Source organism: Cebidichthys violaceus, unplaced genomic scaffold, assembly GCF_023349555.1.
Source record: "Cebidichthys violaceus isolate CVI_PGR_0920_01 unplaced genomic scaffold, fCebVio1.0.p SCAF_25, whole genome shotgun sequence".
Taxonomy (NCBI): domain Eukaryota; kingdom Metazoa; phylum Chordata; class Actinopteri; order Perciformes; family Stichaeidae; genus Cebidichthys; species Cebidichthys violaceus.
The window spans coordinates 4,998,089-5,209,356 of NW_027176428.1; the positions used below are offsets into that span (position 1 = coordinate 4,998,089).

Here is a 211,268-nt window from a genome sequence, read left to right on the forward strand (position 1 = left end):
ATGTACTGACTTAAAGAAGCCCTTTCACATGCCTAATGCTGACATATGTGACCTTTTGGTAGCTCAGACCTAATTAGCCAATACGTATGCACACAATGCCCCTTGCTGACTGAATAATTTAATAATCTTCAATAATGAGATTTCTGACCTAGAATCCATCATTTTCCCTGAGACGTGTCTGTGATGTTTGTTCACTCTTACTTTAGCCTAATATATTTTTCTACTGTTGATCTGGTACGTGTAATAGGTTGATATATAGATCTGTGGTGTGTGTGTGTGTGTGTAGGAGTGTGGGCACCGGCGTGTCAATGCACTTAGCTTTATTAAGTGATACCGCCCCAGAGTGAGACGGGACGTTGTTTATAATCAAGTTATTTGGGACCAGCAATCCAATTTCCTGATACAGAATGGAATGGGATTTCATGTGTGGTTTGTGTGTGTGTGTGTGTGTGTGTGTGTGTGTGTGTGTGTGTGTGTGTGTGTGTGTGTGTGTGTCTTTGTGTGATTCAATGCTTTTCTTGTGCATGTCCATGTTTTTATTTTTTTGCGTCTGCATGGGTTTCCTCTATGAATGCAGAATGTTAATCACAGCTCTCTAAGTGGATACATTAACTGTGATGTGAAAAGGCAGCAAATCATGAGCAAGACCCTACTGCCAGTGGTCACTATTTTACACTTTTAACAGAAGCTACACACACAAAGTTGTTTATTGAAACAACAGTTTTAAATGGCTTCAACGGGAATTCACAAATGTATTGATGCTTCTCTTCCATTTTGCCTGAGATGGAAGTTGCATGTATGTGTGTGTGCGATTAACCCTTCACCCTCTCTTTAGGGCTATTTGATCAGAGAGCCTTTGAGAGCACAAAGAGGCTGTTCTGCCATTTCAGCATCTTCCCCCCCTTTCTGCCTGCCTTCTTTAGAGGCTGTTCCCATAGAAACAAGGTGCCGAATTCCCCCAGAGAGATGAGTGACGGGGGAAGTTGAGCACATAGTTGAGAAATAATCTGGTAATGTTACCAATTTAATGACATTTTGCCACTATAATGAGTGAGTTAAACTAGCTTGTAATCTAATGAACCATAAAAAATCACAGCTGGATTTAGTTCAAATTCTAGTTTCAGGAAGTGGATTCTACAAAAGTGCATTGTTAATAACACATTCACATAGGTATTATGGGTAATATGTTCCACCCAGATATACTCTGTGTGTGTACTGAATGGATACCAAATGCTTGAGTATCATGTAAATAGTTGTTTTTTATGATTTAAGTATCGGGGCGGCTTGTTCCTGGAGCTGTGTGGGGGTCAGCTGTCACAGATGGACTCTATTACTCTTTTTTTAAATGTGTGAGTAACAGCATGCAGTGGGATCGAGGACCAAAGAGCAACCCCTTCTTGTTGACCTCCTACTCTCATATTGCACACACACACACACACACACACACACACACACACACACACACACACACACACACACACACACACACACACACACAAACTCTGACCTCATGTCCTGTGATGTAGCAGTAAATCAGTCAATGGGTGTCACTACCTCTCTGAAACACCCTGAGGCTGCAGCAGCCACGATGAGCCTCCACCCGAGCCACTGCCTGGCCACAGCCCAGCAGGAAGCGTCACAGCCTGGGCAAGAAACAGAGCAATGGGTCAGTACGTGCCCTGGGGAAGGAAGCTGGAATGTAGGTCTGCTCTACAGGGGAGCATGTTCACGACCGATTACTAATCACTCACCATCGTTATATATCGCTCTGCGACTGGAGCTCCGTGTTTGAATATATGCTTGATCTACTACACAGAGGCTCTTCTGGGCTCTCGTACAGTATACTGCCTTTTATAAGCATGTTAATTGTGCCATGAAGGGGTGTGGTAAACCTGAAGGATACATCATTACAATATCAGAGTACAATATTAGATGTGTCATCAAAAAGTAATTTAGAATAAAACAATAGTTTCAAATTTTAGGAAATATGCTTTTTGACATTCTTGCAGAGAATTAGCACTATCATGGCAAGAAAATGTTACAATAAAAACTGAGAATATACTGAACCTAAGGATTAGGGGTTAACATCCCAGCTAGCAGTAAAGACATTCACCACTTCTACTGTAAGCAGTGACAGCTGAGCTCTGCAGGGTGATGGTGGGACAAAGCACTACAGGGGTCCATCACTGCCAAGACCTGGCAAGGACCTGCTCTGCATTATGCCACTGCAGCTGACACACATAAATCTAAACCACATAAGCAGCTCCTCTGTCACACACAGGCAGACATAAAACACAGACACCGTCAAACATCTGTGCACACAATCATTAGACTCAGTCATGAAGGAGGGAAGCAAAGAAATAAACGTTACACAACTGGGCATAATTCAACTTTTGTTTTTTGATGGCACACTGCTTCCTCTGCTAGCTAGCCGGGTATTTGTCAAATGTGTGTTCGAGAAATCATGGCCAATTCAACAGTTTTGTTACGGTAAATAATAGGGGATTAGTTTATGGAGCTTCAAAGCCAAATATAGAAAACGCATGTGAGGGATTATAGACACATCAAAGAATAAGGATGGAGAATATATTAGGGTGCAGTTTCATCTTCCATTTCCCTCTCTCTGTCTCGTTTTCTCGTCCTCTTCACTGAAAGAAGCCATGTGATGCACATGTTGGTGCAGAGAAAGAGGGCTTTGGAATTCATTGGCATTAAATGTATCGTAGTCTTTGCTTAATCTAGACTATTTTTCATCAGTGTAGCCATGAAATATGTAAAATTTGAAAATAATATTTTAAACATTTCAAAAATAGCTACAAAATGATTGCACATTAAAGTTAAGAGTGTTGTTTTCAGGTCACAATATAATCACATGCTGCAGAAATGAGGAGATGGCCCACAAGTATTCATGAAGATCATTTGTGTGTGTGTGTGTGTGTGTGTGTGTGTGTGTGTGTGTGTGTGTTGCTGGAAGAAGAAAAGTGTCAAGACTGAATTGCTGACTTCACCGTGACTGCCAGAACCCGAGGGTGGCTGAAATGATTGTATTTGAAGGCCTCTTATGTAATTAAGGTGCTGTATTTTGACTATATGAAGCCATAAATACAGGGATTATGCTGCAGTTTGGCAATTGCAACTTTTAAAATATCTTCAGGGTTGTATAACTCACACAGTCTGGTTATGAAATGTGCTTTTTACATTTCAAAGTGCTGAGGAGGAGGTGGCATACACGTAACAAATCAGCCAGGGTTTATTTAAAGACTGTAAACATGCCGGAAGAGGAATAAAAGGGACTTAACATATGCTTAGGGACACAGTGCAGCCTAATTATGTAATAGTTGGTATGGTCTTAAAAGTTCACCAGACAAAATAAGCTGTGTGAAGTGAGTGTGTGTGTGCACCGCCCTTGTTTGTGTGTGTTGTTGTTTGCGGTGGCTGGTGGCCAGTTCCCAGCAGATCTAGGAGGATTGTAGTTTTATCCTCATAACTGGATGTTAATCTTGTGTGGATTCCAACACTGCTTCTGCAGATCGTAGCCTGTGCAGCACTGACATTGGCACCTGGTCCTCAGGACACACACACACACACACACACACACACACACACACACACACACACACACACACACACACACACACACACACATGCTTAGAGTCATAAGCTCCTCAGTGCACACAGAATGGGTTTATAGCTCATGCAATCATTTGCGGACTGTGTTTCATTACATAAAAATTATTGATGTTGTGGCTGTGCAGGGACTTTTTGCTGAGCTGGCGTCTATATGATCATACTAGAATATGCATATAAGTCCATTTAGATTAAATTGTATGTTTCTAGAATTGTGAAATCGTTAACTGCACGGTGCTGGGAAATAACTTGCTGCAGTTAAGACATGACTGTCATTGGCAAACTGTTTTGTCAGTATTCAACATGAGTCATGGATAATGAAGAGGCTGAGGATTTGGATAAATTGGAGTTTTCTCCGCAAGTGTAGATTTGAATCTTGCTAAATACACTGGCATCATCACTGACAGCTGCAGTGGCACTGAACATATGGTAAAGTCACTTGAAATGGATCAGTTAAAGAAGTCCAACAGAAACCTGTGAGAGGAAACTGTATTAAGGAGAAGTTGGTGGTATAGATCGAGAATAAATATTGAGGAGAGAGCAAAAGAGACGGTTAAAGAGCATCGTGTCTGTTTGACTCAACTTAAAGAAAGTATTTCAAGTTCTCCTTTTCAAGAAATCTGACTCAGCAGGAGAGGGAAGTGAGCAGATGTGGAACTCCCATTCAAACCAGGGCACATTAACTCCAACTTCTGCAAGAACATAGTAACGTTCGCAGGAGTTTCAACCTTTGACCTCAAGGCGTTTAAACCGGTGGCCCCTCCTCTCCGTCATGGGAACAGTCTCCCCCTGTTTATGACAGTTTAACTGACCTCAGATGTCGCCGCCGGCAGTCGGTGTGCTATAGGTGTGTGATCTGTGCAGCCCGTTGTGGGTGAGCCGCTGGGCGGGGCCACACAGGCCAATCGAGCCCGCTGATTGGTCAATAATGTTCGATAGTGGTGGGGCTAATACAGCAGTTAGTCCAACTGTATGTCAATCGACTGCGATTATGCTGCTTTCAAGGGCTCCTTGTATTATTATGTTGTCACAGAAAGTGAAGTTTAATTTAAAACAGCCAAACTGGGCTTGAAACTTGAGTTTTAGACACTCTGGGGTTTGAAAAGGTGGAGATGCGATCCGGTTGCATCGTTGGAAATGTAAGATACAGTGTTTTTGGAACCTGAGCAACACTGAAAGTCGGTTTATTTTGGCCTCTGCTACATCAATTTGGACTATTGTTGTTTTAATATGTCTCTTTATGGAAGTGACATTGCTTGAATACCCCTTTAAGCAAAAAAACGGAATACTTTGTGTGGCCGGCACATTTTTCTTATTTCTTGGATGCTTTGTATTTGCATAACATATCAGCAGCTGAGCCAGCTTCTATTGGTATCCATGGTAATGTATTGAGTGTGCCAAGTGGTAAATAATTATTTATTCACCATTTTCTCCTTTAATCTAAGTTCTGGGCGGAGTTATCCCCCATGATCCCATGTAGTGCACTGATACATTTTGGAGAGGCCATATACCCTTCTGCGCGAACCCTCCAACGGGAGTTTTGAATTTTTCCGACAGCCCCTGAAGGCAGCAGCATCCCCTCCAGTTTTACGGTCTCAGCGCCGATTCAACGTGATAGCGTCTCTCACAGAGAGCCGGTGTGGTGTCTGAGGAGCGCTCTAAAGCTTCGCTCATACGCACTTCAAACAGGATGTAGCGACTGAGACACATCACGGAAACACACAAAAAGAGAAAGCGTGTTAAACTCAGCGATGTGACAAAACACCACTGAGCCAGAAATGAGCGGCACAGCGGAGGAGAAGAAGAAGAAGACAGGAGAAGTCCCGATGAGGAAGCTCATCGTCGGCAGGTCTTGACGGCTGTCCCGCTGACCTGAGACGCCCAGCAGCACCGCCGCAGCACCGCACGGTTTTACACACGCGCACACCGAAAACCCAACACAGCCGAAATACTCCTCCACATCCCGCCGGTGGACACTGAAAGCGACAATGGCGAGCCAGGGTGACTGCTGTGTGAAGGTTGCATTGAGGTAAGCCTCCGACGTGTGCATGCTGGAAATCTGCCGACCTTAGCAGACCATATTGTGTCTGTGACTCCTGGCGAGCCGTTAAATGCATTCTGCTAAAACCCTATAGTGTTATTTCACTACTCCTCACCTTCTCTGCACATTGTGAGATAACAGCTACAGAGAAGAGTGCGAGCACCTTGTTTTGTAATACATGGGTGGTGCTCTGCACGGTATTGATAAGGCAAAGCATGTGCCACCATCTCCGTTTTCATTTTGGAGGGCATAAGTTCTCCAGGGCATTAGTCCGTTGTGTATGTGTATCAGCGGCTTCCATTCATTATTTAACATTGGATGAAGTGACAAGGACAGCTGCAGCCAGGTGCAGGGAGGAGAATGGGCGTTTCTCCTCAAACCATTTTCTGTATTATTATTCTTACAGACAACTATATGCAGTCTCTTCTTGTCATACCGATGTTTAGTGAGCACCTTACATGTGTATGGCAGCAGCCAGGCTTTGAAACCAGAGGCTTGTGCTGTTTAAAAAAAAATAAAAATGAATCGAGCACAAAGAGATGCTGTCCTTCAGAGCTGTGTCATTCACTGCCTTTGTTGGACATGCACCCAAAAGCTCAGGCAGCAGAGCAGCTTTTGGATTTGTGTAAGGAGATATTAGCAACCCATTAATTGTGTGTGCCAAGACTAAATGTTGGGAGGGATCACTTAAACGTGCACGTGCTGACACTGCATGCCTGTATGACTGGAGTGTGATTGGGTCTGTGTCTGTAATCATGCGTTTTTTTTGCAGTGTGTGTGTGTGGGGCTGAGGCGGTGGTCTGACAGACCCACTGTCCTCTCAGACCCTCCCAGAGCCGGTCACAATCGGCTAATGAGTCCCCATTGGTCATACTGACAATCCTTTATAAGAAGATTATGAGAAAACAGCCATCTTTACACCCTCTCTTATTGTGCAAATGTAAAGCAACAAAGTAATAGTGAAATTTAACTCTTCCTTTGCAAAGGACCCCTTTGAGGTCCTCCAACCTCAGTTTGGGAACCATTGATCCAACCTAGTGGGGGTTGAGGATGGGGGGGTCGGCACAGTAGAGCAGCCCTTTTTAAGATGAACCTTACAACCGATGGCCCCATTTCCCCAGGGGAGGTTTCAGAGTCACTTGTCAATCAGCCGCTGAGTGGATCTCCTTTGTGCGCGCTCACAGCGACAACTGTAACAGGATGTGGGGTGGGTCGTGTGTTGGCGAAAAAGCAAAGAGAGAAGGTGAAAAGAGAAGCCAAAAAGACAGCTGGTGGCTGCTGCTCAACTGAAGTTATTGATTGAAGTCTGAAAGAGGCTTGTTGTGTAATTGTAACTGAATGAGTGAAGGTGACAGATTCGGCTTCACACACCACCGGTACGCCTGTGTGTTTAGCTGTCCCCGTCTTTTTTTGTGATGCAAATATTGACATGATTGTCAGTGTATGAGCATATTGTCAAAACTGTTTTATTAGCACAAACATCACATTGTAATTAAACAGAGTTTGTGTAATTACATGACTAGGCTAGTGGGCGAGCCAGTGCTACTCCTTTTCATCGTGTGTGATCTGTGTGTGTGTGTTTTACATGCACTGCAAATGCCCCCAAAAGCGTCTGACAGGAAATGGGAAGCCCACAAATAAACACAGAGAAGGATGACTTCCTGTCGTATAAGCGACTGTTTTCCCAATGATCGCCATGCGTCTTTTTTTTCCTGAGAAAGTCGGCTGCTGATAAGAGAGGATGGTGTGTGTATAATTGCTCCCATGTTGTGCAGCCCTCGGGCAGGCTGCATAAAGCTTGGGACTCTGTGTTTGTGTGTGCATGTGTGAGTATGCATTTGGAGGGCAATGAGGTTGTCATGTGGGCCAACCAACACACACACACACACACACACACACACACACACACACACACACACACACACACACACACACAGTCTGAGTATCGCCAGTATCCATTTCCTGAATATCTGCACTGCCTTCCCTAAACAATGGCCATATAACCAGTGACATGACCTACAATCCTATATTCAGACCTGACTGCCTCAGGAATGGATGTGGATATGACACACACACACACACACACACACACACACACACACACACACACACACACACACACACACATTAACTTAAGTCAATAGTTCTGCATTGCAGTCAAACATGACGCTATGCATGTAATGGAACTCCCTACTAAGTGACCGTCGTTAAATTGCTTCTGGCTTGGCTGTTTCATCTTCAAACTGCTGCATTCACTTAAAAACAAGCTAAGATGCAAACAGGATATAAGAATGAGAAGTCTTACATTTCCTGAGTCTCACCCATTTGAACCCCCACACACACACGCACAGTCATAATCATATTCACACACCGACATATGAACGGTTTTACTTTGTCTCGAGGGGGCCCCCTCCTCTCGTTGATGTTAAGTTGAGTGCTGCATTTCCCCCGGATTGAAAGCTTTATGTTGCTGTTATAAATGTCAATAATTTCACTTGTGTGTGCTTGCTACGTATGTTGGGTTTAACTTGACGTGAGAGTTACGAGCAGTGTGTAAATTCCCATTTGCGTATCAATCTCTTTGCCGTTTCTCTGCAGCGCTGCCACTTACTCATTTCAGACCTGCGAGTGACTCTTGTCTTCCACTAAAGTGCTAAGTCAGCCTTCATAGTTTTGTATAAATAGACACAAAGACCAATCTGTTCAGAGCTTTTGTGGTCTCTGAACTTGTGACTGCTGCTTGATGTTCTCACCTTAACAGAGTCTTCCTCAAGACTTTCCTCGCTGTGTAATCTGAAAGCTGGTGCTGGAAAATGACCTGAGGAATCACAAGTCAATGATTCCTCAGTCCTTTGTATTTCATGCATTTGTGGTTCAAGTGATGACAGCAATGACGCTGAATGAAAAATAAAAAAATCTTTTGGAAACTGAGCACAAAATATCCAGTGTTCTTTCAGACCCCACAGATGGAAAACTGCGGTATTGTGGACAGTTGTGATGCAGACGTACCTTGAAGGTCGAGGGAGCTGAGCATGAACATGAGGCTTTTATCTCTCCGGCCCTCTGCTAACATGTTGATCAGCCAGACCAAAATGGTGCTTTGCAAAAACACAGACGTTTTTTTTTTTTTATAAATCTATAAAAGTGCTGCAGACTTAAGCCACCCCATGACCAAAACACTGGCTTCAAAATAAAACAGGAGTAACGGGATACAACTGCGGAAGGGGCCCCTCACAGCTGATACACAAAGCCTTTTAAATGGGAGTTTTTTTTGTTGCAGGACGAATGTCCCGTGTAGGCTCCCAGTCTCGCCTGTTTCCTGTGTGTGTTACCAGTTTGCCACACAGGCTCTGTCTGGGTTACACATCTCCCTGGGGGGGTGCTCTTTAAAAATGGCTGGACTCTGGTGGGGAAACGGGTGTATGTGTTTTTGTGTGAGAGACTAAGGCATCAGCCTATGCACTTGTCACAGGGTAGTGCTGCAATGTAATCTCCTCATGAATGCATTCTCACACTTGGTCTCAACATTTATCCCCCCATTGACCGGCTTGCTTCAGATTTACAGTCCCCGGGCCGCCAGGAAAAGCGAAAGCCGTTTTGTTTTGTTGTTGGGAGTCGCCACTGATGTTGTTTCTGATCAGTAATTTTGGCCGCTACCAAGGGAAGAGGAGCAGGAAACATGACAGAGCACACACCCAAGTTGGCCGTCCACAGCTGTGCACATCACTTCCTCCTCACGCTGACCTGCTGGTCACATGTTTTGTGTTTTATTGTTCCCCCTTCAAACCTAATAGACCTAACAGTTCTGTGTGAGCTGCCCTGTCTAGAGTGGCTCAGCATTGTGTGTTCTGTATGCTCTGACATGAGACCTGAAAGCTGATAGGAACGTCATGTTCAAACCAAATGACACAGTGATGTGTGGAAGGCAAGAATCCGAACAGTCCCAGTCAGTAATGGGCTTAAAAAGACTAATACAGAGTGTTTTGTTTATCACCTATAGTAACTGTTGCATAATCGGGCCCTTCAGGCTCAGGGGCTTTACAAGCAGATTGTGGCCAAGGAGGTGCGAAAGGTCTGCAGGACAAAGAAGTTAGAGACGTTGCCGAGCTACGACGTTTAATCCTGGTTTTCCAAACAAAAACACAACTCCTCTTAATGACACATCTGTTGACAGGTGTACAATAGAGGTATTTGACTGTGTTTCTGAAAAGGCCTGACTATGAGGGAAGTGGTGCTTATGTATAGAGATTGATAGGGTGGAATTTATTACCCCATAGCGTGTATATTTAAACCAATTGATTGGAAATATTCGGGACTTGGCCTAGGCTTTGGCATTAAAATGAGTTGTGCAACGGGTGTGCTCTCCCAAATGGTGTGCTGCTGTGGCAGAATGACTTCCTGTGAGCTCTGTCACTGGACTATCCACACTTCCTGCTCACTTCCTGCTTTATGAACTGCTGATGAGCCTGTTGACACAGTTCAGTTAAGACTGAATCCTCAAAAAAAAAAAACCCTTCTAGGAATCAGTCTTCTGTTCTGTAGGCTGAATGAGAGCATGACTTTTTACTTTATAAAATACATTTTCCTGCTCTTTTGAGACAAAAAGGGGCCTGTTGTTCCTGATATAAAAAATGGAAAACCCACATTGAGTGTGCCGGGTGTGCTAACAGTGTTCTCTGATGACGATACGTCATCTCAAACTTGCCTCATCCTTTTATTTCCCCTTGCTCAAGCTCGTCTGCACTGTGAGCAAAATACAGCATGGAACTGTTACCAAAAAGCTGGAAGGTCACCAGCTTTCTCTCCCCCTCCTCAGCTCCTACCACCTTCTATTCACCCTCTCTTGCACGTGCACACGCACACACACACACACACACACACACACACACACACACACACACACACACACACACACACACACACACACACACCAACACCATCTGTATTTATTTGAATTCATCCATTTGAATTCAGTAAGGAATGAAAGGTGCTTCAGTATGAACATTTGCATTTTTCTGTTATCCGGGTCTCATCATATGTCAGTTGCTGGCCTTCTAAACAGTCCTAACTATAATCATTCATGCAGCTCGGACACAAGATAACCTTTCTATAGATTGTGTGGTCAGCACAGAAAATAATTTATTGATTCTTTAGCATTTTGGTGGAAGTAATCTGTGATCTGAATATTTTGATAAACCAAATAACCAATTAGTGTGGGTTGACATTGTTGTGGTCATTTAGGAGTCATAGGGGATGTGTGTGTGTGTGTGTGTGTGTGTGTGTGTGTGTGTGTGTGTGTGTGTGTGTGTGTGTGAGAGTGATGAGGCGTAGCAGAGGCCCTTTAAACAGAGCACCTCTCGGTTGAGCGTAGACAGAGGACACAGTGTGAATGAGTCTGATGTCACTGCAGGTCTTTGTGCTCTGTGCTGAGTTTGCACACACGCACGTACGCACACACACACACACACACGCACACGCATACATACGCACACATACACACTTATATGCATGTAAAGACACACTGCAAGGGCAGAGATTTGGAGGGTAAATGGGGATGAAGAACAGGCTATATTTTTAGAGAGTACGGTAGAGAGGAAGGGGTGAAAGAAAGAGGTTCGCAGAGTCTATTTCTGAAGTCGTCTTTGTTTTATAAACTGCTCTCCCTCCTTTGAAAAGAGCGATGCTTCCTGCAATTCAACACAACAAATACAAAGAAAAATCAAAGAGATTAAGGGACAGAGTTGGGCGGAGTGGAAAAAGGAGCAAGTGTCTCTTCTGTTGTCAAAGGGGCTACTGTGGCGTGCAAATATGAGCTCTTAGCCAAACATGCAATCACTGCGTGTCTGCCTGGACGTGTGTGTGCGTTTGAGCATCGTGTGTATGAATAATTTGGGCGCAGCTGCATGTGTTTGCCATATTCCCACAGAGGGAGGAAGAGACAGAGGTGTTGTGTCTAGACTGTAAAGAGTTTATTTACTTCTCTATTTTAATGTTGCATGTTCTTTCTAAACAATCTAAAATGATATTCTCTTCTGCTTTTTAATCCGTGTGCTAGAAATATAACATGGCTTGCCAGTAAACAAGTGATAGGAGTGTATAATTATTAATCACTTGATAGCTTTTGTGTGTCTTTAAGCATTGCACACTCTAAGCAGGTCAGCCTCTCTGTCACTGTGTCCATCTTAAATGGATTTATTAATATTCAGCTCGTTGAGGAAGAGTAGATATTATAGATGAGACAAAAGATGTGAAGACCTGAATTTGTGCCAGACTGTGTACTATGTGTTTGTGTGCATGCTTCACTAGAACTTCACTAGAGCTGCTGTCAGTGTCTGCTATGCAGATATGAAGGGTGTGTGTGCGTGTGTGTGTGTGTGTGCGTGCGCGTGCGACCAGCTGGCCCATAATCACCTTCAGCGCTAAGTAGCTTAATCACTGCTGGAGTTTGTGTCTCTGAGTTTGTTTTGTGTAGTTGGGTGTGTTTGGAGAGAGATGACAGCAGGACGAGGCTTTAAAACGGCTGATTTTATCACTAAATAAGCAAAAAACTTTAAATTGATCTATTTTAATTTTTCTGCTACTTTTGGTTTATGACCAAATAGCTGCAAAACTTTGTGTTTTGTGCTAATAAGCAAATATTAGCATGCTAACACTCTAAAGGCTAACACGGTAAACATTACACCTTCTAAACATAAGCGCGTTAAAATTGTCATTGTAACCATGTTAGCATGCTCTTGTTAGCATGCTAATGTTAGCGTTCAGCTTAAATCGGCGCTGTGCGTCTAGCAAAGCTTGCTAACATGACAGTAGACTCTTTGTCTTGTTGACAATCTTTCTTTAAAAAAAAAAAGTGAAATATACAGTAATAATACTGAAAAGAAAAGTCTAGTAATGTCATATTATTTATCACATAACCTCAAATAGTTCTGCAGGTATTTAAAGAGAACAAACATGTGTGCACATGTACGTGACAGAAAAGCAAGGTCTTCAGCCCCCTGGCTAAGTACACATTCCTACAGACAGACAGACGTGGTGGCTGGCTACATTAGCACTCATGCTAAATGTTGTCTGACAGAGTCGGAGGCTGGGCTGGTGCTAATGCTAACCAGCCCTCCAGGGAGGCAGACAGACAAGCAGAGTCATGGCAGCAGTCTGCAGCTCAGCAGCGTGCGTTGTAGGCAGAGTGTGAATAAAAAAGGGGACCAGAACCACAGGTTTTGGACTCTTGTGTGTTTGTTTGACGCACCTTTATATTCTTGAAATACATACAAATATGGTATGATGCATAGTATTGGTGTCTTTTTTTCTCTCTACACTGTTAGATAACTTGTGAAACACCATTTCACGTCTGAATACTTCACAAAGGTCTTTTCAGATATTTCACTTGTGAACACCATGTGTGAAAACATCAATTTCACACCTTATATCAAGTTAAACACATAACATGTGATGAATTCACTAATAGAGAAAAAAAACATGACACGTGGTTTTCAGATGTTTCCCATGTGAAAGAATTGGCATACTACAGGCACATATGTGATATTGAAAATGTTTCACATGGGGAACATTTTTTTCACATGTGCTTTAGTTCTAAGTGTGCTGAACTCTGGACAATTAAAAGTAAACTAAACCACATGTTTTGCCTCATTGTGTTTATTAAGGACTTCTTGTTGACATTGTGTTTTAATCATCGACCTTTTTATGAACTCCATACTGGGTCTCCCACTTTCCCACTGCCATAATTTTGTGTCACACCGGATCAATGTTGGGAAATAGTTTGTGCTCTGTTAGTTGAGTAAATCACTAACAATCTCCAAGTTCTAGGTATTTACAAGGTGGCTCAGACCGCAATTATACACATTCATGGTACGAAGAAGCACTTTGGCTAAAAGCATCCAGTATCCATAAAAAAACAAACAAATGTTATCTTAATAGCCAGTGCTTCCTCTCTCAGGCCGTTGGAGTTAATTGGAATCATGCAGAAATCAGCTAACACCTCCCTGACCTTGACGAGGCCGTCTGTCACGGAGATGTAGGAAAGGAAGCTAATTTGATTCTTTCTTGCCTCCTCCTCCCCCATGGAGCGGCAGACAGAGCAGACGCGGGGGGGAGGGAGGGGAAATGAGATGGGGGATGAGGAAGTGGGGTGGGGATTGACCCAGAATCAGCTCCGATGGTGCGGACTGATGTGCCCCTGTAACAATGAGAGATGCTCGTCTGAAAATGAATGATGGTAGCTAGTCTTTGACAGTGGTGAGAAGTTAATTTCCTTTAGTGAGGGGTGCAGTTCACGCCCTGATGATCAAAGAAAATGAAATTGCTCTGGTGTTTTGAATAAGTCTTCTATTTTTACTCAGTTAAAACTATTACCAGTATGAATTACTAATGAATTTATAGTATCTTAGTATCAGAAGTTTACATTAAAGACCTGTACGTATGAGGAGAGTGTGACAAGTCTGTCTGAGAATTAGACAGTAAATAAAATCTGTGGCGGCTCGGTTGTTAAAGCTGATGTTCACTTTGTGTCCAATTTCATGCGTCGCCACGCAGCTCTGTCTCACTTTACCTGGTACTATCAGCATAAAAATGTGATATTCAAGACCCTAAAAATGTCCCACAGATCCTTCTCTGAAGTAGAACTTCCCATTCTACCTTTAAGTTGCTGGTTTGTTGTCACAGGACATGGATGTCTATTCATCTTTTTGATTTCAACAAGGACAGCAGACAAAAAGAAAGCAACGAGGCCACAGTTGTGTATCAAGATGGACCTTAAACTTACGATGACAGTGTATGTCTTTTAAGTTGCTGAAGGAGCGAGTGAATTGATCTTTGTGGATCTCTGCAGTCGACCCAGCCCTTTCCAGACAATGTAGGACATCTCCGTCCTTGAAGTCTGGCTCAGTTAAGAAAACGCTTGTGAACATCGTTGAACCATGTTGCTCCAGCGTGCGACATTGCATGCGAACACAACCAGTCAAACCAATGAGCACGATGTGTGTGAGCCCTGCTCTCCCTTATCGCCGGTTACCAATTTGCAGCGGTGCCTCGGGCCACAGGGCCGCCAGTCGGTGAGGTTAGGACCATAGATAGGGTTAATACAAAGGACATGAACAGTGGCTCACATCTATTGTATGTCTGAGTGTAGAGGTGAATAGACTGCTAGTGCAGCATCAGATGTAATCCAGGAAGCAGAGAATATCCTCTATAGATGGTGTGGTTGTTTGTGTGTGTATGTCATCATTCTCAATTCTGCTACAATAGAGAGATTTTTCACACACCAGTTTATATACTAAAACGGTAGATGGAATTGATATGAATGCTTTTGAGACGTAGGATGTAGCTTAAACATTAGAGTTAAACATTAGAGAAGGGCTGCAACTATCACCTACTTTCAATACTGAATAATCTCTCAAATGTTTTCAATTAACTGATTCATTTAGTCTTTGGTTTCTCAGAGCCCAAAATCTAAAGATAGATTCACCTTTTTTGATGCCAATGTTACGGGTCCCAGGAATGGTACCACAGCAACAAAATTAATATCCTGTAGGACACAAGTAACGTTCGGCAGAGATGAGGACAAGAGGCAGTCGGTTCTTTCTCCGGAATACGTCTGAGGAACGCGCAGGAGTCACCCCTAAAGTAACCTGCGCGCAACTGCTCCGGTGTCAACAGTTCCTCCCGAGGCGCTGCAATTCTTAACTGTCCTTTTGTACGGTCCATATGTTCTAATTACATTTAGTAATTCAATAACATGTTAACATATTAAATCATTCAAAATAAACTGACAAATTAAATCATAAATGAACATCAATGTGGTCACATTTTTGGGTGTGCCACACCAACATTGAAGAGGAGACCTTAAAGTGCTCAGAAGAAATGTTAAAATTCCATGACTACTGGGTAAACATCATCTTGCTGATGAAGATCACATGATGTGACTGAAAGCTCCAGGTTGCACCAGGCGCCCTGGGAGAATCAGTGTGTCTCAGTGTGGCGAGACGGACGCCAAATGGAAGTAGCAGAAGGTGTCCACTTGGAGTCTGCCTGCCACCACCTGTGCGAGCCAGCTGTCCTCACCCAGGTCCAGCCTCCTGTGACCGCTGTCACACGCTTGCTTCTAATGTGCGCTGCTTTCTTTGCTTTCCCATTTACGCATTGCACACATTCAGCACTTCAATTCTTTTGCAGAAATATGAGCATATTTGCCTTCTCTGGCAGAATACGACACCTCTCCTGACTAATTGCATGTCCTCTCAGATGGTGTGATGAGGCCTGTACACACAGGGATGAACTAGTGTGTTGGACAGATCATCGCTGGATGGGGGTCGGTATAGGATTGAGGGCAGTGGTCATCTCTCTGTATAAAATAAATTTGAGGATATTTATTAGTCTTTTTGACGAATTGTCTTAATGGAACAGATTTGATGCAAATATTGTTTTCACATCACTTTTTTTTCCCTGAACCATGGAGATTCCACAGTGGAAAAAGAACGCAGTCCCTTGACCACACATTTGGTCACAGACCTGTGGAGTTCCTCCACCTTCCCTTTTGTTAAATGAGCCTTCTTTACCAAATCGCCGGGGCCAGGGAGGCCCACACTGCCCGCTGTGGTGCTTGGCACGGTCTCCCGCTCACGCAGGCAGTCGAACACGGTGCACGCCTTTTAGTGCGAAATACAGCCACACTTTTGACCGTTTACCTTTCGGCATTTTCTCTGTTAGTAGGTTGATGGCTAGCTAGCTACTGTAGCTCTACAACAGTAGGTTATCGTTACCTGCTGCCAGGACGGAGTCATCAGAGTAGTGTAACGTTAACTAGCGCAAGTGAGGTGATGCTTATGTTGGCTGTAACGTCCGTTTTAGGCCACCAGTGGCAGTATTTCAATCGGCTCAGGCACTGAAAGGAAGCACCGAAATCTGCGTTGCGTTTCGGTCCGCTAGGCACCGGTTGTATAGGAACCATATTGGCACCGGTTTTCGGTACCCAACCCTACTCGTCAGTGCTTTCTCTTCCTGTGCTCCCACCTGAGCCAGCCATTTACTCTCTGAACGCTGCTGCCTTTGTGTCCACTCGCCTCCTTTTTGTCCTGGTATTCTTTCTCCTCAAATCAGAAGTCAATGCTCACTAAATGCCATGTTTCAACCCTCTTCCACTTTTATTTTAATGCCAGCTTATTTCATTCATAGCTTACATGACCTCATCTTGCCAGGGACAAAGTACAGCCAGGTGCCCTTAGCCTATTTCTGCCATCCTCTTGGAGAGTGTTGGATCAGCGTGTGTGTGTGTGTGTGTGTGTGTGTGTGTGTGTGTGTGTGTGTGTGTGTGTGTGTGTGTGTGTGTGTTTGGCTACCAGCCTGTTAGCCTGCTGTGATGTCGGGCCCATGTGGAGGATTGGAGACTGAAGCGAGAGACAGATTGTTTTAGTGAATGGCCTGTCGTGAGTGTGTGTTGCTATTACACACATGCAAAGATGCTGAACTGATTACTATAAGAGCATGGCATAGATGTTAGGGGAAAGGTGCCTTTGATGGATTGTGATGGATAGAGACAGAGAGATGAGAAGGTCGATTGGAGAGAGAGAGGGAGTTGATGGGTTGATGTGCCGAATCACTGCAGACAGTTAATCCAGAAAATCAATGGGAGGACTGATTAAATGGGGAGCAGGACAGAAATGCCTACTGTAGCTCAATTATCAAAAATGGAGCCATTACGATAAATATGCTTGTGTTTTGTATACGTGGTTGGTATTACACTAACTCTTTGATGAATAGGCTTTAATTAATGAAAGCTGTAGGATACAAGAAGATGTTCATTAGTGCTGAATACATTTACATTGAAGCAAAGAATTGCAACCAGAAATGATTTCTCAGCCAACAATTATTGATTTCAATCCACTGACTTTTGCCCTTGGTGTTTCAATGAGGTTGGCATTTTTGTCCACTATTGGAAGGATCGCCAAGAAATTTGTGTCAGGATGAATTGTAATTACCCAAACCTTTTAATGTAGCAATATCATCAGGTCCAAAATGTTATTTGTCGAATACTTTGGTTTATGACCAAAACCCTTAAACACCAATGACATTCTCATCAGCTTGTACTTTGTGTTTTATTATCAAATGTCAACATAAAACATATGTTTGGGTCCATCAACAGTACAGTTTAGCTTAGATATAAGCCCTCTGTGAGTCTTACTTGTCAGCTAATTTTTGGGACACTCCACTGATCAATCAACCTTGAAACACCTGTATTTTTTCACATCCATACATTCTGCCTCCCCTTTATCCATCGCTGCACCTTGGGGCCTCCCACAGTTACTGATATGCCCAGAGCTCCTAACTCAAAATAGGCCAAGCCAATTTCCTGACTTCTCAGGGCTTTTCATGTCAAACATGCAACAATCTTCGTGAATAGCCATATTATTCCCCCTCTACTGTTCGTGTTCTCATTTTCCCTTTTCTCTTGTTCCCTCTGTCTTTCTATTTGTGTGACTCTTGAGTTGAACAAGAAAGAGGTAGATACAGTGAGAGAGATAAATGGTTCAAAGAGCGTTAAACAGTTCCACTTCGACTGCTTTTCAGAAGTTTTGTATCGGGTGTACAGTCTGATTGGGTGTAACATCCATTAAGATGTACTATTGTAGTTTTCCGATAAGAAAAGACAGAGAAATATGACTATTATTCAAAATATTTTTAAGGTAGTATTTCTTCTCACATTTTTAAACTTTGTTATCTTGTCCCAGTGGCTATTGGGACCGTGACGTGCTCACATTGACAGTGATAAGAGTGCAGCTGGGTTTGTCACGGCAAGTCTATGAGAGAAAACACACACAAGATGTTTAGTGTCGGACTCTTTCTAATCTTGGAAATCGTTTTAAAGATGGTTTTCAATGTGTGACTAATAGGACAGCATGACTTTATACTCTATACTTTTCACTCTAGCAGAAAAAAATAAAGGAAAAAATATTTTTGGAAAATGCTGTTTGTATCCCTCTCTGGGGTGTGCATACATACATACATACATACATACATACATACATACACACACACACACACACACACACACACACACACACACACACACACACACACACACACACACACACACACACCGCTGTGCCAGTTGTGTTAATCCTAATCTGAACTCCGACAATGACAAAGCATTAATCGGAGGTGGGGTACAAGCAAACCGAACAGATCCAGATGGAGACACTGTGGTCCTGTTTATGTAATCTCTGATGGGCTGGTTGTATGAAGTTAATCCTTCTCAGACAGTCCTGCTCAGTATAAATAACATTACAAGACTGTGATTGGATGAAGTTTATTTCAGGTGTGGCTTGTATTTGGTATCTATATGGTTGTAAACTTGGCACTCATGTCATCGTAGTCCGTGCGTTTGGTTAAACAAATTCACTTTTTGTATTCATCGTAATAAGATGATCTTTGTCACTGGCCGGTGGCCTTTAACATGATGTTATTGTGTGTAATATGACCGGATGAGTTGCTTCCACATGGTTTCTTTGGTCATGGGTAGGGTTTACAATTTATAGACATGCACAGCATTGAGTTTTGAAGTAGTTCAAGAAATAATTGTATGTTCATTTTAAGATAATTTTCAGTGACCTGTTTTGATAAATGGAGACCCCTTCTGAAAGTGTTTGTGCAGTAGTTTATTGCAAAGCGCTGTTAGGTTTTATGAGTAATTGAGCCTGCGGTGTGTTTGTGGAGCCAACACCCCACCAGCAGCTTGATGGAGCTGTGGTACAGAGAAGTCAGCATGCATCCTCAAGCAGTTTGGGAAACCACGTAGCAACCACAGACAGGCACTGGCAGGCTTAGAATTAAAGGGCAACACCTTTTAGCACCGTTAATGTTCATTAGAACAACAATTAAAGACGGGTTTTGACCGGCAATGCAGTACATAACAACATATTCTTCAGGGTTTTTGTGGAACGTGAAAGTATTTTCAATGTGGAGGACTTGATAACATAAATGCAACCATTTATTTACTGATAAACATAGAACAAACATGGATTCCTCCTGCCTGACAACCCTCTTCCTCTGTAGGTGTTGTTTTGCACCAAGTTGTTAGAGAACATTGTCTAATGGACACTGCTTGCTCACTATTTAGGACACAGGGGCCACTGTGTGAGGACCAACAGTCATTACACAAAGGACATGAGTTGTGTGAGAGGGCCAGAGAGTAGAGGGGATACAAGGGCAGGTTTAACACTCGTCTCTCTGCTGAGTGGTAATTAATGAGCGTGATGTCAATGGGGTTATTAAGTCTCACCACCTCCTAGTTTGTCAGGAGAGGAGAGTGTAGGGCAGGATCTGGTTTTATGATGCAGACGCAGTCCAAAAATAAAAATTTAGTCTATTAGTGGTGCAGTGAAACTTAAACTTAACATACTTTTTAAACAATCCTGTCGTTGATGTTGTCTCTTAACTTTAACTCCATTGTCAAGTTGCTAATCTGACTGTAACTATCTGTAAAAACTCAAAGTTTCCAGACTGGTCCAAAACAGTAAATTTTGGGCCATAAACCCAAAGCAATAAGATGAAAGACCGTAAAATGTCCACCTCAGGGAGCCTGCAGACTCAGGTGATAATTATCTCTTTCCACATTACACAGTCATTTTAACGATTGTTCCTGTTAAAACAAAAAGATTAGAGGAGCTTTAATGCTGTGATTTTGTCATCTTCATTGAATTTGTCTGTGGAAAATCAAATCTTTTGTATGCAGACACCAAGAGTTCTGCTTGATTGCATTCTGCTTCAAACATAAATATGTATGTGACATGAATCAAAACAATACCTCTGGTGTCTGCCTTTGTTTGGAAAGACAGAACTGAGAGGTTCAATATGGGACAGGCAAGGAAGCAAGAAGATGTGTCTGTTGTCCCTCTTCCATCAGGTTCAGCCTCTCTGATCCTCATCAATGAGAGGATCTTGGGAGACTTGGACAACGATCTGAGATCAGTGCACTCCCTGCTTCTTAAAACGTGATCCTCAAAACAAAATCAATTCTAATTTACAGAGTCTTTATACCAGCTTTACTGTGCATTTCTACTGTATCTTCCATCCCTTAACACTGATCAATGTGTCTTTAACAGTGAGTCACTTTTACTCTCCACCTGTAAGCACAACCTTTCCTGAATGGCGTACTGACTGTTTAGTCGTCTGTCAACAGTTATTGGAAGAAAGGGGGTAACTGTGTGTTTGCATTTAAAACAGTTGTTAAGGAACAGACACAAAGCGTCTCACACCAACTGATGGATATGTGTTTTTCCATTATGGAGGTGATATTTGATCGATAGAAAGAAAGACAGGAAGTGAGGCGGTTAGTCTCTGCTGTTATCAAGAGACAGGAAATGGAACAAGCCCCTATGCTGCTTCTGCCATTCAAGCTTTCGGCCCGATAATCTTGTTTTCACTGGCAACAGACTGCGTGAGGGCTGTGAAACAGGCTGAGGTGTGAGGATGAGAACAAGAGCACAGGAACAAAAGCAGAGCCAAATTACGTTTTCCTGTAACGAGATGATAAAGCTAAACAAAAAGATAACAAATAACAGGGAGAGAGGGTGGGGGTAAAGATTGAATAGTCCTTTATTGAGAAAACTTGAGGAGAGTAGATGATGTCCTCTGATAAATGGTGTCAAAGGAAACGTGGACACAGCGGCTGGCTTCCTCCTCTGGCTCAGAGCCAGGAGGGGAGACAACAGAGCTCTGAAACGCTCACAGCTCAAGAGAATACGATTAACTCTGTCTCTTTATGTGTGTGTGTACTGTGTCTCTACTGAAGTGTTTACATTAGGGAAATGAGCTGTGTGGCTACCACCGGTCTCTTCTTTAAATGTTTAGGGAGCCTGAACACACACACACACACACACACACACACACACACACACACACACACACACACACACACACACACACAATAATACACACACACACACACACACACACACACAATAATGCACACACACAGGCATTACTGGCTCTCGCTATGGGCTGATTTTATTGGTACCCTGGGCTTGTTGGTAACTGCCTTGTTATTTGGTCCTGGCTATTTTCAGGATTGTGATTGGATAGTTGGTCAGCAGTCGAGTTTCAGGTGAAGATAACTGGATAATTGGGGCATTAGCATTTTGTAACTTGCAATGTGCACCACTAGAATACCATTATTTGTTTTACTGGTGTAAAAACACATATTTTCACACACATAAAATGATTGCACATTACAAGTCCCAGAGCAGTGGTTGCAGTTCCCAAGGAAACTGAACCCTCCTAAAGGGTGCCAGCTAATGAAAAACAAAACTGAACACTAGAATGAGACTCTGTTAGCATTCGTAGTGTGTTAGTGTGTCCATAGAGAAAATATTGTGGTACTAATGAAATGGTTCCTTCATATCAGGAAAAGCTTTTTTTTCAGTAAGACAGGAGATGCAGCATGACCCTTAGAAAGCATGTTCATCAACATAACAGTTGGAATTATAGTCTCTCAAATTAATTCTCAATTTAAGCAAACAAGGTTGAGTTCTTTTATCTCTTATTACTTTTTTCAAAAAAATTATGACTTTTATCTCAAATATTACAACTTTGTGTTGAAGTATTTGTGATTTTATTTAAATATTATTAACTCTGCTTCTCAAAATATGTAAAATGTCAAACTCGAGTTCCCCCCTTATAGATCATCTTGTTTTCTGTTTTTTTTTTTTTATAGATAATTAGTTTTTTACAGATTTTTCAGTTACTTCTCAATGCATGTGTTTAATATTACCTTAACACAAGCATACATACAAAGACTTGATGGTGTAAGATCAAAGATTGGGAGCTTTACGATTTCCTCTCAATGGCTTTCAACATGTAGAAGACGATGGTTTGTCTACTTGTTAATGAGCTTTGAAAGAAATCTGAAAGGCAGGATGACGAGTGTTGCTAGATGTCTGGAAGGTCTCAAGGACTTTACAGTCTCCCTCATGTTGCAGATTACTTCACTCTCAAGTCTTGCATCAATGACTTCTGCAGCTATCAGGGTTTGATATGGCAATTACACTGTGTCTGTCTTTCTGTCTGTGTGTGTGTGTGTGTGTGTGTGTGTTTTTTTTATGGGTCTGATCCTAATTAGCACTATTGGGTTTGATAATTATTGTAATAAGTGAATTCCCTCAGAGCTTGTGGATAATGAGTTTCTGACTTTGAGTGTGTGTGTGTGTGTTTGTTTGTGTGTCTGACAGAACTAGGTTCAGGGCCCCAGACAAAACACTGGGATAATGAGTGTATAGACACCATGTTCCTACCTATACATTCATCTGTATATAAAGAATGCAAGTAAAAGAAAAAAAAGGTGTGTGTGTTGCTTCATTCATGGACTCTGTTTAGTCTTCAGGCTCTTTAAACCGTTTTTCTATTTGTGTGCAAAGATGAGAAAAGATAAATGCCTTAATTTGCCGCATCAGGGATCCACAATCTGTTTCTCTTTGTTTCCCTCTACGACTCTGTCTCATTAGTAGCAGTGTTAAGGGCTATTTTTAGCTGCTAAATGTTCTTTGGTGAGTGTGTGGTCTGAGTTTGTGTGTGTGTGTGTGTGTGTGTGTGTGTGTGTGTGTGTGTGTGTGTGTGTGTGTGTGTGTGTGTGTGTGTGTGATGTTTGCTGTGATGTTTGCTGTTCCGATCAATGTTATGGATCCCATCTTTTGTTCGCACAGCCGCCTTAAATGTTCATCCAGCTGAGCCGTGGTGTGATCATGAGTGTGTGTGAATTGATTATTTATAGCTGTTCCATTTCTTCTCCCTGTGAATAACTGATGGGCTGTCATTGTTGTCTTTGTGTCTCTTTGTTGTGTGTGTGTGTGTGTGTGTGTGTGTGTGTGTGTGTGTGTGTGTATTCTTGTTTGATATAAAGCTAGTCAAGACTTTCCTGAAGTCAGCCATACTCATCTTCGGAATGTTTTACCCTTGTGTGAAGACGCTCAGAAGAAGCGTGTAGAGTGATAAATGTAGACATAGGCCTATATTTTAAATTGGAATACTTTGGGCATCAGCCAATGATTATTTATTATGGTGCGGTCTTTTTATAATCTTTTTGATCAATTATTAATGTATGAAATAGCATTTATTTTCACAATTTCAGAGAGCCCCAGCTGATGTCTTTAAATTTCATGTTTTGTCTGACCTAGAGTCCAAATGTATGAATATTGACTTTGATATAAAACACAGAGAAGCACAAATAGTCACATTTGACAAGCTGTAACTTTGCTTGATAAATTACTTAAATGACTGACTTGAGCTAAATACTAATATTAGCATGCTAACATAGCGTGCCCACAGTGACAATGGTAACATGTCTGCATACAAAAGATTGTTTTAATGTTTAGCATTGCTGATGACAAATTACAGCTTATTCGTTTTACAGGTATTTGGAGGTAAAATTGAGACCTGATGATGGTGCGAGGGTAAAAGTCAGCGGATCACCAAAGTCTGTGGGTTTCATCCTCTGCAATTACATTTCTGTGCAGACATTTATGGTCTTCAATTTCTCCAAAAAGAGGTGGACCACTTAACCAACAGCCATTGCAACTGATGTACTGCAGCTTTCGGGTCTCAGCTTAACTCAAGGCCAAACAAATTATTTTTTATTTCTCTATCTGGAATTTTGAAAAGAAAACCAAAATTGTGAAACCAAACTGCTGTGTTGGGTTACGTAGAAGTTATGAATTGGAAAGTGTCTGTTCTATGTACTGCATCAGAGATTAGACAGCAGAGACCGATCTTCTCTGAGTCAGTCAGTGGTCAATGCGAGACAAAGTAAAGTAGTATAACGGGTATGTTCTTTTTCACTGTAAGTGATGATGAAAAGTTGATCATCTTAATGGGGGAAGGACTGATGATTTCAAAATGCGGTACCTCTAAAGAGAGTCGCAGTAAATGGATGTAATACTCAATATACTTATTTTTTGCTTTATTTAAACAATTACCAGCCCATACTCTACATGGTATACTTTTCTTTCTTTCTTTCTTTCATTTGAATGTCAGTTGTCAAGTGTTACACCTGACACTTCTGACCTATAAATAATGCACACAAAAGACAAGGAGAGAAGAATGAAGAATACAGCTGCAGCTCACAGACACACACACACACACACACACACACACACACACACACACACACACACACACACACACACACACACAGAGAGAGACACGGTTTGTCTTCTCATAAATCCATTGTGCAGAGCCAGCGCTCTCCTCCTGCCATATCCACTTTATGTTCATAATTGGCTTAAAGCGGACTCATGTGTGATCTGTGGTTTTAGATCCATTAACCTCCGTGTCAAAGTCACCTCCAGTAATAAAAAGGACTCATCTGTCTACAAGCTGCTTTCTATGTCTCACTGTCTATTATAAGGTGGTCGGGGGTCAGTATGCTACTGCTGAGTTGGACTATTCTAATGTCTTTAATTCCTTCCTGGAAGACCCTCTTCCATGACGCCTCAAGGCCTAAAAGAGGGCCAAAAAGTGCTGTTGTCAGCTGTATGTGTGTGTGTTTCTGCAGCACCATAACAACGTGCGGTAAAAGGATTACTGCGAGTGTTAGCAGTGGGTGTGGTTCTTAATGCATGCTTGAGAGGAACCATGTGTGAACTGAAGATAGTACATTAGGTTGTTTGTGAACTGTGTGTACAGTATTTGTATCTTGAGTTACTGTGGGTCTTTGTGAAGTGCCCACTATCCGTATAGCAGCTGTATGGGTTTGGGGATTTCTCTTGTTTTTTTATGACTCTATACAGCTTGTGTGTGTGTGTGTGTGTGTGTGTGTCTTTGTTGTTGCACCCCAAAGGGAGTCTGTGGAGCGATCTCACTGTGTACGGGGGAGTTGATTTGCATCCCCTGAAGACTGAACGGGGGGGGGGGGGGGGGGGGGGTTAGCATGTGTAGAGGTGGACCCAGTGCTCGGATACTGCTGGCTCACAGCTTTTTCCGCAGCTTAAAGTGATTACCTCCCAACTGTGTCTGCATTGTACCACTGAAAGCCCAAGATTAACAGTGGTGCCATGTGACAGATCTTCTGTTTTATGTACATAGCGTTTACTCTCAGTTTTCTCTGCAGTGTTTTCTCACAATGAATTAGCGCTGCGGCAGAAGCAAGTAAAAAAGTGTCACTTCTTTAACAGCTACATCTCCTCTAATCAGCAGGGATGCCTGCAAGGCTTTCAAGATAAAAGAAATGAGCCTAAATTTAAATACCCGGCCCTCATTCTGTCACTGAGTTCAACGATGTTCAGACTCATCAAATCAGGGATTATTTTACAACTGGGATGCTAGGTGAAGGCAATTAACTGCGATGAACTACCTGTCAGGAAAGAAAGCCCAGCAGAACTCTGAGTCCTGAGCAGCAGGATTAACAGCTGCTGATGATTTATCAGCCAAAGTCTGCCACATCATCTTCAGTGGCCTCTCTTCCTCTAGTTTCTCTCAGAACTGTCCTTTTTATGGCTCATTACTCATTTCGTACACTTTTCCGACTTTATAATCAACAGCACAAACAAAAGTACTGTGTTTGAGCTTTGTCCTCAGGGCTGTTCTTCTGTTACTGATTTCTGTTTAGTTCCACTCTATAAAGTGAAGCGAATGTCTTGTTTGTCTTTTGTCTATCACGCCACAGTCTGCTACACGTTCCTCGAGCAGTCAATCAAATTGATGGTTAATTTTAATGCCCCTTTTGGATAAAGCTGTGTTTGAGGATAGTGTGAGTGAGTAAACACATGTTAACAAACACGTTATGAAAACCTGTTCTATATATATATATATATATAGATATAACATGTTCCTGACCAAAGTTAGCTAAAGGGCTAGTTAGGGTCTTAGTTGACAACGTTCTTTTCGATGCTTTTTTTCATTCTGAAGGACTCATTTCCATGAAACAGATTTGGTAAACACAAGTGACGCTTTTATGCAATTCTTTGTGGAGACACCCAGTTTTACAGATCTGTTGATTAAATCAACTAATCAATTAGTTGACAAAATTGTGTGAGTATTAATATACTAAGAAATTCTTTGGTTGAGGACAGCCCTAGTTTCCTAGTTAGTCTGACACAGCTGGGTTTTGATATAAAAGGCTGAACATGAGTTTCTGCAGTAAATGTTTTGGGTTACTGTAAGCTGACTATAAAGTTAGTGTGTGGTAGATGTACTAGCCCACTCAACCATATACATTCTGCTTTTCTCAATGGGACACTTTTTTATAAGGCAACCAAAACATACTCTACTTTGCCTTAATTGTCAGCTCAAACAGAGAAAGGATCCCTCCGTGGCTCCAGAGGGATCCTTGGAAAGTTGGATACAGTCCCATTTGTGTCGGTTGATACTGAAGACTACAAGTTTGAAAATGAAAGAAATCTGAGGGTGTTGAGCTAGAAAGAAGTGACCTTTGTAGTCTGCTGCCGATCTCTGCCTGAGGCTAGCGGCTTGAAGTTATATTAGCAACTACAAGCAAAACACACCCAAATCTGTACAGGGAAGTGAATTGTTGCATTGTGGGTAACGTAAACGCCAGGTTTTGACAATTTATGGAATATAAAATACATTATCTCTGGTCCCCCTTTGATCCTTAAAAAAAACTGTCTGTGTGTGGAGTCTGGTAATGTCATATGAATATAATGCTGAATTGATGGCGTACATCATTTCATAATCTGTGGATCAGCAGTGATGTTTGCAGACCCAGGTCTTGTATGAACAGTGACAATCAAGGTTTTAAGTAATACTTCAATGTTTTGAGTGTCAAACATTAAAAACATGCAGTAAGTTTGGCTTCACAACAATTACAATGGATACCAATGGCAACCCAGTTCCAAAATATGTTTAAAATGCATACAGAAACAGCAGAAAACATAATACAAATGTATTATTTGATTAAATGTTTACTATAATAAAACTTATGATGTTTTAAAGGTCATATCTTATTAAATAGATTATTATTTTACAGTCCTAATTACCATATCCCACTTAAAATGTTTCCACTCGAAATGATCATGAGGTCAGAGCAGAGCGTGTCTAGCTTGTGGATCAGATTGTCATACTGGATCTACACGGTGCATTAAAACAGTGACACCCGTATTACACTTTTTGATTTGTGATGTTAGAATCTTTTTTTTTCTCCATTCACTCCGTCCTTTTCTTATCTCCTCCAGGATTCGTCCTCAGATGGCCAAGGAGAAGATAGAGGGCTGTCATGTGTGCACGCTGGTCACACCTGGAGAACCTCAAGTCCTCCTGGGTAAAGACAAAGCCTTCACCTATGACTTTGTGCTGGACATCGACTCTGAGCAGCAGCAAATCTACCAGGCCTGTGTTTACAAGCTCATTGAGGGCTGTTTCGAGGGCTACAACGCAACAGTTTTTGCTTATGGGCAGGTATGATGGGATTTTTTTTAAATGAATTTCTAGAAAATAGTTCCATTACTTTTGTCGTTATATATCATATTATATGAAATCATATTTTAATAAGTAAGAAATATATGAATAAAAATAAAGAAGCAACCTGAATACCCATCTTATTCTGCTCCCAATCCTGTTGGTGATACACATGTTACACTGATGACACATTTGACAGATAGCGAAGATCACATCTTAAACACACATTTAATCGAGATTTATGTTGGAACAATATATGTTTTCTAGATTTGTGATTGATTATTCTGTTTCATATCAAGTTTGGAACTGCAAAACAAATCAAGCTAAATAAAACACTAATTAATCACACACTGCTTGTCACTATCATGCAATACACTTTTCAAAACTAATTTAGAATATTTTAAGTTTTGTTGTTACATTTACTGTTTTTTATTGTGAACATTTACTCTGAGATTTCTCTGTAAAAGGTTCAGCTATACTAAGATGATGTTGATCTATATGTCTGGTACTTATTGGAAAACTGATAAAAAACTGATACTCTGATACTCTGGTGCCCAAATATTCTGGTTGAATAAAAGCACACACACCTCAACACAGTTTATTGAAGTTTAATTAACTGACAATATAGGCATGTGAAAACAGGATTAAGTACATAGATGTATGATGGTTGGAGTACTCAGTAAATTGTATCTCATCTTGGTTGATGAACTGTCTTTCAGACGGGTTCGGGTAAGACCTACACCATGGGGACGGGCTTTGATATGAGCCTGGGCCAGCATGAGCAGGGCATCATCCCACGGGCTGTTCACCAGCTGTTTGAGGGAATCCAGAACAGTAGGGTGCGCGCCCAGGAGGCCGGCATCCAGCCACCCGAGTTTAAAGTCAGCGCTCAGTTCCTAGAGGTGGGTGACACACATGTAGATGTGAATGGATGTAAAGCACATGTACAACCACACTTGATCTAACAATTTAACAGGGCCATATTGATATTCTTGCTTGCAAATGTGTGTGTGTGTGTGTGTGTGTGTGTGTGTGTGTGTGTGTGTGTGTGTGTGTGTTGGGATGATTATTGGTCCATATTAACTCTAACCAGATGGGACAAAACAGGGAGACGAGAGGATCAGCCCCCTCTTCCACAAACAGGAAGAGACAACCCAATGACAGATGGGCAGGAATGTCTGCTTGTGCTTTGTTGGTCTTGATTAATGTTGGCCATTACCTCGGACATTATTCCTCATCACTGTGTGGTAGAGGATGGATAAGAGCGAGGGATAAGAGGGAGGGAGGGATGCTTGTGTAGGAGCAATGAGATAATATGACAAGTAATCATTTCCTCCAGAGGTTTCTGGCAGGCAAATGTTTGGGTTGCCTCTGGGGGCAGACATTTATATGTGGATGTGTGTGGGCATGATCCAATTACTTTAATACAATTTCTGTAATAATAATTACAATAAAATAAACAATAACTTTTTTTTTCTAGCTTTCTCTTATTTGTTCTGTTTGTCCTGCTCTCTGCTGTTCATGTGTTTTTATTCTCAGGTCACAAGGTTATCTCTGTTGACGGTTAACAGATGTGTGTGTGTGTGTGTGTGTGTGTGTGTGTGTGTGTGTGTGTGTGTGTGTGTGTGTGTGTGTGTGTGTGTGTGTGTGTGTGTGTGTGTGTGTGCGTGCGTGCGTGCGTGTGTGTGAGTGTGTGTGTTTGGGAGTAGGTGGGAACAGCTGAGTTTTCGGCTGACCCTTGTGGCCCTTGCCCTCTTTAGTTTCTGAGTCAATCTTTTGACCTGTGTGTAAATAAGAAACACAGCTGTGAGAAAATGGGAGACCATGAGGAGCATATGACAAAGCATATGACAAACTCATTAATTCATTATGTTATGTTAAAATTGAGTATTTGCCTTAGCATTGGGTGTATATATATATATTGTATAATTATGCATATGTGTTTGTGCTTTCTTTTTTTGCAGTTGTACAATGAAGAGGTCCTGGACTTGTTCGACGAAGCCAGAGATCCAGAGAATCGGAACAGGAAGTCCAACATTAAGATCCATGAAGATGCCAGTGGCAGCATTTACACCACTGGAGTCACTTCTAGACTGGTGAACTCTGAGGAGGAGGTGGGTGCATGTTTGTGTGTGTTGGTATCGTATGCTTTTTATCAGTCTTTTTCAATACGTAGTATTTCTGTATACTATATATTCTTACACAGTTACTCTTCTGCTAATGTGTGTTGGTCTGAAGGTCCTTTATTTGAGGCGCCTTCATTTTATAATTTATAAAACTATGAAATTCTAAAGATCATAAAGCCCTATCCACTGCTATGGCTTTGTCTGTTTCATATTTGATACTTCTCTTAACACAATACTACAAAAGCCTACTTTTGCTTTGATTGTTTACAAATGCACATTTGAATTTTGCACCCATTACTTGCTATGTTAAATGCTTTCAGATATTCTTAATTAATGCAGATCACCGACCATAATTTCAAGTAGAAGCTCAAACAAAATAAGAAAACTGGAGCTCCTTTTCACGATTTGGTGGAAGTGATTGGCATCAAGAGTTTAAAGGAAAGAGTGCAAGACTCAAAGCTGGGTTTTCTGTGATCAAGTTTGCAATTGAGTGGCATTTCATCGTAAACTATTAACTGTGAAGACGTGAATGAATGCTGACTGGTTGAGGCAGAGTATGGGAGCAGCCAGAGATCCCCAGCACCCCGAAATGTCTGGCATGAACCATCTGGGGTCAGTCGTCAAAAACAAGAATGATAATAAGGGAGGCTTGGTGCTAACATGCTGCCTTTTCTGAGACTGGTTAAACCAAAGAGGCTATTTTGTGAAACCCGACTGTTTGAGGGTAGCTTTATTGAGAAGTTGCCAAATATAAGGAGTGAGTGATAGGGAACAGATCAGCAGTGACATTTTGAAAGATGAAGGATGTGATGGGCTCAAGAGGGCAAGAGTCATGTCTGTGTGACGGACCAGTCACAATGAGGTTAACCAAGGTGGCAGGTGGTGATTTAGGGGAAGGGCTACAGAAAACACTGGCTTGGTCCAGGCCTGTTTCTTCTCAAATAGGTGACAGAGTAGAAAGAAAGATGTGAGCAGATTGTTAAATTAAATTAGAAGCAAAAGGAGAAGAGATGCTTAAATTTGGGTGAATTTCAGATGGCTGAGAGTCAAGTAGAGACGAATGGGTGCTCCTGTGGATGGGAAATTTCAAAACAGGGGGAGGGAGACTGATGGAAGTGGGGAAAGTCAGCTGATCAGGTGAGGATAAAAGGAGAGGACTTATCAGTACAGAGGGCAAAAATAGGAGAAGACTAATTTTGAGTGTGTAGAAAAAAGAAAGTAGAAATTGGATACAAAGACTCATGTGTTGAGTTCTTCTCAGAAATCAGCAAGAGATCATGGGCAGTAATCCAACAAGACAGCATGGTGTCAACAGTTTCTTTTTTTTTTTTTGGACTGAGTCTGCATCTTTTTAGATTTCTTCTTTAGTTCAAACTAACCAGTCATAACCAAATGTCCTCCATATTGTGTGTGTGTGTGTGCTGCAGCTGCTGCAGTGCCTGAAGCTCGGTGCTCTGTCCCGCACCACAGCCAGCACCCAGATGAACGCCACAAGCTCCCGCTCACATGCCATCTTCACCATCCACCTTTGTCAGATGAGAGTGTGCCAGCGGGCTCAAATGGTGAGATATGGAGTGGAGGGGGAGGGAAAAAAGTATGAGAAAAAATAAAAGACAATTTAGTATTACAGTGATAGTACCAGGTGATGAAATCGTTGCTATTTTTGAGTAAGACGTTCTCAACTCATGAACTAATTTTGAATTGTTTTTTGTCCACCCTCACCAGCAGAACGGAGGAGCAGAAGAGAACGAGGAGTTGAACGGCGTGGACTCCAGTCCCATCACTCAGCCGGAGTTCGAGACACTGATGGCCAAGTTCCACTTTGTGGACCTGGCCGGCTCTGAGAGGCTGAAACGCACAGGAGCTACAGGAGAGAGAGCTCGTGAGGGAATCTCCATTAACTGTGGACTGGTGAGACAGACAGAAAGACATATAAACTGTGTGTGTGTGTGTGTGTGTGTGTGTGTGTGTGTGTGTGTGTATGTGTGTGTGTGTGTCTCTCTGTGGTCTGATAGAAAAAACATGTAAACAAAGAAAGTGACAAAGCATTCATCCGTTCTTCCACTGTCAGTTTGTACTCGGATGTATTTAAATACAAAGTTTCCATAAATCAGTTTGTTATCAATTTCTGAATGTGTGTGTGTGTGTGTGTGTGTGTGTGTGTGTGTGTGTGTGTGTGTGTGTGTGCGTGCGTGTGCGTGTGCGTGCTGTAGCTGGCGCTTGGAAATGTGATCAGTGCATTAGGGGACCAGACCAAGAAAGGAGGGCACGTCCCTTACAGAGACTCCAAACTCACTCGTCTGCTACAGGACTCACTGGGAGGCAACAGGTACACGCACGCACGCACGCACGCACGCACGCACGCACGCACGCACGCACACGCATATACTGTACATACAGAACAAGTTATTTATGTAGTAGGAAAATAATGTAATTCTGGGATGATATTAAAATTGTTTCAAAAAGAGAGATTCGGAATTTATCATGGCATTGGAGCTGAAACGATTAGTTGATTTAAAGAATATTTCGATAGTCGATTACATTTTCTGATCAAAATGGCAAAAATGTGATGGTTCCAGCTTCAATAATTTTAGGTTTTCTATGTCATATGTGATAGTGAAAAGATTTTTAGATTTCTATTTACTGACATTTAAGACAAAATGATTGATCAAGAAAATGTCAGCAGATAAAATGATAATGAAAATAATCGTTAGTCGCAGTGCTAGTGCTCTGGTTTATTTATTGACAGAGGTTACACATTTTTGTGTCTGAGTAGCAAAAGGGGCTTCTGTTATATTATCATACTAACAACAATATATTGTTATACTGTATGCACAGTCGTCTAAACCTTTACATTTCCTCCTTCTTCAGTCGCACAGTGATGATCGCCTGCGTCAGTCCGTCAGACCGGGACTTCATGGAGACACTGAACACACTGAAGTACGCCAACCGTGCCCGAAACATCAGGAACAAGGTGGTGGTGAACCAAGACAAGACCAGCCAGCAGATCAGCGCCCTGCGAGCCGAGATAGCCCGGCTTCAGATGGAATTGATGGAGTACAAGGCGGTGAGAGTTGGGTGGGATGGATGACTAAGAAAGCTGGAAAAAAAAATGATGGGGCTGACATGATGGATGAAATTAAGAATAGTCACTGAGTAGAAGAAGAAAAAAGACAACACTAATGGGAGTGAAGTGAAGATGGTAGTAGAGAGTGAGTAAGAAAAGCAGAGACCATGTCTGCAGCAGCAGCTGATCACTATATCAGATTAAAGATCTTTACTGAAACACACACATCCATTTATACTTGTACTATAGTGCATGCAGAGTATGAAGAAGATTAATCAGTGGAATGTCAGCATTTTCCAAAGAAATTAATCCTGAATCTCTCCTGAAGCTCTGTTTCACATGGTTTATCTATTGTTAACCATTATGCAGTAAGAAGACTGGAGAGTGGAGAATGATACAAGAAAATGTGACAAGAAATATTCAGGAAATTTAAAAAAAAAGTCAGCAAGGAGTCTCAACTTTTTTAGAAGCTATTTTTTTCAGGTTTTCTGGTCCTGATATTATCTTTTTCCATAAAATGCTTGTAGAGTTCAGGGTCATTGATGTTCATGCTGACTGTTTGGGTCTCTGTGCAGGGGAAGCGTGTGGCAGGTGAGGATGGTTCAGAGGGCTACAGCGACTTGTATACGGAGAATACAATGCTGCAGAGAGAAAACGACACAATGCGCCTCAGGGTGAAGGCCATGCAGGAGACCATTGACCACCTCAACACCCGTGTAACACATCTGCTGGCCAATGAGGTCAACACTCTGCTGACTAAGTCAAGTACGTGAGGGAGATTTGTAACTGCTTTCTCTTAAGTCTCCGTCTTTAATGCATCCTTATTGTATTGAGTGCTTTCTGTGCCCTGAGGCTCCTTCTTCCTTTGAATTTTAGGTGAGGGCAATGAGGAGATCGGTGCATTAATACAGAACTACATCCGAGAGGTTGAAGAACTTAGGTAAGAGCTCTAAACTTCCCATTATGCCTTTATGTACTGCCATCACTTGAAGCATTGCAATCACTGAAATCATCAAATCTGAAACTTACTTTACAAACTTTTGACCTAACTTTGTTTTTTAAAGGAATAGTTTGACATTTTTGGGAAATACGCTCATGAGCTTTCATGCCACGAGTTAGATGAGATGATGCACACTACCCTTGTTTCTGTTTGTTCCATATGGAGCTGAAGCCCTTTAGCTGGTTAGCCAAGCTTAGTATAAAGACAAGGTAAACATTTAACCTGGTTCTGTTGGAAGTGCGCCTACCAGCACCTCCAAAGCTCAGTATTTTACAAGATATATGTTCTTTGTTTAATCTGGTCAAAGACTGATGTGTAAAAATGATGGATGCTACCTTTGGACAGAAATAGGCTAGCTGTTTTGCCCTTCTTTCAGTTTGAATGCTTAGCTAAGCTAACCATCTCCCCTGTCTATGGAGCTTCATACTGACCAGAGAGACACAAGATCCGTATAAATTGTCTCATCTAACTCGCCACTAGAAAGCATGCGACTTACTATGCAGACCACTTCCATTTCCCCAAATGGATGTGGTTTTATCAATTGCTTTTTCTGTACTTTTGAGTGTAATATCATCATTTTTCACTGCCAATTCAGCAAATTATACCTTTAAAGCGAGACTTTTGCTGAAAATGTGACCACAAGTGACAATTATGGTACAATGTTAAATTAGAGTTAGTCGCACAGCAATACAAATTTGCTAATGTTAGCTAAAATAAGCTACCATATGCTTCTGGTAATACCAAACCAAGCAAGGCTGTAAAGGTTAAACCCATGAATGTATTGAATTGAAGGTAAGTACATTTTTATTTTGCTTATGAATTGAACTTTTCATTTGTAAGAGAGAGAATGTTTTATTTCTTTTTTGAATGTTGTTTTTAATTTCAGAGTGATATTTTATCCTCTTCTCAGAACAAAGCAGATATTATGGATTGATGAGTTGTCTTTTTCCCCTCCTCTCTTCCTCCTCCCTCAGATCCAAGCTTCTTGAGAGCGAGGCCATGAACGAGTCTTTGCGACGGCAGACAGTCCGACTTTCCTTGCGTTCCCCGTTCCCTTCCTCCACTCTCAGCCCCGCCCCCGGGCACCCCCCTGGCTCCTCCCCTGCTTCATTGTCAATGGAGGCTGAGATGACAGACGTGTTACGCCGGGCCAAGATGGACATCGAGAGGCTGAAGAAGAAGGAGAGGAGGCAGAGAAGAATGAGGTGAGGATAGAGGGATGCATTTAAGGTGTTATCACACGCTATTTTCACAAAACAATATAGAATATGATAAACATCATGGCACAAGTCTCATCCAGAGGAAGTCCAGGAAGCTCTTCTCTCCTCATACTGTATATCTAAACTCAGCTTATATCTCAGCTTGATGTAAATTTAATTTCTCATTCTTCCCTCTAAACCCTTGTCAATTAACCTGTGCATGTTTTAAAAGCCAGGAGAGTATAATAAGTAAGTTTTTGTGCATGCTCATATACTCTCCCCCCCTCATTGCTTTTCTCCTCTAGCTTAAGAGCCACATCACAAGTCGATTAGTGCTTTGGGATGGCCAGTTTCTGAATAGAACTGGGATGCAGCCAGTGCTGAGTAGTAACGCTGGCTTGGACTCAAAAAGGTCTAATTCAGTCGGCCAGTGGGTCATGAGAATGAAGAGTCCACAGCCTAACAGGCTAATTGAGGTTTAATGGGATCGAGATGGAGGTAGACGGGAATTTAAAGATGGGACTGGGGATGGTTGTAAAAGAGGAATCAAAGGGGAATACAATTGGCAATAAAAAGTAAAGAGCTAAAAGGGCAAGCTGGGGGGTAGATGAGCTGAAGAAGACTCTGCTAATGCCTTCAGAGGTCTGATTTTGCCATAAGCACATCACTTGGCAACACTCCCAAAGCCTTAATGGTGGTTGTTAGGAGTGTGTGACCTCTCACTTACATGAAAGAGAGTGTTCGTAAGACATGGTAATGGGGGGAAAAAACCCTTATATTACTGTAGTTGAATTTGATAGACAATCATCCACAGGTGAAAATAGTAAAAATGTGATGATACAAGGCCAACTGTCATGTTGCTGAACAATCATGCTTTTCTCTTCGTGTAGTCCTGATTTGGAGAAAGGTCTGAAGAAACGAGTGAAACTGCACACTCACGAGAATGGAGAGAACGGGCGGAGTGGTCAGAATGGACAGAATGGAGAGATTGATTCAGACGATAATTACACTGAGGTAATTTTTACACCTTTGCATTCGTACGAATTTAAAACAAAAACAAACAGAACAACGTCTGATGTATCTGTGTGTTTCTGTGTGTAGGATGTCATGTCTCCACTGCAGGAGGAAAGTGGTTGTGATGAAGATGAGGGGGAGGATGAAGAGGAAGGCAGGGAGGAGGAAGAGAACGGGTTTGACAGTGACGAGAGCCTGGTGGATTCAGACTCAGACTCTGAAGAGAAAGGTGTGTTTCTGACAACCGCTGCTGCTAAACAAACTGAGCTCTTCACCCTTTTCTGTCTGTCTCTGTGTCGGCCGGTTGGGCAGTATCTCTCAACAACTTTTGGATGATTGCCACTAATTGCCATTCAATTTTGTACAGTCAATCATTGTGCCCAGAGGATGAGTCCTAATTAATTGATGTTACACTTTTCTTCTAGCGCCACCAGCTTTTCCAGTGAAATATCTCAACATCCATCAGATGAATTGACACAACAATCTTGCACAGACATTCATGATTCCTAGATGATGTATAATGACTTCCCTAACTTTTCCTCTAGCTCCATCATCTGGTCTAAATTTCAATTTATTTGTAATTTATGACTAAATCTTTGCAAAACTAATCACATGATTGATATGTAATTTGTCTACAGCCTTACAGAGCTGCTAGCGTGACTGTAGACTCTTTGTACCATTTAACGTAACCTACATCTCCTTTTTCTTTAGAACATTATGCAGTTTGCCAGATGGCAGTGAAGACAGAAAAATATATTTTATAGTCAAGTAGAGCAGAGCTGAATTTTAATGTGCAGAATTTACACTGTGTGGCAGCTTGTTTTGACATTCCCCACTATTTATTTCATTATCCTAAAAGAAAATATTATTTGAACTCCTCTATAAGCGCTTCTTTGGACTCTGTCTGACTTTTCCCTTCCAATTTACAGCCAACTTCCAGGCGGACCTGGCTGATCTGACCTGCGAGATCGAGATCAAACAGAAGCTGATAGACGAGCTGGAGAACAGCCAGCGGAGGCTGCTGATGCTGAAGCTGCAGTACGAGGAGAAGCTCATTCTACTGCAAAACAAGATTCGAGACACTCAGCTGGAGAGAGACCGTGTACTGCAGAATCTCAGTGAGTTTAAACATCATGAAGTTAGTAGTTTACACATGTGTTTGGGAAGTTGTTGATCAGTAGAAAAGTAAATAGTGTCACTAAAGGTAAAGCCTGACAACAGGTCATTAACATTATTCCACGGCTACACAGTGTCCATGGAGAACTACACGGAGGAGAAGGCCAGCAGGATCAAGCAGGACTATGAGAAACGTCTTAAGGAGATGAACCGAGATCTGCTAAAGCTACAGGTGGCACAAAAAGAGCATGCGCGTCTCCTCAAAAACCAGGGGAGGTATGAACGGGAGCTGAAGAAACTCCAGACAGAGGTCAACGACATGAAGAAAGCCAAGGTAAAAAGAAGGAAGAGTGAGTGGGGAGGATCAGGAGCATGGATAAACGACATGGTTTGAGCAGGACTACTAGTGCAGTTTAAGAAACCCAACCTCTGCTATTTCCAGGTGACGCTGATGAAGCAAATGAAGGAGGAGCAGCTGAGGAGGAGGATGGTGGAGGCAAAAAGGAACCGTGAGATCGCCCAACTCAAGAAAGAGCAGCGCCGACAAGAGGTCAGGGTGCATGTGTTTATGTGTGTTTAGGACGAAGATTTTCAGCACTGCAAACAGTAGATACTCCAGTCTTCAGAATCACATCTTAACATATTTGATTTGGTGCTCCGGCTCCCTCTAATGTCTCATGCAGAAATACAATTATTTGGAAATTGGGAGCAAGATGAGACAGTATGAACAATGTTGTATATGAGTGTGTTCAATCTATGTTTCAGCTGTTGTCAACATGGTCCACATTCTCATTTTATTACTGTATTTAAAGAATGATTCATGCTGATGAGTTGCTGTGTATGGCTTGCATTGAGGTACTCCTTCTGTTTGTCAGCCTGGCACTTTAAAAAACGATTTAAGTATTGTGTACATATTGCACACAGATTGTTTTGAATAACTTTTATGTTTTGAATATCAGTACATAGCCTAAATGCATTAATTTCCATCTTTATTTGTTTTCCCTGGAGGAGAGGGCTTATTAATGAGCTCGGAAACATTTGCGCTGCTTTATTCGTAATCCTTTTATTCAGTTCGTCCTAAAATCCTCTCATGATCAACACTTTGTAAGCCTGTTGTGGAAACTGTCTTATTTAGCACAGAAATATAAACTAAAAAATGTTTCAAGATCAATAAAAAAAAGATGTGGGTGAGGACTGATAAACACCTATTAAAGGACTGTTTCTCTCCGTCCTGTCCATCAGTACCAGATTCGAGCGCTAGAGTCGCAGAAGCGGCAACAGGAGCAGGTGCTGCGCAGAAAGACCCAGGAGGTGACCGCCCTGCGGCGCCTGGCCAAGCCCATGTCAGACCGTGTGGCCGGGCGTGTGGCCCGCTGGAACCATTCTCCCTCAGTTACAGACTCTGGAGCGGAGTTATCGGCCAGCACTACAGCAAGCAGCTCTGAACCTGAGACTGCGAGGACCGTGAGCGGGCTGGTGAGGCAGTGGAACAACAAAAACAATGTGTTTGGATATCTGGCCGAGAGCGAAGGGAGCATGGATGGATCCAGGGTCATTGGGTAAGATGGGCTTGTGTAGTCAGTGACCTCTGTGTTTACACTGTCTTTGTTATTGATGTTTTTATTAAAATGTATTAAATGACAATATGTTAGGGCTCACTCGTAGTGATGCATTATCACTTGAATCTGTAGCGCCCCTCAGCTTTACGGGGCTTTATAGTTTATATCATTTCAGCTAATTATTTTGCCGCCCAGTCAAAACTTTACTGTTTTTGTTCAGTCTCACTACTCTCACCATGTCTATTCAGCTGCAACAGGCAGCTGTTTTCTGTGTAAAAGCTTTAAGAACCCACTGTACACTACCTGCTCAGCACTAAACAGCAGATGGGCACAGTTATGATGAGCTGGTGAACATAGTGGAGCATTTAGCAGCTAGGTATACAGATATTTCCCTCAGGACACAAACATGGCTTCAAATGAATGATAGTGTTGCTCTCTCTGTAAATGCTGGATGTGTTAATTAGTTGATCAAATGAAAAGGTGATGATACGTCAGTGTTCCTAAAAACTCAGTTATTGCAGGTTTAAGTTATTAATATGGTGAAGTTGAATGTGTCATTCTACTGTATGTATATAGTACTATGGGGTTTATCTCTTTATACTTTCTCCCGTAACTATTAATTCTTACCTCTCCTCTTCTCCCCCCTCTTTTTGCATTTCCTCTCCTCTTCTTTCCTTTCCTCTCCTCTCCCATCCTCTCCCCCCTTTCCCTCCTCTCCTTTCTTCCTTTATCTCTTCCCAGCAGTAGGAAGAAGTTGCAGCGTAAGCCAGCAGGCCTGGGCAGCGTTGGAGCGGCGGGCCGTGCTAGCAGCTTCTCAAAGTCTGCCCGTCAGAAGTGGCAATCACTCGAGCGTCGCATTGTTGACATTGTCATGCAGAGAATGACTATCGCCAACGTGGAGGCCGACATGGATCGCCTTATCAAGGTAGGAATGGGCTTCACATTTTTTCTCGAGATTAAGGTGGAAATGGTGCTATTTGAGGCATAGTGTGATTACATTTGGTTTGGTGGCTCTAGAGAAAAACAAAGCCACTGCAGGGTTGTGCTGTTTCATACAATTTGCCAAAAATTATATACACCATGAGATGTGCAGCACTATTAACAGGGATTCAAATTAAAATTAAATACAAGGACTTAAAATGACATATGTACATTGTAGTGGCAGCAGCAGTTTCAATGGTTACATCTTAGTGACTTTTTTGGCTCACTTCATCAAAGCACTTCAAACCTAAGTGAGTGAGGCTATTCCTTCCTCTTCTCTTTATAGACAGACACTGATAAAATCATGCCATACTATTCGAAAGGGAACAGTGTTTTTCTATGAATCTGCTAGATGCTAGAGCATATATTAAACATTTTTTGTATTGCACAGAGATATACTTTAGTAAATATAGGTTCCTGTTGTGGAAATAACATTTGCACATGTTTTTGTAAGTATAGCTCTGACCTTTCTTTTGCTCTGTGTACATTTGTGTTTATGATGAGTCAGAAGCGAGAGGAGCTGACAGTCCAGCAGGAATCGCTCTCACATAAGAGGGAGGTACTAATGGCGGATGGGGAGGGTCCAGAAGCAGAAGACCGCCTCCTTCAGGAAATTAACGAGGACATTGAGGTGCTGAACGCCAACATAGACTACATCAATGACAGCCTGTCTGACTGCCAGGCCACCATTGTACAGATAGAGGAGACCAAGGTATAAACACACACGCACGCACGCGCGCACACACACACACACACACACACACACACACACACACACACACACGGTAATGTTTGCGTCGAAGCTGTGAAAAGTAACAAGAGGCCTATAGCAATGCCTATGATTGTGTTTTCCTGCAGGATGAGCTGGACTCAGTGGACACATCAGTGGTGATCAGCTCTTGCTCTCTGGCTGAAGCGCGCCACCTCCTGGATCACTTCCTCAAGGCTTCAATAGAGAAAGTAAGTTAATATTAACAAGACTATAGGTGGGTTTGTAGGCTTAGAAACATCTGAAAAATCAATAATGAACTATTTACATCTGCACTCTTGGAGGTGTGAAAGAATATATGTAGCTTTAACAACAGAACAGATAAGATAAGATAAAAGCATATACTTATTATGGGTGTTAAATACAGTGAACTAATATAGTTTTGTACTGTTATCATGTCTTGCAACTGGCAACTGTCCCATAGTGAGAAAAGTGGAGGTGCATTGAATAATGGAGTGTGGTGCCATCTAGTTGTGTCTCTTTGTACTGCAAGATGTTGTCTGTGGTCTTTTTCTTGGTAAATAATCACCAGTCAGAAAAGTAAAACACTATATTTACTAGGCAGTAGCTTTACTGTTGTTTGATTAATATCAAGTGTAACGGTTGAGGGCAACATTACTGTGTGTATGTGTGTATGTGTGTGTGTGTGTGTTCGTTCATTATCATTTTGGATTTGGCCGGTCATTGTGTGCCCGCAGAGTTTACAGGTGGCTCAGAAGGAGGCTCAGATCCGCCTGCTGGAGGGTCAGCTGAGACAGACAGATGTGATCGGCTCATCTCACAATCACATAATCCTTGATGCCCTGAGGGAAAAGGCAGAATACATCCCTGAACTTCAGGCTCTCCTCCATAATGTACAGCAGGGTGAGTGGTGTTTTTTATTTGTCTCTAGCTCTGTGTGGCATTGAGTAAGACTTTATATTGAATGCTTTCTTGCCTTAATTGCCTTAGAGAATAAATTAAAACTGAAAATGCTGTGATATTGGAAAATGTGATAGTGTCATAGGTTGTGACACATACAGACTTAGCAAGTGGAAGTGTATTTACAGTGTGCTGGGGGCTGAAAAGTTGTATGTTTTGTGTGCTTCCAGAAAATGGTTATGCCAGCACAGACGAGGAGCCCTCTGAGTTCAGCCAAGCCTCGGACAGCAGGTGAGACTGCATTCACCCATGCAAAATCCTCCCCTCATCCTGACCCATTTATAAAAAAAGGTTTACCACAATGTGCCAAAGTTAGTCTAATTTTGCAAAATGTACTGTATGAGTCTGATTTCCTCTCTTTCTGCAGTGTATCTCAAATGAAAGAATCCAACAGTCAAGATGATTTCAAAATAAAGGTACTTCAGATTTGTATTGTTGAACTGCGTAGTTGTTTTTTTTAGCTTTTGCAGATTAAAATACACATTCTTTACACAGGAAAGGTGTCCTCTGTCCAGTTTTCTTAAACCCAGATGTTAACATTACTTCCATATTTATATTTCAGAATATGTCTATTTTTGTCAGTGCTCAAAGCATCAGGTAGTGCTGTGTCTTTCAGCATCTAGACTGTCAGACATGCCACAGATTGTCTGTCAGAGCAGCTGCCATTTTGTTTGGAACCATGAGGTGGCAGTATAAGCAAACACTTAAAATTCCTCCACTTCCTAAAACTTGGTTGGATATTCTGAGGAGGTACCCCTGATTTGACACCAATCCCTCTTATCCTCATGTTAATACTGTGTTCTTTCTCTGTTATTTGGTATTTTAGTTGTTTTTCCTATCCAGCCTTTTTTACTTTTTTTTACCCCACGATGGCTGCTGTCTCTTTTCAAGCATGTTTGTTTTACTGTTTTCAAATTCTCTCCCTGCTGATTGTTTTTTTCTGGCAGCATCTTAATATCCTCTTGTGCCTTAATTAAAGTCAATATGTATCTTTTATTGTATTTCTCAGTTATTCATATCACACTGTCCTCCTTTCTCATATCATCCTCCCTCTTATTGTCTCTTGTAACATTTTTCATCAGATGGAGCCTCGTCTGTCAGCTCAGATGAAGGCGGTGTCTGCGGAGTATCTTGGTCCCATCGTCGACTCCTCATCAGGCAGCAAGCAGCAGCACATCACCAAGTCTCTGGCGTCGCTGACGGACATCCAGGAGGACGGCCTGAGCTTGGGGACAGCTAGTCTGGGGCTCAGCCTGGCCTTACGAGACCACTACCACAGGGACCGGGTATCCCGCACCATCAGCCTACCTGTCAGGGGACACACCTTGTAAGTGAATCAAAATATGTAATGAAGCAAGGTGAATTTACAGAAGCAAAGAAAATCATTAGGATGAAATTCTAAAGTTAGATGAAATTAAATATAATATATAATATGCAAATGTTATAGGCCAGAAATACAGCTAGAGTGAAATAATACGTTTTTAGATGCCCAAAATGCAACAAAGGAAATGAAAGTGCAGAAGAGTTTTTCATTAAGATTTGGCATTTTGGTCAACATTTGTTTCGCTGAAGAGCATCAATCACGCATAAGAGCAGAGTCATGGAATGACAATGACATGTGGAACATTTAAACATGAAACGTGTTACAAGAATAAACAAACAAGTGGAATAAAAACAGGATAATTGCATAACCATACACCTTGTGGAATATAACAAATTAACAGGAACATTATTAATCCTAATGACAGAGATTTTTTCCTACTGCACATTACCAAGTAAACAACTACTAGAAAACTACCAGAGACCTGACATTTCTTAGGTTAGAAAACTGCTTCAAGGAGCGAAAAGGAGAAGCCAATGAATCAGTCAAATTTGCATCAGTCCTCAGGGATGGGAGGCCTGGTTGTGTGCAATTTGATATTTAAAGAAATTAGTCTGCCAGTTGCTTAGTCTGCTAGAAATGCTGTTAAATTCTAAAGAACCCTTCTTGCTTATAGATTCCCAACAGTTTACATAGAGGTGAATCATCCTCCTGTGCACTCCCTTGAAGATTTGCTTAGTTTGCTTTTGTGTGTGTGTGTGTGTGTGTGTGTGTGCGCCAGTCCCAGGCAGTCTCGGGGTTATGACACTTCCCCTCTAACAAGGAGGAAATCTTACGACCGTGCGTACAGGTACATGCACTGTAATCAAATCTTTTGTTATTTTGTTGGCAGATTTATCACATTTTTTGACTGTGTAATGTAATTTTCTTTACTTCTTTCCTCTTAACTCTTCTTGTCCTTCCTTATCCTAAACCTTCCTCACCCTCCTGCCCCTTATCAGGCCCACTGACGGCTATACTCCCCCCTCCTCCCCTCCTCTAAGGACCAGGAACGACCGCAATGTTTTCTCAAGGCTCACCAGCAACCAAACCCAAGGTTCTGCTCTGGACAAGTGAGTACACTGTTGCACAGATACAAACATACACTCACTGCTTTTGTCCTTTTTGTCCCTGCATTCTCATTAGATCAATTCAGTCTGACTTTGAACCAGTCCTTTCTTTTCTTTTCTTCTCGTCCATGGTATAAAGTGGCCCTGTAGACAGGCTGATGGTCAGGCCTTTTGTGAGGAAAGTACTTTTTTCCACGTTGTAGATGTAAGAGTGTGCTATTCCAACTGTCTATCTTCAGATGAATCGCTCTTATCCTATCCACTCTTAGAGAAAACATTTTGTTTGGGATTAATGTAGTTCCTGGGAGTATGGATGGTGCAAACATTCACAGAATCCAGGTGTTAAGTGCACTCAAGAGCCACAACCACAGGCTAACAACAAGACTGTACTAATTGCAGCATCATTCCAGTCGACATATAGCAGTTACTAGGAAACAAATGCAAAATAGGAGGGAATCAGCTCACATTGTAACATGCTCTGTAGGAGCAAACTGGCAGGGCAGTTGTTGTTTGGAAAAAAGCAAGATGTGGCATAATATGTCTGCTTTGAGATGTTGTGAGGTGCATTTGGACAAGAGAAAGATAAATCAACTTGTACGATCTAATCCAATAAAAATAAACCTGAAATAAATCTTTTCTCATAATATTCAGGTTTGTTGTCAAAGAGAATTAGATTTAAATGTATGGTCATTTTTGAGGCTGTAGTTAGATGTTGGCCCCAAAAAACAGAATTTTATGAACATGTCTCAATGTGTGTAGCTGGACTACATGCTTACACATTGAGAAGTTTAGATTCACAATGTGGATATAAGATATATTTTAATGTCAGCTGCAAAAGGGTTAAGTCTGGAATGAGCAACCGGCCGTTTCCCTTCCTGCTCACAATCAATTCCATCTTTCAACTCTAACAAATGTCAACAGTTAATTTCAGTGAGCGTTTTGGCTCTGAAGTTGTTTGTTTTGTAATATTTATTTATCCAGAACATTTCTCAGCTTTATTGACCCCTAATTGTTAGCGAGGGTGCTTTTTGAAATGAGTTAGGGTGTTGTGTTTGTGTGTGCTGTATGTGTGAATATTTGTGTGTATAGGAGCCTGTGGGTCCTCATTATCTGGAGTAAAGGTAGGTAAATGAGTTGGCTCTTGTCATCTTTCCATGCAGCTGTTTGCGATTGGTTGTCATTTTAAATTAACCCAGTGTGGCAGTGAGGGAGGATATTTATGTTTAGGGTCGCGTTTGTAGTTCCCACAGGAGAAGCCCTCCCATAGAGCCTGATGTAGGAGGATGAAATGGTGTGAGGTTGTTTTTCCTTTCATATTTGGTCAGGGAGTATTTGCATAGTTGCAATCTGATGGAGGGTAGTAACATACTTTTTTCATTTACACTATTTTTAAGTGAGGTATTCCTGGAGGTAAATGTGTTGTTGTTTTTACTGAAGTAAATACCGGATGCAACTAATTTTTTTACCAAAGATTCATTATTTAAACCATAATTTTCGGTTTGTTTGGTTTCATTATGCTAACATTACTCACAGTGACCCAGCTCCGACACTTAATGCATCACCACAAGCATAAATTCAAAGCTATAAGTGGAGACCATTTATAAAAAAAATAATTACAAAGCCAGTCTGAATCGTATGTATGATTTCTGTGCGATTGGGTGCCAAATGAAAAGCTGTCTGCTATGCAAAGAAAAAAGATGGTGATGACCTTTTGCAAGTTCACAAAATTTTATAAAATGCAATAAGAGGTTTTTGTGATTGGGACTTTTTGGATGTATTCTGCTTCTGTTTTTCAATCAAATCATATTTGAAGAGATTGGTTGCCTATGAGACAGGGATCAGGCGTTTGACACAGATTTGAAAGACTCAATCAGGATGAGGTAAATACATTTTCAAACTAAGGTTTCTTGTCTCCTGATTCTGAGTGTAAAGCACAGGCACTCATAGTGACAAACCTGAAGCTATAAAATATTTACAATATAATAACACTTTCATTGCACTGTTACACTCAGTGGAAGTACTGTATTGGTGTGGTTTAGATTTTTCCCTCGACAGCTTTGAGCGGCCTGTGAGTTTGACAACCTTATCCTCCATTTTTCCTTCTGTTAACCCTGGAGCCTAATCCTAATATGTTCCTTTCTGCACTAGTTGCCTGTATATGGCTGGAAAGAGTTGATGTGAGAGCGGACACTGGTGTCAGGGGAGTCATGCATTGGGGCTACAAAAGTGTAGAAATTGTAACGTGCAGTTCTTTGACCTCAATGTATTGGTATTGGTATTAGTGGTCCCTTCTTGACTACTTCCTACTTTCTTTCAGTACCTTTTTTCTGCCTTTTTCAAATGAATAGTTTGACATTTTGCTAAATACTTTTTCACTTTCTTTCCAAAGGTTAGATGAAAATATTCATATCGGTATGTCAAATATGAAGCTACAGCCAGCAGTCGTCTAACTTAGTTTATCATAAAGACTGGAAACGGGGAAACGGATAACCTGCCAAAAGCCTTTCTAAAGCTCAATAATTAACATGTTTCTTTGTTTAATTGATAATAAGCTGTGTAACTATCACAAGTCTTGGTTATAGCTCAGCACATAACCCCATGTCATTTTTCTAATTCAAAGTAGTTATAACCTGTCTATTAGTGAGCTTTAGAGGTGCTGGCAGGCTAAATTATGTTACCGTCAGGCAGAGCTAGGCTAAGCTAACCAGCTGCTGGCTGTAACTTTACATTGGACGGACAGACATGAGAGTGGAAACAATTTTCTCATCAAACTCTCGGAAAGAAAGTGAACAAGCCAAAATGTCTAACTATGTCTTTAAACCTTTAACATTTAATGTTAGCCCTAACAACACCAGGGAAAAGTCCATTTAACCACCCGTTGCCAGTGTGGGTGTACCTACAGTAAACATCTGCAGACAGCGGTTAATGAATACAGACTGTTCAGTAGTTATCTTTGGGAAGAAGCACATTTCATGGCAAACTGCCTGATAAAACCTGGACAAGCTTTATTATTTGACTGAGCTTTCCTGCCAGTTTGCTCTCTGCTTTATATCTAAACCCTTCCTCCTCCTTTTAACCCTTTGCCAGTAACCCTTCTGTCTTTCCTTAGCGTGGTTAACCCTTTCCTCTTCCCACCCCGCCCTCCCCTCTCCTGCTCCTCTTCTGCCTCCAGGTCGGATGACAGTGACTCCTCGCTCTCCGAGGTGCTCAGGTAGAGGAACTGTGTTTGTCACTCTATGTTTTCCCATTTGCCTGTTAATTCACCTGGTGTCATCTCGTCTCCACCGGTAGTCAGTGCCTCGCCTGGCCTCTCCTCCGCCTCCCTTTGCCCCCGCTGTGGGTGAGGTCGCTGTCTTGCATGTTTTAACCACATGCGGCTTTCTTGACCTGCCGGCCTTTCTCACCTGTGATGTTGTGTTGCTCTCACACAAGACCTGAGTGAACCTTACCATTATTATTATTGAAACAACAATATTATGACTTTAGTAACCACCTGGTTTGAATTTAACACTTGTGAGACAACCAACAACAATGGTCAGTAATTTACTATATAGCCTTATTTCCAGTAAAACCTGCAGTATTGAAAGAGGTTTAGAAATACTTAAATTAAAGTAATAGTTCACTTGCTTTATTGTCAAGTGTTAGATGAGAATATTGTTGTCACTCTAATGTCTGTTTGTTAAATTTGTAGCAGTAGACAGTTAGCTTAGCACAAAGAGTGGAAATGGGCGTAGGGGAAAATTAAGCCTGGCTCTTGCTTGTCTCCAAGTGTAAAAACAACAAAATGTGGTTTTGCAGAGAGGCCAGATACAGTGGCTTCTTGTCATCACTGTGAATTTGCCAGGCAACCGACAGAGGCTCTAGTTTTCTACTTCTTTCTTTGCACATATTAAATGCAATACAACAAGTTAATGAGTTAGTTAGTGTTTTTACTATTGGACAGAGCCAGGAAAAATGGCAAACTACTCCTTTTAGACAAATAGAAAAAACTGATATAATAAATAATGTTCTCCTTTTATTCTGATCTATTTCTGTGTTTTTAGCTGCACCTCTCACCAAGGCTCTTCTGTCTGTTTTTCTGTGTATTGCAAAGAGCACACACTGATCTCCCTCCATGTTTTCATTAGTCTGCTGGTCTCTTGGTGCTTGGCCCTGCAACAGCCATTAACAGCCCTCACATAGTGCATAACACGGCACACTATGATATCTTTCACAGGCGCTGATAGAATTGGAACACTTTCTGCCATTTGGACCAGCGCCGTGCTGTGAGAAACAGAGTGCTGCATTAAGCAATATTATAGTATGTGCAGTGTACAATATGTCCTTTATAGAGAAAACAGAAGACAAACTCTAAAAAAAGCCCTCAAAATATGGCAGCATAATGGTTCCCTGGCAGGTAAAATGTGGTTGTAAATATAGGGGCTCTGGTAAAATAGAGAAATTATGTTTTTATTAATTTCAAAGTAAAAAATTACTTTAAAAAGCTTTAACATCTTACTTCACCTGACTTCCCATTTACCAATGAGGATCCAGCATAAGGCCTTCCTCAGACAACACAATAACAGCCTTCAGAGTGACGAGGTTTATTCAAATGAAAACTGCACCTCAAATTCTTCTCCTATTTTTTAAAATCTTCCTTCCCTTCTCTTTTCCATTTACTAAAAAAATCATGTTAATATATCAGTCACATGTATGGTTCTCCCCATTATTTGATCAAATACCTTTCCAAAGTCTTTCCAAAAATGGAATTAGACCAAAAAAGTGGGTGGGACAGATTGAATGTACAGTCAGGTTTTGCAGCTCTGCAGAGGAGCGGAAGCGGATTATCTGACTATGTTATCAACTTGTTACATTCCTCTACTTACCCACATGTTCCACTTACCCTTTTCCCTGGGCCCTGAAAGACGATTGGCTGTGGGGATGCTGAATTGAGTCAGCTCCCACCTGACTGGCGGAGAATGGATGCTGCATGTGGTGATGGTGGCGACGTCTTAGGACGTTGTTCTGTGGTTTATTTTTGAGTTGTAGGCTGTTGTGTAGTTGGTCTTTCAGGCTGTGGCTGTCATAAACAATTGTTTTGAGCTTATTCTGCACAAGTCGGTGCTCTTTTGTGTTTCATGAGACTTGGTAGACATGCATGCAATCTTTTTTCACTGATGGTTTTTCATTTTGGTTGGCATTTTTACGTCGTAAAAAAAGATGCACAGAAAGTATGGTGTGTGGTATTTAATTTTTTATTTGACGTGTGTATTTGTTTGTGTGCGTGTGCTTTCACGCTGGGACATCGGCGTACGTGCAGGCACAGAAGAGGAGCATGTTGCTATCTTTATTTTTAAACACACCCTTCTGTGTTTTTCTCACTGTATGCAGAAACAAAATCTGTCCCAAGTTTTGTGTGTGATCACAGATTCTCTTTTCCCTACTCACATCCTCTGGCTCTCCCTCACTGTTTTGCTCTCCACCTCACTCTCTCTCACCAGCATTTGCACTCGCATACACACTAACCACCACAGGTATTAATGAAGTCCACTGGGGACCAATTTTCCCACATTCCTCCCTCTTATTCTTTTCACTTTGCTGACTGCTCTCCATAGATTTGGGGGGGGTTGCAGAGGTTCAGCTAGAGAGACTGACTGCACACAACATAGGAGGGAGAGAAGGAAGGAGAGAGAACGAGATTCTATAGGAAAGCAACTCTTATAATGCCTTAATTGGTATGTTCCACAACAACAGGAAAGCGGGGAGGGGGAGTAAAGGCAGGCCAGAGAGATGGAGTGGGTGGGCTCTGAAAACCAACATAAAGTTGTGTGATGGCATATTTGCATAGTTTTTAGGGGAGCACATTATACCTCTGTATCTATTGAGGTTTGTATTGTCACTGTATAATGGGAAGAATATTTGTGTCTTATTTTTGTGTTATATTTGTGTGCATGTTTGTGATCGGCCTGTGTTTTAAAGTGCGTACACCTGTAGATATGTGGAAAGAAATCATCCTCACTGATGACTTTGGAAGACACTGTGACACCGTGTGTGTGTGTGTGTGTGTGTGTGTGTGTGTGTGTGTGTGTGTGTGTGTGTGTGTGTGTGTGTGTGTGTGTGTGTGTGTGTGTGTGTGATCTTTAGGGGTGTGATCAATTCCATCGGGGGTGTGAAGGGGGGTCGGACAGCGCCCCTGCAGTGTGTTTCTGTAGCCGAGGGCCATTCGAAGCCAGTCCTGTGTGTGGATGCCACAGATGAGCTGCTATTTACTGGATCTAAAGGTACACATACTATACTATACTATTCATATTACAAAACTCTTTTAAGTGGATTCATGTTGAAACAAATAACATGATGACTTAAAGTGTGTATGTAAGTACCTGTCTGATGTATGATATGAATGCAAGATATGAATGCAAGTACCCAAAGAAAGAATTTTAACTGCCTTTTTTCCTTGTGCAGATCGCACCTGTAAGATGTGGAACCTGGTAACGGGTCAAGAGATCGTCACCCTCAAAGGCCACCCAAACAACGTGGTTTCAGTCAAATATTCTCCTTCCTCGTGTCTGGTCTTCTCCGTCTCCACCTCCTACATCAAGGTGTGGGACATCCGCGACTCTGCCAAGTGTGTCCGCACGCTTACGTAAGTTTCCCCCCTGCAACCAGCCACATGAAACGGTTTGGAGCAGTGAAACAAAGTAATTGCAGCTCACAAGATATTTTTTAGAAGCGATTTAGGGGTATGCTTTTTCAGTTCAGTGATCTATCAAGTTGCAGAAAAGTGACAAACTAAATGTTTATGTAAAATGCATCCAGAGGATATGACAACTGTAAAATTCTGCTCATTGCACTTGTTTTTTGACTCTGTTTCTCCCATTTGTTTTTCCACCTCATGTCTCCCCCTTTTTAATGTTTTGTCCATCTCTCTTAAACCTTTTGTCTTCTCTTTAACCCAAACAGTTCATCGGGGCAGGTGATTTCGGGGGATGTATGTGCGGGCACCACCACCCGCACAATAACATTTGCTCAGGGTGAGTGTCAGATTAACCAGATAGCCCTCAACCCGTCAGGATCTGTGCTCTACGCTGCTGCTGGGAACACTGTTCGCATGTGGGACCTCAACAGGTATATTTGTTCAATAATCAATTTAGACATAGATTAATTTTTTCATTGAACTACTCATTCAATTGTTTGTTACAGTATGAAGTCAGTCATTCATTCATGTATGTATGTATGTATGTATTCATGAACTTCTTCACTGATTACTATTCTTAGTCACCCCCACCTTTGTTGGTTCAGTTCGACCACCAGCCTTAAATTATTTTTGACGTGGATGTATATATTCACTTGTCAGATGTTAATCAACCAGAGAGTTAATTAACATCTGACTTAAGAAATTAAAAAGGCTGTCAAATGAAAGTGCACAACCTCAGCACTAACGTGTGCTTGAGTATGTTCTCTACAAGGCACCTCTTTCTGAAATCCAACAGCTTCGCTGTCTTTTTATGCATCTAGAGGGAAATGATTAACAGATTGGACCAGACAGTTTACGCTGAGGGGCTCAGACCCAATTAATGATGCATAACCACCACCAGAAATGAAAAATGAATGTATTAAACATTTCTTTAGTATCATCTCTGCCTATGGCATTGCTGTGTCTCAGTAGTTTTGCTTCACTAGCGAGATGGAAAGCGATTTCATTCAGTGAAACCTTGAAAATGTATTTCACTGATGTTTGGTTCACCAATTTTGGTGTGTGTGTGTGTGTGTGTGTGTGTGTGTGTGTGTGTGTGTGTGTGTGTGTGTGTGTGTGTGTGTGTGTGTGTGTGTGTGTGCGTGTGTGTGTGCGTGTAGGATGCAAGGAATGGGGAAGCTGACAGGCCACATCGGCTCTGTCATGTGCCTGACAGTAGGACAGTCTCTGCTTGGCAAAGACCAAGTAATCACTGGCTCCAAAGACCATTATATCAAGGTACCACACACACACACACACACACACACCACACACATTCAGACCATACCCGAGTGTCACAGATGCAGACACATCTAATCTTCTGCTCCCTCTTCTCTCCTCAGGTGTTTGATGTGGCAGAGGGAATGCTGGGTAATATAGGTCCAGCTCATAACTTTGAGCCGCCCCATTATGACGGCATCGAGTGTTTGGCTGTACAGGGAGATGTGCTGTTCAGTGGGTCTAGAGACAACGGCATCAAAAAATGGGATCTAGAGCCGCAGGAACTCACTCAGGTGTGTGTCTGCATGTAGAGCATGTGTTTTTGTCAAGATATGTGTTATTGCTGAAGAAGAGGCTTTTTATTTAAGCATAAAACACGTCTCTTTTACTATGCTGAAGACGAACAGACCCTCGCTAAGGGTTATCTGAAATCAAGACTGCATGTGTTGTCTGTTCCTACACAGTATGTGAGGTCAACGGGGTTGAGTTCAGCAGGCAACAGAATTATTTTATATTCATGTGGATGTAGAGTTTATACATCAAAGTTTAAAATCCTGACGTTATGGGCTGCAAGCCTGCAGGTAGAAGAAGTCCATCGTTCTCTGAGGCTATTAATTCATGACATTTTGACCCTTAACTTGCGCTCAAAGCCAGACTTTCTATATACGGTGCATGAAGTGCAGATAGAGTGCCAACACAGTACAAAGGGGCTTTGGGAGATTATTGTGGGGAAATTATTCCTTTTGGTGAGGATACCAAATTTGAATGTGGAGTCGTGGTTTTGATAATCAATTGATTGTTTAAGTAATTAAACATTTAATTGATTGAAAATTAAATAAATTATTTTGCAGCTAAGCTAGCAGCTCTGTTAGGCTGTGTTTAGTCAAGCAGCACTTTGAGCTAAATGATAATGATAACATGCTCACAGTGACAGAGATAATATGCTGATGTTTAGCAGGTATAATGTTTATCTTAGTTTAGAGTGTAAGCATGCGAACATTTGGTCATTAGACCCAAAAAAACAACATAAAGTACAGCTGAGGCTGATGGGGATGCCTTTAGTTTATACCAAAAGTATTAGAGAAATTCAAATTTTGCCCTCAGAGTGATGCCAGTTGAAAAGTCAGGGGATCACTAAAGTCTCTACAATCTATCCTGAGGGGGGCATGTGGTGGAAAAAACTACAGAGTACCGAGTGAATCCTATGATACCGAAATTAAGAAACATTGAGAAAAGAAGTTTGTCCTTAAAGACTTTATTCTCTGTGTAGAGAAGGTTCAATCGTCATACAGACCGCAATGCGGTCTGAAGGAGGAAGGCACCCAGAGTGTTGGTTGTGTACGACTTATAAAGGCCTTGAGTACATGGTGGGGTAGGAGGAGTTCATCACTAGGACATCTGGACAACAGTGATCATTCACTGATTAACCATTCAATGGTCCACTGATTGCATCCCCATTCAGCCCCCTATCTAAGTTGACAGTATCATGCCCCTGATTAAGACACACATCCAATATTACTCAACCTGAGAGGATATGGAGCTAAATCCAGGTCAAAAGTTTTGATTATTTGAAAAAATAATTTGAACCTGAAAGTTATGGTCTTGAACATTGAAAAATACAGCAATGTATTCAAAATAAAAATAAGTGAATGAAAAGTTTTTTTGGGTTGAATATAATTTTGATTAAGTTCTGGAATTTTTTTGAATACATTTATTTTTTTCATTTTTCACTTTCATATATATTTTGATATTTGAGGTTTTGTATTTTTCAGTTTCAGATTTTATATTTTCAGATTCAAATATTTTTTTTTTCAGTTTCAAATATTTTTTTCACTTTCAGATCGTTTTTTTCAGTTCAGACTTTTGACCCCGATCTAGCGTGGGGGCGTGGCTTCAACTGAGACGGGCGCGTCATCATGAGTGACAGCATCACAAAGAAGGCTGAGGACCTTCCTATCGTGTATAGAAAGTGTTCAATCATAATTCTCGTGGTGCCCACGTTACCTGAAGGCAACATTGTTGAGGAAGGTCCTCAGCCTTATTTGTGATGCTGTCACTCATGATGACACGCCCCTCTCAGTTGAAGCCACGCCCCCACGCTAGATTGGGGTCAAAAGTCTGAACTGAAAAAAATTATCTGAAAGTGAAAAAAAGATTTGAAACCGAAAAAACTAAAAATTTGAATCTGAAAATATAAAATCTGAACCTGAAAAATACTAGACCTCAAATATCAAAATGTATAAGAAAGTGAAAAATGAAAAAAATAAATGTATTCAAAAAAATTCCAGAACTGAATCAAAATTATATTCAACCCAAAAATTTTCATTCACTTATTTTTATTTTGAATACATTGCTGTATTTTTCAATGTTCAAGACCATAACTTGAACTTTCAGGTTCAAATTATTTTTTCAAATGATCAAAACTTTTGACCTGGATTTAGCTCCATAAGAGGACCCTTACTGACCATGTCTGACATTGATTAACTTTACCAATGCAAAAAGGGCCAAAACACTGAGTGGTCAGACAATAAAAACAGATAGATACGTCATAGTGGAAATTAGCCATCACAGGCATGGATGTCTTTAATGGCAATCCATCCAATAACTGTTGAGATGTATCAGACAGACTGATATTGCCATCCCGGCCACTCGCTTAACATGTTTCTGGGTCAAGCTTCTCTAATGTGAGGGTTTGCTACTTTTCTTGTTTTATTCCATTATGAAATAACCATTGGTTGAAAATGTTTTTCTTACTATTCTGTAGACTACATGATTATTTAAATGATTATTGAAGAACTGAATAATTGAGAGTAAAAATAACCATTAGTTGCAGACATTTATTAGAAGAAAATAAATCACAGTCATGACACAGACATTACAAAACACGCACACACCGTCTGTGCCCATACAGTCCCAGTAGAGATTGTATTTTACTTGTTATCTGACACTGGCTTTGCTGTTAAAAAAAATGTGCTGCCTGCTGAGCGTTTAGTTGGTGGACAGCTCCCTTCGTGTCTTCCTTTCCCCAGAGGGTTCTCTCTGTGGAGAAGGTCAACAGAGTGTTGTTATGTCAGGGTGTTGGAGCACACACGCATCATAGCCACAGGTACCAGAGAGAAAAGTTTTTTGTGTGTGTGTGTGTGTGTGTGCGCGCGTGTGCGTGCGTGTGTGCGTGCGTATGTATTCATGTGTGCGTGCGTATGTATTCATGTGTTGACTCCTGTGATGTCTCTAGTGCATCCCACATTGGTGCTGCATATGTTATTAGTGCATTATAATGCACCTTGTGGGTGGATGTGGCTTACTCATTTGCATACACTGTAAAATGCATATTAATCAGCACGTTCTTGTTATTTGCATAAGTTCTATTTAGCCTTTGTTGATCTGAACAGAGAAAACAAGAACATAAGACATTACAGTTTCCATTCAAAGGCTGAATTATATCAACTCAGTTAGTGCTGTGGTCTGCGGCATATAACCTTAACCTCATTTGTGAAGCAGCCAACACAATCCATTTTACAGCCTCTCTAACTCTGTAGTCTCTGTCTAATTATGTAATAGGATCAAATTGTGGCTTAGGGTACAATAGAATATATTACAATAGACCCTGCCTCCTCCAGGACTTCTGCTGCTCCAGCCCTTCTGTTAAAATGCACACGCCATAGTGTGTTTCTTGGGAGAATATGGGAAGCAATTTATTTATAATTACTCAACTCTAGTTTAGTGATTCCCAATTGCTTTATAAAAATATACCTCCCAAAAACAATTTCAAGTTTGTGTGTGTTTTGCTGGTTTGTCGACATGCCTATGCAACTGTTGCTGCAGTGTGATGTTGCTCTCTATGAGGTGTTGGAAAGCACTGACACGTTTTTACCCACTGGTGTAAAGTTGTTAGAGATAGCGAGGTAGAAGTAATATATGTGAGAACTTTCTCCCTTTTTTTGGTACTTTCTATTCCCCTTCTACAGCTCTTATCACACTCCCAATTACCCGTGGATTCCGGGGCAGGGCAGGATTCCTTTCCCTTAGCGTTAAGGAAAGATTTCTAATTTCTCAACTTTTCTGGCTATAGATCCAAACTAAAAATGACAAACTGCTGACACCTGGAATCAGGAAGTTGTCCAGTCAGCTGTCATGGTGGGAGCTTCAAATAGATTATACTGAAATGGTGCTATATTTTAAACCCATTTAATATTCATGCAATTACTTTAAAATACATGTATATCAATATTTATATTAATTTTTGACAAGATGGAATTGCAGATGATTTTTGATTTATAGGCGCTAAGAAAAAGTAATCTACCTCATCTAGTTGAACACATAAATTAACAGCATTGAACATGGCATACAGGAATGACTGATGCCAGATCTAGTATCTATGAAAACAGCATTGATGACAAGAGAAGAGAGAGCCGAAGCCATACTGGATTTTCAGGGTCAATGGCATCGATCTCTGAGAGTTAAAGAATCTCAATGGATCCCCTAAATATGTGATATTTTACAGTTGAACAATAAACTTGTCGGTGCTCTCTGTTTGACAAACTATGTAATGGAGTCACTGCTTCTAAATTACCTCAAATATATCTTTGGCACTTCTGTACTGACATTTCTTGTTTACTTATTGTCCGACATATAATTCAATACTTGTGTATTGACGAAAAACTAATATCAGACGATTTATCAGCCAGCCAGTTTTTCAGTCTAGCTCTAATAGAGAATGGACAAAACCTATTATGTCAGTGGTCAATACATCCTTGTTTTTTACAGTGAAATACTATTTTGGGCAAAGAGGAAGGCCACATAAACATATTTAACAAACACTTCACAGTTAAACACATCAGTTTTCTGCCAAAGGACATACACTTTCAAACCTTGAAGTAGATTTTTGGGTAAGCAGCATGAATCCAGGATTTCATTCTACCTACCTGTTGTCTACTATGTTGTCTGTGCATTGTAAACAAACATTGTTTCTGTCTATCTCTATTTATTTGTGTCAACAGTTTCTGTGTTGTATTGTGAATCATGATAACTTATTGAGAGCTACTCATGGTGTTTTTAAATATACACCTTTCTTTATACAAAGCAACGTGAAATCTGCACTACATTATTTGGTGCGTTGCAAATTATAGCTATTTGGATAATGTTTCTCACAACATGTGTTTTGTTCTTTGCTTGGACTATTGTTCTGTAAGAAAAGCTGAACAGAAAAACAACTTAGAGCTGTGTTTCAAGGTAAATCCCCTTCAGTAATAATAATACTGATTTATCATTAGGCTCAGAAAGCTGAAGAGGAAAAACATATGCTTTCTAACTGCAAACTGCAGTGTGGAAAACAAAGAAAAACAAATTAGTATGTGAGCTAATAATGGAACAACAATAATCAAAAGGTACTTCATTTGCAGTGTTATTTTGGTGGAAAGCTAATCTCAAATGCTATATGAAAATAATGAGTGACAGAAGCTAATCAAACACAACATGAAAAAGTAGATTAATGTAATAAAAGTTATCTCCCTGTGCATGTGTTCCTCTGTTTGGACCTAAATGAATCTGCTGCCCAGTTGGTTGAGATAAACGGACTAAAATGAAAACAACAACACCCAAACCAAAAAGTTTTAAAGCCTTGTGTAAAACCAGAAATTGTCAGACGTTTTTGTCAGTGTGTTACAGTTTGTTCCTCGCAGCAGAAGTGTGAAGATGAGCTGCAGGAACAACTAATCCAATAAAATCAGAATTTCTTAAGTCATGTAGACATTAGGTTGACATTACTCATAAATGAACCTTCACACTTTGCCAAATACTTGCTCAGTAATTTGAAATGAACACACACGTTTGGACCCTTTCTTTGCTATTTCTCTCCTGTTGCTTTATGAAGGAGCGGCTCATGTCAGAGTTATTATCTTAGTAAACATAAGACAGATGAATCATGTTTATTTTATTGCAAAATAAAATACATGCAGACACATAAACTAAGAATGACTAAGGTATTGAGTCTAAATACAGTACAAGTGATATGTGCATTTTTAATTCAAGAAATAAACTTCTTTACTGACGATGATTTACATCCATTATTAATGAAATACTTATATAATGATACTGGTGCTTTTTTAGGAATGCAATTACTCGGATGACTCACATTCCTGATTTTTATTTTTATATGTAGAAACAGGAGATTTAGGCTAATATAAGTATCTCTCTCTGACTTTGTCTCTGCTTTGACTCCACAGCAAATCCCCAACGCCCATAAGGACTGGGTGTGCGCTCTGGCATATGTCCCGGGCCGGCCCATGCTGCTGAGCGCCTGTAGGGGCGGCATGCTGAAGGTGTGGAACGTAGACAACTTCACCCCCATAGGAGAGGTCAGGGGTCATGAAAGCCCCATTAACGCCATTTGTACCAACTCAAGACAGATCTTCACTGCGTCCAGGTAAAAACAAAAGAAATACACTACCACTAATCTAAAAATGTTTCCTGTTGTAGTACTGTGAAATAGAAGTGTCCAAATTGTATTATTTGAATGAATTAATCCTGCTAACATGTATTGCCTGCCTGATATGTCTCATTTCTCTGTGCCATAGAGCTTGATTGTTGTCCAAAAACTATTTAACATTATTTATCAATCCCACCTATACCTTTTACTACTGTAAATACTGACTAGAGCACAACATGTGTGTTAATCCGCTGCTGAAAATAGCCCCCAACAAATATACAGTTTACTCCTTTTTGAATAAGGTTTGCTTAAAACTACAGATATATAGATATATAGATAGATGGATACTTTACAGTGCCCTGCTGTTTAAGGATATCACAGGGCCTTCTTTAAAAATGAAACTTTACTTTAAGGATACAATTGTTAATATTTAAATCATCAGTATCACCAAATGGGCTTGGAGCTCAGAGCCATAGATGAGGGAGGGAAGTCAGAAACTACTGAGAGATTAACTATAATGCATTAGTTAGTTTTTGTTTTCGTGGTATTTGTTGACAATAGCAAGGATATATAATAATGCCAGCCTTATCAGGAGGGTTTGGAGGTTGAGAACATGACACATAATGTTTATATTTGAGGGAGAGAGAGAGAGAGAGAGAGAGAGAGAGAGTTATAGAGATCGAGAGAGTGAGAGTGAAACACTGTAGAATGATTCATACTCTTTTCATCCCAAGCAATAATCTGCAGTTGTGTGTCAGCTTCTGTAGCTCAGAGAGTGGGGTGCTACATCCTGTTTTTCTCCAAATCTGTGTTTTGCTGAGCTCATAGCTGCGTCAGATAATGCTTGTTTACTGTTTGTGTGTATCTGAGTGGAGTGGATTTCTACAAATTTGGCGAGGGAACTTTTTTCACATCAGTCACAGCACAACATTTTGTGTTAATTTTTTTTTCAGCTGGTGGGCTATCACTGAAGTTGACTAACTTTCTACTTCCTCTTCTTCCTGTCTTCTCCTCTTCTCACTCCCGTTCGCAACTTCTTTTATTGTTATCATACCTCTTAATGCTCTTTCGTCTTCTTTTCTGTGGACGGATATTTCCTATTTGTCTCTTAAACTTTGCCGCCCCCCTCCCCCCCCCCCTCCACCCCAGTGACTGCAGGGTGAAGTTGTGGAGCTATGTGCCAGGCTTGACCCCGTGTCTTCCTCGACGGGTCCTTGCCATCAAGGGCCGAGCTACCAGCCTCCCATGATTGCCTCTTCTCCGCTCACCAACCCTCCCTTCCTCTGGTATTCTCTTAACTAATTTCCACCTTCTTTTCCATAACGTGTTCCTTGTATTTCTTTATCTGGGTGGTCCCTGCGCTTTTCTGTTTGCTCCTGTTCTGTTTTTATCCATTTGTTAAATTTTGCTTCAACCAATTCTTCTATCATTCTTTTCTGCAGTTTTTTTGTTCTTTTGTTTTTTGACATGCTTCTGTTTGACTTCTACTTTTTTTTTATTGTGGTTACTGGTTCATTTGCTGATCCTTGCCTCCGCTAGGACAAATAGCTAATCAGTGACTAAAAAAGTGACTCATAGTTATGCCCAGAATATTTTTTTTAACTTTCTTTATATATTACAATTTTTTTAAATGCATGTTTTTTTATTGTGTGCAAATTAGCCTGGTGGTCCTTTTTGAAAATACGCGTATTACATTTTTCTGCCAATTTCAATAGCACTGAAATGCGTGAAATAGCTAACCTAGCACTATCTAGTCTGGCATGTAACCCCCTGTAAAACCCCAGCATGACATTTGTACATTAACCAAACAAGATATATTTCTTTATAATTTGTGAGGTTTAGAGGTGCTGGTAGGTCACCTTTGAACAACGCCATGCTAGCTATTTCCCCTGTCGCCAGTCTTTATGCTAAGCTAAGCTAAATACTTGCTAGCTGTAGCTTCATATTTATCGTACAGACATGAGAGGGATGTCAATGTTCTCATCAAACTCTGGACGAGAAGGGTATTTCTCCGCAAGTGGAACTTTTTATTTAACACCTTCAGCATTATCCTTTCAGACATAATCCACTCAGTTGACATTTAGCTTCTCCTAACACCAACCAAAGAGCACAGCTAGCCTCTTTAGCTAGTGTTAATGGAAAACACAAAGCTGTCCTGGGTAATGCTTAATTGACCAGTGCAAGGTGTTATGATTAGCACCCCGGGAATGTCCTGGAAAATTAAAATTAAATTTCCTGGTCAGTTGAGAGTAGAGTTGATTAGATTTACTTGTTGCAGAGTTATGAATCATACTTGTTTGTCCTCTTTTCTGGGAAGTTGGAGAGATGTTTTCTTTTTTACTGAAACCATGAGAGGGGTCTATAATGAAGTTGGTGTGTGAAGTGCACTATTAAGTCCATCTCTTTGTGCTGTGTCTGATGTACTGATGTAAATGGTTCGTTTTAAAAGGGAAGACTGTCTTATTGATGTCTTGTTATTTTCTCCCTTTGTTGTGTTCTCCTCGCTTCCCTTTGCTCATCATCCCACCCTTCTCTTTTTGTCTCTCTCTCTCTTTAGCGACAAGACAGTGAAGATCTGGTCTTCGAAGGTGTGGAGGAAGAGGTGATAACAGAGGTGGTTCTTTTGTCGCCCATCTTGCTGCAACTTCAGCTCCTGATCTGTGACCTGCTCCCTTCTATCAATGAGATGTGGAACTGCAAACACCGTTTCCAAGGCAATCAAGGTGTTTTTTTCTTTGTCAGGGTGCAAAATGACAAAGCAGAGGCGGAATATGTATTCAAAGGCAAAAAACTATTTGCCTTTCAGATTTTTTTACTGCCAATTTTAAAGAGCCATTCAGGTGTGACGCTTGGACAATATGAACCGCATCTTTCCAGCCGTGGATTCATCAGGCAGAACAATTTCTCTCTCCTGACATGAAAACTACCACAGCCTGGTGTTAGAAGGAAAAGAAAAAGTGTCCTTCTGTTCTTTCACCAAGGTTTCCATATCCTTGTGGAACAGTGACAGAGGAATTTGCTTAAATACGTGTGTATTCATGTATCTATCTACCTTGTCTCAAAGTCATGACGCGGGCTGAATTTAAATCCCAGAGGGACGTTAACTAACAACTTGGACCTCTGACAGTTTCCCCCCCGTTCCTCCTTTCAAGACTGACCGTGTCCATTAGCATTGTTCTGATGATGAACACATTGGAGGGTCATGCTATGGGCTCATTGTGGTGATCAATAGATTATTGTTGATGTTGGGTAAGACATCACTGGACTGACAAAACACCATTGTTTATCACAACAGAAACGCCCTCCAATCCTTTTATTTCAAGTCGCTCTCGGTATATCACTGAACTTTATTGTATTCCACAAGTCGTTATTTTTTTTTAATGACTTTTACTAATTTATTATTTTCCCTACCTCAGTTGTTTTGGACTTAGGCGTGAGGTGGGAGGGAACATTTTTACAGGTCTCTGTGCAAACACCTGGTGCTTGACATTTTGAAGTCTTTATTTTATGCCTGTCTCTTCATCTCTATGTGGATGTGTCCTCTGTGGCTCTCTGGCTATAAGACTGTCTAGCTGCTGACCCTGCAAACAGGAAAGCACACGACCAGCAGTGCAACTAAGGTAGCACTGGCCCCGGAGGATCTGACAGGACTGTAATATCGGCTCTGAAAACTGCTAACTGCGGCAAAAAAAAACAACCCACCCCTGCAGATGCACATGACACAGTACGTACCTACTGCACACACTCCTAAGACATTTGTGAGCCGGGTACTTCGTTGAGGCCAAAGTGCCAGATCATTATCTCAACCATCCTACAGTATGTGGCCCATTCCTGCCATTTATCCTCCACACAAATGGTAATAGGAGCCCTATCAGTTCCCCCCTGCCTGCTTTCAGCTCCACTCTGATCTTTAAGGTTAGCGACTGTATCAGACTGACCAGCCTTACTAAAGAGTGTACCTCCTTCTCAGCTACTGAACTTCTCTGGGAAGCCAATTTAATTAGAGGTCTCTAAGCTCAGGCTGCTTTTCAGGCAAGATTACTTGGGGGGGAAGTAGGTCATAACTGAGAGGGATTTCTTATTAGAATCCCAATTTTCTTCCACCCACTGTTTGCTGCTACATTTAAAGAGTGGGAGAAACTTCCTGTACCCCTGCACTGATGTACAAATCTGTTTTTGTGGTAGATTATATGTGTGGGCAACACACATGCGCTAACCGTGGACACACTAAACACAAGCTTTCAGTGGATGTTTTGGTTATTCGACTTGCTTGATAGATCGTGGCATCCCTCACTGTGTTGATTTAGTGTCTCTCTAATCAAAAACATTCAGCACTGCACTGACACACACATACTGTATGCACATAACACACACACTCCTACAGGCAACAGTAGTAACCCAAGTCTTACACCTCAATTCAATTATCTTTTTGTTGAATGGATAGTAGCAAGCATTCACATCCCTTTCATTTATAAACTTGAGCTTTTTTTATCGGTTCAAAATGACATGCAGCATTTAAGAGCAAGTCATGTCATGGTGTCAAAATACCACAGCACAGAATCGTTTTGTTCAGCTCTGAAATATCACTCCTTCTGTTGAAAAAAATGAATACTTTGGTCATCTAGTACATTTTTCCTTATAAAAGAAACATGTAGTTTAATTCAACAAAGCTTGGATCATAAAATAGCAGTCACAGGTGCTGAAGTTAATTAATACTGTTGACATACTTTCTGCAAATTCTCCTCTAAGCAGGAGTATGTACTGCTGATTGTTGATGTAGCCAAGATGAGGTTGAAGCTGCTTACATTCTCCAAAAGTAATGATATGGGTTTTGGTTTTATATTGTTGGGGAGTGCATTGAATGCAAATGTGTGGATGAGGGTTATTAAAAGCGTTGTCGGTTTTAATATTTTGCCATTCTTAGAAACTCAGGTAAAGGTTGAAGGATATTGTTTGTCAAGCTCAAGTCATTACTTGACCGTGTGAATTTTGGTAGCTCTTTGAATTGACCAAATGCATTGTTTGAGAGATTTATTTTTTACTTTTGGACAAAGGTACTATTATGTATCATCCCTTTTTTGTAAAAGACTCATTTCCATGTTTTGCTTTTGCATTTGATTCCCTTTACTTATTATCTATATACTGTGCTTTCCTGTACAAAATGTACACATCTTATCTTCCAATCTGGCCAAAGTCTTGTAACTCTGAGAGGATGTGCACAGATTTTTGACCATGATTACTTGTTTAAAATATGCATAAAATATAATTGTATAATAGTTAAACTGGAGTAAGCGGTACAGACTGTGGTCAGTAGGGAAATTAACCTCCACAACATAATGGCTTTTATACTATAGACCTTGAGTCAAACTCCACTGGGCCCTCCACTGTACACTATGTATTTATCTTTGCTCATTAGCCACACTGACCCTGCTCACCAGCTCTTTGGTGGATTTCATGTGATAGTAATGCTAAGACAGCCTTTATCTCAGTTTTTCCCTTCTCCAGACTCCTACTTAATGCTGGAGAAGATCTTGTAGTACAGTAGCTTTAGGCACTCTCTTGGGTGCCCTGTGCTTGTACATTTGCTGAAGGATGCATGAGGTTAGTGGTGCTCATCGATTGATTGGTCACCTCAAAACATAGCAATTTAGTAGTCAATTAATTCCCCCTGCTATTGTTAACCTTAATGTTTAATACCTGTGTGGATTTATCAAAATCTTAGAGGGATTTGGCCATTTGTTTGGATTCTGAAGCATTGACAGTCAATGAATTATGCGTAAAAAATTTAGCAAAGAATTCATGCGTGCTTCACAAAAGAAGCTTGCTTGGAGGATTTATGTATACGCATATATAAGCAGTGAAGCCCTAATTACCTAAACTACCTTATTATCTGGCCTTGTATCAGCCCCACCCAAAGTTACTTTATTCTGCCAATGTCAGGTCAGCGCCAATTCATTACTTGATGATGTGTAAATAGGTGTGTCATACCTTTTTTGATATTACAGAGATTTAGTTGAGGTTAACTGACGTCTTCATCATCAGATGGCCTCAGAATAATCTCTGCAAGTTAGGATTTACATGCACTTTGGATAATGAACATGGCTGTGAATACTCTGTGAATTGTTTTTCAGATATGTATTAAGCCTATTTTTAGACTTAGTTTACAAAGACAGTTTATAAGTCCAAACGAGGCTTAAAGCACTGAAATTGTACTGAAAAATAACCTGTTTAGCTCTACAGTAGGTTTAGAAATCAATTATATTAATGTTTGTGCTGATGCAGTATGTAAGATAACAGTCAAGAAGTAGAAAGACCCCCAGTCCCCAGTATGTCCTTGCCTTTAAAGTCCTCTTTTCAAGCAAATATTTCTGGAGAGTGAGAATTTTCTCTTTGACAGAGCAGCATGCACACCTTTGTAGACACTTGGGAGCCCATCTCCTTCCTTATGTTCACTGTCTGCTGATATTCTGACATTTTTCCTATTAACACTACTGACCACAAACAGGCTATACAGGATGATAAGAGCTAACCTTAATCTATTTCTCCTGCAACATTCAATTGCGGAAAAATTCTACCTGATGAAATGTCCGTTCACAAAGGGTTATTATCACACCAAATGTACCATCCCAAATTGGTACACCAGCTGAAGCCAATGTTCTGTAGCCAAATGTCAAAAAATTAAAAAAATCAGTTGTAGGTACCTGTTAACCGCTAATAGGATCTAGTTTAAATTGGAAAACTGTTCAGCAGCCTTGATCACTATTTAAAGCCACTATGTGTGTAATTGAAAATTTCTGACTTTGGTGCCCCCCCTGGGGGTAGTATTAAATAATCTTGTGCCAAAAAACAATGCACCCATGGATCTCACCTGGTGACACAGAATGAATTAGCCATATCGACCATTACGGTTGCTAAGCCATGATTGGACAATTGCTGCTTGGGGGCGGGGTTTAGCAAATGGTTAATTAAGCAAATGGTCAATTGGCTGGAAGCAAAACATAGCACCAATTTTCCCAAGCAAACAAAAAAATAATGTGTAGTGTCTGTAACCAGTCCGTCTGGTATTAGGTATAGCACCACAGGACGGATACAGTGGGAGAGCTGGTTATGTGATTACCACCTGTAGCATAGTTTGGCCCAACCATCTTATGACCACTAGGACGTGAAACCCAAGAGTACAGCTCAGCTTCAGCCTTTTGCCTCAGCCAACCGGCCTTACTGCCTTAAAGAAGCAGAATGCGTACGTAGGACATTGATAAACATTCACTTTATATCCTGAGTCTGTAACAGACTTATTCTGAGGATTGTAGATTGTCCTATAGATTGTGGAACTCTGCTCTAAGTCAGACGACGTCTCAGCTCACTTTATCAGTATGGCTGAAAAGACTTTGCCTCAGGCTGCTGACGGGTTGGAATCGCATTTAGACACAATCAAGAGGGCACTCTACTGCTTTGCTGCTCGTCGGTGGATTGCTATCATACACCAACACAGGTCTTCTCTGCAGCTACTCAAGTTATTTTTCTCCAGGCGTGTGTTGTCATGTTGAGCTCATGGTAATACAATATGTGGCAGTGTCTGTGAAATATGTACTCATGGGTCATAAATGCAGGGTCAAAGGTAATTTGTGCCTTTTATTGCACAGACTACTCCCTCTTAAATGAGTGTAAATGTGTGTACAGTTTTTTTTTTTATATGACAATGTGCATGTGACCGAGCCATGTAAAATATCTACTGTAAATAATGTAAATAAATATTTAATGACGGATCCAACATTCCCTCAAGGAAATAAATAAGTTAAAAACAACACTCTTTTGAGTCTTCTGGTATGAATATTGTATATTGTCTTCTTTCTTCTTTGGATCATGAATAAATATTAAGAAAGATTTTTTACAAGATCACATTGATTGGGGGTTTTTTTTGTCTGCAGATTACATTTAGCTCTTGATCTCCTCTGTTTTAGGTAAAGACCAAAGTTGCTAAGAAAAACAAAGATCCTTCACCTTGCAGATGGACGTGGAGTTTATTTATCATATTGAGATAAACAGGCAAAGAGGTTGTAAGGGATGAGATGTAGGTTTGGGGAGATGTTTTTCATCCTGATGCATTTCTTTCTACTTCAGGACTAGAGATACAGACTCAGAACTCATACATCTTCATTTCCTTTGCAAACTCTGATCATTAACTCATGTCAGGCTGCGCTTGTCCCAGCCGCAATGGGAGACGCCAGCACTGTGATGTACGACGGCCATTAACGCCTCCGAGGAGGCAAAAACCATTTGAAGATGCCAGTCACAAACAAAAAAACATCCATTCACAAACCCTGTCACGTCCCAGCAGTACGTGCTCCATCTGCACTCTCTCTATAACAAACTCCAAATTTCATTTGAATGCATTTGTCTGTTTCATTACACAACAACGTACTTGTAAGTCTGTTCTTACTTGCTGATCCATCAATCTCTGTCCTACTCTATCCATCATCCTGTAACTGGGAAAATCTATTTGAAATTTAGCCAAATGCCCTGAGAAAATAGGAACTGTTCCATATTGATTATGCTTACAAGTGGGTAAACTAAAATTAATTTAACTCCAATATTACAAATAAAAATACTGTAATTTACTAGGTCAGAGTTCTGAAAGTTTACTTTTAAGACTTTTTAATGCCACTCAGAATTAAATTTTTTAAAACCAATTTTACAATAATAGTAGGTCAGGTCTATAGGACGATGACTTTTTAACCCATCCTCTGGGGATGCTAAAGTCAGTGCATTCTTTATGCCAGTCCCAAGCCCGGATAAATGGGAAGGGTTGCATAACGAAGGACATCCAGTGTAAAACCCATGCCAAATCAAAAATGACAGTCAGTTTAGGAAGTCGAAAAAAGTCACAGAAAAGTCATAGTACAGTATGTCAAAAAAAGTCATGAAAAAGTCATAGTTTAGTAAGTCGAAAAAAGTCATGGCATGTCCAAGAAAAATCAATTAGAAGTCATAGACTAGTATGAGATGTCCCATCTCTTTAAAACTTCTCTCACCATTGTACTACTCCATCGCTGAATGAATAAGTCAATAACTAAATTCGATAGTTCAGATTCTTAAATAACGTGTCTAAAAAGACACAAAGAGTCATAGTATAGTATGTCGAAAAAAATCTTAGTTTCATAGTCTGGTATGTAATAAAACCCATTGTACAGCATCTCAAAAAAGGCAAAGTATAGAATGCTGAAAGTCATAGTATAGTTTGTCAAAAAAAGGTCAAAGTATAGTAGATTAAATCAGTTATAGTATTGTGTGTAATAAAAAAGCATTAATAAAATAAATTAATCAAAAGTATACAAAACATGCATTTTATAGCATGTCAAACAAGCAAACAAGTATTCAATTTAAAAAAATGTCAGTATTGTTTGATGAAAAAGTCATAAAAAGCTAAAGGATAGTATGTTGAAAAAAATCATAGTATAGTATCTAAAAGAAGTCATTGTATAGCATGTCATGACAAGTAATAGTAGTGTGCCACAAAAGGTCATAGTATTGTCTGCCATGTAAAGTAATAGGAAAATACGTCATAAAAATGTCATCGCATAGTACGTCATACAAATGTTACAGTGTGTCCAAAATTGAAATTGGAATTTCATTAGAAAGTCATCGTATAGTATGTTGAAAAAATGTCAAAATATAGTACTTTATATAAAAAGTCATGATATAATTCAATTACATTTTAATTTATTTAAATAGATCATATTACAAATGAATACAAACAATTATGCCTCAGTTATACAATCTGTACAGCATACGACAACTTCTGTCCTTGGACTTCACTTTAGATAAGAAAGTGCTCCTAGGATGCGTAGAACTGCAAAATAATGTGTACAGAATGAAAAACATAATTAAAACATATTCAATCCATATGACAGGAATTATACATGTAATGAGAGTAGTAATGCCCTCAGGATCAGGTGCCTTGTCTAGGTTTATCCTATTGACAGATCTGCACACAACTGCCCTCAATATTACTAGTGGCCATTGGTCATGGGCCTTTTGTACCTGTTCAGCCTGGCAGTTGTTCTCAAAGCGTGCATAGAATGTGTTCAGTTCAACTAAGACTACTTCAGCACTGCTGCTTTTACGCTTGTAGTCTGCGATGGTTCTTAGTCCAGACCACATGCCTTGATAATCAGACTCCAACTAATTATCAGTAAAATATTTGTATACGTCCATCTATTAAAAAAACTAGACGTATTCAAATCATGAAAAGACATGATTGTGCTTTGTTACCTCGGGTATGGGTATCTGAACTTTTGATGTAGTGGCCATAGAAAGGGAAAAACAGACATTAAAACTATTCAAGCTGTAACTTTATGGATGTAAAAGGTTTTTTTTCGGTTGATTGGTGAATACAGCCCTTGTCTATGATAATAGGAGTCAGATCAGATGATGCAAAGGAACTGAAACCAGGAAATAAATTAGACTGATAATTAGCAGCCTCTTGGAAACAAAGTTGAACGTAGAGAATTATTGCAATGGATAGAAGAACAACGACAAGAAGAAGTAATTCATTCAAGAGGACTGGCTGGGGAATATGAAGAAAGCTCTAAATATGCAATAAATGAGCAATAGAAGTTCAAGAAGGGCAGACTAGTAATGATATTTATGTCTAATGGAGGATGCAGAAGGCAGCACCACTGACCTGACAATAAGTGAGGTGAGCTGAGAACATACTGCTCATATACAGCCAGGTATAGGAGATGGAACAAACAATTTCTTGTGGATTTTCGCATATAACCTCGAAACATATAAAGACTAATAACAATGGAAATGCAACCTTTGTAGCTAAAGCTTGACACTATAGGTTATCAACTTTACTCTACATAAATTCACTTACAAGAGAAGAAATAAGGGAGAGACACTGCGTGAACCTGGAAAATGACTTCATACAACATGAACTCTAAAAGGATTTTAATGCTATGGAAACCAATGAGCATCTTCAATAAAAAATTCCCACTGTTTCTCAGATACACACACAGCGAGCACAACTACTGAACAAAGCCTTGGACTCAACTAAATAGCATGGTTTAATCCCATTATACACTCGCTCTTTGAGCCCAGCTTTACAAAGCACACACATACTCTCTGTACACTACTAGATTTAGGCACATCAGAGGGACACACAGTCATTCATGAATATGGGTGGATAATTAAACACAGTGCTGATTTTTTTCCCCAAGTAATAGTAATAAGGAAGGATAAGGATAATAAGGAAGACGGTTCATAAATATAGAAATAAAACAAATATTTCTTGTTAGCTGAAATGGAAAGACACATCTGATCGCTCTGACTCGTTCTGAACAAATAATTGCCTTTTCAAAAATATTTAACAACATCCAAATACGTTTTTGATGCAAATACTTTTAATTACATATATTTGTGGATGTCTCTTATTATTTATTATGTTAGCATTGATTTACATATATATATATATATCGAAATACATTTGTGAATCTTTCTGTGTACATCCATCAATATATTAATATCGAGAATTCCATCGATTTTTAGTTGATGAATTTCTTTTGTATTTGGGGCTCTTCTGTTAGTCAGTTTCTCTATTATGGCTATTACGTCTTATGGCTATCCATCCATTTATCTATAATACACCCTATTGCTGCATCAGGAATCATAGAATGAGTCACGTCCTCACTTCTGGAAGAGAACTGCATGTCCCTGGATATAGTTTCTCACAGATGTTTACAACTGCAGATGAAAAGCACTTACTACTGCATGGTTGAGCAACACATTCATTTATTTATACAAATAACATTTTCACATTGAATGCTTATTCTTTACATAAATATTTGTTTCTTTTGCAAACTGTTTAAATTCACTGTGTTTTCATCTTCATTCAGTGTATATTTCTTGCTCTCACTCTGTCTTCTTTATTGATTCTTTTCCCTTTGCAGGCTGTTTTGTCGTCCTCCAAGGCAGGAAGTTGTAGGAGACCAGAGCTGTGAGGAGGTATGTAGCCATGCCAGTGTACTCTCCCAGTACAAGACATAGTGGCTGTGCCAACACAAACAGACAGAACACGTTCACCGACGCACGTTCATCCAGCTCCACCCGATCATCCTGTGTTGCTTTCAGTACTCCAAAAAAATACATCAGTGCCACCGCCGGGTAGAAAGCCAATTCCACCATCATGCCGAAGACAGGATGCTCCCGCGCACTAGAAGACCTAACATGTGCACATGTGATGGAAAGTAGGTTGTAAAATCTACTGAAGTATTGAGTAAGAGTATTTTTAGAGAGACACTCACCCGGTTCAGATTTACACTCAATCGCGGACAGAATTCCCTCTGAAGTGTGAAGGTGGATCTGACAGAAAAACAGACTTGAACCTTTGATCCGTCACAACAGCTCTGTTAAACATTATCTACCTCTTTATCGGGACACTTGGCAGTTCTTACCACCTAACATAATCAACTGTTTCCTTTAAAAATAAAGCTCTCCTTAAATAAGCTTTTTAAATAACAACAAAACCAATCATAGTGTTTTCATAAAGAAGCCACAGACAGTAGGCTGTTCTTCAATTAAACTATTCTCATAGTACACCAAATTGACATGTGAATTTATTTATCATAAATTCATTATGTTGTAAAAACCTGAACTTTACCTTCACATGGGTTGTATTTAAAACCATATACTATACAAGCAGCCAGAATGTAGCATGTAGAGTACGCAGTATGCAAACAAAGGCAAAATCTGCAGTATGCCAAAATGACCCGGATGTCGTACTGAGTCAGTTTAAAAACTCTAGTATGCATCGGACCAGTCTATTGTATCTAAAATGCTGAAACAATATTTGTTCACAACAACAGTGGCTAAAAATGGCAAGGTTTTTACAATTTTAACGTTTTTAACTGACTAAAACTAATACACTCTGAAATTTGTCGGGATAGCATTCCACTGTTTTGTTGCTGTGTCTGAAAAAGCAATTTGAGCAACTTTTGTCGAGCAATGTTTGATGTAACAGTATATCCTCTCGATGTCTTATTTCACATGAGCTGTGTTGGAGTAGCATGTCGTAGGCAGTTTTCAATACAGCCAAAGCCTTAATTTTGACTTTATTTTGCTTAATTTCTTGTGATCTGAAATAAGTGCTTTCAAACACATTAGAGGGGAAAATATTTTGAACTACATTACAGATCAGTTTGAGGACAAAATTAACACCTGTAATATGTACTAATATTCATATTAGTATATGTACTAATAAAAATCCAAATAAAAAAGCCAGTGGGCAGATTTCTCCTCCTCCTCTTTTGATTACTTTAAAAAGTCCCTGATGGAACCTTTGCCTGTGAGAGTTCTTCACTGCTCAGTCTGGTATTAATCTGGAGTTAAACCAACTCAACATTATGCTCCTTTGGTAAAAATAGAGTAGAAGAGCACCAAAGAGGCATCCCTGTAGGACTCAACAGTGAAATGTTAAATGCTACAGCAGAGAAAATACTGCACCATTACAACTTCTGGATGAGTAGCTCATCTGATCAAGGGCAGCAGTAAGTGTTGAGTCAAGGAGTTCATAATTAGTTTGAACATTTGTGTATCAACTGTAGACCTGCTCAGGAAAGTGTGGTTATTTTTACTATTATTGTTTTGCAGCTGCAATTCAACAGCCAGCTCTTTGAATCCCCACTGCTGCTGCCTGAGGGAGTGTTGGGCCATTAGTCAGTCAATCAGCCACCCAGGCTGCTGTAGCCTTCCATAAATACCTAATGAGCGCTTGTCATTCCATGGGTCCTTCTGTCTGTTTGCTTGTTAATCTCCGAGCAATCATTCATAAAAGGCTTCACTGGGATGTTTGTAACATCACCACTGGGCCACAGAGCAGGATTACACTCTGGGAGGGAACATGTGGCCCTTTTGAACTGGGGTTTATTAAACCCCCTACTACTCTACAGGGGAGAAGTAAGGTACCCACTTGCTTTTACAGCAAGCAGAGAGACAGACAAAGTCTCAGCGGTCAGATTTAATCCAGCGGAATCATAAATCATCAGTTTGCTCAAACAAACAGTACTATTTAGCATTTAGGAGAATCTATTGGCAGAAATGGAATATAATATTAATAAGTATATTTTAGTTAGTGTACAATCATCTGAAAATAATGATTGTGTTTTTGTTACCTTACAATGAGCCCTTATATATAGCTAGATACAGAACGAGTCTTCTTCCCAGAGCCGACCGCCATGTTTCTACTGTAGCCCAGAATGGAAACTTAACACTGACTCTCGATTAGGCCATTTGCATTTTCACGTTTTTGCGTCAACCACTGTAATGGTCCAACACGCTGGGCACAGGGGGGAAATTTCAGTTGGTAGCAAACTGCAACTTCACCACTAGATGCCACCAAATCCTACACACTGCACCTTTATGATTGAATTTGCCACTCTCAACATTTCTACATGATAAAGTCTGTTTTGAATTCCAAAAGAGTTATTGTATTAGCTTAAATAATATTCCAGTAATACATTTAGGTATGGTTACTGGTAAAAGTCTTGTATGCATCAGAAGTGACGGAATTTAAATTGAATATTTGCCATGAGCTTGATGCATGAAGCAGACTTAGCGCTTTTCCTTAATTTAAAATGTGTTATCGTTCTTTATACTGAGCTGGATTAAGGTTTGGTGTCATGTAACTTTTCTTCCACTGTGATGTATCTTTCTCTGTGTTTATCAATGAGAAAATCATTGGTTCTTTGATTGCAAGGTAAAAACAGCAAAATCTGAAGTTCACTGTTAATATTTTAGAATGTGTATTTGCATTGTTGTGTAGTGTTTTGGAAATACCTTTGCATGAAATAATTTCACTGAAAATAATAAAGATTCTCTATAAAAACACCAAAATGGGCTCCAGAAATGAAAAATAATTATGCTGTGGGAGAATTCTTCCTTAAGAATTGAAGTACAATACAATTTTCAATCCGGTATTGCAGTATTATCAAGGTAAAACTGGAATATCACATTTTCTGATTATTTTTATTACTTCCTCTAACAGCCACAAAATAAGGGTTGACAAACTAGATGGTGTCAAATTTGAAGGAGAGGACTGCATTTTAAAAGTGTGCGTCAGAGGCTGGCTCAAGTATTTCCTGACCACCCCCTGCATTTAAGAATAGCTCTTCATCCAACACATATTAATTAGTTATGTTATGGTAAAACAACTGAGGAATGTGATTAACGGAGAAAACAAATGTCTTCAATTTCAAAGTTGTGGGGGGAAAAATCACTCCCCACAATAAAATCCCTTTATTGTTAGCTTCACTTGCTTGAAAGGGCATTTGTCTGTTTTTGCACAATTGCTTCAAGAAAGGCGATATTTTTGGACAGCGTGACGCAAGTAGGCATAAACACAGTAATTAGTGCTTAGGAAACTGCAGGAAGCCTAGGGGAAGGGACACTTGAATCCCCTATGGTGTTATTAATGTGACCAGCAGTACAAAGCACTGACAACCTCCTGGCCGTTGCAGGCTGACAGATACAGATACTTGTTGACTTATTTTACCATATTTTTGTACTTACATACTTAATGCCAGTTATGTAACAAACATTATTGTAACCAAACCATGATATTCTCCTAAACCAGGTTGTTCTGTATAGCTAAAGTCGTTCAGTATCACATCGTTAAGATTCACTTTGAACTTCACGACGTGACATACAGTGTGGCGTGTCTGAAGCATTGGAATTGTAATAACACTGAAAATGCACATTCAGTCATCTGAAAACACTCAAAATGAGTACATGAAAAATGTGTTCTGTATAAAGAGATTACATTCGTCTACAAAATTACCTAATTCCAAAAATATCTAGGGGGAAAAATATCAACAAATTTCAACAACCTTTGCTGATCAAAGCAGAAGAAGGGATGGAAATATACACCTGTTTTTATTAATTCAATTTGGTTTCTGGAATCCCAGTTTGTGTGCATTTGCAATAGCTCAGATGGCTTCTCAAGGCTATTGTGAAGGCCTTCTGCTTCTTTCTTTTTTTTGTCCTCTGGCCCTGCTCCTGCCAACCCACTTCTTGGAACATCTGCAATTGTGTTCACCCACACTAAACAGCGAGCCCTTAAAATACATGAATCATCCTGGCAGAGAAAAGGTTGTGTATGTGTATGTGTGTGCCTCTTTATCTCTGTTTATGGGTGGTTCAGAGACATATGAGAAAATAATTTGTCTTTATATGTGCACATTGGTGCATACCTCTGAAAGAATGATTTTGGGTCTGTGTGTGTGTGTGTGCGCGCACGTGTGTGTGTTCCTGATCCTGAGCTGGAGGGCTGTGTGGGCAGAAGCATCCTGTGTCGGTGTAAATTGATTTCCAGAATCCAGATGCAAGGTGCTCTTCTGCACAGATTTTATGAAAGACAAAAATGCTTATAGCTGTGTGTGTGTGTGTGTGTGTGTGTGTGTGTGTGTGTGTGTGTGTGAAATGTGCTTGTGAGAGTGTGTAAGAGGGTAAGAGAGAGACAGAAAGATACCAGATATATGACGTCTCTGTTTTCATTTTGACCAAAAAATGGTCAAAAGTGATTTCCTTCCTGATGCCGAGAGAACAGGACACAGGAGGGAAAGGGATATTTGAATCCCATATGGTGTTATTAATGTAACCAACAAAGCATTGACCACCTCCTGGTCCATCACAAGTGGATTGCAATAGCATTTAAAAATGATATAGATTGTTTATTAAGACTTTGCTCAACAAGCTGGCTCCTTAAATTATTCAGAAACAAGCATGACACCATTTGTTTCTTACAAATGGGCAGCAGCAACGATAAACTGTACTGCAGTTTCCCAAGTTGGTAAAACGTTTTTTTGTTTCCTTATGCAACCAGCAATCTGTGGGAAACAGCTGGTTATTTGGTTTATCATGACTACTGGTGTTTTTGTGCATTTTGTATGTGTGTAAGTCCTTTGTTTATGCACGAAAAGAGAGAGAGAGAGAGATGTGGAGGGTCAGACCAAGTGTGATAAACAGTAAGGCGGTGGAGAGACTGTAGTTATCCACAAATGACAAACCCATCACTTTTTTGGCAGGCAGTTGTACCAGTTTAGCATATTTATTACAATGTGGTTTACAGGTTTTAGCTGCATACAACAGGCCAATGATGGATGGTGGCCATTCAATCTCTATGTAATTCCCTCCTTGTAATTAATATAGATTTTAAATCAGCCAGCATGAACACATTTTAATTGGTAACTGCATTTCCTAAAATGTCTTGCACATGCTTCCTTCCACCAGAGAAAATTACTAAAGTCCACACAATAGGACGGAAAAATAGTTGCACTTCTGAGCAATATCTAACTGTAAATCCAAATTAATTTCGACAGCGAGCATTCAGGGCTAAAGTTTCTAGTTTTCCACTACTGGATTATTGTTTATTTTGTTCTAGGAGCTGTCCATTGCTGTGGTGCTGAAATATTTCCCCCGACCCTTTGAAATAAAGCAGTCTGCAAGAGACATCTTGTCATTGGCTGAGAGCAGTTCAAGTGATTCTTCCCTCTCAGACTCATCCATATGAACACTTTTTGCGATGAGGAGATAAGACGATACATATAATCCCGTCCACCAGTTTTGCAAACACCGTTTAGCACCATGTGCTTTAACAGAAGGGTCTCACAGGGATCTGTTTTTATGGATTTAGCGCTACATTTCCCCACAAAACCAAATAAAGTCATACACGTTAAAGTACAAAAGTGGGAAATTGAATTGCCATGACACTCGCTCACTCACACATTCTCAGTGAGCAGCACAGAGGCTGTTGCAGGGCGACCGCAGCAGCGACGGGGCATGGGCAGGGTTGCCAGCACTTGAGTGTAATTCCGTGTGGGAGGAGGAAGGATGGGTGTGTTGGAGTGTATCTAGCCTTTTCTCTTCACACGTTCTGCTGTGCGCACAGACTGAAGACAAAGCGCGAAAGAAGTCCGCCTCTCCATGTGATGTGCAGCGGGTCGGTGAAGGCGCACCAGTAATCTCATATACTTTCCCCGCATTATTCTTTTTTGGTAATTTTTTATTTACGCTGCATGGACGACTAACCAAGTGCGCCTCTGCGTTTATTTGCGGGTGTCCACTCACTCAGTGCTCCCCCTCCCTCCTCTTCAGCTTCAACATTTGTGAAGTGGCTTCCTCTCCCGCTCGGACCGGAGGCCGACTGGTCTCTGATCTGGTCTCTGGAGTCACCGGAGACTCGACGCGCTCCGTCGGGGCCAGGCTGTGCGGCTCCCGGAACAGACCCGAGCCACCTCGAGCTCTGACGATGGAGATGATGGAGGGAGACGTTATGGACAAACTGGAAGACGTGTCATCGGTGTACGACTTCGACCCGATCACTGGCAACATCCCCGCCACCAAAGTAGAAATCACCGTCTCCTGCAGGTGAGTTGAAGCGTCTGCAGAGAGCGGAGAGCGCAACCAAGGGTCAGAAAAGTTCGTTGTGAGTACTGCGTGGTGGAAAAGTTGTGACAACGCCCCACCCTTTATATGGGATTAAGTCAAGATTGTTGAATGAGAAGGTGATTTGTAATAAATGGAGACAACTTATCAAATGCGCAAACGCATAATGAGCTGCAGGTTTTGGGTGTGGACAGAGGCTACCAGTCTGCATATGGTTTAATTTACTTATCAGGAGTTTTATCCAATTGTTCTAACAAGACTCTTTACGGGAAGCATTTTTTATTTTTATTTTGATAAATTGATTGATTTGTGTCCATTTCTGTGATATTCAGTTTAAAAACACCTCTCACGACCTGTGTCATCACAAAAGAGGTGTGAAGATGTGCAGAACTTTACAAGTCATGCATGCTGACGTTTTACAAGGAATGTGCCATGTAAGCTACTGGGACATCAGTTAAGTTTGACATACATTTTTTATGTTGGGTGATGCAGAATGCCCTTTTGTGCTATACAAAAGTCATTTGAACTCATTTGAACATTTGAACTCTGGTTGAGACTCGTTTATCTTCCTTCTTTGTGGATATACTACATTTGCATAGTGGTGCTTATACTGTACACATCGTTTGCTGTAACATCTTCTCAGAAAGAAGCCTTCTTCATAGTGAAGCCCATGCTGTACCCATTATAACCACTGGCTGGTTTCAGTGCCTCTGAGCATGCTTTACAAAGTAGAACATGTTCAAAATGAAAAGGTTTACCTTACATTTACGTGTCCCTGAACTCAAACTTAGTCACATTCTTTATTATTATATTGTCATTATTTTCCTTTTCAGAAAGTACTTTCAGGAGAATAAATCCTCCTGCGCCAAATGTCTCTCCCCACAGCGCTTGTTCAGTGTTCACTCATCTTCCCATTAGGAAAGGTTTTTAAGTCAAGGCTTTCAACGCCTTTTGCCTTTCAGACATACACTCTAGTGCTGGCATGTGTTTGCATTCCACACACAGACCTACACACACACACACACACACACACACACACACACACACACACACACACACACACACACACACACACACACACACAGAGACAACATCTATCTAGTCTTTGATGCTGGGATTTAGGTTGGTGAGCCATCGAAGCAGAGTAAGTGTGAGCTATAACAAGCTGTGTGTGCATTATTGATGGGCTTTCTGACGTTCAGAGAAGCTCACTGCCACATCTCTCAGCTCGGAGAAAAATAAATAAATGAACAAACACCCTGGCAAGAAATTAGTGCGTTTCAATTTACTGAATGAATAACCGTTTGCTTGTAGAGAATGTTGTGTAGGAGATGGTGGGCGGCAGTGGATAATCTGTTTAGTTTCAGGCAGAAAGGATGGCTAGCTAAATGTTGCATATAGATATGTGCAATCAAGCAACATTCAGGTAAATGATGAGTCCTATTCTGATAACTCACTGCATTTATGCAAATTATTTCTTCGATGTCTATGTGTGTGTGTGTGTGTGTGTGTGTGTGTGTGTGTGTGTGTATGTATGTGGGGGAAAAGAGGGAGACAGGCAGAGTAGCGGTGCAGATGCCACCTCCTACAAGAGGAGTTTGGGAAGAGGAAACCATTAATCGTAAGGGGAAGGTTGTTGCTTTTCCCTCCTGCTTCACTGCTCTTTGTGTGTGTAAGTGTATGTGTGTGCGTGAGAGACAGAGAGAGAGAGAGAGAGAGAGAGAGAAAGAGAGAGAGAGAGAGAGAGAGAGAGAGAGAGAGAGAAAAAGAGAGACTTGGTGAGTGAGAATGAAAAGCCAGCAAGAGCCAGAAAAGCTGAGAAAGATCTTAGACAAGCACACGTTTGATGCAGGCAAGATTCAAACTTTTTATGAAATATTAATCATTTTGCTGTAATTTGTATGGAATATAAGATACTCTAAACAAGTTTACCGATTAATAGGTGGGTTTGCTGTGATCGTGATTGATGTAGGATTGTAATAGATTGTGGCTTGACGAGCTTTAAAGACAACTGAAGCATGCTTAAGGTTGTTCTCATAACCGTACTTCCAATTTTCCTACAAGCACTGTTGTGGTGCTGTAACAAATATTCAATAATAGGCTACTGGATCAGGCTCTCATGAAACAGCTAAATCGTAAAGTCACATTCAAACACTTCAAACAGAAGTTCAGTGTCTCACAAACCCTATGTTGTGTGAGATTCCTATTCAAGAGAAAAGGCTGGGTCTTCTTCTTTGCTATTTTCCTTTGTCATCATGTACATGTACTCTGTAAAACCTCCAAGCCATGATGATAGCTGTTCCCTCTGGGGTTAATACCCCTTATTACAGGCTACACTCCCTGCTTTTGACAACGGATTATTATCAGGACCAATGACAAATGGACAGGGGTGGGTGGGTGTTGGATCTGTGAAAGAAGGGGGGAAATGCCAAGAATTGGTTTGTCTTTCATTTAGGGTGGTTAGAAGACTGACAGATTTGGTAACAGGAAGTTCCAAACAGTGTTATATTCATATGAAGTAGTTGCCTAACCACAACCTTCCTTTATATATGAACAGGCAGTCATTGGGATACGTCTGTCATCCTACTCACGTCTCTCACTCCACAATTTCCAACACATTTGTTTTGTGGGAAAGCTTGGCCTTCAGGAGCTACTGTTGTGTCAGAAATAGAAAACCGGTAAAACAGTTTGATACAAAAAAAAAAAGAAAAAAAAAAGAAAAAAAAGAATTGGGAGTAGGCAGGGCCAAAATCCAACCTGTGTTTTTTTTTTTTTTTTAAAGGGGTGTTTAAACTCTCAAGGGGCTTGTCAGTCAACAGTTTGATTCCTGGGGTGAAATTAATGAAAAAGGAGGGGTACAATTGGCATGTGGACAGGAAGAGGAGGCGTAAATCCTACAGCCACAATGCCTTCTTGTTCCGCCCTTTGTTCTATCGGTCCATTGCCTTTCACAAGCAAGCCTGTTCTTCCATTTCAAACATCATAAAGAAGGACTTGTATAATGTGGCCCACAGCGATTAAACAGTCTCTCCAGTCAGCCGAAGAGAGACTGGCTTGTGTATGGAAGAGGTCAGTCAATGGAGGAGAACCAGCTGCTGAGAGTAATATTGATAAGCAATGAGCTCACCTAGCATGACAGGTGTGCTGGATCCTGCACAACCAATGCAGAAATCCACTTAACATAGCTTCTAAAGCCAATCATTTTAAATAACCCAGAAGGTAGTTTAACAGCACTGTTGTTCTGAAGGTATTTTCAGAATCCTCAAAGATTAATTGTACCATTTGGATGAAATATTCTGACCAATGTATTTATTTTTTTATGCAACTATTGACATATATCCTTGCTCTAGAGTTCTGCACAGGTCTAAAACTAAGATCCAAACCAAGGCCACACATACACGCCTTTGAGACCTGACCCAACTGAACCCACTTGGTACTGAATAATTACAGACCAGGATTTGAGACCCAAAAAAAGCCTATATCTGCTAGTTGTATAAGAATTTTACTGAATTCATCTCGGTCCTTACATGTATGTGGAAGAGGCTAAAGAGAAACAAATAGGGGTCAGGAAGGCAGAGGTGTGATTGTCAACGAGCACCGGGTCAAACTTCACATCGACAGAACTGAGAGCAGAGAGAACTAATCCCACCATTAATGGATTGTCCTTTTCGTGAGAGTGATACCTAATCTAAGATCTTCAGTAGGGTGAAGATAGACCATGCAGCTGTTCAATTTAACGCTAAGTGGTGGCTTGAGGTCGTGCTATAATGTTTCTATTCCTGTAGTTAGTGCATGGCTCCTTAACAGCGGTGATTTCTGAGTTTCCTGAGTACAGGGCATTGCATTGCATGTGTTGCTATGATTAAATTCCTCTGCTGAATGTCAGGATAGTCTGCATTTGCATATGGCTTTGAGCTTATGAGAACTCTGGTTTCAGCATCTGATAGGTTCCTTTACGGATCTGGGACAGATATGAAAGCATCTCACACAGTGTGGCAAAGCCCTCGGGAGATCAGACGCCACAGCGTATCATCACTCTGATTTCCCATGCTCTTTCACATCGCATCTCTCTAGGTTTGAGCACTTTTGGTGTGAATACGTACTACACCAGATAAACTAAGACAGACTGAGATGAGAAACATGGAGGTAGTCCATTGCACAGTTACTTGAGGACAGGGAACATGAATTCATTAAGAAATGCAAATGAAAGGCCGGCATGTTTCAAGAGAAACCTACAGACGAAGTGACAGTAACCTTAAATCTCTGTTGTTGGCAGGTGATTGCATTTTATTATCACCAACAGCACAGATGCTGCAGGTGAGTCTCAGTCATTTATGTGATGCAACACTTCTGTGAAATGTGAGCATAAGAAGTAAATGAGAAGAATGAAGATCTTTCAAAATAAACCCAAGTGTTGGAGGGAAAGCACAATTTAAATTCACTGACACTTCCAGCTTTAACACTTTAGATAACACCCTGCAAGTTACAGTGCACATATATTGTACATAAGTGGTAGCAAGGAAATGCTTTTACTGGTTACCTTTAGGGACATGGAAAGCAGTACAGGAAACAAATAAATTAGAGTTTAGGGGGGACCTAGAATGAGGTACTTTTTTATTAATTGATTTAATTGAGGTACAAACAGGGTACTAGCAAAAATGTCTTCTCACAACTGCTATATCATGAGAAGGAATCATGTTAAGAGAAACCTACAAAGGGTCTCAAATATAAATGAAAAAGACTATATTTTTACAAGTTCCACTCTAAAGGTCAGCTGATAATAATTTATAAATAGAAGACAAAGCAATAAAGCAGTAAGCGTTGTTCTTGTGTTACAGACGGTTTTACGACACTATCATACAGAAACATGTAAGATCGGACCATTTTGCTTATACAATAAAAATGGCTTTTAAAGGGAAACATATTATCAAACTGAAGCTTGATGGGCTCTCACTTAGTGGATGTGCCAGTCATGATTTTGTAATGTAGCTCCAGAAAATTATGTAGTCAACTAATCGCCCCACGGCATTGGAAGTAATGTGTGTTGCCTTATGTAGGTAGTAAGCTAGCTAATGCAAGCAGCTTACTTTACTGCAGTCATTCCCAAAGACTGGTTGGTGACAGGAGATTTATTTGGGTCGCCAAATAAATTAGCAGAATTTCTTCCATCGTATTTTACTTAACATTCATTTGTGCAGCACACCTTTGAGCCACACAAAGGACCCTGTATGTTCGTACTGTTCTGATAGTTGTTGCCCACTTCTAACATTGAATCTAATTATAAAATCCAACTAAAATTCCGTTTGTTTAACTAATGAGATAAAAAAAAGGAAAGAATGAGATAGCTTGTTAACTCTACCTAAATGCAGATATTTGGTCTCATTTATAAAGTATTTAACATGAGTATTTGCTTTAAGTCACACTTGCATAAAATTAAGTTGTGATGAATAAAAAGTATATCTCTTCGGCTGGTTGACCTATTCAAAACAATATATATATTATTAGGTGATTTGGGAATGGCAGTAAAGATGGTCAGGAACGTTTATTTATGCACAAAATTACTCCTGTCACGATTTATAGATAAAGCCTATTGTGAATTGGGTTGCAATAGTTTGTCATTTTAAAAAGTGGGTCGCCAGAAAAAAAAAGTTCAGGAAACACTGCTTTAGAACAAACATGCTGTGAAATCTATTCTCAAGTCTTTAGTTCTTATACTTTAGTTTTTGGAAAAGATAAGCCTTGAAACTCATGTTGAAAACTCAGAAGCTGCTGCCGTACCTAATTATGGTTGCTGAGCTATGATTTGATCATCGCTGTACAGGGGAGGGTTTGACAGTCAATTGAATGATATTGGCTTCCAAAAACTGTGAAATTAATGCACAAGATATATACATTTTACATTCAATTCTAAAGCATAATTCCCAAAGCATTCATATTTCATTAAGCCATTATGAGTTTCAGCTGTTGAAATCATCAGATTAGAGTGTATGCATTACGCTTTTAATGGAACAGTATTCATTTATAAGATTTTCTTTTCTTGTTGAGGCCACAAAGATCTTGTTCCTTTTACATCTCAAGTGTCACTCTGTATAAGCTGCAGTGTTATTACTGTAAGCTGGAGCTGCATCATGGCACTCTAAACCTGCAACACTAATCAGTCTGCCTCTCTCTGACTCCAACCATCTTCTACACAGGCCTGGCCTCTTGGGAGACATTACACACAATCTGGAGATAGCAGCTCACAACCTTTCTATTCCACCTCTTGTGCTGTGCTGGTAGCTCTGTCGTGCAGACAGCTGTGTGAGGTCACTGTGCGTGATAACAGCAACACGGTTCATTAGGGAGACAAATTAAAAGACTTTATGAAGATTGGAAGCAGTGCATATTTATCATTCATCAGAGTTGTTGTTTCTGCTTACAAAACAGTTTTTCCCTCTGCTTTCAAGACTGCATTGATCTACAGATAGCATATTATATGTTGGCTTGTTTTTGGAACTGTTTGCATGAAGACATGCGGATGCTTTTACGGCATAAAGCACTCTCTTGTCTTGACCTGGCAGGACCAATCAATTATTTTTCTACCCTCTTGCTTACTTACTACCACCAGAGTTACTATCTTTCACAGTTCAGTGCTGTTTGCCTCTTTAAAGGCTTTTCTTTCAGCGCCTTCTGGACACTGATGGACAAACTGTGTCTAATGCATTCACTAAATCAATAAAGTGGAGTGTGAGCATGCTGAAAAGATTATATATTTATATCACTAAAAAAACTAAATGTTACCTGTAAATTATTGCCATCTTCTCATTACCATGATATTATAAAGATTCTGTTTTGTATCTGTCACTCCTCACACGACACCCAGTAATTCCCCCTGGCCCTGACAGCAGCACTGTTCAGTTGTCAGCATCTTAACAACGCCATGGCTATAATCAGCTCTGTGAGCTGAGAATTAACTGTCTCATTCCTGTACCCATCAAATTCTTCAATCCTACACACTTGTAACAAGCTTGTATCTTTTGGCTCTTACGCCTGAGTGACAGACTCTCCTGGAATACAAACGAGGCCTGGTGAGGCTGTGGTCGTCAGCAGCTAGACATAAGAGATGTTAAGTCCAAAAGAAAGAAGAAGGGTAACGCTCTGTGCGTGTGTTAATGATGGTTCACTGTCATGCTGGCTTTACTCGCTGAGTGGCCGAAATGGGGCTTTGATCAGTGCCCTCTAACTGACAGGCTTGCTGGCTGATTGGCAAGAGCAGAGGAGTCATGGGAAGTCAAAGTCAAATGTATCGGGGAAGGACTGCGGAAACGGAGGACCACCTAAACACACACACACACACACACACACTCTACTTCTATCTGTGTCCCAAATAGCTAAAAAAAGCTGTGACCGGCAAACATGTTAGACGGTTCAAATGAATTTCAGAGTGAGAGTCTATTGCCTCTATTTGGTACAAAATGTAAGTTTTTATGTGAAGCAGAAATCTCCAAACAACTGCCAGTCAAGTACAGTTTTTTTCTGAGGAACATACATACAACTAATAACGTTAAAGATGTCTTTTCACATAGCTATATTAATTTGCTAAAAGAACGTGCAGGCTCCCTGAAATTATTCTCCACTCCAGAATACTTCTTAGCAAGGATTTGTGTTGAAATTGATTCTCCAAAAAAGGAAGCTTTTCAATATTGTGCATCATTTATTCGGTATTCGGCTGCCATGTTTCATTTTTTACATCGTAAAAGGCCAACCTTAAAAGTTATTTTTCTGTTTGTGAAAGTCAGCCAGACAGTTTCCATTTCATTTTTTATCATTTAAGTGTGGCATCAAAATTGTATCACCTCTCTTTTCAAGTCCCATGCTATCAGCGATGTTACAGCAAGCTTTATTGTGATGGCTGAAAGCTCCATTGTTTGGGGCTCCATTGTCACTATAGGAGTGATGTTTCCATGATGGCAAAAGGTTTTGGAAAAGCCCAATTGGCATAATCTATATAGTAACAAGTTAAATCATGATCAAAGGACAATCATTTTTCAAATCTTGATTAGCAGCAATGTGTTGGAATAATACAGAATGCAATCTGTTTCTATTTCACATGATAAACACATTCAAACACGCACATTTGCATATATACTGCCCTGACAAACATTGTTTCTCAAACTTCCCTCAGGTCAGGGATGGACGAGTGTTTATACATGTTTATCTGCTAGTGGGGAATCATGGGTCACTCGAGTCATCTCTCTAATTGGAGAGGTCCTTATTAACATCTGACCGGGGTCTACGACTTGCTTCTCTCGGCTCCCTGATTAGCATTTTATCAACGTTACTCTGGGCTGAGGGATTGCTATCTCATGAGTCTCATTGCGTAATTGGATCATTTAGCTTTTCAGTTGGCGCTACTGACAAACCCAACTAAGCTGAAAACTGCAAGAACGTAACATCATAGAGCTTATAGGAAATAAATGCAGACTGTGGAGGAAATGGATGCAGTATTTGGATGCACCTGCCAATTCTTTTTTTTTTTTTACCTGGAGTCTAAAAAATACAACAGACTAAAACTCTGAGCATCAAAACCCCTGCAAAACTAATATTTGGCTGCGTGAATTGGACACATTGTGCAGCGGGTGAAGCATCTGTCCTCGGCATATGTGATGGAGTAATGGGAGCTTAAAGCTCTCTCATTCAGAGGTATAGAGGAAAGTGAGTCACAGCTGTGGAAAGCTACCATCACCTGGCAATTAGAAAGATGGGGCTTTTTTATCCTCACTGGGACCACATACACTACAAGTGGTGCATCCTAATGGAACAAAATGAACTAATTTGTTTTGAATGACATGCTGGCGTATTCAGGTGAATGGACGCTTCCAGTCGTTGGTGAAGCAACAGCAAGAATGCTTATTGGTGTCAGGACTTTCAAGATTAGTCACTCAGTGAGCTGGCTGGTCCTAAAAATGCCCAGTAACTTATCTGCACATGTTGCAGTGTATAATTAATTATATGCTTGTTCTGACATATTCCAAGAAAAATACCATGCTTATTTGAACAAATTTTCCTGACAAGGTGATGGTAATTTGAGTCTGCGGAGCTTAAAATTAGAAACAATACCTGGTACTCTTCAGCTAATGAGCTCAGCTTGCTCCAGGTATGTGGCCTCGGGTTTGGATCTGCCAGTATTTCTCCCTATCTGCATCTGATGGAGCCATTGAGCAGAAACATTGCGGTTCGCCAACAAAGTCCCTGAGCTATTTAGCAAGAAGTATAATCATGTGTCAAATGTGAACATTGTATAAGATGTTTTGTAGGATTTGCGGTCGAAGAGAAACTGAGCATTATTTAGAAACAGAAAGCACAATGTTCATTTGAGGAATCGTTGCAGCGGCTATGGCTTTATTTGTCAAAACAGAGAATGGGTGCAGTTAATTTGAGATGACAGCTAATTTACCAATCATACACATACTGTACCTGTGAAACCTGATATCTTGTCACTACAAAAATAAGTCAAAATAAATTCATCAAACTTTTCTTACGCAAATGTGACTGGGAAGTGAATGAACAGTCTAATGTTGTCGTCGTTTATAATGCCACTTTTACAAACTGTGGGCCAGTCAGCATCTCGTAGTGAGTGACACATGATTGAGTTCACTCCGAGGAGTAGATGTGAGATTGTTTGCCTATTCTCAGCCTGTGGTGCTATTTCAGCTCTGGCTCTGGCCCCTCCCAGTGCAGGACAGGATGATTGGGCATGATCGTCCTGTGTGGTGCAGCGAGGCTGGAGATGTGTGGAAAGTGTGTGGGTGAGATAACTGGATTTGATTATGGAGCTACCATTGCCCTGAGGGAAAATAGATAACGGATGTGTATGTATGTATGTATGTGTGTGTGTGTGTGTGTGTGTGTGTGTGTGTGTGTGTGTGTGTGTGTGTGTGTGTGTCAGGACATTACTTGTTCTCCTGGCTGCATTCATAAGGATGTAATTGCATTCAGGATGGTTTAGGACAGTGATTGTTGAGCATTTTAATTCAAACAAATGACTGTAAATAAAGCTGTGTGTACACTTTTCTGTCAGCTCTCAAAACAACTTAGTCCTATTATCAAGATATTACTGCAGTACTAGCATTTTCTAATCCTGATAGTTTTGGCTGAAACCTTTTTAAATGTATTTGTGGATTTATGCAGTTTTTAGTCATGTTTTGCCATAACAGTGTGGCTCTAGGGACAATGTCCGTCTGTTGGTGGACCAACAGACGGACGTTGTGCTGTAATATCATTAGCTGAATACCTTTTGTGAATGGGACCTTGAGACGGAGCAGATAGCGGTTTCAAATGATACACGATTCATGGTGCTATCAGCAGCTGCAATCCGTTCTTTGTAAATTCGCCCTTCAGTCTCAAGTTTGTTCCAGACTGTTGCATCTTGTGTGTGCTAGTGAATGATTTGAGCCACAGTTTTTGTGAGAGCTAGTAGTTAAAGGATCAAGTCTTAGTGGCAGGCAGAGGAGGGAAATCCAACAACGAGATCCTCTCTCTACAGTAACCCAGATCACTAAAACAATCACACATTTTACACTGACCTCCTTTGAAGCAGTTCCACAACGTTTTCTCTTCAGGTCTTATCTTTACAGTATGGGTTCTCTTTATTTTCCATTTTGCTTTTCATCTTAAAAATGTCGGTGTATTCGCTTCCAGCATTACATTTGAAGCAGAGAGCTGGAAATTTAAGGCAGCGAGCTGGAAATTTCTTGGCAAGCTTTCAGTCTGAGAGGGACACACAGTATGATACCGTTTCCTGTTACGGTGGGTTGACCGTGGCTAAGTGGAGAGCAGCGCAGCCTTTCAATCAAAGGGTCGGCGGTTTGATCCCCGGCTCCTGCTCTACTAGTCTCATGTCAATGTGTCCTTGAGCAAGACACTTAACCCCAAAATTGCTCCCGTAGCTGCGTCTACGGTGTGTAGATAGATACTGAATTGTAAGTCGCTTTGGATAAAAGCGTCTGCTAAATGACCGTAATGTAATGTTATACTGTACCTACAAAATACAAATGCTGTTGTGTGACAGCATCAGTCACTTTTGCATGACAACTTTGAAAACAAAAAGCTGTACTACATCACATATTCTGCAGCTCACAGAAAAACTATAAATGGTCAATGAACTGCAGTTTGTCAGGGTCCTAACCATGCAGTTTGGAATGTTTCTCGTTACCTGACCTCTGTTGACTCCTGCAATAGCACAATCAATGCTGTTGGGAATTTTGTGATGGTCCCGAGCTTCTCTGCCATGCTGCAAAGCTTGCTGTGTCTGCCTGGCAGACTGAGCAGGAATCTCCCCAAAGGAAGTCCTGGCCTGAATAATTCAACAGCTGGTGGGAAAAACGATCCTGCTTGGTTCTGCCATCGATCCGACTAACGCAATGCCAGCACTAGTTTGGACTCAGATGATCGAGGCAATGAAGAGAGATTTATTTATGAATCGCTGCTGCTTGTTTTGTTATAGAAAGATGGATTAGAAGATATAGTTTTAGAGGAGCTTCTCCCATATTTGTTTATGTTACTATTAAAGCACATAAAGCACATTAATGATAATAATTAAATATTGCTATCAGCAAAATTATAAGGCAACCAAGTAATAAGAAAATGCAAATCACAGGGCGATGATAAGATGAGAGACAGTGATGAAGGGCCATTGAAAGCTTTAATAACACTGGTGCATAAGGCTTTACCCAACGCTCCTCTCTGGCTTTTATAAACAGATTACCCTCCTTCTTCCACCCACACACTTTTCTCTATTGCTTCCTTTTCGTTACCTCTTTTCTCACATCCCCCATCTGTGTGCCATCTTCCACTATAACTCCTCTCTCTAAGCTCACTTCTTTTTTTTTACGACGTTCTTCCATTCTGATTCCTCATTAACTCCTTTTTCCTCTGTCATCCATCGCTACCATCCACCCGTCTCTTTCATTTTGTCTCACCGGCAAGGTTTATTCATTCAAGAGTGTGAGGATAGCCTTCTGCTGACAATCCTTCCTAGCTAAATGCTCTTGCGAAAAACAGCCAGGCCTTTTTCTGCTTTTCTTCAGTGACAAATTGTCATTGCTGGATGAAAATCTCATATTTTAAAAACATCAGGCTTTTAAGAGATAAAAAATCTTTACTCTTTTAACCTCACCGTCATGCCAATTGTTTTAACCCAAATTAATTTTAAAGAGGTTTGTAAGCCTAGGATTTGTTGAACAACAAAAATATAACCAATATTGGAGCTTCAAAGTGTATGGATATCTCCAACAGTGACATTTAGGCATATAATAAACCCTAAGTACAGTAGTGTATATAACAGTTGTTAAGCAGCTCTTCAGCTGCTAAATGCTCCACTATGTTCACCAGATCTCTAACTTTGTCTGCTGTTAAAAAAAACATTTATTTGCTTACAAACTAGCATTACATTTTGCAAAACCTGTTTAGCATTTCATTATCTATTCAGTTCTACAGGTGATAAATATTCAGTATTGTTTTCATATTTTCAACAGAAACACTGACACACTGTCCCGTCAAGTCTTGAGTTGTGTTGTATTGTGTGCAAGAAAGAGGTCAAGCACAAAACCTGTGCTGTGTGAATACAATATAGATTCAGTCTACACCCACACGTTGTCCTCCTTGCACCAGGAAAATACACCCTCGATGGGAACCTTTCACCCTTTATGCACACGCATATCACAGTCTTTTCTTGGATGTACATTTCCAGGGAATACTGTTTTACAAGTGAGCAATGTTAGTAAGGAGTCCTCTGTCAAAGTCAATATGAAATGGAACACATCCCCGGTCATATTGTGCATTTATTTAACAAATGCAACAAAATGATGAAAAAACATTTCTTTGTAAATGTATATCAAAATCTAATCATCTTCTCCTTCTGTAAAACAAAATATAGTTTTCACAAGCTAGTACCAACCAATTTCAACCAATAATATCATGACTAGAGATCTATCCATTGATAATTATGACATTGACAATGGTGCTTTGTATCGTGCTACATTCTAAGCCCGCCCATTTTTTGGCGGTCCAATCAAATGCAAAAGATTTCAAGCAGCAGTATACCTCTAAAATATTACATTTGGGGAATATGTCATACTACAGAAGCTACAGATCCTTTAACTTCTGTTTCACTGAGACTTTAAGCTCCCAGAGTTTTACTTACTGTAGTAGCCTGTGGCAGCCTATTTATGCTGACTTGTACTTAATTCCAATTTAAGAATCTCATCAGCTCAATTTTCATGTCTTGAAACACTTCTTCAAAGAGAACCACTCAACGCTTAATATTTATCACCCTATTATCAGCGCAGGTTAGAGGAAAGAGCTATATCTAATTATTGTGGTTTGTGTCAGATCTCTGTAAATAAAGTCAGCTATACTATGTCTGTGTGTCTGTCTAACAGGGGCTTGTTTTCTCCCTGTGCAAGAGGAACTCCATTATACTCGGTCTATTTCTGATCTAATCTCTGAGGACTTCATCTCTCTCTCTCTCTCTCTCTCTCTCTCTCTCTCTCTCTCTCTCTCTCTCTCTCTCTCTCTCTCTCTCTCTCAGACACACACACACACACACACGTTCTCTGACACATTTTCTCCTCTGCTTTTTTTGTTCTTACATTTGATTTATTTCTTACATTCCTGCTCTCTTGATTTCACAAATTCCCCTGTGCACAGAGACATACATACCCAAACCCTGCCCCTGTGCATCTCAAATCTTTTCATAACCTCATTTACATAAGGGAAGTTGTGTTTCAGGAAGTTAGTTTGAAACCCCTTTAGTATTGCCATTACCTTTGAAATGGATTATGTAACACACAAATGCAAATCTGGTGACACATTTTATATATTTCCTGTCATAGCGGTAGTTGTTATGATGCCCCGGTGAAAAGTTTATTCTTGTTCTTAAAGGCATTTAAGGTTAAATCACATGTACTTGAAATCATCACGAGGAAATGTTGGAGCAATCTTTTCCAATTTATTTTCTGAGCTACTATATGTCTTTCTTTTCTTGCTTTTTCCGTTCACTGCTTTGACTTTTAGTTACAATTATTGCCAAAGTCTAAAACCCTGAAGACATTCACTCTTTAGGACCATTTTCGAAGTCTGACATGGCTGTAGAGTATACTTTTGTAGATGTGCACCAAAGATGATGAATTTTGGGTGATGTTTACTTCAAAATTTAGGGCAGGACCGTTGTTGACTTGGGGCTTATGGAGAGGAAGGCATATGCTGTGGGGGTGCTCTTGATACAGGGTAATAAAAGGAACGCTTTGATGAGCTGCTTTTGTTTCAGCAGACCTCGATTTGAATATGCTCAGGTTGAGCTCCTGCAGGCTGGGTATCGGTGTTTGAAGCTGCAGATAATGCAGCCTATTGCTGTGCTTCTGTCCCACTTCCTGGTTGAGTTTTTTCATACACACTATGTTTATGCATGTGCTGTGCTATACATTATGGATGTGAAGCTCAAGGCACCTCAGGATTTGCTTCGATTCCAATTCAGAGGTCTTACAGAGCCAAGGCTTACACAATTGTTACAGGTGTTAGCTTTTGCTGCTTCGAAGCACAGGGGAGACACTTTGTGGTAGGGCTGGAGCCGATACCCACTCCTGAGCTACTGTAAGCTCTGTCACTTCACCCAGCAGCCGGAAAACAAGACAAGGACACTCTACTGGTCTTGAGGAGCTGCAGTGTTTATTTATGGACAAACTGCAAACTCTACTGTACATTCCCCTGATATCTTCACTGTCCACTCACACAACATTCACCGCCACTCTGTCTCTCTTTAATACTCCACCACACACTCCCTACGCCCACACCGGCTGTGCTATTCTCCAAATGCTCTTATAACACAGGTGATCATATAATCAAGACTTTGGTTTTAATTTTCTGATTATTGATTGTTCTGCATTGGGATATAATCTTTCAAGAGGAAATATATATATTATATATATCCAACAATTTATATATTTTTCCTCCACCTGTACCTGGATGGTTGAAATGACCTGTAGCCTATACTACAACAGCTTATGGTTAATTTTGTATGATATTCATTTCCACAGTACTAATTGCATCAGTACATCAAGAGTACGTGAGGTGTTTCATTTTGCCTTGTTCCTAGAACAACATTAAGCTTTCATGAATGAAACTCAACACTCCCTCCAGAATCAAAAATGAAAATTCAATATATTGCACACAGGATTGCACAGGTCATAGCATCCTTATTCAGACACACTGTGTATCGAACCTGCCCCGCTCTTACGCCAAGGTTACTCTCTCTTTCCGTAGCAACACTAATTCATATTATTCGTAATACCTTTTTCTATCAAATGCACATATTATGAATATTTGCAGCTTACAAATTGCTGCTCCTCCACCAAATCTTGCAGTTCATCCTTCCCTCATATTTCTAGACAGACAAGAGAGTTGGCTATGACAAAGATTTAGTCCTCCATTGTATTTATAACATGTAAAACCAAAAGACAATTATCATTTATGTGTATAGCAGACTGCAATTATCATTCACTGGAAATCAAGAGTGCTGATATGAAATTGGTTTAGTCTGAGGACTAGAGCACAGGTTTTCAAGTGTTAGAAAGTAGAAGCTTTTAATAATATAATGGCACCAAATACTTTTAATTATTTAATTGGAGCAGAAAATGACCCCCCTCTTAGTAAATACGTAAAACTGTATTCTGTTGGCCTTTTCACTTTTTTGAGTGTTTTCTTTCGATTGCGTTGTTTGCTAATGGATACACCCCAAGCGCCTCTCTTTTTGATGCTTGTTTTTTAGCTTTAATTCTTTTAATTTTAGCGAAAGGCTTTTCTTTGATGATGGCAAACATCATGATGGCCATTGATGTTTGCAAATCACAATTTGATCTTTGTGACATCCAGTATAATAATGTGTCAATTGAACAATTAAATTGTGTTATACACAGAGCAACATGGTTTACAGAGTGGCAGACATAGTTGGCTTTCCATCATAATTTATCAGATTAGAAATATAATATATTGTATGATATGGCGTTTGCTGGTCATCTTCACACTTCGGACGCTCTGACTATAAAAGATGGCTTCTGCTAAAAAGCTTACATGAGATCACGAAGATATCAGTCCTAATAAAGTTACTGTTGTCCTGAGATGTTTTCATAGGACAGTAAGAGTCACTGAACATCAACTAGAATACATCAACATTGACTTAGTTGCAACGTGATTTTGTTTCCAGAAAATCCTTTATCGCATCAACGTAACACTGTATTATTAATCATAAGTGAAAACGTTTGCTTCAATAATGCATTACGGGCAGAGATGAAACTGTTTTTCTTTTATACACCATCTGCTGTATTTTTTTTTATAGATTTGAGCCCTGCATGTAATTATCGCCTGGGATTGAGTGATTTAAAATATATATGCGTTGACTGAGTGAATGTAGAAAAATAACGAGCAGTGGCACAGGGATGAAAGCTATTTGATGCTACACGTTTAACATAAGAGACAATAGAGAGAGCATTAGAGGGATAATACACAGCCGACAGATAAACAGGAGGTGGAAATAACAAAAATGTAGAGGAGGCAGTGGTGGATGACATATGAGCAGATTCATTTTGGGCCAGTTTGCAGGAAAACAATGAACTAAATTAGGGAAGAAAGGGAGAAAGGGAGGGTATACTACAATAATTAGTTGGATGTTTGCATTCTTGGTTGATTGTTTCTGGGCATGCACACGTACAAAACACACACACACGCACGCACACACACACACACACACACACACACACACACACACACACACACACACACACACACACACACACACACAGAAATATGCTGTTGATTGTTAACTTGCTGTTGCATTACTGAGCAAGGCAACTAACCAGTGCACAATGCTTGACATCAGTGTCATGATCTATACTGTATATATAATAAGTGGACGTTGTCACCGTGATGTCAACCACTATTTTTTTAGACTGCCACTTTGAAGCCTCAAGTTCGGCATTTGGGCCGTCGCCATTTTGGCTTTATGCAAGCTAAAGTGACAGAAGAGGGTGGAGCTAAGTACAGTCAAATGCTTAATAAGGCATTTTAGGCAACCAAAATGTTTCAATTAACTTTCATAACTTAAAACTAGTGCTGGGCAATTTAATGCGTTATCGCGTTCATGCATTAATTAACTGAGCACAAGAAATATAACTGCTACTGTGTAAAGGGAATACTGCTGTTAAAAAGCACCTTATTTGCTTAAAGTGTTTGCAAACCAAATGTTATTGCACTTTTGTTCATATAGCAGTACTTTTAAAATAAAAGTGCACTACTTTCAAATTCATTATTGAACTTTGCGCATAACAATCGCGATTAATCGCAGAAAATCATGCGATTAATTGCGATTAAAAACTGTAATCGTTGCCCAGCACTACTTAAAACACACTGTGAAAGGGTTAAAAATCTGAGACAAAAACACAGACAACACCCAGACAACAACAACACTGTGGTAGCGACCTGTCAATCACAAGGTAGCCACTTCCTAAAGAATACGCTGGTTCATGGTCTATTTTCCTCTAAATGGGACCATAATTTACTTAATGAACATCATGCTGTGAAGACTTGAAACGAGCGATTGAGGCCATAAACACAACGTTAAAAAAGGTTTTCCAGTTGGCTCCCACACAGTAAAAAATGTCTTTGACATTTACTTATTTCTTCTTGCGTGATTATTCTATAAACACACACAAAAAAATAATGGCAGTAGGTGTCAACCTTTATACACACTGGCTTTGGTTATTTTCTAATTTGTGAAGACAGGATATATGAAACAATGTGATGCACTCAGAGCAGCTCTTCAAATAAAAATGGAATAAATGAAAGGTCAGGTAGACTCCCATACTATCTGTATTAGGAGGAATGTATGATTTTTATATGAAGTAAGAAAAAAAGCAACCCCCTCCACAGCCTCCACAGTTCTCTCTTTTACAAGGAAAAATCATGTACAGTACTCTTATTTTTGGAGAAAGTTTCTAATTTAAATTTAAATTTAAATCATACACTGCTCACTGAACAAAATCTGATTTGTTCATTCTGGTGATCTGATCGGCAATCACTGACTTATTGGTCTCAAAGTTTTAGAGATCATCATACTGGATGAAAGTTTATAATATTTATAATGTGTAATGTTGTATTTACCTGAGGATTCACACTAAAGAAGAAATAAATAGAGATTGTTGCATCACGTTATGTGCTAATGTAGCCTTTGAGGGTTACTAGGATGTGTTGGTGGATGGAAAGGGACCAATAAGTGAATGTGTATTTGGATAAGGGCTGAATAAATTAAAGTAAACACAGCATCCATTTCTTAGAGACAAAACATTTCTGAGATATTTTGTATGCAAGGACTGAAAATGGCAAGATGTTTTTTCCTCTACTGGAGTTGTAGCCATGTAATATTTCTGATAAGGATAAAAGTACTTTTAATGTCTGTGAAGTGTATGCTCCATTTTGCGTATTTGATCATCCTGCTTTAGTATCATCAAATCTTTTTAATTTAGATCAAATTGCAATAAAAAGCACTTTTGCCTGGAACCGTGTACTCTGTGGCTCGAAATTGAAATGCCGCAACCCTTCAATCTCAGAACATCAGAAAGTATCATCTTTGTAACTTTGAACATGGGATGAAAAACATGTGATTTCAAGATTTCATATTTTTCACTTGTCTTCTCAACCTGCTCTTGAGAGCTATAAAAATGAGGGAGGAAGAAATACAGAGGCAGAGAAAAGATCAAAATAGATTGATGGCGATGAAAGAACACAGCTGAAGATTTATTACAAGAGAGATTGTAGAGGAAAATGAAACAAGAAAGAAAACAAAACAAAAATCAAGAGATGTCAGCGGGCTTTGGCATCTCGAGTGAGGACTCTCATGTCACTGCAGTGACTGAGCGAGCAAAAGAAAACAAGGAGGGTAATAGAGTTGGGTTCACAGTAGCCTCTGGCAGGCATAATGAAAAAGGTCAAGCAAGCATGATGGAGGTGTAACACAGACACTCGAACATGAGCGGTGGTTGATAGATTAAGTTATAGAGAGAAAAAAAAGAAACATTTATAAAGGAGGGCATTGGATGAGCAATTTTCAGTGAATGAATTTGGGGTCTGTGTTGGAAACTATATACAGTTGTACATGTTGTTTCCTGTGAACTGGCTCTGGTATGAAAGGACTTTATTTGCATTGTCAGTTCGATTAGATTCATTCTTTAACATCCAGGTTACTTGACTTGACTCCAAAGAATACCTTAATTTGCCAAGCGGGGTATACACTTGGACTAACATATTATTTGAAAGTCTATTAAAATCCATGCCGAGTTGGAAAGTCAATCTCAATCTAGCATCTATTTTAGTTATAGGCGGCACTGTAAGATATGGTTCTTAAAAGATACACATTAATGCCATTGCAGGTCTAAGCAGAGAAGGATTTTATACACCTCCCAAATCTTAACAATAATAATAAAAATGTTGAGCTCAAAAACCACACAATATGAAAGAAACACTTGGAGACATTGTCTCCTAATGAAAGTCATACTCATGGGCACACACACTTGACAAACACTTGACATGAAGACATTTGAACATCTCACTGTCAGGAGACAAATAGTGATAAAATGTTTAGTGTTTTCTCAGATAAAAGTCTTTGAGCTCACAAGTCTTTTAGATAATTACTATGGTGTATCTATGGGCATGTAAGGCAGATATAATAAGAATAAAAAGAATAATAATACGATTAATAACATTTAATGAGAGGCATAACCCCAAAAAAGTGTTATGTCAAATGAATGAATAAAACTTAGTCCCACAAAATACTTTATTGTTGATATTCCTATGTGAGATTATGATATACTATATGACGATATATGATAATATGGTTGAGATATTTGTCTTGTCTTGTCCATTCACAATTGTACCACATAATTATTAGCGTTTAGAGAAAGACAGCACTTCACAGATTACAGACAGAGACAGAATGCTGGAGGACAGATGGGCGGAGAAGCACCCAGTTTGAAAGAGACCCTTGACAATGAACCTTTTGGTCTTTGTCCTCGCATAGCACAAGCATATAATTTTCTGTCTCTAACCTTTGTTGCAAATCAATGCTGCAGGCACTAATCAAGCTCAGGTTCAGAGGATTCATTTAATTTGTGGTCTCTGATGGGGTAACCACCGAAATGATGACTTCTGGCATTAACTGTCATAGTTACCACTTACTTATTTACTTACTTTTACTAATTAATAACTAAATATCATCAGTCAGGGAATTCATGGTATTAATTACAATTTAGGCAAACAGACAGACATAGTTTTAAACAAATTTGCCACTAAAATCCACAGGATGAAAAAATAGTCTAATGCAGTTCAAATCTTACCCAAAGGTCTGTTGCCCTGGACCTAATTTTACTTTAATACAAGGAGTGTGGGGTTACAAAGTGAATGCTATCACAAAGCGGGAGGCGTGGTGGGCGTTTGGAGGCCAGAGAAAGAGATGCGCATTCAGTAAACAGACAACCTGGTAATCAGGCAGTTATTGTACGAGATACCAAACCCAACACTTATCTGTGCTGATATGCAGACTAGCCAGCTGTTTTTTCAATAAGTCTTATTGAAAGTTTTCAATTGTATTCCTGTGTGATGATGTTAGTCCCCAAAGTGGACATTTTAAGTTAGACCATTTTTCAAAACGTGCAGTCACTGTGTAAAATGACCTGTTGTGACCTAAAGGATACACAGCCTCGTGAAACTTTATAACCACAAACTAGAGACCTAGGGCATTCAGAGGATGTATGGCTTTTCAAGGTATGTTGACAATAAGGGGGTTCCAGAGCAGTATCCAGAAAAGAACCGTTGCCATTCAATCTCAGAAAATGCAATTCTTGCAGAAATCTCTTTATCAATTTTTTTCTGATTTATGACTAGAACAACTTGACAACACTGCTGTGATGAATCTCAAAGAAATCTACAGGTCCCAAGCTTTTATAGGATTTATACCACTACTCTGTGGCATATACTGTTGACATACTATCTACCCCTAAAGATCCCCTGTCCTCTGTGATCTCTTATCTTAGACATACAGCACAACAACTTGATCTATGCTATTATCTCCAGCCACACAGTAAAACTACCTTTAAGTAGCACATAGAGACATATTGATTTAAACTAGAACCAAATGGGTATATTGATTTGAATTTGGTTTGAAAGTGCACCAACACTGTAGGATAGTCATCCAGCGCATTCTCCTTCCCAGGACGCCAAATACCAACGCTTTGTCAAACCCCTCAACATCTGATACCAGTGCACAAGGCACCTTTAGATCAGGGGTATTCAATTAAAGTTCAACGAGGTCCAGTTAGAGAGAATTTGCTCATGCAAAGGTCTGGAACATCACAACAATGTCTAAATTGTTCTATGACTTAGTCCCATATACTGTATATTGAATTAGCCAACAGTTGTATTAATGTCTGTATGTAACAACTGACTGTCAAATCAAGTAAAGAAAATTTAATTGAATAATATCTCAACAATACTTATTGTCAGATTTGAAATTGAACTGGATGAATTATAAATAATATATACTCTAATAATAAATACATGTTCTTATCTCGCTTCAAGTAAAATAAGGGCTGGATTAAAGAATAAATTACATAACAGAAAGCTTGATGTGAATCTTAAAATAAAGTACTTCATTTTAGAAAAATGAATTTCACTGAATTGCCCTGCAGCTTTAAGAATTCAGTTCATTCAGGTGTGAAGTGATGTCAACCAAAAAAAACATATTATTATATTTTTCTCATCTTCTAATAAGAGAAATTTGTGTGCATGTACTTTATCTGTGTCTGAAACCACTTGTTTCCGCAATCCACCTATTAGTGAGCCCTGCTTAAGATCTTTTAGCCCTTTACCTCTAACCATGTGTGGAATGTGACCTCCAAGCGGACAATGTAAACAGAACTACTACGCGTCTGTGGTGCCCATAGCTGTCTGTGTCCGTTTGGGAGTAAAACCAAGGCTTTGGGTGGGACAACGTACACCACTACGTGTTGTCCTAGAGACACATGATGAAACAACCTACTTTGTCTTTTATTTTTAAGGATTTGTTGTGAAATTCCCGACATACTCCCAAATTCAACCAGAGCAACATCTAATCTGCTTTCATGATTGAACAAACGCCCACAAAAAAACAAAACTCTTAACTTGAACAACTGATCAGAAGGTGACGGCAGAACAGCAATATTATAGATTAATGCTGAGGGTGTGAAGGACCATTGTTTGTCTTCCTATAGTGTTTAATTTCAAGTCATACTGCCATCTACTACTGTATGTTTTTCCTTGAGCTATTTGCCAGTTGCTATGGGTAGCCTTTGATGCCAAACATGTTGGGGATATATCTTTCAGAAGGAGAGGGGCTCGATATAATCATTTAACTGTTTCTATTCTTTTTCATTGTTTTCCAGAAATCTGCTGGATAAAGACACATTCTCAAAGTCAGATCCATGTGAGTACGTTGTAGAGACTCTGTGTTTGAATGTTTGTCTGTGCACTACTGTGCAGGTATTTTTCTAACAGTAGCCAATCTCTGCCTTTTTCTTCTGTTTTTTGTGGATATGTAGCCGATTTGGAAAATCTTTGTTTTGCTCAGAGTGCCACGGTTGTTTGTTCACTGTACTGGAGCTAAACCCCTCACATTGATTTCCTATTTGGAATCTGCCTGCAATTCTCTAATTATCTCTCTTCTTTTCTCTCTCTTTGCCCTTCTTTTTTTTTCTTTCACAACATTTCGTCTCTTACTGTCTCTATCTGTCTCTTTGTTTCCACAGTATGTGTGCTTTATACGCAAGGTGTTGAAACCAAACAGTGGAGAGAGGTGAGTGTACACACACACATTAAAAGGAAGGAAATTACTTATGTCCAATTAAGTTCTTGCTGTGCTCACTGTGGGTTTGTCATAATTGAGTAAGTTTGTGTGTAGAGTGGGGCTCCAGTGAAGACATTTAAGTTCTGCTATTTTCCTTTCACTTTGAGCATGCAGTAGTTGGCTTAAACTCTTCATTAAAGCTGTTCAGCCATCAGTTGTCTGAAATGCCATGGAAATATTCTCTAATTGGACGCTTCAGCCAACAAAGAAAAACCTCACAATGTAATGATCAATGTTGACACTTTGGGGACAAGACAGCATGCTGGGGAAACTTTAAGGCAGCTCTTACTGTGCCTTTATGCAGTCAATGCAGCATTACTGTGCACTCTCTCTACTTATTATCTGACCATTATGTTTGTCTGTTTGCCCATTCATTTTTTTTGCAAGTAAAAAACATTTAACGATAGCCGATGAGCAAATCAATTGAATATTAGCACTAATTAATTCACTATTAAAGCTGAAATCTATTTATTTACATTACTGCCCTCCCCAGCAGTCAGGGGTAACTCAAATGTGGCACTTTTAAGAATAAGACTGGTGGTATTCTACATTTTTCATATGATGCATAAATCTCATGAAAAGAACACAACCAACAATGCATTGATCCATAGAGCTCCACTGTTGTCCAAAAACTATTAATAACACACCAGTGAGAAACAGCTTTGCACTGGCATTTTTTTAGATTATTTTAAACATGGATACTGTAGTTCATTTTGCTGCTGTCAATACTCACTAGAACAACAAATCCACAGTTGAAAATAGCCCCACACAATGTTGTTTCAGTAATGATTGCTACAAAGTACAGTGGCCAGCTGTTTTAGGAAATGACTGAGCCTTTAAAAAATGTGTTTACTATATATTTGAATGATTTACGCAAGGACGTCTGAAAGAATTGAGACATGGACTTACTCATTGTTGGTTTTGGTGTTTTCATGGGATTAGTTGATAATAACAGAAATATACAGTAGAACACCACCATCCTTGGAAAACTGAGCTACAGAGTGCTGTTAAATACAGAATCAAATAGGACATACGGTAAGTACAGTGGCGATAAAAGTTTAGGACACAGAACATTAAAGTGATATTATAATAACACAAACAGTCTTGCATCTGTAGGATCAAGTAGGTGTAAGTAGGTTAAGTAAAATAAGTCTGAACCCAAAAACACAACGCCTCAGGCCTTGGCTGTTGTCAGCGCGGAGCCATTTCAAGTTATTCAAAAGTTGTTAGTGAAGTTTCTGGCTTGAAATAGCAAAGTGGTGATACTACTTTAGTAGATTTGGTGTGGCATGGTGTCAAATGCTGCCATGGCTCCATTTTGACCACAGTTGCTCGTTATTATCAACTAGGACAACATTTCTCCGTAGCAGAGAATGGAGAAAGACCAAAATAAATACCCAGAGAGTGATATTTGCTTTGCTTGTGTTTCATGTTTTTTTAAGTTGATGTTTCCAATTCCTGCGCCTTGTGTTTATGACCCTTTATGCATTTATGAATAATTGCAACTCTGAAGTAGTTTTTTTTCTGCATATCCCTGTAAATTGTATTACAGCCAAAATATATTTCTGTGCATGCTTATGCACACACAACAGAGTAGTTGTCTTTAATGTCAGCCTCCATATTTGACAGCCATACTCACCACACAATGCAAATAGTCAATAATTTAACATTTTTCACAGACCTGGGCAACTGTGAATGTATAATAGATCATAATTTAATGGAATTCATATGTATGTCATATGTATTTATAGTCAGATGACCCTCATCTCCTGCGTGTGTGTTCATCCAGTCAAAGCAGATGGCTGTGTGGGCTTTCATTGAAATATAGTTTAGTGACTGCGGGGAACTCTGTTGTATGCATGTGAAAATGTGTATGCGTATGTGTACATACTTAAAGCATTTGCGTATGCATATGTTAAGATCTTTCTATCATAAAACCTTCTTTCACACTTCTCACAAAAGACACTTTGTTTTCCAAGTTGACAACTGCTGATTGTAAGACAGGCTGTTAATTCAATCAAGTACAAAACATAATTACTATAACGAACATTTCACTTTAGTTAATTTTCAAGTCAAATTTTACTTCATTCTTCATTCAAAGTTGTGATTTCCTTGCGGACATAAGCCATCACATTCGGAAATCATATTTTTAAGAGGTGGTGGGTGTTGATGCGGCTCCAGGTAACGCTGTGTGAGACCACACTCTCCCAAACCTCAGACTGAAAAAGTGAGACCAAACACTCACCAATAACTTCTAAATAACATTTTCAGACAGGACCCTCTAGCAGGCGGGTTAGGCTTGGATCACATTTGATGATTATTTCCATCTCTTCCACAAGTTGTTGTGTGTCATGTTAATGTTGGTGCTCTCAATGCAGCTTCTTGATTAGATGGAGAATGTCTCCATTATTTAAGCAGCAACTATGCAAGATGACAGAACTAAATTATTTGTGCAAATTACAGTTTTTGGATGCAAAAATTTGATCCTCCTGCTAGGTACAATGCTTCACTCTGGTGGGAAACTAATTTCAGGGTGATTTTACACTTGGTCTGATTGGAGATTTCTTTTTTGTGGTGCAGAGTTCAGTACATTCAGTGAACTTTGTCCATCATTGAGTACAATACTTCATTTGTTGATACATTTTTTTATTATATCAGGAAATGATCCTCAGTAATGACTCCGGTATGGACTCAAGTATGACCGTGTGTGAAAACACTCTTAGGTCATAGGAGATGTTTACCAGGCGTCAGGTAGAGCTGCTCTCTTGCTAAGTATTATTGACCAACACAACCTCAGTAGAGTGCTGAGAGCACTGTCATAAATACACACTAAATAAAGCACACTCCTGGACCAGTCTCCTCTCCTCAGTATATCCCTCTCTAAAGCTTCAGCACCTTCTGTTTTATCAAAAGAGAAGAACTAATGAAACCAGGAGTGGAATCAAACAAAGCCCTGTAATCTTGGAAGTCAGTTATGACAAATTAGTATTGGTTAATGAATAAAGAGTAACTTAAAAACCTCAGAGCTCAAAGCTCTAACAAATTTTGGGATGTACTGTATTTTTACCATGAAGCCACATAAAGTGTGAGGGAAAAAACTGAAGTACCCTTAACGCTCTATCATTCCTGGAAGGCTGTTCATTATTCCACATCCCCCCCCCCTCTCTCTACTAATTCACACCATCATCATCTACTTCTCTCTATGAACAAAAGACTCCGCCAAGCTCATTTTATCAGCACCATGTTGTTGGCTGTACATGGTGCGAGGAGAATACAAATCCATCTTGGCCAAAGAGCTACAGGACATTCATACAGCACAAATCCCCAGAGGTGATTCATGTGTGCTCTAGGAAAGAAGATAATGAAATCGTTAGGTTTGGGATTAGACTCATGTCCTGTTGTCGCCTCTATTTCCCACTGTGTCTGTATTTTACTGACATGTTAACATTTCAATATCAGACGCTGCAGGTCTGTACTGTAGCTGTTGCTACCCTGAAGAGTTCAATTTGCCATATGTAGACTACGTGTGTGAGCTGCTCTGCATCTGTACATGTTGAGGGTGTGGGTCAGGGACTTCATGCCAGATTCTCATTAGCCAGCTCCAGCAGCCCAGCAGTACCTAATGAACTCTGCAGCACGGCATTGTCTCTTTCACTCAGCAGGGAAATCACATTATGGAGCTCATCTGCTATCACCCGCCTCTTTACTAGCATGCGCTCACAGCCTCATCAACACCTCGAGTTCTCTTAGAAAGTATGGGTGGCTCATGGATTTAACATCAGTGTCCTCTTCTCTACTTTTCTTCGTTGTTGATGTTAAATTTAGATGTTCAGTCAGTGAGTTCACACAGAAAAAGATATACCTTTAAAAAACAGAGTTCAAAGAGGTGTTCAACATTGTGTAACAATGTTGAAATGTATGGTTTTGTAGCAGTTGTTTTGTCCACATTGTATTGTATTTGTTGTGTTCACCGTATTGATTAAAATGGAAAGGTTTACTCACACATCCACCTACAGTACCTGCTGTCTACATTATGGAAAAACAAGATCGATTCCTACTTGCAAATGGCTTCCGTGACATTGATTGAAATTGTAGAGTTTGTCAGCTTTCCAATAAAGTCGGGCTCTAACACAGTTGTAGTTCAGCTGTATGATTAGATCTTTATTGTACACTGCAGGCAAGAGACATACATAAAACAGCAATACTCTGATTCCAATGAGTGCCTGAATTGAATCCCCACTCAAGCAGTTGTAACCAAATTAATGATGGATTTGATTAATTACATTAGATTAATGAAGAACATGTAACTAGTTATGATGACTGGAATTAGAGTTAGAGTTTTTTTTATTTTTTGGGAAATATAAATTAAACTAAATGTCATAATGAAGAAGTTCACTCATGCAGTGCTGTGGTTAGTAAGGAAATCAGTTCATATTTCTGATTGATTAACACACTGAATACATTGGGCTACTTGTTGGTCTATGTGTGCATTACACTTACTTTACAATAAGTCACTCAAAGCCTTAAGCAGTTGCCAAAGAACGAATAAGAACTGAGGAAGCATATTTATGCCTTCAGCATATGCTATCACAAATGTTGACTTCCTCCTTGCATACACCAACTGCTACCATCTGAAATGTTGGACTATTTGATTAAATAGTGTAATTCCAGGAGGCTTTTAAATGATTTATGTACAGTATACGGTATCTCATATTTGAAACTCATCCACTTTTTATTACAGTATAAGCATGTGGCATTGCTGGGTCTTTGCCAGCCTTTTATCTGGCATATTTCCCTGCTTTGGGAGTGAGAATTGCACTAATTAGGAGGTCTTAATCACTTCTTTTCTCCCCCTCTCCCTTCCCACTCTTTTCCCGCTCCCACTCTCCCCCTCCTTTCCTGTACACACCCTCCACTTTTGCCCCTTTTTCTTCATACATCTACAGCCATTTTTCTCACCCTCTCTTTTCCTCTCAAAGTTGTTTCTCTCTGTGTGTGTCTCTCCCTACACACTTACCTCTTCCCTTATCTCTTTCTCTCTGTGGGGTTGATGCGTGGGTTATCCTGGTGTAATTAATGTGGGGGAGGAGTGAGGATCAAGGAACCAGGAAACAAACCCCTGGCTTCCTCTGCACAGCAGCAGCGTGTGAAAGCCCCTCCATTAATCAGGCCTGTGTGTGTGTGTGTGTGTGTGTGTGTGTGTGTGTATGCATGTGTGATAAGCAAGAGTCTGAGAAAGAGAAGAAAAAAAATCTAAATGATAAAGATGCAAGGTGACAACAGTACTAACTGTATTTGTTTATTAAACAATGTGTTGTTGTCTTCTTTTCATTTAATCAAATTTCTCCCCTCACCTGTCTCATCTGTCTTTCTCTTTCCACAGTTTGGAAGAACAGAGGTGATAGACAACACCCTAAATCCAGACTTTGTTCGAAAGTACATCCTGGACTACTTTTTTGAGGAGAAGCAGAATCTTCGCTTTGACTTGTGAGTAATTTCCTTTGAAGGTGTATCCGAATTGTTTTTGCTCTCCTGCCCTCTGTCCTCATTCCCTGTGATGTATTTTTCTATTTTCACACCCTCCGCTCTATCTCATTGAGAGCCCTTCAATTGTTACACCCTTAAGAAATTGACCGTTAGGTAACTCCGCCCCCGAACAGCGATGCTCACCGTAATGGTTTGCATGGGGCTATAATAAGAGCAATATATCAAGAGTTTGGAGGGTGTTGTTTCATTGTTTTCATCCTTTACAAAAGCAAAAACGTTTGAGGAATGAAGCCCTGCATGTTTATCTGCTCTAAAGTAGGCAAGCATTAGCACGCCTGGCTAATTAGCTTGCTACCTACAGGTAAGCAAGGGGCACAGGGGTCACAGGTTTCATTGTGATGCTATAACAGAGTTCAGAAAAATAACAGCAGCTAGCAAAGTATGTGTCAGAGAGTTACATTTATCAAACTCCTCGGTTATTGCAGCATCAAATCTGTCTGTTCTGTAAAACAAAGCATACAATACAAACATCAAAGCATAAATCATATCTCTGTGTTGCTTGGCCAATTCTATTTTTCTATGATAAGCATCCAAACCATCAAACTGGGGTTAGATGAACAACATTCTAATTACATTCGTATTACTATAATATTGGGCCCAACTAGCTTTACACTGCAATAGACAATCAATGCTGCTGCTTTATATTCATGTCGTCTACATGGATCATCAATTGACGTTCATGCTTGGGACATGTTTTTCAGCCTCAGCCTTTTAGCACAATATCACATAGCCAACAAATGCATGTTTAAGAGAGGCTTTATGGAGATTCTTATCTTAAAACATGTCAGCTGGAAACATTTGTCAGCTGAACATGGAGGTTTATCCCAACTCATGGTGTTTTAGCAATTGAGTTAGCAGAAGCTTATGTTAGCTACCCACAGATGATAAAATAAGCTATAGACAGTCAGCCAACAAAATCCAGTTGTTGGCCTGAAATAAGGAGCCTGCTTTTGTCTACTTCTGTGTGAAATCAAAGACAAGTAGTTAAAAAAATATAAAGAATTTTGAGATGAAAATCTGCCATTGTAAGCTGCATATGTACTGTTTGAGAACTGAAAGCTTGATGGGTTTAAGAGTAACAAAGGGGAGCGCTTTAGCAACAGTCAATTGAACTCATCTTTCGTTTTTGACATATATGGGATTTTTATATTCATTATAACCATTCACAGTTTTAATCAAGTCTCTTTCTCTGTCTCTCAGAGGATTTCTCAGTGAAATTAAATCTCTTTCTTACACAAAAGGGGTCATCATTCTTGCATATGTAACATGATGCTGGCCAAGTTGAAGGGTTAACTGCCAGCTCTTTACAGGCTGGACACACAAAGAAGAAAGAATGCTGCCTCAGCACTTGCTGTGGTTATGCTCTTTCATGGATACAAATAATCTCCATTTAAAATCACAAAAAACAACCATCCTTCAAGGTCCTTCAAAAGATTGACCCTTAGCACTACCTGTCTTTATATCCTCCCCAGCTACACCACCACACAATATAAAAATACATTAGATGCTATTTGACAACTCTACAGTATATCATTTGATCTATTATTTAAATGAATAGTGAGAGAAACGCATAAACATTGTTCTAATGTCCAGGCAAACATGATCTATCGTTTCATTGGATGTTTAATATTGGCATACCACATAATAGCCTCCATTCCCTTCACTTTCATAGCTTTTTATTCACATGCAAATAAGATCAGGTCCACCACTCATTATCATAAAAGAGGAAAAAAGGTCTTGTTGAACCCTTCCCCAATTACTCTGCCCCACCTTTAGTAACATCTGAAAAGAAACTAAGATCTTTTTTTTTATCTTGGCTCATTTTGAATTTGTGTGATGTTTAATGTGAGAGCCTTTGTCTTTTTTTTTTTTTTTTTTATCTCTCATGAGTCTACCCACCTGTTTACATACTGTGGTTTTCAAATGATCAAATAAAAAGTGTATCTTCATTTCTCTTGTGCTTTTTTACTCTGTTCTATTTCTCAAATTTCTTTCTTCAAACTACTCTCATACCATTTCGCTTATAGACTTTGACACTCTGTCCTCAAACTGACAAACAAATAAACAAAAACATCTGAAAAGTCAAAATAAGACAAGTGTTGTGAGAGTATTTCTTTTCTGCTCCCAGTGATGACATATCACCAGGGATTGTTTAAAATTGTAGATAAGAGTGTCCTCTACAGCTTTTGAAGTAAAATGGCTTTTATTGTGTTTACTTACAGGTATGATGTTGACTCCAAAAGCCCAGACCTGTCCAAACATGTGAGTGCACATATTTAACATTGAACCACAGATAAATGGAGGCCCGTTTTGAGTCAAATCTAAATTATTGGCTTAAATGGCTCTGAAAAATAAACAATATTGCTTGATACAAAACGGGGTTCAAAGTGACTTAAGATTGGCCGAACTTTTTATCAGTGGTCTAATGGTGGTGATGTTTATGTTTTTCTGTTTGTGTAAATTGGGTGTTGCCTGCTGCATGGTTTCTTCTTGATGAAATAAAGCAAACTCTTTTTTATTGCCTGATCACAGAAGTATCCAAATGCAAATGTTTATTATTCTCTTTATTCAATGTTGTTTATTCTTTGTTTTTAGACTTTAACATGTGTTCTAAATGCTGCATTGCACTACAGATATGCTAATGCTATTTCTATTTAGCTATGATGAGTCATATATGGTCTTTTTTGTATTTATTCTAGTTGTGGTTCTGCAGTGATAGGCATTGTGCAAAAACTTGCCTTACTATCAAAGCTTGGATCATGCAATGCTTTAAACCGCAATATTCAATTTTCCGCACTATATTACATTAGAATGATATTTTCTGTTTCACTAGAGAAAGATAGGTTGATTTTATCTATAAGGCTGGAAATATATGGTGACAGAGAGCATTTGTTAAAAGTACAAAATAATCAGTTTTGATGATTATTTGATGTATTTGGATAAGCGGGGTTTGCATTTTTTCATCACTAGGTTTAATAATTGTGCGTTGGGTTTTACTTCTGGCACAGCATGTTGTCTTTACACTCTCACCTCGCCATCTTGAGCAGTGCCAGGAGTGCTAGTTATTCGGTAAAGTGTTGGTATATGATGTCTGTTGTTATTGTTGTTGTTGTCATTGCCGTTGTTGCTGCTGCTGCTCAACCTTTCTGGAAGCCTGCAGAACTCAACGTAGGTCCCAGCATCCCTCTCACTGCTGACACTGCATGGCTGCTGTCTCACATTAATGATCCTTTCCTCAGGAGGAAGGATGGCGACACTAATCAGAACTATAAACTGAGAGGACAGGCCAACCTATCTGTGCAGCTCTGTTGCAGTCTCAAAGGGCTCCACAGCAGCCACATTATGAAAATGAATAATTTCAGCAGCTTTTGTAGTATTTTTTTGTAACATTATGAAAACGGTGAGATTTCACAGCCTGCGAAATCTCATGTAACAGAAAGCGAAATCAGTGTGCACAAAAGACCAAAGACTCACTGAAATGAAACACACCATAGCCTGATGCTGAATTATTTAGTGTGCACCTGTCTGTCAAGGCCAGAGTAAAGGAGTCTTTGGTTCGGATTGTCCCACATCCTTGCTGTGATAAAAAAATTATTAAAAAAAAAATGATCGTGGTGAAACTTGAAACCAAATACACAATATGACTTTTTTTTAATCTGTCTTTGGGAGTCTAATGTACCTGATCAATGCTTTTGTGATACTTAGAGACTTTGTCCAATTAGAGACATGAGTATGACTGAAAATATGTCACTCTGTCTCTAAAAAGGCTCCACATTGATGCCCTAAACTATAAATCATGTTTGATGTCATTGTTCATGGTGCTGTTAACCCTTCCAACTTCACCCATTTGTCTGTAATCCTCCACAACTCATCAAGTCAGTGGTTCCCAACGGGTGGGTTACGGGTCCACAAGTGGAGTCTGTTCTGAGTGGGTCGCAATTTTAGTTTTCAAATTGACTTCTAGATAAGCGCTTTTATTTTGAAGTACCATTTCCCACTTCCTAGTGAGTAGAAGCACTACGACATGCATGTCTGTAGTACAAGTAGCTTATTGATGCCAGTCTTTTGTCAAAGTTACCATGCATGTAACAGATTTTTGTGATGTGATCCCGCAAGAATCACATATGACACAAAAATCTATCTTGTCGGGCTTCAAGTAATGACTTTGTGTCTAGTAAGACAGAGCACGGACCAATCAGCGTCCTGTGAGGAGCTAGGTGTGTGCGAGACTACACAAAGAGGCGACTGTTCATTCTAAACAACAATGGCAGCTCCCAAAGAGGTTAGCGTAGATGCTCCAATAGCATCAGTTATATCAGAACAAGCTAATTATTTCTCCTTTGAAAGAAGAGAAAAGAATGTCTCTGAAGGCTTTTCTCGATGAAGATGTTTTTGCTCTTCTCTGGACTTGTTTCCGTAAGAGTTTGATTGAGAGATGGTTTGTCCAATCACCATGTATTTTTTGAAAGTGCCTGCCCTTTTCCGAACAGTTTCCAATGATGACTTCTCAGATGGTTCTGTGTAACAAACCATCTGACGGGTCAGGTTAGTGTCGAAGTATGTTCTGCCTTTGAATTGTACATCCCTCCTGTTAGCATTGTAGTTAGGTGTGGTTGTAGTTTGGCATTTTATGCTTTAAATCGTATTTACCTGAATAAGCCTGAATTAGTAGGAACTGCTATCACAATACTTTATTTTTGAAATGTTAGTTTAAAACCCTACTTGCACTCTTTAACGACAATGCAGATAAATGCATGTTGACTTAGAATTCTAGAGGCTAGACCCGTTGGGAACCACTGCATCAAACAATGCTTACCTTGCATACATTGACAACTTTGATTGCAGTTCAACAAACTTTACATTTCACACCCAAAACTGGAAACGATGTCACATTGTTGAGCAGATCACAGTAATGGTGTTTTTGATCACAACGATTTTTTCATAGCTGACGGCAATTTACCAAGTTTTGCAGACACAACTACAATCTATGACTTACCCAATGTTAAACCTAATATGTTGTACAAAAAATGAAATGTGTTGATGCACAGGAGCATGAACAAGTATAGTCTTTGGCAAAAAGAAATTCTTAAATTTCAAATTTTCATGAGTTCCAGTAGCAGTAGAATGACTTTGATTTCTTGTCTTTTCACTTCATATATGTCACCCTGTCCCCCTTCCTCCCCTCCTCCTTTCTTCCCTCCAGGACTTTTTGGGTCAGACGTTCTGTACTCTTGGGGAGATTGTTGGATCACCAGCCAGTCGACTGGAGAAACCACTGGGGTGAGTAAGATCTAAATACCCCTGAATCCAAATACGATTGAGGAACAACATACTGTGCCAAGTGGGGAATTAAGACACACGAAAGATGCTTTGTACCCAAATACAATGACCATGCTCAGGTTCATGAATTTAGCTTAATTTATACTGAGAAAAACTGAGTTAGGGATACAGAGACAGTGTGAGTGAAATAGCAGGAGGATGAAGAGGAGGAAGAAGAATAGGAAACACATTGGTGATTTAGCAAAACATTGATCAGACAAAGGAGGAACATATGAGAGGGGGAAGCAACACATCCTACAGATGTTTTCCTCAGATAATTATTGCCATTAAAGAAAAAGGTGGAAGCAAAACTCAGCGAAATTATTTAAATTACAGCCCGTCTCCTCAGCTTGTGCTCTCACACTGGCTGAGCAAAATGTAGTGTTAATGGGAGAGCCTTTAATCTGTCTTTAAAGATCTATCATCCATCATCATCATCATCATTATCAGTGTGCTAGGCTCTTGTGTAATTCAGGTGAAGTCATTTAAATGTTGCAGTCAGTGAGATACCGAGTTACCGTGGAGAACATTAAGATGGAATACTTGAGTATTAATATTCAACTTCAAATATTGAAAAGTGATGTAATTGCCATGTACTTGCATTGTGTACATGTGACACTTATATAATTACAAAAAAAAACTGTAAACTAAAGTGATTTTGGAGCAACAGTATGGGAAAGCACACAGACAAGATATGTTATACCTAGATACTGATTGCTTTATGTGCAGGGATAAATAAAAGGATATCTGGGTAACTTCAGGGCACCAGGTAGTCAGTGGCAGAATAACACAGGTAATAAAAGGTGTTTTGAAAAAGTGTGAGCCATAACTGACCACCCAAAATATTATGTGGTTTGCTGCAGCAGAATGCGAGATTAGCTGTGGACAGACACAGAGCACACTTACTCATAGAGACACGCACACACACACACACACACACACACACACACACACACACACACACACACACACACACACACACACACACACACACACACAGGAGCAATCGCATGATCCTCCTGGAGGATATAATAATAATAATAATAATGGGATTGTGTCAACACCCACACGCAACATGTTTAAAATAGAAAGCTCTGACTGATTCATTTATTCCTTTTATGATTGTTGCTTATCTTATTAATTTGAGTATTTGGTTTGCAACAGTTCTCCTCTTCTTGGAAACCATTGTAAAGCATATATATTAATGTTTCATGATGCAGGCATTGCATCACATTTCAGATGTACGCAATAAAAATAATGTATATCATATTGGCAAATTGCACATGGAGCTTACCAGAAATATCTGTCTCGCCCTCCAGCACACCCCTGGTGATGACACAGTTGCAAATCTGTTGCAAAAACATTTTTGTGACACTGCAGTGCTTGTACTATTGATGATGCTTACTTAAGGGTGCACTTTAGCGGTGCAAATATAAGTGTGCCTTGAGCCTCTATATTGAGAGCATAAACCTTAATAATGTTATTACAACTTTAATATCAAACCATTTCTTCTCAGCTGATAACTTATATGGCACGGTGGGAAAAGGAAATAGAAATCTTGCCAAATTATTAATTTTTAATTTGACACAATCTGCAGCTGAGAGATAACATAACTGCTTGCCACATTGTATTCTTAAGGTAGCCTTTAGTCTTTCTTTAAAGAAAAAATAAAGTCACCAAACTAGCACAACACTGGGTGTAGCATGCAGACAGTACATCATCTATTTGTTTCACATGGTATTTATTTTATGGCCGTTGATGATTAATCATAAAATGTAATGTGTTTCTTTTTGACATGGTTTCCTGAATCATACTGGGATCAGTTCCATTAAGTGGTTTTGGTGGATATGCAGAATAATTTATACACTGTCACATATTAACCTCCAGTGTGATTACGTTCAGCAACTTTTCTAGCAATACAAGTGATGCATTGCCCTGGTAGATGTGCTACCCAGTGGAGTTTGTTTTCGTGTTTCTTTGGAAATGAAGAGTGATTTATATTTCATTGCTTGGAAATGTCAAAGGCATTTGTCTAAGCTGCGCTGAGCCAATGGGAGAATGTCTAAGAGCATCTGTTTGTTTTTCATGTTTGTCTCAACCATTTCTCTGCTTCTCTCTTCACCTGCATTTTCACAATAATATAATATGATATTATCACTAAGACGTGAGAGAAGGGATGTTAGGTAACATTAGCCTGTTGACCTATTGGTCACTCTGACACAAATTCTCAACAACCTTGACTTGTCTTCCCTTCTTTTGGCCTCTAAGCATAAACACACACACACACACACACACACACACACACACACACACACACACACACACACACACTCACTCTCACTCTCACACTCACTCTCACTCTCACTCTCACTCTCACTCTCACTCACACACACACACACACACACACACACACACACACACACACACACACACAAGCACAGTTATACATATTTTAGTAATTGATTTCATAAATCCTGTTCCTTAGTTAAACGGCGTATGACTGCATGAGAGTGTATTTCATTGTTCTTCCTGCTCTCTTTTCTCTGCTTAATTGTAATGACTTTAATGTTCCTGAAATTAGAGCTTGTTTAATTAGGCAGCAGCCGATTTTCATTATGGAAAAAAAATGGCTCCAGAAGGAAAAGAAAGAGTGAGAGAGATAGAAAGGTGACATCAATGACTATCCGGAGAGTTTGTTTGTCGGCAGAGAAAGAAACGCAGACGAAGATGAGGACAGTCAAAAGAACCCCTAAGTACTAGATTGTACACAGAAGCACAAACAAAAAGCATTAGAGTAGAAGACAGTAGAAAATATGCAGTAAAACTACATGAAATATTCAAACACGGGTCCTACTCATGACAGTGAAAATTGGTCACTACAAATACACACCTTCTTTATGCATATTTTGCTAAGCTAACTAACACATGAATGATGTAAACATAATGTGTTGGCATTACTCTTAAGGGTTTTTATCAATTTATTATTTATTTGTTTAATTTGATACTAAAGAATGTTTCCACAACCCTTTATTTCGTAAGGGGTGCTGAAGAGGCTTTTCCCTCAATGGCAACATACTAGTTGCACAGATCAGTGTTATTCCGTGGGGTCTTGATGTAAGCAGAGTCCGCCATGTTGATTGATTTTGCTGTTGCTTATTAGTTTGCGTATTCTGATATCACAATCTTGAGAAGGTTGAATTAAATTCTAAGGCACACAGTAATTAACATTGGCCAGTAATGAATGTATAAAATTGTGCAGCCTCTAAGGCCCTCGTCAGTCTGTTTACTGCACTGTATTATTTACAGATTCCCTTTGAGGCAGCAGAAGCACACAGGAAATACACACAAAGCCATGCAAACACAGTCAAACTAATTTAGTGTACGTGTGTGTGTGTGTGTGTGTGTGTGTGTGTGTGTGTGTGTGTGTGTGTGTGTGTGTCTGCATATATATTTACATATGAGTATGAAACCAGTGTATGTACAGGCATTAGGTCCAATTATGTTGACCCCTTTGTTCCCGCAACTGACATTTTCAATATCCTTTGGAAAAGGACGTTCCTATATAGAGAGAGAGGCAAAGTCTCGCCCTTTCCGGTGGACCACCATGGGAAAAAACATGTAGGGTCATCAACAACAAATACATTTTTGATCCAGTTTGAGTTGTGCAAGGAGTTATACATATGTTTGTCTATTAAAAAAGATAATTTTGTTTATCAATAAAGATGCTTTTAGTCATATAACTTATAGTATAAGAATGTGAAAATATATAAGTAAAAAGACTACAAACACAAAAGCCACATAAGGAACGTCTCTCGCTGAAGCTATGAAAAAAAACCCCACTTTGATCATTGATGTGAAGTGCAATTTTTCATGCGATTTCTTGAAATTTCAAGGTTGTACTGTTAGATACTTGCCCAGTGTATGTCCGGACCTGATTTCAAGACTTTAGACCAATCAAAACAAATGTGGCGTTTTTCCTTATCATATTAAATATAGCCTCTGGGCACAAATGGGTTAATACTTAAAAGTCGAGCCAGGCGGTCCGTCTGTGGCCTGTAAACAACGTCTGAGCACCATCAGTAATGACTGTTTCCTTGACAATGTCAACTACCCTCTCATTCACTCAACAGGTGTAGTTTGATTATTAAGACAATCATGATTGACCGTCATTAACGTCACACAGAGGGTTTGTTAGATTGGAAAAACTTGTTCAACTGATCATATTTGATGGTACAGAACCTGATCAGTAATAAAATGGAACCATTACGGTTAATATGTTTAACTTCATCGTACCTGTGCAACATGGTTCTTTTGACTCCAAAGAAAAGGCAACAGAACCTAAGACTAGGGTTTGAATAACACACCAACAGACCTTTTAGACTGGCTTACTGAAAGGTTTAGTGGGTCACTTTAATGGAACTGAGCCATAATTAATATTATTTGTTGCACCTGTGTTTTTTTGTGACAAGTAAAAATGGCGGCAAGAAATTTTATTGACATGTATCCTCCAGTACACATACAGACACAAACACTGTGTTGTTTAATGATAATATGATGCACCTTTCTCTAATTTACAGGGATTTGTGTTCAAGACGTGAGGTAACACGTGACTTATCCACTTCCTAAAATGAAACAAATTCATAGTGTGTGTGTGTGTGTGTGTGTTTGAGCTAGAAAGAAAGAAAGAAACAGAGCGCTTCCGCCAAACAAGACATTTGTTTCATCTGAACATCAAAGGCGCTCTGCTCTTTTATGATTGCTTCAGATTTTACAGTCCTCTCTTGCCACAGGCCTCAAAAGCATATTTATTAAAGAGATTAACATTCTCTTGTCATTTATGTTAACACAGAAAAAAACATTTAAACTGACGAAGCCAGCTGCATAATGACGTTTGTTTTTTTACTCCTTCATATTTCAGAAAATATAAACAATTTTCTACACGTAAACTGGTATTTATAAAAAAGAATAGAGCATGCAGTGAAAATGTGCACATCTCATGCATTAGAAGAGATGTAATGTGTTATGCAGAATTATTCTTATTATTATATGTGAGCTCAATGACATTATTCTTTTTTGTAATTAGTCATTAGTACTTGGACACCATTATGTCTATTTTATTTCTATCTTTTATTTTTAAGCATTGCAATGACTGCTGCTGATTATTTACAGATGCATGCCTTATGAATTAAGGACACTACAGCATGGTTGCTCAGCTGTGTCTTTAGCGGAGAGTTGTATTAGTAATTCACAAAACATCTGAAATACACAGGTTATGGACACACACAGACAGACAAACATTCACGTCTTTATCAAATGTGTAAATTGCAATGACTTGGCCCCATCAGAAGAAATTGTAATTAATATTTTGGTTTATGACCAAATATCTGAAAAAACTGATGACGTTCCCATCATCATTTTATAGTAACTCCAGGCAACCTGGTCCAGTCTCTGCCTTTATTATGTGCTTTCTCTAGCCTTATTTTTCATGTCACACTTTGAAGCTGTGCTAAACACTCACATTTGAACACTCAAAACTAAACAACAAGACTTTAAAATAATTATGTTACATTTCTTAAGATTGATCTCCAATTGTATCATATTTCATCTTTTCTCCTCAATTGCCCAAAACTACTTTGAACCGCACTTCATTATACAGTATTTATTCAGAGCTCTTCCTCACAAAGCATGCCTGAAGGAAGACAGCACAACAATCACAAATCAGCTACAAAACCATATGCTGCAATACAGTATAAAACAAACAAGACAACGCAAGGATATAATTAAACAAGATTAAATAAAAAAGGCACAGGGCAAATCACACCACACGATGGAAAGATATAACAAACCTACCTCTCCTATTTAATCCCAGCCAAGCTTAACCACCCACATCAAACCCTCAGCAAAGACAAGAAACAACTGGAAACACCTTATGAGTGAAAATAAATGGATGAAACCTTAGGCAGAGCAATTCAAAGAGGCAGAATATTGAGTGCTTTATTGCATTCATTTATTCAGGACTGTTTTACTGTGTATACTACTGTTTTACTGCAAGGCACTCCTTGCACCTGCACAGTTAGCATCCTGGAGCTGACCATAAATCACCAGGTTTTCAACAGAAACCCATGGAGGTGCTCCACTGCAGCAGATGGGAGTTAAATGACTCACTCTGGGCCACACTGATGATAGACAAGCAGCCGGAGGATAACTGTTGTCATCCTCTTCAGTTTTTCTTCACAGCATCACTCAAAGTTAAAACATTCAGACCGCATGTTTGCTTTTCTCTAACCTTCAGGCCAACTACAGTCAGCCACTGCAGAGTACTCTTGTTTTTAGATCAAGTTTATGCACCGTATTCCACTGAAACGGTACTGCAATGCCCACTAATTGCTGGCTATGTTTTATCCATGTGACACTACTGGTTCAGAAAATGGAACCTTAGGTCGATGCAGTGTATGATCGCTGTGTTGCATTATGTAGACAGAATACTCAGTAAATGGCATATTGAGGAATAGTGTACAGATGTGCACACCTTGTTATTAGAAACCATGAGGGAGAGAAGAGAAATGAAAGGAAGTTTAATTAGTAAGAAGGACATAGAGTAGAGAAGAGGACAGTAGAGTTATATTAGCTTAAATAGGACATTAGAAAGATGTTGGGGGGAGACGAGGAGGAGGAAGTATATTTGAGCATGCTTGGCCTTTAACCGTTTCAATATTGCCTGAGTGTCAGCGCGGATTACTAGAGCATAGCAGCAAAATGGAAGGAAATTATTTGTGAATGTGAATAGAGGCATGTGTGCAGAGGCGGGATACCCAGCTGGGTATGATGACAAACCAATCCTGACACCAAGTCTCCCTATCTCCAACAGTTTGCCCCAGGTGCTCTTGGATGAAGTGAACAATACTGTAAGAGCTGCAACCATAAGAACCTCTGAGATGGGATATTATTCTGTTCATAGAAAGTATTGGGATTATCACGGTCATCTAGTCATATAGCTAACTGCAACAGATAGCTCAGTGTTGCTATCTATTTCGCTTTCAGAGATAAGAGATCATCTGTAAGAAACCACATTTGTTCTCTTTCATGTAGCTGTTCTTTTATTTATTTTTTACAAGAAAACATTTTCTCACTTTGTTTTCTGCAAAATCAGCCACTGAAACTTGTGTCACAACTTCAAAGCACAACTTTTAGAAAACTCAAAAGCAACCTGTCTTTCCAGAAACACTGTCCCGCTTACAGTTTTCTGCAATTGCTAAAACACAATTTCTGAAACTAGGGCCCTCTTTGTTGAAACTCCACACAAAAACCAGCACAACAGATACAGATACAGTCCGTGCACAAACTATAATTAATTTGCCATTGTTCACATTGTATAATGAAAAATGTCAGTTTAGGGGTATTAACTAATCTCATTGGTCTACTTTTGCAAATGCAAATGTATTCTGCTACGTGTGAGTTTGTTGTTCGATAGCCGATGCGAAACATCAGCTTGTTCCATTATCCAACTTTAATAATGAAAATTGAGTCAAGGAAGTCGAGAGTCGGAAACAGAGACAGCTCACCTTCAAAGTAAAAGTTGTGCGATTTCAAACGTGTTTGCTCCGCGATCAATTTAAGGAGAGCTAAATTAAATAAATAAACAAATAACCTAAATAATGGACATAATATATAACTCTGATAAAGTCATATTTCTGCCACTTTCTCCAAATTGAATGTGAAAAAACAGCCAATGGGCGCAAACACTGAATTTTTGTGTTATGATTCATTATATTATCAATTTATTTATTTAAAAGAGGCTTGTTAAACTATTTGGGTGAATGTTTCAGGCTACAGTATTGAGACTTGTGATGAGTCTGACTGTAAAAAGCGTTGATTTACCCCGAACTTTGACTTTATTGCTGGCTCTGTTGTCATGACAATAACGCCACTATGCTATCCCATGTAAAATCTTTCAGGTTTATTTAGTGTTTGCACTTTTAACTATTCTACATAAAATAAAATAAATGAATTATGAAGTAGTACTATTCATTATTATTACAGGTTCATTGTTAAATAAAACTTTGATTAATTCAGTGTAGGCTACACTGAGATACTGCACACATGAAAAGCAAAATTGAGTTGTGCAATAACTTTATGAGAGAAAAATTAGATCGGCTGGTTCTATGACCTCAGTATTTGTCCTCAAATGCATGTGTCAAAGCTTGTCAAAGCACAACAAGTTTCATGCTATATAGTCATTTCAAATGTTCAATACACTGTAGTTGATAAACAGGTTCTGGGTTTCATTCAACAACTTTGAATGAATAATGAATTACTCCTGAACAATAACAGGCAAAATGTTTAGGCAGCATCGGCTATCAAACAACGAACTCGCAAGTAGACCAATGAGATTAGGTAATACCCCTAAACTGACATTGTTCATTACACAACGTGAACAATGTCAAATGAATTATACTTCGTGCACAGACCCAGATACAGACACAATACATAATATCCCACTGCTCTTGCAAAAGCAAACACTATAACTATATTAACTCTTCTAAAGTGATATTTTTGCATCACAATTTTACACCCAAACACCAAATATTACCAAATATCACATTACACACTACATGCTGATGTGCCAAGTATAAAAGATTATTAGCTAGAGTCTTTGGCATTTTCCTTTGTAGCGTGCCGTAAATATAGACTATGAACACAAATGCAATAGGTAAACCAACACATTTGTTTTTTTTCAATACCCATAACATTACCAGACACAGTTACGAAGGCAAGCCCTGCCTAAATCCCAGTCTTAATGACAGTATGTGATGCTATAATGTGTCTGTGTCACAGCACTGGATGCTAGATTGTTCATTTATGTAGATGTCCTGAATATAGCTGTACTGCAATGTAATAAATACTTGAAATGTGAGGGCATTTTAGTAAACACTGGCCAAACCAACCTTTAGTATACAGATGCATGAATGGGCTCAGGGCTGGGAAAGCGGCCATGGGTGCAATCAAAATAAAAATACTCTCAAAATTATTTTAGTTCTCAGTAAGCTGTCTCCAACCTCTCCTGCAAAAACACAAGACAAGCAGGTCTGATGTTTCTGTTTTCTTCCAAATCTTCAATCCCACATGCTATCAAAATATGTCTCCTCACCTCTTAGAAAGTGATATATCATAAATCACCTATGATAGTACAAAACAAAAATACAAGCAACTATCACATACTTTTAGTGTTAAATTGTGGGCTGCTCAGATAATTGTGAAATGTGAATTATACTGAGCTGTGTCCCGGGAAGCCATACTGGGAGCGGAGGCTGCAAATATGGCTTTAAGCCATGCCTTAGTACCGCAATGTAATGGTGCCTGCCGCCTGTGTTGGAGATGTGTTTGAGCTCATCAGAGAAGGTGAGAAATTGAAAAACTCATTACAAGATTTCAAATGGCCATAGGCAATGTTTACGAGAGAGAGGTGTAAGGGGCAATGTATCAGAACCTGACCTTTGATACTAAAACAGTATAATATCAGATGCTAGGGATATTTACACTGAATTTGCCCTTGAAATGGATATTTTTATTTTTCTATATTATTGTGACAACCCTGATCGCTGATGGATCCTTTTACTCCTGAAATAATTATCATCATAGCCGCCAGGGTTGGATTCTCTCCTCTTTGCCACCTTAACTTCTCTCTGACCTAATCTTATCTTTGAGCTTTGCTCGAGATCCACTTACATTATTCAGAATAATGGATTGTACTGGCTTTCTTCCCAGTTTAACACAATTGATTTATGCGTTCTTAAAGGGCACATTGCCACTGTAAGATTCAGTTCAGACATACAGTGCCGTCGAAGCTACGTGTTTCTGACACTTCTTGTTGTTGTTGTTTTTTTCTGTCAGTGGAGCAGATGCCTCTGTCAGCAAAACACTGCTTCATTACTCACACAGATGCCGTAATACACACTGACACCTGCTGTGCGTCATCCAGCTCAATCATACTCCTCAATTATTTGCTGCTCATGTGCCTTGCTTAAGAGCAGCTCAGTGATAGTTGTTGGGGAGGGAGGTGCTCATTCATCTTATCTGTTCAGACTTCTCCAGCAGGTTTAAAAATGTAACAATTGGATTCTCTCTGCAGGCCAGGTGTATCTGACAGACTCTATATCTTTATACTCATCTTTTACCATTTTCTGCTTCTCATTTCTGCTTTCTCTATTCCCCCCTCACCTCACCTGTCATAAAACCACACATCACTTTCTGTTGATATGGCCAACAGCTATTTCTAACACCCACTTCGAGTGAGCCGTGCTCCACTGCGCCTCATCATTAGCTATCAGATATGCAGATGCACACGAACACAGGCCCTGAAACAAAATGGCTGCTGTAACAGCTCCAGTTGGCGTATACTTTGGGTGACATGTTTGTGTGTTTAGACTCTCGTGTATTTTTGGCTCCTCTGGAAAAAAAAGTGGGACATTTGGTTCTGTTTATGACAATTGGGTTTTCAGCTTTGTGAAGACATTTTATGTTGTTGGCTGCCTGTGTGATTGAATTATTTTGCTTGTAACAGGTGCAGGGGCAGTTTCAAACACTAGATCAGGGGTGCCCAATACGTCGATCAGAGGTAGTACGGAGGTAGTGGGGGTAGATCGCATGCCATTAAAAAAAAATTATAACATAACAGGTTAACATTACACTCAGTCCGTTACAATATATATATATATAAATAAATAGATATTTAGCATTTTGAATGTAGGTAGATCATTTCGACTTGGTCATTTTAAAAGTAGTTCGCAAGCCGGAAAAGTGTGGGCACCCCTGCACTAGATAGTTATTTATAGCATACATTTCTCCATGTATGCTATAAATAACACAAAGCCATACCTACTGTACAGTAGTTAAATTGAAGTTATTGGTTGCCCCCATAAAACTGTAATATTTGGAAGTTATGTTGCGGCTTGTGATGATGCAGTGACTTCTGGTTTACATAATTGATTGCTTTTGATTAGACAGAACTACAGATGTTTCTTAGCAACCAATTCACACTTCTAAGGACTTTGCTAGCTAAGACATTCCTTAGCTAGTTTTCAAGTTCTTATGGTGTGACTTTATTTAGGTAAATCACTACTCTGAAACAAGCTAGTAGTCACCAACACCTTAGTGACTTACTTCTCTCTGTTGGGGAAGCGGGTGAACAATCAGAGTTTTATGTGTGGGGAATGAGACACATCATCATCATCCAAACTTTACACACAAACACCAAATAAATAGCTCTTCTCAAATGCCAACTGCACACTGATGTGCTAAGTATAGTTAAGTAGTATAAAACACTATTATCTAAAGTCTTTGGCATTTTCATTTTTAGCATGCAACATAGTTACTGCATTGCACTATAACCAGAATATAGTATTTTGCGATTACAGTCCTTATACACATCAAAGAACAAATCTGGATCCTATTTATAGTGTTGATTTGATTGCTAAGGGATCCAATTGGTTACAGTTTTCACGTGTGCAGTGCAGGTGAATGATAATAAGTCTAATGTGAATAATCATGTGTAGTTAATTGAAAAAGTGTGTTTTAGAATTTCAAACAGACAATGTGCTTATGGTTTACCTGGTCAAAAGATAGGCTACATGAGTTACTGGTTTCAATAACTGTGCTACAATTACCAGTTTTTGTGTCTTGGCAGTTGCAAAAAAAATGTAAATCACATCTCATTTGGATTATTTCTTTAGGAGAAAGTAGCTCAAATGAAACTCAACTGCAAATGTCAAATGTAATTTCATAATACTTATTACTTATCATAATGCCACAAGCAAAACTATCCCCTGAATTGCTTTTGGGTATAAGTTCATCATTGGTTGTGCCATACGTTTTAGAGGTTGATATCTCAAAACACATAAAATCAACAACATCTGCATGGCTGAATACCACTGAAGTGAAGTGGGCCATTTGCCCCTTAACTAGTTAGGGCACACAAAAAACAAACACCAAGAATACCTCCTTTTTCCCAACAGCTATCTTATCAGCTAACATGAACATGCCAAGCTTAGTGAATTAAATAAAAGAAAAATGGCAATTCAGTCTGATTATCTGGCTAGATGTAACCAAGATTATCTGTCTACAAAGCTAAAATTCACATAGGCACACAGCAATGACTCCGTTAGCAGACGTCATAGTAGACAACATATATAGAAAAAATAAAAAGAAGATGAGAAAGAAATCCAAACAGGAATCCACAATGAGCAAATGTAGGCATCAGTTTGTGGACAATACAATCCCATCTGTAAGGATTCATTCCAAAACTTGGCTAAACACACACACACACACACACACACACACACACACACACACACACACACACACACACACACACACACACACACACACACACGTCCATCCATCTGTGTTTTCCTCCTCTGGCATGGTGTGCTAATGGTGGTCTGGACCAGCGGACTGATAAAGCTGTCATATTGCCTCCCTCTCTGCTTCTTTCTTTCTCTAACACAGAGTGATAAATCAAGTCTCTCCAATGGCATGACTTCCACAAAGAGACTTCTGTCTGCTAACACATGCATACACACAGACGTGCTCCACACGCAATGTCTGACCGGGGAATAGGAGGTTTCCTTTGAGACAAAGATCATACAGTAAATATGTGGTGTAAGGCTTATTTCCTTTGGGGGGATTTTGGTGGTCAGAAAAGAGTAATGGCCAAGAGCGTAATTACTAGAGGGCTCCTTTTCCACATGAGCACCTAACCTCTTCCTCTTCTCACGCTCTATGTGTCTCTCTTTAAGGTCTCAGCTAAAGGGAAGCGGAGGGTTTTTTCTTAGGTTGCAGCTGCCTTTCTGTCTTCTGGGAGGTCTATATTGAATATGGATGCTGCAGCTATTTGATCAAGGGAAAGGGGGCTATAGATAGCCCTTTGCAAATTGGGTCACAAAGTTATGATTAAAGGCAAAATTGGTAGGAAGTCAGGATCACCTCAGCTTAGGGGTATTACATGTTTTTGTATAGGCAATAAGATAATTTGAAGGAGGTTGACAAAAAAGTGTTATTTATCACTTTTTTATTGATTCTCGAGATGCCGGGATCTCGGGCTTTTAACACTTTTGGATTTATACTGTTTTGAAACAAAAGGCTCTGACCAATTGACCATTCTCTAAACCCCAGGTCTCTTTTGTGAAACAGTACTTTGACTTTGTTGTTTGTGTCAATCACAGGCTATGTTAGCATCAAAGGATCCAGCAGTTAGCTGATGGCTGTGGAAGAAGGAGACCATTTCTCAGTGTGACTGCAATTTCTACTTGTTGCTCCTTAATTGCTGCTCTCATAAATTAGTTAATGTTCTTTTAATCTTTGGTGTGCAATCAAACCAGTGTTTCCGTGAAGGAAGGAAGGAATGGAAGGAAGAAAGGGAAAGGGAAGACATGTTTTCCACTACACCCTCCAGCTCCTCCTTTGCAACTGACAGGGAAGTCTTTGATGCTGTGATGAAAAATGATGGTTGTAATGCCCAAGGCAGCTCATGTTTGAAGGTCTAGGTGAAGTGAAACGGATGGTTCAGGGGTGCTGAGCTCCATGGAAATGTGCTCGCCAGAGAGGGGGTTTGCCCTTCAGGAGCATCACCAGCTTGATAAAGAAACCTCTCTGATAGCAAAGACTGAAATCAAAAGGGAAAATGTTAAGCAATGCTTTGTAAATGTTCATGTTCCAAGCCATATTGCACTATACATATTATTTCTAAACATAATTTGATGATAATGTCTTGATCAAACTTCCTACACAGGCTACAGATACTTTAAAAACACATTTATAAGTGAGGCATATTCCACATCTTAATTGCCTGGATTTGCTCAAATCAGACACAGCTCAAATACAGATCTTTTATAGAGTGGGTTAAACTTGGGTTTATACAAATTAACTCTTTTGTTTGGAATTTTTAGAAGAATAATTCAAAGTCACATGCTTTAAGCTTCAAATGTTGTCTCACCTGAGCAAAATCTTGGCTTAGTTAATCTAAAGATAGCTGACCCACACAAATCGTTTCATTTACATTGTATAATTATGAATGTAAAGGTTTAATGTGCATGTAAGAGCTGATGGCTGCATCACAAACTGCTCATTAAGTGATTCGATAGTGGAAAATAACAGATGCTGTAATTGATTTTATATATCAGAATTACAAGTTCTCCTCCTGCACTCCTGCAACATAGTGTTGGTGTATTGTTTATTATGCAAATGTTTATGTAACTTGGCTTAAGTAAAATGACAAAATTCAATAATTAGCTTACATTAAATAAATTAGAGCCTATATCAAACAAATTAAACACATGGCGTGTAGAGAAGGAAAGTAGCAGAGAAAACAATCCTGTGTGACTGATCCATCTCTCCATTCATTAAGAGATCAGCTCTTCACCAGGTATATATTTTTCACATTTTTGCAATTTAGTTAGTATCATAATGTATCTTTCAGCCTTTAAAACAGAGGCAAAACTAATTGTTTATAGAAAAACAAATTACTGAAATTGAGAAAATAAATTAACAGAACATGATAAGATGTTAAAAAAAGAAAACATATTTCCTTTTTGTGATAAAAAAAATAGACCATTTGATCTGGAAAGATAACAAGATTATAACAAAATAATAACTGTTTCTGTCTGGCTGCTCAGTTTCATTTGTTTTCTTGGGTTAGAGTTTGATTCGTTTGATTTGTTTAAGTCAATGCAGAATTGGCTCGAACTTCATTAAAAGCAAGGAAACCTAATAACAAGTAAGGACAATGTGTGTTGTCTTCTCAATAAACACAGAAGCTTTTAGTTTATGTTTATACTGCAGTATATTGATAGCATCTAGATAATAATTTCCTGCATGCCGCCATGTCAAGTTCAAAATGTCATCAAAATATCATCTCAAATCACAATGTTAATTAATCATTAATGTTAATGCACTAATTACAACCTGTGTTCTACAATCATGAACAAGAATAGCTGTGATAGAGTTAAAATCAGAGCTGAGATAGCTGTCAGTAACTACAGCTCAATTTAAACGTTCAGCTGCATAGCTGCGAGGGTCCACGTTATGTAGATTTAATCCTCCCTGTCAACCATTAACATACCCGCAAGAGTCCGTGCAATCTATCTACATGAAGCCCAAAATGTAGTCTGCATGTTGTCTGCACATGGGGGACCACGTCTGCATATGAAGACGATATGGCTTAATCAATCCACTTAAGGACAAAACTGCGAGGCAAAAACTGAAAAGTACACAAAGTACCTAGTATTAGTAATGTACATTCTCCAAACAAAATTACAATTAACCAAATTACCACATATTAAATAAAAAATTGATACGTGGCACCTGTGGCCCGTAACGCCATGGGGCAGTTGCCCACTTTGCCCAGTTGGTAATCCAGCCCTGGCAGATGTCAATATAGTATAAACAGAGCAGCTGTCTGCATCTATATCAAAAGCCAGATTCAACTTTGTATCGGGTGACCCTGCATTGGCACCCCCGCTGTGCCAGTGTCTCATTGAAATGAATAACAGGATTTAATTATTCCACACGGTTGTTTGTGTGTATCCTGGTTGTAAACCGGATCCTGAAGCAGGACTGATAACCCCAGCAGACCCATTCACAGCGAATGGCAAACAGGCTTTCCCTGCACCGTTGCTTTGGAGAGAAAAGGGTGTTTGTTGTCAGTATGAGAGCTCATCCAGTATTGATACCCGTGAGTCTAATATCTCTGAGCAAAACTCAGTTTCCTCCCCGTGCAGGCAGCAATTGATCACTCTTTTTCTGAGCCAAGCCATCTGTTAGGACAACAATTTTTCTGTCAATGTGGTTGAATTGCAGCGATCAATCAACTTGACAGATGAGGTTTCCTGCGCTGAATTAACGAATTCAGGAGCGCTGTTGAGGATTAACCGTTTTATTAGGTTATAGTGAACCTAAATTTCACAGTCATCTGGTTTGAAATCCACAAAACACAGAACTCCTGCACTAAGCTCAGCCTGTTTAAACATTTGGAGACAGCTATTTTGGCAAATGGCATCGATTTTCCTCCAAAACGAATTAGAGGACTCAGCAGCATCGATGGCAAACAAAGCATTAGAGAGATTGGCTGCCATTGTTACAATGTTAATTGCCTGAGGTGTCATTTGTTCCCCAACAGAAAGAGGGGAAAAGGCTTTTTTTCCCCAATTTTACACTCACTGTCACTGTGTTTGTGACAATAAACAAAGCAGAAGAGAGAAAACACATGTTATGAAATTTGTAAAGCCCGTTTCATTTGTTCCTCTTTGCATATTGACTTGTTTTCCACAGACTTTTCCTCAACCGGCTTGTTTTGAAATCACATTTCCAGATGTTTGCTTGACAGCTTCTGCTCTGGCAGTTGACAAGTCTTAAGAAGGAAATGCAATATTAACCACAAACTGAAAAATAACACTCATCAATCAAGTTCCATTGCCCACATCTTATCTGTCTCTAACTACCTTTATTTCCAGGTACCGCAGCTCCTCTACCTTGAAAGGCAATGCAGTGCTGCCTTCTGATGCAGTGCATGCTTCATTTGAGCCACGATGGATGCTGGGTCACTCTCTCAGACAGAAGCTGAACAGAGAAATTGTAGCAGCCATATCAGTTCATTTCTTTGCTCTCCTGGGTGGCTGCTCACTCTTTCCCTATTCTATTTGATTAATGGCACAGTCTCTCTGGTGGCTGCTGTAATAAAGTCAAATGAGGTCTCGAATGGCTGAGGCTTTGTAGAATCAGCAGTGGGTAATTGAGGAGGTGGATGTCTCAGGTGGGGGTGTGTGTCTGTTCTCTGTCCTTACGGCAATGAAATAGTGTTTCACTTTTCCCTTTGGCAGAGTTAGTGAAGTCAGTAATTGTGTTAGAGAGGCCTTGCTTCACTGCACAGTGTTGTATGTTTGGATGGTTGTGCTTGTGTTCGGTTTTAAAGGTTACAGAGCTGATGGCGTGGAAGAAACATGCCTCCTCCCTGAATGCATCAAAGTGTTCTCAGTTTGTCTCCTGAATAAAACAGCGGCAGAGGAGAGATAATTGAAACGTTGTATTCCACAGTATCTTCTTTAACCAACAGTGATGTTCCTTTGTCATAGAGACATGTTTGGCTTCCCACGCTGAAAACTGTCGCAGGGGTTTCCAGAGAAATCCTGCCTGAAGCCTGGTAATCCTCAGTATCTCCTTTTACCAGGCAAGACTTTACTCTTGTGTGTGGAGATATTTTGTTTTGTATGAAATTGTCTGCGAAAGCAAAAAGGCTATTTTGATGAGTAGTAGGTGTAGCAGAGCACTCCCTTCCTACTGGGAATAGGCTAACCCTATTCCCCCCGCTTTGGTTCAAATTCACTCCATTCTTTAGAAACAAGACCCCCCCTCACCACATACACACGCACGAGTGGAGAAAGCAATTCTTGAATGTGTCAGGACTGACATCACAACCTAAGTCAGGTTGTGACTTACTGTCTATTGTTCTATTGTGTCAGTATTTGACACATTTGTCACACTGAAGACATTTAGAAACTGTCATGTAATGAGGTGTCCATGGTAGATTATTGTGAATCACTGTCAAAGCCACCAAATGGTTTTAATAGCAGGGAAGAGTCTTTGGGACAACCGGGGCATTTCCTTAAACCTCTAAAACTCCCATGACAACATTATTGCAGTAAACAGTTTTTAAAATATTCATTATACACTGGACAGGATCGGCTGTGAGCTTCTAGGGAAAAGGATCATTAAGGGAGCCAGTGAGGTAAATTTGCGTACTGAACGGACAGCTCCTGTAAAGTCACTGCTTATACATTTTTTGCTGCTATATTCTTTGTAGCCCTTATAGGATTTCAGCTGGAATGTATAATTCAAGTTTTTGTGTTATGCTAGACAAAAACTATAACCCCTCTGTTCTTTTGAATAAATAGAGGAAGGACTGCAATTGCATTTGTAAATGCATGTGTAATCGTACTTGCATTTGACATGCAAAAGTAATGAGGGCAACCAGAAGAAACTTGATCAACAGAGGAAAAAGAACACTGCAATACTGTTTACATTTCAAATTGATTCCTTGGTAGAGCAAAAACACCACCTGCAATGACTGCACTTTTAAGTAGTTTAATTATCATTGAACCACCATTCAGAAGGCAGAACTAAAACAGTTTGTAACCTGTTTAAGGTTCCCAACAGCTGCACCAACTAGAGCTAAACACAAGCATTAACAGATATTGCTTGTAGAGATTAAACTTCGTCAACACTTGTCCATTCACAAATGTGCTTTATTAAATCAAACCTGATGACACTAACTTTTTTTTACAAAGAAACAGTTAGTTGAAAAGAACACAACTGTGTTATGAGATGGGTAATTATCATGTATCATGGTGATACTTCTCACACACGTCATAGGTAGCAGTTCCTTATACGGCCAGGACTTTGTTACACATCCTAATGCTTCCAAGTTAATTTAAAGTTAATCCCTACTAATTCCTCTTTGGCTCATTAATCTGAATGGAAGCTAAAATGAGTTGAAAACACTAATGCCAATGTCCCTGTGCTTTTACAAATGGAATCTCTACTCTCGTGCTGTGCTGAGAGTGCATCACTAAGGCAATCAAAAGGGGATGAGATGAAATGAAAGGGGAAATAAGGTCAATAAGGAATCACATTTTGGAAAAAACCTTCGGAAGAGCCAACTCTATCGCCAGACAAGCAAGTCGTTTCAGTTCTGCCAAACCCTTACATTCAGGAACATTTTAGTTTTTTACGTCCAAATTAACACTGACGCTGTATCTGTAGGAATCTGCAATGAGCCAGAAATTATACACCTCCTTTGGCTATAGTTGAATAATTATTATATTATTTATATTAGTTATATTGTTTAAATTTCTATGTGTAACATTTTCTTGCTCTACCTCTCCATCTCCTTTACCTCTTGAATCCTTTGTCTAATGTCTTAAAATGTATAGCCGTTTCTAACTCATACATGACAGTATGAGTACCAACACTTTAGCTATGAATCCTCAATGCTTAGTGAAATATTCATACCTAAGATACCACAAATTAAAGCGGCACAATTACATCAAATGTATATATTTTAGATGTTCTGTGTATCTTTTTAAACATAATTTCCCCAAATTATTGTCACATGTTTGTTATCTTTGAAGGTTTGAGTTTTAAACTACAACTTTAAAGTAAAGTTCTTTGTCTGAACAACCTTTGACTGCACAGCATGACTTTTATATCATGCCCAGCACAATGCAAGCTGTTCACATTTGGTTTGACTCATTAGATTGTACAGAGAATCTGAGCTGACAGCAGTGGAACCTGCATGTGATCCTGAAAATATCAGATGATAAAATCTGTGTCAAGAGTACCTCATCCAGAACTGGAAATAAAACTCGACAACACACACATCCTGGTTTCCTTGTACAATACCCCACTTTTTGTGCTCATTGCCATGTTTATTACAATATTGCCCAACTCTTACCGCTTTGCTCTTTCCTTCACTGTTTAAAGTTTTGTTTAACTGACATTCGTATTGCTTGCACATTTCTAAATGACCAGAAAATGTATTTCATTTGTCAGTTCCACAAACCATAGCCATAAACGCCTGTGTTCAATTTGTTGTTTTCTTTACAAGATAGCCTAGTTTGCAAAAATTGGTAAAAATAAGTGTCCATAAAATGAGGTTGCCACAAGTAGTTTATGTGATATTATATCAACAGCAGGCAGTATTCATCATCAGTAAGTGCCTAAAGTTTTAGCCTCGCTTAGCACTCATTCACCCACAACATACTGATGATCATTTGGTCAGTTTTAATGGTAGCCGATAATCACCATCTCCGATAGGCTCCCTAAGCACTCCCCCATGGTGCTTTTGCTTTCCTGCTTCCACTCACCTCAGGAACAGTTTGCGGTTTGTGGCTTGAAAAACAGTAAAAGCAACCAGGAAGCGTAACACTCTGCCTTCTATATTCTTGATCACCATTTTAAACAAAAGCTGCAGAGTGGAATGGATTAGGCGACCTGTGGGTGGGAGCCTCGCAATGAGACAAACCCAAACACTGGTGCAGCTGGAATGCAATTCACTGACCAACATGCAGCATCGTGAATTGACTGTGTTCACTGAGTACTTTATTAAGGGTTGTGCTTCATTTGTTTAGTTTTTGGAACAAAAACATGCATATTTTGTACATTATAACATATATGGCTACATGTCTACAGAGGCAACCCAAACCTCACATACATTACAGAGCAAAGGGGCAGTTTGATATGCACTAATAAATCAGCTAACAGCTGTTTCCAGATGGTTCTGTAGGATGGTCTTAATCCAATGCACAGGTCTCCTCTGGAAAGTATTTGCAACAGATGGTTATGTGCACACCGGCACTGGAATGGGGTGGACATAGACGTTTTGTACCCCCTACTTTTAGCCAGGTATTATGGTCACAGAACGTTGGCGAAAATATCTTAGCCAGCCTACATGCTCTCACACCACACATCCATTTTCACACATAACAAAAAATGTATTTATAACTGACTCAGTAAAAAGCTGAAAAGCAAAAGATACTTAAACACAAAAGTACGGGCTGAATACCTAATTTGCTGCTCTGTGCCAAACGTCCTCACACATATTGGGAATCCTTAGAGAGTTGTCCTCAGAGGACACTTATTGTTGTCTGGGACTTGGAACGGAAATTGTTTTAAAACTTTAGTTTTGAATCCGAGCAATCCATCACATCATGTTGCCCGTTGCAGCCTCACATCGACCTGTTTTATAATTAAACATATGGAGCTCTAGGCAACATTTAGGCCAGCTTTATTTAAAATGCAGCCATTACCCAAGTTACCCAGTGTTTAGGATGGAGACACTGGGCGATAGACTGACAGGAACGGATGGGCCCAAGGAAATAATAAGCGGAGCAAAGTTTTAAGTGGTTCACAATTTTTCGCAGAGCTCTGGGAACTGTGATGTGCAGAAGAAACTGTGCAGGATTATTGATCAAAACGACAAGTTTGATGTGCACATTAGCCCAGATGGGTTGTGTATTTAATTTACGACACTGTGAGGCTGGTTGCACAAAATTGAACTAGTGGATCTGCCGTGCTTTAATTGTGGTTAAGTGGTACACATCGTGCTAAGGAGTGTGAACAACAATGAGTTAATTATAAATGTACAACGCTTTCTATCACTGATTTTAAACAAGACTAATGAATTGTGTGATATGACCTTTATATACTTTTCTTGATTAGGTAAAGATGGTGTTCTCACTCTGTTTGATGGTGGTCATTGGCAACGTCATTACATGTTTGAATGATCATTACATCTGTTCTTCAGGTGTAAATTAGCCCACGTTTTCTACAGGAAGTGAATTACTGTCTGAAAACCTTCACAAGACTTCAGGTGAAGATGATGTAGGCACCGATTGTTGTAAAGTGAGCTGCCCATGTACCGCGCAATTTAACGGATGAGTGACAGGATGTAAAATAATGTGTAGTAGGAGTTGAGGTGGTAAACACATTTTGTTGTGAGATCAGATAGAGTGGAAGGCATATGTCAGGTTCTAACTCGATAAATTGCTTTCAAACTGTCAGGAAATGCCAGTAGGGCAATTTTCCATGACATAGTTCTGACATAATGTGTTGAGTGTGAATCTGAAGTTCACACAATTGTACAGGAGCAAGAGATGTTCTGGTGTCCAGAGATGAAATCTAGGCCACAGCTGTTGCAGACTGATTCTCTGTGTCGACAAACTGCAGTCAAAAAAAGGAAATGAGGGCTGCTGGCCTCGGGCTGAGCGATATGGCCAAGATTTTCTTTCACAATATAGATCATTTCATATCTCGATAACAATTTATATATATATATATATCACAATATATATATCACAATATAGCATGTTTTCTGGTAATACAATGAATAATTGGTCTATATGAAACAACCCCCAAGCCTATTTTGTAAAATTTGAGTTTCAAGTGAATTTGTAGAGAAAAAAAAAAAAAAATTCAGTTATATACTGAATTTGTTTACATATACAGTATAGTGAATGGCTATTGTTTAAGTATGTGTGTGTGTGTGTGTGTGTGTGTGTGTGTGTGTGTGTGTGTGTGTGTGTGTGTGTGTGTATGTGTGTGTGTGTGTGTGTGTATAAGTGTGTGTGTGCATATATATATATACATATATATATATATATAAACAATTCATTGATACACACTGAAAAAGGCATCCCCTGTGCTGAATTTAGACATTGAAAACTGAATAAAGCATTGATCTTATTGATTTTGGGGTGTGACGCCTTTTTGTACTGTCTTTGGTTGCATGCCCTTTCCCTCCCTCCTTTCTTTCTTTCTTTCTTTCTTTATTTCTTTCTTTCTTTCTTCATTTTTCTTTGTTAATGACATGGATTTTCCTCTCTCTGTCAAGCTGTTGCACAGAGTGAATCAATGAGGCCCTATTCTTTACTGTAGATGCCTTTGGTAGAGTGCTCTTCTGGAAGTCCTTCAGCACAATGTCACTCAAGAAGTCTGATTATATACAATGGCCCTTGGCCCAGGACACAAGTTTTTGTGCTCTGTGTTACTTGAATGCTTTTGTGTTTCTACTTGAACCCTTGTTTGGAGAGGAACAGTTACAGATATATTCATTCATATTAATATGAAACTTTGAATTTCCCTTTAATTCAGAACTTTGAATGTCAGACTAGAGTTAAATCATGCATATTTCCCACAAAATTGTCACTGGACGACAACAACGAATAGAAAATTTGAATTGAACTACAAACATTCATGGCTCCCAGAGAATGTACCCAACGGACTTTGGTGAACCCCTGACTTTTCCCGTAGCACCACGATGAGTTGAGATGATTTGACATTTCAGTGAAAGTCTTGTCAACTTTTGTTTGATTGCCATGATATTTAGTTCAGAGATTGAGATCTCACTCAGGAATAACTTGTCATAACTTTGGTAATCCTCTGATTTTTTATCTAACTTGAATCACTTTGAAGTTTGTCCAATAGTTTTGTTTATAACTCTACCTGCAAAACTAAGGACACTTCCCTCACTCCCAGCTGTAGTTTGTATTTGATACTAATTAGAAAATGTTGCTGTGCTAACATGCTGAACTAAGATGGTGAAAATGGTAAATATTATACCTGCTTTCAGTAGTATTAGCATGTTGTCATTGTGTGTTAGCATGCTGTTAGTATTTAGCTCAAAGCACCGCTGTGTCTACAGCATCACAAAGCCAGCATGACTGTAAACTCCCAGTCTAGTTAAATCAGGAAAGACAATGTCTGTGCTTTTCTAACCATGACCCAAAGAGGTTCTCTTTATATTATATTATATTCCAATCTTTTTCTTGTTATGAGAAGATACTACAAGATAAAACATGGAAGGACAAGTCCAAAGGAATTTCAGGTGAAAAACAAACAAATTTGCTGCTCTGTTGTGGTCACATACTGAGAAACAGTAGCATAAATCAAACTAGAAAAGTTACAAAATAGGATCTTAATGGCATACACAGCGACTCACATTGTAAGCTAGAAAGAGAACAAAGAGTAGCTTCCAAATTAGCCCAGTAGTTATCATCCATACTTTTTTTGTCCTTCTCATATGCCTCTTGGCAAAGTTAATTTAGCTGTTCCTTATTCACAGCAGGTTTATTAGTTTCCTGTAGTCTTGACTCCCTGAAGATTTCTGTAATTACAGATTTCCACCAGTCTGAAAAAAATGGTGTGTGTGTGTGTGAGAGAATGTGTCAGTGGGTCTTTATGCTTTGAGGGATTTGGTGCAAGTGTTATTTCTAGGTTTACATGTTCCTTTGGGCGATAATATGTCTCTGTCTCTTCCTGTTTGTGTGTGTGTGTGTGTGTGTGTGTGTGTGTGTGTTCTCTGTCAATACAAAACTCTCCTTTCTTTAATATCGGAGGTTCAGAAGCACTTCTGTGTGGACACTGTGTCTTTGAAGCATTGTGCTAATAGATAGGTTATATTATGCATGCATTACTGCTTATAAAATATTCTGTTATTTTCAGGCGTCCCAAGTTATTATAAGAAGAGCTTTCTAATTTGTACAGGTGCAGTTAAATTAAATAATTAAACTTCCTACCAGCCTAAAGCATTTAAAAGGCTATTTCTTCAAGTTTCCAGTATGATGACGCAGTATATTGTGTGGCACCTTCAGGAAGGCTATCCTCTGTAACTGCAACAAATAAATCAAGTCTTTAAATCAAATCTTTTTTTTTGCTGTTGCAAAAAAAAAAAAGAAAAAGTGCAAATAGGATCTTATTACATCATTCACCTCCTTCCTCCAATATTTCCTTAAACAAGGAGATGGGTAGGGTTTTTTCATGCAGAGTCATGAAATACATCCAGCAGTAGATAGAATGCAGTTTATTGTCAGTCCTCAGCAGAATTGTGAATATTATATTCGCAAAATATCTTTGTTGACAAACTTGGAATATCTTGAGTATTCCCCACAGATATATAGAGTATATACTGCTGTAGATATTGAGGTGAGACACATACTTATTATGCACTGGGTTGAGATTTATATGTTTGTATTAGTAAGGCTGAAACAATTATAGTCAATAGACAGAAAATCGCTCCAAACATATTTGGAAAAATTTATAATTTTTCAACTAAAAAATGGTAAATATGATTTAATTCCAGACTCTGAATTGTGAGAATTTGCCACACATCTTTTGAGGTCGCAAATTCACCAGGTTTTGGAGTAGAAAAAACAGGACCCAAAACCTCAAGAAAAAACCTTGGGCTTTAGGAGATTCTAATGGCCATATTTCCCCATATTCTGACAAGTTATACACATACGCACCTTTAAAACAGATATTATTGATCAAAATCAAATAAAAAATCCCAATGGAAAGTCAAAGAAGAGTCGAGGAGACCCTGCCCGGAGGAAGCCCGGGGCCCACGTCTGGAGCCAGGCCCAGTCGGAGGGCCCGACAGTGAGCGCCTGGTGGCCGGGTTTGCCACGGAGCCCGGCCGGGCACAGCCCAAAGCAGCAACGTGGCACCCCCCTCCTCTCCATCCTGTAGGCTCACCACCTGCGGGAGGAGTCGCTGGGGTTGGGTGCGCTGCCCCATGGGTGGCAGTGAAAGCCAGGAACCTCGACGGACCAGACCCGGGCGGCAAAGGCTGGCTCTGGGGACGTGGAACGTCACCTCTCTGTGGGGGAAGGAGCCGGAGCTTGTGCGGGAGGTAGAGCGCTACCAGTTAGATCTGTTGGGGCTTACCTCTACGCACTGCATCGGTTCTGGAACCGTACTCCTGGATAGGGGTTGGACTCTTTTCTTCTCTGGAGTTGTCCAAGGTGTGAGGCGCCAGGCGGGTGTGGGGATACTCACAAATCCCCGGCTGAGTGCCGCTGCGTCGGAGTTTACCCCGGTGAACAAGAGGGTCGCCTCCCTACGCCTGCGGGTTATGGGGGGGGGGGACTCTGACTGTTGTCTGTGCATATGCACCGAACAACAGTTCAGAGTATTCGGCCTTCTTGGAGACCCTGACTGGAGTCCTGTATGGGGCTCCAGTAGGGGACTCCATAGTTCTGCTGGAGGATTTCAACGCGCACGTGGGCAACAATGGGGATACCTGGCGAGGCGTGATTGGGAGGAACGGCCTCCCGGATTTAAACCCGAGCGGTCGTTTGTTGTTGGACTTCTGTGCTAGTCATGGATTGTCCATAACGAACACCATGTTCGAGCATAAGGATGCTCATAAGTGTACTTGGTACCAGAACACCCTAGGCCGAAGGTCGATGATCGATTTTGTGATAGTGTCATCGGATCTGAGGCCACACGTTTTGGACACTCGGGTGAAGAGAGGGGCAGAGCTGTTAACTGATCACCATCTGGTTGTGAGTTGGGTCAGAGGGTGGGGGAAAACTCTGGACAGACCTGGTAAGCCCAAATGGGTAGTGCAGGCAAACTGGGAACGTCTCGAGGAGGCCCCTGTCCGGGAGATCTTCAACTCACACCTCCGGCGGAGCTTTTCTAGCATCCCTGTGGAGGTTGGGGGCATCAAACAGGAATGGATGATGTTCAAAGCTTCTATTGCCGAAGCTACGGCGGTGAGCTGTGGTCTCAGGGGCTTAGGTGCCTCAAGGGGTGGTAACCCTCGAACACCGTGGTGGACACCGGTGGTCAGGGAAGCCGTCCGACTGAAGAAAGAGGCCTTCCGGGATTTCTTATCCCAGAGGACTCCTGAGGCAGTTGCAAGGTACCGACAGACCCGAAGGGCTACAGCCACTGCCGTGAAGGAGGCAAAGCAGCGGGTGGGGAAGGAGTTCGGAGTAGCCATGGAGAAGGACTTTTGGTTGGCAGCAAGGTGTTTCTGGAAAACCGTCTGGAACCTAAGGAGGGGAAAACGGGGAAGCATCCAAGCTGTATACAGTAAGGATGGAACTCTGTTGACTTCAACTGAGGGGGTAATTGGGCGGTGGAAGGAGCACTTTGAGGAACTCCTGAATCCGACTAATATGCCCTCTACTGTAGAGGCAGAGCTGGAGGCTGAAGGGGGAGCATCATCAATTTCCCTGGTGGAAGTCACTGAGGTAGTCAAACAACTCCACAATGGCAAAGCCCCAGGGATTGATGAGATCCGTCCAGAAATGCTATCTTGGATGACACATCTCTTCAACATTGCAGTCGCTTTACCGCACCGTTGTGACGAAAAGAGAGCTGAGCCGCAAGGCAAAGCTCTCTATCTACCGGGCAATCTTCGTTCCTACCCTCACCTATGGTCATGTGAACTGGGTCATGACCGAAAGAATTAGATCGCTGGTACAAGCGGCCAAAATGGGTTTCCTCAGGAGGGTGGCGGGCACACGTTCGGTCATCCGTGAGGGACTTGGAGTAGAGCCACTGCTCCTTTGCGTGGAAAGGAGCCAGTTGAGGTGGTTCGAGCATCTGGTAAGGATGCCACCTGGGCGCCTCCCTAGGGAGGTGTTCCAGGCACGACCAGCTGGGAGGAGACCCTGAGGGAGGCCCAGGACCAGGTGGAGGGACTATATCTCCAAACTTGCCTGGGAGTGCCTCAGGATTCCCCAGTCAGAGCTGGCTGATGTGGCCCGGGAAAGGGAAGTTTGGGGTCCCCTGCTGGAGCTGTTGCCCCCGCGACCCAATCCCGGATAAGCAGTTGAAGATGAGATGAGATTATTAATCAAAAGCAATCAATAAAAATACTATTAGATTCCTTTAGAGTGATTGCATTTTTGGATAACATGTAGCACAACTAATATTCTCAGTAGGATCCATTTACTGCACCCACACATTCTTTAGATACAACTTGTAGAAAGCATAAAAGTATTTTTCAACAAACAAATTAAACCAGAAAACCCAGGTTTATGTTCCTGTGACTGTACACCGCGTTATTCATTTTAGCCATAACTGCTTTGCTCTGCAGCTACTGTACAGTCACAGCTTGTCAGCACAGCGCAGATTTACTTGTGTAACCCAAACTCTTTTTGTTTGTTGATTTTAGCTTTTCAGTAGCCTTAAGGTAATGGGTTATTTATGGGAAGAACTGAGAGGGAATGGATTTGGCTACAGGAGGTGAAGGAAGGAATGTGTGGAGTAGATATGGAGTCATTTGTCTTTTGAAAGCTGTTTTTTGAGGCAGAGGCTGATGGGGTACCAGATGTCTATTAATGTGTGTGTACAAGATTTTAGGTGAGAAAAAAAACAAAACACTCTCACAGTCGCCCATGCGACCAGGATGGTTTTCCCACATGAAGATCAATGAAAGTCTTTTACTGTGTGGATCAAAGGTCTCCATCTACCTCTTAAAAACACACTCACCTCTACACAAAGGGCAGAATGCACTTATACACACAGCTGGAGAACGCTTTTGACCTCAGCATACTGAGTGAAAACCAGAGACCATCAAGCCAAGTCCATCAATCTTTTGTGTAAATTGTCAAAAAATGCAGCTGGAAATACCAGCAGATTAAAAAATCTTAACTGTAGTTGGTTTTTGTGCAACTTTGTTGCTGAAATGTCAAGAGCATCCAACTCTAGCATACAGCCTCTGGCAAAATAAAATATTTTAGGTCACCCACAACGTCTGTTTCCTATGTATATATTAATATAATATATTATATTATATATATATATATATATATATATATATATATATATATATATATATATATAATATATATATTTTTGTACTACTATGCTTTGCTAAAAACTTTTAGGACAAAACAGAATTTACTACACTGGCAACAAAGTATATAATCCAAGAATGTAGACATTCATATTCTGTAAAGATGTTGTGGTGAAGGCCTTCGGATTGATGAGGAATTGCTGCTTCTTACGTATTGTTAGGTTAAGACAGCTACAACACTTGGTTAGATTTGGGAAAAGTTGACGCATCTAGTGTCATGCTTCAAGTTAGCATTGACAAGATTCTGATCATTCCCTGAACATAATTACGTGCTTTAAGTTGCCTAAACAAACCATAAGATATGAATCAAGCTTTAGTTGGCAGTAAAAAATATTGGAGAAAATAATTGAAATATGTTGACTGAAAATGTTTTGCATATGCAGTACGTAACTCCGTACATTGGCAATGAGACATTTGCAGATAACGCATATACTAAATATATTTGCTCATCCAAACTCGCAAGTGTGAATAGATTGCGTGAGGAAGTGCACAAACTCTTTCGCTCCTTTGGTCTGAAACCAGCATTAGATAATTCACCTAATGTCTTTGGACTGAAAGGAAGTCAATGCAGGTCACCCACAACCACAATGCCTCCCTACGCGAAACCCTTTCAAACTAATAAGGCACATTCCTCTTACTGTGGCACAAAGCTGATGAATGAGGCAATTAACACACATGCAAAATGACCGCAGTAAACATCACAGTCCTCTGGTGAGACATTTAGTGCTCTGGGAGATCGAACACACTGACATCAGGCAGATGAATGAAATGTGATACATTTTGTGGGGAAAAGGGAGAAACATTTTACGTTTTGTCTTATGGGACCAATGGGCCTTAAGTGGGAGCACATTTAATTTCTACTCTCGAAGTCTCAGATTGACAAAAAGGTTGAATGGATTTCGTCTGGATATAACTGGATATAACTTAAGATGTTTAAAGAACACAGTTAATCCAAAATGCTTTGCTGTACAGACACAAATGAGAATATGGAAAAAGAATTACAGACTAAAATCACAAATGCATAATGTTCAGAGAGAGCCAACCAACCAACTGTGGACGACAGACACACAGTTCCAGACAAACAAAACCAGGCAAAGTTAGAAGCTAGTGGGTCCTGATTTAGACCTGGACGTACTGTAGCGACTGACAGGCCTTTGGAAAGAGGATCTCAAGTCTGTGACAGCATGGTATGAGGACAGGAGTTCACTAATGTAAGCAGACAAAAAAAAAGTTTTTCAACTTAGTTCTATGATTAAGAGGAAGCCAGTACAGGGAGGAGAGAGTTGTGTCAAAGGGATAGAGTTAAGTAATATGGTCTCTTTTTTGATAATGTTAAAAGCATTGGCTTGTGGACTGATTTTCTTCCATTAATGTGTAGAAAGTATGTCCTAATGGTATGTGATTTTTACATCTTTTCCATTTTAAACGTCTCAAGTCCTAATATACAAATTCCATTTCATGACAATTAAGATTCAATTCCACCTGTCACTTTAAGTGGATGAAAGGACTGAGGAGATTTTAGGCCTTTCTGATTCTCAAATCTCTTCTTTATTTTGAAATTGATTTGATCAAAAATATTTTATTAAAATGAATTAAAAACAGATGAATAAGCACATAAACTCAATCTGCATTAGATGATAATACTGCAAAACAGGGATGTCAAGGTTCAAACACACTGGCACTGTTCTTTCCCCTTAGGCAATGCCTGTCCGTCTTCACCTCCCCTGGTGTAAAACACAAATACAATGAGCTTAAAGTAACACATAATGAAAAAAGTATTGCAAGAAAAAAGAAAGATAAGATACATGAAAGTATGCTTGCAAAGGGTATTTTAAGATGTACAGTAGTAGTGACTGCTTTTGTTTGGTTGATCACCCAAGTATTTAAATCAGTTGCTCTGTACAATCGGGACAATGTAACAAAACAGACTTAAAGCTCCTGTAAGAGAGCTCATAAGCAGGTTCATCACATGGCCCTGTTGAGTAATATCAAAAATTGTAATTCAATTTAAAAAACACTTTCTGTAAGTGTCATGGAATGTCAAGGATGAGTTACATCAATTTACTTTTTGTTATTGAGTATAATCACACAGACTAATTCAGTTGAAAAAATTAAATGCTTTTATTCTCGCAGTGAGCTTTAATAATCGCCTAAGAGTGGACAAGTAGAAGATGTTTTCTGTAATTTATGTTCAGCTCTTATTGTTTTCTCTCTTTACTCCACAGAGGAATCCAAGGGAAGAAATGTGGCACCATCGTCCTGTCCGCAGAGGAGCTGAGCAATTGTCGAGTGAGTAAGCCCTAATAATCTCCCCTGTCAAACACACATTAGCAGGCAAACATCTGTCAGAGAAGCCTCATTAAACAGTCTTAAAACCGTACATAAAGTGAATTTAGCGTGAGGAAAGTTTAGAGAGGCAAATAAGTGCAAGTGCACAGCTACAGACAAAAGAAACTGCCTGTTGGGTCCGCGCATTAAGTTTAATTTATCTGGCATTGTTCACGTTGAGTGATGAACAAGATTTGTCAGATTTGGGGTATTGCCTAATTATGCTTGCCTACTCGTGCTCATGCAAATGTATTCTGATACTTGGGAGTTTGTTCTTCGATAGCCGATGCTGCTTAAAGGCGGTTAACGCTTTGCCTGCGTTATTGTCGCATTGAATGAACACGTGCAATGCAATTCCGCGCTTCAAAACATCAGCTTTTTCCATTATCCAACTTGATCTGTTTGCCCCGCCTCCACTCTCTATCACTTTTTTTTAACATTCTGGCGAGAAGCCAGGCAGAAATCAAAAGGATCGGGTACGACAGATGAACGATGCCATCATCCATCGGTGATGGCTGACTGTCATTGACCACTGAGCTCCGCTTCGTGATTTAACAAGCAATGTCACAAGCAATTCCAAAACAATTATTGTTATCGGTTTGGAAAGTTGTAATTGTGTATTGCCTCTGGACAGCGCGCAACCGAGATAAAGACAGAGAGAAGCAAAGAGTCTGTGTGTGGGACAGAAAGAGCGCTTTGGTACAATTCATACAAACGTACTTTTACAGTCTATGGAAAGCACCCATTTCTGGCGAAAGAACGTCACGACTGATTAGATGAAACAAGTCCTTTTATCCATAATGGTGGATACAGCTCCTGTAGCGGGTTTTGTGCCCATATGATTCGATCAGTTTGGATGACTTGTGCAGTCCCAGTAACTCAGCACACAGTCAGCGCGGCTGAGAAGAGAGACGGATAGGCCTTTACAGATGTGGACCCACAGGGAGCAAATGCCTGAATTATATTTAATTTATATCAATATTTATTTTTAATACATTCATCACAGCCAATATTCATTTTTAATACATTCATCACAGCCAATATTCATTTTTAATACATTCATCACAGCTTGATCGGTTAAAATTATAATATCTTTAGTCTATATATCCACCAACCTGTCTACCGCCCTTCAATACCTGTCACACTTATTTACACACCCAGACACACACAAACACACACATTGCCCTCTCTGAGCATAACAGACAGGGCAGCTGCTCTCACTCTGCGGAGAGCCACGTCGTCTAATGAAACGGCCCAGGAACACGATGGGGTGAGTGCTGATCGTCCCCTCAACAACCAACTAAAGCCTTGGATGCTTCAGTGGGCTCCCAGCACGCAGATTAGAAGAGGATATTGAAAAGCAAGGGAGTGCAACAGAGCAATTGGCACAAAGAGAGAGAAAGAGAGTAAATGAGAAAGAAAAAATGGCCGAATGAAAATGAAAGAGCAAACAAGCAGAGATAAGATGGAGAGAAGCAGAGATTTGTAGATGTGTAGAGGAGAGAGAAAAAGTCAGACAGATAGAAACAGATACAAAGACAGTGGAGCGAATCAATAGAGGATTATTTCATGCCTGGCATGTACTGTACCAGCTCTTAGATATAACAACTGCGGTTGAGACCGACTCTCTCTGCCTGAAACAAATTTACTTCCACTTTCACACACTTGTTAACAACTTGTCTGGATACTTATTTACATACAAACAAACCTGCATTAACATGGAAAGCCTGGTTCAAGCTGCATAGCACGTACAAAGCAGCTAAAGGGCCAGATCTTTCCAGACCTAAGTTGGTGGAGACTAAAACACAGCTAAGAAGAGAGTGAGTTTTGGACATAAGCCAGCTGGCCAGATACACAACTCTAAATGAAAGCTGATCGCTGATTGATCCGTAACTGCCGCATGTGTAAAAAGGAAAATCTTTGCTAAAAAGTCACCATATTATCTCAAAAGGCAATAGCTTATTATGTTGTTTACAGTTTGTCTCAAAGAAGCCTCAATTTCATTGTGTAAGATTCCTAGTGCATGATTTTAAACATTTTCCTATATAAGGCAGCCTGCTACATGTTATATTTATGGAAAGACTTCTTGACTAGAATTCAAAAATAATTTCTCTGGGTTATGTAAAACGCTTGTCTGCTCAGCATAAGTTTGTAATGAAGTGGGTCTGGCCAGGGTGAAGAGATTAACACACATTTAGCACTCATGAACTGACATTATTCATCATTTTCCATTCACGATGTAGTCTGTGTGTTTATGTGGGTGTTTTTTTGTGCTTACACACCCTGCAGTACGAAAATATAATACACTTGTACATGCTGGTGTGGTATGCAGTTTGTGTTTCTTGAGACATTATTATGAAGAGTCTAGAGAAAAAGAGACACTTTAAATGGTTATATACCTTTTAGAAATGTGTCTCACTGCCCATCATTAGAAAAATCAAAAGAAAAGCATCTAAAGTTAATAAACTGAGTTCAGATACCATCAATTAATCAGCTTTGCTAGACCAGACTCACTGTGTCTTTTTCTAACTTGTCTAATGTGGTCCCCCCTATCTGTAAACTATACCTGCTGCAGAAAAAACAAGCACATCAAGATGACCAATGACATTTTTGTGGTCTTGTGGAAACCAAAATCTGAAGATGAATATTGCAGCAAACGTCCTACTCTCACTGAGTTTGTCTCGATGACAAACCCACTGACTTTGCTCTACTTATTTCTCAGTGTAATGCCAAAGTTTACAACCAATTCAGCAACCAAATGTAGAGTAGGAGAAAATCTTTCCGATCATTTTGCATTAACTGATTTTCACAACAGTTTGATTTTGATAAATGTGAACCATATGGACAAAATACCATGCTTGAGGAACAGAACTGGTAATTAGGAAAATATTGCTCTCCCATTTGATCAAGTTTATGAGGCGTGAGTAATAATATTATTAGTAATCAAGTATATCAAAACATTTCTCCAACTCCATTTGCTGCTTATTAAAAGCTAGGGCAGCTATCCAAACACTTTACCATCAAAATATTGGGTTACATGAATTTGATTAACTCCCACTTGCAAAACTATCAACACATCAGTAGCAACACATTTCCGGGGGTGGCTACGGCTCTTTGAAAATATAAAAAAATTTGGGGGGGCTTAAGCAGCTGCAACAGTAAAACCCTGATCTTGCAGCATGTCTGACAAATACAACTTGAACAGTGGAAAAGTAAAAAGTAAGTGTTGTTGCTATAGCAGAAGATACAACCTTATAGTTAAGTCTAATGATAACAGCATCTCATAATTACATTTATTCAATTTCATGGCACTATTGACTGCCTACTTTGGGCCACCTTAGAATAATAATGCTGCATTATTGCATTTTTTTCTGAAATATTTGCAACAGGGTATAGCAGAGCAGTGTGATTCTGCTTGGAGCATCTCTCTGTGTTCCCTCTCTTCAGGATAAAGCTCCATCACACGAACAAGCTGGAACAATGCCAAGAGGGATTTCATTCAGTTTTATTTGCACAAATTTAACCGCTGGACTGTTTTTTTTTTTTTTACAGTCTATCTCTTTTGGCCACAAACAACCAGTGGAGATGTTCCACGACTGACAGCATAAATGTGTTGAGTGTCTGTGACAGGAACACCAGTTTTTAGCCCTTCTTTCTTCCAGGCCATTTTTTGATCCTTTGATTGCACATTTATATCATCAAAAATACAACAAAGTTGATGAAACATTGTAATTTTCTCCTGAAGCAAATTGCACACGACAGATCAACGTCTGTTCACCTTACTTTCTGTGCTTCCATTCACTGCCTTCTTTGATGCCTCAAAATGTCACTTGGCATTCTGCAATAGATCTTAAAGGCAGCGTTCACCGCATTTGCTACGGAGCAAACTGGAACCGGTTTTCCTTTAGAGTGAGTAGAGAAAAAGTGGAATAAATGAAATATCAAATGTAGAAAATGGAAAACCTGGAGCAGCTGGGAGTGGAGCGATTAGAAGATGCGGGTGGGAAGCAGAAATTGCTGACACTCTATTCGACTCACGTATGCTGTTTGGCAATCCTCATTAAATGCTACAAGACAACATGAATCACAGATTTCATATCCTGTGGCTTTAAATCAAGCAAGAAACGGGGGAAGCTCATCCAGGCAAGGAATTACCAATTTGTAGAAACACACGTAAAAAAAGAATGCACATGCCATATTTCTTTTTTCCACATTTAGCCCCCAAGAGAGAGAAACACACTGACTCACACCAACTCATGCTTATGTGATTCCAATGTAAATGCACTGGTTTGGCCCTTATGCTATATTTTTACTACTTCTCCTGTTTTCTGCTCCACATTTCTTCTGTCTTAATTAGTGCATCTATAACTCTCACACTATTCTGTCACAAACATTCCTTCATTACTCCTGTGAGGGTGTGGACGTGTCTCTATTCAGCCTATCCCCCCTCTTTAAATATTGATACTCTGATTCACTCCATATTAGCAAATGGCTGTTGATCACAGACCTTTGCAAGAGTCTGTGTTCGTGCCATAGAACCTTAATGAGGCAGGAGCAGATGAATATTTAATACCCTCAACACATTCCATCACCATAAATGCTTTTATGTGCCTATTAGCTCCACAGAGATTTTCTGGTGTGTCATCCCTCAGAGTGGAAATGTTGCCAAATTGTGCTTCTTTTAAGATCGAAACCTGCGTTTACTTTGTGAGCAACTTGATCAGCAAGTTCACTTGATTCCTATAGAGCCAACCATGGGGCCATGCAACAGTCTTCCTTTGTTCTGCAGTAGTACGTGTCACTGATCTACAGCTAATCCCAGTGAGCACATGCTTTATACTTGCAAAACTTCATGCAGAATTCTGGTAGTTATAGACATTTATCAACATCTGAATCGCAGAATATCAGAATAGCAAAAAAAAAAACTTGTTTCTTACTCTGCATGGATTCACTATCTTTTGCAGGATGGATTAATCATCCCACCTTTTATGTTTCATTAGAGAGGAAAACCGAGATGATTTTAATATGTGAGTGAATGAAGATGCTGCGATCTACTTTACTGCACCGTATCTTACACTGGGGAGTCATGTATATGTCAATCTGTAGATAGTTGAGCCCCAGAAAAAAAATGGAGCTGGGATGTTTCTTACATATCTTTTATTCAGTGCAGGGAGATGACATTCACAATATGCATCTTGAGATTTTTATTTTTACTTATGGGTGCTGCAATCCAGAACACCAAATTGTAAGCTTGAACACTGCCTTCATGTGTATAGAGACTACACTGTCACAGTCAGTGCCAGTTGAAGTTACTTGTTGAAAATAAACAAAGTATCCAGGGATAGAAGGCAGAAAGATACACAAATGAAATCGGTTGCCACCGCAATTATTTATACTGTTGCATGTTCAGATGACATAAGTATTGTATACGTAACTGCTTGTGTGTCAATCATGACTGCCAACATTCCCCAGGAGCAAAAGAGTGTTTTTAAGAGAATGAAACAGGGTGAGTCTATGTGTAGCAGGGATGGGTCAAACGGCGGACATGTGGTGTGTGTGTGTGTGTGTGTGTGTGTGTGTGTGTGTGTGTGTGTGTGGGTGTCCTCGGGATGAGAGCAGGAATACAGATAAAGTTGCTCTTGCTACCGGAGTGGAGTGGATGTGATCATGAGTGTGTCAGAGGGAAGTGTATGCTGCATGGTGCCTGGCTGTGCGCGATAAAGACACAGTGAGGACCCTGTGGTTAGATGCATACAGGAATTTAAATGGGCATCGGAACATGTACACAGAAACACTCCTACTCTCACTCTCTCACACAGTCTGTAACACTCACAACCTCGCACACATTCTCTTGCTGATTGGCCACGCTGCCCTCAGCCAGCACACAAGGTGCAAGCTGCAACATTAAAAAGCTATTAAGCTATCATTAGTGGCACCATGGCTACCCAGTGTACGGCCTCGAGCCCTGAAAGCAACCGCAATCTACTGTTGTAGCATTTGAACATACTGTAATGAACCCACTATGTTTCAGAGATTAGCCACAGTCCATACACCACAGATAAATCACCCCTTCCCTGCACTCCCACCACACAAGGAGAGCCAAGACCAGGGAGGGGTAATGGTAAACAAGTAGTACAAGCCTCAACAGCAGCCAAGTGATTTATATTTGGGGTTGTTGAAAGCGCTACATTTCATGATAAACAACTGGGGGAGAAAATGCACAATCAGGCTCATTTGTGGTTGAAAGAGGGCGTACTAAGGAGAATGAGTAAGAGTTGGTTTGCAGCGAGTATTAATGTCCCAGCATCTGTTGCTGGCCTTTGATTTATTTGAAGGTAAATATAAAACATTTTTATAGTCTTTGTGAGATCTTTTGAATCCAAGGGTCACCTCAGACACAATTAATTCTTCATATAAATACTCCACTGTGCATAAAGAATTTTGTTGACTGATTAATTGTTGCCAAGCTAATGGAATTGGTGCAATCTGATTCTAGTGGTAAAATGTGAAAATCAGATCTGCCGTTTATAACTGCAAACATGTCGTTTATATTTTGGGAATCCAGGTGATTAGATCAAAATCTATAGTTCTGATTGAATGTGGTCACGTAAAGGGCATTTTCTGAGTAGCAGAGAAGAAGCATGCTCTTCTCAAAGGAAAACACAATGATAAGCTAGGCCTACGTTAAAAGATTGCAAAGGCTGCTTGCTCATGCTTTTAATTGATGATTGATGATTTCACAAAGAGGAAGAATGGGTGGAATAAAAACAGAGGTTATCTCAGGTTCTGCAGCTCTGGTTTTTATCCCTATAATTACTTAAAAAATATTTTTGTTTTTTGTTTTGCAGCATGATGGATTGATCTTGCAATTCTTTGCTTCATAACTACTGAAGACAAAAATGTATGGCTATAATTTATATCTAACAACATGATATTGTACCTACATTATGAGAACAACATTAAGTTCATCATCGTGTGTTTGGTTGAAACAAGAAGCAAAAAAAAAAGAAAAAAGAAAAAAAACACAAAGCCCGAAGCCCGAAGCAGAAACCGTGCTTTAAATTTGATATTTCTCTGAGGCTGAAATATACTTGAAGCATGTGATGCTTTCCAGATGCTGTGACAGATATCAGAAGAAGTTAGCTTGATGACTATTACTCATGCTAGAATTAGACTTGGTAAGCAGCTGGCACTAATGTTAGCAGGTGGGTGGACACAGGACTATGGTTCGGTATTACAAAGCCTGCATACTTGAACACACACGCCATTAGGCTGTGGTTATAGATAAAGCTAGAGTGTATGGTAGGCTGACTGCCAGTAGTTCATAGAGTGGAAGCAGGTGACATTCACACTACACAGACTAAAACAATGAAGTCATACAGTATATGTTTACATCCTCGTACAAATAAGAAAAGAGCATTTTTCCTTTGTGTAACGTGATTCATAAAATAGTTCTCCGAACCTTTCTTTGAGTTTTCCGGCAGCTTTGTATACATTTGTGGGTATTTGTATGAGGTGTTGTTGAACACTCTCTGTGTGCTTGTGTGTGAGCATCTACTTGGCAGGACATGGAGTCCTACTAGTCTTACACACCTGCTGAAACTAATTGTGCTCATCTCCAGCAGTTAGGTGGTGAAACACGGTGGCTGTGATGTGACATGTTGACAAAAAAAGATTTTAAATAATCAGCCAACTGAACATTCATTAGGTCTTCTACTTAATCATGTTTATAACAGTTATGGTCCTTAACTTTTAATATTTGTGACAAGATATTCACAATGTGCCAAGGAATACAAATATGGATAAATACACACTCATACACGTATAACAGATTACAGTATTCATGCAGTATACACAATCCTATTGTGTGATGCACAGAAAGCTTCCTCCATCTGCTGTCCCACTATAAGCTGGGAAGAAGAGCAAAATAGGCCACATAAATAATACCTTACATTCTTTAATCATGAAGAAGTTATGACATACCCGTCCCCCAACCCTATCTCACACTTCTCTCCCCACATCTCCATGCATCCCTGCAGGACAGCGCCACAATGCAGTTCTGTGCCAACAAGCTAGACAAGAAGGACTTCTTTGGCAAGTCGGACCCTTTCATGGTCTTCTACAGAAGCAACGAGGATGGAACGTGAGTGTTTGATGGGATTTAGTTTTTTCAAGTGGTTCGAAAGGCAGCTGCAAGTGCTGGTATCCTAATATCATAAAAGTTACAGAAACATTATGGAAATCATCTGGGGAAGAGTGGGAGGCAAAAAGAGGGGTATCATTAGAGGAGATACAGTAGAGAGGGATGATAAGTATATGTACAGTGTGAGAATAGAGCTGCAGTGGTTACTGAGGCATGCACAAGAGACTGCATACAGAGGCAAGTATCCTGTTCACATCACAACACAACTCCCACGACTATGCCTTTCTTAAATGACTCAAGGAGAACAAAAAGGAAAGAGAGGCAGTTAATGTAAAAAATTAAAATAAATTTAAAAGCATAAAAGCAAGAATAATAAAAGACAATCTGCATTTTCCATCCGTAGGAAAAGCACTGTCACATAGTGGTGCACTCCCTTGTTTCCTCACGCCTTCTCAGAGTGCTGCTCAGCCTCCCCAAGGGGCTGTGCAGTTGTGGCAGTGTCAGCCCTATCTATCCGGAGATTCTTGAGCAAGTGCTTCATTAGCCATCTTCCAGCTTTTCTCAGTATTTTTTTTTATACATAACAGGGTGGGAAATGGATACCCACAAATGTGCTACAAGTATCTGGTGTTGGTGCCAGAGGGGGTTACAAATTAGAGGCCTCTGCTGCTAAAGGACTAACACGGTTTTAAAAGGCTCGAGGCATTTTGTGGTGCACAAGTAATCCAAGGCTTTGCCTTGTTGCTTTTCGAGAGGGTATTTGGGGGGTATTTGATAGGAATTTATGTGGCTCTACTCTGCAAGGCATTTTGGATATCAGAGAAAACCATTTACATATCATTGTCATACTTGAGGTCAAGGGAAAGGATTTAAAAGCCAGACTGAAATATCAAATTATTCTCTGTGGTCCAAAACCCAATATAGCTGGGAGACAGGCCAAGCGGTAAACAAAGCTGGGTACAGCCCTATTTAAAGCATCTCTCCCGTCACTGTAGAATTTGACATTGTCTTTCCTATTACCTCCGTCTCTTCAGTTGCCTGATCCTCCCCTTATTTGCATATGTATCTCTCATGGCTTGTGTAATTAACAAATATTAATATGATTCTTTTCTCTGCCTCTTTTTCACCATATTGTTTCCTAACTTCCCTCCTCCTCTAGGTTTACTATCTGCCATAAAACAGAGGTGGTGAAGAACACATTAAATCCAGTGTGGCAGCCTTTCACTATCCCAGTACGAGCGCTCTGCAATGGAGACTACGACAGGTACAATACAACCTCCGCCTGGTCTTTACACCTTCTGATCCCCTCAATACTCTCTCTCTCTCTCTCTCTCTCTCTCTCTCTCACTCACTCACTCACTCACTCACTCACTCACTCACTCACTCACTCACTCACTCACTCACTCACTCACACACACACACACACACACACACACACACACACACACACACACACACACACACACACACTCAGGAAAACTTGCACACACCTTGAATAGTCTACAATGTTGAACTCTTGACAGATTCTGCCTTCATTGGTTTCTGTTGGCTCAATCTATCAACTGCCTTCATGGCACCCTGTGCAACAATACGTTTAACCAGTGGAAGACAATTCAACATGGTGCAGTGTTAATCCTCCAATTATTTCTACTGTCACATTATTTCTGCTACTGTGTGCTTAGGACATCCCTTAGTATCGATCTTTGCTAGAGAAGTACGGGTCAGGTACAATGAGCCTCTCTAATCTCCAACGACTTCCTTGTGGTGTTCTAACACTGTTCTCATCAGATATAATCTCTGAGCCACATAAATGTACTATTATAACACGTACAATTAGTTATAGGCTGCAAACGTTGGCATGTCTAGATAGCCATGTCTCCAAAAAATGTAATTCGCTTTTGACGTATCACAAATAAATTTCAAATGAGTCAAGCCAGGGTGGTGGATGTGTTGGGAAAAAAAACACAGGGCTTTCTCCCAGGAAACTGCTGTTTGTGTCTTGTGTGAACAGATTATCTGCCCTAACATAACCAAGTAGTAGTTTTGTTGCCTAAACATACTGTAGACAAGTATAGTGTTGTTGCCTTAACCTAATCGAGTGCTTTTGTGGCGTTTTTGTTTTGTTTCATTTCAATTTCAAAGTAATTTTAAGTCAAACCATGATGTTTTTTACTGAACCTGAAAAAGTATTTTTGTGGCGTTGTTTTTGTGTTGTATTGTTTTGTTTCAATTTACACAGTTTAAAACAGCAACTGTAATCCAGAAAACAATACATTTCCCTGTCATCTATGAAGTTAGTACTAACAAGCTCTTCATGGAAATGACAAGAACAATGTTCATCTCCATTTACATAGATCAACTGATGAGGATGCTGACTTTTAAACTGGAGCTTTAGCCTCAATCTTTAGTATTATATCATCTGTAGCCAAGCATTACATCTTTAAAACCTGTTGACAAGAGTGCCCTTTTAAAATAAGTCAGTTGGAGACAGCGTAATCAAACGTCTTATGGAGCTGTAGTTAGTTTACTTAACTAGCTAGCTACTTGTGACAGTTTTCATTTCAGCAAAATCAAAGGCTGCAGGCAAGAAATGAGAACCTTGCTGGTGTCTACCTCTGTCTGAAAAAATGGACCCGCTGTTTCAAAAGTTACGAAGAATTGGTGAAATTATTAATGTTAGGAGTGCAAAACAAACATATTAGAAAAAAGATGATATGAGGGAATATGGCAGCAAAAACATTTAATACCCTTAGTAGCCTATAATTTGGTCTATTTATTATTGCTTTGCTTTTATACTTAGAAAACTCTGATCACATTACTGAATAAATATTTGAAAATAATAAGGGGTTGCTCTTCCCAGTTGCCACATAATTAATGTAGACATGTTGTGTCAGAAGGGATATGAATTCAGTTCTCCCCCAGCTTATCTGTCTGCCTCTAATTTAAAACACAGTGCGGGGAAGAAAACAAGCTAAATCATGAAGGAGCTGTGAGGGAAGATGAAAAAGCAATGACAGACAGATTACTTATGTGAGGGGAAATATTTCATGTGGCATACCGGGTCTTTTTTCTGCCTCCCCCCCCCTTCTCTCATCTCTCCCACAAAGGTGTCTGTCCTATCTTCTTTGGCAAACCCTAATCACTGACAATGCTGAGAACCTGGTGGGTGCTCAGAAAGCTGAGAGAAATCCCAAACAGACAGACGAGAACGGAGGTATTGATTGGGTTGTCTCAAGAAGTATTTGATACTTGGGAAATATTAGGTGAATTTGAGTGAGCCAGCCAATCACACACAAGCTCAAGAAGGGGTCACTGTCCAGTCAGAGCCAATCATGCACAAGGAACTGAGCAGGGCATCAAATACACCTCTTTCCTGTGCCATAACATGCGAGCGCACACACACACACACACACACACACACACACACACACACACACACACACACACACACACACACACACACACACACACACACACACGCACACACACCTTAGTATAATATGAAGTGACAAGCCACGAGCTGAAAAAGCCTGAAATTCTGCAAGTCTTGAAATATCACCAAGACAACGCTATAAACAGGTTTTATACTTGTGCGTGGGTGAATTATAAACTTTGTGTCAGTGTTTTTTTTGTGTTTGGGGGGAGTGGGAAGGTCTGTCTGTGTCTCTTTTTAATTATACATTTTCTTGGGACCCACTAATAAATAGATTTTTTTCAACCTCTGCGATGGCACATTATCATCCAAGCTGTCAATTTTTTTATGTATGTAATTATTGTTTACATCCATCAACTGATGGAGCGCTTTCAGTGATTGGAAAAGTGCCAATGTGGTACCTTAAAAATATATATTTAATCAGTTCAGACCAATTTATATTACATGTATCAGAAGTCTAGTTCAAACGAAATAGAGAGCCAAGACTGCCGTGCAACAATATTGTTTCCTTTTGTCCTCTTGGTCCACGGCAGGACCCATTTCCATCCTCACAGACTCCAATCATACATATTGTGACATGCTATACATCATTATGTCAATGGAAAAAAAAAGTGCTATAAGACGTAACTTAAGACCTTGATTTCTGCCATGGATATGAATTTAAGTATTTTTCTAAGTGGTTCTTCATTGTATTGATAGACAACTAATGCAAGATACATAGTTTACATTGTATAAAACGTATGGTTGGTGTGAAGAGTATGTGGTGTTCAATACTGCTAATGTTATATTCTTATTAAACCATAAAATGAGAATCCTCACATTGTAGACGGATGAAAACCAACCCCTAACTAACTTTGCAGATTATAACAAACAGATTAAAAATAATTACGCAAAGTCGGTCTAAAAGTCTGCAGAAGGTCCACTGAGGCCCCTTGTGGACTCAAGTAAATTGTGGGTTTAGAGAGCCCTCGACAGTGACACTTTCAGGGGAAGCGGGAAAGTCTGAAAATATGGATTCATTCAAAAACTCGCACAGTTTAGTTAAGTTTCCATGAATATGATGAGGAGTTGAACACATTGATATAAACAGTTGGTGCTGCTAGTTCTCCAGTCAAGTGCCATTGAATTTATAAATACCTGGGTTTATTTCCTAGCAGACAATCTGTCTGAAAAAGCTCAGGGTGAAGTTTCTATCATAGTTTTTTTTAACTTTTAGCAGTTTTTTTATGTCTTTTATGTGTGCTTTTATGCACTTTTATAAGTGAATCCTATATGCTGCCATCTTGGCCAGGACCCCTTTGGAAAGAGACCTTAAAACTCAAATGGAGCACCATATCTAAAAAAAACGGTTGAATAAATACATAAAGATAAATAAATATCAAGAGTTGCACAAGATGCAGATGACTTGTAAAGGAAACATTGCTATGTTTATTGCTATTGTATCTAGGTGGAGAGGCAGTGACTACTCGTTATCTGAGTTGGTACACACTCTACTCTCTCTCACGCCAGCAGATGTTGGAAAGGCATCGAAGCACCTCTGTCTGTTGAGAGTTGAGAGTGAGACCTACTGCTGATTTACTGTTCTCTAACTAGATAAGTCTCTCTCTCTCTCTCTCTCTCTCTCTCTCTCTCTCTCTCTCTCTCTCTCTCTCTCTCTCTCTCTCTCTCTCTCTCTCTCTCTCTCGACAATAAGCACTAAAACACCTGAAAATAGTGCTGCACTCTATTCTTCCTGCTGGAGAAAAATGCAATTAACTCTGATAGGCTACAAATGTGGGATCCATTTTTGATTTTATTCCTTTCATTATATGGGAAGCACTTCAGACCTGTATGGAACTATTCTAAAGAAAATCAGAGGATGGTACACATGGGATGTGGATGGAACTAACTGTAGAGATCTCACTGACAGCTGCACTCCATTTTGGCAGACCGTCTGCCTTGTCCATTCACATTTGTTTAAGGTCAGTGAAGCGCTGCATGTTCAGTTTTCTTGTGCCTGAAGTAAAGTGCTGTTACAAAAACAAGGATGTGCATCCAAACCTGTTTCCAAGTCAAGTCCTTCACTCATTTGAAAACGTTTATTTGACAGCAATGATTTAGGTGTGATGCTGGTCTGACTGGACTGCTGCTTTATAAGCAAATAAAAAACAAAACATTACTTGCACATTTGTCGTATACAACCTGGTAACGTAATGAGCAGGTATCCAAACACTATGCGTCTTGACCAATATATCGATCCAATACAGCACATTGGTACCTGAGGCATGACCAATTCCTACTAAATACAGTTGCTTGACAATTTTACAGTAACAAGACAATATGCCAAACATCAAGAACAATATTAATATATAATATTCATATTGTCATTTTGGAATAAAGGTGTTCTCTCCACTTTTAGTTAAGCCTAGTTACAGCCTCATTTAACACTCACTGCACATAAAATTATCCCAAACAGTAAGGTGTAGGATATAAATTTTAGATTATATCTGTATAATATAAGTTTTTCGGGACCAGTGCATCCCTAACAACCACTTTTACAAAGAACAGGATTTGGGTATTAACATTTTTTTGTTCGAGAAAAATGATGTTTGATGTTAAACATCATTCTATGATGTTAAATTGTTCTGCGACGAAGGAAACATCCATAATAATGTGCAGCCACACTGAACAAAGGCTAAAGGCTACTGGACCGAGCACAATTGTTGCTGTATAAAATCTGTCAATAGCAAAGTGTTGCTTGTTATTGCTAGGAAACAACACCCAATAATCCTAGATCTGAATCAACGCCAGATTCGCCAAAGGCTATCTGTCTACCATATTTGAATCAGTAATCCGTTGATAACCTTTTAGAATATCTTGCAAATACAGTCAAGGAGAAAAAACACTCCACCTTCCTGTTGGCTGGCGACTGGGTGGCGCACGGATTAGGCAGACTGTCCTTCAAGTGGCAGGATCCAGTTGAGTCTCTAGTGACAGCGAGCAAAATCCATCTCTCCACACACACACACACACACACACACACACACACACACACACACACACACACACACACACACACACACACACACACACACACACACACCTCTGGAAAACTACATTTTGGCAAAGAAGAGGAAACTAGAAGGAAGGAAAGTAAACTAGGGAAAAGGATAAGGGAGGAGGGCAGGAGAAGAAATGAAGGAGAGGAAAAAAACTGATTACAGACAGCAAAGGCAGATATACTTGCAGTGTAACCGAAGAAAAAACAGAAATCCAATACATCAAAGGCTCTGTTCAAGACAAGTAAGTTAAGGAGGATGAGAGAGTGTAAAGAAAGAGCAGGAAAATTATAAGTGCTACCAACTTGTTGAATAACGTAAATCTAAATTTCCATTATTCATCACTTTACTGTATGTATACATCCTTCAAACCCACCTCTACGCTGTGTTTCTTCTGTGTAGGTAGTACGTAAGGTATGTTTTCCTATGCCGATAATTCATTAAAAACAAAGATCAATTCTTTCTCGATAACATGCCAGCTCAGGTGACTCGAGCGTAGTCTATTTCCGTCTCTGGCAAAAGATCAAAGAGATCCGTCATTGGAGCTGAAAAATTGTTCCGTGTCAAATGCAGTCTCCTTTTTCCCATTAATTATATGCGGCTCCATTATGAAAGATGAGTCATGTTTATTAAAGGTGCCTTAGAATAGTAGCTGAGGATATCTGTGGCAGATTAGTTTTGGAGTGTATATTGTTCTGAGAATTCAAGGGGCCACTCAGTTATCTGAGTCCTTTGATGCAGCTGTAAGTAAGGATATGAAATAAAATGATGGTACATGCTTGAGTCGGTACGACAGCTTCCTGGTACTTTGAGTACCAAACCAAACCACTTGCACTGCAGATGGCTTTCTGCATCCATCTCTACCTATTCCCTCTTTTTCCACGCTGGAAGAGAAGCATCATGTTTCCTCCACCTGCACATTTTTTTCTCTCACAGCCTTGAAGATAACCTCAAAAGAACAAACTGTTACCACAGAATGACAGGTGGCAGGGAGGAAGTTGGGCTTATTTCAGGCATCTTTCATTTCCTCAGTGACGGGGAAAGAGTCTCTGATGTGCCGTTTGCTTCCATTTTCTTTGGATCTGGGCTGGTGTCAGTACTTGTGAAAGACAACGTGGGGAGGAGAGGGGAGACATGGGGGTGAGATCAATGTGACTCATGAGTGAAAGTGGCACAAAAAAAAAGTTTTTTTCTGCACTCTGCAGGGACATTGTTTCAGCTGCATTCGTGCAAAATGTCATCAGTGTCTTTTTTTTTCTTATGTTCTTGTGAAGGGTGGAAGATAACACGTGCTGCAGTTTGCAAGCTACGATTTTTGGAGGGAACGCTTTACACAAGTTGACTTTTTCTCTGTGCAACCAGCTACTCAGCCTTTTTCTAAAGCTGACAAAACAAAGTGACATCAATTTTAATGGATTTCAGGGTTCCCATGGTACTCATTCAAAACACTTACTTTTCAAAGAAAATATATCAATGAGCTCCAGTACAATATTTAAAGACAGCTATGTTTTTTAATAGACCGATAATTACTTAAAGTTACTGTGAGGGAACCTTTAACAGGTTATGAAATTTCAATCTCAAGTTAATACTGATGCCTATGACCTACATAAGTAAATGAGACATTTAGCAAAACCGTTGGCTATTTTGATGTAGTTAATCTTAATGCTTGTCATCGCCACCGGGTCGGATTCCGTGCAAAATCGGACAAAATCATGCAGGTTCACCAGAAACTCCTCCAGCTTAGACTCTAGCGCTCCAGCAGGGGCCCTCTAGCAGCGACCAGCCCACCCCAGACAGACCCAGATATGGCTTCACTGCTGCTTCCACCTACAGTGGCTTAACAACAGCGGCTCCTCCGGCCAGGAGCAATGCTCCACTGGGTGCCGAGGCCCAGACCGTATCGCTGGGCCCGCTGGAGGGAAGGGAGGCATGAGAGAACCAGAACCAGGAATGAGCTGGACAGACTGTCAGACCCTGCTGCAGTTAATGAGAGGTTTTCTAAAGGAAATCTGTTGCTCGGAAAAACTACCGCCTTTGTCCATTGGGACCATCAAAATCAACACATAATGAAAGTTCCAAGTAGTAGCTTTGGGATCCAGTGAACCCATTGAATCATTCAGTCATTCACACACCAAACTGGCTCAAAGGGTTGGCATGAAACAAAAACACACACTTGGGGCTGCTGTCTCCTGTCTTTGTTAATTATAAGAGCTTTGATGCAGCTAATGAAGTTGTTGCTGAGGAGAGAGGTTCATTTTCCCAAGCAGGATGGTACTGTGGCTCCTAATCAGACATGCACTGTATTCCCTAAATTATCTAACAATGTTACATGTTGGCCTCGTGTTTGAAACGAAACCCCGAAAGTATTTTTTTCTTTTAATTTCTATCTTTTAAGACAACATTCCTACATCAAGCGAGTCAACGAATGTCAAACAATATGTAAGAGATACCATTTGACCACTACTAAAGCTGTGGAGGGATCATTTTGAAGCAGACAGACATTGTCACAGATTATTTTCTGCCCATCTTGTTCGAATTAGTTTATTTTTGATGGATGGCACATCCATGCTTGACTGGTGTGATTGAAAGCTCCAAAACGAGCTACTGAATAGACCGTGTTGTAGAATTGTTTACCATCTGCCATGCTGCTTTAAAATCTAACCTGATTTTGTGTGTGTGTGTGTGTGTGTGTGTGTGTGTGTGTGTGTGTGTGTGTGTGTGTGTGTGTGTGCGTGTGTGCGTTTTGTTATTTTTCCCAGAACTATCAAGGTGGAGGTGTACGATTGGGATAGAGATGGCAGGTGAGTGTGATTGCAAAAAAAAATTAACTCAAGCCAAGTTTACTGTTTTTTAGAAATATTTACCCTAGGAACCTATCATTTCCTGTCACAAAGTTCTATTTCGTCCCTGACATCTGTCCTGTTATTTGTACCTGTAATTTTTTTCCTACTCACTGGTGTTGTCTCCTTTTATTCCTTTTCCCAGCCATGACTTCATTGGGGATTTTACAACCAGCTACCGAGAGCTAGCTCGAGGGCAGAGCCAGTTTAATGTCTACGAGGTGAGTAATGCCAGTGTTGTCACGTTGTCTGTTGGCTCCTGAGATCTGGAGTCTCTCCCCGCAGTGCGTCGTCTTGGATCCCATTTCTGACACGAGTGACATTTCTATCTCTGACATCACTGTTGCACTGTTTTCCATTACTCTAGCACATTCCTCTCCATCTTCTAACCCTGCGGCAAACCAATGCATTTATTCCACTTACAAAAAACGTCACGTAAAAGTTCTTCCTTACATTCCTAATTCATTTATGGTTATGCATCCAATTAAATATTTCTTCGGCACAAATCCTTTTTTGTTATTAGATTTATTTTGAAACTATAATGACCTGCACACTGACACACATGGAAAATGAGCTATTAGCAGCAGTGTGAAACAGGATGAATAGAAAAACAATCCGGGGATTTAATGTTATAACAGCTATTTCTCAGTACTTCTCATGGGATAGCTTAACATGTCCCTTAACAGCACACAATACAGATTTGTATGCAAATTACAAATCCAACTATGGTCCTAGAATCCAAGGGTGATGGGCAAGGCCTGGAAATAACAGATGTGTCCTGTGTGAAATCACAATTTATTTTGTCGAGAGCAGAATTTAGTTTATGAGAAATATGCCATTGTTAGATTGAGAATGAAGGCTACCATTGAACATAAACCTTTGTTAAAAGCAAAAAAGCAAAAATAAAAACATTTGAAAGTCAAAATCTCACCATAAAGGAGGACATGTCAATTGCTTTAGGCTTCTGTGGTTTGGTGGCCTCCAGCCGAAGGACAAATACCTGTCTTTTGGATGTCAGCTCCATTATATGCTACTCTTGATTCCTCTCTACCTCCCAGTGAGACTGAAAGGCCCTTTAGTTTTTGCATCAGCAGATTGTTCAGTGTGTCAGACAAATTGCCATCCCTCCATGTTAAATTAGGGGCTGTCACTTTCATGCCTAGCAGCCATAGAGGATCGAGGTAATGAGCTGAGACGTCTTTGGTCTCCGGATTGACATTTCTCTCTTGTTCTGGGGCTGGGAGAATATCGGTACAGTAAATGTAAGTCTTGCAGTTTAAGCCTGTCTCATCCATTGATTCTTGTTGCCTCAGGTTTATGTTTGAATGTCCAAACTTGTCCCCTGTAATTGTGTGATTGACATGTATAAGATATTCAAGGTGAAGTGTTTATATTTTCTTACATGAGCTACAATTTCCCCTAATGCACATCTGTTACTTGGTGCACACACAACCTCACCTTCTCACGTTCCTTGAAGGGGTCATATCATTAACTTTTTCAGTGCTTACACACATCAGTTTTTGAGGGCTGCTAGAAAACATGTTATTGAACAAGCCATTCAGATTCAGTTCTCCTTCCAATGTCACATGCAGGCTCATTAGAATAGACCACCCCCCCCATCTGAGTATCTCCGCCCACGGCTTGAGAACTACTTTTGCAAAGGCGCATCATTTTTTTCTTGCGAAACAATAACAACAGACTGGCCTTTTTCGTGAGGGGGGCTTAAAAAGATGTTTGCTAAAAAGGAGCGTTTCACACAGAGCGTAAATACAGGTATATTCAGACGGGACAGTATGAGAAAAATAATCATGGAAATTCTATTATAAAGTAAAAATAGATACTTGCTGACAGAATCCCGCAAACAATAAATTATAGGGAATTTATTAGTAATAATAATAATAAGCTAGTAATGCAGTATTTTGATTGGATGGATTTAAGGTTGACTGTTTGTTTCTGAGTCTGAATAAAATGTTTGCAGCTGAAGAGACTAGCTTGGGAAAATTGACAGATTTCTTTTAAGATGAAATTTTAAAATATTTTCACATACCTGTAAAATTATTAGGTTAGGTTATTTAAATAAATAGTTTAAATACTTGTTTATTGTAAGATTTTGTAACCATTTTTGGCAAAAACTAAAATATTTTAAATATTGTATTGCAGACACTGATTTACACACCTTGTGCGTGTAGATACAGTAATTTGTATGTTATGTATTTATGTGAATAGTGCCTTTGTATATTAAATAATCATGTATATTACTATATGGTTATATTTTTGCTTAAAAGCCACAATGTTAATTCTACGCTTTTTTTGCTAAATTGTGAGCAAAATATCTTCATTTTAGAATAACTGTACCTCTTGTTTTTTAGGTGATTAATACGAAGAAGAAAATGAAGAAAAAGAAATATGTCAACTCTGGGACAGTAAGTATGGCTCCAGCAGCTGTAGTTTTGAAATCCAGCTCGAGCTAAATAACTTATTTAATAGTTATACGTATATGTGTGTATTTGCGTTTCCTGTACACAAACACACTACAATTATACTAACATTATATATTACAGTATATAGTGATATGCAAGATGTAGCTGTAAAGTATGTTGGTGGGACAAAATAAAAGATGAAGGGGCCATACGAAGGTCATACTGTGATATCTGCAAGATCAGACTGAGCGACACAAATGACCAATTGAGACACCAGTTACTTACACAGCAGTGTGGGCATCTGCACGTAATGCCTACAAATGCATCTCATCCTCTCTTCGAACTTGTCCTTTGGCAATGTAAATGAATCAGTGATCCGAAACCAGACGGTTCACATCTTTTACTAAATTGAGTGTAGATCCACAACATTCTGTGGAGGTTTTTTTTTATTAATTTAGTAAGAAAAGATCCTTACCACCATGTTTAATCAAAAGTTTCTCCTTGTCTTTAATTCCAGGTGACCCTGCTCTCGTTCTCAGTGGAGTCAGAGTTCACTTTTTTAGATTACATCAAAGGCGGGTAAGTTGGAATGACTTTCTGCAAAATGGAATCTTTGCAATTCCTGTTATGAACAAACAATGCGGTTAAACACAAAGTAGTGCAGATTTAATTTTCAAGTGTAAGCCAATGATTCAGTATATCAGTTAGAGAAAGAAATTATGGTTGATTTGACAAGGCAGTGGTCAGATTTTATTTGAGGTCACTATTAAAGACCGATTGCTTGCATGAAGTTAAACTGTCCATTTAATGGGGTATTGAGGATTACATTTATTTGCTTAAACCTGCATTCATTGTGACTTGGGAGCAGAGCAACATGTTGTAAACACAGCATGACATGTTATCACTTTTTGATAAGTTGTTATGGCTAGCATGTTAGCAAACTATTGCCTGTTTACACATTTGATAGACACTGAGCAACATTAGCATTGGAGTGGTGTCTCTGGCAGCATTCTTTCAGCTCTATTTTTCAGCTCTATTTTGCTCTCCACAGGTTCCCCCCCAAAAAAATATGTGGTTCTTTAGCTGCTAAATGCAACACTATGTGTTCACGAGGTAGTTGCTAACATTGCCTGGCTGCCGTTTGGTGCTACGCAGGTAGCACACAGTCGGTCTATAAGAGCATTTACGGAAAACAACTGTTTGCTGGAAACAACCTAAAAGCTGTAGAACCTAAAACATGAGCTGAAACATGCTAAAACACAGAGTTCAGAGAACTCTACATTAATCACATGAACGGACATTGTAAAAAAACACAACTAATCATAGAAACTTGAATTGATAATAAATGACTGATAATGACAAGTATAATATATATTCTAGAGTCTTCATTAAAATTGTATTTAAATGCACTTATCTCTATCCCCTTATCTTTCATGTGGCACCATATATTTCACAGTAGCTGCTGTCTGTAGTAATAATGTTCCAAATATATTGTAAATTCACCAGCTAAGGCTAAACTGTCTTCACTGCAGGTACAACCCTTCCACCTCTGTTTAGTTTGAGAGCGTGAGGTTGACATGTGAATATCAAGTATGTCTCAGGTGAAGGGTGCCTTTCAGGCAGGTTGAGCTCTACTTTGATCTCCACTGTCCCATCACAGCGGGTAGGCTGTCATGGGTTTTGTGAGCTGTGGCAGAGCTGACAAGTGTGACGGATTCCTCTGACAGACAGTTCCAGGCTTTGGCTGATCTATGATACAAAAACCTTAAGGTTTAGTGGCCTTGCTTCAAAAATATCGTCCCTATCAGTCTGCCCCCTAACATTACTCTGGCACTTACTGAATAGTATTAGTTGGTTCTTGCAAATATGGAGTCCCCTGCTCTTTAGTAAATGGATGAAAGTTGAGAAAGTGTGTCACTTAAACTGTCCAAGCACTTTGCAGCATTAAAATCTGAGAAATAACACATAATAAGTCTACACGACATTTCTACACTAGCTGTTAAAGCAATTTTCTGCTACACCTTTCATCATGATGCAAAGGGAACTCTGGCAGATGTTTTGTCTCATTTGACAACCACTGTAATCCTAAAAAGACAAGAAAAATGTGGCTATTCAAATAACTCAAAGGTTTGTCTCCAAGGGTGCAGCACTGGGAAGGCTTAAGGAATGAGAGGGCATGTTATGCTTGGACTATAATGACAGAGGCCATCTCTCTTCGCTGATTATGGTTCAGTGCACTCCTATCAGGTTAATAAAGTAGCAGTTAAAGTCTTAACAAGACTGCAGAGACAATTTGAAGTGTCAGTGAGGCTCTTTTTAGAGGAGTTCGACAGAAAGGCAAGAGTCTACAAAAGATGTCAGCTTTGAATTTATGTCTTTTTTTAAATACTGACATTTATTTCACACACACACACACACACACACACACACACACACACACACACACACACACACACACACACACACACATTGTGGCTTTGTGGTTGAGGACACTTTTACAAGAAATTCAATAGTGCAAATAGCAATAATTTGCATTGATAAGAGAAGAAAATGCTTTCCCAGACAATCGTAGAGAATCATGATCTCAATTTATTCAGATTATGGACTCGCCACATGGTTTGTTACACAGAACCATCTGAGAAGGCCTGGCAATTTTCCAAAAAATACTCAAAAAAACATCTGTCAATTAAACTCTTACTGAAGCCAGTTGGTAGAAGAGTGAAAACTTATTTTCCATCGAGAAAAGCCTTCAGTGCTGTTCAGATACAACTGAAGCTTTTAGCATACCTCTTCGGGAGCTGCCAATGTTGTTTAGAACAAACAGTCACCTTTGAGTGTGTCGTCTCGCACACCTGCCAGTTTCTCCTCACAGGACGCTGATTTGTCCGTGCTCTGGCTTACCTCTTTTTATTATTCTTTGGCCTTCCTCTGCGATGGCTCTCATAGATAATAGAAGGCTGTCATTAAGGCCCCCAAAGGCGTTGTCTCAATGTCATAAATTAGCAAGAAGTGGCAAGTGCTTCATCAGCAGAGAAAATTGGGTTGTGATTTGATATTAAGTGCTCCATCAATTGCTTGTTACCCAGCTCAATGTCTCAAAGGAGACTACGCCTTCTCAAGGGAGGTGACAAACAGTTAAAAGTGCAATCTTATTTGACAAATAATAAGACTGCACTTTTGTGTCTAGACGCATTAAAAAAAAAAAAAAAAAAGGCAATTAAATATTGATATGTTTGTAAGTATATGATACTAAAAATAGTTTTTTTGTATGATGTTTCTTCCTTTTAGGTATCATCTTTTCTCGTATCAGGAAACGTGTGTGTGTGTGTGTGTGTGTGTGTGTGTGTGTGAGTGAGTGAGTGAGTGAGTGAGTGAGTGAGAGAGAGAGAGAGAGCATTTAATGAGTCCCGGCTTGTTATTATTGCTGGCTGGTCTCTGTCGTTGATTTTTTTCCCCATGTCCTCCTCTCCATCCCCCTTGTAGGACACAGATCAATTTCACTGTGGCCATCGATTTCACAGCATCTAATGGTGAGTGATACGAATGGCAAAGTGTGAGTGTGTGGATGGGGAGGCAAGAATAGATAGTAGTGCTCTTTGACTGTGGCATGTCCGATCTAAGGATCAAACAGATGGTGCACATACTGTACACACATTGTCACTCTAAGTGATAGCCTTTCCTGGATATCTTGCCCTCCTAGATGCTCTGTCAATACACTCTAAATAAAGGTTATAGCAGGCATTTTAGCTAAGAATTAAATGAAGCACATGGGGTAGAAACCACCAGCTTGTCGTGAAAGGACCACACTTAAGACTAATTACACTACTTATGGCATTAATAATGCCTGAACGCACAGCGCTCCAAAACGTTTATCCGCAAGGAAGAGCTCTTTAGTGTGACTCATAGTTATTTGATGAAAATTTTAATTTCCCAAACGATATCCTCCGAACAGCTACGGTCCACTCATAGCTTAGCAATTACCTTCACGATGGGTTTCCTCCCACTGTCTGTCAATGGATTGGCCTTCATTGTGTCACAAACTTCTGAATTTAAAGATTTGATTCATCATCTCTAAAGACTTAATGTGAAAGCTCTACCATAGAGGAATCAAGGTAATTGAGAGCCATGGCTGCAGCAAACAAAATGTTTTTTTATTGTCATACCATTGCACACAAACAGTATCTTACATTCTAGAAGTGACATCTTTGTCCCTCATTGCCCACAATGACCATGAGATTGATTGATTGGTCGACAGGCAACCCGTCTCAATCCACTTCGCTGCACTACATGAACCCCTACCAGCTGAACGCCTACGCCATGGCCCTGAGGGCTGTTGGGGAGATCATTCAGGACTACGACAGTGACAAGATGTTCCCCGCTTTGGGCTTTGGAGCCAAACTGCCCCCTGATGGACGGGTTTCACATGAGTTTCCACTGGTGAAGTCTACCTCTCATTCTATCACCTTTGATTCATCAGTTCAATGGATCTTTATCAATCTATTTCATGCTTTTTATTTTCAACTTCCAAAAGCATGCCACTGAATCGTCGCTCTAATTTATTGTGTTTACTCTAATTTATGGATTTTGAGCATGACCTGGTTCCTGAGAACCAAGTTATTGCAGTCTAATGAAAACAATGTACTTTGATAAAGATCTTGGGGTTTCTTTGTTTGATAAATGCATTCACCAAGTCCATGAAATTGATTTTCACAGTTTCTTTCCTTCTCAGAATGGAAACATGGAAAATCCGTACTGCAATGGTATTGAGGGCATTTTAGAGGCATACCACCAGAGTCTGAAGACAGTTCAGCTGTACGGGCCAACTAACTTCGCTCCTGTGGTGAATCATGTTGCCAGGTGAGAGAACAATGTAGCTGGTGAGTAGCTAATGCTCCTATCAAAGAGGCAAAGCAACAGGGACATGCCTACATAGAACAAGACCACTCCCTTGCATTTGTCAGGTTTATTGCTATACCAAAGAAACAATAAGAGTCTTGGAAAATCTATTTTCACTCGTACTTTCATGGATGTGAAATTATTATTAAAAAACACAATGATAAAAACTGACTCCTGCACAGATTTTCTCAAAAATATATTCTATAAGTCAGTCTGTTTTCATGAGAGCAGGAAACATTGTCCAATACTTTTCCAACAAACCTAACAATGATATAATTGATGTGTTTATGATCAGAATTTTTGTTCAGTTTTGTGCCACAATGATAGTATACAGATTATCAAGAATATGATCTTCTATTAGACAGGATGTAACATGCTTAAATAGGGGTTTAGATAATTTAGACAGCTAGTGGCAGATTTAGCTGATGGAACACATGGCCCTGAGGCTATTAAAATATACTCACATAACACATATCATAACACATAACGGAAAAGTATGCTATAAAGCATAACGTATGCAAACTGTGACATGATCCAAGTATAGATTCTTATGCCCCCGACACCCACCTCCACCTCTCACTGTCACCGCTTCTCTTGCCGTCTCATTGTTTGAGCCATATCCAAACAATTCTCCATCTGATACGCCAACACTCTGCTGTAATTAAAAATGTCATTCTGATAAAAAATGGAGTCACATTTTTGAAACTTTGGCAGGGAGCCATAGCTGTGAGAATACACAACCAGTATTGGTATTTAGCATTTGAGTGGGGGAACTCAAGTATGAAGATAATTTTAACAAAGGTGTTAATCCCTGAATCAAACAGAGTAAACCAGCTTTGTATCAAACTTGATCGTTTGGACTGATTAATCAATGAGTATTTGTGAGGGATTTTAATGAACCTGAAGTACAACAACAACAAAACAAAGTGTATCTGTGTGTGTCTGTGTGTGTGCAGGTATGCAGCTGCGGTGCAGGACGGCTCTCAGTATTTTGTGCTCCTCATCATCACAGACGGCGTCATTTCCGACATGGCCCAGACCAAAGAGGCCATTGTAAATGTAAGAATGGGAAAGGGGTGAGACACCATGCTTTACTGCACTATATAAGGCTAGATATGCACATTTTATGAACTAAAAGGAAGTACCTTTGATGTCAATAATGAATTGACATTTTGGGAAATACGCACATTTGCTCTTATATCAAGAGTTAGATGAGAAGGTCGACACCACTCTCATGTCTGTAGGATGAATATGAAGCTACAACCAGTTAGCAGAGCTTAGAGTAAACATTGAAACAGTGGAAAATAGCTAGCTTGGCTCTGTCCAAGGGTAACACCATCTCTGATGCTTGGCAACCTCATGGTGGCGAAAACACTTTTAGAAAATGACTGCTTTCAGCCAAGGAATAGTCCATCAGATAATCCCCCATAACACCCCCCATAATTTACCCGTCAGTTGTTGTACAGATTAAACAAATCGAGCTGCTTCGATGCTTGTAGGTGGATTTTGTTATCTTCAGTGAGAGCCAAGCTAGACGTTTCCTAAGCTGTCCTATAACAACAGCTGTCTGTCTGTAGCTTCATATTTACTGTACAGACATGAGTAGTATCTTTTCATATAATTCTCTGTAAGAACACAAATATGTGTATTTCCAAAATGTAAAACTGTTCCTTCAAAATCAACATTGAAAGGCCACCAAAAGACTAGGAAACTAAAGATTATTTTCAGTATTGATTAATTGTTAAGTGCAGAGGTTTTCAAAGTGGAACGCAGGCCTGTTACCAATAAATGCCATAGGACAGACTTTTTTTTTTTGTATTTGGTGTAGTTTGAAGTTATGTCTAACTGCAATATGAGGTTATCTTGGCTCAATTGTTGAGTGTCTATGGGATCCAATAACGTAATCATGATTCCATCAGCATCCAGGAATAGAGGGAAACTAAGCAGGTAAACTAAAGGTTGGTGAGGAACCTTTTTCCAAGCTTTGTCTGAAGGGAGGCCCAGAGTCTCAGACTTTGAAAACACCTGCTTTATTAAAAATCAAGGAAAAGTGTAAAATGCCAATCACAATTTCCTACAGCAAAAGGAGACACATTCAATATGTTTGTTTTGTTTGATGAACAGTCTGGTACCTTAAGACATTATGTTTACAATGATATAAAAAAGGGAAAAGAAGAAATTCCTTACATTTGAAGAGTTGAAACAACCAATGTTTTGCATTATTGGTTAAGATTTTTCTCTAGCTTTCTCTCTGAGATGATATTTAGCCCAGATGTTCATTGTAGTTGTCACTCTGATTCAGACATAGAAAGAAGCATATGATAATAGCAGTTGTTCTGCAATCTATAAAAAAAAATGATTGGCATTATGGCTTCACATAACTGACATTTTCTTCTATAATTGCAAGATCAATATATAAACTAATGATTTATCTGACAGCAACAAAGAAGAAGCTCAACACTCAGTTGTTGTCCCCTTTTTACCAAAAAAATATAGTTGTGGCCATATTTATAAAATACAGCACTTGAAAAGATGCTCCTGCCTCTGTAAATAAAAATCACATCAGTTTGCTTTATTCCTCCAAGCTTTCCCCAAAACGTGCCCTAAATCTTTTTTTCTCCCAGCTTTAAATAGTAGTTGGCTGGCTTCCTCTCTTTTCTTCTTCTTTGGTCTCTTCCTCTCATCTCCTCCTCCTTTTTCTCATCATCATCAGTCCGCCGCAGGCACAGAACACCCAGCAGACTGGATTTAAAGGGAATTTGCGACTGTTAGTCAAAACATTAGAACAGCCACACCTTCCTTTTAAGATCTTGCCTGCTGCTCTATCTCACTGCCTCTGTCTACTGATGCTTCCACTGCTTTCCCTTTAACTCTCCATGGATCCTAGGCGAGGGAGAACACACTGCTGAGGTTATATAAAAGTCTTTCCTCATACTTATTCATGCTGGAAGGTACCTTCAAGGAAGAGCAAGACGATGTGGGAGATAGCCTGAATGTGCATGAATATTTACATCTGGAGGTGGTTTTTATTTGTGCATGCAGGTGTTTTTATGCGTTTCAGTCATTGTGTGGAGTGGACATGTATCCACCATGTTTTCAGTAATAATGACCCATGTGGTAGAACAAAAGGGAGATTTATTATCAGTCACAACAGAATCTGCTATTCTACAGAAAACCAACCTGTCAGTCTTTCTGCATCCCCCTCCTCTGCTCACAGATCGGGACCCTCTGCTGCCTCATTCTCTTTCTCTCTGTGGAGGCCTCACTCACAAATACAAAGAATTTTGTTGTCTGTCTCCATTTCGTAACTTCTCAAAGATCTAAATCTCTTCATCTGCTCTCCCCATACTTTTGTCACCACACGCAGTCTATAACAACAACAATTCTCTGCTGCCTTTGATTTCCTCTTTTCCCATCCTCAACTTGTTGTGCTTCATGTCTTTATCAGTGCCAGGGACCACGAAAAGTACTTCACTTCACAACCATTTTAGGGCTGCACAATATATAGTTGTTGTTTTTTTTATCATCATTGCAATGTCAAATTGACCAATAAACACAATGCAAAAGACTGCAATATTGTACTCAGGATATTGCACTCACTATTTTAATGGCATTTAAAATGCCATTAAATCATTCTTTTTTTATTGGTGCCTCTCGTTTTCAGTTTTTCAATTAAAAGTAAAAAAAATGTATTCAACAAGCAATGTTTAGCATTTTAGCAGTATACTTTACACTTTAATATCTGTTAACTGCAATAATGTCCCCATATTGTGCAGCCGTAACATCCATTCACTTTGTATTGGATGCAAGATTTTTTTGTGTAAGAAGTAACGGTAAATGATAAAATGATACCTGGTAATATGAACCGAAGGAAACAAAAAAAATATCTCCCTATACAGCAGCAACAAGTAGCTACTGCACAAAACCTCTACACAGTCCATTGCTCTAGATAAACTATTCAGTGGTAATAGTTCACATATTTCATGGTCCTGTCATCATTCTACTTTCCTCAAGGTAATAGACTCAAACATTTCGTACAATAATTGCTAAGCGCTGACTACTTGGTTACCCTGCATGCCGATGGTGACAAAATGGTGACAAAATACCACCTCTCGAACAGCAAAGCCTAAAGTATGCAGCATATTTTTAATATTTTTAACAGCTTTATTTGCCACTTATTCATTTAATATAATCATATAATCATCCATTTGACAAAAAACGTTCTAAACGGAAACCGGTTCCAAATTAGTAAAATACCAGAGTATCAATAAGGTCCGTAGTTAACAGTTCTGCTATCGATACTTTACAAGTTAGGGAGTGAGATCTCGGCAGAAAATAGCAGCGTCGCAAACCTCCTCTTTCTCTCTTTACTCTGAACCGATAAGCAGTATCGATAAGAGTACTAGTTTATGCAAATTAGTCATCTACTGTGGGCTTGCACCGTTACTGTTGTTATGTCCATCAAGCTTTCCATTCTTGCACACGTGTATGCATATGCAGTTTTACAGTGCTAATGGTAGACAAAAGCAACTTCTCATTTATAACCAGGAACTGTCAATTTTGCCAGCTGAAGTTTATCAGATGTTGTCAGCTAGTTAATTAAGCTAACCTAAGTTGGAAAAGCCATCATTGAATGACTCTCGACTGACCTGTTTTAAAATAGACAACGTTGTAAAAGTGATTTTTAATATGCACTTGACAGCTACATGACATTGGGCAAACAGACTGAGGTGTAACTTGCATCAATCATAAAGGAGTTGCAATTAAATCAGTAGCCACCCATTTTCACACACTACTGTTTTCACAGACAATTGCCCACATGAACAAGGTTAGGCTTCACCATTGAAGGGCCCTCTGGACATGTGTGACTAAATACACCACTGTAATTGGCAATTACTGTTTAATGAAAGTTGTTACATCCGCTAAAATGTTTTTATTATTTTTTGTCCCGTTAATTAGCAAAATATCTAACATTGTTATAATAATAAGTTTAAAGAACTGTCATGTCTTGGCAGAAGTATGTGCTCTCTGAGTGCACAAATAAGCAGGATCAAAGTTATCAAAGTTACAAAAAATATAGATTATAATGGATCATTTCAATGTACACTTGGAAGGTAACGAATGTGGCGACATCACAGTAACAAGTATTCTGAACATTAAAAGCTTTCATTTTCATTAAATCCTTAGTCCTTTTCAACACGGTTCAATCTGTCGTTCAATAGAATGTCAGGAAAAACCTGCAACTGTCATATACACAAAAAGTCTTCTAACAACTGGGTGAGCTACTCTTAATGCAGTATTATTAGCACTCGGCTGGCTTTTTAAGTGTCTTTAATCTGCTGCCTTAAGCCTTTCTCTGAACTGAGGTCTGACACAGCCAATGACAGATGGTCCGGTGACTCAGGTGACCCCCTGTGCTGACAGGACAGTCACCTCTCCAAACGCGTATCCATGAACCTGTTTGTGTGAACATTTGCGTGGCCACATATGCAATAACATACACCCATGAAAGCATGCATGACATGTGGATTTTAGCAGCACATGCATACTGAGTTGTTGAGGTAATGAGTGATGATTGATGCTGTGTTTTGTTGTCTCATTAAACTGGATCTCCACAGCAAAAGTGGGGCACGGTGCATTGCCAGGTTATTTTTGGTGGCATTTGATGTGTGCATTTATATCTGCACGTATGAGTGTTTGTGTGCGCGTAGGAGGACAGGCACTGACAAGAGTTGTGTTGAACACTGATAATCGCACTGATGTGCTGTGAATGAGGCGGTGCCGACAGAAACTGCTCTCACCCCCGTGGCAAAAGAAGTTCCATGATTTGCTACGCCGCGTTTGTCTCTAGCCAGAGATAAAACTGCACTTGTTATAACTGCTCTTTGAAAATATGAGACGCCAGAAAAAACTTGCTTCACATAATAGAGGCTTTTGTATTTATGTTGTCATCTATCTGGAAATTATAACAGTAACTAACATGGCCTGTCAAAATGCAATGCAGTCACAGTGACTCAAGCAGAATGTAAAGAAAATAACTCTAGCAGCATTTAATACAGTAAGATGAATAAAAAAAGAGAAGCTGGTTTAGATTAAGTTAATATAGGTGTACTGATTTACCTATTCAATTTAATTAAAAAATAATTTGATTGATTGATCAACTTGTAGGCATTATGTCAGAAAAAAATCTTCATATATGTAAAGCAAAGACCACCAATTATATTATTATACAAACATTCATGTACCCTGGAGGATGAATTCTGCTGACTTTGATTATCCCCCAACTTTTCATCTAATGCCACCAGCAGTTCAAACCTTTCACTTATCTAGTGACATCTCTCAACATCTATGGTGTGAAATTTCTCAACAAAATTTGATGGACTTGAAATTTGGTATTTATGTCCCTCTGGCAAAATTAACTTTGGTGCTCCCTTAACTTTTTACCTATTGTCACCATCAGGTCAAATGACATTTCCATCAGTCGTGCCTTAATCTCGCGACAAGATTTTGGTATCGAAGCGTTCTGGTTTCCATTTGTAGTCCGTGTAGTGTTAATTAATCCCGTTGGAGAAAGCTTTGGTTGAATGCAGGTTAATAGTCCGTGTGGGGAGCAAAAGAGGAGAAGCGCATTGGCCGCAATGCAATCTGGGAATCCACCGGCTATAGTCTGATGAAGATTTAGTTCTTTATTGGTTTAAAATTAGCTTATAAACTGGCTTCTTGTGAAACAATCCAGTAGTACATGTCGTTTTTCAACTCCAACTCCAGTCTTGCATCTGAAGTTGCTAATTGGACTGCAAACAATGAGCAGCGCACGGAATAAGAAGTCTTTGCTTATCCGCTGGCTACACCTCAACCCTAGAAACTAGCCCCTTGCCCCCGGAGGCTTATCCTTGGGTTTCAAGATGTATCTTGTCTTTAAGTTATTTTTAGTGCTAATTAGCAAGTGTTAGCATGCTAACATGCTCAACTAAGATGGTCAACATGGTTCATTTCCCAGTCCTATGTGTTTCATAAATGTTGGTATCTTTTGCTTTTTGACAGATTTTCAATCTAGATGTTGCCTTTGTTTGGCGACGGTAACCCTCCACAGAAGAGAGATTGACAGCAGAGTTATCTGACTTAGATGTGACTTGGGAGCAGCTGGGCGGGTGACTGAGGATGGTCGCTGTACTGATTGAAGTTTGCACCTCCTCCCTCTCCCTCCTCTCCCAGCTCACAAATGCCACACCTTTCATTAAGACCTCATCAAGGTGTCTGCTAACACTTGTTTTCCTCCCTGTGAACTATTGTCTCCTTTTAGCCTTAAACAGCTTCTTAGAGTGTATAATGTCACAACACAGCTCTTTTTGGAGGTCAGAATTTCATCAATTCAAATGTGATTGTTTGTTTTCTATGAAACAGCTTCAGTACTAATATGACCTGTTGTCCCACTATCTCAGGGGATGCTGTTAGTGTTGTCAGTGAGTTTAATCTCCACTCCCCAGCCTGATAACCAGCATTCAGTGGGCAAATACAGTGCATGTCATCCAGAGATAAGAGCCATTCATACGACGAAATTGGAATTCGGGACATAAAACATCTGGGATAAGGAAAGCAGAGACAAAAACAAGTTTCTGCTGTAGCATCTCCCTATTTTGCTGACTTTCTCTGACTTCCTGTCTCTTTTTCTCTCTGGAGGCCTTATCTTAAAGGTCATTCAGCTAGTTAAAGCATGATACAGAACATTAGCGTGGTTGTGATCTATGTGGGTGAGCATGTAATGGCTAGGATATCTGATATAATGTAATGAGCCCTTCAGGTCGGTGGCAATTTTGGACAAGCGTCTCTCCTATTTTGTTTGCAAAGAAAAAAAAAAATGTTTGTCCACTTCTTCTTTTCAATTTCTCTGCAGGGTGCCAAGCTTCCCATGTCCATCATCATAGTTGGAGTGGGTCAGGCTGAGTTTGACGGTAGGGTGACTTTAATTTTTGACTGCTGCATTAAATGTTCTGGTCATTTTGTTAGGGCAGGCACATACCGATTTTCTTTTACCACAGTAAAAGAAAACAGCTTTTAAAACATCAGTAGTGTTATATTCTGATGTTTTTTTTCATACCATCTACATAAATCAAGGCAGCTAAACAGATTTAATTGAATGCGGGCATAGCTGTAGAAATGGCTGAGGTTAATTGCAGGGTTTACAGTGTTTAGTACAGATGATTCTAAATTGTACAGAGACTATAATAAAGGACTTATTAGTCAATTAGACATGCAATGAAGACAGATTAAAACTGTGCAGCTCAACACCCTTTCTACTTTACTAATGCTAAAACAAAAATATGTGGTATTACTATGACGTATATGATAACTAAACCTGTGCACCGGTAGTGTATCAAACTTGTCTCTGCCCTAAAGTCACCTGTCTCTGCTTACTTCACACACTATGTGTGTGTGTGTGTGTGTGTGTGTGTGTGTGTGTGTGTGTGTGTGTGTGTGTGTGTGTGTGTGTGTGTGTGTGAGACCTTGTGTCTTCCAGCTATGGTGGAGCTGGATGGTGATGACATCAGGATCTCATCGCGGGGGAAACTGGCAGAGAGAGACATTGTTCAGGTGACTGCCCTTTACAGCATGAAAATAAATTTGATTGCAGATTGAGACACGAGGAACTGGAAAAACAAGTTCACAGAACTTCGGGAATTACTCAAAAATGTCAGCACAACCACATTCAGATAACAGACAATACAGTCAATAAACATTTATCAAGCTTGGGCTCATGCGGTCTCTAGCCATGAGATACAGATCACCACTTACAGGCAACAGTGATTTACAGTAGGTACATGTGTCATATTTTACATTTGCGTTTTAAATTCATGCTGTTGCCTCAGTTGTGCTTGTACATTAAAATGTCTGTTTCTGACAAAGCACCATCTGTTGGCACTGGCTTCTCTAACAGATTAGGACATCTGCGTGCTTCCTGTGAATTCCCATGGCGACAAGCGCGTTTTAAAGTTTTATATTATATGTCAGTCTAGGAAACCGCATGTGTCTTTTTCACAGAAAGTGGTGTTTCAACCGACTGTTTTGTCAAAACTAAAGATTTAAGTGACTGAATAGTGGGCAAATGAGCAGGGTTTTCTAAAGTGATTTATAGCAGAGATGTCAGGGTTTGGGTGGCTTAACACCTCTGCTAAACATCTTCCTGGGGAAACATTGATGTGCTCTGACAAATAATACAAAAGAGGGAATCCAAAGAAATTTGATCAGGACAAAAACTTATCTTTTCACTTGGACTCATTTATTTCCTCTCACTCCTGAGGGAAGCCAGAGTGCAGGATTAGTGACAGATCAGCATACTAAAGCTTGCAGGATCAGGCAAATGTTGACTAACACAGGGGCTTAAACATGAGTCCTCTGGATTTTTCCATTCAGTATGCCAACCTGCTTCCAAAACCTATTTGTGTACATTGTCAAAAAGTATTAAAGCTTTTCATGAATCACTACAACAGTAGTCCAAAATCCCTAGATAGAATTATGCTACACAGAGGAAACCATATGTTTTCAAGTCCAGTGAAGGAATATTTCACCACCAAAATTATCACTTGTAGGCTTTATCAATTACTCACCAAGTGTTACATTGAATTTGTGAAGAAAACTTTGTTTTCCTCTCATGCCTCCTTGGTGAACGAAGAATCCCAAAAAACATGCATCGTCGCTAAAACCTTACTATTTAAAAATACTTCCACATAAACAGTACTCGCTCAAACGGATGTTTTGATTTAGTTTTTCTGTTGTTTAACGAGACCCCTATTTAATTCTTCAAGACCTTTCTCAGTTTTTTGATACTTTGTTCTAAGATGCATGCAAGACAAAGATTCTTCTCAAATTTATGGTAATACAGTGTGAGTAATTGATACACAAGTGATCATTTTGGGAAGTTAGCATATTAGCATATTGATATTCCTCTTTCTGCTCTTTTTCCTCAGTTCGTTCCCTTCAGAGATTACATGGACCGGACAGGCAACCATGTGTTAAGCATGGCTCGGCTCGCTAAAGATGTGCTAGCAGAGATCCCAGACCAGTTCATCTCTTACATGAAGAGCAGGGGGATCAAACCCAACCCAGCGCCACCTCCCTACACACCTCCCGGACACACACACCACCACACACAGATCTGAAGCCCTCCTCTTCGCTTTTCACTGAGTACTGACAGCATGCAGCAGCCACTCAAAGTCCAGTGGGAACTCTCTACCTCCTGTTTTGGTGCAAACAGGAGCTGACGCACTAGGAAATGGATGTTGAATTTTGTGCAGTATACTCCCAGTGACTATTGGAGAGGCTTTTTTGGGGGGTGTTTCTCTGTGATATATTCATTTGGATGATTTCTCTTAAAGAGAGGCTCAAACTTTTAATCCAACACTGAGGCAGTGACTGTTTCACGTCTAATTTGACAGCAGGTTGGTTCAAAAAGGTCATGTTGTGGTTTAAACTTGTGCCTGTCTGTGGTTGTTTCTCTAATTGTATCAGGACGTGTGATCTTTGACCTAAGCCTTGCTCATCAGTATTTGGTGTGGCCTAATGCAGTGATATTTTTTAGTCACCTTTTCCCTTCTGGAAATTAGTTTTTGTATTTGGGGATTATCTCTATATCTGCTAATGCATCGGTTATAATTAAGGAGAAATTGCAGGTGTGTAGTCTACGGTTTATTACGTTACCAACTTTAATCAGGCTTTTCATACCTTGAGGTGTCACCACTCTTCTTTATTAGGTAAATGTTTATAAGAGCATGTTGTATGAGAAGTTAATTCCCATATCCCAGTATATTTATTCTCCAATGTTATTTAGAGTGGCATGGGCATTTAATAGATCTGTTTTTAAGTGGGGCCAATTATTTAATTTATTGCATATAAAAAGCACAACTTGTCTCTATACCAAGGACAGTATTATGATGATGCTACCAGGTTGAATCATATTTAATAATTTTGAGTGCTGCCATTCATTGTTTATGAGGAATGTCTCCCATTTATTCATGCAAGTCAAATAGCTTTGTTTTGCAGCTGCAATTCAACGTAAAATAATGGAAATATGACTCAGGCTTCTTAAAGGATCTCATTCAGTAAGGATAAACTTCCATCACAAAGGATGATGTTGCACAAGAGAACCATTTACCAATTAGTCATAACCTGTCTTCATAATCCACAATTTTTTTTTTATTTTTTTGGTAATATTCCGTAAATAAAGTTACCATATAAGTAAAAGACAGACCATGAAAAAGGAAAAGGAAATAAAGGCCACAAAATACAACTAAACATGTCATAAATACAATTAATAGCTGTCGTCAACCTGGCAACGTGGGCAACAACCACTAAAAATACACTATTATATACATCATTAAAGCACAATATACACGGACAGTAAGGGTCTGAAGGCAATGGTTATTACCAAGTCTAGTAGATTGAATTCTCGTTTCATACCTTTCCTATGTGTCACATATTAATGATATAAATGTGTATTTTATCAAAATATAATGAACTGACACACAGCAAACGGGCACAGGTAGCACTCCAATGTAGGAGCACTGCTATGTTTATTGGTTTAGGTAATGTAATGTAATTTCTGCCCCAGGTACCAATAGCAGCTTAATCCGGCCCTGATACGGTTGCAAACACACCACCTCTGCTACTCAAAGATGACCATGTCAGTGGAAATCCAGAAATCCCCAATGGCCATGCATCAGCAGCCACAAAACCTCCGTCGTCATAGACTTTACACTGTACGTTCGTGCGATCATAGCCAGTGTTCCTCTTACATTTCATACAGCCCAGTCCTTGCAGCAGTGCAAGTCTCTGGTGGGAGACAGTTCACAAGTGGTCTCCAGAGCTTTAGGATTTATGTTCATTAAATCTAGCGAGATTTAATGAGTAATTCTCTCATGTGTAAACACATTAACAATCTGTCTATACCACAGGGTAAAGAGGGATCCTTTTGTGCTAATCTTAGTTTGGCTTTATGTAGCTTACCATCTGTGACATCAGTTTAGTGTGAAGAAACCAAAACAAACTGGCTTTCAAGTGGCAAATCCAATTTCACCGCATCAGTAACGAAGCTTGTCATTTGTGATGCGTCCTCGCACAATGATGAAACAACAATCCCTGACAGCCCTATGATGTGTTGCCTTAAACAAATGCAGAGCTCATACTGTAAAAATTTGGAAATTTAAGAAATGTGATCCATGAGGGTTCATACGGAGGATTATAACAATAACAAGGAAGATAAAAGTGCAGAATACAATGTAATACTCAAATCTTTTCTCCCATCATGCCTGTCATCGGACAGATCACATAGAATTCCTGCTTAATTTGCACTAACAATGTTTCTTTCCAGTTTGTTTTGTTTCTCATTGTTTATAGTGACATAGTCTGCTAGCCACATCATTAACCTTTCTACATTAGGCTTTGTACTTAAAAAAGGAACAGGACACCCAACTTAAAAATCATGCAGTAGGCAAAGAAAGGCTCAATTTGAAGGCAGCCATACAAATATTGAATAAAAATGGGTATTTCCATGGGATGCAGATTCTTCTTTTATTGACTTTACTGAATGTTTAACCACAATAGCAGTGGGGCTGTGGGGATGCAAATTTTGGACACTTTGGTTTGACAGAAATTCTCCACAAATTTTCCACAACTATTGTATGGTTTTACAATAGTTTTAAATGCATTCTAAAGACTGCGGCGACTCCCTGACTTTACCTCTTGTCACTGTGAGCATCTTGATGTTAGCATTTAGCTCAACGCAACGCTTTGTGTACGTGCAGCCTCGCAGAGCCGCTAGCATGGCTGTATCTTGTTCATCTTCTTTTAGCATCACATGAACATAAACTGCATCCTAATCTTACCTTTTCCATCTGTGTCAATCTTTCACAGCGGCCATTGTTCTTCTTTTAGTATTATTCCAGTTTCACTTGGTTTTGTTTACTATTCTAATATCCTTCATGTGCCCTTCATTGCTGTAGAGAGTAAACAAAAAATGCTACAATGTGTATAATAGACTGTAAAAGGGGTCCTTTCCTTTTTAACTGACATAGCGAGGCAGAGGCAGAATTAATCTGAGCTAAAATGGTTCTATTCAAATGTCTAATGTAGCAAACTAAAGGTCTTAATCATGTGAAAGCCAGTCACTACATCTCATTTAGTCCTGTACTGAAAATCAGCTCAGGTGTAAGGTATGGCTCCCGGGTGGAGGAGAGAAAAATATTTGATGGTGGTCAAAACAGCTATTTGCTTGTCAATCCTTGTTCTTTTCTTAGTTAGCAGTGAAAAAATAAGAGTTGACTTCTATTAGATTGAAAGTGTATGAACAGCTGGTTTGCAAAGAGATCCCAACAGCACTTTATCCTCACGAGGAGTGCTCATTGTATATGTTTGATATATTTTTGGCAATATTACTGTATTGAAGATATTTATTTATCTATTTTTGGAGTTTGTATGATAAGCCATCGCTCCTGTCCATTATGTCATTACGGTGACCTGTTAACATCCCAATTTATTAGTGTGATGGGTTGACTGCATGTTTTCTTGGGGTACATAAAAGAGTGCCACCATCTGTATAATAGGAACCAGCCCAACCAGATTACATGCATGTCAGTGCCAAACAAGGCAGTAAGCTCTGTGGACGGTTTGCTATTTCTTCTCTCTTGTGCCTGGTTCTCCAAACATTTCTTGTCTCACAACTGTAGCTTAATTAGCGTGTTACAGTCAAAACTTTTTTATATTAATTTTGTCAAATCCCACAATCTCTCTATTGTTTATACCTTGAGTTTTCTGATTTGCATGATTCCCTACATTTCTTTAAATGGGTTTTTATTGTACATGATTATTGTCATATGATGGGTTGTGAAATGCTTTGTATTGGATTGCCTTAACTAAAATCAATTAAAAAATGAATACTTTTATAAAAGTTATTGGCGCGTTATACTTTGATTTCAGTGGACGGTGTTCTAATTTGTTATTTAAAAAGGAAAAAATGTAAGGCTGCTGGCGCTGATTAGCTGAGAGTGCCAACTGCTCGAGGGAAACTACTCATAAACATTCATGTTGTTCATCACTTCACAACATTTACAACACATAATGTTGCATGTTGTCGGTTCCATCATATATATTAGTTTTTTATCATCAGTTCATTTTAATTTCCACAAAACCTTATGGAAGAGGGCTGCAACTAAGGTCCAAACAGGTTATTTTCTAATGACTCAATATCATTCAGAAGCTTACTATACTCTTGTTGATGTTAGATACGAAGTCTTGTATGCTTTGTTCAGAGTTTGAATTACGTCAAATTTCTGTCCTTTAAACAATTGAAATGTCTCCAAACAAACAAAGGAAACATACAAATGTTAACTGACATCATCTTTAATGAGCATGAAAGTAGGTTTTAGAGTAGAGGTCTTCAACAGGGGGTCCGCAACTACTAGGGGGTCCGCGGAGGTACTGCACGGGGTCCACAAAATGTTTGGTTGATTAGACAATTATTATTTTTATTTAAAAAAAAAATTATTTTAACAAATTTAAATATCTTTAAATACACATTAACATGAATCCAACGAATGGATAAATGGAGGCACAAGATGTTGTCTTTCAGTCAGAAATGCACACATTCAGCGACACACAGGAGCTCTCTCAAGCTGGGCACTGGTTCACTCACAGCGCGAGACTAGCCTGGACCTGTCCCTCCAAGCCTCCTGCACATAAAGAGGAGGACCTGCCCCTATCACTGCTGTGCCAATCACGAGGCCGCATGTTACATGCTGGCTCTGTCAGGTTCCCTGTGATTGACCAAGAGCCTATTCAGTCCCCAGCTGACTAAGATCCCAGACACAAGGACGCACGCTGCAATATTATTTGAAAAGAAGATACCGTTGTAAAAATATATTTTTTTTAACTAAAAAACAACATTTACTTCACCCACTAATCCTTGTGCAATCATTTTTGCAAGATATTCCTGGCTAAAACACTGCAGCTCATATCCAAGTGTATGGACATTGTTATGAGCAAAAATGGATCGTTTTGTAACTCAACCAAAAAATATGAATCTGTCCATTATTTTAATAGTTCAATATTGTATGCAAGATAACAGGTATGTTTATGCATATCAGTGGCACTAATAGGCCATCACTCATATTTCGTTTCCATATTTATATTTAAAATAAAAACGTCAATTTGAATAGCTTGTATGCATGATTATCATGCAATTGATAGACAACGTTGATATTGGCATCATAACATGATTATATGAACCTGTGTATTATTTGAATAGCTCAGTATTGAATGTACAATAACAAAGTATGTTTATACATGGCACTAGGCCCAGTTAAATACAAAACACTATTTTATACAATATATATAGTAGGGGGTCCCTGCTCCATCTCTCTATCAGTTTGGGGGTCCTTGGCCTGAAAAACATTGAAGACCCCTGCTTTAGAGGCTAAGTCACCATGTAGGAATGTAACATACAAGAAAGTGTTACATTTGCCACCAAAGGCTGACTTGTTGCTTGATAAAGCTGGATTTAATCTACAATTTTAGTCTCCATCAAAATAAAGGGTTAGATAATGAGACAGCAACTTTGAATCCAGATAGGTCATTACAATCAGTGTAAGATGCTCAAATGGCAGAATGAACACAGAGTTGTAACCTTTATCGCTCTAAGCTATAATTTGCAAACATCTCCAAATGAAAGGTTATGTTTACCTTTACCATAATCAGTCCTTATATCAGTAATCTGATACCAGGTAGATTTACTCTCTTGATGATGCAGTGCACAGTTAGGACCAATGCTTTCATCCTTCAATGTGCTCAGTATGCATTTATGGATATGGATATTACAATGTGTTGAATATATAGTAAGTAAAGAATGAAGTAAATTCCTATGGTTCACTGAATACATTTTTTTTTAAATCTGGTTTAAAAAAGGTGGTGATTGAAGTTCCTTTATAAAAAAGAAAACTAAGGCACAATTTTTGAAAATGCGAATATCTTCTTGCACTTAATTGCACTGTTTCCCATCGCTCTTCACTTGTCTTTGCAGGTTGTAGACGTACAAAACAAACAATAGCAGTGGATGTGGGGCGACTAAGGGATACAGCAGGTTGGTGGTTAGATCCCCGGCTCCTCTTGCCGCATGTCAATGTGTCCTTGAGCAAGACACTGTGACTGTATGCAACGATAAAGTCATTTTTTTTAAGTTTGAAGTTTCCTCCACATTTCTCCTTCCCAAGAGTGGGAAGAAACTTTATTTTCCAGCTCACACAGTTTTGCCATCTTAAATTATTCAGTTTGCATTATGTTCTGTGTACATATCTTGTCCCCGCAGACTGTGGTGGAAGAGATGACACCTGTCATAAAACCGAATCAAACCCAAAACTGAATGTAAAAAAAAACAACATTCACTTCAGCTGACAGTAGCCTCATAGCAGCAGAGTATTGGTGCTCTGAACACAGCAGGTGAAATATGCTCCACTAAAAAAAACAATATACAGTCATCTCAAAAATGCTCTTTCATTAAACATCCACTCATCTTGTTTCTAAAATGTATGGTATTTAACTGGGCTTTCCTGGCCACATTTCAAGTGAAATTTACTGTCTTGAACAAATACATTTGAACACACTCCAGAGATGTCTGGATTATATTTATTTTCTGGGTCAAGAGGAAATAACAAGGCAGGGAAAAATAATGATTTCCAAAGTTTTTGGATGGACTTTATTTGTACAAGTTACTACACCGTATTATTCCTAGGTTGACAGAATGATTCAGACAGGCTTAAACTAATGAGCATGAAAGGCTAGCCAAATAACGGTTAGATAAAAAGAAGGTATATTCTCCACTGTCATCCTCCTCAAAGTTCTTTTTGTTGTGTAGGAGCCCTTTGCTGCATTGCTGTTGAAAGTCAAATGCATGCAGTCCAAGTTCATGCACATGCTTGCACAATAAAGTTCTCAAACAACAACCAATGGAACAAACTGGTATGCAAAAAACATCAACTTTTGGAAACATAATGCCACCAAATCCCATGTCAAGGACGAAGTCCATATTAACTGTACTGTATCTGCAAAACACTCACTGCCAATGGTCTTCAACGTGTTACTCCTACAACATATTATGTACGGTTATGTTTTCAACTAAAACGACAGCCAGTGGTCACAGACAGGAGCACTTGTCTGCAGGTCGAAATATTCACAAGCCATAAACCAAATTACATGTTGTATTTTATTAATTTAATCCATGAAAAATATAAATGAAAGTAGCGGGGAAATAATTAATTTCATTCATTTTGTTTTTTAAAAGATATAAACGTATCCGGCTATGTCAATAAAGCGAGGAGAAGCTCGGGTAGCACACATTGACTTCATTCTCTGCTCAGGTAGCCAGCAGCAAACAACTATTTGTTATTTAATATTCAGAATGTTAAATATAGCTCCTTTAAGGTAAATTACATCAGACATTCTTGTATCACTACGTCCTTTCTATTGCTCATCATTTCGTCATTTTCAGGAGTCGCATTCTCAAACTTAAACGTCATTTATCAGATTAATGTTTTGAGCTTTAAGTTTTGAACCAGGACCTTAAGTATTTGGATCAAGTAGCTCGTAAAACCAAATTAAGTTCACAGGTCTGATTTGAATGTGATACTTGTCTACTGGTCAATGTATCAGATTGGACAGATTGTGGCCGTAGAAAACTTGATTACTGTAAACCAAGAAGATTAGAAATGTACAATGTTAACTGAGGGTCTCACATCCCATTTCGCCATCAAGGCACTTCCTAACATAAAACTCCTCTACAAGGTTTTGTACAGCCACTCAAGCCACTGGAGTGTTTCACAGAAATGAACACCACAAACAGTTTGCCACATCTATTTTAGTTCACCCACATTCACTCTTTGCCCTTACTGTGTTGTCTAATGCATGGCATCAAACAACACCTGTGCTTTGGCACAGTACAGCAGGCTGGCCTTTAACCTTTCTGCATCAGCTCTGTGGTCGTACTCAAGGGCTGCTGGAGTTTCTACAGTCTCCCACAAATGAGATGATGATGGCAGAAGCAGCTGGGATGTTAACAATTATCTGCCCAATGCCAAAAAGCAGTTATACGACTTGGCAGTCGCTAGAGTCATCAAATGAGTGGCTAATATCACAGATGTTCAGCTGAATTAAGCACCGAGCATCTTAATTGAGACCTAAACAAAAACCTTACTGTGAATGGAAACTCACTCAAAAACCCTCTAAATATCTGAGCCAATGAGGATATGAATTAAAATCCATGAGTGAACTAATCCCTTCTTTATCAATCAGCTGGGCAAATGTCAAATGCCATTTCTTTGTTCGATACCCAAAAGTATGGAAGCCTTACTGATTACCTGTCTGATAACAATGTTTTTAAAATGCTTTATGTCCGGCTTTACAGATTCTAACTCCAGTAAAACACACTCAGGTGAATTATGTAAGTGCGATCGATTCTTTTTTTTTAACCATCACAGACAGTACGTTTTTTTCTGCTGTGTCTTTTGTTCTTTACACCAATAAAACGATTCCTCCCTGTCTCTCTTAAGAGTATCTGCACATGCAAAAGCTGACCCCAAAACAGGCAATTCTTCTGGGACGCCAAATGAGGATAAGTGGCAAGTGGCAACTGGCAGTCCTGACGGAGCTCAATTCTGCATAAAGATGCATTAATTATGGCATTCAATGCAACCACAAGACCTCACAGTCTATGCTCCTGTGTTCTTAGCTGTTGCTGCTGCAAACTTATAAGTTTAGTCCCTATGACTATAGCCTGCAGGTAGTGAAAGAAACTGTAAATACACTATTTCTAGGTCAGGCTCCTTTGTAGGGGAGCTGGCTTCACTCTGCGCATTATTAAGTGGGGAGTTCAGGAGTTTAGAGAGTAGAGAAGTCCACTGAGGTGATTCACACACTTGGTAAGCATGTGCAACATTTAGATGGGCGTCTGGCATGACATTGAGAGGACCTCTGACTGGAACCACATGTCAGTTGGTACCAGAGTATTAGTTTGTGGATGTTTTGTATATCACACTTCACAGGGAACTCTAAACAAGACCAAAAAGCTTTCTCTTTATGTGTTCAACTTTCCAAAACAATGGATCAGCTGGTAGCCAGATTAACTGGTGACCTTTGTCTGAATGTCTTTGTGTCAACTCATGGTTGCAAAGGACTCAACAGAAAGTTCATTTTAATAACTTTGACTAAGATTTTATCAAATATTCCTCTCATATGGTCTGTAGACAGAAACTTAGCTCAAAATGAGAAAGTATTACAATCACCTTTAAATATCAAGCAAAAGAAAAAGTTTTTGGCTGAAATCTTTATCATTCATGACATTTCTTCTATTTTAGCAAGATGATGCAGCCAACAAATAAGGAAAAAAAATTGAATTTGCCATTTGAAAAGGGCACTCTCTCAGACAAAAAGGGCAGTAGCTTTTGTCGTCCCCCCCCCCGACACCCACCCAATCAGGCTACTAACTCCATGTGGGACTGAATATCATAAACATCGTACTACATGTGGGGTGACATGAAGAGGTCACAGTGTCTGTAGGTATTCAGCTGGAACACATTATGGTCTTACTCTAAAGAAACTCCAACAGAAATAGCCAATATGTTCATATAAATTTCCATGTCAGAAAAAAGGCAGTGACATTTATTTTTTTTAATAAAAAATATTTTCCACAAAAGAGTTTTTAGTATTTGTTCAAATCACGAGCACCACTGTGAATTTAAAAGCACAAAGAATAAAAATACACTAATTGGTCAATAGAACACGGTTGACTAGCTTTCCATAATTATGCGGATGTCCATACTGTGGGTTATTTAAGAGGAAAGGACATGCAAACTGTGTTGAGAAGAGGATAATTAGTAAGAGCAACAGCAAACAAGTAGGGAAGACAACTAAGTCTATAATCCTTGAGAATTAATGAATGTACTTAAAAGTCTACATACGTTTCCTCCAGAGAATTAACAAACCAAAATACACAATTAAAAGATGGGCACCAATCTTTACCATCAAGGGTAATGTGGATGTAACCTCGCTGTCAGTCATAGTCCAATCTGTGCTCAGTAATTCATGAGCTGCACCCTCATCATTACATTGGACTTTGAAACCAAAACAAAAGTTATACTGTATATAAATACATATTTATGCAGGAAATATTTCACGATTTTAACACAGAGAATATGGTTCCTTTCATCCTTTGACATATTAGACAAGATACCCATCAGAGGCACAGACAATAATGACGAGATAGTAGAGTATGATTGTGACGATATGTGGTTAGAGGATCTAAATGATTCAGGAGGAAAAAAGAACATTCACCTTACTCCATCATTATTAGTTCAGTTCAGCCAACACACATGGAAAACAGAGTAGATATTTGAAGTATAGACCCTGACCTCATCATTACCCAAAATAAGTTCAGCACAGCAGAAACTGGGGAGTGATGAACATAAACCGCATTACATAAAGATCTCAAGTATATGGACTCTCTCATGTGTGGGCCAGACACCAGCCGACATGTGTCTGATCCCAACAAAGCACCTCCAACAAGGGAAACACACCATAATGAATTCAGATGGGTAAATATAAACTCAGCAATTGATCTGATGTGCAGCAGCAGGATAAGAACATGTCCTATATGCAGCAGATAATCATTAACTTACAAAAAATATATAAATAAAACACAAAAATGCAAGAATAAACAGCACACAATTCCTTCTTTGATGTGTTGGCACCTTGGAAATGAGGAAGCCTACTGGTGAGTGTAACAGCAATGTACAGAAGCTCAGTAGTTAACATTTAGAGTTGTGAAAGCTAAATGGCACATAGACGCACCGCTTTTAAGTTGAAATATTAACAACGAGACAGTAGTTTACATCCCTAAGGCCTAGATATTAAATATCAACCTTTACCTGGGACATGGGTTTGCAGAGAGCTAATAGAAAATCCCACAAAACAAAAGGCAACAGCCTGAAGGGAAATCAATTCAGCCCATAACTGACAATAGCCAAACGTGAATATTCATATCTCAACATTAGGTTAATTAACAGCGAGGACACACCACAATGAGGTATCATAATAAATGCGTCAAACAAACAAATAAGGTCGTGCAATACAATACAACAACCAATGCAAGGCATTAGCAGCAGTGTGAGCAAAACTATGCAGCCAGCCGTCGCCAAGACATCACAAGCAGATAACACAGCCAGCAGTCTCATTTCAACAGAACAGAGCCAATGTGTCCACTCTTGACATGCATTTTAGCATAAAAACAGCACTTAACTTTGCTGATGTGAAGCTGTGGTCCCGGATATCTGAGCAGAGGTTGGGTCTTTTGGGAACATCTGTCGCAAAGTAAACTCCAGATTCTGGCTTCAAGTGAGGCCAAACAAGTCAAACACCAGCTAAAGATCAGCTGGGAGCGGCACAACCGCGATTCCTTCTCAAGCCTTCATCAAGTTACGTGAACTGATGGCAGGTTAGCTAGCCAGCTAACGATATGCTGACTTCGCCTGCAGCAGTTGTAGCAGGAGTTTGCAATAGAGGTCAGCTAGCAGAGCAACTCATAAAAGTCATGTATTTCAAATTGTACTCAGTAAAGCACAAGAATATTAGCATCAAAGCATACATAGAGAAGCATATGTAAAAGTACTCATAATGCAGAATGGCCCCTTTCAGAATATATTACATAATCTGAATTTAATTATGAATGCATTAATGTGTTCATCACTTTAATGTTGCTGCTGGTAAAGGTGGAGCTAATTTAAATGACTTAATATAGCCTACTGTTTGTGATTTCCATCTCTAGGATCAAAAAAGTCTAATCTTATAATTAATAATCTGAATGAACAACAGACAGTGGCAATTTACACAAAGACATACATACATTATATATTGTTTTAAAGTAATAAATTAGAAATTTAGGAGAGAATGTTAGCCAAAAGTGGACCATTTTAACTCAGGACTCTGTGCTTTTGTAAAAATATAACATCACAAGCACAAAAGTGCAACAATGTGGAGCAATTCAGAGTGACATGCTGGGAACATTTAGTGGTGCCAGCAATGGAGGAAAAACATCAAAACCTGCAACTATTGATCAGGTATGTCATTACACAGAGCTAGAGGTTCCCAGCTAAGCTCAGAAGAATTGAAAGCATCTCTTCTCTGGCTTCTCCTAATTCAAAAGCCGCAGAAATGATTCCCTTTGGTTCTACAATCACGCACACAGAAAACAAAGTGGTGATGCTGCTGACAGCAGTGCTCTCACCATCCACCGTCAAACCTCACCAGCCTCATTTAATGGTGGCAGATACAGAGAGTCGTTTGACATGTCCATACCACAGCAAATTCTATCTTTCTGTGTATCTATTGATTGATTAGCTGTAAATCAATGCAACCATTGCCTTTGTATTATTAGTGTCAATGTTGTATCTTCTATGTTTCCCCTCCTTCCTTCTCAGTGACCTCCCTTGTTCTACTCAGATGCTCAGCCAGTCATTATATATATATGTGTGTGTCATGGCGGCCTGTCTTAGTTTTTTGATCATCAGCCTGTATTTTTCTTCTTTGCTTTTGTTGTCTGACTTACTAGCTTCTCTGTTGGGTCTCATACTGCCTTGTCTGATGCTTATGCCTAAAATTACAATATTAGTTATTATGTCAGAGGAAAGGAAACAGCATAATTACTCATTTGCATTAATGAGACAACAGTTGCAATTTTATTTCCTGTTACATCTGGGCTTGTGAGAATTTTAGTGTAAAGGTCATCCCCCACATCAGTTTTTTTGCATGCATTTTATTTCTGGTCTTTGTCATCGGTTTCATCATAACACGCCATAACAAAGGCGTTTCTCCTGACATTGGCATATTTATTCCTGTGAAAGTTTTCTGAAGGTTTGCATGTTTCAAGAGGCTCCAAAATATGTGTGCTGTGCAAAAACGTTGCAAATAAGCAAACCAAATAACTAACTTTATAGGAATGATAGTAAATCTTAAATGGTTTGTTGATAATTGGTTACGCCCATGGGTTCTGTTGGATAGCATCTCTTCCTCTATCAGTGGATGAAGTGTGGGTTAACAATGAGCTTTGATGATGTTTATTTCATCTGCGGCCAATTTTCTGTGTTTGTGACATCACACTGACTTTAGTGTATCAGACAGCACATAAGTGAGTGTGACAGCCCCGCTTATTATCCTAGTGTACGATTCCTAATTTAAGATGGAATTGCAAGAATGGGCAACCCAATTTTAATTTCTTTTCTCTGACATGTCAGAGTATGGTATTTCATTGTTTTCATCTTCTCTGTCAGTCCTCACAAACAAGGCAGCTGCCAGGATGCTGCGAAAACAAGACTTTGTTACCAAGATGAGTGTAAGATCTGGTGAGAAGAAACAAAAGAGACCAAAACCGCACAACTGTTCTATAACATAACCTCCCTATTTGGCCTTAGTCTTTGGTGCTGTTGGCTCGAGGGGTTCTGGTTGGATGTTGGCGTCAGTGTAACAAGGTGGATGCAGACTTCTACAGGCGGAGGTGGGTTAATAAAGCTCATACTGATTAGTGATTGGCTCCTTTGTGGACAGAGAGAGAGGAACACAAAATATTGTGAAAACTGATAGGAGCATAGAGAGGTGGCAGACCCTAAGACACAAAGCTGTTCACAAAGTAGATGCTAATTTGCCTGGAAAGGGGTAACCAAAAACAAATTGCTACTACCTGCACTGGGATCTAAATTCCGTCTGCTTTCATGCACAACATGTTGTGTAATGACAATAAAATGACTGCATCCTTATACATGCATGTGCATGGTTGATTCAGCTAGAAGACAAGTGACTGCTGGATGGAGATGTACAAATACCTCATTGCTGGTGATTAAATCAGTCAGTTTAATGGTGTGTGTGCATTTTGTGGTATTGTGGTGTTATGGTGCTGCTTGTCTCTGCATGCCATCCTCCTGATAGGTGTGCACACCAAACTAATACATATATGCATGAACATCATTGGATATCTGTTATAATTGGAAATGTAAATAATGTAGGTGCTGCGGTAAAAAACAGAATTGTTTCGGTGATCAACTTCAATTTTTTTCAGTCACAGTGTTTGTGTGAGTGTATGGGAACCAGGGTGGGGCAGCACAGAACAAAGAACGTCATGAGTGGGGGAATGTCACCATCTTCTGGAGGTAAAATGCACTAACAGCTAGTGAGTCAGTGTGTTTGACCATCCCTCAGGTTAACAGTGGTCAAATCTGAGTCAAACTGTTTTACTTCTGATTTATTTTTTCAAAGTTTTTATTTAAAGTAAGTTAGTACATGTTGGTAATAGTCTAATGACTAAGTCTTGAGTTTAATTACATCTCAAGTCTGGCTTTCAAAAAATCATGTTGCCAGTGTTCTGTCGGACTGGTGTCCCCTGATGTGAGCAACAAAAACAACAATAGCATATGAGAGAAGTCATTAGTAGTCTAGAATCTTAAAACAACAAAATAAACCCATACAAAAGTACCTTATTTGAGTTTTTGAGATGAGCACAGAGCTGTGATTTGAGCTCAATTTGCTGAATGACAAAAATGTTGTGTTTTAATCAATGCGGTAGTTATCCGTCCCCAGGCCTCAGACTGAAGCCTGTCCCTCTAAGTAGTTAATTACAGTTATTTATCCTGGTACCCCAGGTGTAAATGAATCTCTCATTATATGGCATGAATAAAAAACAGTGAGCTTTACCTCCTGATGTTCGGTAAATATTGATTGTACAGTAATCTGTGTGCATGCATGATGTATACATTTAACACATAGTGGGAAAGAGACGTGCATAAATAAATTTTTGCAGTGTCAGTGGCTTTACAAGCTTTTCATTGTGAGCTCTCAATGTATTTCTGGTTGGGATAACTACCGAATCATACGTTGCTGTGTGTGTTGTATGTGTGTTGTATGTTGGCGTACTCATCAGAGCTTTGTTATGAAGTCATGTGCTCTCCGGCCATAAAATCATTCAAATTACCTGCTGATCAGGCTTCTTTATTGACCTCCAGGGTTTGTTAGTTTTTTTTCAACCTATATGGACCTTCTTTCTGATCCCATAACCACAGCTGATGGTTTATCTTAATTATGTTCCATTGTTGTTTGGTTATTGCTTCTTTTCAGGGCGGCACAGTGCTGCAGTGGTTAATAATGTCAGCTGACAACAAGTCCAGTAGGTGTGAGTGTGAATGGTTGTCTGTCTTGTTGTGTCCACCCTGTGATAGTCTGGTGACCTGTCCAGGGTGAACCCCGCCTCTTGCCCAATGTCAGCTGAGAGCTCCAGCCCATAAACGATAAGTGCTTACAGATAATGGATGGATGGATGCTTCTTTCCACATCCTCCACTTTTAATCCAGTTTTGAAAAGATGGCCGACTATTTCATTTCCTCCATGAGCTGATACTACTTATCACATGCCACAATCAATGTATAAACTAGGGTTGAGGTAGGCCAATGTCAGGCAAGGCAGGCACCTTCACTATAAAATGCTGCAGCTTTAATGCAAGGTCTGTTATTTTCCGTTTGTCAATATTGTGATATCTGTCTCTGAGATTTCTGCCTCCAACCCAAAACAAGTTTTGAATTTCCAAGGACAGTTTAGGGGTTATTTCTTAGTACACTGTTTCAATGGAAAAATGTTCTTCAGTGTTGGGCAGGAGATGTTGCTGTTGATTTCAAACTAGTAATAATAATAATGCTGTGAGCATCATCAATTAAATCGCACTGACCTCATTTATATTAAAGGTGGAGGCAGAGATCTCAAAAAGACAGAATAGTTATCTCAAAACCTGGACAAATAAACACAAAATTACCTGCATGGATGGATGCCACTAGAGACACTTTAGAATTTGTGTACACTAAAACTCTCTGTAATGTTCAAGGACCAATAATCGTGCGGAAATGTGTCAAAAAGCCTGATATTCAGACCTGTAAACCTACAACTATACAACGTATCTAAACAAACTAGAAGACACATAGGCCTGTTGATTTCAATGAAGCTTCATCACCAGCATTTAGGCTCTGTACTTTCCTCTGAATAACTCCAGGTGAGTTGTGACCATATATGGCTGTGATGACGTACTCTTTAAAACCGGAAGCACAATAGTAATCAACCCTCCGTTTGCGTCTGCGCGATATGTCAGATATTTGATCAACAGCAATGGCTCCGACTACACCTTTAGATGTCGAGTGGCAGACGGATCAAATAATCAAGTATCTGTTTGATGACGAAGTCGATCAATGTCGTTTATTAGACGCTGGTTTGGAGACTGACAGCGCAAAGAGCGACGGTTAGTTCAAGATAAAATGTGCTCGTGTGAGTGGGAGCGATACGTGTCTGTACCGAGTCGTTGTACGTTAACTGTTAACTTCAGCTACACTCGGTGAACTTTCATTTTCGGGTGATTAGAAAATAAGATGTCAAAGTGGTAGACGCTAGTGTTTCACGCAGTAGATTTTACTATATTCAAGTTATTGTTTTTTTTTTTGGTACAGTCAATATCATGTTTAAGACAATGTAGCGTCATTATACATATATATATATATACGTTACACCCATAGCCTAAATATATAAAGTGTGCATTGTTTTCGTTGTTTGGCTTTACAAACTGCTCATTGTGAGCTCCGCAAATATTTTGGGTTTGAATAACTAACAAATAATACGTTCCTGTGTGTGTGTGTGTGTGTGTGTGTGTGTGTGTGTGTGTGTGTGTGTGTGTGTGTGTGTGTGTGTGTGTTTTATGTGTGCATACCATACAACACTCATCAGAGCTTTGCTTTCCAACCGGAAAATAATTCAAATTATTTTCCACCTCACTGTTATTCCTGCCCTCTAACGTTAGTTCTTTATTTCCTAGTTCTGCTGATCAGGCTTCTTGAATGACCTCCGGGGTTTATTTGTTGTCTCAACCTAGTGGGCCTTTTTTAAGACTTCATAACTCCAGCTGATGGTGTATCTTCATCATTATGTTCCATTGCTTTTGGGTGGACTGTAGCTTCACAAGTTTAGATTTTCAACCCTTTAAATAGGTGACATGTTACTCTGGTAGACTTCAGTAAAGGCCATTGTACGTCACTGTTAACCTCTCTCAGCACCTACAACTTGTTGTTGTTATTGATGAGGACAGGGTAGGTGGATTAAGAAACCCCTCTTAGTTATGCTCCTACAGTACACAGTACAATGAATACTGATGTTTAGCCTGTTAAAACTTGACATGTATGTTTTTCTTTCAGACACTTTTGACCCAGTTATAATAGCTGAAAAACTGAAGAGTGTGGGTGATGACATGATGGATAACGTTGAATTTAAAGCTGCAGTTGCTGGCCTGAAGCAAGCAGTAGCGAAAGAGGTACACACACTGACAATTATTTATTTCTATTCTTACTTTCTATACTTTTTAATTATTTATATTTAACATTTTTTCCCCCTATGTCCTTGTGCTGCTGCAACACCAACATTTCCCCTCAGTGGATCAATAAAGGCTAATCTTATCTTATTATATATTACTCCATGAATGGCATTCACAGGATCAGAGGTTATGTACATTCTTATGAGTGCAGGAAGCACTGCTGCTTGCGTTCTACCTGTCGTAGCCCAGGTGTACACACGGGTGTACACACATTCACACAGTACAATAGTGTCATTTTTGTAGACTAATAATACAAGTTTTCTAAAAGTATTGTTGAATATTTTGTTGTGCAAATGCACCACAAAATTGGTGTGGAAATACTCGACATGTCAAATGCTACGTTCGCCCAAAATACAACGAGAAACAACGTTTTCTCATTGTATTTGCATCCAGTGTTTTCTAGCCATGCAGTAAATGTTGGTGTTGTTTGTCTATGACCAGTTTTCATTCATTTCTTCTGTGTAAACATGTGTCCAATGAAGGCTATCGACTCATTACAGTGCCCTCTGACTGACTAAACTCGATCACCGGTAGCTCAATTCTGCTTACATTGTAAAATCTCACAGATTTGTGTTTTGTACAATGAAAATGATTGTAAACCAGCACACAGTTTAAAAAAAGATCAAACAAAACATTAAGATTGATCCAACATTAAGTCAGAATGTGTTTTTTTCTGTTTCCAAATTTTAAAATGAAGTTAACTGGAGCATTGTAGGTGTATCTACTATGATGTCTTTACATTGAATTTGCGGCTCTATAATATCTGGACCTCTGTCTCATCTTTCCCCAGGCCATAGAAACAGCGTTTAGCCGCGGCGTGGACGCCATCTGCCAGACTCAGGTCTGGCAGCAGCCTGAAGTGGTTTCAGAGATGCAGCTGATCAGGGCCTCGGTGGCCTTCGGACTTCATCTCCAAAAATCCTCCCCAGAGCTGAAAATGAAAATCCAGAGTGTCATGTCTGCATTCATAACCAGGCGTGTGGGCCCATGGCTGACTCAGCAAGGTGGATGGGTAAGAAGGTTTTTAAATGCCTTAAATGCAATTTTATTCAAATTTGTCACAAACGTCCACTTGCATTCAAGGTTGAATTATTTAGAAGTTGGTGGTCAAAGGTCACTGTGACCTGGCAAAACACCTTTTTTGTCCATAACTTAGGAATTCATATGCTAATTATGACAATTTCCCACCAATGTCTAATAGAATAAAAATATGAAGTGATGACATTTTGAACAGGCATGGATGTAAACTGCAACATGACTGGCTGGTGGAGGCATTCAACCGCAAGGCGATTTGTTTTATGTATTTATCACTTGCGCAGGTTGGAACAGGTGGAAAACTACAATATAAAATGGTACAGAAAACTGAATGTTTTTCTGATGAGATTAGATGTTAATTTGCAAGGGTTATGGTTTTGAACAACAACACCAGCCCTTTGCACCTGAAGAGTGTTAATATTTATGACACCAAACCCAGTGGTGCAAACAATTCAAATACTGCACAAACTAAATGACAGGAAGTTTCCTTTCACATTTTGCCACCACTGACCTTTAGGTGCAACTGTTTTTACAAGCAATCAACTTATGAAGTAAGTGGAGAAGAATTCGATCAGAAATAAATTACTTTTTGTCAATATTTGATGTGTTTTTCAGTCACTATAGTTCATGTCATGTCCCTGATTTTACAAGAAATTATTATTCTTTAGTTAGAGTGCGTCTTCTTCTAGTTTTATAAAGTGCCACGCCTGACTGAACATCAAATAGTGCAGCATTGTGCTTACCCAGCAGCCTTTATACAACTTCCTTGATGCAACTTTAATTGTTGTGAAATGAAACGGCACTGAACTTGACTAACCTTTCTGTATTGACTTAACAGGAAAAAGCAGTAACATAGTTTTAATACCACATTTAGTGGATCATATTTCTTTATGTCACCAGTACCTGAAACAACACGCTGCCACTAACCACCAATTTCTTTGGTTTGAATGCTCAATAAACATGTATTTTTAGTAATTTTAAAAACTGAGATCAACCAGAAGTACAATGCTACGTTAGACTTTGCATACGTGTCTACTGAGCGTGTATCCTGGATTAATACTGCCGCCATTTACTACTTGATTACACAGCAAAAACATACAATTAATAATGCCGTACAAAGGTTAGGTGTTTTGAAACCATTGCACAAGGTAATTAGTTTTATCAACACATTGAGAAACCATGCAGTTAAAACCAGAGCTCCTTACATTGTAGTTCTGTTTTTTAGCCCCATGTCCAGTTTCGTTCTGACTGATTTATGAGTCATTCAGAAGAGTTCTGTAAGGTTGTAAAGTTGTATTTCTTCTTCTTTTTTTTCAGGGGAAAGTGTTTTGAGAAGGAATCTTGCCAAACCAGCCTCTCTGCGATGGAGTATGCTGACCTGAACAACAATATTTCAACAGATGACCTCGTGAAGCCACTGTATGAGTCTGAACTCTGTTGTCATGCAGGCAGACATCTGATCACACACTAAACTTCTTCATTTGGAATTTCAGCGCTTTCACGCTGTTTCAGTTTTAGACAATCTTGCTCAAATCCCAGCTAGTGATGCAGGTGCACGTCACAGGTTAATGCAATCATGTGTCTTAAGACCGTTTAGTGGAGTGTAACTTCTTCTAAACAGACAAAAAACGATTTAAATAAGTCACTTTTACATTCTCATAAATGTTTTTCATCAGAAAACACTTCAGTGATATTTTTTTCCACTACGTCATTGCTTGCACTAGTATAAAAATAGCTTGATTGTCTCCGGAGGAGTTTTCCGAGTGATCAGTGCTGAAGGCTCCAGTTTTGTGTATTTATTTTCATGCATGTGGGTTCATCTATGCAGCTTCTGCATAAATCACTGAACTAAATTAATTGAATATTAATTTAAATTATTCAATTTAGCTGATGTGTCTCTTCTTGCTTGCCTTCTTAGTTACAAATCACAGTAGAAAAAAAGCTTCTGCCGAGTCAATGTAATATCTGCAGTACAGTTTCAACAATTAAGCTGTTAAACAGACCACGTTCACACTTTGGCATCCATGTGTGTCTAAACTGTCTACTCTAAGGATATGCCATTTTGGGTGCTCAATCAAACTGTGATTTCATGTAATTTAAGTGTTTCTGTCCCTTATTTTTGCACAAAATAGATACGGGTACTCTATTATGTCTTAAGCTAATAAACCCTGTTTTTTGTGTCTTAATCACATTCATATTCAGCATATACTTCTGGCAACATTTTACACACTGCATGCAATTTTTACATTGGGTGAAACATTTTTAAAAGGAACATTTGATATATTTTGTTAATTATTTTTTGGGATTTCAATAAAAATGGGAAACTTTGAAATGATTTCTGAATTATTAAATTCTGGATATAACATTATTGAGATAGTTTTATGGTTTGATTTCAAACAAGTATGTTTTAGCATTTTATAAACAAAACAAACTGCTAATAAGTAAAATGTTCTATGCAAATGTTATTTTCAGAATAATAGTTGGTGCTGGTTTGGGAGGTTTCTGTGCTGATACCTGCTATAATAGAGCTTGAGAAATGGAAGAAACACACCACACAAAAATGCCATTGTGTTGAAGAGAGCAAGACTTCATCTTGTGTGTGTAAGAAATTAGAACTGTAGATATGTTTTTATCTGATCTGCAGACAATCGTGTTGTATATCCATTTAATCTATATTCTCAAATACTGGATCACAAAAAAAATAGTGTTAGGAAAATATTTTGATGACAGGTTAAAGGATATTGGGACTAAGTTCTTTCTAAGACTGATGATTGTCTTCAATAATCATTTACACAAATAAGAATGTATGACAAGGATGGGTTTGCATTATTTTTTTACGTTTTTTAAGTCACAGCCCAGTGTTGCCTCATATGCAGTTTCACTATTGTGCAGTAACCAGCAGAGTGCAGCACTGACCACTTTCAAGTACTAGATGCCAGTGTGAAAAATGCCCCACATATTGTATGCAACATAATCTACATGGAGTGATGTTAAGGGACCAAGAGAAGAACCAAACAAGCCTGGATCAAAATTGATATGCTGTTTCAATGCTACTTTTCCTCTATTTTGCAGAATGTATGCTTGGAGGGTGGACATATTTAAAATTTGTCTGGATCACAGAGCCTGCAGCTCACACTGGGATGTAAAGGTATCTGACTGTAGGTTTTCACCTCTGTGAGAAAGATGGAGAGTCAAGGGTGCCTGTAAATATATGAGATATTCTTGCTGACAGTCTTGACACAACACACAACTAAAACAGTCTTAACAGAACAATTCATTTAAAGTGACATAAATGTGCTTGTCATGTAGTTTATTCGCTTTATTTTAAGTAATATACAGCCATCTCATTCTTGGCCTGTAGCAGATATTCACGACCACTCCCACAGTCAAGCTGTCTACACAGCCACACCTCTCTGTGCTGCTGTTTGGCAGTCTGCATCAACTCCACACTAACTCTGTGAGACATGGCGGGGGACTTTTGGACCAGGCAAGCCAAAACAGCTGGGAAGCAGATCCACCGCTGAAGGCTTTACAGGGTGAAGGGAAAAATAATCTTTGACCCCAGACTGAGCTGAAATCCATTCACTCTATTTATAAGGTGAATAGTTCGAACAGACACTGCCTTTGAGGCTGCATTTCCATTTCAAAGTATCATAACCCAGGGGCTTTATTTAGAATAAGTAAAAACACACCTCATTCATATATGGCAAACACTATACACACTTGTAGCAATTCCTGGAAAAAAAATTATAGCACCTTCAAGAGATTATTCATAGAATGAAGCTTCAATTCATTGCCATAAAAACATACCCGGACCGTGACAACTTTGCTAACATCAGCACACTCTTGTGTCTTTGTTGTGTTGAGATTGTTGCGCCTTTTTCACATAAGATATTTTGACTCGTCAGTGCAGAAAAGTTACAGGTAATTATATTAACGATGGAGCTGTTGCAGAAAGTGGTGCGGTGCAGCAAAGAACAATGCTATTGGAGACACCTGTGCATTACAAGTCAAAAAGTCTGTTCAGTTAACAAGTTTTATTAAAACAAAGATCTATTTTAAATCAATTTATAAAATGAAATCTAAAAGTATTTAATAATGGACACCGACCAACAGTGTGTCATACACTTTGATGACTGCGCAGCCCTTTGGGACAAACCTGTGAATTCAGGCTATACATAAACTTGACTTGAGTGTATGAGTGTGTGCATTTGACAGAAAAAGTGAGCAGCTGAGAAAGAGAAAGAGATATCCTGGTATTTGAGTAATGATGTTGTGTTGTTGCGACCTGCAAAGAACTTCGGTTCAATATCAAAACAACCATCAACTGTTATCAAATTCTTAGTCAGTGTCCACGATAAAAGCAACTTTATTTTCTTTCTCTAGTGTTTGATGGAAGTGTATTTGCCAACAGCACAGCAGTTAACATAAACTACATTTGCAAAATGTTCACATTCAGCTGAGATTAAGAGTCTGCTTTCGGTGTCTTGACTCCATCTATTGACCTATTTATTCATGTTTCCTTCATAATTAGAGATTTGACAAAACAGCTCATAATATTATCACGCATTGCTCTAAACATCCAGCACATGATTCTGATTCAGAACAGTTTCTACATGTACAATATATAAGTCATGAATTCTCTTTTGATATTATTAATGTACATCTGAAAATTTTGTACAAATTGTGTTTCATTTACCACAGTAAACAAAGTAAGCAGACCAAAACTTAAAGTCACAATGTGTAGAATTACAAATGTCCAACATTGGCGCCCCCCAGTGGTGGTAAAAAAAAGATACTGTTTTAAACCACCCCCATGCATATACTGACCTGAGGACCAACACATTTGTCACTCCCAATTCATCGAATATCGACACTTGGTCAGTGCCCCTATGCTTCTAGCTATGACGGTCCATGTACCCGTCTTTAGCATCAGTTTTGGATGTGTCACGGACGGTGGGTCAGTTTCCTCTCATTACAAGCATACTGTCTCCTTTCAAAATAGATTTCTAAAATAATTTTAAAATGCTATAGGCTTAATATCTTTTATATAGTGTATAATACATTCTACACATAGTAGATTTATAAGCATTTTACAGGAGCACAAAAATGAGAAAAGTATTACTTGTAAATATTCTTACAAGAGCAGCATTGAAAATAAAGTGAGTACATTTGTTTGACAAAGATATGTGAGGGTGTGTGTGTGTGTGTGTGTGTGTGTGTGTGTGTGTACTCTTGTAAAATACAGTGCCACCTAAGGTTAAGACAGAGATCAACACTGTCACATCAACAGGCCTTAAAAAACAGGTTTATTTGATGGGAAAGGATCGCAGTGGCCTTGTTGTTGACTTCCACAGACGAAACCTCCTGACTCTTTTACTCCTCGACTCCAGGGAGTCAAACTACTTGTATGTGCACGCATACTTGGCCAATAAAGGTGATTCTCATTCTGATGAGTTCCTCAGCTGCACTCTTGCCTTCTCGTTCCCTTGTAAACAGAATAATCCTTCCACCCTGGCCCACCTCACCACCCTAATACCCTTCTCCCTTATTCACACATGAGTAGCTCTCTCTGCTAAGTGACAGAGGATCAACGTGTGCGCAAAATAATGGCCTCCCACCACTGATGACTTTAGCCTCAATACAGAGAAGCATGAAGAGAAAATGAGATGCTATTTCTGTCATAAAGAACAGAATGGATTCTGAAACTTCCACCTGCTAATGCACATTCAGCATTATAAATTTAAATTAGGGCTCACCGTATTCCGTTACATATTTTGGTTACTTTCCTGACTTTGTCTATGTCATTAAAAAAAATCTATTGTGATGCTTGAAGGGTGTATTTCCCAGTCTGCTGACTCAATCAACAGCTGTAAGATGATGTGCCAGAGATAAACAGCTGTTGGCTCAATAAGGTACATTTTTTACAGTACCTCTCATTTACATGTATACACATAAGTTACATACAGTACACATTATAAGTGCCAGCATTCTCAATGTCCAATCTCACTCATTTTAAAGGGCAACACTGGTCAGTTTACTAACAGAAATGACAGACAGTACGTGATGATGCTACATTGGTATACCCACTTTCGGGGGAAATGTAAAAAGTAAAATGCTTGCCAGTAGTGGAAGGGGCATGGAGATATATGTACAGTATAGAGGTACATTATAGGGTTTAACTGCCAATCACCCAGATCAAATGAAGCTTATTGGCTGGAGGAGCTCCAACATTCTTTAGATTCACAGTCCTGCAGCCACAGTTATAAAGTTAATAATAGGTGGCTCCACAGTTTTTTTAAAATTGACCATTTGACAAATATCTAAAGGGGACCATCAGGTCATTTTTCAGCTACAACTATAAGCTATTATTAGTCATTCTGACAGTCAAATGGTAGCACATTGAAACCACACCTTCATCGTACCAAAGATCCTTGGTCCAAGTGAGTCAATTTTACATGTTTTCATCCAGCCACAGACCATCCTGTGTCCTAGTCATCTCAAAGCACCAAGCTGGTTGCACAAACGTCCTGCTTGCCCACCATTGGTTTACCAGATTAACACTATTAAAATAGTTCCTCTTCATTACATTTTCTGTCCTTAAGGCCACAGAACTAAGCATGTAAATGTAGCACACAATACGATGCATAACTATTTGTGATCTTTTAGGTCATGAGTTTTAATTTTAATTCAGATCAGAAATACAATACAGCATACACAACTTCTAGTATTTGTACCAGATGTGCTATGGATATACACTTACTGATTCAAGTTCAACAGGTTGTTGTTGATACTGATGAGAAGCCCCTTGTGTTATTCGACATCATCTTCATTTTGTCAGTAAGTGTAGAAATAAATAATCAGTCTTATTCAAATCAAAGTCTGATTTTGGATGTTTATCCGGTCTCCATGCCGATTTGTCATCCTGTCCTCTCAGAGTGTGTTGGATGGAAGAAATCAGTCAGTCAGTCCACGAAGGAGTTCGCTCATCTCTTTCATTCCTCTGAAGTCCTGCGATGCCATTAAGGCCGTTTTGACCAGTAACCCCTCGAGCATGAAAAAGTATCCAGAGTTTTTTCCATTCTGTGAACCAGTGGGGTGAAACTTAACAGTTACACAGCGATCCAATTAGTCGCCAAGGGTCACACATCATCATCATCATCATCATTCTGCCTCAGCCTCCTCTCATGACTCTGTCCTCTCTGACTCCCTCTCTGAGGAAGCCGCCCGACTGGATCCTGACAAAGCACATACTGTTTCCAGATTTTCTGGAACGCTGTACGGAATCTCTTGATGCGGAAAGCGTACACGATGGGGTTGACGGCCGAGTTGCCGTGTGTGAGGATGATGGCGATGTAAATGAGGAACATCGGCTTATCACAGGCAGGGCAAAAGAGGGTGATGCAGTTGAGGATGTGAAGAGGGAGCCAGCTGACTGCGAAGAGGAAAAGAACGAGGGCAAGCGACTTGGCTAACTTGAGCTCCTTGCCAAAGTAACGGCTAGGGTCTGTGTGGCTAGCCGTCACCTACAAAGAGATAGAGGAGAAGATTGTCAGCTTATACGTTTATATTTAGTCTAATTAGTTCACATTAAGTCTGTTTTCATAGCAAACAAAGCGACCACAAGAAGAGGAAGACCTCACCTTCTTGTTGAGCTGCTTGTGGATCATGTAGAAAATCTCGACATAGATGGCCAGCATGAGGAGCAGAGGGGGCAGCACCCAGCCAAAGAAGTTGAAGTAGACCATGTAGTCCATGCTGATGACTGTCTCAAACTCACAGATCACCAAGAGGTCATCAGTGACCAGGGAACCATTGTCACGGAGAAGCTGCAGGTTATTCCAACCCAACATGGGTGTGAGGCCAACTATGATGGACACCAGCCAACACAATAACACGGCCGTGCCAGCTCGTCGAGGAGTCACCACCCGCTTGTAGCTATAGCAGCAAAGGGAGAAGATCTTGTTTTTAATTTAGTCTAATACAACATGTAAGTCACTGCAAAAGATTTACAACAAATACTCCCTTTGTGAAGCTAATAACTTTAGAGATTCTATCGTGGAGTGATTTTTTCTGTTAAACCCATGTTTCATCAATTAAGATCTGTTGATATCAACAATCACCTTTAGAAGAGCGTTCAGACCAAGACATCAGCATCAAAAGTTACAGACAAAAACAATAACCACAAGAAATGTATTAACTTGTCGAAATATTAAAATTTCTACAAACAGTAACACATACCAACCGATTAATTCCCCATTGTAGCTTTAAAATTAGACAGAGAGAACAATTCTCAAGTCTTTTTGAATGCTATTGCAAGTGAGGGGAGCAGAGCACATAAAAGCTTTCTTTCCCAGTTCAGTCCATGCACATGGAACAGACAACAAGACCATATCTGATGATTGCAGTTTACTCAGAATGGCTTTATATAGAACCAGTAGTACCAGAAGTACCAATGACGAAAGGTCAGAGATGGCCAACCACTAAAGCCTACAATAATGAGTCGGGCTCAAAGAGAGACTATGTAACTTTTGTTGAACAGTATCCAAAGTTGCCCTATCTAGCATAAGTTTGGTAACATTAACATTTTGTAACCATAAGCTACTGGTCATACCAGACCATGTAAGGCTCTAGCAGCAAAACCCTGAGTGTGTTGACTTAAGAACTGGTGTTTTTTATTGTCTATGAATTTGACATTTTCTTAACATTTATAAAGTGAAATCCTTGTTCAGAATATGTGTGTTTTGCTGTACTGCCCCAGTTTATAGGCAGTGAGGTTAAGTAGTTTGTTGGCATCCACCTGTAGATTTGACTGTTCTACAATAACATATAATCTGTAAATTTCATGGATATGTTTATAAAATAACATTGGCCAAGACCTTAGTTATACATCACATTACAAGTCCTGCATTGAGCACAATGAAAAGTAGCCTAACTGTTGTTTTTTTTTCTTTGTTGCTCTGTGGCAGCAGGTGACATAGTTTCAATTTGATTTCTTTCTCTGAAAATCACTGCTGTGTTACCAGAAACAAAGCAAATGTCAAGCAGACACAAGCAAGACATCTCTGCTGTTCAGAAGACTGTGGGAGTTGTTGCCTAACATAACTGTCTGCAGTTCTTTGGACGCGGCTCATCCTGTCTCTCCCACACAATGGTCTGCTATTGGACAGGACCATGAATTAGTCATTGTCAGGCAGACATCAGAGATTCCTGTGGACGACTGGACTGTTGATTTTTGTAGTTCAGCCTTTATTTCAGAAGAGTTGGTGCTGACTCAATTAGACGACAGGGCTAAATCAACTCAGGTGGTCATTCTTACTCTCACCCTCTTGCACAATTTGTCTCTCTTTCTATCGTGCCTGCTCCCTGGCTAACCTACAATAATGCTAACATAGAAACACACTGAGATATGTGCCAGAGCCAAACAATCATTTTGTGCCCCCCCCATCTGCTCTCTCTCACTTGTCCTTGCCTTTTCACTCTCTGTCATATAAAGCACACACACGGGAGTTCAGGCAGGGTGAGTCAGACACAACACAGGACCTATGAATGAATACTCAATGGATCAAGAGAGTCTGAAGTAGGTATTCCCATATGTGACGACAGTTTTTATCTCAAGTTAAAAAACGCTCTCTCCAGCTGATTGTAAAGCTTGGCTGTCTGTCTGCATACAGATCAGCTGTCTGTTCTGCCAAAAATTACTTTTTGGACTTGACTGCCTTCCATCTATCTCTATTTTACCTGAGGGATTTCCACCTTCTAAATTCCATCCTCCAGCTAAGCGCACTACCAATACTTTGGACATTTTCAAATCTCAGACACACCACCCTTATCACGACAGTGTGCTTTCAAACCACCTCCGCTATAAAAAGAAATCAGCGGCTGGTAAATTGTTTCCCTCTGGTCCCAGGGGTGGTTTAGGGAGGGGGACTCAATTCTGGCTCATATTATCACGAGACAGTAAAATACAATTCACTTGTGTTTAAAATCTGATGAACAGATGGAAGTATCTGGCTATAATGGATCAGCAGTGAGATTGAAGCACGTTTTTTTCAGATTTGTGACTATAAAAAGCCAGAGCTTTCACCAGACGAAATATTGTATGACCTGATATAGAATGTGATTTATAATATACATGTTACATCCAATACTGTGAGCTGAAAAGTGCTGAGAAACCCTGGAGCGCACTGATAAATAACAGTTAAGTCAATAATATTTATCATTCTTTTGCACTGTCAACTAGTGTGCTATATGTCCTCTGAGTAACAGTTTGCATGTTTTTATGTGAGCGTTGGTTGTCAGCTTGACAAATTATGTAATCCATCAACCAGCCACCATGAGCGTATTGACCAATCATGCATTCTCTGCTAGGATCATTGTCCGATTAGGCAACTTGAAGTGGTAACTTCAGTTTCGAGTGAAAAAATTTGTAAGGCAAGAGGAGCTTTCCTTCGAACTGATGACATGTAAAATGTTAAAACTTCCGTTATCATGCAACAGAAATGGCAGTCTACCATTAAGTTATAAACCAACCAGATCAGAAGAAGTAAAGAAAGAGGTGCACATTGTAGATTTTTAGCTCAGACTGGAAAACAGCTGCCTTCCCACAGATCCATCTATATGTTCCTTGTCTGATACAAATATGTTTGCTGCTAAAATACATATTCAGATTTAAAAAATCATGTAAAAACAATGCTATAGCCAAATCATTTTTTGAGGGAAAATATTTAGCAATCAAGATAATCAATGCGAAATTATTTATTTATTTTTATATCATTGATTTATTTTGAGAAGAGGGCAGTTCATACAAGATGTTTTATATGTACATTACTTTGTTCCAGTTCACAGCTTATAATTTGGATACAATTATGTATTGGAGGTGTGACACTTAAGGAGTTGAAAATAAATACATGAATAAATAATGAATAAGTCTAAATATAGTTTGAAATTAAATTAAAAACTGTTCATAAAATGTCATAGCCTTGAAAATCACTGACTTTTATCAGGTACTGACACCGTGTGGTTTCCCGCAGATATGTCAAAGCAGATTAATGTAGCTCTACTTTAAGGTTACTGTAAACTAATTTAAATGATTAGACACACCTTTTCACTGCATATTACAGTCTATTTCTGGTTGTAGCTGAAATTAAAATCCTGCATGGCCGCTCTGGTGGGTGCCGTTGGTCCGAGCAGCGGTCCAGACACAAAGGCTTCTGTAAATGAGACAAGATATTGGGAAGTAGAAGAATTCACCTTTAGGCCTACCTCATGGGTATTTTGACTCTCAGATAGCGGTCAATGGCGATGGCCAGAAGCGCCAGGATGGAACTTTGAGTGAGGACGAGCACTGTGCAGGCGACCAGCAAGCAGCTGTAAAAGTGCGTCTTGAGTCCGATGCTGATGGTAATGGCGAGGGGGATGACAAGAGCCCCGACCGCAATGTCAGCCAAGGCCAGGGAGACGATGAAACAAAACGTGGTGTCTCTCAGAGACCGGTTAATACGCACAGCCCAGACCACCATCACGTTACCGATGACCGACGACACAGCGATCACCACCTCCATCCCGATATAGAGGGCTTTAGAGGAAAGCCCACCCGAAGGCATGTTCACGGATGCTGGAGGAGTGTGCGCTCCGCGGAGAAACAGCCTGAACGCGTCGAGGGAGTTCCCTGTTTGAGTTTGTGGGCACCGACTGAGACACCCCGACTAAGGTTTCGCATGTTTAATGTCCCCACAGAGGCAGACGTAGTGTCTGTTGCTCTGAATTATTTTAGGATCTGGTAAAGGACATGGAGCTGCGCGCAAGACGCAGGACTTGGTGCTCCATATGGTCCGAGACGGTGATTCCGAGAATGAAGTGGCTCCTGCCGTCCTACTGGCGGAGGGACAAGACGGACCCGAGATACCGAATGAGTCACAAGTAACTCCCCAAAGCGCGGATTGACGGTGTAGCTTTCATCAATGTGTCATTTTCCGCTGAAGCTGAGTCATTTCCTACAGTTGGGCTACTTTATCAGGGTTTAGCTCCTTTATTTGGACATGATTTAATTAAATGGCCCAAGGCACTCAAATGTTTATTTGCCTCCGGGTAATTGTTTCTTGTGGAATAATCCCAGTTTATATATGTCACCATGGGAGTTTAAAATATTATTGTCCATTGATCTTCTCTTTACAAGGTAACCTGGGCTGAAAGCTTGCCCTCTTTGTGGACACACTGGGGAGGAGAATATCAAACATTGACTCATATGACAGGTGCATCTCACAGACATTGTCAAAGATGCACTAAATATTCAAATCACACATGCTTTCATCATTTAGACTCACACTTTTATGTGATAAAAATACATATTTTGACCACAAGGCTCCCAAACATGTTATTATATAGGAGGCTGTGACTGTAGTTGCAGGCGAGGCGAAGAGGGTAAAAAGTACAAGCCCGTGAAGCTTTGACACTCTAGAGAGGATGCGCAGAGAGAAAGCTGGAGGAAGACAAATTGGCACATCTTTTGTATTGGAGGGAGACAATAACAAATACAGGACAACATCAGCTTGGTATCAGTGGAAAACAGCAGGACTCAGCTGGAAGACAGACACACACAAACAAACCTATCTAGATGCAAATGAGACACATGAACAAGTGGCATAAAGAAATTATTTTGCATACAGATAGGAAGTGTACACAGATACAGCACATGTAGCACCTTTATGTGCAATGTATTTGATTGCAAATGCTGCAGGTTTTGGACAAACTTACCATCTTCCCCAATCTGGATATCAAAAATACAGACCAGCACTCTGACAACCTATTCAGAGATATAAAATGCAATGTCAAGGCCTCTCACTTACCTTGACTACAGTGAAGGTCTGAGAATAATCTGTGTGTGTCATCATTCGTTCGTCTGTAACTCTGTTCCACCCTTCATCAAACCTACAGGATAATTTCCACTACTTTCAGTCATAGAGACTATTAGCAATATTGAATTTATAGACTTTTAGCAACCTCTTGCTGATGGGTAAATTCTACAATTTGTTCCTGAGCTGGAAAGAATTTCACAGAAGAAAGAGTTAATCTTTTGGCTTTAATTTATCTTTATCTTTTTAATTTAATTTTGAATTACCTTGTTGTTGAAATGTGCTATACAAATAAACTTGCCTTGCCTTTATAGTGTAAGAGTGTGCAATTTTGTTAAAAGTGTACTTAATCAAAAGGGCGAGAAGTTGGATGGATTGGTGGTAAGAACCCTCATCTTGGCTCATTATAAGCCAATTGTCTACTCCTTTTTTCTTCTTTTTCTCTCTATAGAGGGTCCCATTTTGTCATATTGTTTTAAAAAATCCACATACATATGTGTGAGTTTATGTAATAATTTATAAGTGCACACGCATACACAGTCACGCTGAGTGCTGTCTTATTACACATTTTACACACAACGATTTGTCATTAAAGAATTTTTTTTACCAAGTTGTTGTAACCAAAGGTGCTCAATACAAAATTCAGAGCATATCCTTTGCCTCCACACGGCTCACATAATGGCGACGGCTGAGTCAGAGGCTCATAGCTAACAGTGCAAACAGAGCTAACAGTGCACACAACGGCAACAGTGCCGACAGAGTTAACAGTGTTTACCTACGCTTCCGTGACAATGGCGTTTGTTGGACCGTCATTAGCTGTAACCGCCAGATGAGTGGAGTGCAGAGCAGCGGCCATTAAGGTACGCTCACATGCACTAAAAGCATGCTCTTTGTTGACATAGCTGGGCTGGCTGCACAGAGAAACTCAGATTACGACACACACAAGAGGGAGAGAGACTTCATTCTCTGCTCAGACATTACTCCACTATATCGTTACATGGATAATAGTCGTTTGCTGCTATGTGAATTCTTTGAATATCGTATAGAGAACTTTTAAGTAACCTTAAATTAGTTCATATAATAAAGCTTGAAGCTTGAAGCATGATACAATGTTTGCTTAATGAATGGGAAAACGCATGAGGACAAGTAATAATCCTGTTTGGGCTCATATTCACGTTGCATAAACAAGGTGCTCTGTTGTCTTCCAGGCAACTTTTGGGTGGTCTGTATCAGCGGTCTCCATCACTATGACTCTTCTATATTACTGAGGTTTTATATGTTGAATAGATTGGCTCAAAATTAGCAAAGCATCTGATTGATGCTATGTTTGGTTTACTATCTTAGTGTATAACATAAACATTGTGATTCTGTCATCCCTCCTCATACATGCCACTTCTGATGAAAGTCAGTGTGGGACAAAGTCTGTGTGTGTGCGTGTGCGTGTGTGTGTGAGTGCACAAATGGAAAGACAGTGTGGACTCTTTTACTCAGTTATTATCTCCACAGACTTGAAAGGTCTTATCTTTGCTGGAACAACCTAATTTTTATGATACATGACCATGATTTTACGTGATACATACAGGCGATCTGCAATCAGTCACAACAGAAATATTATGAAAACTCTCATAGAGAAGTTATTTTCAAGTATTAAGTATTTATTATTTCCAGCAACAAAGAAAATCTCTTCCACACACATACTGTATGCCTTTGCACAACAGCAGTGCGTGGAGTAACAATGGAGTCCAATCTTTACAATAGAAACAGGGGTCTACAGTAATCCCAGGAGTGTCACACAATGTCTGGAAGCTGCTTTAATTAGACAGATGAAGGTGGTGACTATTTTTCCACAATGGCCCACTTTAGCTGCAGACTGTCAGATGCAGTCTGTGTCCCCACGGCTGACTGACAGCAGGTGCAGGCAGGCAGCATGAGAGCACGGACTGGTGTTGAAGCAGGAGACTGTGCTTGGAGCGGACCATCGGTTCAGATTGGTCCTCTCTTCATTCAGAGTTAAGTTGCAGTGATACGACAGCGCCGTAAATATCTTTACTCCACTTTAAACCCAAGCAACAGGGCAGAAGTCATGCAGGTAAAAAAACAACAAAAACTACTGTTATGCACAGTATTTAGATATTTGTACTGGTATTATTTATAGGCAATCACCTCGTTTTGGCATTACACTACCAAACTAAGAGCAACAACGCTCCCATACACTGTTAACGGTCTATATGATCACACTGCTCTACTCCTTAAGGCTAATGCGATCTTAATGTAAATACGGAGACCCACCAGGTCCATAAACATTGAAACTTGAGAGGCAAGACTATTACTTCACTGTGTTATAGCCTCATAACATTATATTCATTTACATCTGCAATACATAATTTTTACTCATTAAATCCAGCAAAGTTGCAATCAAACAGTTGTTTCACAAGTACTTTACTTATCAAAACTGAACTGAATCTTCTAAAAATGTCACTTTCTGTCACCCAGCAAGACCTGCTCTATATTTGTTTTAGGGAACAAGTATAAAAAGAGTATCAGCACTTTTTGAGTAAAATGAGTAAGACTGTTTTTGTGTTACTAGCTACAGTTCATCAATTCAAACAGCGGATAGTTTTCATCACCTGTTTTCTATGCACTGCAGATCAAAACAATATTCTATCTGAGAGCAACTTTTCTTCTGTCTTTCCAAGAAAAGAACCTTCAAAGGCCTGCTGGATGTTTCCCAGCTTGCTTTGAGGCCCATTGTGTGGAATCTGTGCGGCGGCTGTTGAAGCATGATAATTTAAGGAGAGAACGTGCAGCTCCTCATCAACCCTTTCCAGCTCGGCATAAATAGAGGGAATTGTTCAGACACTTTACTGGGGTGAGCCTCGTATTACGAGTACTTCATCTGCTGCAGGATTCAACAGAAAAGTAGCTGAAGTTGAAATCTGTAATCTGTGCAATGACTAAAATTGATGTTCCTGCCGCTCAGCCAATCTCATCATCACATCACTGAGGCTTTGAAGCAATAGAACACAATGTTGAATTTTCACTTTACTTGACTTTATCTTAGATTAATCTTTAAAAGAGTCTGAGTACAAAAACTTCAACAGAGATGAACACTCAAGTGCTAAGTCACTGTATATTTAGTCTTGCTACAAACCTCCTTAGACAGACACGGGTGTGAGTAGCTAAAGACTTGTGTGTTGTTTGTTATTAAATTGCTATTCAAATAACTGATCGCTTGTGTGGAATTTTGAGGAAGCTGGTTGTCTGTCTTGCGAAGCTAAAGTACTGCACCAAACAACTACTTCTTTAGTTCACAGGAACCACAACTTCACAACTTTGTTCTATTGCGTAAACCTTTTTTAATCATCAGTCATCGCTGTTCCCACAAGACACTGAATCACCATCTCTCTCATATCATGTCATATGTCATCAGGAAGCCTTCCAGCAGATTGTCCTGTCCCATCTTTAGACTATTAACAATGCTGATTTGTTTGGATACACTGAGTCCTGAATCACCTAAAGCTGCTTGGGCTTGTTAGTATTCAACATAAACATTCATTCACATTCACAGTAAGGAAAAAACATAAATACATAAATGATTGAAAGTTAATTCTTGACCTAGGAAACAGCAGTAAGTAAAGGGGCAACATAGACGAGAAATCCTTAAGGAGCAAAATTTGAAATTTAGAGCATATCCATTACCTCCACGCGGCTCTCA

The 211,268-nt window shown here is 39.6% G+C and overlaps 3 protein-coding genes and 1 long non-coding RNA gene across 13 annotated transcripts; 2 read left to right on the forward strand and 2 right to left on the reverse strand.

The window, feature by feature from the left end:
* Positions 1-5,279: 5,279 nt before the first annotated feature.
* Positions 5,280-66,430, forward strand: kif21b (kinesin family member 21B). Of its 6 annotated transcripts, none has more exons than XM_068720085.1 (35): positions 5,280-5,656; positions 27,859-28,081; positions 28,801-28,983; positions 30,046-30,195; positions 31,635-31,769; positions 31,933-32,118; positions 32,421-32,536; positions 33,079-33,274; positions 33,850-34,039; positions 34,151-34,214; positions 35,249-35,479; positions 36,364-36,487; positions 36,575-36,716; positions 37,417-37,605; positions 37,738-37,937; positions 38,046-38,153; positions 38,846-39,162; positions 39,904-40,087; positions 40,652-40,855; positions 41,002-41,103; positions 41,611-41,776; positions 42,004-42,064; positions 42,201-42,249; positions 42,916-43,160; positions 43,936-44,004; positions 44,156-44,266; positions 47,436-47,474; positions 50,387-50,523; positions 50,705-50,885; positions 51,203-51,367; positions 52,097-52,214; positions 52,319-52,489; positions 58,421-58,620; positions 59,773-59,909; positions 61,181-66,430. In XM_068720085.1, exons 1-34 carry the CDS (start codon positions 5,616-5,618, stop codon positions 59,870-59,872), a joined length of 5,097 nt encoding a protein of 1,698 aa, XP_068576186.1. In that variant the 5' UTR covers positions 5,280-5,615; the 3' UTR covers positions 59,873-59,909; positions 61,181-66,430. The 6 variants fall into 6 exon arrangements, with proteins under 6 accessions (XP_068576186.1, XP_068576188.1, XP_068576187.1 ...); XM_068720087.1 differs by having other exon boundaries at positions 39,907-40,087; XM_068720086.1 differs by having other exon boundaries at positions 31,936-32,118.
* A 3,966-nt stretch (positions 66,431-70,396) lies between these two features.
* Positions 70,397-71,185, reverse strand: LOC137879533 (uncharacterized). Its single transcript, XR_011103744.1, has 2 exons — positions 70,929-71,185; positions 70,397-70,846 (listed from the first exon to the last, which is right to left on the reverse strand). It is a non-coding gene; the product is annotated as an uncharacterized lncRNA (long non-coding RNA).
* Positions 71,186-76,406: 5,221 nt separating this feature from the next.
* Positions 76,407-180,111, forward strand: cpne5b (copine Vb). Of its 5 annotated transcripts, XM_068720179.1 has the most exons (20): positions 76,407-77,046; positions 99,567-99,607; positions 99,930-99,976; positions 105,411-105,514; positions 107,797-107,836; positions 110,778-110,854; positions 141,317-141,380; positions 149,459-149,562; positions 150,722-150,826; positions 158,793-158,834; positions 159,019-159,094; positions 161,243-161,296; positions 161,811-161,872; positions 164,777-164,823; positions 165,549-165,730; positions 166,023-166,150; positions 167,146-167,248; positions 174,084-174,141; positions 174,708-174,781; positions 176,155-180,111. In XM_068720179.1, exons 1-20 carry the CDS (start codon positions 76,928-76,930, stop codon positions 176,344-176,346), a joined length of 1,719 nt encoding a protein of 572 aa, XP_068576280.1. In that variant the 5' UTR covers positions 76,407-76,927; the 3' UTR covers positions 176,347-180,111. The 5 variants fall into 5 exon arrangements, 4 of the variants coding, with proteins under 4 accessions (XP_068576280.1, XP_068576281.1, XP_068576282.1 ...); XR_011103743.1 differs by lacking the exon at positions 176,155-180,111 and having other exon boundaries at positions 166,023-166,053; positions 174,708-174,736; XM_068720180.1 differs by lacking the exon at positions 176,155-180,111 and having other exon boundaries at positions 167,146-167,265.
* A 17,911-nt stretch (positions 180,112-198,022) lies between these two features.
* LOC137879449 (adenosine receptor A1-like) lies at positions 198,023-206,651 on the reverse strand. Its single transcript, XM_068720171.1, has 3 exons — positions 205,965-206,651; positions 202,343-202,637; positions 198,023-202,225 (listed from the first exon to the last, which is right to left on the reverse strand). The coding sequence occupies exons 1-3, from the start codon at positions 206,303-206,305 to the stop codon at positions 201,842-201,844; spliced, it is 1,020 nt and encodes a 339-aa protein (XP_068576272.1). The 5' UTR covers positions 206,306-206,651; the 3' UTR covers positions 198,023-201,841.
* Between the last annotated feature and the right edge of the window lie 4,617 nt (positions 206,652-211,268).

Excerpts from the sequence above, each read along its gene's own strand:
- cpne5b (XM_068720179.1), top strand. The coding sequence starts at position 76,928 with ATGGAGATGATGGAGGGAGACGTTATGGACAAACTGGAAGACGTGTCA. Across the intron at positions 150,827-158,792 it reads TGCAATGGAGACTACGACAG|AACTATCAAGGTGGAGGTGT; the intron begins GTACAATACAAC and ends TATTTTTCCCAG. Across the intron at positions 165,731-166,022 it reads TTTCACATGAGTTTCCACTG|AATGGAAACATGGAAAATCC; the intron begins GTGAAGTCTACC and ends TTTCCTTCTCAG.
- kif21b (XM_068720085.1), top strand. The coding sequence starts at position 5,616 with ATGGCGAGCCAGGGTGACTGCTGTGTGAAGGTTGCATTGAG. Across the intron at positions 31,770-31,932 it reads TGTGCCAGCGGGCTCAAATG|CAGAACGGAGGAGCAGAAGA; the intron begins GTGAGATATGGA and ends CACCCTCACCAG. Across the intron at positions 40,088-40,651 it reads ACATGGATCGCCTTATCAAG|AAGCGAGAGGAGCTGACAGT; the intron begins GTAGGAATGGGC and ends ATGATGAGTCAG.
- LOC137879449 (XM_068720171.1), bottom strand. The coding sequence starts at position 206,305 with ATGCCTTCGGGTGGGCTTTCCTCTAAAGCCCTCTATATCGGGATGGAG. Across the intron at positions 202,638-205,964 it reads AGAGTCAAAATACCCATGAG|CTACAAGCGGGTGGTGACTC; the intron begins GTAGGCCTAAAG and ends TTGCTGCTATAG. Across the intron at positions 202,226-202,342 it reads ACAAGCAGCTCAACAAGAAG|GTGACGGCTAGCCACACAGA; the intron begins GTGAGGTCTTCC and ends ATCTCTTTGTAG.